At 56.6% G+C, this 268695-nt stretch overlaps 19 protein-coding genes across 39 annotated transcripts; 10 read left to right on the top strand and 9 right to left on the bottom strand.

Moving 5' to 3' along the window:
* The first annotated feature begins 275 nt into the window (after positions 1 to 275).
* On the top strand, positions 276 to 31958 carry CSPG4 (chondroitin sulfate proteoglycan 4). The gene is given in 12 exon segments (XM_030498075.1): positions 276 to 341; positions 3137 to 3214; positions 3216 to 3315; positions 16518 to 16681; positions 17671 to 21252; positions 21554 to 22033; positions 22436 to 22612; positions 26096 to 26294; positions 26486 to 26620; positions 26783 to 26937; positions 27712 to 27895; positions 28255 to 31958. Coding segments are annotated over 12 exon segments (7230 nt in total). The 3' UTR covers positions 30165 to 31958.
* Positions 31959 to 37079: 5121 nt separating this feature from the next.
* Positions 37080 to 42858, bottom strand: SNX33 (sorting nexin 33). 2 transcript variants are annotated; one of them, XM_030497763.1, is made up of 3 exons: positions 42841 to 42858; positions 39749 to 41556; positions 37080 to 37955 (listed from the first exon to the last, which is right to left on the bottom strand). In XM_030497763.1, the coding sequence occupies exons 2-3, from the start codon at positions 41187 to 41189 to the stop codon at positions 37702 to 37704; spliced, it is 1695 nt and encodes a 564-aa protein (XP_030353623.1). In that variant the 5' UTR covers positions 41190 to 41556; positions 42841 to 42858; the 3' UTR covers positions 37080 to 37701. The 2 variants fall into 2 exon arrangements, with proteins under 2 accessions (XP_030353623.1, XP_030353622.1); XM_030497762.1 differs by lacking the exon at positions 42841 to 42858 and adding an exon at positions 41868 to 42025.
* Positions 42100 to 51360, top strand: SNUPN (snurportin 1). Its single transcript, XM_030497764.1, has 8 exons — positions 42100 to 42515; positions 42602 to 42743; positions 43526 to 43630; positions 43747 to 43843; positions 44444 to 44541; positions 44854 to 44931; positions 46769 to 46849; positions 50285 to 51360. Exons 1-8 carry the CDS (start codon positions 42364 to 42366, stop codon positions 50612 to 50614), a joined length of 1083 nt encoding a protein of 360 aa, XP_030353624.1. The 5' UTR covers positions 42100 to 42363; the 3' UTR covers positions 50615 to 51360.
* A 2130-nt stretch (positions 51361 to 53490) lies between these two features.
* On the top strand, positions 53491 to 65924 carry PTPN9 (protein tyrosine phosphatase non-receptor type 9). Of its 3 annotated transcripts, none has more exons than XM_030498010.1 (13): positions 53491 to 53895; positions 57976 to 58119; positions 58903 to 58992; positions 59065 to 59189; positions 59870 to 59975; positions 60541 to 60651; positions 61303 to 61631; positions 62012 to 62105; positions 62210 to 62282; positions 62651 to 62729; positions 62977 to 63127; positions 63224 to 63431; positions 64027 to 65924. In XM_030498010.1, the coding sequence occupies exons 1-13, from the start codon at positions 53863 to 53865 to the stop codon at positions 64251 to 64253; spliced, it is 1770 nt and encodes a 589-aa protein (XP_030353870.1). In that variant the 5' UTR covers positions 53491 to 53862; the 3' UTR covers positions 64254 to 65924. The 3 variants fall into 3 exon arrangements, with proteins under 3 accessions (XP_030353870.1, XP_030353871.1, XP_030353872.1); XM_030498011.1 differs by having other exon boundaries at positions 62213 to 62282; XM_030498012.1 differs by lacking the exon at positions 53491 to 53895 and adding an exon at positions 54553 to 55746.
* A 4982-nt stretch (positions 65925 to 70906) lies between these two features.
* Positions 70907 to 104471, top strand: SIN3A (SIN3 transcription regulator family member A). 2 transcript variants are annotated; one of them, XM_030497123.1, is made up of 21 exons: positions 70907 to 71340; positions 77897 to 78117; positions 80216 to 80392; positions 82153 to 82259; positions 82730 to 83012; positions 84749 to 85000; positions 85415 to 85567; positions 86377 to 86535; positions 88081 to 88170; positions 89382 to 89500; positions 91661 to 91871; positions 93828 to 93944; positions 94638 to 94876; positions 95804 to 95987; positions 96171 to 96744; positions 97344 to 97513; positions 98840 to 99013; positions 100307 to 100399; positions 100705 to 100799; positions 101218 to 101425; positions 103097 to 104471. In XM_030497123.1, exons 2-21 carry the CDS (start codon positions 77929 to 77931, stop codon positions 103325 to 103327), a joined length of 3825 nt encoding a protein of 1274 aa, XP_030352983.1. In that variant the 5' UTR covers positions 70907 to 71340; positions 77897 to 77928; the 3' UTR covers positions 103328 to 104471. The 2 variants fall into 2 exon arrangements, with proteins under 2 accessions (XP_030352983.1, XP_030352982.1); XM_030497122.1 differs by lacking the exon at positions 70907 to 71340 and adding an exon at positions 76137 to 76428.
* A 1613-nt stretch (positions 104472 to 106084) lies between these two features.
* MAN2C1 (mannosidase alpha class 2C member 1) lies at positions 106085 to 118819 on the top strand. 3 transcript variants are annotated; one of them, XM_030497125.1, is made up of 26 exons: positions 106085 to 106204; positions 106566 to 106691; positions 107668 to 107791; positions 108525 to 108595; positions 108792 to 108969; positions 109413 to 109602; positions 110025 to 110131; positions 110305 to 110415; positions 111255 to 111347; positions 111798 to 111914; positions 112651 to 112746; positions 113028 to 113173; positions 113336 to 113459; positions 113940 to 114061; positions 114535 to 114620; positions 115081 to 115251; positions 115517 to 115599; positions 115755 to 115849; positions 115976 to 116080; positions 116272 to 116428; positions 116708 to 116851; positions 116942 to 117051; positions 117608 to 117687; positions 117794 to 117939; positions 118080 to 118183; positions 118265 to 118819. In XM_030497125.1, the coding sequence occupies exons 1-26, from the start codon at positions 106113 to 106115 to the stop codon at positions 118380 to 118382; spliced, it is 3096 nt and encodes a 1031-aa protein (XP_030352985.1). In that variant the 5' UTR covers positions 106085 to 106112; the 3' UTR covers positions 118383 to 118819. The 3 variants fall into 3 exon arrangements, with proteins under 3 accessions (XP_030352985.1, XP_030352987.1, XP_030352986.1); XM_030497127.1 differs by lacking the exon at positions 107668 to 107791 and having other exon boundaries at positions 106091 to 106204; XM_030497126.1 differs by lacking the exons at positions 106085 to 106204; positions 106566 to 106691 and adding an exon at positions 106799 to 107515.
* A 234-nt stretch (positions 118820 to 119053) lies between these two features.
* NEIL1 (nei like DNA glycosylase 1) lies at positions 119054 to 123888 on the bottom strand. Of its 2 annotated transcripts, XM_030497129.1 has the most exons (10): positions 123402 to 123888; positions 123192 to 123305; positions 122994 to 123113; positions 122510 to 122588; positions 121387 to 121486; positions 121144 to 121262; positions 120669 to 120696; positions 119871 to 119932; positions 119523 to 119730; positions 119054 to 119437 (listed from the first exon to the last, which is right to left on the bottom strand). In XM_030497129.1, the coding sequence occupies exons 1-10, from the start codon at positions 123764 to 123766 to the stop codon at positions 119418 to 119420; spliced, it is 1215 nt and encodes a 404-aa protein (XP_030352989.1). In that variant the 5' UTR covers positions 123767 to 123888; the 3' UTR covers positions 119054 to 119417. The 2 variants fall into 2 exon arrangements, with proteins under 2 accessions (XP_030352989.1, XP_030352988.1); XM_030497128.1 differs by having other exon boundaries at positions 123192 to 123888.
* On the bottom strand, positions 123886 to 125725 carry COMMD4 (COMM domain containing 4). Its single transcript, XM_030497130.1, has 8 exons — positions 125491 to 125725; positions 125343 to 125414; positions 125193 to 125258; positions 124835 to 124874; positions 124621 to 124740; positions 124469 to 124549; positions 124108 to 124284; positions 123886 to 123992 (listed from the first exon to the last, which is right to left on the bottom strand). The coding sequence occupies exons 1-8, from the start codon at positions 125491 to 125493 to the stop codon at positions 123952 to 123954; spliced, it is 600 nt and encodes a 199-aa protein (XP_030352990.1). The 5' UTR covers positions 125494 to 125725; the 3' UTR covers positions 123886 to 123951.
* A 12046-nt stretch (positions 125726 to 137771) lies between these two features.
* On the bottom strand, positions 137772 to 148335 carry C9H15orf39 (chromosome 9 C15orf39 homolog). Of its 3 annotated transcripts, none has more exons than XM_030498202.1 (4): positions 148233 to 148335; positions 139981 to 143890; positions 139426 to 139459; positions 137772 to 139203 (listed from the first exon to the last, which is right to left on the bottom strand). In XM_030498202.1, the coding sequence occupies exons 2-4, from the start codon at positions 143828 to 143830 to the stop codon at positions 139170 to 139172; spliced, it is 3918 nt and encodes a 1305-aa protein (XP_030354062.1). In that variant the 5' UTR covers positions 143831 to 143890; positions 148233 to 148335; the 3' UTR covers positions 137772 to 139169. The 3 variants fall into 3 exon arrangements, with proteins under 3 accessions (XP_030354062.1, XP_030354061.1, XP_030354060.1); XM_030498201.1 differs by lacking the exon at positions 148233 to 148335 and adding an exon at positions 144005 to 144172; XM_030498200.1 differs by lacking the exon at positions 148233 to 148335 and having other exon boundaries at positions 139119 to 139207; positions 139981 to 144172.
* A 22558-nt stretch (positions 148336 to 170893) lies between these two features.
* On the bottom strand, positions 170894 to 190452 carry PPCDC (phosphopantothenoylcysteine decarboxylase). 3 transcript variants are annotated; one of them, XM_030498395.1, is made up of 7 exons: positions 190317 to 190452; positions 187172 to 190224; positions 186140 to 186306; positions 180860 to 180955; positions 178032 to 178160; positions 176005 to 176173; positions 170894 to 171514 (listed from the first exon to the last, which is right to left on the bottom strand). In XM_030498395.1, exons 3-7 carry the CDS (start codon positions 186290 to 186292, stop codon positions 171429 to 171431), a joined length of 633 nt encoding a protein of 210 aa, XP_030354255.1. In that variant the 5' UTR covers positions 186293 to 186306; positions 187172 to 190224; positions 190317 to 190452; the 3' UTR covers positions 170894 to 171428. The 3 variants fall into 3 exon arrangements, with proteins under 3 accessions (XP_030354255.1, XP_030354256.1, XP_030354257.1); XM_030498396.1 differs by lacking the exon at positions 190317 to 190452 and having other exon boundaries at positions 187172 to 187297; positions 187614 to 187705; XM_030498397.2 differs by lacking the exons at positions 178032 to 178160; positions 190317 to 190452 and having other exon boundaries at positions 187172 to 187682.
* On the bottom strand, positions 188319 to 196199 carry SCAMP5 (secretory carrier membrane protein 5). The gene is made up of 7 exons (XM_030498394.1): positions 196080 to 196199; positions 194632 to 194710; positions 194204 to 194332; positions 191778 to 191934; positions 190983 to 191084; positions 190317 to 190434; positions 188319 to 190224 (listed from the first exon to the last, which is right to left on the bottom strand). The coding sequence occupies exons 2-7, from the start codon at positions 194636 to 194638 to the stop codon at positions 190030 to 190032; spliced, it is 708 nt and encodes a 235-aa protein (XP_030354254.1). The 5' UTR covers positions 194639 to 194710; positions 196080 to 196199; the 3' UTR covers positions 188319 to 190029.
* A 3234-nt stretch (positions 196200 to 199433) lies between these two features.
* Positions 199434 to 203336, top strand: RPP25 (ribonuclease P and MRP subunit p25). The gene has a single exon (XM_030498403.1). The coding sequence runs from the start codon at positions 201815 to 201817 to the stop codon at positions 202463 to 202465; it is 651 nt and encodes a 216-aa protein (XP_030354263.1). The 5' UTR covers positions 199434 to 201814; the 3' UTR covers positions 202466 to 203336.
* A 1398-nt stretch (positions 203337 to 204734) lies between these two features.
* On the top strand, positions 204735 to 211407 carry LOC115613231 (cytochrome c oxidase subunit 5A, mitochondrial). The gene is made up of 5 exons (XM_030498407.2): positions 204735 to 204980; positions 208271 to 208387; positions 209363 to 209484; positions 210385 to 210507; positions 211244 to 211407. The coding sequence occupies exons 1-4, from the start codon at positions 204899 to 204901 to the stop codon at positions 210496 to 210498; spliced, it is 435 nt and encodes a 144-aa protein (XP_030354267.1). The 5' UTR covers positions 204735 to 204898; the 3' UTR covers positions 210499 to 210507; positions 211244 to 211407.
* Positions 211408 to 212030: 623 nt separating this feature from the next.
* On the top strand, positions 212031 to 215454 carry FAM219B (family with sequence similarity 219 member B). Of its 2 annotated transcripts, none has more exons than XM_030498405.1 (6): positions 212031 to 212111; positions 213199 to 213301; positions 213431 to 213518; positions 213850 to 213927; positions 214072 to 214120; positions 214374 to 215454. In XM_030498405.1, the coding sequence occupies exons 1-6, from the start codon at positions 212046 to 212048 to the stop codon at positions 214530 to 214532; spliced, it is 543 nt and encodes a 180-aa protein (XP_030354265.1). In that variant the 5' UTR covers positions 212031 to 212045; the 3' UTR covers positions 214533 to 215454. The 2 variants fall into 2 exon arrangements, with proteins under 2 accessions (XP_030354265.1, XP_030354266.1); XM_030498406.1 differs by having other exon boundaries at positions 214377 to 215454.
* A 236-nt stretch (positions 215455 to 215690) lies between these two features.
* On the bottom strand, positions 215691 to 219184 carry MPI (mannose phosphate isomerase). Of its 2 annotated transcripts, XM_030498398.1 has the most exons (8): positions 218803 to 219184; positions 218484 to 218611; positions 217821 to 218021; positions 217598 to 217739; positions 217302 to 217484; positions 217017 to 217190; positions 216701 to 216909; positions 215691 to 216428 (listed from the first exon to the last, which is right to left on the bottom strand). In XM_030498398.1, the coding sequence occupies exons 1-8, from the start codon at positions 218816 to 218818 to the stop codon at positions 216210 to 216212; spliced, it is 1272 nt and encodes a 423-aa protein (XP_030354258.1). In that variant the 5' UTR covers positions 218819 to 219184; the 3' UTR covers positions 215691 to 216209. The 2 variants fall into 2 exon arrangements, with proteins under 2 accessions (XP_030354258.1, XP_030354260.1); XM_030498400.1 differs by lacking the exon at positions 217302 to 217484 and having other exon boundaries at positions 218803 to 219073.
* A 21-nt stretch (positions 219185 to 219205) lies between these two features.
* Positions 219206 to 232929, top strand: SCAMP2 (secretory carrier membrane protein 2). Of its 2 annotated transcripts, XM_030498401.1 has the most exons (9): positions 219206 to 219393; positions 223960 to 224040; positions 224695 to 224784; positions 226050 to 226167; positions 226627 to 226755; positions 227459 to 227618; positions 227876 to 227977; positions 230146 to 230263; positions 231567 to 232929. In XM_030498401.1, exons 1-9 carry the CDS (start codon positions 219337 to 219339, stop codon positions 231711 to 231713), a joined length of 1002 nt encoding a protein of 333 aa, XP_030354261.1. In that variant the 5' UTR covers positions 219206 to 219336; the 3' UTR covers positions 231714 to 232929. The 2 variants fall into 2 exon arrangements, with proteins under 2 accessions (XP_030354261.1, XP_030354262.1); XM_030498402.2 differs by lacking the exons at positions 230146 to 230263; positions 231567 to 232929 and adding an exon at positions 228119 to 228333 and having other exon boundaries at positions 219212 to 219393.
* Positions 232930 to 233146: 217 nt separating this feature from the next.
* ULK3 (unc-51 like kinase 3) lies at positions 233147 to 237144 on the top strand. 3 transcript variants are annotated; one of them, XM_030498267.1, is made up of 16 exons: positions 233147 to 233301; positions 233537 to 233677; positions 233856 to 233976; positions 234062 to 234166; positions 234253 to 234396; positions 234485 to 234567; positions 234648 to 234803; positions 234882 to 234987; positions 235108 to 235148; positions 235250 to 235352; positions 235429 to 235493; positions 235601 to 235679; positions 235760 to 235800; positions 235890 to 235937; positions 236013 to 236067; positions 236252 to 237144. In XM_030498267.1, the coding sequence occupies exons 1-16, from the start codon at positions 233200 to 233202 to the stop codon at positions 236266 to 236268; spliced, it is 1407 nt and encodes a 468-aa protein (XP_030354127.1). In that variant the 5' UTR covers positions 233147 to 233199; the 3' UTR covers positions 236269 to 237144. The 3 variants fall into 3 exon arrangements, with proteins under 3 accessions (XP_030354127.1, XP_030354128.1, XP_030354129.1); XM_030498268.1 differs by having other exon boundaries at positions 234488 to 234567; XM_030498269.1 differs by lacking the exon at positions 234648 to 234803.
* Positions 237145 to 240085: 2941 nt separating this feature from the next.
* CPLX3 (complexin 3) lies at positions 240086 to 244164 on the bottom strand. 5 transcript variants are annotated; one of them, XM_030498273.1, is made up of 5 exons: positions 244133 to 244164; positions 243104 to 243499; positions 242756 to 242960; positions 242377 to 242464; positions 240086 to 241159 (listed from the first exon to the last, which is right to left on the bottom strand). In XM_030498273.1, exons 3-5 carry the CDS (start codon positions 242914 to 242916, stop codon positions 240935 to 240937), a joined length of 474 nt encoding a protein of 157 aa, XP_030354133.1. In that variant the 5' UTR covers positions 242917 to 242960; positions 243104 to 243499; positions 244133 to 244164; the 3' UTR covers positions 240086 to 240934. The 5 variants fall into 5 exon arrangements, with proteins under 5 accessions (XP_030354133.1, XP_030354134.1, XP_030354132.1 ...); XM_030498274.1 differs by lacking the exon at positions 244133 to 244164 and adding an exon at positions 243897 to 244004 and having other exon boundaries at positions 243325 to 243499; XM_030498272.1 differs by lacking the exon at positions 244133 to 244164 and adding an exon at positions 243897 to 244004.
* A 5832-nt stretch (positions 244165 to 249996) lies between these two features.
* On the bottom strand, positions 249997 to 261539 carry CSK (C-terminal Src kinase). The gene is made up of 13 exons (XM_030498088.1): positions 261177 to 261539; positions 255619 to 255693; positions 255195 to 255308; positions 254542 to 254654; positions 253685 to 253904; positions 253241 to 253334; positions 253100 to 253165; positions 252861 to 252960; positions 252626 to 252716; positions 251811 to 251884; positions 251505 to 251700; positions 250964 to 251050; positions 249997 to 250868 (listed from the first exon to the last, which is right to left on the bottom strand). Exons 2-13 carry the CDS (start codon positions 255631 to 255633, stop codon positions 250686 to 250688), a joined length of 1353 nt encoding a protein of 450 aa, XP_030353948.1. The 5' UTR covers positions 255634 to 255693; positions 261177 to 261539; the 3' UTR covers positions 249997 to 250685.
* Between the last annotated feature and the right edge of the window lie 7156 nt (positions 261540 to 268695).

Genomic DNA, 268695 nt, shown 5'->3' on the forward strand with positions numbered 1-268695 from the left:
TCCTCCTTGTTCCCTCGCCCCGAGGCAGGGCACGCCGGACATACCAGACAAACCCTGTGACATCCCTCTGTACAACCCCAACCACAGACACACTGCACATCTGCCCAGCTGTTTGGAACTGCAGTCACAAGGTTTGCAGTGCTTTCTCCCTGAGCAAATAGAGAGCAAACCTCCCTGAGATGACCATTGTCCTAAACACTGGATATGTTTAGGAGAGGCTCCAGCCGGGCTGGAACAGCACCCAGCTGATGTCCTGCTCCTCAGGGAATGGGCGCATGGCAAAAGCTGGGGACCCGCCACCCCGAGTGAGATCCCTCCAGCTGCGTCATTGCCTCGACCAGGTCAGATCCAAAGGGTTTGCTTTGTTTCCTATAAAATCCCTTCAGCACTTGGGAAGGCAGATGCTGAGAAGCTAAATCCCAGCAGCATTCACGAATGCGCTCCCTCCTGCCAGCACCGGATGGGATATTCCTTCCAGACGCTGGCGGTGCGCTCCAAGCATGCTTGCTGCTCTCCTCTCCTCCCTCAGATGGGCTCTCTTCCCAAGCTGCAGCCCCGCACAGCATCGGGAACCCCCATCCTTGCTCCATGGGCGGCCCAGCCCCTGCTCTGCCGGTGCTGGGTGGCAGGGTGGGAGCCTGGGGCTGGTGCAAAGCTCAGCCAGGGTGCAGGATGTCATATTGGGGTGAAAAGCCAAGCACAGGCTTATTAAAGGGTGGATGGGGTGTCTCTTCCCTGCAGGTGAACACCAGCATCCCACTGCTCTGAATTACTCCAGTCTCAAGCAAACAGGGCGCGTTGCTCTTCAGGGAAAAGGCTCTCCAGGGTAAGGGCTCCCGGCTTCTCAACCTGCGCTGGGCTTGGATACACGGACAAAGCAGGGCGCCCGATAGAGATGGAGTAGACAAGAGCTTCCCACACATCCCTGCAGGCACGGCAGGGCTCTGGCTCGGGGGCTGTGGAGCCCCTCGGCAGCCCTCCACACCTCCCTCACACCGGCTTCGCTGGAAACACATCCTAAATAAGAGCTGGGCTCAGATAAATAAACACATCCGGAGGCCGGCCAGCATGAGAGGAGGGAGAGCAGCCCTGAGCCAGGAGGGCCGGAGACCGTGGCTGCCTCAATACCATCCTCTGGGCTACAGGGGAAGGAAAGAATTGAACTTGTCATGTTTTCCCCCCAACCCTCCCCAAAGTACCCCCCAGCAGCAGTGTGGCACTCACCAAAGGGCGAGGGCAGCTCCCTGCTGCCTGCAAATGGAGGTGGGGGCACCCAGCATCAGCTCCCCATGCCGCAGAGCGGGTTTCGGGGCAGAGCCAAAGGCACCGCTCCACGCTGGCGCTGCCCCTCCACTGCTCAGCCACATGTTGGCTCAGCCAGGACCTGGCTGAGGGATAGCAAATGTGCTGGCCAGATGTGGGGCTGCGCTCGGGGGCTCCGGCGATGGGGGTGGCCAAAGGGGGCTGCCGCAGGGATGTTTCTCTGGGTAACACATGAGGCTTAAAGCAGAAGTTGTAATATCCTGACTGGAGGGAAAATAATGATAATTAATAATAAACAAAGCGAAGGATTTACTTTGTCATTGCCAGGCTTGTCTCTGATGTTTTCCCAACACCTCCTCCCGGTCAGTGCCGGCTGACACGGAAGCCAGCATGGCCAGCGGGCAGCATTCCCTGCTGCTGGACAGGGAAAACCCCACCTGCAGAGGCAGGAGCGGCCGGTGGGCATCCCTGAAGTGGAGGATGCTCAGGGTGCTTGGAGCTGTCTTCTCCTTGCTCAAGCCATACTTGCTGCCCTTGCTTGAGGCCAATGTTCCTGTGGCAAACAGTGGCTCATCCCTTGGTGCCACAGGGAGCAAAGCAAACCTGGGAAGGGGGAAGCAGGGACAAACCCAGGGATAGAATCATAGACTGGTTTGGCTTGGAAACGACCTTAAGATCGTCCAGTTCCAACCCCCTGCCATTAGGGACACCTTTCACTAGAGCAGGGTGCCCCAAGCCCCTCAATTAACCCTTAGCAAGGCAAAGAGGGGACTGCTGAGGACAGACAGAAAGTGAAGCAACACAGAGGTTCTTGGAAGGGCTTGAGATAAAGAGCAGGAAAGGGAATACTTGTCCAAATTGAATCTGTACAAATCAGCAAGTCTGGGTAATATGTAACCCCCAGACTAAACAGAATTAGCTAACGAACTTACTGAGCCCCTGACAATTCCTCATGAAAAGTTACTGAGAAAACGGCACATCCCAGCTTTATTTAATGTCTTTATTAATGATTTGAAAGCAAGAGTAAACAACAAATTAATTATGTTTGCAGATGACTGTAAGCTGGAAGGTGTTGTAAACACTGCCAAAGACAGCAAAGTCACACCGAGGGCCCTAAAGAGGTTAGAAATAAACCAGCAGGAAACAAGCCGTATGTAATCCATCAGCGAAACACGGCACGGAGGGAAAAGGACCTGAAATACAGACATCTATGAGGAAGGAGGGGGGTGCTGCGCCAGATCCAAGCAGGAGGCCGGGAGCAGCTTTAGAGGGGGATAGAGAGATGAGAGGTGAGCTACACTGTGGGCAAGGAGAGCCCTAAAACCTGCTGGGGCTCTATGGGACGAGGAGCGGGGATCCTGGCTGGGTGGGATGCTGCATCTCTGAGCGGTTGTGTCCTTGTCCTTAACACGTGTGACATCAGCTTTGCACGGGAGGGAGAAGCTGGAAAGCCCTTTTCCCAGTGCCATCTAGCATGGTTGGACTATTATGAGCCCCGATGACTGTCCCACTGCCTTGAGTCCTGCTGAGAGCTGCTTCGGCAGGGAACGAGATGCAGCCAGGGATGGGTAACACGGCTTCGGGACTCCATGGACCCCAGGAGCTGGTTGTGCCTGGTGCCGGGGACAGCCACAGATAATCCCAGCACCACCCATCGCGCCCCACATCAGGCTCCTTCCCGCCTCGGTGGCAACAGCCGCTCCTCCCTCGTCTCACCCCAACGGGAACAAGGGTGCTTTGAGCAGTGGGTGGGCAGGGGCCCCTTTAAGAGAGAAGAGATTGACTTTGTCATCTGAGCAAATTCCTCCTTCCTGAGTGGCGGGAGAAGTTACAGGGCCCTCCCTCAACTCCCCTTCATTAAATATAGTAGTAGCTGCAGCCCTCGCCTGGAAGAGCTGGTGGAAGCACGGCACTGTGCTGTGCCCGGAGCCCGAGCTGCTGCTCCAGCCCTGGGGGACACCATGGGTGCCCGAGGTGGCATTGCCACGCTGCTGCTGCTGCTGCTGCTGGCCTGCCAGCCCCCGGCTGTCACCGCGGGACCCCCGGCCGGAGGTAAGCCCTGTCCCACCGACGGATGGAGCAGGGAGAAACCCAGCGGATCAGGCTTGGCTTCGGGAGGGCTGAGAGGGATGGGGTCTCAGCGGTGTGAGTGCAGGCTGTCCTCTCCCCGAGCTGTCGTGAAGCTAGCAGGAGCAGGGAGAGGCAGCTGCCTGTTTTCGGGTGTTTGGGCCAGGTTGTCCTGCATGGAAAGCCAAGGGAGGGATCTAGGCTGCTCACCCACTGTGGCAACCAGGCGGCTGGGTACCCAGGCTGTGTCTGATGCTGTCCCCAGGGGCACACACAAATGTGGTGCTGGGTGGGATGGGGCTCGCTCCCTGCGCACATGCAGGAGCCACAGGGCTTTGGTCTGTGCCGCAAGCAGCCCGTAGGAGAAAGCCACCTTCCCAGCTCCATGGGCACGGAGCAGGGCATGTCCTGCAGCCCCGGCACAGAGAGCCAGCCCTCCCTGCCCATGTTTGGCCTTGCCACAGTAGCTCTCTGCAGGGCAGCCCCTCTCATCCATGGTGGGAAACACGGAGCCGGGCAGCATTTTCCAGGGTGTGCGTCACCTCCTGGCTCTGCTCTGTCTGTCTGTGCTGTGCACGGGGTGGCTGCATGTGTGGGGCAGGGAGCCCCCAGGGATGCAGGATCACCCCTCATGCGATGGGGCACCAGGGGCTGAGGGTCTCCCCCAGGAGAAGGAGCCTGGTGCTGCAGGACAGGCTGGCCCCGGGCTGCGGGGAGGGCAGGGGGTGGTGTGCTAGGACAGAGCTGGGCAGAGGGTTACTGCAGGGCAGGGAGCAGAGCGGGCGCTTTATATCCAGTTTATATCCAGTTACTCCAAGAAGTGGTGAGGTTTGACCGCACAGCCCTTGGCACAGCAATGCGCCCTGCCTCTGCATCCCAAAGGCCATCCTGCATCCCGCCCTGCACCTCCTCCGCACACCTTCTGCCTCCTGCTCCCTCCCCTGCTATGGGATGCTCATACCTGCGATGGTCTGAGCCTCAGCTAGCTCTGGACATGCATCTCATCCTGCTTGGGACAGGTCTGTGCCTTCACCTGACCCTTCAAGCTGCATTCAAGGTCTAACCAACCATTTACACTGCGTCAGCAGCAACCGCAGCTTCAGCAGTGATGGGAATTGAAAAAGCACATTTTTTTCGCCTAAGTCACCCCAAAACCAATATAACATCTCACTGAGCAGTCTCTCTTCCCCAAACTTCCCCATGGGTTCCCACCAGCAGTTTTGGAAAGCAGTTTCCAAAGGAATTACTGACCACCTCTGGGCTTTTGCTCCCCAACCATCTTCTGCATCCAAGTCTGTGCCAGTGCAAGGAGGAGAACAAGGACAACCCCATAGCCTTGTGGCTCTCAGTACATGTAAGGTCCCTGCAGGTCCCTTGTTGCCCCTGTTCCCTCCACAGCAAGCAGGTGGCCTCTGGGACATGTTCCTTCCCTCCGGCCTTGTTCCTTCTTTTTTGTTCCACACACTAAAATGGTGACACCTGGCAAGCTGTGTGGAAAAAACACCCCTTTTGTTAGTGGACAGAGTGGTCTCCTTCATTCCTGACCTTTCCATCCCGGGCAGGGATTTCACCACACAGAGCCGCTGCCCACTTGGGTGTCCAGGATGGCTCCCAGGGCTCCTGGCATTCCCGAGCTCTTCCATAGTGAATGGGCTGCAGCAACGCCAAAAACCAGGATGTGGCTTTCACTGGTACCAGCCAAACTCCCGGGTAACACCACCCATGGCTGGGGCACAGCTCCAGGGATCAATGAAAGGGAAGGATCATAGGAAAGGGGGTTTGCGCTCATTTTCTGATGCTGGGGACTGTTTCTGCACCCGGCTGAAGCAGATGTGCCAGCTGTGACCCTGGGTCTGGGCACCGGCTCCCTGCAAGCTCCTTCCCCGTGGGAGCATCCCTGCTGAGACCACCAGTGCCTGTGGCAGGCATATCCATGGAACAGCTGCCCTGGGACATCCTCCATCCCCATCAGGGAAGAGCCACCATGGGCATCAGCAGCACACTGGGCACGGGGCCGGGGACAGGCTCAGTTTCAGGGGTGAAGCCTGTGTTTGTGTTGCGTTCAAACCCAGATTCAGGGGCTTGGAGATGGAAAATTTTCAGCCCGACACAGGAAGAGTCATCGTGCACATCAACAAATAGGAGATCGTATCAGAAAGAGAACAACGCTCATAAAACTTGCCCTCTTGACACCCGAGTGTGAAGCTTTAGTAAACTGTTTTTAGGCAGCTTGTTTCTCCTCCTATTCCCACTGAAGTCGCTCGCAGGCTGAGCTTCCCCTTCCCCAAAACCCTTCTCCCTGGGGAGTTGAAATGAGAAAGGATGTGGGGGGAAGAAGGAATTGGATGCATGAGGTCTCTATGAGCTGCGTTCACCCCAAGCTTCCAGCAAGGGGGTGCCAAAAAGCCACTCCTGAGTGTTGGTTGGACCCCTTAGCGGCAGTGATGGGGGGTCCCAAGGAGGTGAGTGTGACCCCAGCTTGTCCATGGCTGCCCTGGGACCAGTGTGTGCCCCAGGGTACCCAGCCAGGACCCCTCCTGCCTCCCCCAGGGTTATCAGCTCTTTTGCTCTCCTCTAATTTTGGAAATCAAACCAATTCCTCCAAAGTTTCTTTTCTGTGGCTGTGCCACATGTTTCAGGGTCACAGCTCCAAGCAGCTGGAAAAGCTTCCAGCTGATGGGAAAGAACAGGAAAAAAGGCTGAAAAAGGGGGAGAACGCAAACTGGTATCGTGGGAATTGTCAAGAAATATTCTCGTCTCACTCTTATATTTAGCAACAGAGAGCTGTGGGCAAATATATAATATGCACATTCCTCCAGGATCGCAGGACAGGGTTAAGACAGAGGAATTAACGTCAGGTTGAAGGCTGGACAGTAACAGGGCTTAGAGAGGCAGCAGCCAAATGCTGTCTGTGTGCCTAAATAAAGCTCAAAGCACAGACTGTTCGCAACAGGCGTTGGCTCAGCCTAGCCTCAGGGGCTGCTCTCTCAGCCCTTTCCAGGTGCCGGGCTCTGGCTTGTCTCCTTTTTGGGAGACAAGCGTTAGCATCACCCAGCCTTCAGCTGCAAGAGGCCTAGAAATGCCTCAGCTCCTCTCTGTACAGCGCCCGAGGCTTGCCTGTGCCCTGGCAGGTACTTTTAGACTGGAGCTGAGGAACAATTCCTGCCCCAGAGGGTGCTCAGGCATTGGAACAGGCTGCCCAGGGCAGTGCTGGAGTCACTGTCCCTGCAAGTGTTCACACGCCGTGTAGCCGAGGCCCTCAGTGCCATGGGTTAGTGGTGGCCTTGGCAGTGCTGGGGAACAGTTGGACTTGATGAGCTTAAAGGTCTTTTCCACCCTGGTTGGTTCTATGATTCAGCACAGCCTGCTTTTCAACCAGCCCCTTGACCACCATGTACCTCCAAATCTCCTGGAGACACAGAGCAAGGAGGGTGTCCATCAGAGACCCCTCATTCCCAAACCAGCCCTTCCCTGAACCATCTCCATCACGCCCAGTGCTTAGTTGCACATTGCCATGCTGCATGTGGATGGGATGACCTGCAGAGCTTTTCTAGGGCCAGTGCAACAGCAAAACTGAGGTTGAGAGAAATGTGTGATGAGCTTTCCCTCTGAGCTGTTGCAGTGGGAATGGTCTTGCCTGCATGATGCTCATTTTACCTGTGAAGTCTGCAAGTGGACCCGAGGCTTTTTGTTAGTGTGCCACAACCAAAGAATCCCACTTTGCCCTGTTGGAAAGCCAAGGGCTGCTTTGCAAAGCAGAGCCCACATTGGGGCAGCTCTGGATTCTGCAAAGCCAGGCTTAAAACCAGAGGAGCGGGACTGCTTCGGCTCTTCCCAACCCTGGGATGGGAGGATGCAGGTTTGCTGCCTGGTTGCACCCGTTTGCTGTCACTCATCTTCAGGACAGACCAAATAGGGCCTCCGAGCATCGTCCTGCCAACCAGCAGCGAGGTGGGGTGACAGATGTTTATGCCCCGTGCCCTGGATCCCAGACGGTGATAAATTCCCATTTTCCATCCCTCCTTCCCGGGGTGTGCCAGTTGTGCATGGCCCCGTGCAATACCTCTGGGAGCTGCCCTGTGCCCAACGGCTGCTCTTGGCTGCCTGACAGCCGGACAGACAGCCAGTAGCAGACAGAAAGCATCTCGGGGAAGGGAAGGGTGCTGCCAGAACTTGATGGGAGTGGAGGAAGTCATGGGGCAAGCACGGTTTGGAGGTCCCATCACGTGCCTCCAAACCAAAGAGAGAGGAAAGTCACATTCATCCATCACCGTGACTCACTGGCTGGTCAAGGAGCCTTCGTGAGCTGTGAGTCAGCTTGAGGCAGTCCCGCGAATCCCTGCTGCTTGTTTTGCCCAAATCTTGGCTTTCTGGTGGTTGGCTTTCCTCCCTGCTGTGGGCAGGCAGAGGGAAGATGGGAAAGAGAAGGAGGTTGGGGGCCAGAGCCCCCAACATCAGGCATCTTAATGGATGCTCCCCATCTGGTAGCATGCCATAAGCCCTCCCCAGTGCATAGGCAGAAAGCGTGGGGGGGTTCACCAGGAATTTCCCATTCCCTTTCCCAGCCTCTGGCGGGGCTTCAGTCGGGCTTCATCCCACAGCAATCTCTGGGCCCACCAGGGTCATTTCCTCTGGGAGCTGGGGAGGAGAGAGGGGAGTGTTGGCCCGAGGTGGATGTGGCTGAGAACAGGCTCGCACCGTGCCCCACAACCCTGGGAGGGGATGTGAGCACCCGCTTCCACACCCCCACAGACCCCGCGGCCAGCCAGACCTGCCCCCGCGCCAGGAATAGAGCAGGAGTTTGTTTGCTCTGTAAACAGCACCCACCCCTGGCTTCCCATCCATGGAAAAGCAGGAGTGGGGAGGCGGGCGGGGGGGGGAACCGCCAAAGGGATGTGGAGCAGAGAGAGGAGGAAAGAAGAAGAGAAGAGAAGAGAAGAGAAGAGAAGAGAAGAGAAGAGAAGAGAAGAGAAGAGAAGAGAAGAGAAGAGAAGAGAAGAGAAGAGAAGAGAAGAGAAGAGAAGAGAAGAGAAGAGAAGAGAAGAGAAGAGAAGAGAAGAGAAGAAGAGAAGAGAAAGAGAAGAGAAGGAAGAGAGAAGAGAAGAGAAGAGAAGAGAAGAGAAGAGAAGAGAAGAGAAGAGAAGAGAAGAGAAGAGAAGAGAAGAGAAGAGAAGAGAAGAGAAGAGAAGAGAAGAGAAGAGAAGAGGAAGAGAAGAGAGAAGAGAGAAGAGAGAGAGAGAGAAGAGGAAGAGAGAAGAGAAGAGAAGAGAAGAGAAGAGAAGAGAAGAGAAGAGAAGAGAAGAGAAGAGAAGAGAAGAGAAGAGAAGAGAAGAGAAGAGAAGAGAAGAGAAGAGAAGAGAAGAAGAAGAGAAGAGAAGAGAAGAGAAGAGAAGAGAAGAGAAGAGAAGAGAAGAGAAGAGAAGAGAAGAGAAGAGAAGAGGAGAAGAGAGAAGAGAAGAGGAGAGAGAGAAGAGAAGAGAAGAGAAGAGAAGAGAAGAGAAGAGAAGAGAAGAGAAGAGAAGAGAAGAGAAGAGAAGAGAAGAGAAGAGAAGAGAAGAGAAGAGGAAGAGAAGAGAAGAGAAGAAAAGAGAAGAGAAGAGGAGAAGAGAGAAGAGAAGAGGAGAAGAGAGAAGAGAAGGGAAGAGAAGAGAAGAGAAGAGAAGAGAAGAGAAGAGAAGAGAGAAGAGAAGAGAAGAGAAGAGAAGAGAAGAGAAGAGAAGAGAAGAGAAGAGAAGAGAAGAGAAGAGAAGAGAAGAGAAGAGAAGAGAAGAGAAGAGAAGAGAAGAGAAGAGAAGAGAAGAGAAGAGAAGAGGAGAAGAGAGAAGAGAAGAGGAGAAGAGAGAAGAGAAGAGAAGAGAAGAGAAGAGAAGAGAAGAGAAGAGAAGAGAAGAGAAGAGAAGAGAAGAGAAGAGAAGAGAAGAGAAGAGAAGAGAAAGCAGATTTCAGCTCCAGAAAGTTGGGGGGGGGGGGGGGGGGAATACTCATTTTCTTTGCAGTTAGAACTGCCAGGCAGGCAATTCGGCATGCCAACCCCAGATGAGCGAAAAATAGCCCCTCTCTCCCCTTCCACACTGCAAACACCTCTCCCTGTCTGTGGAGAAGCATTTCTCTGCCTCTCACAGCACCCAGCATCACAAAAAGCCCATCCCGACCATGGCCTATGGGATGCAGGGTACTGTGGGTGCTGGGGTGCTGCGGGTGCTGCCCTGACAGCACAGCTACAGCCGGATCATCCCAGGCTGCACATTTTGAAAGCTCCTTCCCTACTCCTGAGCACAGCGCTGGATGCAGGGATTAAATCCAGCAGGTAGCTCCTGCAGAGCTCCAGCATCTCCCTCCATGCACCACTCCATCTTTCCCCCCTTTTCCCTGACTTTGGCCGATAACCACCCCCTGTCTTGGCATTCCAAGAGCCGTTTGACACAAGCAAGGCTGGGAAACATCCGAGCTTGGGCGGCTGGAGATGGGCCCCTCTCCAGTGGTGCTGTTTGTTGACGGCAGGCAAGGATCTCTCCGGTAACATCCAGCCATTCCAGGGATACTCTGTGCATCCCCTGGCTGAGATCTGCCGGTCCCTTTGCCAGCTCCCAGGGAGGCTCCTTCCCTGCACTGGGGCTGGAGATGGGCTCGGGAATGGGCACTGGTTTGTGATGGGATTCAGGGATCCGCAAGTGGGATGTGTGCCCTGGGTGCCCAGCGCTTCCCTCAAGGTCTCCCTGCTCCTGCAGTGCTCGGCTGGCCAGGCTTGTCCCCCCATATGCCACCATGGGCCCTGTGAGCCCTTCCCAAGCATGGAGCCAGGGTAGGGAAAGCTGTGGGAGCTGGGATGTGCAGGGTGGAGCTGGAAAACCTGCCAGCCAGTGAGAGGGGGAGACAGCTTGGGAGAAAGAGAAAGAGAGAAAGAAAGAAAGAGGAAAAAATAGAACCAAGCCCGAGTCGGGGTGGTTTGGAAACCACGTCCTCTGGGGCTGATACGATATTTCCAGGCCAACCTCTGGCAGCGGAAGCCTGAGTCACGCTGAGGGGACAGCACAAAAGCCCCATTGAGCCTCCTGCTTCCCCAAATCATCCCACTTTCTCCCCCCGCTTCGCTTCCCAGGGCAAAAACTCCAACCACCGCTTCCAGCTCAGACTTATTCCTTAAGTCCCTCCGGAGCCATTCAGCCACAAGGCATTAAGAGCTCTCCATCCCTGCTCCTGCTCACGCCAGGCTTGGGGTGCAGCCGATGTGTGTCCAGGGCCGCAGCAGTGCCAGGGATCAGCTCCTTGCCCTCCCCTCCGTGGCTCTGCATCTGGCCGAGCAGGAGAGAGCAGGAAATACCATCAGCTTACGGGCTGCTTGAATCATTGTAAAACCACGCTGGATAAGCAAGGGCTGGAGCTTCGGAGCTCCAGCCAAGCCTCCTGGACCCCGTTTTACGGCCTCCAGCTCTAGCAGCTCCTTGAGGCTGCTTTGTAAGGATGGGGAAGGCAGGCAGGAGCAGGCAGACACGTCGGGCTGGAAAGACATGGGGTGATACAGCAGAACCCCCTCCCAGGCAGCGGAGGAGGAGCAGGGGGCATGTTTTCCCCTGACCCTGAAGTCCGTGGGCTGCAAAAAGGCCTTTTTCTTCCCCAAAGCTGTCAGGCAGGGGAAGGCAAGTGGGAAAGAATCTGGCAGGGGAACAGGGAGAGGAACTGTATTCATAAACACAGGCAGAGGGTTTCAAAGCAGTGCAGTGCAGCCAGAGGTAGGGGCGGAGGAGCTGCTTCGGGAGGCAGGAGCCAGCAGGATGGGATGGGGGCAAAGCAGAGCAGCCCAGCCCAGGGGCTCTCCTCCTGCACCCAAACCAAGGGTGATGGCCACGTCAAGCAGCCCCGTGCAGGGTGATGGGCTGTGGGTTTGCTGGCGGTGTCCCGGGCGCTGCTTTCCAGCAATCTCTGCTGGCCAGCACTCCTGGAAAGCATCAGCCCCGGCCCCCGGGAGCCCTGCTGCGAGGGAGGGCCAGGTGGAGGGTGGGAGGCGAGAACCAGAGCTCTGGTTCCCATTGCTGGGGTTCCAGCAGCATGCACAGCCTTGGCTCCGGATGTGGGAGCTGCAGTCATTGTCTGCAGTCATGCGGGATGAAGCCTGGAAGTGGGGATGGAGCGAAAAGGGCCTCCTCCACATGTGAGCGACCACAGCAGGGATGGAGCCGTGCCGATGACACCCCACCCTGTACATCTCGGGGCTGAACCCCACAAGCAGGAGAGCTGGGAGAGGCTTTTCCCTGCTCTCCTGCTTTCTCCCCGTTTGCTGGGCTGGCTCTGCCCCATCACAAATGCCTGAGCCCACCCTGGAGGAACCAGCCCTATGCTGTCTGTGGAGGAGGGTCTGCCAGCGTGAGGGGACCATGGCATGTCCCTAAGGTCCCCTCAGGCTTGGATGCCATCGCTGCAGCCCAAAAGCAGCTTATGTGTGACCAGTCTCCATTGCACTGCAGAAACCCAGGCGGGTGCTCAGCCCCTGTGCTGCACCCAGGCACCCCCTCGGGTCTCTGGGCAGCCCTGAAGGCAGCAGCAGCCCCCCAGTTGTCCCCCCAGCACCCCCTCCTCCCAGCAAGGCCCCAGCCAAACCCCAAAGGCTGTGTTTGCCTTAGCCTGCCCTGCAAGCTGCTCATTTCCTTCCCTGGCCATAAATAAAACCACGCCGTAAAACGAAGGGAATGTGTAACATAAAGAAGCCTTTCTCAGTAAGATCCCTTCCTCCACCCTGCACCGGGATGGGGGCACAGCCCAGCCCTGCCACCTCCCAGGATGCAGCCAAAGCACAGGGGAATGCACGTCCTGTTGGGAGCCATGCTGGGATTAGGGAGTCTGAAGCTTGGGGACACCCATGGTGGAGGCAGGAGGGCTGGTCCTGCCCACCTTGCCTGTGCTGGTAGTGGGGACCGGAGCTCATGGGGACCAGGAGGGGTTCAGGCTGCCAAGCAGCACCCCAGCGCTGGGTGGGTGCCCTCAAGCGCCTCTAGTGTTTGCAGAGCAAGTGGGTGACACCACCTTATAAAGCCATTCAACTAAGAGAAAAACAACCCCAAACCACTCAGAGAGCCTCAAAACCAGCTCCCGGCACTGCTGCTGCTGCGGAGAAACGCACCGGGCTGGGTGCCCCAGCTACACCCCATGCGAGGGGGGCTCAGCAGCAGCGCACACCATTGACACAGGGGCTGCTTGTAGGCAGGGGAAGGAAGGAAGGGCAGGAAGGGGGGCAGGAAGGGGGGCAGCCGCCGGGCTAGGCTGCCCCAGCGCCCGCACAAGCCTGGGGCTGTTCGGGCAACAAGGAGCCTTCATTCCGGGCTGTTTTTCCACCGTCGGAGCAGCGGTGTGGCCAGGGCGGGACGCGGCTGCAGACACAGGGAGGCTTTCAGGGGGGGCACGTGTGTCCGCACGGGGCTCTCCTGGCACCCGCTCGGTGTGATTAAAGAGCTGCTTGTAATGGATTCCAGTCCCCTCCCTGCAAACACACACCAGCCACCAGTGCAGGCCCCCACCTGCCCCCCACCGCAGCCTCAATGGAGCCTTGTTGAGCGCCCAGCCCCTCCCCAGGCTGGGATTGCTCAGCTCCTTCCTCCTCAGCCTCAGCATCCTCTTTGGGAGTCTCTGCAGCCCCTTGAGGACTCCTTTGTATCCCCGCACACTGATGCAGCTCCTCATGCACACCCTGACGTGCATCCCACGGGCAGGGATGGGGATGCCCTAAGCTTGGGTAGGAGCCTGTGGGCAGAGAAGGCATCCATCCCCCAGCTCACATTACCCCTGCACGCCCAGGAGACATCTCCTTGGTGCTAAAACCCCTCATGTCCAGCACCGGTTCTCTCTGCAAACCCTTGTGCTGAACTTTGTGAGAGCTTTCCCTTCCCTGGGATGAGAGTTGGCTCTTCCATCCTCCTACGTGCTGGGGAGAAGTTTGTGTAGTTTGTGTACCGAGATGTTAACAACGTGGAGAAGAGCCCAGAGCAGCCCACTGAGCCCCAGAACCCGGGGCAGACAGGGATCCCATCCCCTTCGCAGTGCTGCCCAGAACCAGTTCTGCACCCTGAGCTATCAGAGCCAGCTCACTGTGGGGCTGGAGTGTCAAAAACCTCCCTGAACACCAAACACCAGCAGCTGGAGAGGCTGAACCCGCCGTGTTTCCAACTGGAGGAGCAGGGGGCAATGGCCCAGCGTCCCGGTCCCGGCGCGTGGCCGGTGGCTGGGCAGGGTGCCGGGGCAGCGCCGGCTCACACACAGCCCTCGCTTGTTCCCTGGCCCCGGGAGGAGCGGAGCACATGCAGGGCCCCGCTCCCAGCCCCTCACTCCCTGCTTTTGGCTCGTCTCCTGGGTGTTTTCAATGCAAACCCCCCCAAACCCAAATGACAGCGCAGCCTATAATCTGCTGGCTGCTGGCCGGCTGCTCGGAAACTGTGACGGAGGCCCCTCTCGTCTCGTCAACGCCTTTCCATGGGCCTGGCAAGGCAGGGACAGCGATTTCCCGTGGGACGCTGTGAGCTGGGAATGGCAATTATTTTTAGCCAGGGCGAGCAAGACAGCCAGGGTGCCCACCCCAACCCATGGCCAGGACATGGGGAGCGTTGCTCCCATGACAGTGGAGCTTGAGCACCTCCATCCAGGGATGAGGCTCAGCTTGGGGCATGACATACCTGTGGAGTGATCCCCTGGGTAAGGTGCTTTTGGGCCACATAGGTGCATCCACATGGGGTGATGCTGGGACGCTTGGCTGCAGCCAGAATACAGATAGCGCTGCATGCCTGGGGGGTCCCCTGTGTTATCTGTGCGTGTCCAAGTTGGAGCTGTGGGATGGTGCACCCTGTGCCAAGGAGGCTCCTCCAGGGTGAAATGCATCTGGGAAAGAAAAAAAACCCAAAAAAATCCAGCAAGCCATATTTTCTGCATCTTTTGCAATGTGGAGGGCAAGGAAGAGGGGAGAAGGAGGTGAAAAGCTGCGAGTCCCTTGTGAAAGAGAAATGCCACAGGTCAAGTGGTGTTCTCATCCTCATCCCGGCCAGGCTGCTGAGCAGAGAAGGAGAGCAGCCCTGAAACAAAGCAGGAATTTGGGAAGACAAACAGCAGTAATTCACACCACTGCTGCTGGAGAGAAACCCCAGGCAAGGGTCCCTCCTCCCTCCCCAGCAAACAGCCCCGCTCCCCTGGGCATCCCCACGTTCGGCAGCTCTTTGTTGGTGGTATTTGATGAGAAAAAGAGAAGAAAAACATCTCTGGCAGCTTCGGGAGAACAGAGGAGGGACACAATGTGCTGGCTGCGGAAGCTGCTGCCTCTTGTCACACTGGAATGCTCCTCCAGCCCCAAAAGTGAGCCCCAACACAAGCCCCAGCACCGCGGGGCTGGCAGGGACACTGGTGATGGGTCCAGCCCTCCCCATGAGAGCAGCTGCTTGGTGCCCATGCGATCAACACGTGGTTTAGATTAGGGGAAGCCACAAAACCGAAACGCAATGGGAGCCGGAGCACGAAGCATGCACGCACGGGGGAGCCTAGACAGGAGTCAGCACATAATGTACATGCAGCATCTCCGGGGAGCACAGTATATTGCATGCATGTGTGCATGCCTCACCGGGCATGAGCGCGCCTGCCCGTGTCGGGGCAAGGAAAGAGGAGGGGAAAAGTCCCTGTTGCAATGTGCCCAGCTCACCGAACGCTGGGACAAGGTGGTGGTGAGAGCGGCACCCACCAGCCTTGGCCACCGAGCAAGGTGTGCTGGGGCTGGCTGGCTTTGCAGGGACCCCTGGGAGGAGGGAGCAGGTCAGGAGAGGACATAGCCTTGTGAAGAACAGCAAAGCTCTTCTGAGTCACTGGCTGCGCCGAAGAGGACAAGGAAGGCAAAGTGCCCTGTGCCAACGGCAGGAAATGAGCAGGCTTGAGCAAAGGGCTTGGTATTAAAACAAGATATTTCCATACTTCCATGCTGCCATTTCATCCCTGCCCACAGCGGGTGGGGTGATGGGCCTTGCAACGCCCATGTTATTCTCCCAAACCTCAGGAGAAAGCGGAGGTGTCTTCTCCACAACCAGCAGCGGGAAATCACCTTGTGTGGTGCCTCTGTTCCTGAAGGACTCAGGAGAGCATCCCCTACACAGGACATGGCACAAGAAAGTGCACTGAGCCAAAGGAGAGTGCTCCGACTCTGCCCCTGCCATTCCAACCCTCACTGGCACCATAGAAAGCTGGATGTGGGGCCTCAAACCCAACCGCAGGTCTGCAGCAGGGCGGATTTCATGGCAAGTGAAGTACAGCAGGAAGGCTCCGCACACATAAACTGGAGCACAGCAGGCTCTACAGCCTGTGACTCCATATGGTCTGAAAACGTGCATGTTCACCCCCCTCCTCGACATATCCTCCCCAAACGTTTACAACTTACAGCTCTTGTTTATGCTTCGCCCTGCAAGCGCAGAGTTAACTTTGCCATGGGCTGCTCTGGAGCTAAGGCAGACACGTGCGTTTAACATGTGTGCTATGCACATGAATGCATGAGCCAGCTAAACGTTATATAGCACTCTAAAATTAAGCCTTGCCACTCCCTGTGCTTTTAATTCTGCCCTCTCCCGCATATGCCCTGTGACACAGTCTTTCATTTCATGACCACATGCCATTGCGCTGAGTCCCTCCAAGGCTGATGTATACTGGGTGTTGAACAGGTTCCAGCGGCATATTCAGGCGCCCTGTTTGAGCAGAGGCTTCTGTACAGGCTCACATCCACATATGGATCACAGGCACATGCATTTAGTCCTCCAGCACTGATGGAGCAGCCACCTTCATGGTGAACATTGGCAGTGTTTGGATGATACAATAAATAATAGAATCATAGAACCATAGACTGGTTGGAAGGGACCTTAGAGCTCATCCAGTTCCAACCTCCTGCCATGGGCAGGGACACCTTCCACTAGAGCAGGTTGCTGATGGCTGCGGCAGAAGTGGGGAGGACTCCTTAGGGTGTCAGTTTGCCTCCTACACTTGGGCACTCAGCCATGGAACAAGGAGGAATAACAGGCTCCCTGAGGGTCTGTCCAGGCTGCTGTCACAGCACCATGTCACAGGGGAAATGGGGAAGGACGGATGGGTGTGCTTGGGAGGCTCCAGGCTCAGCACCCACACAGGCAGGGCTGGCAGGGGGTGTCCTTCCGTGCCTGACCCGCTCTCCCTTCTCTCCCCAGCCTCTTTCTTCGGGGATGGCTTCGTGGAGATGCCGCTGGCGGATGCGTCGCGCACGGTGCGGCTGCGCCTGCAGCTCTACAGCAGCCAGGGGAACGGGCTGCTCTTCCTGGCCGCCGGGCAGCCCGACCACCTCCTGCTCCAGCTGCGGGCCGGCACCCTGCAGGTCAGCACCCCCCGGGCTGGGGTCTGTGGGGCGAGGATGAAGGGGCCAGACACAAGCACAGGCTGCCAAGACCCCTATCAGGGGATGCTGAGGTCAAGAGGAGAGTGGACACAGGCTTGGGATTATCAGAGACACAGGGTCCAGCTGGGGAAGCTCTTCACCCACTGCATGGGAGAGCGTCATGGAGGCACCCAGACACTGGCACCCCATGGTCAGACGTGGTGCATAGCACCCCTGGGGTGCAAGGGGTTAGTGAAGAGAAAGGTTGAGAAAAGAGAGGGGTCTCCCCTGTGCCACCACAAGCCAAATGGAGCTAGGGAATGGGAAGGGATCAAGGCAGAAGAATAAAATTCACTCTTGTGGTTAGGGTGTTGGCATTCACCATGAAGGAAAAGAGCATCCGAGATACACATCCTGTCTCTGTGCAGCCCGGGCTGGGCCACCAACCACATCTAAACCAAAGCAGGACAGCAAGCGAGCAGCTGGCCGGAGGTCTCCCTAATGCAGACCATGTGTCTCAGAGGCCACCAGCTAACCCTCTGCTTCAGCAGGCTCCAGGGTGCTGCCCTTGGGGAGCAAAGCCTGCTATTTCCCTGCCCGTTCCCAGGGCAAGAAGCAGCCCAGGTTGCAGGGATGGAGGCTAGCAGGCAGGATGGAGCAGGGAAGGAGAAGCCAGCATCTGGCAGATGTAGGGAGAAGGAGAAGCCCAGCTGTGGGACTGGGATGGAGAAACACCAGGAAATAACCCTAAGACTTGGGAATGAGTGAAAAGGAGGGAAATTCAGAGAGCAGGACAGCGAGGGCATGAACACAGGGAGGATGAGGGACAGTATGCCTAGAGGAGGAGGAGAGCAGGGCACACAGCAGCAAACAGAGGCACCAAACCCCTTGTGAGTGCCCAGGGAGGGCTCCGTGCTCCAGCAGGGATTTGTGGTAGGTGAAGAGGTGTCTCCTTGCTTGAGCTGAGCACTCTGTGTCCTCCCCTGCAGGCCAGGCTGCGGCTGGGCTCGGAGGAGGTGACCCTGCAGTCCCCAGCGGAGCTGCAGCTCAATAACCTGGCAGTGCATGACGTGGAGCTGCTGGTGGAGGATGGCAGGATGACGATGACCATTGACGGCCTCTTCAACAGCTCCGTGGACATGGCAGGGCCCACACGGGAGCTGGACATCCAGTACGGCCTCTATGCCGGGGGGACAGGCAGCCTTGACCTGCCATACCTCGCCGAGGCCAGCGCACCCTTCCGAGGTTGCCTCCACTTGGTGACATTCAATGGCCTGGATGTGCTCTCCCCTCTGTCCTCGGATGGCAGCTCCAAGGTCTTCCACCGGGTCCAGGAAGGGTGCAGCACGCAGTTCTCTGCAGAGCCCGAGGAGCCCTTTGGGTTCCTGGGGCCACACTCCTACATCGCATTTCCCACGTGGGAAGCGAGGGAGGAAGCAACCATTGAGTTTGTGATAACAACCAGCATCACCCAGGCACCCCTCATCTACCACGCAGGGCTGGAGAATGACTTCTTCTACCTAGAGATCTCCAACGGGCGCCTCAGAGGATTTGTTGAGAAGGGGAATGGCATCATTGTCCTGCACAATAATGTCTTCATCAGTGATGAGCAGCAGCACTATGTCAAAGTCCACACAGACATCCACAAGTTTGAGATACTGATAGATTACTACGCCTCATCCACATCCAACAGGGGTATCAACAACTACCTGGACCTTCAGGGAAACCTCTTCATCGGAGGTATGAATGAAAAAGCTCTGCAAAGGCTGAGAGAGCATCACCTTGCTTTCATCTCAGTGTGGACCATGACCAACAGCTCCTTCATTGGCTGCTTGGAGGACCTGCGGATAAACCTGCAGAGGAGGAGTCTGCAAGATGCCGTGATCACAAGGGACATCACAGCAGGCTGTGGAAAACAGGACCACTACTGGGAATACGATGAGGTGTACGAGCAGGATGAGGCACCCACCTCCCCACCTCCGGATGTCTGGTCGGGAGCTCCAGGCCTGGTGGTGGAGCCGTGCCGGCCGGACAACAGCTTCCCACCCGCCTTCGCCAACGTCAGCAGGCTGCTGCACGTCAGCCCCCTCATCGTCTCCGAGGGGGGCATGGCCTATCTGGAGTGGAAACATGCCCAGCCAACAGTGGACTTGAGCCTTGCGAACATCCGGCAGTCCCAGATCCTCTTTAGCATCACCAACGACCCGAGGCACGGCCAGCTGGAGCTGGACATTCCTGGGTCCAGGAGCAGGAGGAAGTTCACCTTGTTAGACATTGTGAATCGGAAGGTCAGATACATCCACGACGGCTCTGAGGGGCCCATGGACCAGCTGATGCTGGAGGTGACGGTGACAGCCCAGCAAGGGGTCCCAGAGTGCTTGCGGCAGGGGCAGATGTACCTGCTGCCCATCATGATCAACCCCATCAACGATGCCCCACAGGTGATCTTCCCCCATGGGAACCACATGACGATGCTGAAACACACACGGAAGCATCTGACCACTGACATCCTGCAGGTCCTAGATGATGACACATCCTGCGATGACCTGGAATTCCAGCTGCATGGTGGCCAGCAGATGGAGGAGGGTTACGTGGAGTACGACTTTCACCCTGGAGTGCCCATCGAAGAGTTCTCCTGCAGGGATCTGGAAGCAGGCAACGTAGTCTACGTGCACCAGAGTGGGACAAAGTCACAGCTCACCTTGCAAGTGAATGATGGCACAGTCCCAAGCCCCATTGCCACCCTGAGCATCCTCGCCATTGACCCCGACATCCACCTGCACAACAACACCGGTCTCTCCATCTCCCAAGGAGGGGCTGCACGCATTACCACAGCCAACCTGTCAGTGGAGACAAACGCAGTGCAACAACGAGTGGCCATCCTGTATGTCCTCACAGAGCCCCTAAGGTACGGGGAGGTCCAGAAGCAAGGGAGCATGGGAGGGGAATGGAAAAAAGTTGAGTCCTTCCACCAGCAAGACCTGGAGCAAGGGCGCATCCAGTATTTTAGCACAGACCCAGAGCACCGGCTGGAAGATAGCATGGAAAAGCTGAGATTCAAAGTCCAGGTGGGGCAGAAGGTCTTGGAAAACAACACCTTTCTCATAAGGATTAAAAGAGCCACCATTAAGATGAAGACCATGGTCCCCCTCCAGATGAAGAACAAACGGCACAGAAATATCACCACTAAGGAGCTGGAAGCAATGTTGGAAGATCCAAACTCCACCCCAGTCCCCTTCCACTACATGATAATCCAGGCTCCCAAGAAGGGAAACCTGGAGCTGCTTGGCAACAGGCTAACCGAAGGCTTTGGATTTACCCAAGAGGACCTGCAGAGAAGCCACCTGAGCTACAGCGTGACCATCAGGAACTCTCAGCAAGCCGAGGACACCTTCCAGTTCCGCGTCCACGCGGATGAGCAGCACTCTCCTGTCTATACCTACACCATCAGCACTGGTGGGGACCCTGATGCGCCAGCCTTGACCAACGTTCTCCTGACCGTGCCGGAAGGTGGGCAAGCGGTCATCTCCAAGGACCACTTGTTTGTACAGAGCATGAATAGCATGGACTACCTCTATGAAGTGATTGAGGGACCAGCACATGGGAGGCTGGCCTGGGCTGCGTCCCACAGCTGGGCCTCCAGAGAGGAGATCACAGAGTTCACCAACGATGACATCCTCCACCGCCGGCTGCTGTACCAACACGATGACTCCGAGACGCTGGAGGATGACATCCCCTTCGTAGCGACCAGGCAGGGTGAGGGCAGCGCTGAGCCCGAGGCAGAGGAGGTGAGAGGTGTTTTCAGGGTCTCCATCCAACCCGTCAATGACCACACTCCGGTTCAGGTGGTGAATAAGGTCTTCAATGTGGTGCGCAACGGGCAGCACCTACTGACAACAGATGACATCGCCTTCACCGACAAGGACTCCGGCTTCTCCGATACGCAGCTGGTGCTGGCGAGGAAGGACATTCTGTTTGGCAGCATCGTGTCCGTTGATGACAGAAGCCACCAGGTCTATCGGTTCACACAAGATGACTTGAGGAAGAAGAAGATCCTCTTTGTCCATTCAGGGGCTGACCGGGGCTGGATCCAGCTGCAGGTCTCGGATGGTCTCCACCAAACCACGGCCCTCCTGGAAGTACAGGCATCAGACCCCTACATCAGAATAGTCAACAACACCGGTCTAGTCATCCACCAAGGCAGCCGCGGGAGCATTGACTCCTCTGTCCTCAGCCTAGAGACCAACATGGACATCAGGTCAGATGAAGAGATACGGTTCCTGGTAACAACCCCCCCGAGGTGGGGGACTGTGCTGAGAGGGGAGCAGCCGGTCATGGCCTTCTCCCAGAGGGACCTGCTAGCAGGAGAGATCTCGTACCGCCACAACGGGAGCAGGAACACCCGGGATGAGCTCCAGTTCACTGTAGAAGCGAATGAGGTGGCGGTGGAGGACACGCTGGCCATCAGTGTGTTCTTGGACACCCATCCCAGCCCCCTGCACATAGTCAACCACAAGGAGATCCATGTCTTCCAGGGGGAAGGAGCTGGGATCAAGGAGGAACACTTACTGGTGAGTATCCCCTTCTCTCGTCATTCCCCAAGCATGCATCTCTTCCCTGGCCACCAAACCAGAACAGCCACACATGGGACTCCATTTTACTCCCATCTTCCTGGAGCAAAGGACTTGTGCCCGTGTCAGGCTTTGCCATGGGGCACATGGGGGGTTCTGGCATAGCATGAGCAAGAAGGTGACTCTTGCAGCTTATCCCACAGCAAAACCTTCAGGAATTGCACAGCAGTGGGGCTGTGGAGCAGTCCAGTCTTGCAGGCACCAGCCCCACACTCACACTGTGTCTCCTCCACACTCCCAGGTTACCCATGAAGAGATCCCTCCCCAGGACATAGTCTACCTGGTGAGCAGCCCCCCAGCCTCCGGCTTCCTGGCAATGCTTCAGCACGGCCAAGACTCAAACGAGCAGCCCAGCCTGGACCGCGTCCAGTCCTTCACCCAGGAGGACATCAACAATGGCAGAGTCCTCTACCTCCACTCCAAGCCCCAGGAGGACCGTGACCAGTTTGTGGTGGACATCACAGCCAGCGGTGCGGACCCTCTGGAGAGGGTGGTGGTGAGCCTGGCAGTGCTCCCCATCGCCGTCCCCTTGGATGTCCGCAACATCACGGTGCCAGGAGGTGGCTCTGCCACCCTGTCCACAGGCATCCTCAACATCCCCAACCCCTACTACACGGCTCTGGGTGTGGAGTTCATGGTGCTCGAGCCCCCCCGGTTCGGCACCCTCCTGAACAGTGAGCGGCCTGAGGATGGTGGGCTGCACAGCTTCACCTGGAGCGAGGTATAGCACCAAGGGTGCCCCTTGCCCACCACCCTGCTTTCCCAGGGGGGTGGGAAGAGCTCAGGGTGGGCTCCAGCCCCCAGCAGCTCTGGAAGGCAGGGAAAGGCTCCTCTCACCATCCAAGATATTTGCCCTTGGGATGGAGGGGTTTGGGGTGGGGGACATGTATCATCTCCCACGGTGTGTTTAAATGTCCCTGGGGATACAGGGTGGGGATGCAGGCGCAGCACCCACACCGGGCTCCAAGCCTGATCCCCAGAGGGATCCCACTCCCTGCCTTTGTGCTGGATCCACCCTGCAGGGATGCCCCGGAGCGAGTGGTAGGGGTGCAGCTTGCTCCCTCCTCCCGGGCTGGGTGCCCTGGTCCCCTCCCTGAGGGTCACCCAGCCCCTGCCCCTGCAGGTGGAGCGGCAGCAGATCCAGTACCGGCAGCACGGCCCCGGCGCCAGGACCGACAGCTTCACCCTCCTGGCCAACGCCTCCGAGGTGGACCGGCAGAGCCAGCCCAGGACCATCTTCATCACCATCCTGCCCCGCGGCTCCAAAGGGCCCCGGCTCAGGGTCAACGCCGGCCTGCAGGTAAGATGCCACGGGGATGGGCGGGCAGCCACCCCAAGGGCTTCAGCGCCAGGACACCGCGGGGGCCGGGGGGGGTCAGCCCTCATGGGGACCCCACGGGACCCACTCCAAGCCGGGTCACGCACCTCTGGCAATTGGGGCACAGCAGAGCCGGGGCGCGGATCAGAGGCGGGCGATGGGCTCCGAGGGATGGGAGGGTTTCCCGGCGCGGCGAGGCGCTGGAGGCGGCAGAGACCGGCTGCGCTGGCCCCGCTCCTTCCGCCCCGTCGATGCTGCAACCGCCCGCAAGATGGGAGCATCGCCCCGCAGCAGCGCTGCGGCCCCGCAGCGACGTGCCACGGCGGCAGGCGGCGGCCCCTCGCCGCCCCGTCTAGGAGCAGCCTGCCCCAGGGTCTGCTCCATCAGCAGAGTGGAAACGCTTCATTGTTTAGGCACCTTTCACTCCTCTCCTGATGCCCATCTCGATGAAGTCAGAAGCAAATAGGTCTCACCTGCTTCTGGAGTCCCCCCCCTTCTGATTCAGACACCTCCTGCCCCGTTCAGGATCACTAGTTGCAAATTGCACCAAAGTTAGTAGAAAACAGGAGTGCCAGCCTAGCAGCCACTCCCCAGGCTATCCTCACCTATCCCAAGACGTCCCAAACTGAGAGGAGGGAAAGCAGCTCCTTCCATCAGGATCATCATGCCCAGATCCTTGCAGAGACTTTGGGAAGGTGTCTGGAAGCCTGGGCTCTGGAGAATATCATAGAAACATAGAACTGTTTAGGTTGGAAAAGACCTTTAAGCTCATCAAGTTCAACCATTGCCCAGCACTGCCAAGGCCACCACTAACCCATGGCACTGACGGCCTCGGCTACACGGTGTGTGAACACTTGCAGGGATGGTGACTCCAGCACTGCCCTGGGCAGCCTGTTCCAATGCTTGAGCACCCTCTGGGGAAGGAATTGTTCCTCATCTCCATCTAAACCTCCGCTGGTGCAGCTTGAAGCCATTTCCTCTTGTCCTGTCCCTTGTTCCTTGGGAGAAGAGACCGACCCCACCTCACTACAACCTCCTGTCTGGTAGTTGTAGAGATGCTCCAAAGGAAGGGGACAGGCACCACCCAGGCAGGGAAAGGGGCCAGGGCTGCCAGCAAAGTTTGGGATACCCCATCCACAGCCAGCCCCAGCTCTGGGCCTGCCTCAGTTACAACCCCAGCCCAGGAAGCTCACCCCCTTCCCAGCAAATCCCTTTTATAGTGCAGTGAGTGCTTCAGGATCTGCCCCAGCTGTGCCCAAATCCCGCACTCCCATAGAGACAGGTTAACCCCTTGGCTGCTGAGTCCATGGCAGCCCCGTCCCTGCTCCAGAGGGCACAAAGCCCCTCTGCTGGCTCCCTGGCTCTGGCACAGGGGGTTTGAGGCGGGGGAAGCAGACAGAGCAGCTCTGGTCCCCATGCCATCCATTAGACACAGAGCTGGCCCTGTCCGAGAGAAGGAGGAGGAGGCTCCTTCCCTGCCTTATTTTTAGCCAGCCCATTATTAGCCCGGTGATTGCAAGGCACTCAGCGAAGCATGTCCTTCCCTCCCAGCCACCATGCTAAAAACAGAGTGAAAAGAAAGAAAAAGCTCCCAGAATAAACTCCGAGTTTATTCCATGTGCTTTTCCATCAGGATCCCCCCTCGGCTGCCCGCAGGAGGGGCTCTGGAGCTGGGGAAAGCTCCCTGCTCCCAGTGGAGCAATGCTAAAGCAACCCAGGGCTCAGGAGGGGCCCGGCCCTGCTGTGTTTGTGCTGTGGCGAGAGATGACTTCAGCGTTTAAAGGTCAGGCCGGGTCTAGCAGAGGGATTGCACAAAGCTTTCCTCTGCTGCCTGCGCCGGCCAGCGCAGGGATGAAGGGTCCATGCAGGGATGAGGAGACAACAGGCAGGGCTCAGACCCCGAAGTGAGCCCCTTGGAAAGGACCAGGCAGCTCGGCCTCAAGCAGCTTCTTGGGTTGCAGGAGAAAGGGTGGCAGGGTGCCACTAAGAGAGAGGTTTCCAGTGCTGCACCAACGCACACGGGCACGCTCCGGGCACTGCTCCGCTGCCTCTCCCAGCGTGCAGAGGCGACACAGAGGCTGAGCAAATATAATAGAAGCAGGAACCAGGCAGAAGGCTTTAGTAATTCAGAGAGGACAGGGAGCATGGCAAGGTGGCTCAGCCCCGGCGGCACGGGCTCTGAGCCACCGTGTCCCAGTGAGCAGTGATGCCTGGTGCTGCCAGTCTCCCCTGCCTGCAATTGCCTCTCCAGGCTTTGACCACAGGGAGTTTTCCTTGGCACCGAGCCCTGGCTGTGTTAGCAGTTCCAATGGGCACTGAAGTGACCCGGCTGTGGAGAAGGAGCAGCCTGAAAACCTGGGTGCACACACAGCACAGCAGCAGCTCCCATCGCTGCATGTGTCTGGCAGCACTTCCCCCACCCCATCCCTCCAAAGCTGTGTTTTCCAGCCTGCCTCCCGCCATCCCGCAGGGACTTCCAAGGGATTTCATTTCACTGCCGGCACCCACACCCACTCAAGCAATGCTTTGGGTTAGGCCAGCTGAAAACAGCAGAGAAGAGCTCATTGGAGCCAGCGGAGCAGCAGAGCCAGCACCGGGGTGTTGTCCTGTGGGCTTGCGGGATGTGGGCCAGGCGCGCGGTGCTGCGGGATGCAGCACATCCTGCCCCTCCGCCCTGCATGAGCTGCGGGGAGGTTCAGTCCGTGCAGCCCATGATTTCGGGGCATCCTGAGAGTGAAAGGCAGCTCTGGGGTGTGCCGAGATATGGCAAAGGATTAGGAGCAGCGAAAACTCTGCCTCCAGCTGGAGATGGGAAATGCTGGGGCTTTGGGGTGGTGGCATCCCCAGGGCCAGGGAGAAGAGGCCCTGGGAAGCTTCACAGTGGCCCTGAGCTCGGCCGCATACTTGTCATTCCTGGAGGGTTTGCTGGGGCGGCTGGTGGCCTCGCTGCAGCCTTGGGAGTGCGCAGTGGGATGGGTGCTTTCCTGGGAGCATGAGCTGGGAGAAACGTTCAGACTGGGAGGGATGGGGCTATGGTTATCACATACACAGCAGCAGCTCAGGGAGTGAGTTGAGGGCTCAGGGTCCCCACTAGAAGCCCTTTCCCTGCAGAGCAACGGGGAGTGATGTGTCAAAGGCACAGCACCGTGCCTTCTTCCATTCCCAATGCTTGGGGAAACTGAGGCACGGAGGAGCGAGCCCTCCCCCTTGCCCTCCTGCACATACCATGCAGACACATGGACCGTGGTGGCAGACCCAGCAGCAGTGCAGGGTGACACAGGGCTGGGCAGAGGCCAGAGGATGGAGGCATCCCCCAGCACACAGACAAGGCATCCCAGTGGGCTGGGATGTGCTGAGGCACCCAGTGAAGCGCTCTGAGCTGGGATGGGGTCCGGAGCCGGTTGGGGAAGAGGGGAGCAGTGCTGGGGGCACCCCAGGGAGGTTACAGCCTCTCCCTATCCCCAGCTGCGGGAAGGTGCCACGGCTGCCATCAGCCCCCATGTCCTGAGCGCTGAGGATGAGGACTCCCCGCCGGAGGAGGTGACCTACTCCATCCAGCCCCCGGCCAACGGGAAGGTGGTGCTGAGGTCGGCGCCCGGTGCTGAGGTCCGGCGCTTCACCCAGGCTCAGATAAACAACGGCCTCATCCTCTTCATGCACCAAGGTAGGACACGGCTGAGGTGCCCCGGCCCCCCTGCATCACCCCCAGCCTGAGGGAGGTGGTGACAGCACTGGAGGGGAGCACTGTGCCACCAAGGTGGATGCTACTCAGCACCCTGGTCCAAGCCATGCCAGGTTAATGGGGGGCTGCAGCCCGCTCTGCCCCAATAAATGCCCAGTGAATGCTTTCTGCAGGGCAACTGGATGGGGGCTTCGCCTTCGACGTGTGGGATGGTGAGAACCTGTCTCCTGGGCACTTCTTCCTCATCAGGGCCCAGAGAGAGCCCATCATCAGCCTGGCCAAGAAGCAGAGCCTCACCGTGTGCCCAGGTGGGTACAGGAATGTTCCTCATCCTCCCAGTTGGATGGCAGACAGACCCTTGGACCCTTGCACCAGTCCCTGCCTGGGCACTGTGAGGAGATGCCCGCAGCAGAGGCTGCAGGCAGGCGGCAAGGCAGTGGGTTTAAGTCCATCCTGGACATGTTTTCCAGGTGCCCTGCAGCCCATCACAAGCCAGAACCTGCAGGCAGTGAGCAACAGCCCCGCCAGCTCCACCGCTCTGTATTACAGCATCGAGCAGGCCCCGCGCCTGGGCAGGCTCAGCACTGCACAGGGGGAGGAAATCAGGAACTTCACCCAAGCCCAGGTGAGCTTTCGCTGTCCCCAGCATCCCAAGGAACAGCCCTGCATCACCCCACGGGTCCCAGCCCGGCCCATTGCCACCACGGGCACCTGATCCCTGGAGGAGGCAGAGCCAGGCTGCAGCCACGCCACAGCTTTCCCAGCTCTGCCAAGGGCTGCTAAGAGGGATTAAGAGCTGCCGCCCCAGCTCCAGCTTTACCACGGCCACCAGCCTTGGATTTAGTGCTGGGAGAGGCTCAGGGAGTTATAATCCCCTTTTCTTAGCTCCCTCCCTGCTGCAGACCAGCCATGCTGGCTGCTGCCTCAGGCGAGAGCCAAGCGCAATGCTTTCACCCCTGCTCTGAGCTTTGTCCCACAGGGACAGGCTTTTGCAGAGCACGGCAAAGGGCTTATTTCTAAACCATCGCTCAGAAGCACGCAGGTTTGCCCACCCTGGTGCTGTGCTCACCCTTGGAGGAAGCCTGACCCTTCTGCTGAGCCTGTTTCCTCAGCTGGCAGAGAGGCACAGTGAGGTCTTGATGGTGGCATCCATACCATGGCTGGTGATGATCCATTTCTTACTTAACTAGTGCTCGGGTGCTCCTTCCTGGAGCCAAGATAAGAGCCCAGGATGCACACATTGGCTCTGGCACAGCATCACCAGCTCCCCAACCCTCAGTGCTATAGTGCCCATCACACCAGAGGGGAAAGAAATGCACCGTTTTCCACATGGCATCACCCACTGTGGGTCTTTATTTTGTCCTTCAGCAGAGCTCATGGAGGTTTTCTTTATTTCTAGGTGGACAGCAGGTTGATTTTCTACCAGCACGAGATGCCAGAGAAGCCCTTCTGGCTGGCTCAGGATGCCATCCGCTTCCGTGTGGTGGCTCCCACAACCATCTCTGATTCCTTCATCCTCCTCGTGCTGATCTCCTTCGAGGCAAAGTGTCCCCAGCGCTCAACCCAGCTGTGGAGAAACGAAGGTAAAGAAGGAAAGGAGAAGCTAGGGGCAAACGAGCTCTCCTGAAGCTGGGATTGTGCAAACTTCAGGAGAGCTTGTTTGTATGAAGATACTTCTGTGCCTTTTCCCATGGCCAACCAAGCATGAGCTTAGCATCAACCAACATCTAAACCTGCATCCATCCTTTAACTGGCTCTCTGCGCAACTCCTCCCTACATCATCTCTCCAAACTATGTCCCAGTGATTCTCATGCCTCTCCACTTCTTTGCAATCCTCCTTTATCTGCTCTGACTTGCCGTCCTCTGGCTCTGCTCTCTCCTCCAGCAGATCCTGGCTCTTCCCAGGGCTCACAGACCTTTGGGTTTTCCCTTTTCTCCCCAGGTCTCCAGCTCGGAAGGGCTCAGAGGGCTGAGATTGGCACCTCAGTCTTGGATGCCTCCAACCTCCTGAGCCAAATCCTGGTCCCGGAGAGAGCTGCACACGATGTGGTCTTCCTGGTGACGGGGCTACCGACTCATGGGCAGCTCTTGGTGGCCGGTGTGCCCCTGGAGCGGTCGCAGCCATTCTTCCTGCAGTCAGACCTGGCTGCAGGGCGCCTGGCGTATGCCCATGCTGGGGACAGCATCTCTGAAGACCATTTCAGATTCAAGGCTTGGCTCCGGCCCCGGGCGCAGCAGTCCCTCCGTCCCCCCCAGGAAGGGGTGGTCATCTCTGAAGCTTTCAAGATAACAGTGACCAGCAGCAGCAGCAGCAAGCCACTGCAAGTGGTGAAGCAGCAAGAAGTGCTGAGGGTCCCCCCAGGCTCCGTGGTGACCCTGTCCCGGGAGTACCTGGATGTGGCAGAGCCATTGGGGTCCCCCGAGGAGATGGTGTACAGCATCCTCCAGAGACCTCCTGCTGGCCACGTGGCCAACACACACAACCCACAGGAGCCCATCGACCGCTTCACCCAAGCGGATGTTAACGCCGGCCACGTGGTGTTTGTGGCCAGCGGGAGCCATGCCCCGGGGTCCTTAGCCCTGAGCCTCTCCGACGGCCACCACCCGCCCATCCTGACCTCACTGGAGATCGAGGTGCTGCCTGCGGGGAGCACTGCTGCCAGCCCCGTGCTGCTGGAGGTGCCCCAGGACCTGAACAGGGCCCCCGTGTCCCACCATCACCTCCTGGGAGCCGCAGGGCTGGGGGCAGGCAATGCCCTGTACAGGATCACCAGGGACCCAAGGTTTGGCCAAGTGCAGGTCAACCGAAAGCCGTCACGGGGCTTCTCACAGAAGCAGCTGGACCGCGGAGAGGTGACGTTCACCTTCATCAACCTCAGCTCTCCCGAGGATGGCTTCCAGTTCCTCGCCATGTCCCGGGCAGCAAACAGGACCGGGGTGGTGAATGTGACCGTCCGTGCCTTGGTGAAGGCTCGGCCAGGCAGCCTGTGGCCCAGGGGCACCACAGCCCTCCTGGACACCAATGTCCTGGATGCCAGCGAGCTGGCCAACCGCACCAAGAGCATCCCCGTATTCAAGGTCCGCAGGGCGCCCCGTGCCAGCCGCCTGGTGAGGGTCTCCAGGGACCCAGGACAACCCACCACCCCCATTGAGACCTTCAGCCAGAGCGAGCTGGAGCAAGGGCTGGTGGGGCTGGAGCTGCTGGATGCTGGGGAGACCGACCAGCCCCTGCAGAGTGACAGCTTCGTGTTTGAGCTGGTGGCTGCCGGCGTGCCACCCGCACTGGCATCCCTGGGGTACAGCATTGAGCCCTACAATGCCTCAAAGGCCTATGGTGTCACCCTGCTCATGGCCCCCCTGGCACCCTCGCCCCCCATGTCCCAGCCCCAGGGCACAGCACGGAGCAGCCCCAATGCCAGCGAGCTGGGCATGCCCCCCACTGTCTGGCTGGGCCCTGGTGCCACCACCAGCCCCAGCCCCGTGGAGGGGGGCACCTTCCTCAGCTTCATCGAGGCCAACATGTTCAGCATCATCATCCCCATCTGCCTCATCTTCCTCCTGCTGGCCCTCATCCTGCCCCTGCTCTTCTACCTGCACAAGCGCAACAAGACGGGGAAGCACCACGTCCAGGGCACCCCCTCCTCCAAGGCCAAGAACGGGGCCGTGCCGGACCAGGAGACCTTCCGGAGGACGGACCCCAACCAAGGCATCCCCCTAACGACTGTCAATGCCCTGGAGGGCAAGGGCACGGGTCCCCCACCCCAGGGCACGGGGGCACCACCGGACCCCGAGCTCCTCCAGTACTGCCGGACTTCCAACCCCCCCTTGAAAAACAACCAGTACTGGGTGTGAAGGGCTCGGGAATGGGGCACGAGACCTCCTGGGGGTCCAGACCCTCCCAGAGCAGCGCCACCACCTCCTCCCGGCTCTCCTCCTCCTCCCTGGGAGCTGGCATCCCACGGATGCAGGAGGGCCCTGGGGATACGGGGGCTGCCCACCCGGGGGCCCCAAATCTGCGGGTGGCTTTGGGCAGGGGAGGGGGGCTCTGCATAAGCAAGAGAGGACAGGCAAAATGCCTGAGCATCCCTGGGGAACGCTGACTTTGGGTGCTTATTGGGGCTACCCCACAGTACTGGAGCACCGGTCCCCACCAAGCCACCCAGGCGGGTCCCAGTGGTGGCTCCTCCATGGGCAGCTCTTGACGTGAGAGGGAGGATGAGGAGCATCTGGCGCTGAGTCAGGCTGGGGATGGAGCTGCCCAAATCCCCCAGGGCTAGGCGGGCTGACACTGGAACGGAGGCTTGGAAAGAACTCTGTGGCCAATGCCAGGGGAATTTAGGAATCCCCACCCACTTGGAAAGAAAAACCCTGCCTCGCTCTTCCTCTGCGTGCCTGCCCTATGCTTCATACAGCAGCTTGCACCGGGCCCGAGGGGGTTGCACAACAGGGAGGGATGGCAGGAGCTCACCTGGGCAGTGTGACACCGGAGAGGAGAGCAGGGAACCGGAGCCAGCACGGTTTTCCACTGTCTCCTCCAGCGCAACAGAAGTAAACAGCATAAGCTGCCTTTGCCGAGGTGCATCATGCTTTTCGTAAGCTGTAAAGTCCGTTGCCAGGCCTGTTCTAAGCCCAGCGAGCTGCCGAGTGACATTTGGAGGTAATGGACCAAGTTCTAGGCTCTTACTCAACTTTTCCCCAGCCCGGAGTCCTCAAAGCTTCAATAAGAATTGAGGGAGAGCAGAGGGAAAAACTGAGCGCTGAGCCCAGGATGGGACCCAACAATAACACCCTGCACTGCTGCAGCTGGGAAGCTCATCACAGGGCACAGCCCGCTCTCACAACACGGATGGGAAGCTGAAGTGAGCCCCCGGGGACCACGGGGGATGTTTTACATTTGCACCCTCTTATCCAGGGTGAAAACCCATCCCACGATCCCTCCCCATACCAGCAGCCCCACTCCCAGGCTGCGGCAGAGCCAGGATGCTTGCTTGGAGCACACCAGCAGCTTTCCTGGCTGTGTTTATGGTGCCAGATGCTTGCTGAGAAGGCAACACATCCCACTGGGCACCCATAGGGTGCAGACAGGCACCCCCATGTCCCCCAGTCCCGACCTGTCCCACGGCACCGCACCTCCAACCCCTCCTGGCCCAAGGCAGCCCATGCTGATGGGTGCCAAGCCTGAGCACTGCTCCCTCCTTCCCTGCTTCCCACCTCTAAACCCTCCTCCTACCCCATCTGAAGGGGGAAATAATGGTGTTTCCTTCTGCTCAGAGGCAAATCACATCCTCTCCCCTCTGTAAAATGGGGACAGAATGGGGCTGACCACACCACAACTGGGAGATTGCCGGGATAGTGCTGCTCCCACAAAGTTGGGACCACCTCTGCAGAGCAGAGGGAATGCCGTTGCCTGCCTCCCTCTTTGGGATCACAGCTCTGTGCTTTCCCCATCACATTCAAACAAGCACCTTTATTACCTTTGCTAAGTGCGTGCCCCGCAGTGAGGGATGGAGGTTTGCAGGGAAGCTGGTGGCATCCACCGAGGGCCCCCTTGGAAGCATCCGCCGGGTTTTCCTTCCCAATGATTTTCTCCTCGCACCCAGGGATTAAATAAAAGGAACGCGGCCTATTTTGTGAGGAGCATTGAAAGCGAAGCAGGTTATTTTGAAGGCTTGTGGTTGGATTTCCACTGCTGGGAAACATCCACTTCCTGAGGTCAGGGGAGGACAGGCAGTAACGTGGAAAACCCCAGCGCAGATCCCGGCTCTCCAGGGTTTAAACCCAGAGCAAAGCTGGTGACTCCGCTTGGGTTAACTGGGGTTTGGATGGGGCAGGATCATCACCACACACCCATGGAAGGGGTGAGGGTCTCGGTTTGCTCCTGGCTATGGAGCAGACAAACCACAGCCCAAACAAGCTTCAGAGTTTCCTGGCCAGGCCCTTTGGCTTCCCCACACTGCAAACCAGCACAGCACCAAAGCTGCCTGCTCACACAGAGCCGCAGCCCATCCTCACCCATCTCCTCACCCCAGTTTAGGCCAGAACCACTCCGATCCGGGAGGTTTTGGGGGTGACATAAGCTGGGCTGCACCCTTTGGTGCCAAGCTGGTTATGAAGCTTGCAGAGGTCTAGGGGGGATCACAGCCTGGTTTGGGTTGAAGGGACCTTAAAGCTCACCCAATTCCAACCTCTGCCACAGGCAGGGACACCTTCCACTAGAGCAGGTTGCTCCAAGCCCCTGTGTCCAACCTGGCCTTGAACACTGCCAGGAATGGGGCAGCCACAGCTTCTCTGGGCACCCTGTGCCAGCGCCTCAGCACCCTCACAGGGAAGAGCTTCTGCCTAAGAGCTCATCTCAGTCTCCCCTCTGGCAGGTTAAAGCCATTCCCCTTGGCCTGTCCCTCCAGGCCCTTGTCCAAAGCCCCTCTCCAAGCCCCTTTAGGCACTGGAGCTGCTCTAAGGTCTCCCCTTCAGGAGCCTTCTCTTCTCCAGGCTGCCCCAGCCCAGCTCTCTCAGCCTGGCTCCAGGGCAGAGCTGCTCCAGCCCTCGCAGCAGCTCCGGGGCCTCCTCCCCACCTCCTTTGCCTTCCACCCATTGCTGTGCCCAGCCTGCGAGTGCAGAGAAACGCAGGGCTGGGGTGGAGTGGGGACATCAGGCATGGGAACACCAGGAAGGGCAGAAGAGGGGTCATCAAGACCCTTACACATCTACATACAGCTTCCGAAGACACTGGGTCAGGGAGTAAGAGGCAGACCAAGGGGAGAGCCAGCCCACAGCCGAGGGAGAGCAGGGGGTGGCAGAAAGCAGGGCAGGAGCCAGAAGACACCCAGATACAGAGACAAAGGACAGAACGGGCTGCGGTGACTCACAGAGGTGTGACAGGACAGACATGACAAACCATACCTGCCACCACCTCCTCAAGGGTAGGAGGAGGCGTGTCAATAGCAAGGACATCACCAAGTAGAGAAGCCAGGAGGAGGGAGGAGGACATGATAGCTGGTGTCCCTTGTCCTCTGTGCCACCTCCAGGCACCCCACGGTGCCTGCCTGGGTCAAAGCACCTCAGTGCCTGACCACTGGTTACCTGGGCTGTCACACAGGGGCTCACGAGTGGCAGAAGCCAATGAGTGTCACTTCTGTTTTGTTCTGGATTAAGAACCCACTTTCTATAAGCCCTAGATCCAGGGATTTCTAGGTCAGGATTTGTTGGGAAATCCAAGTGCAAGGCAAAGCTTCCCCAGGCCACAGAGCTGTCTTGGGAAGAGAGAAGTGGACCATAACCCCATGGCCATCTCCAAGCCACCACCTCTCCTGGGTTAATAACGATGCCAGCATTGTGGAGGGGACTTTGTCACAGCTCTGGTGACACCAGCCAGTTTCCAGGCACCTATTCAAATGCAAACAATAGGCCAAACAGGTTTCTTTGAGCAGCCACCCAGGGCAGAAGGGATCATGTTGCTTTGAAACCCTCCCCACAAGCTTTAGCCGAGCAAACACAGGGGTTCAGCAAAGGAGGGATTTTATTCCCAGCACATCCAAACGCTGCACAAGAGACTGGGATCCATGTAAGCAGCATGTCCCCAGCCTCCAAAGTCCTCCCCACCACAGGCTGCAGGACAACATTGTCCACACTGCTCTTGGGGACAGAGACACAGCAAGCACATGAACCCCCAGCTCAGGCAAGCAGCCTACCTCTGTTTTGGGGAGGCAGAACATGGTCCAGGGGCTCCTGCCTCCCTTTCCCCATCCCCAAAACTTCCATGGCAGCTCACACCAGCCCCAGGAGTCGCTCTGGATTCCACTGGGAGCCAGGAAGAGCAATGCTGGGGTCCCTGATCACAGGCGGTGAAAAGGGGTCTCCAGGAGGACACCCAAAGCGGGTGAAGGACCTGAGCGGGGTGGCCACGTCCTCCTGGGAGCCAGACCTGCAGTGTGTGACAGGGCTCAGCACCTCAACCCGAGCCTCCCTCCCTGTGTGCCTGGCGCGGGCAGGCCATGCCCACAGCCTGCAGAACAGGCTCAGCCTGGCAGCGAGCCCAGCAGGACGGGACAGAGCCTGGGGTAAGGAGCAGGCTGCAGGCACGTCGCCCTCACAGCGCTGTCCCCAGCAGCCCTCAGCACCTCGCCAGCCTGAGACAGAGCACATGAGCTTAACCCACAGGGCCAGAGGAGCTCCTCGTGTGCTGGCAAGTAGAGGAAAGGATGGAGAGGTGAGGACCCGGGCATCAGGAAGCTTGCATCCCCCATGCAGCTGCTGCCTGCCATGGCTCTGCAGCCCGGCTGCTGATTTAATGTAAGACAGATTGAGCCTAAAATCCACTTCCACACCCAGCAACTCCAGACAGACAGACAGTGACGGAGGGACAACCGCATCCAGAGCCTGGGCTCTCCACCCCTCCTGCAAGACCAACACACCCAGAGATGCAGCTCCCCAGCAGCACAGGACCTACCTTCCCTGGGCTCAGAGGGACATTATCCATCCTGGCACAGAGAACTGGGACAGGGTCTGCCCCGAGCATCGCCCCAGCTCCGGCTGAGGGGAACCAGCCCTTTGCAGAGCACCAGGGCTGCAGCGTTCAGCAGCAGAGGAATGAGGAGAGCTGGCAAGCCCCAGCTGCAGCTAAAGGTGGTTCCCAGCTCATTCCCCTCGCACAGGCACTGCTGATCCCCCCATAACTGCCCAACGCTGGGAGCAGGAGGAGCATTTCCATCGCAGCCAAGGGAAGCGGTTGGGGCAGCAGCCCAGGCAGGGTCACGCTTCGGAAACACATGAGAAGCGCAGCAATTAGCAGATCTGAGCTGCCAAGTCAGAGCTGTCTCGCTCTGCCCCGTGCCATTGCCCTCCCTTCACGCTGCCTGGGATTGCTCCTCCATGCAGGCACAGCTCATCACCTCCCAGCGTGCTGGGAATGCGCCCGGATGGGACCTTGGAACTGTTTGGGCAGTGAAATCCCTCCCCACGGCTGCACGTGCAGCCCTGGAGCTGCTGCCAGTGCCGAGGAGCTGATGTGCCTCTGATCCCCATTGGCAGCCGACGTGCTTGCTGACGTGTGCCAGCAGTGCAACGTGCCCGGCAGGCCTGATCCTGCCCGGCCATCCCACTGGGAGCTGCATCCCTTTGCCATGGGGAGGAGCCAGGTCAGGCCACTGCGCTGCTTCGGTGTCTGGGCCCCAGTTATTGAGCACTTGGGGCTGGTGGCACTCAGCACATCCCCAGCGTCCCCAGCTGCTTCTGCACCCGAGAGGGGGCTTTCCTTCCATGGTGGGGACAGCCCCAAAGGGAAGAAGCAAGATAAAGCTCCTGGGAGCCACGCATGAGCCACTGCCACCTCCCCACCCGCTGTCCTGCCTCGGCCTTGGCTTTCCCACGCAGGAGCAGCCTTGGGAAGCGGGAGGAGGAAGCGGACCTGCCCCGTGTTCCCAGTGCTTCCTCTCAGCCCTGCGTGCCCCGGGGCTTTGTGCCTTGCCGCAGCCCTGCAGGGGAGTGGGAAACAGGCTGTGTCCTGGATAAGGGCAGCACAGGGGGCACTGTGTGCAGCCCCAGACCCTTCCCTACCACCACCCTGCACCCCAGGGTGCCCACCCAGCAGCAGGAGCACCAGGGCAGCCACTGGGATGCTCGGAGCTGGTTCTATCCTCCAAACCTTGGTGCTTTTGCAGATGCCATTGGAGGTGGGGGGGGGGCAGCAGGAGGATGCTCAAGCCCCCTGCTTGGCCAAGGCAGACCCAAAAGCCATGGGGCAGGAAGGCTCCAGCTGCCAGGAGGTGGAGGGAAAAGGCAGGAATGTTAACAGGAAGTGGGATCTCCCAGCCCATGGTTTGCTATGCTGAGCCAGCCCTGGGAGCATGGTCCAGACATGGGGGTGTAAAAGGGGGTGGCTGGTGAGGCAGGAAGACCTTTGTGGGTGCTGAAGGGCCACGGAGAGCACAGGTCCACCCTTGGGAAAACTGAGGCACAGCCTTCAGAGAGGGTGCATGCAGCCCTCAGGGACCCTGTCCTGTCCCTATCCCCATGCCAGGACACCAGGGTGAAGGATAAGCTGCTGGAGCAGCCGGGTGCTGGCACGGTGCTGGAGGATGGCAGTGGCAGGCTCAAACCCAGAGCCCATTGTGCTCCAGAGGAAGAGCAGGGGTTAAGGAACGTGCCATCCCGCACGGAATCCAGCCTCCTCTGTGCTGGGCTCCTGCCAAGGATGTGGTCACGGGTAGAATGGGGCTGGGGTTGCGATGGGATGGAGGCAGGGCAGAGGGGACTGCCCTGGCTGCGGGATGCAGGAGGAAACGCGTCCTGCCTGGATGGAGGTGTGCTCATCCCATGGCTGGGGCCAAGGCGGGCTCTGGGAGCAGGGAGCAGAGTCCGCAGCATTCCCAGCACCGCTGTTGTTTGAACAGTACCCCGCTGGCCTGCATGCTGGGGCTAATTTTAACCCTGGAGCCAGGCCAAGCCGGCCCTAACTTTCCTCGCTGTGATGTATCCCAGCCATTTCCCTTCACAAACAAGGCCCCCGTGCCAGCCCCGCTGGCTCCGCAGGCAGCGGCACGCTGCCCGGGGTCCCATCCCGATGGACAGGCCAGGATTTGCCCTTCAGTGGGTGCTTTGTGCTGCTGGGAGCCCCCCATTGCCCACAGCACAGGGGTTTCGGGAGCCGGCTGGAATTGGGGGATGCTGGTTCCCTGGGATGCTGGAGCAGCTCCGTTTTCCACAGACATCTCTGGGAAGGAGGTGGGTGGGTTTTTTTCTACTGACAATTTTATTGAAAAGGCTTTGGGGCTTTTTTTTTTTTCCCTTTTTGTTGTTTTTTCTCCCTTTTCCCAGACAACAGAAAGAGATGCCCTTGGCCGCTGTGCTTCTATTTAAAAAGTGATTGGTAAAAATGCTGCAGAAACATTTGCGAAAAATGGAAAATATTGAAAATATCTCGTGACAAAAAGAAACAAAAAAAAATCATTCTCTTCCAAATAAAGATCTTTTTCTTCTCTGTTTTTCTTTCCATCAGAAAAGCTTTTAGTGTGCAAAATGTCGACCGCTTGGATTTCTTCTCCCAGCGGGCTGGGATGCACCCACCTCCCTGCTGCAGGAGGGTGGGCTTGGGAAAGCTAAAAATCACCGGAGAAACCAGCACCGTGACCTCCATGTCCATCTCTCTTGTGACACCCCCCGTGTCCCCACCAGACCCGTGGCGGGGTTGGGAGGTCCCCAGGGAAAGAGGTGGCACATCCAGCCCGTGGGTGAGCCCTTCCCTGCAGGACCGCTGCCTGTCCGCCCGGGAATGGAGGAAGAAAGCCCAAAGGTATTTGGTCACTAGCGTGATGAGTTCCCGCTGGTTCTCAGCCCGTCACAACCAGAGGAGGTCTGCGAGGCTGCGGGGAGAGCGGGGCAGCAAGCGGAGGTGTTAGAGGTTGTCGTACATGCGCAACGTCTTCTCCAGCTGCTGGCTGACGCGCTGGTAGAAGATGATCTGCTGCTTCAGGTAGGACTGCATCATCCTCTTGAAGTCGGCCACGCGCCGCTCGTGGAAGTGGTTCATCTCGGCCTGCAGGGCAAAGCCCACCACGCGGCAGCGCTTGCGGATCCCGTCCGCCTCCTCCTGGTCCATCCTGCCCTCGTCGCTCATCCGCTGGCTCTCCTTCACCTTCGCGAAGGCGCCTGCGGGGCACAGGACAAGGTGAGAGGCTGAAGGATCCGCGCGATCGCCCTGCCGCTGGGACGCGGGATCCCTGGCCAGCACATGAATAAGGGAATTGTGTGCTCCTGCACTGTCATCACCCCTCGCCCATCAATCCCCATCCCTCTCCTTGAGGAACCTCTTCCCTCTGTATTCTGACTCCCCCAACTCCTTTTCTGCCCCATCCTCGGGCAGTCAGCCTCACATCTAGGGGGGTCTGGGCTGCCAGAGGGCTGCGACTCAAGGCTCAGGGTGCAAAGCTAACATGAGGCAGTGTTATCATAGCCAAGCCCCCTGTGCCACAGATGTTCGATGTCTCCCCATGGATGGGGGTCAGGAGCAGCCTTGGGAGATCCCAGGCTGGGAGGCGGTGAATCGGGATGCAGGAAGGGCATACAGTGCTGGCTGGAGCTTGCTGGGAAAGCATCTCCCTCTCCCAGAGGCAGCTGATGCTCTGACACCAGTTTTCCCCCCTCCTTCCATTTATTTTTACAGCTCGGTTTCGAAAGAATCCTGCCTGGCTCCGGCCCTGCATTCCTCCCCCTCATTAGCACAGAGGTTTCAGGCAAACAGAGATCCTGTTTGCCTGAAAACAGGATCTGGCCCGCAGATCTTTCCCCTCTCCCTGCCCCTCGCCGGGTGCACCAGACTCGGGGTTACGGTGCTCCAGCTGTGCCAGCCCTGCTCCCAGTGGAGAGGAGAAGGAGGAAGAAGCAAAGGTTGGAGGCCAAATCCTGCCTTCCGCTCTGCCCACACAGCCTTGCTTCCGGATGGGATCCAGCTCCTCTTCACCCGCCGTGTAAACAACGTGGGGAGGGACAGGCGAGGAGGGGAGCCGCATCCTCCTCTTCCCCTTTGCCTCCCGCAGGGATGCAGAGCGGACACGTGCGGATGCCCTGGCTTCATCCCGGGGAGAGCTCCCTGCCCCCCATGATCCGGGAGGAGCGCGTGGACTTCGGCCCCGCTCCTAGCACCGGCACACCCGGTGCAAAGCACCCTAGCACACACGCCAGGGTGCAAAGGGACGCCCAGCCCTGCCCGCGGCCACTCCTGGAAAGGGCAGGCACTTCTCATCCCCATCCTCATCCCTGACCCCCCCGAATACTCAGGGGACTCGCAAGGGGACAAAGGGGACACAGGGAGCCTCCAAGGTCCCTGCCTCTGGCCTTAGAGAGGCAGGGACCTAACTCTTCATTTTGACCCTGGTTGTCCCCTGGAGGTCCAGTGTGTCCCCCCCGGCCAGGGGACTGCAGTGGGGCTGGAGGGAAGAAAGAACACGTCCACATCCCACCAGCCCTGTGCAGCCCCCGCAGCCCAAAGCTATATCCCAGCCCTGGAGCAGCAAGCTCGAGCCTCGGCCATGGAGGGAGGATGAGGAGGGACAAGTGGTGGTGGATGGGGATGCTCATGAGATCAGGGCAGGCCGCCCTGGAGCCAACAGCTCCTGCTCACGGCCTAGGGGGAACAATACCTGTGCTGACCCCCCCAGCAGCACTTGAGGAGCCCACAGCATCACTTGGGACAGAGCCTGGTCCTGGACCCAACAGCTCCAACAGCCTCTCCCAGGCTGGAGCAAGCAGGGAGCTGTGCCAGCAGGGACCACGCTGCCTCCCTGGGAGCCACAGGCCCCCACCCTCATTCCCATTCCTATCCTAATACCTCATCCCCATTCCCATCGTTGCACAGCACAGGATTTCCTCCTTGCATCCTGACCCCCACTCACATGGGGCCATCATGCAGGAGCGGTCATCAACAGGAGAGAAGCCACCCTTACCTTTCTGGAGGTGGATGATGTCTGGGAAGTTGGAGAGGAGCCCTTGGTACAAAGAGAGAGTGTCCAGCATGAGGAACAGGTCATTCTTGGGCTGCTCAGCGAACATCTCCCCCACGGTCTCATACGTCTTGCCCGTGTGGGAGATGGCATTGTTGAGGGCATCCAAGCTGTAAGGGGGGTCCATGTGGAAGGAGTGGCTGATGGCTTGGAAGGCATTGCCCAGCTTCTGGAATTCCTTTCGGAAGCCCCCCACGTGCTTGCGCACCAGCTCCGAGGCCACATTGGTCAACTGCAGGACGCTGTCGTCCATCTTCTTGCTGAAGGCCTTGAAGGCATCCACGCGGTCCTCCACGTCCTGCAGGTCCTGGTGCTCGGTGGGGATCTGGATGGTGAGGAGGAAGCTGGCGCCCACCATCTCGTCCTTCTCCGCCCGGCGCTTGCCCAGCTTCCACTGCTTCTCATCGCGGCAGCAGAGGAAGTGCTGGAAGCCCTCGTACTGGGAGAGGACAGGGTGGCTGGTCATATGGTCCATCCAGAGGATGAGCCGCCGCTTGCGCTTCTCGATGAAGTCCTCCTCGAAGCGCCCAGTGGCCTGCTTCTCGGGCAGGTGGGGCACCGAGATGACCGTGAACTTGTGCAGGAGGCGGTTGTAGAGCCAGTCGAAGTGCTTGTACCGCCGGTACACAGGCGAGTTGATGTTGCTGGGGGTCAGCTTGTAGGAGATGTAGCTCTTGATGCCCTTGAACTTGGTTTGCTTGGTTGGGTCCTCCACGGAGCAGAGGAAGGGGTGAGGGTTGGCCCTCCACTGGGGACCTTTGGAGCCCATCTCGATGCAGTACACCTCGGCAATCTTGGACATGAGGGGCACGTCCCCCAGGATGAAGGCTTCCACCCCCGAGCGGACAAAGCAGGAGAAGCGGTTGAGGTTCCTCCCCACCACGCTGCCCCTCTTGGAGGAGCTCATGCTGTCCTGCCTCTCCAGCGCCGGCTTGGGACGGTGACCAGTGTGCTGGTCGTGGCCATAGGCTGGTGGGTACTGCAGGCTGGGCGAGGGGTGCCCGTTGGTGCCCGGCGCGCTCCGTGGCTCCTCCACTACCGTGCACGCATCGTCCCAGTCGTCCCAGTCATCATCATCGTCATCCTCGAAACTGCCCTGGTAGGAGATGCTGGGGTTGGGGGGCGCTGTGTAGAAGGCGGAGTCGTGCGCAGGGGAGCCGGCCGGGCTGCTGGAGTAATCCGTGTAGCTGGAGCCTGACCGGGAGCGGAGGATTTCAACGTAGGAGGCTGGGAAGAGGCCGGTCTCCCCGCGGCTGTTCTGACCCTGTAACCACCCATCCAGGGAGTTCTCACTGAAGATGACGAGCTCCTCGTTCTCCTGGATGCTGATCTCCTCTTTGTTTTCGCTCTGGAAGTTGTAAAGCGCTCTGGCTTTCAACGCCATGGCCGGGCCCGGGGGCACACACAGCAGCCAAAAACCCCCACACGCTGTGGGAAAGGGCTCAGCCGGTCCCTCAGGGAAATAGGAAAAGCTGGAGAAGAAATCCCCTTCGAGGTGTCGTCAATGTCCGTGCGTCCAAGTGACCCCCCGATCCCGGCGCCCCAGTTAAGAACACCATTCCCCGGTCAAGCGAGCAGCATTCCCCTCGCTCCTACGGGATGTAACCCCCGGCGGGACCCGGCGCCGGGCTCGGCCATATCCACGCAGGTTTTAGCTCGCTGGGACGCTGATCCCGCAGTTTCACTTTCCAGGAGGAAAAGATGTTGCTGCCAACGAGGAAATCGATCCAAAGCGACTTTTCCCGGCGCTCCTGTGGGTAAAACAGCAGTCGGTGGGTGCCGGAAAACGCCGGGAACCGACGCCAAGCGCAGCCCAAGCTCCCGGTGATCCCGGCCCCGGGATGTTGCAATTCCCTTCCGGCCCGGCGGCCCCGGATGGTTGTTGTTGGGTTGTTGTTGTAGGGTCTTTTCCCCCTGGAATCCGCCAATCTCCCGCAGGACCGAGGGCACGGGCTCCCCGCAGGCCCGCTCCGGGGCCGGCACCGGGAGCGCCCGGAGGGAGGAGGGATCCCGGCCCGGCCGCGCCTCCCGCCCCTCCGCGGGCACGGCGGGCCGCCCTCACCGCATGGCCGGTTCGGGGCGCCGGGGGGGCACCGCCGCTCGCTCCTACCGCTCGGGGCCTCGGGGCCGCTCTCGGTAGCGGAGCCCGGTTCCGGTGCGTGTGCCCGCTGCGTGCTGCCGGTGGCTGCTGCCCGGGGGGTGCCGGTGTTGGTGCCGGTGGCGGTGCCGGTGGCGGCGCCGGGGCTGGCCGCCAGCCTCCCGTGACGCTGCCCGGTGCGCAGCCCGGGAGCCGCGGCAGGGCGCACGCTGCCCTCTGCAGGCAGCCAGCCCCGGGGGCACGGCTCCGGCCCACAGCCACGGCCGGGCTGCCGGCACCGCCCGCTCCCGCCCCGCTTCCCGCTGCCCTCCCCGGGCACACCGAGCCACGGAGCGGCGGCGGCGGAGGGGGGGGATCTGCCGTTAACCGGGGAGAGGCGGGCACGGAGCCTCCGCGCCGCTAGGGAGCGCGGCAGGTCGCGCCGGGCGCGGGGCGGAAGCGCGTCAGGGCGGGTGTTGCTATGGAGGAGCTCAGCGCGGCGCTGGCGGCCGGCGTGTCCCTGGCGGCGCCCAACAGCACCGCGGCCCCGCACCCGCGCCTCGCCGACTACAAGCCCCGCGGCGGCCCGGGGCAGGCCGAGCGCCGCCAGCGCCTCCTGCGCCTGCAGCGGCAGTGAGGGTCCCCTTCCCTCCCGTCCCTTCCCGTCCCGTCGTGCCTCCCGCACGGGACAAGCCGCGCTGTTTCCTTCCCCCCTTCAGGAGGCGTTTGGACTACGTGAACCATGCGAGGAGGCTGGCGGAGGATGACTGGGCAGGGGTGGAGAGCGAGGGGGAAGATGCGGAGGAAGAGGAGATGGATGTGGATGCTGGCAAGAGGCTGCCCAAGCGATATGCCAACCAGGTGGGGAGCTGCTCCGGTGTGAGAGCGGGGCAGGCAGGGTGAGGGGGGGAGTACCACTGGAGTTGGGTGCGCTGGGGCTGGGAAGGATGTTTCTTACCTCGTGTGGTGCTCGGAGAGCTCCGTCTCTGAGACGTGCGGTGTTGAAGTGGAGGATGAGTGGAGATGGGTTGCCTGTGTGCTTAGGGAGATTTCAGCTCAGTTTGCAGCAGCTGTACCCTGTTCTGCAGCACTTGGTTAAAGATTTCTGTCTCTCCCCATGTCTGGGACACTGGGAAGGAAGGGAAACCTCAGGTGGTGGGTTTTATCAGCCTTGGTGCCATGTTGGTCCTAAAAGACTCACAGCGTCTCAGGTGATCATAGCCAGGCAATCTCTGAAGAGGTCACCTTGTCTGGGCTCTTTGCTCCTCATGTTTAGGACCCTCTAAGCTCTACCATGTATTTAAATCGAGTGCTGGAGTGAAGCTGGGGTGGGGACCAAGGTGTGGGGTGCCCAAGCGAGGACATTGAGCCCTGTGTTGTAGTCTAAAGCTTTGTGAGCAGCTGGGAAGCAAGAGAAAGGCTGAGGGGAGAGTCTGTCACACAGGTTGGTTAGAGGGAGGGATGGAGTCAGCCCCTTCAGTGCTGTAACACAGGGTGATGAGCGGCACAAGCTGCCTCTGACACATTCACTGTAGCTGCTGAAGCCAAGTCAAAACCTTCTTGCTTTATTCTTGAGCTGTGAGTTTTCCACAGCTTCAGGAGAGTTGTTACTCACTGTTGTTTGTTTCTGTATTTCACCGCAGCTGATGCTGTCAGAGTGGTTGGTGGATGTCCCTGTGGATCTGGAGCAGGAGTGGGTTGTAGTGGTGTGTCCCATTGGGAAAAGGGCGCTGGTTGTGGCATCCAAGGTAAGCATCAGCCGTGGTGATGCTGGTAAAGCACCTGAACCTGGTTCCCAGCCAACATAAGACTGGCCTGCGTGTCTGGATTGGCTTAATCTTTTTCCTCTCCTGCTTCCTCACAGGGCTCGACAGCAGCTTACACCAAGAGCGGCTTCTGTGTCAACAGGTTCCCATCCCTGCTGCCAGGGGGAAACAGGCACAATTCCATGGGCGAGAAAGGTAATGGTGTGAGGAGGCATTTGGGATAGAGGGGGGGAATCCCTGCCTCTCCCTGCGAGTGTGTGTGTGGCAGGCTCAGTGCTGCTGCTCCAGCTTCCCTGAGCTGTGCCCTTGTGTGCTGGGGCTTTTTACAGCTTCAGGCCTCTTCATGTACGTCTGGGGATAACTAAGCGTGGACAGTATCCAATACCTGTATGCTAGATAAGAACATCTTCTAATTAGCTGCCTGGTTTACTGCTGCTCTTAAACCTCAAGATCCTCTCTATCTTCCCAAGGAGAGCTGTGTGCAGTGTGGTTTAGTTAATACCTCTTGTAGGTGCTTTCTTGCCCTGAGGAGGGGTTAGTCTTTGATAAATGCCATTTGCCTGGAATACGCCTTTGCTTGCTGGGCCCCCGGCTGGTTCCTCTGTAGCCTTGTTGGATTCCTCAAGCTAAAGGCTTTTTGTGGTTGCAGCTTGTGTTAGCAGAAGGGGATCCCTCTCCACCTCACAGCCTTACATCAGGGTAGGCTTAATGCAGCAGATATTTGCTCTGGCATTTGCCTGTTGGGTTGGGCAGTCCCCGGAGCATGTCTGGACCTCCCCGTGTTTGTATGCGCAGTGTACTGCATCTTGGACTGCATCTACAACGAGGCAAAGCAGACTTACTATATCCTTGATGTGATGTGCTGGAGAGGACACCCTGTTTATGACTGCCAGGTACTGAATCCCCCTCCTCTGCCCTGCCCTCCCTTTTGTTCCCTGTTCCATGAGTTGCTTTGCAGCCAGTGCTGAACATAGCCCACTATGCCATAGGATGTTTTATCTAAGCACCACCATCATCTTTGCAGGTTGTGCTGGCTACTGGAATAGTGGGTGCCTCTTTTGTGGGTATTGGGGGACGTAGCAGATTTGGGGTGCTGGCTGGTTCTGCAGGTGGAGCTGGGTCTGTGCAGAGGGATGGAGATGCTCGGCAGGGGCTCATCTGTGATGTGTGGTGGATAGTCATTATGTCTCTGCTTCCTTTCACAGACTGACTTCAGATTCTTCTGGCTCTCTTCAAAGATCCAAGAGGAGGAAGGGCTGGGGGAGAAAAGCAGGATTAATCCCGTAAGTTCTTTTGTACTGAGAAGAGGAGGAGGATGGGGGGTAGGCTCTCCTGTTCAGCAGGCTTCAGTGCTTTCTTTCACAAGCGGAAGCTTCTTTTGTTTCCCCCTTACAGATCAGGCTTCAAAGTGTACTTCTGATGAAATGGGATGCCACGTTCAGGATGTAAATAGAACCACTGAATATTGTAAATGAGTGTGGTTTTATTTCCCTCAGCCAAAGTGCTGAGGGAGATCAGAATGCAGGGTATCAGCTAACTTCCATGCTGCTTTTAGCTTTCCCTTGAAATGGAATGGAAAACCAGTGTGGTTTCCAGAGGGGCAGCATTGGTCGGCAGCCTGGCTACAATGGGATTTATTCTTGCATAGTCTTGTGGGCTCACAAGGCAAGGGGAAAGGCTTGTAAAGCTTTAACCTTCCCTCCTGTTTCAACTCATTGCTGAAGGTGTCCTTTGGTTGCTGGATTGTCACCCGGAGTCCCTCCTGAGCAAGAATAAAGTCTTCTTTTTGAAGACTTAAACATGGACATCAGACCTAGAGCCCACAGCAGCTTGGAAAGGGATTTTTGAGGCCAGACAGAAGAGATTTGGCAGCCTGGCTTATGGGGCATGGTTTGCAAAGTGGGACCTGATGGCTCTGCAGCCCCTGTGTGTGCTCAGAACACAGCAAAGCAAAGCAGGTCCTGGAGGCTGGGCAGATGGTAGTAAATGGGAATGGCTGCTCCTGTGCCAGCAGCGATGGTATCTGTACATGGAGAACATCCTGTTCTGACTCCCATGGGAATATCCACAAGACAGCTACCTAATGAAGGGGGAGGTTGTTTCAGCTTTCATTTCCTGGGTGGAAAGAGTTGCTTGGCTGAGCCAGCAGCCTGGAGCAGACGTCTGTCTGCTTTGCATCCTGCCCAGAGGTCATCATTTTCTATTTTGGTTAGAAGAGCATCTCAGGGTCAGCTCTCCTGAGAAGTCCTTCCTGCAGTCTTAAAATGCTTGGAAAAAAGGTATGGGGAGCATGTGGGAGCTGTGCACTGAGTCTCTGCCATCCACATCTCATTAAATGCCAGAGAGGAACTCATGTGGAGCCGGGATGATAAAATACCTGAAATAAATCATTCTGGGCACTGTAGATTCCATGCTCTCTGGGCATTGTGGGTCTTCTTTTAAAGGTCACCTTCTGTTTTGGGAATGAGGTTTGTGAAATTGCAGCCAGGTACATGCTTTATCCAGCATTGCTGGAGAGATGGTGGGGGTTATTGCCAACAACCATTCCCACCCCATTCTCTCTGGTCTCTAGGGTGATTTTTGTAGGTTTTCAAGCACTCCCAGTTAGCCTAGGGGCATATGTTTGGCACCAAAGCACAGCTTGGTCCTGTTGTTTCGCCTCTAGATCTGGGGGTTGCTTACAAATTGCTGTTCTGAATCCCAGCAAGAGGTCTGTCTGTCCCAATAACCCCTAGTAATCACAGAGACCAGTGGCTGAGGGAAGAGTAACAGATTGGAGATACCCATCGTGTTCCCTCCAACTTCATCAGCCAGTGGTTGTACCTAGATCATGGAGTGAATGGCCACCAGTGGGCCTGCCTTTCAGGAGCTGGTCTGATCCTCTTTTGAGCTCACGTGTGCTTTTGGGCCCCTGATACCTTGTGGCAGGAAAGCCAGAGTTTAATGATGTGGTCCCTGCTTGAGATCTCCTCTCCAGTTACTTTCCCTCACCCTTTCCCTCTCACACTGGGGCAAATCCTTCCTTCCTCCCTAGCTGCCTCCACACCGGTGCTGGATTCAGTGACCTGTTCTGCTTTAGGCCATGCAGTTGTTTCTTCTAACCCTCTTTTACTCTTTCAGTTCAAATTTGTGGGCCTGCAGAACTTCTCCTGCTCCGCGGACAGCCTGTGTAAGGTGCTGGCTATGGACTTCCCCTTCGAGGTGAGAACATGCAGGGGTGGCCTGGACCTCAGCATGAGAGTCAGCCCTGCTGCCAGTGCTTGGAGAGAGGCTCATCCCCTTTGCTTGGGAGCTCTGAGCTGTGCTGTTGTTTCCCTCTATAGGGGATGGATGCCTTTCATGCATGTGGCTGATCTCTTACTCTCTCACCACGTACAGGCTGCATCCAACCAAACTAATTACAAGAGTCGAACCCTGTGCATTAGCACTCCCTCTCTCTGGGTGGCCTTTGCTGCTGTTGACAGTTGTCTGACAGAGCCCTTGGGGAAGGGAGGGCAGATGCAGACATGCACACTGCCTCCAGGAGCAGCACAGCTCACGTTCATGCAGCAGTGTGATGGACAGCTGACCTTTCCAGGGCCAAAGCTGGTCCTGCCTGCTGCCCCGGGTGGGCTCCCACGGGTACAGGCATGAGGATCTCTGAGTGCTCCCTTACGCAGTGGTGTTTCTCCAGAGGTCTGCAGGGTGGTGTCTTTCTCTGCCCTCAGCCACAGGCTGTGTTTCCTTACTCTAGCTACTTCCATCAGTGTGTGAGGCACTCGGCTATCTAGTGTCTGGTGAGGAGGAAGGGGAAGGGTGGTGGTAAGCTCCTGTTGGTTTCTGAGGGGTTTGAGTGTTAGCAATGGGCACGTGAGACATGCTGGAGCTGGGGGCATATTCAGCTGTAACAGAAATGGCTGGGAGGTTCGGATGAGTCCGTCCTGCTCTTGGTACCATAGGATCTTGTGGAGGGAATAGCTCTGCTTTTTGCTTCGGTACAGAACTGGCACCTTCCTGCCCTTGGCTCCTGCAGCTCTTGGCTCTCTCCTCAGTGCCCATTCCCCCAGCAAGAGCGGCTGAACTGGACACGTGCCTTTGCTTCTTCAGCTTTAGGTGCTGGTGTGCTGTTCTGCTGACCGGTGGGAGAAGGGCAGGCCAGGCAAACCTGTGTGCCACCCAGTTCAGTTCTGTGTTTGTGAGCAGCAAGAGAGGCTCTCATGAAAGCAGCCGAGGCTGCTTTTGACCAGCCTGGCTGACCTGGCACCGCAGCAGAAGAGGATGGAGGCAATGGCATTCCAGCTGTGTCAGGGACAAACATCTGGGAGCCAGAAGCTCCTCCACTCTGCAGCAGTTCCTGCAGAGTGCCCAATCTCAGCCCTAGATCAGGAACAGCCTTTACAGGGATTACTTGTCCCGTTAAACCAAAAGCCACGTGAGAGCCGGTTTGGCCTTCTGCATGTCAAAGCCAGGATAGTCACTAGAGAGAGGTGGAAAGTCCCATCCCAGGTTTCCTACAGCTGACTTACTCAATGCCAAATGCTTTGAGTGCCTCTGTAGACACAGTCATTCCTGGTTTTACTGCAGAAAGCTTCATTCCTTCCCAAGGCATCTGCTCCCGGGAGGAAAGGCTGGGGAGAATTGCCCCACTGTGGTCAGAGAAGAGAACTTGCAGCCTGTGAAGGAGACCATTGCGAAAGGCATGGGGAGGGAGATGGAGTTGATCAGAGTCTCCCTTTAATCCAGCTGTGATTTGCCTCCCAGGTTCTCTGGCTGATACATCGAGGTGCAACCCTACCAAGTGAAATGTGGTCTAATTTGGCTCAAATCAGATGGTAACACAAAAAAAACCCATGATGCCCCTTCCAGGAATGAAGAGAACCGTGGGTCCCTTCGTGAACCATAGGTCTCTTCACGAACCATGGGTCTCCTCATGATGGCCCACAAGAGGGAGCCCAAGAAATCCCCGTAAACAGCTTCCACCAACAGCACACAACGAAATAAACTTTGCAGAAGACAGAATGCAGCCTTGCTATAGATAGTGCAGCATAACAGAGGTCATCTTATGCCTGGGCCCAGCATTTGGCATCCTTGCAAGGATCTAGTGCATGTGGCGGCGACAGAGGGGGTCAGTGCTTTCGGATCTGGGTTTTCAGAGTTAATCTGTAACCTCAGAGGTAGGACCTGAGCTGGTGTATTCAGCAGAAATTTCTTCCACTGAACGCAGTGGACTTTGGCTCAGTTGACTGGCACTGGATTCGAAGTGGGTTTTGGAGTGGATCTGAAGAGCTGCTGTCCTCATTGCAGCTCTGAGGAGTAAAAGAAAGCAGGGGGGGAGTCCTGTGAAGCACCTAAAGTCTGCAAAGCACGATTTGCAGCAGCCTTGAAGGGTGAAACCCTGCCAGGGCAGTTCCTCAGCAGGTTTGAGAGACAAACCTGGTGAGTTTGAGGTTCAGGGATGTGTCAGCCCTTACTCTGCTGTGGCTGGTGTCAGTGCAGTGACTCACGGCAGGGACCCAGCCAACAAATCCAACAAACTGGGAGGAATATGGGAGTAACTTAAGAGAAGTCAGGGAGACGAAGAACATCCTAACTCCACCAGGCTGAGCTGCTTGGAATTCTTCAGCTTGGGGGAGATCTTCGGAGCGATCGGGAAGGCAAAAGCCTTTCCAGGCTCTGAACTTTACCAAAACATTCCTGTGGGTGCTGGAGAATCCCCGTTGCTCATCAAGTGCCTGCACCCACAGGAATGGGCTGGATGTGCAGGCGTGGTGCCGCAGGATGGGGCTCTTCCCAAGCCTTGCCCGGACGCAGGGGGAGGGAAAAGCTTTGTCCCTCAGGTGTATATTCCGGGGGTTGTAGGCTCAGGGAAGGGCCTGGGAGCAATTCAGCCTGAGGTGGGCTCTTTTCACATCTCTCCTGCCCACTCAGCCGCTCTTAGTCATGGCCAAATGGCCTTTTAAGAGCTAAGAGGAGCACCACCTCCAGCGTTAGTCAGCCTGACAGCAGGATCCAACCTCGCCGAGCACACCCCTGGGAAGCGCAGGAAGAGGAGGGAATGCAGATCCCTGAGCGTGGTGGGGCAGTGGGGGAAACGTCGGCCAGCTGCAGGGTTGCAGAGTGAGGAAATAGCAGCACAAGAGTTAGGGCCTAAACCTCCAAACGTCCTGAGTGCCCTTAACTGTCATTGATTGCCGGAGAAGTTCCCTCTTGGGAAACATTAGGAATTCATTGTGCCTAAGGCAGCTGGAGGAGCGGCAGCAGTTGCGTTCCTCGGCGTCACCAGCTCTGACTAATTACTCTCCAAATGTATTATTTAAAATACCCTTAATCCAGTAAAGTGGCCTCTCTGGGCGCTGCCTTGTTCAGAAACCCGATGGCTTTCCTGCAGGATGGGCTCCCAGCAGCCAGAGCAAGGCACTGGTGGTGCTGCAGCCTGCAGCCTTGGAGGGTTTCAAGCCATCTGCGATCCCTGGGCTCGCACCGATCCTGCAGGTTTCTTCTTTCCCTTCCCCTCTTTATTGCACTGCTTGAGGAAAAACGATCCAGCTGGGAGTTTTGGCCTGTGAATGGAGCGTGGGGCTGTCGTCTGGCGCCCTGGCATCCACCTGCAAAGCCTCCAGCTCTGGCTGTTCATTTACTCCCTGTCTCTTTATACAGGTTGACGGACTTCTCTTCTATCACAAGCAAACCCACTACACCCCGGGCAGCACCCCGCTGGTGGGCTGGCTCCGGCCCTACATGGTACCCGAAATCCTGGGGCTGGCCGTGCCCGCCACCGTGCTCACCGCCAAACCAGAGTACGCTGCGTGGCAGCTCCAGCAGATCATTGAGAGCAAGAAGAGCAAAAAGCTGGCAGCAGCAAAGGGTGACCCGAGCAGCGCGGCGGCCGCGAGGAATGGACACTACGAGCTGGAACACTTGTCTACCCCTCAGCCAGGAAACACTCCCAAAGGCTGGGATGGAGCAGGGAGCCAGATGGAGAATTAGGCTGCTGGGACAGAGCGGTTGGGTAAGGAGAAAGCAAAAGGTTCCCTGCTTCTCGCTGTCCCTCACTGCTTCCTGAGAAGGGGGCAAAGGTAATGATAGGATGGTTGTGTTTAAAGGGCATGAAAGCAGAGTGTCCAAGTGCCTCTGGGCACTTGCTCCAAGTGCCTGTGGGTTGTTGTTATTATTATGTTGGTTTTTTGTTCGTTTTCTTTTTTGCCAGGGCTTCTGTGAAGCCTCAGCAGGACTGTCTGCTTCTTTGCTAAGGCAGTCGTGCGTTGGGAAATGAAACGATCTGTCCCCACGCTGCAGGGTTCCCGCTTCAGCTCCTGACCCTGCTGCTGTTAAAGCCCCTGGCAAAGCTCCAGCATAGGAACAGTGCTCAGACCTCCGAGGTGCAGCTGCTCCTCGTAGCAGCTCCACCTCCCCGGCCCTGGAAACCAGCCTTTGATGCGGCTCATTCCCCAGCCCTTCTCAATGCAAGTGTTGTGGTCAGTCAGTCCCCTTCTGGTAACCCAAAGTTTACAACAGGCTGCTGTAAATCCAAAGGCTGGGCTTTCCGCACCCCACCTCACAGAGAAAACCCCGATTCCCTTGCATCCCCTGCCTCCAGGCCTGGCTTTGTGCAGCACGAGCATGGCAGGAGCCCGTCCTCAAGGCTTTTCTCAGTAGGGGGAGGAAGGAATGGTTTTGCTCTGAAAAACGCCAGCATTGATCGTGCCAAATAAAAGGTTTCTCAGAAAGACAAATTCTTGAGCGTCTTCCTGCTACCTAAGGGTGGCTGCGTGCTGTGCCTCCAAATAGGGCTGAAAAATTGCTTCCAGCACTTGCTGGAGCAGAGAAAATGCTCCTGTGGATTCCATTCGCCACTGTCCCTCTTGGCCCGGTCCAAGCCCACTTTGTGAACACCGGCTGCTGCCTCTCCCTGGTTTTAAGCAGGGAGCAAACGATTATCCTCAATATCCAGAGGTCGTTTTCCAGAGGGAGATGAAAACCCTCTTGCCATGGGGTGAAACACCAAGCTAAACACAGCCCTCTCATCCACCAAAATGCCCCGGCGGAGGGCCCGCATCCAGGCGGAGATAGGGCACGCGGGGCTGGCTGCCTGCAGATAGCGGGGGCACTTGTATCCTGCCCTCCCACCCCTGGCTTTCCCAGAAAAAGGCTTGTTCCCGTGCCAAGCATGTGGGCTGCCTGCGCGCGCTGACCGTGCAGCCGCTATTGATTAGACCAGCGGGCAGCAGGAACTGGCCTCGCTCCCCGTGCTCGGGAGGGGAGGAAGCAGCCCCCCGGCTCTGGAGCATGCGGATGCGGCCGAGTGAGCTGCAGGCTCTGAACGGCTGCTTATTTGATGAGGTTTTAGTATGATTTAATAAAGCAACTGGCCCGGGAGGCTGCCTTGTGCTCCCCAGGCTGCTCCGGCTGCAGGTTCCCCCATCCTCTGGCTGGCAGGAGAGCCCTGGCAGTGCCGGGAGCCCACATCCAGCCTCCTGGCACCGGAGTTTTCCTTCCATTCCGGCAATTAAAGCCGGAGGTGGGCATCTGGATGTCAGCTCTGCGCATCCCTCAGGGCAAGAGAAAGCTGCAGCTCGGGTTACCGCTGCCCTGCAGCAACTGTTCGAGGTCCTGCAGCCTCCGGAATGGAGTGGGCAGGAGAGAGAACCCAGCTGAAGAAGGGGGCTGCCTTCTGCTGCGTGCTCTGATGGATGGAGGGGAGCAAGAGGGAAGCAACTGGAGCTTCCCGCCGGCTCCAGATGATGCCGCATAGTTTCCCTTTTAAAAGCATGAGCTGGGGCTGGAGAAATAAATATTTGCCTTACAATTCCTGTTGGAAACGCAAGGCTGTGTTTGGAGAGAGGGTGTTAAACGGAAGTCACCGGGGCCAACGCCGGTTGTTGCTGTGACTGTTTTATGTGCTGGGTGCGATCCTGCTCCCAGCTGCTCCTTGCCCAGCTCCCAACGGGAACGGCTTCATCAGGGACCGAGCAGGGGTCACCCCCCACCCCGAGGGCTTTAACTGGGTGTGGGGCTGCGGAGCTGAGCGGGCAGCTCAACCTGTGGATGTGGCCCGGGGCTCTGGAGGAGGGACAGGCAGACTGACAGCCACCGAGCCCTCATCCAGCACCTTCTCTCTACCCTTCTCTCCCATTTCTCCAGGTTGAGTGCGAAGGCTCTGGATGTGGGTGCGTTGCCAGCACAGTCTTCCTCGGGTGAACGCATGTCCCCTTATCCTAAGCTTGGTGTTTTGGTGGGGCACAGGATCCCGCCCCTTCCCCGCAGCCCCTCAGGACTCCCCATCCCGGCACCTGTGCCCAGCCGGGAATGCAGTTTCGGGATCATAGAGGAGGGAAGAGTGAGGAAACAGCTGGAAATCCCGGCCGCGGCCCCTCCTGCCCCGGGGGAGCGCTGCGAGCATCCAGCGCTGGCAAGGCAGGACGCTGCTGCCGGGAAGGGCCGGCGGGAGAGGCGAGGCTGCGGGTGTCCCGGGGAGCCGGAGCCCTGGCCCAGGGTCACGCTCACACAGTACAGCGCACATCCAGGACTGAGGAGATTGATGTGGGGCCCGGGGCAGGGCAGAGCGCCGGGGTTTGAGCCGCCGTTCCCCAGCGCCGTCCCCCCCCTCCATCGCACCGCCGGAGGATGGCGGCCGGAGCCGCCCGCCACCATCTTAGCGGCTGCAGCCGACGCTGGGGGTGCCGGGGAACGCGGTGCCCCCCCGGCAGGGCCGGGCCCTGCCGATCGGGGGCAGCCCCATGGCGGAGGTGCCGGCCCCCCGCTCCCCGCCGGGAACGGCTTCCGGGCCCCCGCCTCCTCCCGCCGGGGCCGGGCCGAGGGAGGAGGAGGAGGAGGAGGAAGAGGAGGAGGGGAGGGGGCTGCGGGCGCTTCCTGCCGCCGCCCCCACCGGGGCAGAGCGGAGCGGAACGGGGCGGGAGCTCAGCCCGGCCCGGCCCAGCCGAGCGGCGCTTCCCCGGGGCTCAGCGGAACTTCCCGGGGGGCTGCGGGGACACAGACAGCGCCGTTCGTTTTCGTTATCTCGGGGCTTAGCTCGGATCTTGGGGCACTTTCGGCCGGGACCCCGGGGCGGAGCCGCCCTCGCCCAGCCTGCGGCGGCCGGGAGGGGCCGGTGCCCGCAGCGCCGCCGGTGCCCGCAGCGCCGCCGGTCCCCGGGGATGGGCTCCGCCGGGGCGCCCGCCGCTTAGCCCGGCTTAGCACGGCCCGGCCCGGCCCGGGGCACAGCGGGGCCGCGCAGCATGGCCGCGGAGCTCAGCGCCGAGGAGGAGCAGGTAGGTCCCCGCCGGGCTCGGGCTGCGCCGTTCCCCGGGCCGGGCCGGGCAGGACCCCGTGCGCTGCTCCCGTCTCCGCTTTTTGTTTCTCCCGGGGTGTTTTCTCCCAGCGGGGCGGTTCTCCCTAAGGAAAACCCCATCTACAAATCCCCCCCCCCCCGCTCCGGACATCCCCCCATCCCCGCACCCTCTATTCCCGTACAGCCCCCCCCCCATGTCGCAGAGCTCCCCGCACACGCAAAGGCCTGTTGCAGGGCCCGTGCCGGGTGCTGCAGCGCGGCGCTGGGGTCCCGCACCCCCGGTAACGGGGTGCCCCCGGTGCCGGTGCCTGCCCGCGCGGGGACGGGGGCCCGCCTGGCGCGGGGCTGCGTGTGCACGCGCTTCCCACGCCCCAGGCCGCCCGTGACGTCCCGGCTTCCTCCGCCGGCCTTGCGTCACCGCGGGAGGATGTTGCTCGGCTCGATGGAGCCAAGCAGGGAACATCGGATGGAAACGGCAGCCCCCGGCTTCCCCCCCCTCCTTTGTGTCCCCCGTCCCCCCCCCCATCACCAGGGCTGCCCACCCCCGGGCTCTGCATCCGCAGCCCGAGCCCGCCGCACCGGGATGCGGAGCCTGCCTCGAAGCCGGGCTCTCCCCTCTTGCCCCTTGGGCTGTCGCATTGACCGCCTTGGGGCTGCAGTGCAAAGAGGAAAGGGACCAGATGGTCGCTTTCGGGTTTGGTTGGTTGCTTTTCTCCTTTGAAACATCATTCTTGTCCATAGGGAGGGTTCCCCAAACCCCGCAGGCTGTGCTCGCCAAGAGCTGGATGAGTCCATCCTGCAGCCCATGCTTGGGAAATGCAGGGCTCCCAGGCTTTCTCCTCCACCACACCTCCCTCCTATCAGCGCTGCTCCCAGAGCCAGCCTGCTATCGCCAGGGTAATCGAATCTGCAGGAGTTGGGGGTGTTTGTGCCCCATGTCCCTGTGGGTGCCCTTGATTTGTGTTTATCCTTCATCGCAGAGAGGGCAAAGCTTCCAGCAAACGAGGTTCTGGAAGCCTCTGCTCTGACAGAGGGGATTGGGTTGGTTTGGTTTGTATTGAGAGCCGGTGTCCTGGGTGTTTGGTTTGTGTGGGAATATTGGATGGAGAAGGCGAAGGGATATTTGCAATAAGGGCTCCAGGTTTGGATCATCAGGCTGGGGTGGGGGAAGGCTGCCCTCCATGTCTTGGAAGCCGAAATAGTGTCAGTTTCTTCTCATGGGTAAGTGCTGGCTGGGATGGGCCACCCCCTTCCTGCCACCCTCTCATCCTCCTTGGGATCGTCGGGATTTCCTTCACTTGCTCCACTCTCCAAGCAATAGTGGGGGACAAGGGACTGGAGCGACAGCAAGCCCAGGGTGAATTCACCCCTCTCCTGTCCCTGCCAGCCTTGGGCCATGTCCTGCTCTGTAGGATCGCCGCAGTTCCCAGCCTATCCCAGAGGGACCAAGCGGATGTTCCTCAGGGGGTTTTAGCCCAGCTGCCATGTTACAGGCTTTATTCCTCCGCCAGTGTTGAAGGAGGAGGGTGGGTTTGAAGAGCCCCATGTTCCGTGGCGGTGGCTTTGTCACCACCCTGCCCTGGCGCAGCGGGGCGGCGGATGACGCCAGCGCTCCATAGAGCAGCATTGTTCAAAGCGCCCGGCCGCGGGCCATGTCACCCTGCTCGCACAGACAGGGCTTCCTGCTGCCACCCCGGAGCCATCCCCTGCACTCGGCTCCTCACCTCTCTGAATCCATATGGGATCGGGACACAGACGATGATGGGAGCCGGCGGAGCTGGTATTGATGCTGAGCTCGGTAATGCTCGCCTGCTGTTGAGTGTCGGCACTGGTAAGCTCGGGATGTTGTTTTGTTCCTGGAGAAAGCTGGAATTCATGGCTGCAAAGCCAGTGCTTGTTCTTGAGGAGCTCCTTCCCTGTAAAAAACCTGGCATCCCTCGTGATGGATGCTGGAAATGGGATTGCGTGCAGCGTGGTGGGGTGGATGCTGAGGAAGGAGACACTGAATCATGCATCGCATCCTCTTGACGCTGCCACTGTGCCCCTCGGGGCATCCTTCCCGTCATCTCAGGGTGTCTTTCCCATCTCCAGCTGTGGTGTTGGCTCTGGTGTTGGTCTGAGGGCAGGGAGAATGTGCCTGGCATCCCCGTGGCATGCTGGGGAGGGAGCATCTCTGCTGTTGGTTTGGGCTTGCATCCCCAGCCCAGCTTTCGGGCAGGTGGGGGACTCCCTGGCAAAGCTGGGGGTCCGTTCCCCGTCTTCGCTTATGGATAGGATATATACATATACATACACGTGGATGTGTGTGTTGTGTTAAGGCTGAAGGTGGTTTCTGTATTGCCCCGTTTATTTTCCCGTTCCTCTTCAACAGAGGGGAAATGGTTGGAAATCTGGGCTGTGAAAGAGCTGATCTTGTTTTGGCAAAGCAGAAGCTGCTGGAGATGGAGCCATGAGGATAAAGGTGCCCTGGCACCTCCCAGGAAAAGCTCCTGGCAGGCACTAGCTGGGAGGGGGGTGTTGGACGCTCTGTCTCCTTTGCACCCCACTTTGCCCTCTCCCCTCCAGTCCCTTGTCCCCCAGTACTGCAGAGAAGGGGGGACCGATCCCGTGGCCAAGGGGAGAGCTCAGAGCCGGGCTGCTGAGATGCTCTTTCAGGTGCCTCCTGGCTGATGCTTGCCCAGACACTGACACCAACTTAGGGAGCTCCTGGCTGCGATGTGCCAGGGGTCTGGGCTGTTCTTTAGTGATCCTAAGGATCCTTAGCTGTATCCTTCCCACAGCCGAATGAGCCCGTATCCCTTTGGAACCCGCCTGTTCCGATGCCGGGAATGAGGCCCCTTGGATGAGCCGGGCTCCTTTGGCTCATGCCATGAGAAGGGCTCGCTGCCCCCACCAGCCTCGCGCCACCGATAAACCCCGGCCCTCGGCTTCCTCCGGTCGGAAGTCATTAATGCCGAGAGCTTTTCTGGCTCAATAGCTCCAGTAACTCCGTGCCTGACATCCAACACCGCCGCCTGCCTGCGCTCCCTGCGCCCGGAGCCAGCCTTCAGCACTCGCTGTCCCTCCTCCTCCTCCTCTTGTGCCTATCATGGCATCTTCTGCTCTTGCGAGGATGGAAACCCCCTGCTTTGGGGGTGCTGGGTGGGAGCGGGGTGTTCCAGGGACTCCCTCCATCCTGCCTGCATCCTTTGAGTGGTGCGTGGTTCCCCTCGGGGCTCCTGTTCGGCCCAAATACGCAGCACGAAGCAAAGCTGCTTCCATTAGCACATGAGGTTCAGAAACCCCGAGCCCACCTTGCAAACAGCTTGTCAAAATCCTACATTTTGGGGTTATTTTGCTGGTGTTCAGGGCTGGAAGCCTGCTGGGAGGTTGAGTTTCGTTTTATGACTTTGCTCCATCAGTGCTGGGGTTGGAAAAGTTTCTGTCTTGGTTTCTCCTGATTTTGGGTGCTTTGGGAGGGGACTGTGCTCGTGTGGGATGGCCCCAGTGTGTTAGGGGCTGTGGGGAGCAGTGGGAGCATCCTGGGACCCTCCTGCAATGAACCCTTCTCATCTGGTCTCCTATGGCCATGTGAAACTGGCCTTACTGGGTGAGCTGGTCTGTGTCCTGAGCATGTTGAAGCGTGAGCCCTCGTTACCCGTGTTCACAGGGCCACGTTTGCTGCTCCACAGCGGAGCTGCAGCCCCAGGAGGCCACTGTTGGCTGATGGATTCCCTCTGTGCCGGGGCTGCTGCATCTGAACAGGAGTTTGCTGCCTGTAAAACCCTCCTTTCACTCCCCTTCTCCCTTCCACGAGTCTCCCCCAACCCCAAGCCTGTATTCCCAATGCCAGCACCCTACCACTGGCTCCCTTCCCCACGCTGGCATTGCCCCTTCTCCATCCTCCTTTCCCAGTACCTGCTATAGAGCTCTCAGCTTCACCGTGAGGAGCTGCTGGGTTTGCTGAGCTGTGCTCAGCCCCTGCCTGTGCACCAAGGACCATGTAGCTCCCCACCATGCCCAGGGATGCTCCTGGGGCACTGCTCCCCATCCCACTGCACACCCCTCGTATCTCCTGCAGGCGACCAAGCAGTTCCTGGAGGAGATCAACAAGTGGACGGGCCAGTACAATGTGTCCCCGCTCTCCTGGAATGTGGCCGTCAAGTTCCTCATGGCCCGCAAGTTCGACGTCCTGCGGGCCATCGAGCTCTTCCACTCCTACCGGGTAAGCGAGGAGGGCTTCAGCTCTGCGGGAGATCTCTGGTCCCAGGGATGACCCTCCCCTTACGGTCACAGCCTGGTTTGGGTTGAAGGGAGCTTAAAGCTCACCCAGTTCCAACCCCCTGCCACGGGCAGGGACACCTTCCACTAGAGCAGGTTGCTCCAAGCCCCTGTGTCCAACCTGGCCTTGAACACTGCCAGGGATGGGGCAGCCACAGCTTCTCTGGGCACCCTGTGCCAGCGCCTCAGCACCCTCACAGGGAAGAGCTTCTGCCTAAGATCTAACCTGAACTTCCCCTGTTTCAGTTTGAACCCATCACCCCTTGTCCTGTCACTCCAGACCCTGATGCAGAGTCCCTCTCCAGCATCCTTGTAGCCCCCTTCAGACACTGGAAGCTGCTCTGAGGTCTCCACACAGCTTCTCTTCTCCAGGCTGAACAGCCTCAATTTCCTCAGCCTGTCACCCAATTTTCTCAGGCTGTTTTTGTCTTCCTCCCACTCCCTTATGAGTTTTGTCTGGCTGGAAAAATCCTTTTTCAGCCATGGTGAGTCACTGTGGAGATCTTGGTGACCCCAGTCCCCTCCGCCGAGAGCAGCGTGTGTGATGACGCAGAGCATCTCCCCGTAGATAAAGGATATATACGCACCTGATACCTTTCCAATCCTGGTTTTGCAAAGCTGCTTCTCCCCTTGCTCCAAAACGGGGCCGTGGAGCAGAGGTTCCCCTCGGGGGGCTGGGTGCCCCATGGGGATGCGGTGGTGGGTCACACCAGCTCCCTGCCCGCAGGAGACGCGGCTGAAGGAGGGCATCGTGAAGCTGAAGCCGCACGAGGAGCCGCTGCGCTCGGAGCTGCTCAGTGGCAAGTTCACCATCCTGGTAGGTTGGGGTCCCCCCCTCCCCGAGTTATCCTCCAGTGGCAGGGGGGGTCCGACACTGTTTCCTCTCCAGAGCGTGCGGGACCCCTCAGGAGCCTCCATCGCCCTCTTCACGGCCAAGCTGCACCACCCCAGCAAGAGCGTGCAGCATGTGGTGCTCCAGGCGCTCTTCTACCTGCTGGACCGAGCGGTGGAGAGGTGAGCCTGTGTCTTACACATCCCGGGGGTGAGGGGAGATGCTGCTGCTTGCTGAGGGCTTGGTGAACCCTCTCCAAAAGGCTTGGCTGGGAAAAGATGTGCCACCTCTCCCATGAATGTGAATTCCTGAGGCCATGTGCCTCTGCGTGTCCCATCTATATTAGGGGAGGGAACGGGTCACAGCATCCTGTGCCTTCCCCTGGGTTGAACTCAAGCCAGGCATCCCCATGGGGGTGTTCAGCAGGGGAACAAAGCCCCCCGAGCCCTGAAGCAAGCTCTTTGCAGCCTTTCCCTGCCCACGTCCAGGTTTCAGTTTTGCAAAGCCCCTGGTTCCTGCAGGCTTTGGCTGGGGAGCAGCAGCCCCGCCACCGGTAATGTGAGCCCTGCCAAAAATACAATGCCAGGATGTCCCATTTATCCTGCTGGGCTCTTTCTGTTTTTGAACGTACCCATCATGGTGATGTAGCTGAGACAGGCTCAGGGCACAAGCCAGGCTTAAATAAGGGTTCCAGGAAGAGGTGGTGGAGCAGCTGGGAAATGCCGAAGTGAACGCTGGGTCCTGGAAGCACAGAAGGGGATTTTTTTGGGATCAGCAAGTAGAGGATAGGGTTAGAACTGCTCATGCGGGAGCCGAGCAGTTGAATGTGATGGGGCTGACTTTGCTCTTTGCCCTCTCTCAGCTTCGAAACGCAGAGGAACGGGCTGGTGTTCATCTATGACATGGCAGGCTCGCAGTACACCAACTTCGAGCTGGACCTCAGCAAGAAGATCCTCAACCTGCTCAAGGTAACGGTGGGGGTTGACCTGGGGATGGCTTCCCCACCGAGTACATGAAGTCCTGTGGGTTTGGTGTGGGTTTCCACCCCGGAGCATGCTGACCACGTCCTGGCTGAGGAGTACCAGCTCCATAGGGGCTCAGGAAGGCGCTGGGAGCTGGACCCAGCTGGGCTGTGGTGTCCTGTGGCTGGAAGGGCTCGGCTGTCCCGGCTGGAATTCCTCTCGCAGCTGCTGGCAGCTCTGTTGGGAAAACAGATGCAAATTATTCTCCAATCGTGCTGGCATTTGGTGCCTCCTCCCTTCGCTGGAAGGAAGAAATAACAGCAAACACTGGCTGGGGTGTGTGCTCTGTGCAAACCCCAGCTCCCCCGCAGAGCCAAACCCTCTGCCTGCCTCATTCCACGGAAATCATTTGATTTCCTATGGGAAAAAGGCACGCTTCAGATGTGTTAATTGCCACTTCGGGTCCCTTTGGTCACCGCCTCTGCTGGGACGTGTCCCCGCACGCTGGCAGAGCATGGAGAGGGGCTGGTTCCCGCCCTGTGGCATGGCTCTGACCCCCTCCTGCCCGCAGGGAGCCTTCCCGGCCCGGCTCAAGAAGGTTTTCATCGTGGGAGCGCCCATGTGGTTCCGTGTGCCCTACTCCATCATCAGCCTGCTGCTCAAGGAGAAGCTGCGGGAGCGGGTGAGCGCGGGGAGCCTCGGCGGGGAGGGCTGGGGCTGGTTTCCTTTTGGGACAGGATGGTGTAAGCAGCTTGTGCCCCTCGGCCCCATCCGCTGAGCCCAAATCCATGGGAAACAGAGACTTCCTCAGCCTCCTCCATAGGAGTCAACCTGCTTTGGTGTTTTCAGCAAGTAGCTTGCACTGCTTTGGAAATAGCTTTTGGTTTCTTCCTCTGGGGGGAGGCTGCCAGCAGCAGCAAGTGGAGGCAATGGTAAAGGATTAAAGGGAAAGGAAGCCTCTACTGAGCACGCAGGAGAAAAGGGAACCTTCAATACCTGTGCTCAGGCCTTACCTGGCAAAGCCAAACCCACCTAAACCAGCATCCTCATCATCATCAGTGCTGGTAGAGCCCGTCTCCAGCCTGATGTCTCCCTGGGCTGGATTTTGTCCCTCTGCTTTCGGTAGGAGCTCAGAAACATGGAGCTGGGTGTTGGTGTAGACTCCAGCCCTGGGACCATGAGGACCCACTGGGCAAGAAGGGGGAAGCCCCCGATGCTGTTTGGGAAAACTCCATGGGGACCACTCCAGACTGTTGTCATCAATGTCTTGATCCCCAGCAAACCTTCTCCATCCTTCTTGCAGTCACCCCATCCCTTCCTCCTCCTCCTGCAGGTGCAGATGGTGAAGATGTCGGAGCTGAAGGAGCACCTGCCCCGGGAATGTCTCCCCGAGTACCTCGGGGGGTCCCTCAAACTGGACCCTCTGAGCTGGAACTGCCGGTTCCTGCCGCAGCAGAACGGGCACCCCGACCCCTTGGACGAGCTCATCCTGGTGCCGCTGGCGGCCCCCAAAGACAACGGCTCCGTCCACGTCCCCGGGCCCAAGTCCGTCACGCTGCAGGAGCTGCTGGATCACGTCAGCCACAAGCAGAAACGCGGCATCTATGAAGAGTACGAAGACATTCGGCGCAGGAGCCCGGCGGGCACCTTCGTCTGCTCTTTGTGAGTTGGGGGCAAGGAGAACGCTGTGGGTACAGCGAGGGGGGACCCCTCTCTTGCTCCAAAAACACTGGGACCCTCTCCCTGTGCTTCTGGTGCTCGGGGGTGGCCCAGCTGCCCCCTTGGGGTGCAGTGCTCTGTGTTAGCCATGGAGGGCCCCAGCCTAACGATGCTGCCCCCTTTGCAGCTCCTGAAGTGCTGGGGGGGGACAGCAGGGACAAGGACCTGGCTGGGACTCTGCTTCCCGAGGCTTTGGCCAGCTGATGGCAGCAGAGCCCAGGCTACAGGCGCTGAAGGCTTGAGCAGAGGGAGAGATGCTGCCTTTCCCTTCACTGCCCAGAAAGCATCCCTGCTTCCCTCTCCTCCTCTCCCCTGCCTCCCAGGGCACCCTACAACCAGGAGAAGAACCGGTACGGGGACGTGCCCTGCCTGGACCAAACCCGTGTCAAGCTGGCGAAGCCGTACAGCCGCCCAGAGGTGAGCCAGTAGGGATGGGAATTTGGGATCCCCCCATCCTGGCTGTCCCCCCATCGCAGCCATGGGGCTCCAGAGGGCTCATGCTGTGCGTGCTTTTGTCCCTGCAGCTGACTGACTACATCAATGCAAGCTTCATGGATGGCTACAAGCAGAGGAACGCTTACATTGGGACTCAGGGTACGGCCCGAGCCACCAAGGGGTCATTTTGCTCCTGATGCATGAGTGGGCTTCACCTCCCTGCCCAGCCACAGTGGGGGATATCCCGGGAGCAGGGCACCCCTCTCTGGGTGGATTTGCCCCTCTCTTGGTCCTATCTGTCCAGGGATGAAGCAGTAGGGAGCAGAGAGGGGGGGATCAGGGCTGAGCTGTAGGGATTGAGTGCTCGGGCTGGGGGCAGTCGGTGGCAGCTCCAGGCAGGGCTGGTGGATCCACACTGGGGTTGGTCCCCATGGGAAGGGGCTCTGATCCCAGGTGAGGGGCTGCTGGGCAAAGGGGCTTGCCCAGATCCATGGGGATTTGGGCTGATGTGTGTGCTGTCCCTGCAGGGCCTCTGGAAAACACCTACGGTGACTTCTGGCGCATGGTATGGGAGCAAAACGTCCTGGTGATCGTGATGACGACCCGGTGAGTGCTCGTGGGGGGCACAGCTCGGTGTTCTTGGCAAAAGGAGCATTTTTGGTGTTGGATAGGCAGCGCTGCCCTCCCTGCAGTGACCCTGCAGCCGCGGTGCCAGCCAGAGCCCCGCAGGGTGAGGGCATCACGTCAGGAATAGGCCATTTGATCCACGTGGAGCCCAAAGGCGGGTGGCATGGGATATGTCCCTAAGCAAGGCGAGGAGGACGTCACCAGCTTGTCCTTGTGCTGCTCCCAGGCTGGAGGAGGGAGGCAGGAGGAAGTGCGGGCAGTACTGGCCCCTGGAGAAGGACACAAAGGTGTGCTTTGGGGCGCTGACCATCACCAACCTGGGCGTGGAGAACCTCAACCACTACAAGAAAACCATCCTGGAGATCCACAGCTCGGAGGTGCGTGGCTGCAGCAGCCTGGCAGGGGATGGCATGGGGGCACCGGGGGTCCTCCATGGCCAGGGGAGAGGGTCTAACCCCGCTGCTTGCCCCCAGACCAGGGAGCGGCGGCTCGTGTCTCACTTCCAGTACCTGAGCTGGCCGGATTACGGCGTCCCCTCCTCTGCAGCCACCCTCATTGACTTCCTGGGGGCTGTGAAGCAGCAGCAGCGGGTGGCGGTCAGCGCCCTGGGACCTCGCTTCAAGGGTCACCCGGGGGGACCCCCAGTCGTGGTGCACTGCAGTGCTGGCATCGGCAGGACAGGTAACGGGGTGACCCCACAGTGGGGATGAGGATTTGGTGGCCCCAGGAGAATCACACAATCCCAGCCTGGTTTGGGTGGAAGGGACTTTAAAGCTCACCCAGTTCCAACCCCCTGCCACGGGCAGGGACACCTTCCACTAGAGCAGGTTGCTCCAAGCCCCTGTGTCCAACCTGGCCTTGAACACTGCCAGGAATGGGGCAGCCACAGCTTCTCTGGGAAAAGTCTGTGCCAGCGCCTCAGCACCCTCACAGGGAAGAGCTTCTGCCTCAGAGCTCATCTCAGTCTCCCCTCTGGCAGGTTAAAGCCATTCCCCTTGTCCTGTCCCTACAGGCCCTTGTCCAAAGCCCCTCTCCAGGTTTCCTGTAGCCCCTTTAGGCCCTGGAGCTGCTCTAAGGTCTCCCCTTAAGGAGCCTTCTCTTCTCCAGGCTGAAGCAGCCCAGCATTCTTGGGCACTAGTTGCTGACTTCTGATGCCCATGGTATCACACAGGAAGCTGGGGGGGTTTGCTGAGGACCACCACTGCCCCTCTCTGGTTCTCCCAGGAGGCCGCGATGGCTCTTTGGTGCCTGACACTGTCCCCGTTGCTGTCCCCAGGTACGTTCTGCGCGCTGGACATCTGCCTGTCGCAGCTGCAGGACGTGGGCACGCTCAACATCTACCAGACGGTGCTGCGCATGCGGACCCAGCGCGCCTTCAGCATCCAGACCCCCGAGCAGTATTACTTCTGTTACACCGCCGTCCTCGAGCACGCCCAGCGCGAGGGCCTCCTGCTCGCCAACCGCAGCTGGGCCGCCCCGGACAAGAGCTCGCCGGGACACTGAGACCCGCAGGACCCCCCTCCCCGTCCTCCCGGGGCTGCCGGAGCCGCCTCTGCGCCCACCGGGACCCAGCAGTGTGCAGGCAGCTGCCCCGCCAGCAGCAGGCACTGCCCATCCGCGACCATCAGCACTGCTGTCAAACTGTGCCTTATCGAACCAAACGGTGGCTGTCGCTCACCGGGGGCAGAGGACGGCGCGGGAAGAGGCTCTCGCTCCTCCCCACGGTGTTTCTGTTGGGTGGTTGGTTGGTTGGTTGCGTGGGGAGGTGGTTTTTCTTCTCTTCGAGTTGTGTTCTTTTATTTTATTTTTTTTTTTTTTGGTGGGACCATCTAAAATGTATCTAAGAGGGGCTTTGTAAAGCCCTAGGAAATGTATTTCCAGTCCTGCCCCTGCATGGGGCTTAGGAAGAGGCGCCTACTTCAGTCTTACCTGCCACTACGTCTGTGTGTCTGTATGTATGTGTGTATATAATATATCCACGCTGTGCCTGACCCCGGCTATTATATAGATACATATATACAAGCACCCGTCCTCGCAGCTCCCGTGGGGCCCTCCTGTCCTGCCCTCTCACTGCTGTGATCCCTGGAGCGGTGAGTTTGGGCCTGGCTCTGTCTTGTCTTCCTTTTGTTTCCCCCTTTCCTGCCTTCCCTGCTCCCCACAGGCAGCGCTGGGACCCGGTACCCCACGGGGATGCTCGGCAGCATCCCCCTCTTCCCTTGTCTCATCTTCCCCATCCTCATCTCCCACTGGGAGACGGCAGCTCTGCTCCTGGGAGGAGGATCTGGAGGACATTGGCTGTGGGTTGGCTCCCCAGCGTCCCCTGCCCCTTGGGGCGTCACTAGGTACGAGGTGATGGGGACAGACAGAGGGACGGATGGGGTCCGACCGGCTCTCCGGGTTGCCGGCAGTGGGAACCCAGCCCTGTGGTGAGTCACGGGCTGGAAAAGCGCTGAGCACAAAGAGCCTGAGCCCTAGAGAGGTGACAGCCGAGGGCCGGGGAGCTGGGGCTGCAGCGCCTGCACCTCGGGACTTTATACTGTAATAAGCTCTTTGAATGTGTATATTCTTATTTTTTTATAATCTGGGGGGGGGGGGGGGTCGGGGTTTTTGGTTGGTTGGTTTTTGTTGGGGGTTTATTTTTTTTGTATTTAACATTAACTTGATCCAAGCCAGAGCCAGAAGTTATTTGTAAATGTTCCTATTTTGCTCTCGTTCAGAGAAACATTTTTGTTGTTGTTACTTTTTGGGGTTTGTTTTGATTTGATTTGTATCGACCTATAAATATACTACCAGTGACCAGGCCTCTCGGCTCTCGTGGTGGAGTCAGTCCGGCGCAGGAGAGGAGAGGGAAGGGAGTTAAGGGCTTTGTGGTCCCCAAAATCAAGCTGGCCCCATCCCTGGGGACGCAGCCACATAGCAGTTTGGGGGGCACAGGGCTGTGCCGAGGGATGTGCATGGGGCTGGAGGGCTCAGGCCCTGGTCCTGGATGAGGCCCTGTGGGAGATAACCAGGCTGCAGGCAGCATCCCTGGGCAGGCAGGATAAGGGCAGGAGGGAAGGGACAAGCCCCCCTCCGTGTTCCTGCCTCTTTTCTCATGCCCCAGAGCATCATCTCCTTCAAGCCTCCTTCAAGCTCCTGGCTTTTTGGAGCTGCCTCTTTGTGTAGTCCCGTTCTGCACCCGTCACTTTTCTCCCACATATTTTACTAACAATTCCATAGAAAGTGCCACCCTGATGAGCCATCCAGGACACCAAACCTCTGCCCACAAGGAAAACCCGAGGCCTGGCTGGAAAAGAAATGCCCTGGATAGAGAGGCTGAGTGAGCAGGGCCACTGGCCATGGGATATGCGGAGGTCACGAGGGGCAGCAGTTTTGGGGTGACTGGGTTTGTCTCCAAGGCAAATGCTGTCAAAAAGGATGGGCAGCTGCTGATTTGGGCGAGGTTGTGACGCTACAGGTATCACTCAAGGGATGGAAGCGACGATTAAAGGAATGGAGGTGTTGGGCACTCCTGGTGTTATTTCTTCAGCTACTGCCATGCTCTGGGCAGCATCCGTTGTCTTCCTGCTTTTGGGAACACTCAAATGATGCCAGCAGCATTTGGCTGCTGGATTTGGGGTGAGGGCACAATACCCCATGGCATGGCTGGAGGGGAGCGTGGCTGGGCTGCCCATGGGCTCCTGGGCTGCCAGCCAGGCCCAGCGCCCTCGGGTGCGAGCGGTGCCAGTCCCGGAGCAGCAGCCACAGCCTGAGGCTTCAGGGTGAGGGAAGAAAGAAGGTGGCTGGTGCAAATGCAGCCCTGGAGGCAGCAGGAGAGGAGGTGTCCCCAAGCAGAGCACCCCCAGCGAGGCTCCGGGGTAGGGGGAAGAGCAGCATCTGTGTTTGCTCAGCTGGAGCCTGAAGAAGCCAACGAGGGCTTTCTGGAGCTGGGAGAAGGGGAAGCCTGCATGCTGTGGCAGGCTTGGCCGTGCCAAACCGGGGCCAACACACGGGTGGGACGGCTGGAAAAGGACCGGGGGCAGCAGGGTGTCTATCTTGGAGGGGTGCGTGCCCCAGCGCTGTGGCTGGGTGGGATGTGAGCACCCCTGGTGCTGTGCACGTCCTGCCCATGGAGCTGTTTTGCTTCAGCTGGGGTGTCTCGTTCTTCTAGGTACCATCTTCTTCCCATTGGGCTCCTCAAGCAGCATCAGCCTGACCTGCAGAGCAGCTCCTCTGGCTTGGGCTGGCCTGGAGTTTCCTTCCCAGTGCCTGTTGCAGGGCGGCTCCAGCATCCGAGGGAGCTCCTCATCCCCAGAAGGAAGGATCCTGGGACCCTCACTCCCTGCTGCCAAACATGTTCTGCACCCAGCTGGGCTTTCCTGCTGGCACACGTGCAAGAAGTCCAGAGAAGGGCACCGGAGCTGGTGCAGGGCCTGGAGCACAAGTGTGATGAGGAATGGCTGAGGGACCTGGGGGGGTTTAGTCTGCAGAAGAGAAGGCTCAGGGGGGACCTTATCGCTCTCTACAACTGCCTGACAGGAGGATGGAGCCAGGAGGGGGCTGGTCTCTGCTCCCAAGGAACAAGGGATGGGACAAGAGGAAACAGCCTCAAGCTGCCCCAGGGCAGGTTTAGATGGAGCTGAGGAACAATTCCTTCCCCAGAGGGTGCTCAGGCATTGGAAAAGGCTGCCCAGGGCAGGGCTGGAGTCACCGTCCCTGCAAGTGTTCACACACCGTGTAGCCGAGGCCTCAGTGCAATGGGTTAGTGGTGGCCTTGGCAGTGCTGGGGCACGGTTGGACTTCATGAGCTTAAAGGTCTTTTCCAACCTGGCTGATTCCATGATTCAGGAAGGGGGTGTTTGTGGCTTGTTTTCAAGCCTGTGCTGTGAGCAGTGGCTCTCGCTGGGGCTTTCAGCAAGGCGCTGGGTCCACAGCCCAAAGCTTTAAGTGGTGCCACGTGTCCCACATGTGCTCCTGGGCCCTTCCCAGGCTGTGGAATCCCACTCAAACCCCCAGTGGGCAAGGGTAAGGGCAGTTGTGCCTTTTAGCTGAATTCTGTGAGATGTGGGCATGGAGAACCGGAACATTTCCAAGAGACCCATGTCCTGGCTGCCCGTCAGCATCATGCTAGAACACCAGGCAGCGTGGTGAAGGAGGGGGTTTAATCAAGAGGCGCTTCAAGTTCATGTTAATATATATTTAATTTAAGCTTAATTTTTCTTTTTTGCCTTTTAAAATGTTTCCCTTTTCGACTCTTCTTGTGATACGAGCAGCAGTTGCTGGGGCTGGACTTTAAACAGGAGGCTTGGAGGGTTTTTAACTGGCCCAGAGGCCTTCAACGGGCAAACGACAGCAGAGATGGGGCAGAGGATTCCTTCAGCTGCCTGTGGGCAGCGCAGCGGGATGGGAAAACACTGGCTCTGAATGGGAATTGCTGGAATACGCTGTCATAGACCTCAGCAGCTCCCTACGAGGAGGGACAAGATCCCATCTGTGCCGGAGGTGGCGGAAAGGGTTGTAAGCATTTTCCATGGGAAAACAACACAAACACTCTCCCCTCTCCCCCCATGACTATTTCCAAGGCTGTGTTTCTTGTTAAATCTGGTGTTTTCAGTTCTCTTGCACAACACGAGGGGTTGTTCCATCCCCTCCTCCTTCCTGTGCCAGCAGGTCCTGCTCAGCAGCAGGATTTCTGTGGAAACGGCTGCTTCATGCAGAGAGCCAAGTGTTACTGGGAATAAAGCTTTGAGCTGCTTGGAGAGGGGTGGGGGGAGGTTTGCCTTGCCCTGCCGGCAGCATCGCCCCTTCCCTGGAGCACCCCCGGGGCGGGGATCAAACAAAAAGTAACAGTGGGGATGCCCTAAACCTCAACAAGCCCCAACATGAAACACAAAGAGGCTGCAGATGGGATTTAAAAGGGAGATTCCAAAGTGGCAATGCCATCCCTGTGCCCACCTGTTTCACTGGGCTTCCGGGGTTTCTTGGCTGGATGTGCGCTGCCTTGCTAATGCCCATTACTCCAGTGCTTGTACGTGGCCCTGGGAGTGTGGAAGCAGCCTGGCTCTGGAGCGTTTCATTTCTCAGCCCCACTCACCACCAGCTTCCCAGGCTCAGGCTCGCTCCGTGGTGGCACAGCAGCCCCTGCAGGGTCTAACACCTCCAGCCACAGACCTTCCAGCAGCTAAACTGAGCTGCAGCTCCTGAAGAGGTGGGTGAGATCCTCCTGTGCTGTGCCGGCGTGTCCTGGCCTCCAGCAGCTCCGTGCTCTCAGCTTGAGCCGAGGAAGGGGAAAGCAACTGGGAAATAAAAAGACAAGAGATGTTTAGACCTTGTGTGAGTAAAGATGCTTGAAATAGGTATTTTAGTAGAGATGTGGAGTGTGTGTAGTTTTATTTCCCCCCTCTGGAGTGTGACCAGGCTCCTCCAGGCAGGCAGGGACGCTGGTGCCTGTGCAACTACCTCCACAACTCCGTAAATGCTGTGAGGAAAAAAATAGTAATAATGGAATGGTAATAATAGAATCCCAGCCTGCTTTGGGTTGAAGGGAGCTTAAAGCTCATCCAGTTCCAACCCCCTGCCACGGGCAGGGACACCTTCCACTAGAGCAGGTTGCTCCAAGCCCCTGTGTCCAACCTGGCCTTGAACACTGCCAGGGATGGGGCAGCCACAGCTTCTCTGGGCACCCTGTGCCAGCGCCTCAGCACCCTCACAGGGAAGAGCTTCTGCCTAAGAGCTCATCTCAGTCTCCCCTCTGGCAGGTTAAAGCCATTCCCCTTGTCCTGTCCCTACAGGCCCTGATGAAGAGTCCCTCTCCAGCATCCTTGTAGGCCCCTTCAGACACTGGAAGCCGCTCTGAGGTCTCCGCACAGCTTCTCTTCTCCAGGCTGAACAGCCCCAATGTTCTCAGCCTGTCTCCATACGGGAGGTGCTCCAGCCCCTGACTTGCTTCAACAGCTCCATGTCCTTATGTTGGGGACACCAGCACTGCACACAGTGCTGCAGGGGGGTGTCCCCAGAGCGCAGCAGAGGGGCAGGATCCCCTCCCTGACCTGCTGCTCATGCTCTGGGGGTGCAGCCCAGCACACGGGGGGGTTCTGGGCTCAAGCACACACTGAAGCTGGGTCATGGGGAGCTTCTCCTCACCCAACACCCCAAGTCCTTCTCCTCAGGCTGCTCTGAACCACTTCTCCATCCAGCCTGATTGCCCCGACCCAAGCACTTGGCCTGGTTGAACTCCATGAGGTTAATAATAATAATAAACAATCATAAATACATTAAAAGACCAACCCACGCTGCTCCCAACCCCCCCTCCCCCCTTCCATGAGGCCTCTCCCTCCGCCGCCCCAGCCCCGATGGGCGGTACGGCCGTGACGCTCGGTACGGCGGCGGGGTGGGGGGTGTGTGGGCCGGGATTTCCCCCCCGTTCTCCCTTCACTTCCATTGAGTTCAACGTTAATGGCCGGGACAAGCCGCTCGAACTCGCCCGGTCAATCACGGCGGCGGGAACGAGCCGCTGAGGTAACGCGCGCTCCAACGGACACCGCGCGGGGGGGGGGTGGGTGGGGGCGGTGTCCGCATAGGCCACGCCCCCTCGCTCCTATTGGCTGCGGGGCGTTGCGCGGGCCTCGCTCCCCCTCCCCTTTCTCCCCGGTGCGTGCGTGCGTGTTGCCCCCCCCCACGTGCAAGCAGCCCGGACCACAGGGGGCGCTGCCATCCCGGAAGTGGATGGGTCGGGGGGGGGACAAAAGGCAGCGCCGCCTCGGTCGCCTTTGCCGGGAGCCACCGCGAAGCCCCCCCTCCTCCGCTTCCCTCCCCTCCCGCCTCCCGAACGGCGGCGGGAGGGGAGGGAAGCGGAGGAGGGGGGGGCTTGGCGGCGAGCACGTGCGCGCGCTCCGTGAGAGCGGGAGGGGGGGGGAACCGGTTTCCGCGCGCGCCGATGTAAACATTCCACAAAAGAGGGGGCGTGGCCTCGCCGTTGGGGGGCGTGGCCTCGTCCCGCCGCGTGGGCGGGCTCCCCCCCGCCGTGACGCTCGCCGAAGGCCGGTCGCCGATTGGTTAGCGCTTTCGTCCCGTAGCCAATAGGACAGCGGAGGAGGCGGGACTAAGGGAAGGGGCGGGGCGCGCTGCTTATACGGACATTTTTCTTCGGCGGTCGCTGCACCCCCCCCCCTCTTCAACACTCCCCTCCCTTTCCTCTCCACATCCCCTTCCTGGCGGCTTCAACCAATAGGAGAGAGCGAGGGAGGCGGGATCAAAGCGCTGATTGGTCCTGCGGATGATTGGCGCGCCGGACGCGCAATAGGCGTTCTCGGCTCCCCCCTCCCTGAGCGGAGAGGGGCGGGATTTCCCGGGGAACAGAGAAGCGGGCAGCGCTCCGCCGCGGCGGCCGACAGACGGTTACTCCATCTTACCCCCCCCCTCCACCGGGAGACCCCACACACCTCCCTCCGCCCGGGGCCCCGGTGCCGCCCCGGCCCGCCCCCTTCCTCCGGGAGGAGGGGCGCGGGGACCCCCCCACACACCTCACCTCACCGGGGACAGCGCGCCCGGGAGGGGCCCGCCGCCCCCTGACCCTGAGGGAGACTCGGCCGCTGCCAGGGCCCGCTTCGAGGTAAGAGGAGCGGGGGGAAGCGAGGCCGGGGTGGGGGGGGGCGCAGAGGGCGCCAGGCCCGGTGCCGGCCCCCTCCGGCGATCCGTAGGGGGCGGGGCCTGGCGGGGTTTTGGGGGGGGGGGGGGAACGGCGGCGGTGTGTGGTTGGAGGCGGGGGGGGGGGGTCCGGTCTCCGTGCCCCGTCCCCGGGGAGCCCCGGCCCGCGCGGGCGGTCTCGCGTCCGTCCGGCCCCGCCCCGCTGTGCGCGAAGGGGGTGTCCCGGCCCCGGCATGGCGGGAGCGGCGGGCGGAGCGTGCGGCGGCCGCTGGGCGCGCTGCGAGGCGGGCAGCTCCCGCCCCTCCGCCCGCCCTCCGCCCGGTGCCGCTCCCCGGGCTGCGGCGGGACCGCCCCCGCGGGCTCGCTCCCGCATTGCCCGCCCCCGGTACCGGCCGCATTGCAAGATGGGTCCTTCGCCGGGGCTCCTCCCCCCGGTGGGAATCCCTGGAGTTGCGGGGGGGGGAAGGACGAGGCTCCCCCGGCCGCGGTGTCCACCCGCCCGCCCCAACTTCCCGCAGAAGTTGCCGTTCAAAGGGCCCCGCGGCCGCTCGAACCGGCACCGGCGCCGCTGGGGGCTCCCCTGTGTCTTCTCGGGGAGCCCCCGCCGCGGTTTATCCCAGTCGTGAGGACCTGTTGGAGCGACACCCGGATTTACGGCAACCCGGGAGCTCCTCTCCCCCGCCTTGGTTTCTAAGCGTTTCCCGGAGCGAGCCGGCTTCTCTTTGTACGTGTGCCCTCCGCGCCGCACCGTGCACTTGTCACAGCCCCGCGCTTGACATTTCAGCCCGGTTTTAATTCTTCAGCCTCTTGTACATCCGTAAAAAACCGCTTCGGGGTTTTCCTGGGGTTCGGATAGAGCGAAAAACAGGGACGTGCTTGGCATCTGCTTAACTAGATACCACCTTTCCTGGCCCGGGCTCAGAATGAGTTTTAATCGTTGTTATTTGTGCTAATAACACGTGTCTGATGGGAAGGGTCCATCCCCGAAGAAACGCCTTTATTCGGGCCACTAAAATGGTGCAAAACGGCAAAATAATGTGTACAAAATAGCGCCGGAACAAGTTCTTGAATACATCTTGAGCTGTGCAATGGATCTTTAATCTCCTGCACGATCTGGAGGGACCAAAACCTGGTTCATGTGCTAAAGCAGAGCTCAAAGGTGACCCAAGACCTTATGTTTCTTCTCTGACTTGCTTTTATATTCATCAGGTATGCTAAAAGGTGTGGGGCCGGTAAACAAGTGGGAAAAGCCCGACTTAATTCAGTACAGCTCTGTCTGTGCTCCAGTTTTCCAGTCTTAGCTTCTAATTTGTTCAAAAAATACAGTTTCAAAGAGGTAGACGTTGTTCTAAAATACCATGCTCTTAAGACTATAGAAGAAAATGGCCCCTTGTGTTAGTATGATCATTTTAAAGCACCTGTAAAATTCCTTCGTCACCTAAAAGCACCCTGGCAGCCTCGTGGCAGCCTGTGCTGGATCTCCAGGTACAGAAACCCGCTTTTTAGGGTTGTTTCTTCCCTGCCTGGGTGAAGTGATTGGGTTTTTTGGGGCTTTCCAAAAGGAAGCCCAGCTTTTTCACCCCAAAAGCTTCTCATGTTCATCCCTCCCACCCACCGCTTCTGGTTGAGATCGGTGGTCTCTTGGCGTGAATTTGTTGGAAAAGCTTCGATGTGATCGTTCCCCCAGTAAAACTGCAGCAATTCCCTCAAGTTCGGGGTGACTCGGGGTGATTTAAGCTGCTTTTGCAAGCAGGCTTGGGAAGGGGGATGCTCTCCGGATCGCCGGCGGAGCCTCCACGCAGCCTCCTGGCACGTGTCAGGCTTGGAACTGGCAGGCACATCATTTATGTTTCCAGGATTTATGAATCGTTTTCTGTCCAGATTGCTGTTCTGGTCTTCTCCAGCCTTGGAAAGCTTTTACGGCTCTTAAAGCTAGACAAGAGGAGAGAGTCCCATACTAGCTGGCACTTCAGTGCAGTAGGCAGGGGGGGTGCTTCTAGGGAGGTGCTGCTTATTTCCAACTCCTGTGGGCTCTTATCTCTCTTTATTAAAACAATCAAACAAAAAAAGATAGATAAAAGTATCCCGATAATTCTCTCTGCACGTGGGGAAAGCGGTGCTGACCTCTGCATGGAGTGTAAAGCTGGGCTTGGATCACCCCTTGCCAAAGCAAAGCAGAGATTGGTGCCTCAGCAATGTGTTACATCTGGATGGGACAAGTGGGGTCTATCCATGTTCCCTCTGCCTCACGGCGAGTGTTGTCACCACGTCACCTTGCAAAAACCTCTCTTCACTGCTCCCAAAGCTTTGTGTAATGCTTTCCCACCACCTTTTTCTTTCGCATTTCTTTTTGGGATGACTCTCCCATCACGGATGTGCCTCTCTGTAGCGGGGCCAGGGCATGTTACAGGCAAAGGATCTGGGCTGTGTGGCATGGTGCAGAGAACACCCCAGCGATTGCTAACCAGGCAGGGTCATGATCTGGAAGTCGTGTGGCCGGGTTAGTGCACACACAGCAGCGCTGCCGGGGACCTTGGCCGGCTGCTTTCCAGCCGGCACCGTGATACAGAGTCCCATGGGACATCCGCGACAGCTCTGGGGTCAGAGCAGCACCCCCAGGGTCTGGAGCTGCTCCTGAGGTTTGAGTCCTTTTTCCCCTCAAAGGAAGCCTTTTAACCCCTCCCCCCTTGCATTAAACACATCAGCTGGAGCTGTGTGATTTCCATGCTGCCCTTCAGCAGGGACCAAACTCCTCTCCAGTGGTGCTTTCACAACTTGGTTGTGCTGTCCCCAGGCGTATTGTGCTTCCAACAGGTGCCCAGGCAGCAGAACTTCCCAACTGCCTTTCTTCCTATTCCCTCTTTGCCTTTTCCTTTGAGGAGCGAGCAGGTAGGAGGGGAGCTGGGCATGAGGAGGGAGCCGTGCGGGGCTGAATCCAGCCTTGTCCTCGCTTTGTTCCTTCCCTTTCCGTGTCAGCGCTGCTGCTCCTCTCTCTCCTCCCCGCGGCACCATAGGGAAAGGGATGTGCTCCACTTACCTTTATCAGTCCCACTGGTTTACATGAGGCAGATGGATGGGGAAACCCTCTGATGAAGCTGGCGGGGTAGAATCGCATAATTCTGGTGGTGTTACTGAGCTGTAACATATCTTGTTTTAAGCTTTTTTTCCTTGCTTTACCAGCTGAGGACCCTGCATGCGTTTGTGATACATCTGCCTGATGCACTCTACCAGTAGCACTAAGCCAGGCTGGTGAGGTGGGCACGGGTGGGAAGATCGGAAGCGTGTTCCTTTGTGGTGTCCTTTCACTGTGAAGTGGAACCCTAAAAACCTCAGAAGATTAAGCATAAAATGCAGTTTTCATCCTCCTGGAGGCAGGATGTAGCGTAAAAGTTAAAAGTACCTGAAGTCTGTGACTTGCTTTCAGTCCTTGATGTATTTTGGGGGCTTTTTCTTTTTTTCCCACCCCCAAATTGACAGTACAGATGATGCAATTTGAATTGGGGCTGTCTATGTCTTAGAGTCAGAGTCGGTAAGGGGATGCCAGATGTGTGCTGCGTTTCTGAGAAGACATGTAAAATAAGTGTAGACTGTTCATAATGTCACCACAGCAGAAGGCAAATACAAGTCTTTGACACTCCTGATCGCAGTTATCCTTGATATAGTTAGCTGGGCTTTGCCCCCAGCAAGGATGCTGAGAGAAATCGGTTGTCACTGAGGGTGGAAGAGGGTGGAACTGCCCCTTTGAGCAGGAGGCTTCGGCTAAATCAGTTCAGAATGACATGTCTAGTCTTGGGTTTCATCACAGCCTTTCTTCCTTATCAGCTCTCTGTAGGAGGGGTAGGACTTGCTGCACAACAGATCTCTCCAGCTTTTGAATGGAGGAGATCCCTGGGAGATGCCCAGATCAGCAGGAGCTCCGTGGGGAAGGTGAAGGCACTTTGGGAGCATTCAGCATCGTGTTTTCTTCTGGAAGGTGCAGAGCAGTTTGCTCGTCCCTCGGTGCTTTCCCCTCTCTGTAGAGTTTCAGTGGTGGTGGATGCACAGATGAACATCACTAGGCTTCATGTGGGTCCAGCAGAGCATCAAGATCATCTCTCTGCTGGGATTAACAAGGCCTGTGAAGGAGTGATCTTGGTTAGGTGGTGGTCTGCTGTGAGCCACTCTCACATAGCGATGCAGACCCCAAGTAGGAGTTTCACAAGGTCTTATCTAGGAAGACTGACTGATGCTATTGACTGTTGCCTATAATATTGACTCTTTCTATATATATATTCACTGTAATATGAAGTGTTAAAGTTGAAGCAGGTACAGTGCTTGGATAGAAGCAGAGTCCCAGCTCGGTTAGCGAAGGTGAGGGGAATTCAGAGGGAAGAAGAACCTACTGGAGCTTCAATTTTCACTAAACAGCAGCTTTAATATCAACCATACAGCAAACTAAGTTTCTGGAAGATGGCTCACTTGCTCTGCAAGAGCTTCAAAACCTGATGTTCATGCTGCTGGTGTGTATGTGGTGGTGTATCCTCTGTGCTACCACGACTCCCACAGCCTCCCGGGGCTGAGATGTTCGGTGGCTCCACAGGGAAAAGGCTTAGGTGAGCCTAAGGTGGCATTTTAATCCCATAAGGGCACATGAGTCCTCCGGCCATCTCCTGTCCTCAAACAGCCTCTGCCTGAAAGGTTGGTTAGTCCATCGGAAGTGACGAGTGTGGGGTTGCTTAGGGGAGGGACACGCAAGAGTGGGATGCTCAACATCACATATACACAATGTATATATATATATACACACACCTCTTATTGCAGGCAGTGTGTTAAGCCTGCTGGAACCATTTTGCTTCTTTACAGCAAATCACATGTGAATTTATGAAGGGAATGCTCCTGCTTTGGGGAATTTTGCATGTACATGTCTCAAACCAGCAGCTCGTGGTTGCTCCTGTGGGCAAGGGGAGCCGTTGTGCCACTGAAGGGGTAAGGGGCAAACCAGCCTGGGAGATGGACAGAAAGTGGAAGGACTGGCTGGGGTACTGGTGTCCAGAGCAGACGGGTGTCCACGTTGGTGAGTGGGTTATAAGTAGATGCCATCAAAGCTTTGCCCAGACTTTACTCATGCAGTTAGCCATTGTCATGCAAAATCCTGCCTAGGTCTGCTTGTGGGATGCTGGTGGTGCGTGGTCAGATTTGCTCAGTTTAGTCCCAGCCCTATTAGCATAAAACTGTGTCTTCACAAAGCTAAACGTGGACTGTGCCCGACGGGAGTAGCTCCCCATTAAACTGCCTTGTCCTTTATTTGTCAGCAGAGACCAGCCAAATGTAAAGACAACCAGTTGCAGGCACCATTAGCCAAATGAGCTCCTGGAGAGTGCTCTTCTGCTTTCGGAGTGTGTGCGGGAGATCAGACCTACTTAGGATTTGTAACTTGTGAATAAGATCCAGTTAGTGAGTTTTCCCCTTTACTTGGCATGAGGAGTCCTCCTCTGCCTCTGCCAGTGGCTTCTACCTGTTAATGATAGATTTAGACTGCGATGAGCTTGTGGATGGGGATTGGCTTAGTTGGCTGTTGTGCCATTGTTCTGGGGGAGCTTCATTCCTTCTTGTTCTTCCATGTGTCCACGTTAGCGATGGATGTGTTTAACTGCATTGGAACTGAAAAGGACTTGCTTTGGAGAGGTCCTGATGAATTAGAGGTGGAAGAGGGTAGATTTCACTCTCTGCTTTATCCCTCAAATACCTTAATAGGCTACATGTGCTTTTGAGCACCCAGTGGTTTGACAAGCAGCACATAACATCTCGAGAATGGCAGTAACTGTCAGTGCATAGAAAGCACTGGGATTTGCACCCTTCACCTTGGTGCTGGGGAGAACATGATGATGGGAGCACCACGGGTGCATGGCATACAGAATCCAAAATACTCCTGGTGTAGTAGTGGGTCTGTGGCTTTCACTGAGGTTATACATCAACATGTATTAAACAGAGAACATTTTACTTGCGGGCTTTGTACGTGATTTCACAACCCGATTACACATCCTGCTTTTTGCCTCCTTCTTCCCCTTCCTCCCACCTATTTAAAGCATCTCTCACAGTTGGCTCGCATCCTACCTGGACTGTGCAGGAGGGGTTTGTTTCCCTGCTTTCGATGTAGGCAACTTTGTCAGGCTGTGTGGAGGTAACACACAGTGTTACCTACCAGTCCGTGGTGTTCAGATACTGCGTTCAATGAGCATTGCATTGCTCGGGGTCTGCGTGTGCTGAAGACACCCATGCTGGCAACGTCCTTTAAGTGAGATTGAAGAAACCATTAACTTTAAAGCAGAACATTTCATTTCCAACAATAAGGCTGTATTTTTGGGTGATAAAACGTGGTTGCAGAAAGCTGAATCTTAATTCCCCTTTCCTATCTCGAGCTATCAGTGACCTTAATGAATAGAGAGGAACTTGCCCTACCTGCTCCTGGTGAACTTGGCATCCGCGGCGCAGGCAGGGAGCGACGAATTGATTGCCTTTGTTAATGGGTCTGTTTTCCCCAGGTTTCGTTGTGCTTCCCGAGCATGAGTTCAGAATGAAGCGGCGATTGGATGAGCAGGAGTCACCCGTGTATGCGTCGCAGCAGAGACGTATCACCAGCAGCACCGAAGCCTTCCAACACCAGCACCGCGTGCTCGCCCCGGCACCTCCGGTATATGAGGCGGTTTCGGAGACCATGCAGTCTGCCACGGGGATTCAGTACTCAGTAACTCCCAGCTACCAGGTGCGTGTGCTCATAGAATCATAGAATGGGTTGGGTTGGAAAGGACCTTAAGATCATCTGGTTCCAACCCCCTCCCGTGGGACACCTCACACTAGACCATGTCGCTCAAGGGTCTGTCCAACCTGGCCTTGAACACTGCCGGGGATGGAGCATTTACCACTTCTTTGGGCACCCTGTGCCAGCGCCTCAGCACCCTCACAGTGTATATAGATATAAGAGCTTCCTTATATCTAACCTGAACTTCCCCTGTTTAAGTTTAAACCCATCACGCCTTGCCCCATCACTACACTCCCTGATGAAGAGTCCTTCTCCAGCATCCTTGTAGGCCCCCTTCAGATATTGGAAGGCTGCTTATCCCTTGGTTGCATCTCACTGCAATCCTGCTGCATGACCAGCACCGTGTAGAATTCCATACTTGAGACAAGGTTTTATTTTAGTGGAAGGTGTCCCTGCCTGTGGCAGGGGGTTGGAACAGGATGAGCTTTAAGGTCCCTTCAACCCAAACCAGGCTGGGATTTAGTACCAGGCTTTCCTAAAGAAAAACTGAGATTGGACAATGTGCTTATCACATGTCTCACTTGAAGCACTTGCTTTAGGACTATCAGTCTCGTTCACATTCAGAGCTGCCTGAACAAACGTGGTGTGACTTGGCTTTTTTGAACATGATTCTTTCAGTGATTCTCTCAGATCACAGTCTCTGAATCCTAGAGGCAAGCGTGTGGAGGGCTTTTTCTCTGGTTTTCTTCACCAGGAAAAGGTTTGTTCCTTTGGCAGAAGCAGGTGGTATCCTGGGTCATCTTAAGCTTAACAGACTGGATCAGACCAGCATTTAGATTGAAGACTTCCAGGAAAATGGCAATGTTTCAGAAAACACGACCCCAGAGTCATTAGGTGGCAGTCTGCCCTCTCCTGCCTCCTTCACAAGGAGCTGTCAGCTGGGGAGAGACAAAAATGTGCTTTAGGAGCACACTGGAGATACCCCCTGGTGAAAGACCAGGGAAGGGCTTCAACCTTTGCTATGGTTTTGGCATGTCACACCTTCCACGCCTGTGTTGCTGGTGAGCTGCTCTCCCTGTCTAGTGCCTAATTTTACACACAGCTTCTTCCTAACTTCTGCAGACGGGATGTTTGTGCTGATAGTGGCAGCCACAGAGCTGGGGAGCCTGCAGGCAGGCACTTGCAGGGACTGGAAGAGGGTGTGTTTATGCTGGCAGTCCTTCCTGCAGAGAACTTGGATGGACCAGCAAGCAAACTGTTCCTTGTTCATGGGAAGGATTAAGAAAAGTATATCCCACCTAAAAGAGGCTTGAATGGAAAACTGAAGTTTGCATAAAGTGAAAAGTATTTTACTTTGCAAGTTTTATTTTTTTTGAAAGGCTTTTTTAATAGATTTTCCAAGTTGAAACTTTTCTGGTTTCATGTATGAGGGAGACCCGAAAAATGCCTCCTGTTCCTGTCCCTGTTTTTCTGTTGCCTTTAGGTATCGATTTGTTAACCTGAAACAGACCTTTCAATAACTCTTTTTTTAGTTGCAATCCAGATGCTACTGTCCAAGAGATGTATTTTATATGATTGGAAACAGAATAGGGGAGATACCAAGCTGAGTTATCCCCTGAGTCTGCTGATGCCAGAGAGCCACAATTTGCCTTCCAGTACCCAAACTGAATGGCAAGAGCGTAGAAGCTTGTAAAGATTCATTCGGGTTATCACTTGTGACACGTGTCATGGAGAAAAGACGGAATCTTGACTCTGTCAGGCTAAAAATCCCATTTTGTGCTCCTTTTGCATGTCTTTGTTAGAGTTAGTGACTAGACAGCTGGTGAGCCTGCAGGCTGGAGAGGGCCTATGTGTGTAACGTGTTTGCAGAGAGGGCTCTCCTATGTTTGCAGTATAGGATGAGAGTTGTTTTGGTTTTAGGTCTCTCTGGGTCATTGTTGAAGAAAATAAAGGTATTTTTTACTAAGGTTGTTAGCAGCCCTGGTTAAAGGCCAGACTGTGTTCTTCCTTATGTTTTCCCTTGGGTATCCGGGTCTGGGAAGGCTGCTCCTGCTCTCTGCCTGTGTATGTAGCTGTATGTCATGTCCTCTTTGTCTTGCAGGTGTCGGCCGTGCCGCAGAGCTCGGGCAGCCATGGGCCAGCCATCGCGGCCGTGCACAGCGGCCACCACCACACTGCCCCCGTGCAGCCCCACGGGAGCCAAGTGGTGCAGAGCCACGCTCACCCCACCCCGCCAGCCGTGCCCGTGCAGGGGCAGCAGCAGTTCCAGCGCCTCAAGGTAATCACAGGATCCCAGACTGGTTTGGGGGTTCCAACCCCCCCTGCCATGGGCAGGGACACCTTCCACTAGAGCAGGTTGCTCCAAGCCCCTGTGTCCAACCTGGCCTTGAACACTGCCAGGGATGGGGCAGCCACAGCTTCTCTGGGAAAAGTCTGTGCCAGCGCCTCAGCACCCTCACAGGGAAGAACTTCTGCCTTATATCCAACCTGAACTTCCCCTGTTTCAGTTTGAACCCATCACCCCTTGTCCTATCACTACAGTCCCTGATGAAAAATCCCTCTCCAGCATCCTTGTAGCCCCCTTCAGACACTGGAAGCCGCTCTGAGGTCTCCACGCAGCTTCTCTTCTCCAGGCTGAACAGCCCCAATGTTCTCAGCCTGTCTCCATACGGGAGGTGCTCCAGCCCCTGGTCACCCTCGTGGCCTCCTCTGGACTTGCTCCAACAGCTCCATGTCCTTCTTATGTTGGGGACATAATGTAATGCCTTACATAAACCAGCCTCTGCCTAAATCTTTGGGCAACCGGGGGCCTTTTTCAGTTCCATCTGTAGGGGAGGCCTCCCAGCTGGTGACCTCCAAAAAGCTTTCTTGACAAGGCTTAGATGCTTCTCCTATTTGGAATACTACCAAATGCAGAAAGGGACTTCTCTTCCTGCTGAAACCCTGCTGTTTCAAATGCCATAATAAAAACTGGACTTGCTAGGGAAAGATTAAGGGCAGGAGGGAAAGGGAACGAGTGTTATTCAGGGTATTTGTATGAATGGGTTAAATTACCAAAACATTTGGAGCTTTTCTGAACACATGGCATATGTGGGTGGCTGTGTGGGAGTAATTTGGGAGTAAGGAAGGCTCTATTCTCGGATTACATGCTGGAAAATCCTTAAAAAGGAGAAAACTCCACCAAAAATAACCCCTTTTAAGTAGCTCTGTTTGGTTCAACTCTAGCGAGAAGGCGCATGGATACAAATCGATGCCTATTTCTTAGTCTCTTCCCAACACAGTGCAAGCCTCTTCCAATGTTGGTGGAACCCACTGCCGTGTTGGTGGGAGGCCTTTGCTGAGTGGAGGGCACTTCATTGCTAGAGACCTCTGAAAAGGGTTCCAAAATGTGTGGTTCTTTCTCCCAGTGCAATCCATGGCAGGTCCTCTGCTGGTGCAAGATTGGGGCTGTCATTTAATTTCAGACAAAAGAGAGCTCCTGTGTGTAGCTCTTGCAGCCGATGAGTGTGGGGCCTGCTGATGGGGACCCAGAGCTCTCGCTTCAGGCTGGGGCTGATCTTTCAGCGCATCTGAAAATTGGATGTTGGTACACGAATGCTTCATCTGCTTCTTGCTGTTTGAGGTGTAAAACAATTTGCCGCCCACAGTTGCCATTTTCAACCCCCTTCTATGTCGAACTGAAACGTCTGGCTGTTTGAAAACGTGCAAGTGTGCATCTGGCAGATATCTACCACCCTGACTATGGCATTTCCACTTGCTGCTGCTCCTGAGACTTCCATGAATGCAGGAATTACCTCCAAGTAATTCTGCTGATCTCTGTTGCTTTTTACCCCTTTTGTTTCTTTCTGGTACGGTTTTATCTTGTGTGCCAGGATTATCCCAATGGTGCTGGTAGTACACTACTCAGGCTTATGATCTTTTGCTCCTTAATTCCCCGGCCAGGCTCAGGGCTAACAGCTGTGGTTTTGTGTTGTGCAGAACAGTGGGAGGTGAAATAAAATCTTCTCTGCTGATGCTACCTGTCTGTTCTGTCTCCAGGTGGAGGATGCGCTGTCTTACCTTGACCAGGTGAAGCTGCAGTTTGGTAGCCAGCCACAGGTCTACAATGACTTCTTGGATATAATGAAGGAATTTAAATCTCAAAGGTAACAAGCTACGGTTTGCTGTTTTCTTTCAGGTTAAAAAGAGTGTTTGTGGGCATGGGGGCACAGAGCAGGAGCTAAACTCTGTCCTTGTGTGTACAGAGGAAAACACCTTTAGCAGTAGTGTAAAAGCAGTTGTTGAAAGTTAAATGCATCCCTTCATTTATGCTAAATCTCTGCTTCAAGTGGGAGCTCACAAGTTGAGCCTTGACAGCTGACTCATCTGGTTGTCTGCCCGTTAATAATGGTCAGACCGGGGACTAGATCTCATAGATACAAAATGCTGCCTGAGCTAATAAGATAATGTCATTCTTAAGTTCAGTGGGGTATTGAGAGGACTCAGTTTTGCATTGTTTCATCGGTTAGAGGTGATAAAGGACCAACTAGAATGGAAAATTCCTGTGCGGAGAACTTGCTGCACCACTGAAAAGGTCTTGGAGGTTTGTGACATTTTGCTCTTCTTCCTTCTTCAGTATTGACACTCCAGGAGTGATCAGCCGCGTATCGCAGCTCTTCAAGGGCCACCCAGACTTGATCATGGGTTTCAACACCTTCTTGCCACCTGGTTACAAGATTGAGGTGCAGACGAATGATATGGTGAACGTGACAACACCAGGGCAGGTTCACCAGATCCCCACTCATGGCTTGCAGCCTCAGCCCCAGCCCCAGCCGCAGCATCAGTCGCAGCCTTCAGCGCAATCAACCCCGACACCAGCACAGCCAGCGCCGCAGCCGCCTCCTGCCAAAATCAGTAAGGTGAGAGGCTTTGAGTGATGTACATTGATCACAGAGGGATCCTGCTGCCTCCAGCTGGACCTGGTGTGCAGCTAAAGAGCTTAAAAGGAATTTCCACGCTGCTTTTTGCATAGTATTTGTGAACCTGCACGTGTTGTGCTTCAGCTGCTGGGTTAGTTTCTCCTTTACAGGCTTTAAGGTACATCCTGGTTGATTTGAGAGCGATTCAAATAAGCCACCTTGAGGTGGTTTGGAAAAGCCTTGTTGCTTTTAGCGGGGGACTGAAAGATGCTCAGAGCATCTGGTAAAATGTACATGCATTATTCAGAGAGGGATGCAGCAGCCCCAGGAAGAAGGTCCCTGAAGTGTATTTGGCTTTGCAAGAAGGGCTTCCCAGTTAAAGCATTGGGCACATGTTGAACTGCCTGCTTTTGTGCATGATGTCTCAGAATAACTGAAGTCCCAAGAAATTCCCCATAAAACAGAGGCTGTGTTAAAGATGTTGCTCTTGGTATGAAAGTGTGTGCGAGGTTTCAAATGCTTGGGGCAATTAAACCTTTAGAAGAGCTTCATTAGTTATTTGGTAGATTCTGCATTTCTTAAAGTCTGGTTTGGACACTTGTAAAAGACTGGTTCAGCATCAGCTGGATGGGTGCAGGAGTTATTGGCAAAATCCAAAGTGCAAGAGTTCAGGCAAGATGACATGATGTTGCCTTTAGGTATCAATTTGTTAACCTGAAACAGACCTTTCAATAACTCTTTTTTAGTTGCAATTCAGATGCTACTGTCCAAGAGATGTATTTTATATGATTGGAAACAGAATAGGGTAATAGGCATTGAAGAAACTTATTCTACATAAAATACCATATATTTTAGCCTCAAAATGTGGAAAGATTTGAGAGCCTTAGGGAGGGAGAGAATCCCCAAAGTTTCAAGGGTTAATCTCTGAACTGTACAATTAGCTAACAGTTGGCTGGAAAAGAGGAAAACAAAATGAGGGCACATGCAGTTAGAAAGCAGCGGGATTGAAAGTGTGGCGATTAGATGATCTCTAGACAAACATTGGTGGGACTTGCCACCTCCTGTTCAGAAACAGCAAACAAAAGCATGCCAAAAGCTTTGCAAAGCTAAGGTGTTCCAGAATTAACTTCCCTGTGCCAGATTTCACAGCTTTTGCCAAAGAAGGAGTGAAGGAGTACGTGCTTTCAGGGAAGAGGTAGCAGTCTCTTTCTCATCCCTGGGGGCTATGTGGTTTTCTCCCAATTGACCTGCTAAAAGTTCAACTGTTTTGGCTGAAACCTTCGAATGAACTGGAGGGCTGTGCTAGACAATGAGGTGAGATTTCCTTACGAGGCAGGTGAAGTTGTAGGTAAGCAAGGCAGGATCTTGTAACAGCAGTTTCTGCTTGGACAGCCTCTAGGAGATGTTCAGTTTGTGAAAGGTAATGGTAACATTCTCTAGACCTGCAAAGTTAATGCTTGTCAGTAGCAGGTAAGAAAGACCATTCTTTTAAGGAAGTGCAGCAAAAGTCATCCAGGGAGGAGGTTGTTGGACTGGATGTGGTAGCAGATTTCATCCACTTGATATATTCCACCTCAGACGTATCTGTCGAATCCATGTTGTTCCACCATTGGCATTGGATGCAGTTACATGCTGGGTCGTTTCCTCTGGATATGGCCTGTCAGTGGAATAAAAATGCCTTTATTCCAAACATAAAGGAATCTGCTGCTTCCTAACATGGCTTCTTTTGTTCTCAGCCATCACAGTTGCAGGCACATACCCCTGCCAGCCAGCAGACTCCCCCGATTCCACCATACGCATCACCACGCTCGCCACCGGTCCAACCTCACACGCCTGTGACAATCTCTCTGGGAACCACCCCATCCCTGCAGAACAATCAACCCGTTGAGTTTAATCATGCCATCAACTATGTCAACAAGATCAAGAATCGGTTCCAGGGCCAGCCAGACATCTACAAAGCCTTCCTGGAGATCCTCCATACGTATCAGGTGAGTGTTAACAGTGCACACTTGAGTATATGCGTGGTTGTTTCTCTTTCTTTGCCATGGGGAGCTAACTGTGTCTGTCCAAGACTTGCATTTGGATCTTCTAGCACTAGCTAGCAAGCTAAGAAGAATTCTTGCATAGTACTATGCTAAAAGTAAGGAAACCACTTAGTGTCCTACTAATCCAGGGCCATATGGGCGTTTAGTGTATATATATATATTTAGTGTGTAGAAGAATCATGCTGTTAATGTAGCATATTAATAGAGTATCAATACAGAATGATTCTTTATGTAAGATGCTGAGAGCTTTGATGTTTCATTCTTTACATCACTGAAGGTTTTGGGTTTTTTCCCCTTTGTCACTTCACTAGTTTATGCATCCATTCTTCTGATGCTTCTCCTCTTTTCCCGTGGCAGAAAGAGCAGCGCAATGCCAAGGAGGCAGGAGGTAACTACACGCCAGCGCTGACAGAGCAGGAGGTGTACGCGCAGGTGGCTCGCCTCTTCAAGAACCAGGAGGATCTGCTCTCGGAGTTCGGGCAGTTCCTGCCTGATGCCAACAGCTCCGTGGTAAGTCATCTTGGGCATCAATTTGGAACTGAGATACCTAGTGGAGAACTGTTCCGTATGTAGAAAAATGTGCTTTTGCTGTTTGTTTCTTGGTGTTCTTTTGGAGTGATCTTTTGACACTGAGGTGCTGGAGCAGGTCCAGAAAAGGGCAACAAAGCTGGTGAAGGGTCTGGAGAATAAGTATTATGAGGAATGGCTGAGGGACCTTGGAGGGTTTAGTCTGGAGAAGAGAAGGCTCAGGGGGGACCTTCTCGTTCTCTACAACTGCCTGACAGGAGGATGGAGCCAGGAGGGGGCTGGTCTCTGTTCCCAAGGAACAAGGGATGGGACAAGAGGAAACAGCCTCAAGCTGCTCCAGGGGAGGTTTAGATGGAGTTGAGGAACAATTCCTTCCCCAGAGGGTGCTCAGGCATTGGAACAGGCTGCCCAGGGCAGGGCTGGAGTCACCGTCCCTGCAAGTGTTCACACACCGTGTAGCCGAGGCCCTCAGTGCCATGGGTTAGTGGTGGCCTTGGCAGTGCTGGGGTAAAGGTTGGACTGAATGATCTTAAAGGTCTTTTCCAATCTGGTTGATTCTATAATGCTATGATTTTATTTACTGGGAATGGGGTCAGGGTGATACATACTGTGTTTTATGGCCATAATTTGTCTTCTAAATACAATCTCTTTGTCTAAAAGGATTGTTCTAAGACTGCAGTAAGTGCAGTAAAATACACTGGCCATGTAGAGCTGGGAGGAGCAGGCATATTTTTTTGCCTGGATGTGTGGAACTCAGCTCTAATGGTCTTATGGGTTTGTCTCTAAATAAGCTGTTGAGTAAGACGACTGCAGAGAAAGTGGAATCAGTAAGAAACGATCACGGTGGCACGGTGAAGAAGCCACAGCTCAACAACAAACAGCAAAGACCCAACCAGAACGGCTGTCAGATCCGGCGGCACTCGGGAACTGGTGCTACCCCTCCGGTGAAGGTAAGAGTGTGTGCTGCTCTTTGAGCAGCCCTGGTGTTCCCAGGAGGCTGCGGCAAAGCAGGATGCTTTTGGGGATCTTTGCGGCACAGGCTGCAGCTTAACAACACAGAAACTGATGCCTGCCTTTAAGGGAAGCTTTTTGAAGTCTTTGTTTCGAAGCCAAAGGCCTTGTCTCTGATTTTTACAGACCGGTGGTATTGGCTGTACCTAATAGTTACTGTGCTGGGGAAAAGTAACTCTTGGGCTTGAGGGAAAATAGGGCTTTCCCCACTTTATTAGGACACTGCAGCATGTGGAGGGTAGTTTTGTTGATGAATAAGGAGCAGTGTTTGGTGATGGGTTCAAACTTAAACAGGGGACATTCAGGTTAGATCTAAGGAAGAAGCTCTTCCCTGTGAGGGTGCTGAGGCGCTGGCACAGACTTTTCCCAGAGAAGCTGTGGCTGCCCCATCCCTGGCAGTGTTCAAGGCCAGGTTGGACACAGGGGCTTGGAGCAACCTGCTCTAGTGGAAGGTGTCCCTGCCTGTGGCAGGGGGCTGGAATTGGGTGAACTTAAGGTCTTTTCCAACCCAAACCATTCTATGATTCTATGAGGGGGAGATGTGGGGTGTGGAGGCAGAAGTCTCCGTAAAGGCACAAAACAAATTGGTCCCAAATTTGTGGTGATATTTCCAAGGCATGTGGGGAGATAAGGGAAGGAAAGATAAAGGTGCCTGAAAGCTTTGTTGTAGCAGAACTTGGAACAGATGCAGCGGAATCACGTTTGCTCATCTTCCCTATGATAAACCTGATAATACAGTGATGGATGATTATTCTCTTAGCAGAGTTTGCCCTTTTCAAACGACACATGTTTTGAGAGAGCAAGGCTTTGTAGTGTCATAAAACTTGTCCTGTGCCCAGGTGGCTTAGTGTTTTTGCATTAAGGAGAAGTTTGCCTGCTCTATTTGAAGGTGGTGTATCTTGCTTTGTGATAAAAAGCATTTGCAGGCATAGTTATATCACTTAAATCCAGTGATTTACTTCCCCTTCTGCCCTTTCTCCTCTTCAAACAAAGGGCAGCAAAATAAAACACGTTCTGGAGGCAGCTTTTGGCCTTTCAGAGGGTGCTGGTATGGGGAGAATAAAGGATCTTGTGGTGGAATAAAGCGAGGAAAAGAAATAGGGTAATTTTAGGGAGGTGGAAGACTTAAAAGAGCTGGGTAAGGGGCAGGACAAGCCAGATTTACTTTGGTCGATTCACAAACTGCTTAGGAAAAGGAGATACACTGTAGTGTGACTGTTGCACTGGTTACAGAACAGCATGTAACAGTGTATTAAAAACATCAGGAGTTGTATGCTACTGATTAACCTTGGCGAGATTAACTTGTGACACACGCTTTCCTGTGAGTTTCCTTCCAAAACAAGAAGCCACCTTTCTTGGGGTTGAAAGCAGATGGTGGGCTCAGGAAGCCAGCACCTTTGTGTGACAGGTAATCCAAATATGGCAACGTGCTCTGCTGAAAAGCCCTTTTTTTCTTCCCCTCTTGCCTTTCTTTTTGTTAACAGAAGAAACCGAAGCTGCTGGGTTTAAAAGACCAGTCGTTGGCAGAAGCCAGCAAACATGGTGTGGGGACAGAATCTCTCTTCTTCGAGAAGGTGAGAAGCGGGATGCAGAGAAAGCCATCTCGCATCATTGGTTTATGTTCTTGGGGTGTATACACCCAGTTTGTGATATATATGCAACCCTGAGAGCACTTCTCAGCTTAACCTCAGATGTATGGTGCACCCTCCCAGTGAGATCCGTTGGGTTTGTTGGAAAGGCTGTTGATCTTTATGTGGGTATTTTCTTTTCACCTTTATGAAACCCCCGCACCTGCAGTGTGGGAGCTCAGTTTACAAAGCAGCTGATTCCCAGTGACATTGGGGTTTGGTTTTGTCCCTGAGAGCTGAATCTAACTAGTTGCACGGTTGTTACCTGTTGCTGGTTTACCACATGGAACAAGTGATGGATAAGTGGGCTGTTTCCTTGGTGTCTTCCCTAAGCTGTCCCTCCATTTCCTTATGGCTCAGAGGGGGCTCTATAGTGAACTTAAACAAGCCTTTTAAGAGCCAGTGGAAGTCTTGGTTGCTCCCTGATGATGGGGTGCATTTTGCAGCATGCTGTAGACCAGCTAATGGTAATTGGGATCCAGTCTATTGTGTAGGTGTTAACATGAGTAAACTAGAAATCCCTGCTGTTGAATTCTGACTGTAATGCCAAATATCTTAATGATGATAGATCTCCATCTGATGCATAGATGGTAACTGCTCTCCTGGGAAAGGTAATGGTGTTGGGATGAATCGTCTGGTTTCCTTGTGCTGTGAAGATGAGGGTTGCAGGAGCTGGCTTCTCTGTGATAACCCAAGCTGTAACACAGGCAGAGGCTGGAGCAGTGTTACCCAGGGAATAACCCTGCACCCTACTTGCAGTATTCTCTGGTGTTTAGAGGCAGCCTGGGTGGGTTTGTGGCAGTGCAGCTATAACCGATGTTATCCACAATCCCAGCATTTCCTAACGCAGCTGTTAGGGGTTTCTTTGAGGGATTTCATTCTTCACTTGCAGCTCCTTTCTCCAGACTAGTGCACTGGGTGCTGATGTTGCAGGGCATGCCCAGCATGAGGATGGCTCACGTCAGTACCTGTGTGCCTGGCCATGTGTACGGGACAAGTTACCCTCCGTTCAGGTCACTCTGCTTCTGGTTCCATGTGTAATCTCCGTGCATTGGTGGGAAACACAGTGTTGAATCCAGGTCTCCTGGTTAGCAATAGCATCCACAGCTTGATCTCACCCTGACACAACTGTTTTCCTCTTTCCTCCTCCCTGGCAGGTCCGCAAGGCTCTGCGGAGCACAGAAGCATACGAGAACTTCCTGCGTTGCCTGGTTATTTTCAACCAGGAGGTCATCTCCCGGGCTGAGCTCGTGCAGCTCGTCTCTCCCTTCCTGGGGTAAGTAGGGAGAAGTTTGAGCCACGTGCTCTGTTTCTGTTGTGGAGCCAGGAAACAAGAACTAACCTTTGTGGTTGTTCAGGGGGGTGCATCTCGTGTGGTTGGGTGGCACGGAGGAGGATCACCGCTTTGAGAGCTGGGTGGTGATTGCTTGAGCCACAAAGTACATCTGAGATGGAGTCCTCCTGAGCTGCAGCTTCCTCTGTGGCTGCTTGGCTTGACTTTTACTTGGTAGACATTAAGCCTACCACTGTTTAATGTCTGTCCATTAAATGACTGCATGAATCGCTGCTGTGGCAACACATTCTCTCATCTCCTATTGCCTCCGGCTCAGCCTGAGCATCACAAGTGTACGTGGTGAGGTGCCATGTGCTGCTGTATGAGCAGGAAAATACTGGTAGTTCTTGGAAGCCCTTCAGTGTGCTGGTGCCACATGCTTTAGGCTTTCAGACTTTGCCTTTGTTGGAGCAGGATAATAAGGGCCCTGCTTCAGTTTTCTATCCAACTTTACGCTCTTGTTTGCCACCCTTTTCTATTACTTATCCAAGAGGAGGTGAGAGAGGGATTCCCAGCTATGTCTTGGCATGCAGGCAGCGTTCAAGAGCAGTGCTGGTGCTGCTTGCTGTGTGTCTTCCTTTCTCAGAAGAGCAAACAGAATTATTTAGCAGCCTGTAACGCCAGTCTCTTGCTCTGGAATCATGAATTATTTCATTTGAGAAAAGATTTGACTGCCTAGTTACATAGGAAATGTCTTCTTAAAAAGAGTGCTGATACAAACTCACTAAAATATCCAAAAAGCAGCTGAATTCTGTTGTGAAGAAAAAAAAAAGTGGTAAGGAATATATAAGTGGTAAGGAAACTATAGTTTAAAGAGGAATTAAGACTTCCATAATTGCGAGTAGTGTAGAGAACAACTCTGTAGTAACCAGCTAAAACCAATGGATAGCCTTTCATCAACTTTGGGCAGCAAGATTAATGTTCCTTCTTCCTGTGAACTGAGTTCTTGGTTCTAAGGGAGGAGGCCATAGCAACATAAATTGGGTTCAGGACCCCATTACACCAGCTACTGTGCAAAGAAACTGCCCCAAGGAGCTTCCACTCCCTCCATAGCTCCGCTGGAACTGGTCAGGCATCAGCAGGATGCCACCTGTAGCTAGGAAAGGTGACATATTTAACAAACCCCCCTGGATTTCTCCCATCTAGTGTCTGTGCTCCCAGCTATAAGGGTGAATATCTGTATTGGGAAAGGTATAATACAGTTTTCTTATTCTGGAGTTGGATGTTACCATCTGTCATGTAATGAAAAGGCAATAAATGAGCAGTGATTCAATTAGGTTCAGTACCAGGTTCAATTCCTCATGTTGCTGGAGCTTTGCATGCGATAAGAGGAGTTGAATAGATGCAGTATTTTAGACTAATAAATTCTTCAGAAAGCTTTTCTCTACGAGCAGGCACACTTGGGCCTTGCAGGCAAAGGCTTCCTCATTATTTGTGCTGGCATGTGTAGTGTGGGGAGGCAGCGCTAGCTGAAGCAATTGCTCAGCACTGAACCTTCTTGCCGTGTAGTTACAGAATCACTTCTCGGTTTCCTCTTGATGCTTCGGGAAAGGAAAGGTCTGATTTAAGGTTAAAAACATTTGCAAACAACTAGGAATCTGGCTTGGGTTTGCTGCTGGGGTACATTGGGAGACCTAAATGTGACCTGGCAGCAAGTGCTGCTCCTGCAGTGACAGCTTTGGCTGCTCTTCCTTGTCACTTGTCTTGTGGGGGCTGTACCCACAAGATGTGGGGGATATATCAGTACTTGCCTCTGCATCCCTGGCAGTTTGAGGGAGTAATCCTAAAGCACCCTAGTTACACTGAGAGCAATCCACCACCTGATCAACAAACAGGTACTTGCTTCCCTGCCTGTGGCAGGGGGCTTGGAACTAGGTGATCTTTAAGGTCCCTTCCAACCCAAACCATTCTATGATTCCTGTTTGATCAGGCTCTATGGAAATGGGATTGAGCAGAGAAGGGTCCTCACTCACCAGACTGATAATTCAGAGGATCTTCTTGGACAAGCCTGGCTGTAGCAATCAATTCTAGCCTCAGCATCACAGCTCAGCACCATTTGATTTCTCCTTAGCCAGTTTTTCACTTCATTCATTTGATTTTTAGGAAATTCCCAGAATTGTTCACTTGGTTTAAAAACTTTCTGGGGTATAAAGAGTCTGTTCACATGGAGACGTATCCGAAGGAGCGGGCTACCGAGGGGATTGCCATGGAGATAGACTATGCCTCCTGTAAAAGACTGGGCTCCAGCTACCGAGCCTTACCCAAGAGCTACCAGCAACCCAAGTGCACGGGGCGGACTCCACTCTGTAAAGAGGTAAGATGCTCTTCTTGAAGGGATGGAGCAAGGGCGAGCGGAACAGAACGGGATGGGGAATTTATTTTGCATTCCTATGGGATGCTGAAAAGGTTCCTGGGGATGTCAGGGCACGTCTGCTCCCATGCAGCAGAGCTGTGCTGCTGCCTGCTTCACACCGAGCCAGCGCTGAGCCCTGCTGCTCCTGCACCCACGTCCTGGCTCAGGATCAGCATGGTACGTGTCGGAGCCCAAGGTGAGCACACCCTGCGGTGTTCCTGGTGGCAAGGGAGCACTTGGCACTCCTGCCAGCACCTGGATTGTGTCCAGACTCTTGCACAGGGAGAGGTGTGAGTCTAGGAATGGGTTATGCTGGAAGCTGGCTGGGAGTTGTGATCCGCACGTGGCTTTGATGGTTGGCATCAGCTCTCTCCCAGTGGTGCTTGTGAAGGGGTTGGGGAGCAGCTGGAAAACACCCCTCTGAAGAGGTGTGATCTTTACCCACTTAAATCAAATGTAGGGGCATTAGATGTGTGCAGTGGTTTAGGCAGTATAACCTGTGAGAAGAACATTAAGGTTACAGACTTAAACACTAAGTAGGAAATAACAGAACTAGTTTTCTGTGTGGTCTTAATGTGATCTCAGAGATCTTTTACAAGCTAGTTTGTAATTCAAGATTATGGCTGCGTTTTTACCCCAATTCCCTTTAGTCTGCTTCAGAGTTGTCACTAGTCCAACTTTAAAAGAAAATCATGTTTTCTGTAGGCAGACTCTCCCTCACATGCTGCTTCTTTCTACCTGGAGTGCTAAGATGACCTCTTGTCTTGAGAAAGAGTGTGTTGCTTTGGGAAACAGGCTCCCTACAGGGAACCAGCCTTCTTGGTCAAGAGTTAAAGCTGGTCTCCTGCAGGATCAGATGTGCTCATTGAGCCCTTTAATGTGTTCTAATGGCCCTTTGCTCAAACTAGGGGTGGTACTGGCTGATCCTGTTCCTTCACTGGTGTGGAAGGTAATGTTTTGGAGGTGAGTGAGCAGGACTCTTGCTGAAGGCCAGTTAATAAACATGCTGCTTAAGAGCATTCACTGGAGGAGGGGAGAGCCCCAGCAATCCCTCCCCTGGGTGCCTGCAGACCACAAACAGCAAGGAGATGCTGCTTGGGAGCATCACACGTTTTGTGTTCTTACCCTCCTTAGGAGATGAGGAGGACAAATGTGAGTGTCCAAGTCATGCAGTTAGCAGTGGTGATAGGTGTTCAGCTGGAGTGGGGGCAAGATAGTGAAAACAACCTGAGGAAAAGAGAGTTGCTTCTCATCTAAGCCCTGACATGTCTCTCAAAAGTGGCTTATGTGATGCAGCTACAAACTTCTCTTCCTGTGAGAATCCCATGAGTCAGTTGTTCAGGCTTCGGGTTTAAGATGACTGGGCCTGACTTTCAAGCCTGCCTGCCAAAATCCTTGTTTCTTTGCCTTTGGCCTCATTGAGGTTGGTTTTTGAATGTTCTGTTCCTGTTTTGGAGGTGGGGAAAGCTGCAGGTGCTCGGCTGCTTTGTCAGGAAAGGTGTTGCTGGGGTATGGATTTCTACTCCCAATTAGCCTTATTTGGAGGCAGAAACCACTGTAGTGTCTGACAGTCAGGCCTGACGTGGTGACCACCCGGGAATGGCGATGGTGAATCACACACACCATGAACCAGCTGCTTGCAGCTGACTAATCTGAAGGAACGGAAAAGCTCCTTTCACCTTTTCTTTTCCCTTCCTTTGCAAGTGTTTTCTCCCAGCTCCAGCTAATGAGTTTTTCAGGCTGCCTGTGTGGTTCAGATCTCACTGTTGGAGGTGGCCCTGTGGATTTGGAAAGGGCACAGAATGTTTCCAATGGGGAAATTAGATCCTCCCATGAGAAGACTGAGCTCAGAGCCAGCCAAGTGTGACTCCTCAGAAGACTGACCCTTGCTTTTGTTTCCCCCTGTCTCCCTCAAAGGTTTTGAATGACACTTGGGTCTCTTTCCCATCCTGGTCTGAAGACTCCACATTTGTGAGCTCCAAGAAAACGCAATATGAAGAGCACATCTACAGGTGCGAGGATGAGCGTTTTGAGGTAAGCTGGTTTTCCTTGATTCATGCCTTGGAAAGCTTGTGGTTCTACAAACAGTTAATGCTCTTGATAGAATTCTACCCTTACTCATACCCCAAATCTGGTTTTATTGTGCTTGTCATCCGTTTTTTGGCATAAAAGCTTGTGTTCTCCGAATGCAAGAAGCAGTTCCAAGCTGTACCCCCCACACACTTTGTGTGCAGAGCTCCTTCATGCTGCTCCAGATGAAATTGTTCAATGGTCAGCATGTAATTGATGCATCTTTTCCATTCTCACTGCCCACGTCGTGCATGAGAGCATGCATTTCCCTGGAATAACCTGAAAAGCAATACGTTCAGCATGTTGAATGATTGACAACTTGACTTGAAGTGGAAGTTAGCTTGGCAACTGCCTGAATACGCTCAGATTTGGCACGTCCTTTTGTAGAGTGACTGTCAATTGTGTTCTATTCCCAGGTGGAAAATGTAATTTCCAAACAGTGTTGTTCTGGTAGCCTTTAAATTCTTAAGCAGTATTACCTTAGGTAGCAGATAAAATAGAATGGGATTATTTTAGAGCAGCCAAACATGGAAAGCGCTGCTCAAGTACACCTTGTTAAACATGCCTGGCTTCTTGTTTCGCGTCACTTCAACGTTAGCCTCTGTGAAGTATCATGTTTTGTCTGTTCAACGATGGCTAATGCACTGTTCCTTTCAGCTGGATGTTGTCTTGGAGACCAACCTGGCAACAATCCGTGTCCTTGAGGCAATCCAAAAGAAACTCTCGCGCTTGTCTGCCGAGGAGCAGGCCAAATTCCGGCTGGACAACACCCTGGGTGGCACCTCGGAGGTGATCCACCGCAAGGCTCTCCAGAGGATATATGCTGACAAAGCAGCTGACATCATTGATGGGCTTCGGAAGAACCCATCCGTGGCTGTTCCCATCGTACTGAAAAGGTACTGACTGCTCCAGCACCCTCCCCGGGGGCTCTGCCCAAGGGGAACGTGCCAGATGTGATCCACATTGATGTAGAAGTACCTAATTTCTGCTGCTGAAGGCTGTGACCTCCACAAGGCTGTGAATTAAGCAGTACATTTTATGTTCTGATCTGTTGCTGTATTTCATTATAATCACCCAGAAAGAGGGAATTGCCCTTCTGAAACAAAAACCTTGAAGCCCAGCTGGAGGGATGGAGAGCTTCTGTTGTTTCCTCTTAAACCTTGTTTTTCCCCTGGTGTCAGCATCGCGTGTAAGACAAGGAAAGTGTGTACTGTGTGGGTTGTTCCAGGGCTAAATTTCATCCCATCCCAAACCCGATGGCTGTGGGCTCAGATTGTGGTGGCTGTGCTAGCCTCAGGTTCTCAGTCTGGTTTCTGTTGTCAGCCTCCCCTTTCTCGGTCAAGAAAAGGCAGTGGATGCTGCAACTCCTTGGGGAAGCTTGAGGAGATGTGTAAGCAGGAGGTGCTCCTCCCTGGCCACTTCTCACCCTCGGGGGGGCTGTTGGTCCTGTGCCTCTGGGAGCTGGGGGTAACAGCCTTGCCTGGGATCTTGAGCTGCATCAGGGGTGTTTTGCTTGAGCTACTGAGTGGAGGTTCAGGAGTCCATTCCCAGGAAGCTTAGGTGTCCATGCTGCAAGGGAATGACTTTGTTAATCATCCAGACCATGCTGCTCCTTTCAGCAGCTGGAGCTACACGACTTTCTGGGGATGTCCAAGAGACCTGGGCTACCTCTGTGGCACTCATCCCTTCAGCCCCTCTCTCTTCTGCAGACAGTGGGGCTGGGGGGACACACTTAAGCCCTCTAGCTGTCCTGGCATGCCACATGGTTTTCCTTATATGCTCAGAGTAGACCTCTTAGCTCACCTTTGTTTTCTTGATCCCAGGTTAAAGATGAAAGAGGAAGAGTGGCGAGAAGCCCAGAGAGGATTTAACAAAGTCTGGCGAGAGCAGAATGAGAAGTATTACCTGAAATCCTTGGACCACCAGGGCATCAACTTCAAGCAGAATGATACCAAGGTCCTGAGGTCAAAGAGTCTCCTCAATGAGATTGAAAGCATCTATGATGAGGTGAGATGGTCACCACTAATTTCCTTCCCTCAAGCTTATGCACTTTGCAAGTGCAGTTTCAGTTCCTGTACCTCACTGCTCATTGCTGGTGGCACAGACTCACTCTCGGAGCTTTCCGGAAGGGTCTTGGGTGGAAAGAAGTGTTTGGGATTCATTTTTGTGCTGTGTGTTTCTCATTTGTAGAGGCAAGAGCAGGCTTCAGAAGACAATGCTGGAGTCCCCACAGGTCCACACCTATCGCTAGCCTATGAAGACAAGCAGATCCTGGAAGATGCTGCTTCTCTCATCATCCACCACGTGAAGCGGCAGACGGGAATCCAGAAAGAGGACAAGTACAAAATCAAGCAGATCATGTATCACTTCATTCCAGACCTGCTGTTTGCTCAGCGAGGTGAACTCTCGGATGTGGAAGAGGAGGAAGAAGAGGAAATGGATGTGGATGAAGCTACTGGGGCTGCAAAAAAGCACAACGGTGTTGGGGGCAGTCCTCCCAAAACCAAGCTGATGTTCAACAACACGACGGCCCAGAAGCTGCGGGGCATGGATGAGGTCTACAACCTCTTCTACGTGAACAGCAACTGGTACATATTCATGCGGCTGCATCAGATCCTGTGCTTGAGGCTGCTGAGGATCTGCACCCAGGCCGAGCGGCAGATCGAAGAGGAGACACGGGAAAGGGAGTGGGAGAGGGAAGTGCTGGGCATAAAGCGAGACAAGAGCGACAGTCCTGCCATCCAGCTGCGATTGAAGGAGCCGAGTGAGTGCCTCTGGTGGGAGGGAGCTGGGGAAGGAAGATGCTTCTATTTGTAGCGTGTCGACAGGGCTTGTTTGGTGTCTTCAGTTTTATATGTCTAAAAGACTTAACCTCATGGAGGAGGCTACAGCTGGAAAGCACATGACTCTTCATCAGGGATTGTAGTGGTAGGACAAGAGGTAACAGGTTCAAACTTAAACAGGGGAAGTTCAGGTTGGATATAAGAAGAAGCTCTTCCCTGTGTGGGTGGCGCAGGTTGCCCAGAGAAGTGGTAAATGCTCCATCCCTGGCAGTGTTCAAGGCCAGGTTGGACACAGGGGCTTGGAGCAACCTGCTCTAGTGGAAGGTGTCCCTGCCCGTGGCAGGGGGTTGGAACTGGATGATTTTAAGGTCCTTTCCAACCCAAACCATTCTATGATATGATTTTATGATACGATTATGAAAGTACCCGTGGCCTTAAAAGGACTCTTTAAATGTCTATAACACACACATTTAAGCCTATTCCAGTAACTTCAACTTGACCAGGTAGTCTGAGGACCAAACCTCCAAGCAGCCCTTCCTAGGGCTGGTGTGCTCATGTCTCCCGTTCTCTCCTGTTGCAGTGGACATCGATGTGGAGGATTATTACCCGGCCTTCCTGGACATGGTGCGCAACCTCCTGGATGGGAACATGGACTCGTCGCAGTACGAGGACTCCTTGCGTGAAATGTTCACCATCCACGCCTACATCGCCTTCACCATGGACAAGCTGATCCAGAGCATCGTTCGACAGGTGACTGCCAGCAAAACCTGGAGGGGGGATGCTCCGGGGTGGAGAAAGGAGCCGGGTTGTTGGCTGCAGTGGGAGCCTGCAGGGGAGGGGGAGTGTTGTGTGCCTAAATGGGGAGTTTTGGGGGTAAGCAGGTAAATTCTGCTTTCAGGGTGGTTTTTAACTCTGTTCTAACACTGATGTAAAAGAGACACGATAAGAGATGTGGAGCTGCTTGAGCGAGTCCAGAGGAGGCCCCGGAGCTGCTGCGAGGGCTGGAGCAGCTCTGCTCTGGAGCCAGGCTGAGAGAGCTGGGCTGGGGCAGCCTGGAGAAGAGAAGGCTCCTGAAGGGGAGACCTTAGAGCAGCTCCAGTGCCTAAAGGGGCTCCAGGAAACCTGGAGAGGGGCTTTGGACAAGGGCCTGGAGGGACAGGACAAGGGGAATGGCTTTAACCTGCCAGAGGGGAGACTGAGATGAGCTCTTAGGCAGAAGATCTTCCCTGTGAGGGTGCTGAGGCGCTGGCACAGACTTTTCCCAGAGAAGCTGTGGCTGCCCCATCCCTGGCAGTGTTCAAGGCCAGGTTGGACACAGGGGCTTGGAGCAACCTGCTCTAGTGGAAGGTGTCCCTGCCTGTGGCAGGGGGTTGGAACTGGATGAGCTTTAAGTCCCTTCAACCCAAACCAGGCTGGGATCCTGTGAAAACGTAATTTCTGCTGTATTTAAACTATTGAGACTATCCTCTCTGAGAGTGTATTTCCCCTTTGTTTTCCAGAAGTTTTAGGATATAAGTATTCCACTTCAAAGTGTCTTCAGAGCTAATCTTGCTTTAATGCTGAAAAGGAATTAAGTGACATCTAAATAATTTCTTTCCTTTTCACCAGTGCTGTAGGAGCAGCCTCTTCTAAGCAGCTTTGTCTCTTTTATGTGGCTGTTTGAGTAGCTCGTTTTTGGCTGTTAAACTCTAGTCCTTTTATTGGGCGTTTAGGAAGACTGTATGATCAAGGGAAAAATTCTTCATGTGCCTTTTAGTAGCCTGAAGAACAAAACCAGGCACAAGGTGCTGGAAGTGGAATGGCTTGAAAGGCCTTGCCTCTTTCAGCAGGGCAGAGCTGCTTTTCAGAAGCCCTCTGCTTTCAGACTACCTGGATTCAAAAGACAGTTGAGCAACTTTTGGTTCTTAAACTTGTGCAAATAAGGACTCGATACTAAATTGCTCACCCCTTTCCTCAGCCACAGCAGCAGCCCCTTGCTAAGGCAGGGATGTACTGTGTCACGGTGCTCTAGCCCTTCCTCCCCTGGGCATGTAGCAGCCTCCCTGACAAACACCTTCCCCGTGTTCCCTTTCGCAGCTCCAGCACATAGTGAGCGATGAGATCTGTGTGCAGGTAACAGACCTCTACCTGTCAGAGAACAACAACGGAGCAACAGGAGGTCTTCTCGCTTCCCAGTCTTCCCGTAGCCTTCTGGAGGCCGCCTACCAGCGCAAAGCGGAGCAGCTCATGTCAGAGGAGAACTGCTTCAAGGTAAAGCTGGGCTGTGGACCATGGCATTAAAGCAGCAAGCAGCGAGGGGGATGCCTTTTAGGAAGGGAGAGGCACAGTCCTTTACAAAAGGAGCCTTGTTTAGCACCCAAGGGCACTGAGGACTTTTCTGTTGCTCTGAAGTTGAAAGTGTTGGTGGCACGTTGTTGGGGTTTAACCGCAGCTGGCAACTGGCACACACAGCTGCTTGCTCACTGTGCCCCCCTGGTGGGATGGGGGAATCACAGAGTAAAAGTGAGAAAACACATGGGTTGAGATCAGGACAGTTTAATAGGTAAAGCAAAAACCTCACTTGCACAACAAACAAACCAAGGGATTCCCAGCTTCCCGTCAGCAGCCACTCCAGGACAGCAGGGCTCCATCACACGTCACGGTGACTTGGGAAGACAAAACACCATCACTCCCGATGTTTTCCCCTTCCTTCTCCTCCTCCCGGCTTTATATGCTGAACATGATGCCACATGGTGTGGGATATCCCTTGGGTCAGTTGGGGTCAGCTCTTCCCAGCTGTGTCCCCTCCCAACTCCTTGTGTACCCACATCCTCCTCACTGGTGAAATCCAAAACGTAGCCCCATCCTACCTACTATGAAGAAAACTGGCTCCCTCCCAGCCAAACCCAGCACACAGCTTTTGGCACGTAGGTTAATGCCTCTGTAAGGGCCCCTGAGAAACAAGGTTTCAAGGAGAACTACATTTCCTGGAACAGCAGTGAATATCCCTTGTGCTTCACAACATCTTCGGCTTTTATCGTATTGACTGCTTTGCTGTCACTGGTTTTCATTTGTTAGTTCAGACTCTCCCATTTCTCTTGTGTCTCAATCTTTTTGTCACCTGTGGGGAGAGCTGTGAATACTGACAGGGCATTAAATCATTGCTGACTGCATCTGTTGCTAAATAAACCCGGTGCACTGTGCTAATCAAATCCATACTTCCTTCGCCTGACGTGCAGGAAGTGGTCAGGCCCTTTCTGAGCAACTTAAAGTACTTTGGACAAAAGCCTGTGTGTACAATCTCTCTTCCCTTGCCTTCAAACTTATTTTGGGGGCTGAAGGATCAGCATCACTCCAAAACTAACAACAAACAGAAAACTTTGCCATCTTCTGGTCCCTCAAAGGCTGCACAGTTTGGGCAGGGTATTCCCTGGGCTCTCAAGGCAGTTTTTTCCTGTACAACTATGCCGACTTGCTTCATTCTGCCTTTACCCCAGTGAGAAGTGGAGCTTGTTTCTTCTAATTGAGACCCCTCATGAAGCCTCTTCTGCTTTTTCTTTGTAGCTGATGTTCATTCAGAGCAGAGGTCAAGTTCAGTTAACCATTGAACTGCTGGATACAGAAGAGGAGAACTCTGATGACCCTGTAGAAGCAGAGGTAAGAGCAGCTTGTACAGAGAGCTGACTGTGACATCCAGTTGACTGTTGTGTGGTCCGTTAGCCAAAGATAAAGAAACATCAAGGACACACTAAAGCTTTCAGTGGTGTGAGTAGGCAAATCCCTTTTGGTTTATTTTGTATTAGAAAGCCCTCAGAACCATACAGAGAGTCACTGTACCTGCCTTTTGGGGGATTAGATGCACAGAGCCTTCAAAAATGACCTTGTGTTCACATATATAACTTCCATCCCACGTTGGCTGGTGGGAAGGCAGTGGCTGACGTGTGCTCTGTGCTCACTTCCAGCGCTGGTCAGACTACGTGGAGCGGTACGTCAACTCGGATTCTACCTCCCCTGAGCTCCGGGAGCACCTGGCCCAGAAACCAGTCTTCCTGCCCAGGTGAGTGGCCAGGCTGGGCTGCAGACCCCACCTCATGGGCTGTATGTGCTGGCCTCAGAGGGCAGAGCTGGGCTCTCACTCACCTGCGTCTTAATGCAAAGGCTGGTGACTCGCCAAATGGGGTTTTTGGCAGTCCTGCCTTGGCTTATAGTAACCCTCTACTACAAAACAGCGGGTGCCACGTCAGGGCTTTTCGTGAGCAGGGAGTTGATGGCACAATAGCCGTAACTTCAGAAATGAGATAAACCCAGTGGGCTGACTCGTTGTAGGGGTCTGAGCCTGAATGACTGCACCAGGCTGTTGTGCTCCGAGCTATTTGCCAGGCTTTTGAGAGGCCAGCACAGCGCCACCACCTACATCCAGCCTGGGAGTGCTAGAGGGTGAGCACTAATCCCAAGAGGGCTTCTCTGGTTTGCAGGAATCTCAGGCGGATCCGTAAGTGTCAGCGCGGTCGGGAGCAGCAGGAGAAGGAAGGGAAGGAGGGAAACAGTAAGAAGTCCATGGAGAACGTGGAGAGCTTGGACAAGCTGGAGTGTAAATTCAAACTGAACTCCTATAAGATGGTGTACGTGATCAAATCGGAGGATTACATGTACAGGAGGACCGCTCTGCTGCGAGCTCAGCAGGTAAGAGCAGGCAGAGTTACTCAGATTTGCTTTTGGTTCCCTGTGCCAAAAGTAACTGCTGGGGCAAGGGAAAGAGGAGGTGACTGGGATGGTATGGGAGGGAAGCGTTGGCTCTTCAGCTGTTCTGGAGCTGTAAAGGTTGGGGTTTATTCAAGGTGACAGCAGCCCCTGATTCCAGATCAGTCAAATTCAGTTGGAGAATGATGATTTGGTCTTCTGAATGCTTTGACACTTGCTGACTTGTCTCATCCCACGGGAGCATTTCCATCCACTAGAGAAAAGCAGGCAGCTTTAACAGCAAACTCCAGTTCTAGTCTGACTATTTAGACTTAAGATTTGCAATACTTGGCTCTAAGTTTATTATAATCTATTTAAAACACAACATTAAGCAGAATGCTGCTGCTTAAAATGTAAAAGAAAGTGAAACCTGCCAGATTCAGGCTAAATTACTGACTTAAGCAACCAGAAGCAGAGGTACCGGGGGTCTGTCAGCAGCAGAGATTGCTTTGAGCTGATGAAATCACTTGCTTTCTGAGCAAACTACTGACCACTGAGAACACTTAACTGGGAGCTGAGGGAGTGGGAGAGGTGCCCTGCTTCCTGCCTTATAAATCATCCTTCGTAGCTCTGTTTCAGTCGTGTATTTAGATTCCTAAAACAATGACTCGCCATCTGTTTCTTGCTAATGAAATACAAATAATGGGTTTATTTCGTTAGGTGCAAAGTGATTTTGTTCATCTGGCCTTCGCACCAGATGAGAGTGTTTTCTTTCCGTGCTGACTCCTTGAAACGCTGGTGCTGAGGATTTTGATTTAATCCCATCCCTCCCATTCAGCTGGCACAAACCTCCAGTGTTTTTCACAGAGAAGCTGAACATAAATCAAATTATTGAACTGTTAAATATAGAGCACAGCCCCTCGGTTACTGAAGGAGCTGCAGAAAGAAGCATCACTGAACTACAGATGTATTGGATTTAACAGTTCACACTGAGAAAGCCAGTCTTTAGGAGAAGAACAAAACAAATAACAAAATACAGAAGTTTTAATCTGGAGGTTTAATCATATTTCCTGGTTTCAATTATGGCTGTAGTCATGGCTTTTAAACCAGCTGTCCTGGATCTTACATTCCTTAAGCTCTCACTCGACAATGGGTGCAGTTTTTCCCCTCCTCATGCTTCTGCTTAAGCCAGTGATTCTCAAACCTTTTAGACCTGACCTGGTTCTTAACTTTTCATAGCAGGTAGGTCCCCACATGTCATGCATGTTTGCTCTCCCTTGGGACCCTGCCGCTCCATGGGGAACTGGAGGCAGCCCCTGAGGAGACCAGGGCTGGCCTGTTCCAGGCTCTGCCTTGGCTCCTGGCTGCTTGAGGAGGAGGAATAGGTGGTGGCAGCATCTTCTGGGCAATGCAGAAGGAACTTGGTGCTGGGCGTGCAGCTCCTGGCCTCCCTCAGGTTGTATTTGGTGTCCCCAGTCTGAGAGTTTAAAGCTTTGGGCATTTCTGCGTTCATTTTGGCACTGTCATTGTCCTGAGAGAAGGACTAGGGGCTGATATCAGAGCTTTTCTTCTGCCATAAGCCAGGGCTGGCGTGTGGCTGGTGATCCCCTTGGCTGTGTCACAGTTTGGGGACCCGATGCTGCCTTTTTCTGACCTCTGTTCCTGTTTCTGTAGTCCCACGAAAGAGTGAGCAAGCGGCTGCACCAGCGGTTCCAGGCCTGGGTGGACAAATGGACCAAGGAGCACGTGCCCCGCGAAATGGCAGCCGAGACAAACAAATGGCTCATGGGCGAAGGGTTGGAGGGGTTGGTGCCCTGCACCACCACGTGTGACACAGAGACCCTGCACTTTGTGAGCATTAACAAGTACCGCGTCAAATACGGCACGATATTCAAGACACCCTAAAGCTCCCCCCGGGGCGAGGGAAGAGCCCGGGAGAGAGGTGTGTGTGTGTGCGCGCATCAAGGAAAAGGAGGAAGATGCCTTCCTCCCCTCACTGAGTATCTCCGTAACATGGCCACTTGACTAGTGCGTGGCTGGTACACCCTGTCACCAGCGGGATTCCCTGTGGGGACGCGGATTTCCGCCGGCCCTTGGACTGGGGCGCGTGTCCCCCGAGGGCGGGAAGGACCCTTCTCTGAACTGAGCCACCCCAGAGAAACGCAACGAGCTCGTACACACCAGCAGTGTTGAGGCTTTGACTCCCCGCCAGGCCCTGAGCACCGAGGGAAGAGACCCGGAGGCTTCTCCACCACCGGACCGCTTGGATGTGTCCTGAAATCCCTCCCAGGTGCCTGTCCCCACTGGCTTCTCCGCCCGTGGGGCGGCCCGACAGCACCTCCGGAGTGGAGCCTGGGTTCCTCTCGCCTCCCTCTCATCCCTCCCGGGCTGAGCTCGCCCCGTGCAGATCGGTCTGTCCTTTCTAGTGCCAGTGGAACTGTTTGGTTTTGGTTTTTATTTCATTTTGGGGGGGGGGGAGGGGGTTATTTTTTGTACCTGCTTGTTTACTAGTCTCTCCTAGTGCCATGCACCAGCTTTTCACACACATGTACGTACACACACACAACAGAACAACACGATTTTAACATGTTCCCCTCCTTTTTTTTCTCTTTTCTTTTTTTCTTTTTTTTTTTGTAAATAAATGTACAAATTGTCAATTTTGGGGTTTTTTTTTTGTTTGTTTTTGTTGGGTTTTTTGGCTTTTTGGTTGTCGTTTTGGTTTTTTTTTTTTTTTATTAAAGGAAGTATGCTTGATGTGCTAGCATAACTGTACTAGCTTCTTGTGTACCATAGTACCAGGTGGCTTGAGACTTAGTACTGACAGACCGATGGAGACATTTATTACACTTTTTACCAAAGGGAGTTATCATTGTAGTGCTTTTGTGTGGAAACTTTTTCTCCTCTTTTTTTTTTTCTTTTCTTTTTTTTCCTTTTTTTTTTTTTTTGGCTTTTTTTTTTTGTAAATAAAACCAATGTCTTTGTTCTTAACTGGAAGAAGACACTCACTCACCTCCAGCCCTCTTCTTGCTCTGAAAGGCACCGTGCAGCACGCAGGTTTTGGGGTGGGAAGGGGGAGAAGGGGGGAACATCCCATCATTTCATACGATTGGCTTCACCAGCCCAGAGGGAAAAGCAGAGGCAGTGTGTGTGCTTTGTGGCAGAAGCAGCCTGTTAAGATATATAAATATACAATATGTCATTTTAAGTTCTTTTAATTTTGGTTGGATCCTGGTGGGTCATTTGTATCCACCTCGTCTTCCAGCTCCAAGGACCTTCGCTTTTGGGAAGTGTTGCTGAGCTACATAGCCAGGGTTGATGGTGCTGATGGCTTTTTCCCTCTCTGTGTTGGAGAACACATCACCTCAAGTACCAAACCAGTATTTGCTCGAGCTGCTCTGCGTGTGTTTGTGTGCGTGTGTGTGTGTGTGCAAGAGGAGGGTGCGGGGAGGGTCTCGGTGCATTTCACTAGTGAAATCCACATATGGGATATATATTTTTTTAAGTAGAGAAGTTTAGTGCTGGCAGATATTTAAAACAAGGGGGAAAGAGTCTGTTTTTAAAGAAGAATAAGAAGTCGGCACGGACTTCGTAAGTCACGGCAGACACAACTGCACTGTCTCTCCTCCTCAAAGGAGGCAGCTTTCCTTGCACAAACCCATGCTGCCAGTCCTAAGCACCCGGAACTCCATTGTCCCTGGCTGGGGAGCCTTGAGAAGGGCTTTGCTGCCCCTTATACCTCTCCCAGGGCTCTCATCTGGGGTTGTTTTCCCCCTCCAAGAGAGGAGGTCATCTCCTCCCGGCACCGGAGCTCCCCATCCTTCCACAAGCACGAGCGCTGGGGAGCGGAGCGGGACCTGGGAGCCACTACTCATTGGCAGCCAATGTTCAGCAGGCAGATCCTGAACCGGAGCCTCCTATGGAGAGAAGGAAGGAGAGGGAAGAGCCCAGCGGGGAGCAGTCACAGTGTGCCAGCAATAAGCTCCCCTCCTTCGCTGTAGCAGGCAGGAAGGGCTCTCCCATTCCGGACGTTCCACGCGTGCTCACTGCTCTCTGTTCCCCTCCCTATCTTTTCTATCCCCGAGTGTACACGGGAGGTGATGTGGAGGTGACAATCTGGGGTTCACTGAGACGTCTGACCTGCTGCTGGGTGGGTGTCGTGTCCCAGGAGCCGGTGCCTGCATGTGGCGGGGACACCCTCCATCCCTCCGTCCATCCCACATCCCAGCCCTGCTCCCGCCTGTACTATAGCAGCGGTTTGCTTCTCCTTTACCCCTTTTCTTTCTTCTTTTAACTTGCTTTTTGTATTCTGTACCGTGACCCTCTGCCCACACCCGTGTGATTTCTATACAACTGGTTGTAAACTTGACTGTAGTGCGGTATTTCCATTAAAATACCAGGGCTGACCATTGCATACGGATTCCTCCTTCCTTCCTCATCACGCACCATGAATCCTGGGGTGTTCCTGAAGGGAAGAAGCGGGACGGGAGGACGAGCGGAGGGTGCGGGACCGCTCCGAGGGGCCGCGGGTTTCCCGTTCATTCACGGAGCACCGCGCTGGATGCTGCCCCCGAAGCGGGGCGGGGAGGCCGGGCCGCGGGCAGCAGCAGCAGCAGCACCGGAGCGGGGCTCCCGGGCAGCCAGCTCCGCCTCCGGGCCGGGCCCGCATGCGCAGCGGCGCCCCGCAGCCACCATGGCCGCTCCCAAGCACCGGCGCACGGCGCTGGAGCGGGTCGAGAAGTTCCTCTCCGAGACCTACTTCACGGACTGCAACCTGCGGGGCAGGTGAGCGCGGGTCCGCTCCCGTCCCTGTGTCCCCGTGTCCCCGTGTCCCCGTGTCCCCGTGTCCATGTCCCGCACCGCCACCGCCCGTCGGGAGGCCCCGTCCCCGGGGCTCGGTGAACAGAGCACATACACAGCCCCGGCTCTGCCGCGGGGTGTCCCTGGCACCGTGGTCAGTGCCCCCAGTCCGGCTCGGGGGGCTGCTGGTGGAGACCCGGCTCCAACAGCCCCTCCAGCGGGGGGTTCCTGTGGTGTTCAGTTAATGCTGCTAAGTGCTGGCAGGGTGATACGGGGCAAGCGGGGTGCTCCCTGTCCGCACCCCCCGGCACCAGCTTCACTAATGGTGTCCCATCTCCGCGCACAGACTATTTGGGGATCGCTGCCCACCGGCATCACTCTCCTGCTTCCAGACCCCCCGGCGCATCCCGTACGATGAGGCGGTCAGGCAGGAATTCAGACCAGCTAAAGTGGGGGACTCCTTCGGGCCCACGTGAGTACCGGGTCTCCATCGCCATGGTGGGGCCGGAGGACGTGTCTCAGAGTTACTTGTGTGAGTCCTTGTGAGCTTTCGATGGCGAAGAAATGAGGTGAGGATCGTCCTCCCTCTTGTGTGCTTCAGGTAGAAGGTGCCTGCCCAGGAGGCAGAGGAGACAGACCGAGATGTGTCTGTTTCTGAGGACAGGGGAGAGCCCGGTTCATCGATCCTCTGTGCTCATGTTCATAGTCATGGCTGTGACCCTGATGCTTCTGAGTGGGATCTTTGTCAGGGCTGGGATAAGATCAGGTTTTTCCTCAGCAGTGGTCAAAGACATGGTGCCACTGTCTGGTCCTCTGGGGTCCCAGAAGGAGCTGGGGTCAGTGTGCTGCCCGCTCAGCTTCCTCACCCTCTGGGGCCGTGCCTCCTTGCAGCCCGGGCACAAGCCTGCCCTTAGGGGTTAAGGACCATGATAAGAAGGGTCACAGGTCCAGGCATATTGATCCACTGCCCTTCCCCAGCCGTAAATTCAGTTCCTGGTGTGCTCTGGTTTCACTGTCTTTTGGAAGGCGTGCACAGGAAGGATGGAGGAGCAGTTTTCCAGTCCCTGCCAGCTTGAAAGAGCATGGCACCGCACTCAGCTTGGCTTTTAGCTTGCTGTCAGCACCTCAGCAACGACTGCCAGAGTTCAAAGTGTCACTTGGTGAAAGAGCAACCGGTCAGGTCAACAGTTCACGGTGAGGGGAAAGGCCAGTGCATTTGAGTGGCACAGAACAAGGCTGGCATGTGCAGGCACTGTGTGATGTGTGACAGCCACCTCCCAACCACGCCGTGTCGAGGTTAGAGCAGTATGGACAGGTAGCATCGCTGCATTTGAATGCCATCAGTGTGCTGTCCCCACTCTGCTTTCCCATGGAGGCCCCGAGGAAGCGTGGTTTCCCTTGGGAGCAGATCTCTCGGAGGGCTGAGGTTGGTGCCTGTTCTTTTCCAGGTGGGAGACGTGCTGGTTTAAGGTGGAGCTGAGCATCCCGCCGGCATGGGCAGGGCGGGAAGTGCACTTTGTCTGGGAGAGCGATGGGGAGGGCATGGTGTGGCGAGATGCCCAGCCTGTCCAGGTAAGGAGGCATGGATCGGGATGTGCCAGCTGTGCCAGGCACCCTGCTCTCTACAGGGTGGTTATCTCCCTTAGCCCTCTGCAACATGGCAGGAGAAGAGACACCCTCCTCTTTGTTGTGCATTCTTCAGGGGGATGCTTTGGGGAGCTCAAAATAACATGTGGACCAACAGGAGAGAACTGAGAACAACTGGAGGTCTAGACAGAGTGGTCACAAAGGAGAACAGGAGGAGGATATGTAGCTGTAGAGCTGTTTAACCCCAAAGGATAATCTCTGAGGCAATAGGAGAGCCGTCTTTAAATAGGGGAGAAAGTGCTGTGCAGAGAAGGGTGGTGTTTGTGAAGAGTCTCTGCATGGGTGGGGAGAGGACGACTCCATGGTCTGCGTGCTGTGCTGTCAGAGCACAGAGGGGCTGCGGGCTGTTCCCAAAGGGCAAGCCTGGTGCTGATGGGTTTGGCTGGTTTCTAGAGGTTGTCAACTTCAGTCCTGCTCGGGGCTGGAATGGCTCAGGTATCCTTTTGCAGCCCTGCCCTGCTCTGTGGTGGTGTCCGCAGGGTTTGTGTTACTGCTGGGGCAGCAGCAGCTTCTGTGCTGGTTGTTCTTGTGGGAAGCTTTGTCCCACAGCCCATGGGACCAAGTTCCTCTGTCCAGCTGGGCTTTGGGGTGTCTTCTGCCCATCCTGCTGTCATGGACCTCTGAAGACACGTGTTAAATGTGCCATCTTCCCCTGCAGGGTCTGACTAAGGAGGGCGAGAAGACCAGCTACATCCTGACCAGCAGCATGAAAGAGACGGAGCCCCACAGGTGGGTAGTGTGGGGAGCTTGGCGTTGCTTGAAGCCAAGAGGCTGGGATGACACATCCTTGTCTGTGTCCTGGTCCTCTGAGAAGCCGTTCAGGGGCTCTGCCTGTTGTTCAGGCCCCACCACAGGGAGGAGAATGGATTTCCCCAGCCGCTTGCTTGTGATCTGCTGCCTGATGGTTTCCTGTTGGTCTCCGCAGCCTGACGCTGTACGTGGAGCTGGCCTGCAACGGGCTTTTTGGGGCTGGCAAGGGCAGTATGATCGCCCCTCCAGACCCTGACAGGAGGTTCACCCTGAGCAAGGCTGAGCTGGTGGTCTTCAACAGAGATGTCTATGAACTGCTGGTGGATCTGGAAATACTGCTGGACATGGCCCAGGTCTGTGAGCCCCTTCTGTTCCCTTCCACAACTTATTTTATCTCCTCCTCTTGCCGTTCCATGACCACCAAGAGGCCCTGCAGGAGCAAGTGTTTGCTGCTGCTGCTGCTTCTGGTTGTCTGCAGCAGTGGAAAACTGAACAGAGAGAAGCCATAGGAGTTGCTTTTTCATCCACTTTCTGCCCCAAGGCAGGATCTGTTAGAGCAGATCCTGCTCTAACAGGTTACACATACACCTGGGATGGGTGTATGTGTAACCTGGCTTTAGAAGGCACATGAGCAAAGGTGTAAGGTTGTGTCTGTGAAGCAGGGACACGGTGTTCACCTGGCACCGCTGGCAGAGCCAGATGTTGGACGGTGGTACCAGGTTCTCCTTGGGGCAGGTGGCATCCACATTGCTCTGTGCTGAGCTCAGGGTCAAGCTGTTCTCACTCCCCACCCCAGCTCCTCGGGGAGGAAAACCAGCGGAGTTTCCAGGCACTGTACACTGCCAACCAGATGGTGAACGTGTGCGACGTGACGGACCCCTCCACCTTCCCTGCTGCCCGTGCCCTGGCTGCGGCCGTCTTCAGCCAGAGGAACGGCGAGAGCCAGCACACCATCCACGCCATGGGGCACTGCCACATCGACTCTGGTGAGAGCAGCACTGCGCTCCCTCTGCTGAGCTGGAGGCCAGGGTGTGCTGCACACAGGGAGAGCTGGCTGCCCTGGGGCTCCTGCACTGGGAACTGTGCCCCAAGGGAAGGGAAAGGGACCAGTGTGCTGCCCTATAGCTGGTCCATCACTGTGGCAAGGGAAGGTGTGTCTGTTTGCAGCACACTGGTGGGCTGGTGATGAGGGCTGAATGACAGACTGCTGTTGGGCTTCACCCCTTGATTTCCAGTCCCTGGAGGGGTTTCAGTCTCAACAAACAGGCAGAAGTGGGAGCTGGAGGGCCCAGGCTGTGTTGCTGTCAGGCACTTAGCATGTTGTTCCAGCATTTTCCCCAGCTGATCCCATTCCCAAAGGAGCTTGTCCTGGGTAATAACTGCAGTGAGGCTGTGCCTGTCCCCACAGCCTGGCTGTGGCCGTATGAGGAGACCATCCGTAAATGTGCTCGGAGCTGGGTCACCGTGGTCCGCCTGATGGAGCGCAACCCAGAGCTCACCTTCGCCTGCTCCCAGGTCAGTGAGATCCCTCTGGGACCTCTCCTCCTGCTCATGACGTGTTGCTTCTCCAGCGTGACCTAAAAATGAGATGAGGGGGTGACGGGGAGCGTCCTGTGCAGTGGCAGAGAGGAGGGACATTGGTGTGGGTTGAGGTGGTGGGAGCTGAGCCTGATCTCTGTGCTCTGCAGGCCCAGCAGTTCGAGTGGGTGCGGAGCTGGTACCCGGGGCTCTACGAGCAGATTCAGGACTTCGTGGCAAAGGGGCAGTTTGTTCCTGTTGGAGGCACCTGGGTGGAAATGGTGAGAAGCACGGTGAGCCTGGCTCACTGCACCCTCCCGCTGGGACCATGTAATCATCGAATGGTTTGGGTTGGAAGGGACCTTAAAGCTCATCCAGTTTAACCCCCTGCTACGGGCAGGGACACCTTCCACTAGAGCAGGTTGCTCCAAGCCCCTGTGTCCAACCTGGCCTTGAACACTGCCAGGGATGGGGCAGCCACAGCTTCTCTGGGCACCCTGTGCCAGCGCCTCAGCACCCTCACAGGGAAGAGCTTCTGCCTTAGATCTAACTTCAGCTTCCCCTGTTTCAGTTTGAACCCATCACTCCTTGTCCTATCACTACAGTCCCTGATGCAGAGTCCCTCTCCAGCATCCTTGTAGCCCCCTTCAGACACTGGAAGCTGCTCTGAGGTCTCCACGCAGTTTCTCTTCTCCAGGCTGAACAGCCCCAATGTTCTCAGCCTGTCTCCACACAGGAGGTGCTCCAGCCCCTGGTCACCTTCGTGGCCTCCTCTGGAATTGCTCCAACAGCCCCATGTCCTTACGTTCTTATGACCAGGCAGACGCTGGAGGGGGGAGCAGAGCCTTTGCTGAGCCTGGCTGCTGGTGGTGGTCTCCAGGCCCAGAAAACTGCAGTGTCCAGCCTAGCAAAAATACCATCCCTCTCCCCAACACCTCATTCCCTGAGAAAGGAGCTTTGGTCTGGCCTGGCTGAGCTCTGCCCCTCTTTGGCGCTCTGCTCTGTTCAGATCCTGCCCGTGATGTGCCAGGCTGGGATGCCAGCGGGTGGGGATGGGGTGCTCACACCTCCCTTCCCCAGCGCCTGCTTTGCTGCAGGGGCTCCCTGTGCTTCCCCCCAGGATGGGAACCTCCCCAGCGGCGAGTCCATGGTGCGGCAGTTCCTCCAGGGACAGCGCTTCTTCCAGCAGCAGTTTGGCCGGATCTGCTCAGAGGTACCTGCTCTTTCCCAGCACACCTTCCCTGCACACCACCTCCTTCCACCTCTTGCTGTGCGTGAGGCTTGATCTCCAGTCTGCCTTCCAGGTTCCTCGCATTGGCCTGCCTTTTGCAGCTAAAGCTGTGATGAGGAAATAGCTAATCCCCCATGTATCATAGAATCACAGAATGGTTTGGGTTGGAAAGGACCTTAAGATCATCCAGTTCCAACCCCTTGCCATGGGCAGGGATGCCTCACACTAGACCAGCTTGCTCCAAGCCAGCACAGCCCCAGGCCTTGGTTATATTGCCTGGAGGTCCCTAGAACTGCTCCTTACAAAACACATCTTAGTTCCCTCTGCAAGCAGGGCTCAGAGCCTCGCTACCAAAAGCCCAGGCTGTGGTTTGGGGCCAGCATGACTCAACGTGTGTGTCTGTCCCCCTGGTGCTGTCACCTCTGCTCCCAGTTCTGGCTGCCGGACACGTTTGGATACTCAGCCCAGCTGCCCCAGCTGATGCAGGGCTGTGGGATCAGGCGGTTCCTCACGCAGAAGCTCAGCTGGAACCTGGTGAACAGCTTCCCGGTGAGTTGTGCTTCCCTTCTTCCCAGGGGATGGGCTTGTGGCTGCTGCAGTCTTGCCTGCAGGGCTGGGCCTGTTGGTTCCATGGGTTGAGCCAGTCCTTCAGCTCAGCTGACACAGGCTCTTCTTCCAGAAGCCACCAGTTTATGGTGGCAGCAATGTCCTGTCAGGTGTTAGGGGAGAGGAGGGACATGGTCAGAGATCCCAGCTGGGGCCCTGGCCTACACATTCCTTCTGCTTCCAAATGAGAAGCTGGGATTTGCATGCAGGTCTAACAGACAGCAAACCCAGCCTCTCCTGTGCTGTGTGCTGCCCTTGCAGCATTCCCCATCCTTGTGCAACTGTCTCCTTGCACTGATCCATCAGGGCATCCTGCAGCTCTGTGGAGAGAAGGCCCAGATTGAATCCTCCAGGGGCTCTGAAGAGCCTGTCCCCTGTGCCCGTACTTCCCTGGTGACAGAGGTGCTGGGCTTCGTGTGTTTGACAGGGCTTGTGAGGAAGTTTGGGCTTTAGTGCACGAGTTCTGTGCTGATGTGGTTGAAGGGTGCCCTCCATGCACACATTAGTGTGGGAGATGAGTTTGGGAGCCTGGAAACACTGAGCTAAGGGTGAATTTATCCCTTTCTGCTGCCAGCATGGCCAGAGATCTTTGGGACCTGCTGGGAACACTGGGGCTGTGCTTTAGCATTTTGGCACTGTGGGTTACAAGATTCCACGTTTCCCTTTGGCTCCCCTCCAGCATCACACCTTTTTCTGGGAAGGCATCGATGGCTCCCGGGTCCTGACCCACTTCCCCCCTGGAGACTCCTATGGGATGCACGGGCGAGTGGAGGAGGTGAGTGAGGTGGCCAGAGCTGCACGTGTAGATCTGGGGCTCTAGGAGAGGGCACTGCCTGGGAAGGGAGCGGGAGAGCTGGCAGCAGGGCTGGGCAAAGGCTGTTTGGGTGCCTGGCAGTCAGTTGCCTGCCTCTGAGATGTGTTTGTGCCTGATTTAGGCACTTTGGGCTGGGGAAGTGGGACAGGACTGAGCTCTGCACCCTACAGGCTGACCTGGCTTTCTTGTGAGGCGCTGGGGCTGGGTGCCAGGGCATTGCAGCTGTCCCAAAACCCCTTTAGATGCTGAAAACAGTGAAGAACAACAAGGACAAAGGACGTGTGAACCACAGCGCCTTCCTCTTTGGCTTTGGAGATGGAGGAGGGGGCCCCACGCAGAAGATGCTGGACAGGATGAAGAGAATGAGTGACACAGACGGGTTGCCAAGGTGAGAGGAGAGCTCCTTTCCTCTCTGCTGGCCGGCAGCAAGAGCAGCATGGAGCAGGAGGAGGGTGAAGGGAACACTGTGGTTGTGTTGGGGTTTCTGTCACCTTTCTGGTTGGGATGTCACAGGCAGCTCCCCTGGCCACACTGTGTGTGTCTCCTGCAGGGTTCAGATCTCCACTCCCGACCAGCTCTTTTCTGCCCTGGAGAAGGAGTCATCGCAGCTTTACACATGGGTGGGAGAGCTCTTCCTCGAGCTGCACAACGGCACCTACACCACCCAGGCCCAGGTGACTGCACATGGGGTGGAGGTGGCCATTCTCAGTTCTCTTCCCTTTGTAGCAATAGGACAAGGGGAATGGCTTTAACCTGCCAGAGGGGAGATTGAGATGAGCTCTGAGGCAGAAGCTCTTCCCTGTGAGGGTGCTGAGGCGCTGGCACAGACTTTTCCCAGAGAAGCTGTGGCTGCCCCATCCCTGGCAGTGTTCAAGGCCAGGTTGGACACAGGGGCTTGGAGCAACCTGCTCTAGTGGAAGGTGTTGGGGGGAGGTTGGAACTGGGTGAGCTTACGGTCCTTTCCAACCCAAACCATTGTATGATTCTACTGCTCAGGGTTCAGACAGTGCCCTTTAGGTCTCAACAGTGGCAGCCACCTCGTAGCCAGGACTCCAAAAGGCAGATCTATTGTCAGACTTTCTTCAAGGGGTGAGAAGGAAGCCTGCAAATAGCAGGGCTCCCTTCTCTTCCTTTTCTGCTTGCTTTGACACCAGATAAAGAAGGGGAATCGGGAGTGCGAGCGGATACTCCATGACATTGAAGTGCTCAGCACCTTGGCTATGGCATGGGGTGGTGGGTTCCAGTATCCTGGCAGCCAGCTGCAGCGGCTCTGGAGGTGAGGGATCGCACGTGCAGTGCTGTGTGTGCACAACTCCTTCCATAAACTGCTGAGGGCTCCACCTGGAAAGTGTTTCAGTCACCTTTCTGGTCGGGATGTCGCAGGCACCTCCCCTGGCTCATCACCAGGTAGCTCCAAAGCATCGAACTCTGCTGGCTGGAAGCTTCATTTCCGACCTCAGCTCATTCCTCGCCAGTTTTAACTTGTCTGAACTTTTGTAACAATCCATCTGGTAGCCCTGAGGGATAAAAAAGTAGTTTTTACTCCCCATGGTTGTGGTTTACTAAGATGAGAGTTCACAGGTCCCAATATAAAGGGATTTAAAGGATGTTATGGAAAAAAACCCTTTTCTCTCACGTGTTTGCTACCGGGGGGATAGGGAACAGTTACTTTGTCCATCTTACAAAGAGGGCTCGGTAAGCCCCGTGCTCTCCCCTGCTTCCTCACCTGGTTTCTGCTCTCTGCTTTAGGTTATTGCTGCTCAACCAGTTCCATGATGTTTTGCCAGGCAGCTGTATCCAGCTCGTGGTTGAGGATGCCCTGCAGTACTATGCAGGTGAGCCAGGAGGGCACGGGGAGGTTTCAGTCCTGGGCTGCCCAGTGCTACGGGTCCAGCCTGTGCAGGTTGTGTCTGGATCAGTGCTGACTCAACAGGGAATTAGCAGCGGAGCCATGGGATTAAAAACCATCCCAACTTATGGACTTCTCTGCTTGCTGCTGCCCGGGATAGAGCCCAGCAAAGGTTTGCTCCTGGCTGCCCACAGGCACTTGCAGTAGCTTCACTTTTATTACAGCACCACAAAGAGCTGGCATAGCTCACTGTAATCCTGTAATAACAAAGCCAGGAGTGATTCTAAACTTTAATTACTTCCTAATAGATAGTAATAACGAACGATCAGTAGGAACTGTAGCTTGAAGTAGCTGAAGTGTGTGTGCATTGCATGGGAGGGCCAGAAACTCTCTGGGATGTGAGGAAGGGACTGGCTGGATCCAACTGGGGCCTCTTTGTTGCTCAGAGATCCGCAGGGCTGGCGCTGGGCTGCAGCAGGAAGCTGTGCAGTCCTTGTGCAGGGAACTGCTGGAGCCCGAGGCAGGGAATGCCGGGAGCACCCTCGTGGTGAACACTTTGCCCTGGGAACGGACCGAGGTGATCTCCAGGCCTGGGCCGGCTGGAACAGAGAATTTAGGTATGTCCAACTCGGGGTAAGTCGTGTATCAGAACTTCCTACAGGGGCAGAGACAGCTAACAAAGGAACACTCTGCCTCTCCATGCCCTGGGGAGGGTTTACTGACCTGTCAAATCACTCCTTGGGGCTTCGAGTTGTTCCTGACCTATGGATGAAGAAGAGGAGGGTATGCAAGGAGGTGGTGTTCTGACATGAGAGCAGCAGGGCAGCACAGTGGGACTTAGGTCTGGGACAGATTTTGGAACAGAACCTCTTTGCTTTCCAGCTCTGGTGACAGTCCCCAGCATGGGCTATGCCATAGTGAGGGAGCCATTGCTGCCCCCTCAGCTTGTGGCAGTGAGGAAACAGGTAAGCACAACCTCAGATCCATGTACTCTGCATACAGGGGTTGACTGGCAAGAAATCCAGGGAATGCAGCCAGTCCACAGCCTGGATTTGCAACAGAGGCACCCAATTCCTGCAGGCATGGGTCTGGGAAATCAGTTTCTGTCCTTTCCCCCCAGGAGGATGGGTCCATTGCCATGGAGAATGGGGTGATTGCAGTCTGCCTGGATGTGATGGGGCGTGTGACCTCCCTTCAGCTGGTGGACTCCCAGAGGTACGTCTGTCACCCATTTACTGGAACTGGGCTTCTCAGACCTCTCTCAGGTGGTGTTCTAAATGTGCACCCTCTCCCCTGCCAGTTCTTCTTATGCTGCTGTCCCTCTGTTCCACTTTGTTCCAGAGAGTCGCTCCCAGATGGCTGCTGTGCCAACCAGTTTGCCCTCTTTGATGATGTCCCCCTGTACTGGGATGCCTGGGACGTGATGGATTATCACTTGGAAACCAGGTAGAGGAGCAGCACATGCAGCATGTGGGTTTTGATTGTGCTCTGAGGTTCATGTCTCCGTGTCAGTCTTATCTGTAACTAAAGCTGTAACGGAGCATTCACGCTGCAGAAGTCAGTGCCCGCTGTATGAGAGGTTGGATTGGGATTTGGGAACCTGGATCTACCAGCTCTGCCTTTATCCTTTCCTCTAGGAAGCCGGTGACAACGCTACTGAAGCCTCTGGAGGTCACCCTGGGCGGGGGCCTGCGGGGAAGTGCCACCTTCTCTCTGCAGATAGGGAAAAGCAGCACCTTGACCCAGGAGATCATCCTGGATGCCGCGTGTCCCTACCTCCGCTTCCTCACCCAGGTTTGGCCAGTGGCTGCGGTGTGATATGAGCATTGCACTGTGCAGGCAGTGAGCTGAACCTTGTGCCTCAATCACGTTCCCCCTCCTGCTTTAGGGGAAGGCAGCCTGAGGGTGGGGATCCCTGTGGGAAGAACCCACCAATTGTCTGTGTTCAGATTCTAGTGGGGTTTTATTGTAGCTGGGGTCTGGCTGCGAGCTGGCTGCTGTGCACTGGAGAAGGATAGGAGCATCCTCTGCCTGTCAGCCCCCCGTGCTGATGCCCTTCTGCTGTGCATGCAGGTTGAATGGAAGGAGGCTCACAAGTTCCTGAAGGTGGAGTTCCCTGTGCAGGTCCGGAGCACAAACGCCACCTACGAGATCCAGTTTGGGCACCTGCAGCGGCCAACACACTGGAACACGTCCTGGGACTGGGCTCGATTCGAGGTGAGAGGAAAGGGGGGGTCTGGTGCCAGGGCTGCTCTTGCTCCCAGGCGGTAGCTCTGTGGTGAACATGCCCCTTGGTACCTCCTGCAGGTGTGGGCTCACAAGTGGCTGGATCTCTCCGAGCACGGCTTTGGGGTGGCTCTGCTGAACGACTGCAAGTACGGGGCATCGGCCCACGGCAACGTCCTCAGCCTCTCGCTGTGAGTCAGGGCAGAGCTGCAGCAGTCACTTTGCCTTCCGAGGCGTCTCTTGGAGGTCAAGGCAATGCCTGGTCCTAAATGATCACAGTCAGTAAGGGAATAGGCTGGTATTATCAAAGTGGCTCGCTGTCATCTGAGAGCTTTTGGCTGACTTAATTACGCAAAGATGGTGTAATTCCTGTGAGTGAAGCTCATAGATAATTCAGGAGGGATCAGATCCACATCTGCACCAAGTCATTTTTCTGTTGCTGGCTAAAACATACCCCGGGAGGGGAGGCTCAAGGCGAGGGAAGGAACAGCAACATTACGGGTGCATACAAAGCTAAGACAAACTCTGCACGTTTCAGTTCGACTCTATCAGCCACAAGTTTCACAGGAAAACACCCTTCAAATCCTTTAGCTTCTGGGGCTGGCCAGGGTCTGTTTGCTGTTGCCAGAAACTGGGGGCATGTTGGCTTCCACCTCAGGGCCCAGCCTTGAGCATGGGAAGTGATTGTCTTGCTCCGCTGGCTCTGCACTGTGTGTCGCAGACACCAGTGTCACCTTCTTGCCTTAGGCTGAGAGCACCCAAGTCCCCCGATGCCACAGCAGACATGGGCCACCACCAGTTCACCTACGCCGTGATGCCTCACCTGGGTGAGTGACGGGACACGCAGGGTGGAGGGTGCTCCCCTGAGCCTCGGACTGAGTGCGGCTCTGCCTGTGCGTGTCCGGAGGCTGGAGAGAGGTTCTTGCGTTGCAGGTTCCTTCCAGGACGCTGGTGTGATCCAACGTGCCTACAGCTTGAACTTCCCCCTGCACACGCTCCCGGCCAGCTCTGCCCAGTGCCCGCCCTGGAGCGCCTTTTCTGTCAGCTCCCCTGCGGTCGTGCTGGAGACCGTCAAGCAGGCAAGTCCCAGGGCAGACATGGGGAGGGCAAAGGGGTTAAGGTGAGGGTGAGGAGCAGCTGATGGAAGCAGTGCTTTGCACATCCTGCGAGGGGAGGACAGGGGGTTAGCACGTGGCTGAGCTCCCTTCTGTCCCCCAAGGCCGAGGACAGGCCCGGAGCTGTGGTGGTCCGGCTGTACGAGGCACATGGCAGCACAGTTGTCGCCTGGCTCCAGACCTCACTGCCCGTTGAGGAGGCGATGCTGTAAGTCCACTCTGGAGGGCTGGGGGCACGTGTGGGGATGGAAGCGGTGGCTTCAGCCTCAGCCCCTGCTCTCTCCCCCAGCTGTGACCTCCTGGAGCGGCCGGTGGGACCGGAACGCCTGCGGCTGGAGCAGCGGGGCCTGAGGCTGTCCTTCACCCCCTTCCGCGTGCTCTCCCTCCTCTTGGTCTTGAGGCAGTGAGTGACGACATCCATCACCCTTGGGGCAACCTGGACCAACACTGTGAGCTCAGATCCCACCCTGAGGCTGCCCCCATCCCAAGGAGGCAGCAGCAGCCCCAGGGAAGGGCAGATTCTCACCCTCGCTGCCCACCCAGTGCTCAAGACAACCCTGTTCTTCAGCCCAGGACACTTGTCCCATTCCCACCCAGGGCAGGGGTCCTGAGTGAGCCCCTCACTGGCTGCAGTGTGGGTAAGGTGGTGGGACGGGCTGGCTGGTCCTGCACTGGCGCTGCTCCAACTCCAGTGGGGTTGGGGAGAAGCATCTTTCCCGTGTCTCAGCCTTCCTCACGTCCAGACCCTTGCAGCGAGCATGAAGACACATTAGAGTCATTCCCCTCTCCCTTCACCTGCCTCTTGCAGAAGGGGAGCACAAATAAATGAGAGAATTACACGAAAGCAAGCTCCAGCCTGTTTTCTTATTTCCAGGTAACTGCACTGATCTGCCTCCTCCCTGCTGTAGCTGCTGCTCTCAGTGCCCTCCTCAGCAGCATCTCCCTCCTGGGACCAGGGAGGCAGAACTCACCTTGATTTCTGGAGGGATGAGGTAGAGGGGAAGCCTGCTCCAGCCCATCTGGGGGTGAGCCTGGGCCCAGAGTGGGGGGCCTTAGCACAAAAAGGCAGGCACAGGGATTTCTATACAAAATATTTTATTAATCAGCTAAAAACAGTGATCAACGGAGGAGGAAAAGGAAGAGGGAATCCATTCTTATGCAGAGGGAAGGTCCAGAGTCCAGCAGGACTGGTCCATGGCCCTTATCCCCCTCAAATACCTGAGGGCAGCAGGAGGACGCGGGATAAATCAACCCCAGCAAATCAGCCCCAGCACCAAGCCCAGCTTCTCCTCCCTGCAGCGGCAGACGCAGCGGTAGCAAGCAGGGGTGAGCACAGGAACAGGGCACAGGAACAGAGCAGCCCTGAGCTCCTCAGCACTAACCCAGGTCCTCCCTGAGCTGCTCCTGTGGCTGCTAAAAGGCCCCTGGGGAAGGGGCAGCACTCACACGGCCGGGGCTGTGCCTGGAGGGTGCAGAGGGAAAGGAGAAGTCAGAAGATGAGGGGTGTCTGGTTCTGCCCCGCTGGTGCTGCAGGGAACCGGCCTCACCTCTGCCCCTGCGCGCTGAGGTCCGGCACCGCCTTTCAGCCTTGACTTGCACCTCAGGCTCGGACAGGGCTGGAGCAGCGGCCACGCTCCTCCTCCTGCGAGCACGTCCCTTCCTTGGCCCGTCACCCACCTCCTCTTCCTCCTCCTTGGCTGAGTCGGGGGGTTGCGCTGCAGCCCTGGGGCGCCGTCTTGAGGCACGTGGGGTGACCTGGGGGGACACCAGAGCTGGAGCGTAGCAGAAGTGTGCTTGGACAGAACATGCTGAGAAACTGCAGGGAGGAGCTCCCCTGGGAACCCGGGAGCAGCTGGAGCAAGGCACAGGGAACAGGACAGTCACAAGCTTCTTACCTTGGGGGTCAGAGCCTTGCGGTCTGACTTGGGCTGAGTGCGCTTCTTGCGAGGTGCCTGCCCTGCGTGAGCAGATGGGACCAGGTTAGGTGTGTGAGGAGATGAGGCAGTGCCCACACTTCGGGGGACCAGCCTGGCAGGCAGCAATGGGGATGTAGGTGCAGGCCTGGAAAACTATCCTGGAGCAGCTCTGCTCTGGAGCCAGGCTGAGAGAGCTGGGCTGGGGCAGCCTGGAGAAGAGAAGGCTCCTGAAGGGGAGACCTTAGAGCAGCTCCAGTGCCTAAAGGGGCTCCAGGAAACCTGGAGAGGGGCTTTGGACAAGGGCCTGGAGGGACAGGACAAGGGGAATGGCTTTAACCTGCCAGAGGGGAGATCGAGATGAGCTCTGAGGCAGAAGCTCTTCCCTGTGAGGGTGCTGAGGCGCTGGCACAGACTTTTCCCAGAGAAGCTGTGGCTGCCCCATCCCTGGCAGTGTTCAAGGCCAGGTTGGACACAGGGGCTTGGAGCAACCTGCTCTAGTGGAAGGTGTCCCTGCCCGTGGCAGGGGGTTGGAACTGGATGAGCTTTCAGGTCCCTTCAACCCAAAGCAGGCTGGGATTCTATATCCTGCAGGTGCAATGCTGTGCCCAGGCAGGTTGGTGTGCTGGTAGGTAGGAAGCCTTCTCCTCCAGAGCCACCAGACACCATAAGCCCGTCAGCACCCCAGGGAGAGGGGCATGTGCTCCTGCCTTTGCCTTCACAGCCTCCAGCCCTCCCAGGGCAAGAGCAGGTCCCATGGGGAGGAGAGAGGCTACTCACCTTTGGGAGCCATGGGGCCAGGCTTTCCCTGCAAGGAAGGCGACAGAGCATTGACCAGGGCACACCATTCTGCAGGGTGCAGAATCTGTGCCCCTTCTCCAACCCGGGGCCAAGGCAGAGATGGGGAAACAGCCACGTTTCCCTAGGAGCCAGGGAAACTGGACCTGTCCTGTGTCCTGGGGACTCTCCCATCAGCTCCTTCTGTGAGTCCCCACAGCACCTCACCCATTCATAGGGCACAGGAGGGAGGGAATGGGGCTGCCAGACCAGCTGAGCCCCCATCCCTGCAATCAGCCCCTCTGCTCCAGCCTGCCCACCATCCCTCGGGTCCTTGTCACCTCCCTATCCAGCAGCCTGGCCATGAGAGTGCCCCCAGTGACACAGCGTAATGCAGAGGGGGGTATCAGGAAGCTGGTGTCCCCTTGGAGCAGTGGTCAGGGACCCCCAGCCCCAGGCAGTGACCCCAGGCTCCTACGTGGAACCAGATGGTCCTGCCGTTGCGGTCGCGCAGGTTGCTCATGCCGGGCACCAGGTAACACCGCAGCCAGCCCTTGAACGCGTCGTAGTTATTCGGGTCAGCCGGGTCAAAGAGGCCTGGGAAGGGGGAGGAGGAAAGGACAGAAGTAGAGAGGAAGCAGCAACCACGTTGTTGGGTGCCCTCCCAAGCTTCCTGCTGTTGGGAACGCCAGGGCCAGGGCTCCCCATCCTGGTGCCTCACCCGCCGCGATGATCTCCATGGGCACGGTGTGACACAGCTCCAGGAGATCCGGGTTCTCCCGCATCCGCTTCAGCTTCTTGCTCAGCGTCAGGGAGGGATTCTGCAGGGGGGCACAAGGGGAGGGAAGTCACCGCCGGCAGCCAGATCCCATCTCCTCCTGCCCTCACTCCCCACCTGCTCCATCGCAGGCTTCAAACTACACATTAGGACATTCCCCACAGCTACAAAGACATGTAGAGGCTTTGGCACAGGAACACCAGCAGTTTGTACAAGCAGCACCCAGGTCTTGTTTGTTGTTCTCTGCTTCAGTAAACCAGCCACTTCTCCCCCCGAGGCCACAAGATCAGCCAAGGGATCCACTGCAGCCTTCCCCAGAGGTTTTAAGCTTGTAAAGTGTTTGTTTCCCTCGTCTCTTCCTCTTCACCCGCCCCAAATACACCCGGAGGCTTCCTGACGGTGGCAGAGGCCACGCACCAGCGCAGCTCAGGGGCATGTGGTGCTGTCACAGGTCGTCAGCCTGGCCACACGTGAGCACGAGCCCCACACGTGAGGTTATGGAGCTGCTCCACTCTGCTGGAGGGGCAGACATGCCCAGACAGGGGCTGTTCATGGCAAAGGACAGTAACATGCCTGAGGAGAAGGATCCCACGCAGCAAGCGTGACAGTTGTGAAGGGAAAATTCCCATTGTTGGGATGGGAGAGACTCGGAGCAGCAAATCTCCTCCTGACAGCAATGTGAGCTGGGGGGGGTGTGAGCTCTGCAGGGGCCAAGGGATGATGTTCTGCCCCATTGGAGCAAGGAACCACACAGAAACTGAAACTGGCCTCTGGGCTGGAGCAAGCCCAGAACAGCCAACCTGAACCAGAGCTTCGTGCCCAGCTAAGCCCAAAGCCAGGGCAGGGCGGCCGCTGAGCCCAGGCTGGGAGCTGGCAGCAAACTGAGCCACCTCCACTGCTGCTGAGCCCAAACCCCCATGAGGAGCGCTCCTCAGCTCAGTTTGGTCCCCTCCCAGAAGGAAAGACACTGCTGGAGCGGCTGGGATGTCCCACAGGGCCGAAGGCAAAGAAATCCCTGGTATGGCCTCTGGCTGGAAACCTGCCTCTTTCTGAGGGTGTTCCTCACCTTCCTCGTCCTCTCCTCCTCCTGCTCCTTCAGGGCCTCCAGCACAGTCCGAGCCTTTTCAAAGGGAGGGATCTTCACCCTGAGAGAGTCACAGAATCCCAGACTGGTTTGTGTTGGAAGGGACCAGTTCCAACCCCCACCATGGGCAGGGACACCTTCCACTAGAGCAGGTTGCTCCAAGCCCCTGTGTCCAACCTGGCCTTGAACACTGCCAGGGATGGGGCAGCCACAGCTTCTCTGGGCACCGTGTGCCAGCGCCTCAGCACCCTCACAGGGAAGAGCTTCTGCCTAAGAGCTCATCTCAATCTCCCCTCTGGCAGGTTAAAGCCATTCCCCTTGTGCTGTCCCTACAGGCCCTTGTCCAAAGCCCCTCTGCAGAGGACCTGAGCCCTCAGTTCTGGCACTTGCCTCTGTCTACCAGGCGAGGAGCCACCACTAAAACTCTGCCAAACTCCTGATGCCCAAACCTCTCACCGCCTCTTACCTGTACAGGATCTCGGCACGGAGATAATTCCCAATTCCATTGAAGAACTTCTGGTTTAAGAGGGCCTCGCAGATGGGCTTGTCAAAAGCTTTGTCATCCAGGTTCTTCAGCACATTCTCCCTGCAGGGGAGCACATCGGGATGCTCCCCTCAGCTGCAGCTGAGCTGGGGGCTCTCCCCGTGGCTGGTGGATGCTAACCTGAACGCCTGGTACTCGGAGAGGACGCAGGGCCCGCGGCCCGGCTCCCAGGCATCCCCCAGGCGCCACGACCCGAAGCGACGGACATCGATGAAGCAGAGGACGAGCGGGGGGCTGTCGCGGGTGAGGAACCGGAGGTGGGCATGGCGCGGGAGCTGCGCGGCGGGGCACAGCCGGAACGACCCCGACATGCCGAAGCGGAAAACCAACCCCTGGGAGGCATCGGCGGATTCCAGCGGGGTCAGCGTCAGGCGCAGCTCCTTGCCCCGGGCGGCGGCAGAGATGCGGTAAGCCTCGCTGCTGAACGGCACTTCCGGGCCCCTGCCCACCGCCGAGCGCTCCACGCCGCCCGAGAACACCAGCGCGCCGCACTCCTCGTTGATGTAGCGCCCGGCCAGATGCAGCTCCGGGCACTCGGGCATGGCCGCGGGACCGGACACACCGCGGTGGAAGGATCGAAGGGACGGGAGACACCGGAACGGAGGGACCGGAAACACCGGGCAAGAGGGACCGGACGCACCGTCGGGGCGCGCCGCCCCTGGGGATATGCCCCAGCCCATGCCCTCGCCTCCCATTGGCTGCACGGCCCGCAAAGCACGCCGGGAGTTGTAGTCCAGCCTTGCCGCCCATGCATCAGGCCGCGGTGCACGCCGGGAGTTGTAGTCCACCGGAGGACCAATCACAACGCGGCGCGTCTGTCACCGACACGTTTATTGTAGCTGGCCCCGAGCGCACCGGGACCCCCCCGCCGCCGCCCGGCTCAGCTCAGTGTGTTCATCAGCGCCTGCGCCTGCTTCAGCTCTGCGGAGACACGGAGCAGGTGGTGGGGGAGCCGCTCTGGCCCCACGGTGTCCCCTCAGCCCCACTGCCACCTCCCGTCCTGCGGCCACCACCAGCTCCTGTCCTGGGGTCTCACCTGCCAGCAGCACCCGGAACTTGTCGGCTGACACGGCCATGGGCACGGCCGCTGTGCTCCCATGCTGCCCATCCCGCACGGTGAAGGTCAAGTGCACGAGGGGCTCATGGACCTCCTGCAGCTCGCTGGAGCTGAGGGTGTAATCCACGCGCCAGCACACCGAGCCCAGCCGGCTCACTGGGGTGGGCGGTGGGGCAGCATCAGACACACATACACCGACCCCCAAAACCCCATCCCTGAGACCCAACATCCCCCCTGAGACCAAACACAACCCCCCTGAGACCCAAGCCCCCCCCTCCCCGACCAAACACACCCTCCCAGAGACCCAACACATTGCCCCGAGACCCAAGGCCACACTCACGTCTCAGGCTGGCGGCCCTCAGGCTGTCCTGGAGGGAGCTCTGCTTCTCCTCGTAGGACCGGCACAGCCCGCTGGCGTGCTCTGCCAAGGCACAACAAAACTGTCCGATGGCACCGACCCTACCACAGTGACACCCCCAGGGTCCCCCCTACCTTTGGGCAGCCCCAGCTGCTGCAGCTCGCTGGAGAGGGACTCGCTGTCCACACCGTGCTTGGCAGCACTGGAGAGGATGAAGCCGAGGACGGCGATGGTGGCCTTCACGTCCCCTGACTCTGCGTGGGGAAGGGTCAGCTCTGCAGCCCCAGCCACATCGCTGCCCGTCCCCAGGGGCAGCACCGTGGTGGGAGCCGGGGCGGTAGCACTCACCTAACTTGGCATCCAAGGTCAGCTTCAGGATCTTCTCATACTGCAGGAGAACAGCATATGGGGCCGTCATGGTGAGCAGCAGGTACCGCACGGCACCGCAGCCAACACCAGCAATCATAGAATCCCAGACTGGGTTGTGTTGGAAAGGACCTTAAAGCTCATCCAGTTCCAACCCCCTGCCACAGGCAGGGACACCTTCCACTAGAATGGAGCGGTATATGATTCCATATGATAGTAGAATCCTCACCTTAGGATCACTACTCATTACCCAAGTTACTACTGGTTGTACTGGCCGGCAGCACCCGCGCGGAGGTGCCGTTTGGAGCAAGCAGACCCGCGGTGTCCCCCCATCACTCACCTCCATGCTCCCGCCCAGCAGGTCCCGCAGCACTTGGGCGCAGATCAGCTTCAGCTTCACCGAGGACTGCGGGAGGAGGAAGAGAAAGGGGGTGAGCACCGGGCTCGGCGGGGCAGGAGCGGGCAGGGCCGCGGGGAGCGGGCACTTAACGATTTTGGCCAGGGTGCTGATCTCGGCCAGGACCCAATCCGGGCAGTCCAGGTCCCCGCAGAACCGGAACCGCTGCGGGGGGAAAGCGCGGTCAGAGCCCGCCGCGGACCCACCGCGCCCCACACCGCCCCTCGGCCCCCAGCCCCACCATATCGCCGGTACCGCCGCGGATCCCACCTCCGCGACCCGGAACGGCTCCCGGAGAGGCGGAAAGCAGCGCGCTCCGCCCGCCCCGGATGCTGCGGGGAGGAGCCGGCAGCGGCCGCCCCGAGACCGGCTAGAGGGCGCCGCGGGGTGCAGCGGGGCTGGCCCTGCAGCAGCGGCTCAGCCCCTGTACCGCTGGTTTCATCCCGGCTCCGGAGCTTTCTTCCAGCCCCACAGTCGGTGTTTCTGGCCTCAGCGGGCGGTGCTGGGTCTGCTCCAGCCTTTGCCTCACCGGGCTCTAGTGCTGGGGGTTAAAGGGCTGAGGAAACGCGTCACTCGTGGGGCTGGAGTGAGGGAATCGGGTGCTGGGTGCTGCCCGTCACCCCAACAGGAGCAGCACCCACAGCTGGGGGCTGCCAGTAATGGCAAGGTGGAGTGTTGGGGGCTTTCCACCCAAAAGCGGGCTTTTCCCAGTGTGTGGAGGCAGAAAGCGGCTCTGCAGACAGACACTCAGTGCCAGGAGGAGTTTCGGGGTTTATTATTCTCAAGTCCCAGGTCAGTGAGGGCTGGGGGTCTCCAAAGCAGGCACGGGGCAGAGCTGGCCGCATCCTGCTCTGGGGGTGCTGGGCCCATGGGAGGGATGCTCCAGGGCTGGGCTGAGCTCCCCGCTCCTCTCCAAGGGGGAGAGCGGCTCCAACCTGCGCTTCCCTCTGCGCTGCTGGACACGGGACCCGCTTCCCGGGGGGAAACCGCCTGTGCTCCCGGACCTGGGGAACATGAGCCCCGGGGCAGGAACCTGCTCTGCTGCCGCTTCCCAACGGGAATGGTGGGGATGGAGGTGGAATCCCCGAGGCGGCCCCGGCCCGGCCCCAGGAGACCCCCATCCCAAGTGATTTCAGCTCATTCCCACAAGCTCTATTTTCCAGCTCCAGCAGTTTCATTCCGGCCCAGCTCCGTCATGTCTCAGTTCCAGCTCTCTATTCCAGCCCGAGCCAAGATCCCAGCCCCAAGCAGAGATCCCGGCCCTGAATGGTTTCAGCTCATTCCCACAAGCTTTATTTCCAGCCCCATGCTCAGTGATTCAGCTCCAGCTCTGCCTCAGGTCCGCTCCAGCCCCACCGCATCCAGTTCATCCCGGGTCGTTATCCGGCCCCGGCTCCCGGCAGCGCGGAGCTTTGGACGAGGCAGGAAACCAGCGACCACCGCTGCGCCTCAGCCGGGGAGCGGGTGCAGGTCCCCGCCCCGGGGAGCGGCGCTGCCCCACCTCCGCGCCTAGCCTGCTCCGTACCCACCGCGGTGGGGTGACAGCACCGCTTGACAGCAACAGCTTTAGTATTAACTCTGCCTCCGGGACACCGCGATCCCCCCGAACCGCCGCCGGCTTGGACACCGTCCCGCCAGCCTGACCCATGCTCGCCCGTTCCCGCTCACGAGCGCTCCGCAGCCTCCCGCCCTCAGCGCTCGCCTTTTATAGCCTCCGCCCCGCCCCTCCCTGCCCTGCCCAGCCAATCACGCCCCGCCCCTTCCCGCCTCTCCCGTCTTCTCTCCACCCACCCCGCCCCGCCCAATCCCGGCCCGCCCCTTCAATCCGGCCCCGCCCCCTCTCCGCTACACCTAATCCCGGCCCGCACCTTCAATCCGGCGGTTCCCGGCTCCGGGATTTGAAAGGGAACCGGGAGCAGCCTCGCTGCGGAGCTCCCGCTCGAGCGCCTCGGAACGCAACACCCACCGTGGGGGCCTACGGCAGCGGGACGCGACCCCCGCAGCTCCGCGGCTGTTCGGCGCGACCGCCGCCTGCGAGGACGGGGAGTGGGGAACCGGGAGTGGGCGGAGCCGGATTGAAGGGGCGGGCCGGTATTGGGCGGAGCGGGGGCGGAGCAGGATTGAAGGGGCGGGCCTTGATTGGGCGGAGCGGAAAGGGGGCGGAGCCGGATTGAAGTGGCGGGCCGGGATTGGGTTGAGCGGGGTGGGTGGAGAGAAGACGGGCGAGGCGGGAAGGGGCGGGGCGTGATTGGCTGGGCAGGGCAGGGAGGGGCGGGGCGGAGGCTATAAAAGGCGAGCGCTGAGGGGCGGTGGCGTCATTGTGGAGCGGCGGCCGGGCAGCGGCGGTGAGCGGGGCCGGGCGCGCAGGGAGCGGGGCGGCGGGACCCCTACCCCTGCCCGCTCTGTGTGCCCGGGCCGGCGCTCAGTGCCGCGGGCGGTGTCCAAGCCGGCGGCGGTTCGGGGGGATCGCGGTGTCCCGGAGGCAGGGTCAATACTAAAGCTGTTGGGGTCGAGCGGTGCTGTCACCTCACCGCGGTGGGTAGGGAGCAGGCTAGGCGCGGAGGCGGGGCAGCGCCGCTCCCCGGAGCGGGGGGCTGCACCTGCTCCCCAGCGCTCCCCGGGGGATGCCTCGAGATGTCATCGCGGCTGGGATAGAGACCTGGGCTGAAACCACAGGAGCTGGAAAATAAAGCTTGTGGGAATGAGCTGGAATCACTCGGGACTGGGATCATACATAGCCGGAGCTGAACCACGACAGAGTCAGGGCTGGAAATAAAGCTTGTGGGAATGAGCTGAAACACTGAGGGTGGAGCTGGATAAATCCCATAGGGCTAGAGCTGAAATAGAGACACTGGGGCTGGAGCTGGGATGTCCTGGAGCTGGAATATAGACAACAGAGAGCCGGGGCTGGAATGAAAGCTGTGGAGAAGGGCCTGGGGCTGAAATCCTGCCTTTGGGGCTGGAATGAAACCCCCCGAGCTGGAGCATAAGGACAAGAGCAGGAGCCCAAGGTGGATAAACCCTTTTGGAATGAGCTGGAGCCTCCCAGGGCTGGGACTGGAATTAGGGCTTTGGGGTTGGAGCTGACGTGATGCAGAGCTGGAGCTGAGACAGGGACCATGGGGCTGGAGCCGAGGTGATGAGGAGCTGGAAAATAAAGCTTGTGGGAATGAGCTGAAATCTCTCGAGGCTGGAAAATAAAGCTGGTGGAAAGGAGCTGAAATCTCTCAGGGCTGGAATCTACTGGGGCTGGGCTGGAAGAAAGAGCTGGAGCCACATCCAGTGCACCACAGAGCCAAGGCTGCAACATAAAGCCTGCGGGAATGAGCTGAACTTACTCAGGGCTGGGATCGAGCCAGAGCTGGAATGAATGGGCTGGGATTAAAGCTTGTGGGAATGAGCTGAAAGCACTCGGGGCTGGGATCATACAGAGCCAGGGCTGGAAATAAAGCTTCTGGGAATGAGCTGAAACACTGAGTGTGGGGCTGGACTTGGATAAATCCCATAGGGCTGAGCTGAAATAGAGACCCTGGAGCTGGGATCGCCTAGAGCTGGGATCAAGAGCCAGAGCCAAGACACCGCAGACCTAGAGTGAAAGTGTTGGAGCCAAAACGCCACCCGTGGGGCTGGGATCACACAGAGCTGCAATAAGGATGTTGGGGCTGGGCTGCACCAAGGGCTGTGGGGCTGGAATGAGCCCCCCAGGCTGGAGCAGGAGGATGAGAGCTGGAGCCCAGGCGAGAGCCTGGGGCTGGATAAATGCTGTGGGGCTGAGCTGGAGGCTCCAAGGCTGGGATTGGCCTGATGTGGGGCTGGAGCTGAAATAATACGGAGCTGGAAATGGAAATAAAGCTTGTGGGAATGTGGGGCAGCACTGACCATGGGGCTGGAGCTGGAGAAATGCTGTAGGGCTGAGCTGAAATAGAGACACTGGTGCTGGAGCTGGGATGTCCTGGAGCCGGAATACAGACACCAGAGAGCCGGGGCTGGAATGAAAGCTGTGGGGAAGGGCCTGGGGCTGAAATCCTGCCTTTGGGGCTGGAATGAAACCCCCCGAGCTGGAGCATAAGAACAAGAGCAGGAGCCCAAGGTGGATAAACCCTTTTGGAATGAGCTGGAGCCTTCCAGGGCTGGGACTGGAATTAGGGCTTTGGGGCTGGAGCTGATGTGGTGCTGAGCTGGAGCTGAGACAGGGACCATGGGGCTGGAGCCGAGGTGATGAGGAGCTGGAAAATAAAGCTTGTGGGAATGAGCTGAGAGACCAACCATGGGGCTGGATGAGTGCTCAGGGCTGGAGCTGGGATCTCCTGGAGCTGGAAGAGAGACCCCGGAGCCAAGGCCAAGACACCGCAGGAATAACCCCGCGGGGCCGGGCCGGGGCAGCGGCACAATCGTCGCCGGCCTCTCCGGGTGCAGCAGCCGGTTTCCCTCCGGGAAGTGTCACGGCTGCCTCGAGCAGTTCCTCCTCCATCCCGCCATTCCCGCTGGGAAGCGGCAGCAGCAGGTTCCTGCCCCGGGGCTGACGTTCCCCAGGTCCGGGGACGCGGCCGGTTTCCCCCCGGGAAGCGGGTCCCGTGTCCGGCAGCGCAGAGGGAAGCGCAGGTTGGAGCTGCTCTCCCCCTTGGAGAGGAGCGGGGAGCTCAGCCCAGCCCTGGAGCATCCCTCCCATGGGCCCAGCACCCCCAGAGCAGGATGCGGCCAGCTCTGCTCCGTGCCTGCTTTGGAGACCCACAGCACCCACTGACCTGGGACTAGAGAACAATAAACCCCAAAACTCCTCCTGGCACTGAGTGTCTGTCTGCAGAGCCGCTTTCTGCCTCCACACACTGGGAAAAGCCCGCTTTTGGGTGGAAAACCCCCCCAACACTTCACCTTGCCATTACTGGCAGCCCTCAGCCGTGGGTGCTGCTCCTGTCGGGGTGACAGGCAGCACCCAGCACCCGATTCCCTCATGCCGGCCCCACGAGGGACGCATTTCCTCAGCCCTTTAACCCCCAGCACTAGGGCCCGGTGAGGCAAAGGCTGGAGCAGACTCAGTGCCCCTGCACCACTGGCTTTGACATCTTATAAACAGTTTAATAAAGTTCAATGAAGTTCAACATACAGATTTGTTTCATCTATGCACCTGAGCCTGCATCCCTCAGGGAGCAGAGGTGGCTTCTTGGCATCTCTCCCCCCATCGCTGCTCCTCAGGCTCCCCCATCAGCTGCGTCTCCTCAGGCAGAGGAACTGTGCCAATGTGGCTGAGCATCCCCAGCACCCTGTGGGGAGAGGGGGAGAAGCTGCTCCAGCAAGGGCAGGGGGGAGGTCTCCATCCCCACAGGGCTTCCTCAGTCCCTCAGGTACAACCAGGACCTGCCAACCACCAGCTCCAGCTCCGCAGCACAGGAGCTCAATTCAAGGGACTAGCAGCCACTTGCCTGCTCAGAGGATGCCTGGAAGCCTTGGTTATCCATTTCCAGGGTCTGGATCCCTGCTTCAGGGTCTCTTCTGTCCCAAAGGGGTGCCACAGGCCACCAGCCCAGCCTCTTGGTCCTCAAGCACTGGGGAGGAGAGCACGGGGGCTGCAGCCACGCTTCACCCCACAGCGGTCCCTCTGCTCAGAGACCACGGCTGCTTCACCCCAGCTTGTTCCTGTCCCCCCCCCCCCCCCACAGATAGACACAGCCCTTACCAGCAGCAAGATGACAGGAGCAGTGATGACGATGAGGCCACACACCACCACGATGGCCACGCCGTGCTCCGGGAAGCCTGGCTTAGGCAAGGGAGGCTCCAGGGTGTCCTCTGGAGCAGAGCACAGGGGTTTGGGTCAGTGGGTGGAATGCCAGGTTAGCACAGGACACGGGGGGCAATGACACCCATGTGACAGCCTGCAGGAGGTGACCCTTCCCTCCTGTCCTCCACCAGCCAGCAGCACATGGGGCATCGAGATTGGGATAGGGATGGGTGCTGCCAGAACGGCGCTTTCAGATCAGCCCTTGCAAGCTGGTCACCTCAACAGCCAGGACATCTCACCCTCCCCTTGCCTGAGGGACCTGGATCTAGCTGGCTGTGGATCTACCCTGCTCACCCTGCATGGGGCTATAAGCTTCTTTACCCATGCCCCAAAGTGACACTTACCTCCCACAGCAAGGGAATATGGATCCACCTGGAAGTCTGAACCAGCCAAAGCCTTGTTTGGCCCAACCGAGAGCACAAGTGCCTCTAGAACTTCCAGGCTGGTGGGAGCTGGGTGCTGGAAGACCAAGTCCCCATGGCAGATCAGGGAGCCGGGCCTGTGGGGTGGGAAGAGCTCCAGCAACTGCCAGTCCCACCATATCCCCCCAGGCACAGCCACACACTGGTTTTGCTCAGGGAGGCATTGCGTCTGCATCTGCTCTTTGGGATGGGACACCCCTGAGGGTGCCTGCTGCAGACCCCCATGACCTTGGGTGATTGTGGTCAATGGGAGACCTCCCCGGCTCTGCACAGCCCTGCCCCAGCAGAGCCTCTGCTCCCACTCACAGGAATTCTCTTATCAGCACTTGCAGGAAGCTCCTGTGGTCACTCAGGGCTCTCGCCACCTGGAAGAGAGGTTTTGGCTCAGGTCCACACCAGCCTCCAAGGGGTTTCCCCCAGCCAGATCCCTGCTTCTATGTCCCCAGGGAAGGGGAGGACTCCCAGCACTGGACAGGGTGCTGGGACATCAGGTCTGGGTCATGCTTTGCCTAGAAAGGTTGGACCAGATGATCCTTGAGGTCCCTTCCTATGGAATTCCGTGATTGATGGAGCTGGGTCAGCCACCACAGCAGGAGCACAGGGCAGCTGTAGTGCTGCAGCACCTCCAGTTGTGTCCAGATGTGGTAGCTTGAACCATCATCAGCAGAGAGAAGACATCCTGCCCCAGCGCCCACCTTCAGCAGGCATCAGCCATAGCACTAGAGGTGAAGGTCTGGTTCAGACAACGCCAAAGCAGTCCCTCCTCCTCCCTGATCCCTCAGCACCCTGAGGGACCCTGGCCCGCTCCCACCAGCCATTCCTACCGCATCCCCAAGGCCTGTGGCGAGCTCCCGGTGCTCTGCAGTGAGTGGATCCAGAAGGTCCTTGCTGAAGTGTCTGTTGGTGACGAGGAGGGAGAGCGGGTAAACCTGGAGGTGAAGCCTGGCTCCTGGGGAGGCAACAGAGGGCCGGTGGGTGAGCAGAGCCGGCAGCGAGCCCCAGCAGCAGCACCCAGCAGCTGCCCTCACCCTCCACCGAGAGCGAGGTCAGGTCCACAGAGCAGGTTCTCAGAGCTGTCAAGGCTTGCAGAGCCTCTGGAACATCCACGTGGATGATGGTGTCGAGGTAGATGTCTCCAGTGAGCTCCAGGTCCCCATTGTGGTTTCTAGGTGGGGGGGAGAAGGGCTCTAAGCAAGGCAGGAAGGTGGAACAGGCTCCCCAAGCACACCCTGGCTGGTCTCTCAGCAGCTCACAGCTCCTCAGCCCAGGGAAGAGGCTCAGGGTATTGCCATCAGCCCCACATCACTCCCCCAAAGCTCCCTAGTGCAGCACAACTCAACAACTCATCCTCTCCATCCTTGAGCACAGCTAATGCTGCTGGTGCACAAAGGGCAGTGAAGGACATTGAATGAAGAGCTTTGGGTAGTTGTGTCCCATACCTGAGCAGGGTCATAGTGAAGTTCCTCACGTGGTAGAGGGCACCAAGAGACCCAGTCACCTGGATGAAGAGGAGACAACAGCTCACACCCTGCCCCTGCTTTAGGACACGTTGTCCCAGCAGCGCAGCAGCCAGCCAGGGCCCATCTTCCCAGCATGAGCTTTTGGAAGAGCCCCCACGGCTCACCATACCTTGCTGATCAGCCCCTCCAGGGGGTCTGTCCTGCTCATCCCGGGCTGGAGGACAGTGAGGGAGATGGACAGCTTCTCCGGGGCCAGGTTCTCCAGGCTGAAGCCTACAAGAGTTCATTTACGCTCATACCTGTTCCTTCACCATCCTTGTGAGATACCATCAGTCTTGAGCCCATCCTCTGCACTGAAAGCAGAGGCCAGCAGGGCAGGATAAGGCACCTCATCCTGGATGAGGATGAGTAGCTTTAGTGGTGGGAAGGGCTTGGGAGGCAGCACCTCCCAGGACAGGAGAAGCAGTTTCAGGAGGGGAAGCCATAGAATTTAGCAGAAACACTGGACCCCAAAGGTCCAACTGCTGCAGATGCAGTCTCCAGCAGCCTTAACGCTGCAGGCTTCTGTATTGGTTGGGATGTTCAGGCTTCACCTTCCCTTAAGTCCAAACTGGGCAGGTTTTGGCTTTGCTAGAGGTACAAGGGGGACACCAACAGCAGCAGCTCTGCTGTGGGAAGGTCTCCATGGCTTACCACCGGACCGGACAGACCGTGGCTCCAACCGCCAGCTGAAGGAGCTCCTTCCCCTGCTCGCCTCTGTGACCACCGTGCGGATGAGGTGGGAGCTGGTGGGAGCAGGAGCATCCCCCCGGAACAGAGCCTGCCCTCGCACCACCACCGAGCCGTTCCTGCAGGGAGAGGAGACGATGGGCAGCTCAGAGCCCCCCCATCCCCGCATTAACACCCCACCAAAGCCAGGACTCAGGTGGAGCTTCAGACACTTCCAGGCAGGGATCCCTTGGGATGATGTCCCTGGGGAGGGAGCGCAGCCCCTCACAAGAGCATCTTGCTGGGCAAACCCTTCCCTCCAAGCCAAAGCCACCCTTCTCCACATTACCCACTCACATAAACTCCAGGACATTTGCCTGCAGGAAGGTCTCGTAGGTGGACAGTGTCTGGTTTAGCTGGAAGAAAGAAGCATGTGTTAATTGAGCAGCTTCTACAAGCTCCCCCATGGGAAGGGGTATTCCAGGCCTCTGGAGATGGTCCTGGCTGAGCTGGCATAGCCAGGGCTCCATCAGCATAGAAACAACAGCCACTCCAGTGTGTAACAGCCCCGTTGGCTGCTAAAGGGGAGCCCAGTCCCACCTCAAGCCAGGCATCCCAGTCCAGCCCCAGTGCTGGGATTTACTGGTCTCCACCACAGACCAGACCTCCAGGCTCCTCATACCAGCAGGGCTGCAGTGGCTCCTCAGCTGCACCCCTGCACCCAGAAGTACCAGTATCCCACCAGCCACCAGCACTCACCATCAGCATCACTTCCTCCTCCAGCTGCCTGTAGCTCTCTGAAGCGCTGCTGCTCAGAGCCTCCGTGTAAGTGATGCCCAAGAGCCGGAACTGCAAGGGCAGCACATGAGCAGGAGAGGGGACCCCAGAGGGGTGGGATGGAGCCAGGGAGCCAGGTTTGCCCGTGGGCATCAGCTCAGCTGCAGGGAGATGCTCTGTGGCTGTGGAGGGGTGCTGCGAGGTGGCAGAGTGCCTGGACACGGGCTGAGCATCACAGGGCACGGGCTGTGAGCTGGCTGCATGCACAGCTCCGGTGGAAGCCAGCGGATAGGATGGGGATGGGAATATGGTGCCAGCGCAGTGCACAGCCTCAGAGACATGCTCCAGAGTGGGAATCTTAGAGCTGGGAGCGGGTGCAGAGCCTGGGCTGGCACCGGAGGGCTCTGGAGGTCCTGCTGGACCATCAGCAGCTCCCACCGACGCTGTGCTGAGCTCGCTGTGCCCAGCTTCTGCCACAGCCACTGCTCCAGGCAGCGCACTCGTCTCTGCCCCCTTCATGGCTTCATGGTGCTGCCCTGCAGAGGGTCCATCCGCAGATGCTGTTGTGAGGAAGGGATCTGGATGCAGAGATGGCCCCTGGGTAGGTGACCCTGCAGCTCCTGGGGAAGGGGGAGCCACCACAGCAGCTCCATCCCTGTGGGGGGCTTTGGTTGCCCCAGGCTCTAGGGTGGCATCAGATGCTGCTGCTGCACTCACCCCAGTCACAGAGGGACCTGCAGTGCTGGGAGTCCTGGTCCGAGCAGGGGAAGGGTGGGCTTTGGTGGGTGTCATGGGCTGCTGTGCAGGGGGTGAAGATGGGTCACTTGCTTTCCCCAAGGTGATGGCAGGTCCCCCAGGCTCCCCTGTAGGAAGAGAAGGAGCCAGCACTTGTGGGTGGGTGACATCACGAGCCAATGCAGCACTGGGAAGGGATGCCAAGACAGTGTCCAGGAGCACAGACTCATTTGCTGGGACCTTGGCCAAGATGTCCACCAGCAGAGCAGCTTCTCCATGCAGGAAGGTGCCAGCAGGCTGCGTGTCCCAGAGCACCTCAGGTGTCACAGCAGAGGGGACCCAGTCTGTGCCAGGATGAGTGCTGGTCGAGATGGACATCCCTCCTGTTGGCAGAGCTGAGGGCAGCCGGGGCAGGGGCTGCAGGGGGGGAGCAGCCGTGTGGTCCTCACCCATACCAAGCTCAGGACTTGGTCCCACCTCTCCCTTCTGCCCATTGCAGCTCCTTGTGGCTCCAGCAACAGAAGCTCCACGCTGGACATCAGAGAATCCACTGGCTGTAGACTGAGGAGCTGCAGGTGTGCTGCTGGGAGCCCAGGAAGGCAGGCTGCTGGCCATGACCACAGCAGGAGGCTCAGAGCTCACAGCCACCCTCAGATCTGCTCTGTGGGGCATGGTCCAAGGGTCAGGGGATGCCCCAAGGGCCGGTGTATGGTCACCTCTGGGCTGCTCCATCGTGCTGTGGCTCTGGGAGGGGATTCCTGTCACTGTCCACACTGACCCTGCAGTATCCTCAGAGTGCTGGGGCTCTGCTGTGCCCACAGGCTGCCCAAGACCATGGGCTGAGGTCGCTGCGTCCTGTGAGCCTGGTCCTGTGCCACGGGGACTTCCTGAAGCTGCATGATGCCAGGAGCCAGGGCTGGGCTCACCCATGGGCTGGAGGAGCTGAGCAGAGGCAGCAGGCACCCCTGTACCAAGCCACTGCACAGGGGACAGTGTCACAGCCACTGCTGTGCCCAGTGTGAGCCCTGCCTCATCCCTGGATCCAGGCTGCCACAACGGTGAGGTCTGAGCAGTCGGTGTCCCCTGGCTCCAGCCCTCAGCATCCGCACCATGGGTCAGGTTGCAGCCCCCAGCATCCGCACCATGGGTCACATCTCCTTCAGCTGAGCCCATCAGCACCCTCCCATGCTGCTGCATCACTGGTTCCTTGAGCAGGTCCCCGTGTGTTGCCATCAGATCATCACTGATCTCTCTCTGGGAGCCTGGTGAGTCAGGCCAAGCATGGGATGGTGTCAGGGGGCCTGGCAGGGCAGCCAGAGACCCCAGGCCATAGGGGAGGGCGGTGGCAGACAGGCAGATGCCCAGCACCAGGAAGGCTTTGCACCGCAACCCACTGGTGGCAGCAGGCACATGGGCAGCAGGATCTACAGCCACAGCCCCTTCCCTCTCAGCACAGGGTGTGGGTTTTGGCTGCAGGGCAGCAGCGTGCATGGGGTCTGGTGGTCCTGCCCCTCTGCTCAGCTTAGGAGAGGCCATGGGGAGAGCCTGGCTGTGGAAAGACACAGGAGGAGCTTTAAGCTGGGTCCCTCCAAGCTCCCCCCAACCAGTGACAATCCCACATCCAGAGCATCCCGCACACCAGAGCCAAGGACATGATACCCCTTGTCAAACACCTCCCGGCCTCCAGCAGCGCTGAGCAGCGTCTCCAGCTCAGGAAGCTTTGTGCTAAGCCTCAGCATCACCCGGGAAGGCTCCTGCTGCAGAGCAGGGCTGTTGCCTTCTGCTTAACCATTACCCCATTCTCTGCCCCAAACACCCACCTCCTCCCTGGTAACCTCACCAGGGACAGCAAGACCCTCCACCCCAGCAGCACCCCTCACCTGGCAGCACCCAAGGAGAAGAGAGCACCAAGCCCCCCTGCCCAGCCTGGTGCTTTTATCCCATTGCCAGGGCCTGATGATGGCTCCATTCCAGCTGCTCCCAATTCACACCCAAACTCATTTGCACTGCCCCAGGTGAAGCTCTTTCCCCCTGGAGGGGTCCCAGCTTCCCTCTGCATCCTCATTAAGCCTTTGACACGTTGTTCCCCAAGCACCAGCCTCAGACACTGTGGATGTTCCCTAAAACCCCATGTTCTCCTGCCAGGCTGGAGTGATTTGGGCTGGAAACGTGGCTCAGGGTGCCTGGGTCTCAGAACCAGGCAGATTTCATGCTTCTGATGGAGGTGCATAAAGGGTTAGGAGTTTTGGGGTGCATCACTCCAGGGGACCACTGCCATCTCCCTGCACCCCACAGCTCTCCTGGCCAACTTCTGATGCGGACACCTCCATCAGCACGCTCCTCCCCAGCTATCATCTGAGGGCCTCAGGACATTGCCTTCATGGGATGTGTCCCCTTGAGTGCTCACCAATGCCCCATGGGTCACCCACAGCAGATCAGACACTGGACTGATGGATGGAGATAGGCACATCACTCATGGCTTCTTGCAGGGAGAAGATGGCAAGTGCATTGCATGGAGGACCCAAACCTGGGGTTTGGTCAGTCCAAGCCAGCTGGGTGATGCTGGGTGATGATTTGGGACCCCCCTTGTCCCTGGAGAGGTCCCATCGTGTCCCCGCTGGCAAGCAGAGGCTGAAGCGCGATGTTTGAAAACGAACCAAACCCTTTTATTCAGGCAAGGCACCTCCTAAAATCCATGTTCTTACAAAATATTAAATAAAGTGAAGGAACTTTCTTCCCTGGAACCTTATATATATATATATATGTACAAAAAAATACAGTATTATTAACAAACACTGCTTTACAATGCTATGCACAGGTGTGGATGGCAAGGAAGAGCTGCCTCCCTCCTTCCCTATCCCCTCCATGGCCAGTACATCCCAGTGGAAAACCAGAAACACAGAGCACAGAACAGGCCAGCGAAAAAAGAGTCTCTGGCAGGCTTGGTTTTTTTCTTATTTTTAGTTGTTTTCTTAGTTTAAAATAAATATTTCCCGTAGTGAAATACAAAAGAACAATAAATCCCTGTTTTGTTCCTCTGCGCCCTGAATCAGCTGGAAGAACACCCGAGTGTTGAGTTTGTAAGGCCTCTGCTGTGTCCTGCTGCTGCAGACCAGGCGAGGGGGGGTTCAGGCTGCCACGATCCCTCCTGGGATCCCCATCATCCTTCCATCAATCCAGGAGGGATGAAAGCATCTCTATTCCCAAGGTCTCGCTGCATCACTCCCCTTCCCACCCCTCCGACATCATCACATCTCCATCAAGATTGTCCCCAAGGGTAGATGCCCCACGTTCTCCATTGGGACAGCTGGGATGTGTGTGGTGCACTGGGTAGAGTTTCTTTAACAGCCTTTAAAGGTTTCCTTGCAGCTCTTTTCAGCTCCGATTGGGACTGAAGCTCTCAGCCCCAACAAGCTCCCACTGGTCCAGCGCAGCGAACAGAAGCCACGAGTTTAAATAAACCACAAGTATAAATTACTGTATTTTTTATATAAACTCCACGTAACCTGAAGGCAGCAGCTCCTTATAAAGGTAAACTCGTAACGTTTAAAAAATGTCTTCATTTAAAACAAGAAGAAAAGAAAATCAGTCCTGGAACTACAGACATTGTGGTTCCCTCGACCCGTTGTGGTGGGTTAAGTCTCCAGACCACTGTAAAGATTCAAAACCAGGAGGAAGGTTTGTTTATTGGGAATGGGGTGTATAAAACAGGACAGGCCATGCTCCTCTTGCAGCTGCTCCACTGGAACTCCAGCCATTCCCTCCTGGTTCTCCGGCTGCAGCCTGGCTGGTCATGGATGGAGGTGGGAGATGCTCTACAAGATGATGCATGAAAAGAAACGCAGCTCCAGCTGCTGTGAGGGGCTCAAGCGCATCCCTGCGGGTACCACACCAGCCAGCTCATCATCCCGGAGCATCCCTGTTCCCCACACCAGCATCCCAGAAGGACCTGTCCCCATCCTCAGCATCCGCATCGCGGGCAGCTCAGCTCTTGCCTTTGACACCTTCCTTAGTGCCTCCTTTTTCTCTGTGCTATCCATGGCTATCGCTTTGCCATCAGAACCTCCATGCCAGGACTACCTGGGAGAGGAAAGTGTAGTTAGGGAGGGCAGGGTCTTCACCTCCCCATGCCAAATAATCCCCACTCCAGCCCAGCACAGGCAGCAAAGCCACTCATGTGCTCTTTCACAGCCAGCCCAAGCTCCCCCATCATCATGGCAAATGCACTCAAATACACACACACCATCACAGAACAACATATAAATCCTATAAACATGCCCACAATAAGAGTTACCTACTTGGAGGGGTTCTTGCCAGCCTGTGAGCTTGAACCTGGAAGAGATAAAGCTGTTGGCAACAGCCTTGAGCAGCAGCAAAAGCCCCTGGTATCCCCAGAATGGCTTTTCTCATCCCCTGGCTCCACCACTCCCCAGCTCAAGCTTTCTCCCTCCACAACCCACAGAGAAAAGCTAAATCACAGTATTCCAGGCTGGTTTGGGTTGGAAGGGACCTTAAAGCTCACCCAGTTCCAACCCCTGCCACGGGCAGGGACACCTTCCACTAGAGCAGGTTGCTCCAAGCCCCTGTGTCCAACCTGGCCTTGAACACTGCCAGGGATGGGGCAGCCACAGCTTCTCTGGGAGAAGTCTGTGCCAGCGCCTTAGCACCCTCACAGGGAACAAAGGCTCCACAGAACCCTTGGGAGGACACGGATGCTGAGGGACAACGCAAGCAGTGGATGCTCCCACCAAACAGCAGCATCTGGGAGGCAGATGGAGCTGGAACTTCCCAGGAGGAGTCCCAGGGTCCCACTGGTGTCCCCAGCCCTCCAAGGGAGATGCTGGGCTACCTACCAAGCTGCTGCTTGATGGAGTTGTGCCAGTGAAGGTTCAGCAGGTCTGGGTAGATATCAGGGAGCTGCTTGAGCGCCAGGAGCTTCAGCATGCGCGAGGTGCAGCTCTTCAGCTCCAGGTCCCTCAAGTGCCTCTCCTCCGAGAGCGTGGTGGGGCGCAGCTCCACCTTGTGCTCCTGCAGCACTTGGTCAACGGAGACCCCGGGGAGCTTGGGGAAGAGCTTCTCCTTCACAACGTGGATGGGGATGAAGACGGCCCCTGCCCGGACCACGTGTGGGAAAGGACACTTGCGAGCGAACATGAAGGTCTCCAGCTGGGACAGCAGGTTGGCGAGGAGAGCAGCCACGTCCTGGAAAGCCAACCAGATCTCCTTGCCCTTGGTGGCCTTGTGATGTTCGGGGACCCTGGAGCCGTTCTTGGCTTTGAGGGGGGATTTGGGCACCGCTTCCCCGTGCTCCTCCTCCGGCTCCACCTTCTTCAGCCACTCCCGCAGGAGCTCCGGGGAGGACCTGGCCACGGAGCAGGAGAGGACGTCGCAGAGCCACGTGTGCAGGGTGGTGAAGTACTGCCCGGCCGAGGCGTGCGGCGCCGGGCCCGCGCAGGGCCCGGGCAGCGACACCCGCTCCTCGCCCAGCAGCGCGCAGGGGGGCTCGGGCAGCGGCGGCGGCGCCAAGGGGCCCGGCTGCGGGGAGGCAGGGGGGGTGCTGCTGCAGGGCGCTGGGGGCGGCGCTGGGCTGCGCGGGGGGCTGCTGGGTGGAGCGGGAATGGTGCTGGATGGAGCGGGAATGGTGCTGGGTGGAGAGGGAATGGTGCTGGATAGAGCGGGAATGGTGCTGGATGGAGCGGGAATGGTGCTGGGTGGAGAGGGAATGGTGCTGGATAGAGCAGGAATGGTGCTGGGTGGAGAGGGAATGGTGCTGGATGGAGCAGGAATGGTGCTGGATAGAGCAGGAATGGTGCTGGATAGAGATGGAGTGGTGCAGGATGGCTGCGCTGGAATGGTGATGGATAGAGCAGGAATGGTCCTGGATAGAGCAGGAATGGTGCTGGGTGGAGCAGGAATGGTGCTGGATAGAGCAGGGATGGTACTGGATGGAGAGAGAATGGTGCTGGATGGCTGGGTTGGAATGGTGCTGGATAGAGCAGGGATGGTACTGGATGGAGAAAGAATGGTGCTGGATGGCTGCGTTGGAATGGTGCTGGATAGAGAAGAAATGGTGCTGGGTGGAGCAGGAATGGTGCTGGATGGAGCAGGAATGATTCTGGATGGCTGTGGTGGAATGGTGCTGGATGGAGCAGGAATGGTGTTGGATAGAGCAGGAATGATGCTGGATGGAGCAGAAATGGTGGTGGGTGGAGCAGGAATGGTGCTGGATAGAGCAGAAATGGTGCTGGGTGGAGATGGAGTGGTGCGGGATGGCTGCGTTGGAATGGTGATGGATAGAGCAGGAATGGTGCTGGATAGAGCGGGAATGGTGCTGAGTGGAGCAGGAATGGTGCTGGATAGAGCAGGAATGATGCTGGATGGAGCGGGAATGGTGCTGGGTGGAGCAGGAATGGTGCTGGCTGGAGTGGGAATGGTGCTGAATAGAGGGGGAATGGTGCTGGGTGGAGCCGGGGTGGAGCGCAGGATCTTGTACTTTGTGAACAAGAAGGAGGCCGAGCTCTGGAAGCTGTTCCTGTCCAAGGAGGCCACCTTGACCAGCAAGGGCAGCCCCCGGGGCTTGGTTTCCTCTCCCGCTCTCACCGTCCTCTCTGGATCCTTTTTCTCCTCCTTCGCCCCTTGCCCATCCAGCACCCTGCGGGTCTCTCCAGGTTCCACCAGTCTCTTCTTCAAGCTGAGGTCCAGCACTTTGCTCTCCTCCTCATTGGAGCTGTCCTCTTCAGACCCTGGGTCTCGGGGCACAGGCTCCGGCTCTTCAGGGACACTCCTGTGACCACTTTCCTCTTGGCTCTGCTCCACGCCACTATGGACAAGCTCCTGGCTGGCCGCTGTGGGCACCGCCGCCATGGGCTCCTGGCTGCCCCCCATGTTTAGGGGTGGCGTGTCCCCCCACAGATGCTCCCTGCAGAAGGAGGCTGAGCCCTCGGTCCCCTCTAGGTAGTCTCCACAGGATGCCAGGCTGAAGACCTTCTTGATCACTGGCATGGGTGGGGAGGGAGGAGGAACCTCGCTGTCCCTTGGGTCTTCCAGCAACTCTGGTGGGGAGGCAGGTGGAGAAAGGGAGATGAGCTCCTTGGCTGCATCCTTGACCTTGCAAGTATCTCCTTTCCCTATGGCGATGAGAGCCGGTGGTCCTTCACTGGGGGTCTTCCGGGGGGCCGAACCGGCTCTTCTCTCAGGGTTAGGGGGCTTCTGCTCAGGAGGATCCTGATTCACCCAGCGCCCTTCTCCTTTGGGAAAGGTCTTTGTGATCCCACAGGAGCTGCCCGCTTCTCCTTTGGGAAAGGCCTCTGGGATCCCATTGGAACCGCCGCCTTTCCCTTTGGGAAATGTCTCTGTGAGCCCACTGGAGCCCCCAGGCACCTTCTCCTGGGTGCAGATGGGTTGGAAAGCGCTGCTGTGCCTCACCACCACTGGCTGACGGGAACCCTCTGCCTGATGCTGCTCACATCCCGGCTCCATGCGGGCTCTGGAGGTGCTGGATACATCCATGCCACCAGGACTGAAGGCAAAGCTGGAGCTCGGCACGTATCCCGCTTGCCTTGGTGGCTCCGCATCCCGCGGCAGCGCCGCTGGCTTGGGAGGGGGTGATGCCACCGCGCCGGCGCTGGCTGCCCTCGACATGTAGGTATCCGAGGGGTTGGGGAAGTAGCTCCTTGGGGCTTGGGGCTTGAGGTAAGTGCCGGGATAGGGCTCCCTGCTTCCCGCAAAGCCAAAGCCTCTGTAGGCACCGCTGGGCTGTGCCTCCATGTGGGGTGCCGACGGGGGGTAGAAGAGGGGAGCTTTATGGAGGGGCAGCGGGTAGTGGCTCTGCAGGTAACACTCCGGTGGCCTCTCCTGGTACACTGGGCTGGTGGCGGGTGGACGGAGCTTGTGCCAGGGGTCCGGGCTGAGCCTGGACATCTCGGGCGCCTTCCTCTGGCTGTGAGGGCTGGTGTCCAGGAATGGGTGGGCAGGGGGGCTCCTGTACTGCTCAAAGACAGTGTAGTAGGGGGAGAAGCCAACAGGGGAGCCCACCTTCTCCCTGGCGGGCAGCGCCATGCTGGGGTGCAGCTGCGGGAGGCTGGGGTCGGCGTGGGGACCCCTCCTGTGCTCCCCAGGGTGGAAGGGGTGGCTGGCAGGGCTGGCGGTGGGCAGAGCCCAGTCTGCATTGCCTGGTCTCTGCTGCAGCGGCAGAGCCACCCGGGAGTCCATGAAGTACTCAGGAGCCCTGTACACCGGCTTGGGGACAGCCAGGGGGTTCACCGCCACCGGCTTCTTCACCGGGAAGGGGTGGTGCGGCCCCAGGCCACCCCACTTCTCCCTGGTCATCACCAGTTCTGACACCAGCCTGTCCTTGCCCTTTTCAGCACCGGGGGGGCGCTTCAGCCCGGGCCCCAGGCTCTCAGGTGGGTACGGGGGGCAGCGCTCGCCCGGCCCCTCTGCCAGCATGGGCTGGCTGCTGGCACCGGTGCCATAGTGCAGGTAGGGAGGTGCCGGGCTCCGGCGTGCGCGGGGCGGCTCGGGGCCATCGGGGCTCTGCAGCGCGTAGGCAAAGTAGGAGCCCTTGTAGTTGAAACGGTTTTCGGAGCCAGGGCTGGGTTTGCAGAGGCCCCTGGGGAAGCTGGCGGCAGGGTCTCGCTCCAGCCGAGGTAGCTTGGTGAAAATCACGGGGTCCAGAGGCTCCACGTGTCGTTTTGAGGCCATTTGTACGTTGCTGCCGGTGTCATGAGCAGGGTGTGAGATGGGAGAGCTGAGCTGGCCTTCCTGAGCGGGAGAGAGAAAACAAACTGTGAACACAGTGAGTCCCCACGGCAAACACAGCCTGTGGCGGAGCAGCAATGGGGTGACAGGGGCTGCCAAGAGCCCCCCAGAAGTCACCTTGCCCATGTGCTCGCTGGAGAAAGCATGTTGCTTGTCACGTGCAGCTTTTCCTCATCTGGTTGTGATGCTCAGCATCACACTGGAAAGCTAAAGGAGAGGAGGGGAGCCATAGAAAGTCCTGCTTGTCACATCATCAGCCTCTGCCAAGGACAACAAGGACTTGTTTCCCTTCTGCCATCCTCCTGGGATGGAGGGAGATGCCAGCTCTGGGAGCTGGCAGAGATCCTAAAACAAACCAACCCACCCCAGCTGAGAAGCAACATTTGATCCTCAGCGGGGAAGCTCAGGATCAGCTCAGGGGGACCCTCTCCCTGGTCTCTCCTGGTTTTGGGCTGCTGACCTGCAGCGTGCATGCCAGCAGGTGGAGCTGGCAGACCATCCCAGCACTGCCTGCATCCCCTCGAGCATCGCAAGGATCCTCCCAGCATCTCCAGGCACCACCCAGCATCCCCCCAGTACTGCCCAGCACCTCCTGAGCATCCCACTGAGACACCTGAGCATCACTTGAGCTCAAACAGCATCACTGCACCATCACCCGTTATCTTCCCAGCATCCCCTGAGCATCGTGTTCATCACCCAAGCAAGCCCCAAGACCTGCCTGAGCATCGCTGGACCACGGCTCAGCATCCTCAGCATGGCCAGACATCACCCAGCATCTCCCAGCATGGCCAGACATCACCCAGCATCTCCTAAACGTCACCCAGCATCCTCCAAGCATGGCCAAATGTCAGCCAGCATCCCCCAAGCATGGCCAAATGCCACGCAGCATCCCCCAAGCATCACCTAGCATCTCCCAAGCGTGGCCTGCCATCTCCCAGCCCATGGTTGGACTGACTGCAGCAGGATCTCATGTCTGTTCTTCACCCCCACCCTGTGGTTTCTTTTTTCCTTTCTGTGGCAGGAATTAGGAAACAGAGGAAGAGAGTGTGGAGATAAGATAAAAGCCTTGTCCACAGAAGGGGAAATGGAGCAGATAACTGGGGAGACCTGTGAGGGTGGATAAGGGACCCGAGCATGGCTGGAGCCCAGAACCGAGCTGCACGCAGCCTGCTCTGGCAAACACTGCATCCTGCCAGCTCTCCATGCAGGCAGAGCCCTGCCAGGCCCATTCCAGGCACGAACAGGGCTCTCGGGTCCACCAGCCCCCCAGCTGCAGCTCTGCCCCACTCCACGGCCCAGGGGGACCAGGGGACAGCCTCTCCCCAGCCCAAAGCCAGTGATATTCCCCAGAACAGCAGCTCTGGGGTGACTGAGCAGGCTGCACCCCTCCACTGTTCCTTCACCTTGGATTCCTTTGCCAAACCTCACCAATTTCTCGCTTTCCAGGGAGGATGCTGTGTCCCTGGACTCCTCTTTGGAGGGTCTATGCTCTCCTGTGGTTGAGAAGAAAGCTCATGTCCCCACCTGCACCCTCAGAAACAGTCCACAAAGAAAGGGGTTCTGGGGCAATCGCATCATTTCCAAGCTTTATCACTAGGAGCCTTGCTATAGAATCCATAGACATCCATAGAATCATGGAATGGTTTGGGTTGGAAAGGACCTTAAGATCATCCAGTTCCAACCCCCTGCCATGGACAGGGACACCTTCCACTAGGGCAGGTTGTTCTGAGCCCCGTCCAACCTGGCCTTGGACACTGCAGGGATACCAGTACCAATTAAATTCACCATCACTTAGATTCTGGGAAAATGCTCCCCTCAGACTGAAAAATGGGGAGAAACCCCTAAAAATCCCCAATCTGCCTTATTTTCCATCCACCAGAAGCCCAAAAGGGATGTCTCTGGATGGCTGGTGTTTAAATCCACCTCCCTGGGAGATGGCTGTGTGGGATCCCTTCCATGCGGTGACGATGCTCGGTGTGGGACAGAAACCCAGGATCTTGTGACTTCCGACATTTCCCTGCTGCTTTTTCCCCTTTTTCTGAAGCACACGGATCTACAACCCCCGTGGTGGGGACATTGTGCAACCGGCCATGCTGTTGTGCAGGATTTGGTGACGCTGCAGGATTTGGTGACATCGACAGCACTGGTGCAATCACCCATTTCCAAACCCCCACCGCAGCAGCGGGGACCCCCCTTCAGCAGGGGAGGAAGGAAAAGGCCTCATAACCCCGTTACAAGTAGACTTTTCCCCTCGGGAACACCGGTGCAGTGGGAAAGGAAAGCACAGGCGGCCAGCTCCAACTTCCAGCCTTGCCAGAAGGATGCAGAATGGAGCAAGTCATGTCCCAGCTGCGGCTGGAGCCAGGCACGTGGGTTCTCTGATGTCTGATAAGGTTGAGCTCAGTAACCTCATTAGGGTGAGGGCACTAATGGGCTCTCTCTATGAAATACACTGGGGCTTTGCTGGGCCGGCGCCATCCCCACACCTGCGCCGTGTCTGCCCCAAGAACACAGCTCTGCTGTTGCCATCACCATGAGCCCGCTGGGACTATCCCCTTGCAGTCTCCTTCCTTCCCCCCAGCCACAGGAGAGCTGCCAGGGCCGGCGGGGCGAAGGGAGGAGAGGGGCACAGGGGGATCGGGGCTGGGGGGATGCCGGGGTCAACACCAACACATGTGGCCAGCGCTTGTGATACCGAAACCCCACAGCTGGGGAGAGCAGTGTGTGGGTTGAACACAACCCATTTATTCCTCCTTTTTGGTACTTTTAAACTCGTTTTCTCCCTCCTTCTTCTTTGCAGGGGGTTTCCCATAAGGGCTTGTTTGGCTGGGAGGGAGGAAAGTCAAACCAAACGAGAAGGAGCGCGCAGCGTCTCCCAAACGGCTGCGTGCAGGCGAGACCTCCCCGATAAGCGCTCGCAAGCCACAGCCAGCTTTATCTGCACCGTTTCGGGTATTGGGGGGGCACGGGAGGGCTCCTGGGCCCCCTCCACCCGCGCTCCTTGGCCTGTTGGGTTGCTCAGACATCCCTCTTTGCTCCCAGAGCTCCGACAAGCGCGGCCGTGCCCGTTACCGCTGGGGCACCGCGCACGGCTCCCCGGCACTTCCTCCCCAGGATGCGATGCCCTAACGCGGCAGTGAGAGGTGGAAGCCTCTCACCGCAGCCTCCCGCCTCCTCCATTGCCACGTGATGCGGAGAAACAGCCGCCAACTCCCAGGGATCAAGAAAGAAACCCCCAAATTTCCAAACCCCTCTGGCACCGGGCACCTCCAACCCACCCCATAGCACCCCCCACCCCAGGGTCCGAGGGTCCCAAGCGGAGGGGGCTTTCCCTGCGTCACCCCGAAGCATGACCGTGTCCCGCGGTACGAAGGCGGTTTCCCGTCCGGCTGTAACACCGGTTCCGCAGTCACGGGGACGTTGGGTCCCTGCCGAGGGGGTCAGTTTTCCCACCTCTCCGGTGGGTTGGGGTGCGATCGCCAGCAAAGCTCCCCGCGTTGAGGCCATTTAGGGGAGCAAGCAAGAGGCCTCGGCGGCCCCAGCTTCCCCATTCCAGACCTTATCCCTCTTCAGAAAAGTTTGCAGCTCCCGAGCTTTTCCCCAGGAGGCAAAAGCCCATCTGGAGCCTTTGCCCGGACCAAGCCAGTTGCTTTTTAAGGCAGTATCCTCACGGAATGCGCGCAGGAATCCACTGCTCGCACTGCAAATGAGGTGGTTGTTCCTCAAAACGCCCCAGAATAGCCACTTTTATACAAAACCCCCGGAATTAAGCGTGTAGCAGCCACCAGAGCGACTGCCTCCAGAATAGCTGAGCGTTTAGGGGGTTAAAACCCTATCTATACACGGGTAAAACCACATCGATCCAACTCCATGGGTGTCACGTCCCAGGCTGGCCACAGGCACCGCAGAGTGACACGCTCCTGCCTGGCCACGAGGTCCGGGCTAGGTGGCCGCGTCCGTCTTTCTGTCCCGTCCACACGGTCACAGCGTTTGCGTAGGCAACGCTATCGCGATCACCACGATAACCACCGGCGGGTTCCTGCTCTCGCAGGGGAGCGAACGCGCGTTCGGCCCCGCGGACACTTCGCTCATGCGGCTGATGCCCAACGTGTCCATGGGGAAAAATGGGGGTCAGGCTCCGGAGCCAGGGATTTTACCCACTAAACCCCATTTTTCCCTGCATCGCCAAACAAGAAAGAGATGATCTGGAGCAAAACATCCATACAGGGTGCAGGAAAGCAGGGGGAAGCCCTCCTGCAGCCATGCCCCCGGCCGGGAGCTGCACCCTCCGGGGGGTCCTGGCTCCGGTGCGCTCCCTTGGCCCCGGTCCCGGTCCCGCACTCACCTCCGGCTGCGGCGCGGTGCCTCCCCCGGAGCATCTCTACGGGGCCGTGCGGGGGGCGCGGCGGCGGGGGGGGTCCTGCTGCCGCCGCCCCGCTCGGCCGGCAGCCTGCATCGTGCGGAGGAAGTGGGAGGAGGAGGAGGAGGAGGACGGGCAGGGAGGAGGAGGGCTGGGTGTGCGTGTGGGCCGGCCGGAGGAGGGGACGGGACGGGACGGGACGGGACGGGATGGGATGGGATGGGACGGGATGGGATGGGACAGCCAAGCCCAGCCCAGCCCAGCCCGCCACATGTGCGATGAGCTGCTCGGGGCTCTGCCCGCCCTCTCCCTCCTGGCGCCTCGGTACAGGGCAATCCCTCCCCCCCAAACCCCCTGTTACGGGGAACCTCTGCTATGAAAGGGTCCCCGTTGTAGCAAGCCCCCCGTTATGGAGGAGTAGATATATGGGGAGTCTATGCTGGGGGAAGTCCCATTAAGGGGAGCCCCCATTGTATGAAGCCCCCATTAGGGAGGAGTCCCCATTATGGGGAGCACCTATTGTACAGAGCCCTCATTATGGGGAGCTCACACTGAATAGAGTCCCCGTGTGGGAAGACCCTCCAGTAAGGGGAACCCCCATTGTACAGAGCCCCCATTATGGGGAGGTCCCATTGTACAGAGCCCCTGTTGGGGAGGACATCCCATTATGGGGATTCTCCATTGAATGGAGCCCCCATTATGGGGATCCCCCACTGCAGGCAGTCCCTGCATTGTGATGAGCCTCTGTTAAAGAGGAGCCGCTGTTACAGGGACCCCCACTTACAGAGGAGCCCCAGCTCCTCATGAATTGTCCCCCCAGCCTGATGCAGGCATGGATGCAGCTGTAGGGTGTGGGTCTGGCTGGACACAAGTTCATCCATCCACACGCAGGAGCTTCCCCATCCCCTGTGCAGGGACAGAGGGAAACTGAGGGATCTCCTGGTAGCCTGGGCTGGGCTGGAGGTGGTTTTCCAGCCCCCCTCCCCCCCATCCCAAAGAAAAGACTCTCCTCTGGATTTAACCGCACACACAGAGGGGACTCCCACACAGCACAACAGGTTGGACGCCAACACTCCCCAACTAATCATTAACCCTCATAAAAGACCCGTAAATATGATTAACCCAGTGACACAGATGCTGCGAGACGAAGTGAGTTGCCCAAGGCCAAGGAATGAAGCCGTGGCAGAGGCTCAGCTCCCACCTGGAAAGAGAAACGACAATATCTAAGTGAGAAATAAAGGTTCCTACTTTTCAAATAGCCTTTTCTTCCGATATAGCCCAGGTTGCTCTTTGTGCAGCACGGAGGTGCCCCCAGAATGCAGCCATCTGAGCACGGCTTTCCTGGAAACCAAACCCCTCCGAGCACCTTTGGATGGCAGGTGGCAGGAGAAAGGGGAAGGAAAATGGTTCCCTTGGAGGTTTCCCAAGAGAATGAGCTTCCCATTTACTAAATGTGAAGGCAACACAATGATTAGTGCTGGCAAAGGGGTTATATGGATTATTTCCGGGAGGGATCTACCCCACCTCCAGCTCACCGGGATGGAAGAAGCTGCTCACGCTCTTTCTGGCTCCAATTCAGCATTGGGCTTAGGAATGTGCCTAATTATTAATACAGGTGATTAAAGACTTTATTGAACAAAGGCTGAGGAGGCAGTGTTTGAACTCCCCTCTCCGGGGCCTCACAACCATTATTTTTCCCTTACAGCTTTATTTAATTTATAGCAGTTTTGTGGCAGTTGGTTCCTGCAAAGAAAAGAAGTGGTTGGGAGGAGCTGCCTCTGGGTTTCCAGTCCCTGAGCTCTCATGTCTGGAGTCCATCAATCACGTGCTGCTGTTTGGTCAAGTTGTAATGCAGTTCTATAATCATTATTGTATATTTAACTATTAGGTGTATTAGTATGTCATATAGAATAGTTATTCTATATTAATATGGGCAAATGGGAGGATAATAAAGCTTCTTATTTGGAGTTCTGGCCATTCAAAACTTATTGGTGTTAGTTTTCCCCTCGCTGCGACTCACTCCACGTGGCAGATAATCCCTTTAAGCTTGAGGTGGTTGAGACATCGGCCTAACTTGATGTCAGAAACACCCTTCCCCATCCGTACATGGACATATCTCTGGTGCCAATCATTCAGCTGAACCTGAAAACTAAATCTCACTGAGTTCTCCCCCCTAGTTTTGGGTCTGATGAGGCTTTTTTTCTTACTGGTACTGTAATTTCTGTAATATCCTTTTCCTCCTAACCAGGCTTTGCAAGGCTGTGATGTGTGGCACAAGGTTCTCACGGCAGCCCCCTCTGATTTCTAGAGGATGTTTTGTTTTTAGGATGACTTATTCTAAACCACACATTATTTCCCATGTCATCTCCATCTTGAAATAACTCAGACTCTTCACTGGGGGATTCTACCTGGCCCCTAAGCAAATACCTGCTCCGTTTTCTTCTTTTTCCCTCTGACTTTCCTTCGACTTCCTGTGTGTTTCATCTCTTCATTAGCAACTGAAATCAAGCAGGAGACAAACCTTGCTGAGGCATCAAACCTGCCAGCACCACAAGCACCAGCCTCCAAAACCCCACTATTTTTTATGATTTATGAATTATTAAGACATAAGCACTTGGGAATAAGGCATTTGGGAAGTGGTGAGTGTTGATCCCAGCCCTCGTGCTCCCAGGGGATGGCTGAAACTCTTTGCCCCTCCATCCCCATCCACGGTGGGTGGGAACCCAGAGGGCTCAGGGATCCCTCTGTTCCCCATCCCTGTGGGGTTGACGTGAGCCCCGGGGAGGTGAGGTTTTGACTGAGTCAGTCAGATGTTGGCCGTGTGGTTTCCCATTTTCTTCTTGAGGCTTCTCAGCCTCGGCAGCCTCTCGGTCTATCTTTGGGTTCATCGCTTGGGCGATTCGATCTGTGGTTTGCCGTGCTCGGGCTCCCTCCCAGCGCGCAGGAAACCTGCTGCCTTCAGATTGCTGCTGCCTCCAGGGACACCCGCTCCCGAGGTTCACCCCTGCAGGCACAGGGGTGGGGGGGCTCTGGGTGGGAGCTTGGCCATCAGGCTCTGCGCCCCAGGCAGCACTTTGGGTTTGAGCCATTGCTGCTCCCCAGCCATGTCACTCCTCTCCTACCCCCCAAAAAGGGTCTGTTCTTGTCCCAGCTCGTGCTGCCCTATTTGTCCTGGTGCTAATTAAACCCCATGGGGGGAATTAACCCCCTTTAGGCAGGCAGTGCCCAGAGTGATGCAGGCTGGGGGTACCCGGCTCCTGGACATGGCCACGATGTGGCCAAGGGACAGATCCCTGCCTGTCTCCTGTTCCCTCAGCAGATCAGTCCAGAAGCATCTCCCCTTTATTCCTTTTCCTGCCTTTTTTTAACCCTCTTCTATTTGATTCACTTCCCCATGCAGTTGTGCTCTAGCTTCTGGTAGGTTTTAGCTGATCTCTTGGAAACAAGGAGAAGTAAGATGTAAAGGTCGCTCACTGCCACAAACACCACAACTACCAAGTTTTAAATACACCATCCTTCCAAAAAGACCTTGGGTTTGCTTCTGGTACCTGGGCAATGGCTTTGGAGCAGGACCGGCTGATATACAGTGATAAGAAAACCTCTCTGCCCTCATCAAATCATCCAGCAACCCCCAGATTATCCAAGGAAGCCCAGACAGAGTGGGAGATGCCTTCTGGACCTGTGTCCCTGTGGATACTCCATGGGGGATGACAGGAGGTGGTCGCGGGGTCCTGCCTGGGACTTCCCAGCCTTGTTATCAGCTCTCTCCTTGGAGACATCCTTGGAGGCTGCAACATCCTTGGTGAGGCTCTAATTATGGAGCTAATTGGAGCAAGAGAGCTGTACTGATGGTCTTAATTTCCACTTTGCCTGTTCCCCACACGCTGCAGGAGAGGGGCTGAGTCCCACATCACACTGGTGAGCAAAGGAAAACAGCGATGAAGGGATGGAGAGGTGGTGTGGGACCTGGAGGGAGGAGGATGCAGGGTCACAAGGGAGGGCTTCCAGCAGCTTCCAGGGTACTTGAGTTTAAATACACTTACTGAGAGGAGAGAGAGGCCAGGGCTTCCTCCTCCTGCGCTTTCATTTCGGTGCCAAGGTGAAGGGGTTGAAGCCTCGGGAGCTGCCTGAGCATCTTCCAAGGTGAGATGACTTTTAAGGTTGAATTAGGAGAACATAAAGCACAGGCAGACCTGCTTGCTTGCCCAATGTTGTGCCAGCTTCATCTCCTCCAAACCTCTGATTTACATCACATCAGGGCCTACAATTACTTGTAAATGAATAAAAACCCAACCTGCACAACTCACTGCCCCAGGAAAGCAATAAAGACAAGGCCTAGTAAAGCATGGATGCAGGTATCTCATTAGCTCTGGATAATTATCTGCAGATAATGAGATATCCAACCCCCAGCTACAGCAGAGTGGGTATAAATTCCCAAGGGACATAAAACATCACCCAGAAGATGGGCAACACCTACATGATGGCAATGGAAGTGCTGGGAGCAGACCTGACCAGCCAAGAGGGTTTTTGTCTGCTAAAGCATATCCTCAGCAAGCTGCTCTCAAAGGGACATTGAAAACAAAACCAATTCTGTTCTCCCAGGGGGAGGAGAACAAAAATAACCCTGCGGATGAATGAGCAGCACAAAGCTGAGGCTTGGGTAGAGTTTGGGAGCTGAAAGCTCTCCAGCTCCGTGTTCCCGCTTGAATTATTGCTTCTGCATTCACATGCTGTTCCTCCACTTACAGAAAACCAAACACACGGACACAAAGGGGCCCTAGGGTTTCTTTTTGCCTTTATTTCCCAGCAGGGGAGGCTTTGCCCTTCAAAACCCTTGGAGAGGACATGGGGAGGGAGAACCGAGCAGCCCCCGGGTGCCTGGTCCTTCCGCTGCTGGTGATGGAGCTTGCAGTGGGGTTATTTTATAGTCCTGGAGAGCACGGCCTCTCCCCTTCTTTATTCTTTCCTTTCTTGAGTGCAAACCCAAAGCCACCCTTTGGTGGTTGGGAGGTGATGAATTAGGGCTCCTGACAGCTTGGGGAGGCTTCCTGGAACGGGACTGGCAGGAGCCCGGCCGCATCCGCAATGGGGTGAAGCTGCCAAGCGCTCTGCTTTGAGGCTGTGCCCCAAATCCTCCCACTGGGATGCTCCCAGGGGGTGGATGGAGCTGCGGCTCACCCCTCGGAGCAGCTCACAGTGATGGATCCCATCCAAAGCCACGGAAAATCTCTCTCACATTATGGCTTGAGAGCTCATAGCTCCGGCACTGAAGCCTGGCTTGTTTGGGTGTTCCGACCTTGGGAAGTCCCAGGGTTGAGGTGGCCTCAGGGATGTTCCAGACACACTTCCCTGCTCTTTTGATGGGCAGGACGCGGGCACTGGGGTGGCTCATCTGCTCCCTGCCTGCAGGAAGAGAACAACCCCAATCCCAGCTACCCATTCAATATCCAAGGCAGCCCCATGGCACAGCTTCTCCCCAGCACCAGCACATGCATGGGAGCAGAGGAGCCTCCCAGGCTGTGAGAAAAGGGCTTCTGCAGGAGTCCCACACCCAGGAACAGAGATCCCTGGGCCAGGGTTCCCTGGTGAGCTTCCCCTCCTTCCATCCTTCCAGCCAGGAAGCACAGCTCCCTGCCCAGATTTGTTCTCTGGGCACCCATCACCTCCAGGGGCAGCCCCCACATTCCCCAAAGCCTGTTCAGGAGGAAGAAGAGGTGAGTGGGCAGGGCAGGGAAACTACCTTTCTCAGTGCTTCACAGTGAGGAATTGACCTGTGGTCTTGGAAAAGGCTTGGATGTGGCTACAAGTGAAGCTGGCAAGATGCCCTCTGCTCCGGATAGCAGCAGCTGAGCATGGACACGCAGGAGCCAGGCCCATGCCCGAGCACCCATCACCTCCCTGGGCTCCAAAATCAAGCCAGGTCCTCCTCCAGGACCTGCTCTCCCATGCACCAGCGTGGTGTCCACACTGCAATCTCCATGTCAGTGGTTTAGGGTTAGGCTGTGCCAGGCTCTCCACTGTGTGGTGTGGAGATGCGTCGCATCCTCCTGCAGCAACATCCATCCCCAGGGACCTGCCATCCTGGTGGGAAGGTGGCTCTGTTCCCAGTTACACCAGCGTGGGTGCCATGGGGTGCCCGGCACGCCCTTCCGCAGCCGGTGGGATCTCTCCGTGGGATCCCCAAGGGAGCGGGTAGGGATCCCAGGCAGGGGAGCACCCGGGAGGCTGGAGGGGCCCTGGGAGGACACCGGCTGCCGGCGGTGCTGGGGCCATGGGCTCCTGCTGCAGGTGCCTAATGAGCACCATGATGTAACCCAGGGCAAGCCTTGCACGAGTGCAGCCCGGGGAAGCTGCAGCTCCTTTGATGGATGTGTTTACCTCCCTGTTTCCACTCTGGTTGAGGTCACCCGGTTTGACCCTCAGCAACACGTGGACTTTCCTCCGCTTCTCCTCCCACCCGTGGCCGCAGCTCCCAAAGGGGAAGCCTTGACCTCTCGGAGGCTTTCTGAGCTCTCAAGAGCAGCTGGGGGTTGCTTTTCTTGCTAAACGTGTGGTTTGGCTGCCTCGGAAATGCCACCTATAGCCACAAATGAACTAGATGCGATGACTAAGGAGGCAGCTCTGGCTTGCATGGCCTCTGGGCTTTTTGTGCTGTCGAAGGAGATGGGTGGATGAAAGGACCAGCTTTCCGTGGAGCTGATGGAGCTATCATCCTCCTTTTACCTGGGCACAGCCCCGAGGCAGTGGCATGACCTAGCACAAAACATCCTCACTGGGAACAAAGGCTGCTTCATCCCGGTGCAAGGAGAAGTGGGCTCGCAGGGATCCAGAGCAAGCAGTTGGGTGCTTTCTGTGAGGCTGTGGAGGATGGAGGTGGCCCCTGCCAGCCAGGCTGGAGGGTTTTCAGCTCCTCACCTGCCCTCAGGGCACGGGGGATGGTGACACCTCCTCTGGGAAGGCAGCAGAGGGGCACGGAGGAGGCGGGAAGCATCATTTCCCAACCAGCAGCAGGATCATGGGTGCTGCACCCCATCAGCCTGGCTTACACAGCCGGGGCAAGCAGGGCGCGGTACCCGGCTTGGAGCCACTGGTCGAGACCCACAGGGCACAAGGACGGAGGCAGAAGTCTATGGGGCACACCCGCGGGCTGCCCAACATCGTGCTCCCGGGCGAATGAGGCCTGAGGCTGTGCGATAGCGCTGAAGGGATTACCGAGGTGTGGCCCTTGCAGCAGGCTGATTTGGGGTGATCGGCTGCTGATGGGCTATCGGAGGGAGGCCTAATAGCCCTTTATGCTGCCTTAGCTGCGCTGATGTGAACGCTTAAGGGCTCTGTTCAGCCCTTGCAGGAGAGCCCTTGAGCAGCCTGATTGATGGTGATTGAAACTCATTCCCCTGCATTTACATATAAACCACACTGAAGTGGCCAGTGGGGTGGGACTTAATGGGGTGGGTTTGGAAGTGGTTTCCAGCAGCAAATGCTGAGCTGTGTCTGTGCTGCCTCATATACCTAAAGCTCAGGATAGGTCAATTTAATGTATTTTTATGTGGTTCCCAGTGTGGGGATGGCTACGAGACTGTCACCTCTGGCCTGTTCTCCATCAGCTATCTCTGATACCCGTGTGCTTCAGGGCTCGTTCAGGCCAGCCTGCAGCTGCTTCCCACCCATACAACCTGCACTGAGATGCTCTAAAGTCTTTTAAACCCTATTTGGTTCCCCCCGGCTGGGTCAGAGGTGGGTTCACCTCTGCAGGGTCTTCACATGGCATCGCTGTGGTGTCTCCCACCCTCCTTCACAGGCATCTGAATGACTTTGCGTTGAGTTGGGTTGTTTTAGTCTCCCCTTCTGCCTGCAGAAACCACTGGAAACCCTTCAAAGTCTTCTGCATGGCTCTGGTCCCACTCTGGAGGTTGCTTTCTTCCCTCTAGGATGCTCTAGGGTGGTTTCTCCTCTTCCACTGGGAATCCTCAGCACATGGTGCTGATGGGAAGGAGAACACCAGGATGGATGAAGAGCCAATCTCAGCTGCTGCCAGCACCACTGAGCCACAGACCCGGGGCCTCACAAGTGTTTCTGCAGGAGCCCTGGAGACCGGGGGGAAGGTGTCAGGGTGCAGCATCCAATGGGACTCATGGCTGTGATGGAGGCCACCAAGTCCCTGGAGCTCGGAGGCTTTTGCTGTGCTGGCAGGGAGGCCCCTCTCTTGCAGAGGTCGTCTTCTTCCTCCCAGCTGTGTCTCTTGGCTGGGCTCCAGTCTCCCCATGCCACAGAGCAACTGGGTGCGATACAGGTGGTACAAGCATTAGAAGTAGTGGGAAAGTGCTGCCTTCAAACCAGTGGGACATCCTCAAGGAGCTCTACACAGGAGGGGATGTCACAGGAGACAAACTAGAGCTACGTGGTTTTCCTCTCCTGAGTGGTTTGGCTCGAGGTCCCACCAGAGGAGAGAGCAAGACCATCCCCTTTATCTGCCAGAGTAGATCAGGGCTCGTCTCCTCCAGCCTGCAGAAAGGCAGCTCAGTTGCCGAGGTGGGACCAGGAAGAGGAGCCTGCTCTGTTTACTCACATAGTTTCAAGGTGAATAACACGCTCACAGCCTGGCTTGGCTTCATGGGGCTGTCAGAGCGAGACCTCCCTCTCCCGCCTCCCCCTGCCCTTGGGTTGTCAGGATGGGCAGAAGCAGCTCTTCATTGGGAGGACATGGGGCTTTCAGCCCCCTTCTGCCCCATGCCCGCTGGGGCTGGTGGCCACAGACCCCTCCTCGCTGGCGCTGGCACACAGCTCTTTGTCCTCTTCTCCTCCACCTCCCCCTTTGTTTTGGCACAAAGGAGCTGCTTTGATGCCCTCGCAAAACACATTTTCCACCAATAACTGATCCTTGTGGTTGCTCCTGTGACCGGCTCCTACTGAGTCATTCTTCCTGTGGGGTGAAATTCCAGCAGCTCCAGCTCGCTTTGGCCTCCTTTGGAATGGGGATATCTCCTTTCCTTCATCTCCACCAGCAGCAAATAACACCCCCCCTGCTCCTGAGCCTGCTCAGGGCTGCGAGCCCTGACCCAAGGCTTAGCCCACCCTGGGTCAATGTGTCCCCACGGGCTGCTCTGTCTTGGGCCAGGGTTTCACCGTGAGTGAGCAGATGTGCCACCCACCGGTGAGGTTTTCTCCTTCCCAACCATAGAATCCCAGATTGGGCTGGAAAGGAACTTCGGATCATCCAGTTCCAGTCCCCTGCCTTGGGCAAGGACACGTCACACTAGACCATGTCACCCAAGGCTCTGTCCAACCTGGCCTGAAGCAGATGACCAAGGGAAAACATAAGACCTCAGTGCACGCAAGTTACCTGTAAACCCATTGTAGCACCCAGCAGAGCGAGCTGGCGATGATCCTTGTGTCCTGGGTGGCTTTCTCTTCCATGAATTGCTGTTTTAAAACCACCCTCAACCTTCTGCATCACACTGCCCTGTGGCAAAGGGCTCCACAGCTTAATCCTATGGAGAAGCATCTCCTTTGGGCTGCTTTGAACCTGCCAGTTGCTGGATGCATTTGATGGCCCTGGTTTTTACACAACAAGGGGCAGTGATTTATCACCCCTTCATTGATCTTCTCTGGAGTCATGGATATATCTCCATGACAGACAGACCTTGGTCATGTCTGCCCCGGTGTCTCTTTCCCAGCCTCTTGCACAGGGCAGTGGACAATGGTTATCCGAGGGTGTTTGCCGCGGGAAGGATGCTCATGGGATTTGGGAATCCTCCCTTGTTTGCAGGGTGTGGGGAGGGTTGTCTGGGAACATCTTGTGCTCTGCAGCTTCTGCTGGCAGCAGAAGGTGGGAATGGCTCCTGGTGATTATTGCCATAGTGGTGAGGTAAAATGGATTAGCATGTTGGGAAATGGTCTGGACCCTCTTGCCCAGGCGGGAGCTATATTGCAGCAGGAGCAAAGCCCCAGGGCCATGGGCAGGCGGTCACCACCCCGGCTCCTGGAACATCTTATTGCCCTCATAAACCCTTGTTTCACTCATCAGGATAATGTGGGTTTTAGCTGGAGCAATTAAAGTCTCATAAAGGGACCCACCACAATCTCCCCCAAACCTTCTGCTCGCTCTGCCCTCACCACAGTCTTTGGTGGGGCTTGGTTGGGAGAAGAAGAGCCAACTTTTCCCTTCTCCTTCCCGAGGTAGCTTCGAGACCATTCGCTTTGCGGCAAGGATGAAGAACCCCCCTCCCAAAACCCACAAAAAGGCCATTTGCCCCCCCTTTCTGTCTTGCACCCAGCCCGTGGGCACAGGGAGCTGTTGGAGCAGGAGCATTCCGGGTTTTGGCATGGAAGCTCCTGGCTTGTCCCATATATAGTGTGGGGGGTGTGAGAGGATCCGGCCCTGGGGAGCCAAGGCAGCCGAGCCTGCCAAGCTTTCGGCGAGCTGGAGATGAACCTGAAGCATTCCTTGCCTTGGGAGCCGGCCAAGCTCTATTGGCCAAGTGTCTTCTTTATTCCCTTCCAGGCTTTTTCCGTGCCTGGGTGTATTTCCACAGTGTGGAGTCGGGTGGAAAATTACTGGTGATGCTCCATTGCCAGGTCCCTGCCCCGGCAGAGGTGAGCTAAGGATGTGCGTTCATAGAATCATGGAATCAAACTGGTTGGAAAAGACCTTTAAGATCATCAAGTCCAACTGTTCAGCTGGGGAACTCCTCCCCACGGGATGCTGCCGGGGCTGAAAACACCTTAAAGTGTCAATTAGATCATTTAACACGAGAAACAGGAAGCTGTTAGAAACAAATACATCCATTTTTGCTTAGACATGCTCCTCTGGAGAGATGTGTACATGGCAGCCCATGGAAGAGGGGTTTTAGCAGCCCAATGGCTGTGGGGGGTTTGCCCCTCAGAAGTATCATGAGAAACTACAAACACATTCCAAATGGCACAAAGCAGCAGCTAAACTGTGATAAATGATGTGCACCACCATCAACAGCCCCAAAACCCAACCAAGGACCTTGCAAAGAGCAACAGTAAAGAAACACTTTGAAGCTGAGGAGCAAACAAGCCACCAAGTTTCAACCTGCGACCTCAGGGTTCGCAAGAGGCTTTCCAAGAGAGCACGTGATGGTGGTGCTGCAGGGAGGGAAGGGGGACACACACTGGGAAACAACAGCAAATACCCCATCAGGGGAGGAAGGCAGCGTCAGCAGAGCTTGGGGTGACAGGGACCACTGGGTTTGGTGCAATGACTCAGGGATGGATGGATGGATGGATGGGTGGGTGGATGGATGGGTGGGTGGGTGGATGGATGGATGGATGGATGGATGGATGGATGGATGGATGGATGGATGGATAGGTGGATGGTTAAAGGAGCAGGGAACGAGCCCTGAAGATCTCCTTTCTGCTAACCAGGGCATGATTCACAGACCACAAGGACAGCCAGCCGAGACGCTGCTCCTCCAAGAACACAGAAGGGAACATCATAATCCTCCTGCTATGGGAAACCCCTGATTTCAACACGTAAACCAAGATGCTGAGACCTTGGCACCATCCCCACACCCTGGCAGCATCCAACCAAATCCCTGTGGGACTTGCACCCCTGTTCTTTGATGTCTCGCAATGCCTCTCTGTGGGCACGCTCCTCCTTAGAGGGTGCGGCAGGGGAGGTGTGGGACCCCCTTGGGCTCTTTGCAAGGGCTGAGTGGATGCCTCTGGGCTCAGGGATGCTCACCCAACCCAATTCCCATGCTGCAGGGCTGAGCCAGGACTGGTAGGAGGGATACAGCGTGCCCTGCTTATATCACTGGAAAACCCCCTTGGCTGGGACAGAAGCAGCACATGGACATCAAACACATCAGAGGCCCGAGCCTGGCGCCTCCACTCCTGTGGCTCTGCACCTCCAGCCTGCCTGGTTTTCTTCTGAAGCTACCAATTTTCCTAGTATTAGTGTTGGGAAGTTGGCTCTTCCAGCCAGGAAGGGCAAACCCAGGTGTTGGGATGCCCATAGACAGAAACCATCTGCTTGGCAGCACGTCACAGTCATTCATCACCTCCAAATCCTCCTCTTGTCACACAGCAATTTTCAGTGCCTGGAAAGGCAAAAATATGTAAATAAAAAGGAGTGGATCATCGCAGTGTTCCTGGATGCAGGCCCAAAGCTGGGACCTTCTCCTAGTATGGGAGAGAAGATCCCACCAGCCAACTGCTCTGATGTTCAGGCTCCTTCCTTTTCCATCCCGCTGTTACTGGGATGGGGACTTTAGGGGTTGTTTGCTGGTCCCCAGGTTCCCTCTGCAGAGCTTTTATTAGGGAACCCCTCAGTGAAGATAGGTAGAAGGGACGTGGTGGTGGGATGAGCCATGCTCCCCTCCCGGTACCCACAGCCCTATCCCCTTACAGCTCATGGAAGCCTGTTCCAAGCAGGCTGAGCCCTCCCTTGGGGATGCTGCTCTCTGGTCTGCGGCAGCGGGATCAGCCCTTCCCACCCAATGCCTGCAGGGAACCACAGACAGAACTGGTTCAGCACCTCCCCTGGGCTGGGGCATCCCCCAGTCCCAGCTGGTGCCACTGAAGTCCCCGGGGATTTCCCATGGCTGGAGCCCGGGTCTGGGCTGAGCAGGAGCAGGCAGCCGGGGCTGGGCAGCCTTTGAGGGCTCACACTGCATCGGCCAACCCTGGAGAAGCTGCCCCAGGGACACCCGGGGGTCTCCTCCTCCTCCTCTTGCTTCCTTGGGAGCTTTTCCTGCTTCGCCCATTCTCCTTTAGCCCCGTTGGGCAGCCAGAAATACGGAGACCATCCCAAAGCCGTGTTGTCTGTGGCACAGAGAACTGCAGAGTGCTGCAGCACTGCAGCAAGGCTGCATCTGTAAAAGCTGGAACCTGTCTGTGATGCTCCCACCACCCAGGTGAGATCCACACATTAAAAGCACTCAGGATCCCTAATTACCTCCTCTATTTATCTATTCTCTCTTTGCCATTGCAGATCACCTCCTGTTACACGTTCTTTGGTTTTCACCACAATACAAACCCACTTACCAAGTATTCTCTTGGTCGAGTGCTTTACACCATCCCAATGACTGTTGGTATCGAGAAGCTGCTGGAGAGATGCGCTGGAAATGCAGCACCACTTCCTGATACATTTATTCCCCAACACCCTGCAGCAAGAAGGGAAAATTCCCCACTGCCTTTGGCCCTCCCATCCCATCTCAGGGCAGCACCACATCAGAGCTTTCCTGGATGGTAGGGCTGGCCTCCTCGCTGCTCCAAACACCTCCACGTGTGCCTAGACAACTGGGTCAGTGGGTGGCCCAGGGCTGGATCCTGCTGGCTTTGCCTCTGAGGGATTGGGGACAGGCTGGGGAGGCAGCACAGGGTGTCCCATAGCCAACCCCATAGACCAAACTTGCAGACACCATCGCAGCCTCCATGCTGAGCGTGGGATGCTCATAAGATGGTGTCATCCCCAATATCCCCATCATGTTCCTCCCTGCCAAAAAAGTATGGGTAGCAACTGGGGTCATCCTGCTCTGTGTCATCTGGAAACACACCTTGGTACCACCAGTGAGAAAGAGTTCAGAAATCCAGGGGAAAAGAGAAATCCCAGAGGATAAATCGATAAGCTGCTCCCAAACAGGGTTTTAATTATCATCATTAAAGCAGACTTTGGTGGGAGGAAGGAGAGAAGAAGAGGTGGCCACGTGTGGTTGGTGAGGCTGGAGGGGCAGAGGCACCTTTGATTTACCCCATTAAGCAATGTGTGCTCCTCTCTGGTTGTCCGCAGGGAGCAATGATTGAGCAATGGCTCAATTGCGCAAACCAGACGTTGAGACATTTGCCACCCCAAAACCAGGAAAGAAAAACCCAACCAACCCCCTCACTGCTGCAGTGACACCCGCCACCCATGGCATGGAGCTACCTGCTCTAGTGGAAGGTGTCCCTGCCCGTGGCAGGGGCTTGGAACTGGGTGAGCTTTAAGGTCCCTCCAACCCAAACCAGGCTGTGGTTCTATGATCAGCTCCTCCCAAGCTGACTGACGTGGTGCAATGAGTAGGGCAGGAGGTGGCAGAGGAGCCCCATCGGCTGCAGAAGAGGGTTTTGGAGCATCACTTCCCTTCTCCCCTCCAGGGAGACCTGCTGAGCCGAGATTAGGATCCAGTGTCTCCAACACTGGAGCAGGGAGGGAAAAGAAGCCCCCCTGAGCGATGTGAGTGTCCCCCAAAGATGAGGTGGAGGAAACCATCAAGCATCAGACGCCCGCTCTGCCAAAAAGCCCGAGGGCTCCTCGCACTGCAGCCAGCCTCCTACATGGCTGTTGGGTGCCCCTGGCACGGGCGTGCCCAGGAAGGGTGGTGAGAAGGCAAAAATGAGCATGAGATGAGATAAATCAAGCAAGGAGGTGAAGGGGAAGCGCTTCGCTTCACCGCCTGCTTCCAGAGCTCTTCCCTCCAGAGCTGCAGCAAGGAACGCTGCTTTTCCTCCAAAGCTTTGAGATCAAGACCAGCCAAGATCCGAGACCACACTGGGGGAAAAGCAAAGCCAGCACCATGTGGTTCTCATCTCCCCTTCTGCTGGGCCTGGCAGGATGCTCAGGACCTCTCCAACACCTCTGCAGGCAGGAGGAACCCTGTTCCTGTTTCCCACCAGGGAAGGGAGGGGGGGATGTTGGGGTGGGGGATCCTCATCGGGACCATCCCACCCGCACACCTGCAGGCTCCAGGGGGATTCGGTGATGCTGGGAAGGGGAAGGGCCGGGTGAAGATGAGGGGCTGGAGCTGAAGCAGCCTCCCCGGTGCCCTGGTTGGGATGGGATGGGATGCTCGGGAGCAGGGTGAGCCAGCACAGCAAACATTAGCAAAGGACTCCTGAGCCGGGTGAACAAACAAGCAGTTAGAAGCTGAAACACATCTCCAGGTACATCACCTTCCAGTTAAACACTTCCCAGGCCTGCAGGAGCTCCAGAGCATCTGATCCAGCGGTGCTGGGGACCCCGCTGCTGAGCTCCATGGTTGGGATTCAAGGAGTGGCTTTAACTTTTCTGCCATTCCCCCCAGTGACATTATCCCTTCTTTCCCTTTCCTCCCTTGTCACTGCCTCCCTCCCTTGGCCCGCTTCCTCCGCCTCTGGAATAGGATTGACTACATTGACCTGTTCATTATGGAATTGAAGGCTGGTGTATAGAAGTGGAGGGGCCAAATGAACTCAGCAATATAGCATGGAGGAGTGGGAAAGTAAGGTTGGAAATGGACAGCAGACATCCCCAGGGAGAGGCTTTGCAGGGAGGAGGATGCTCCTCCGCACAGGTCAGGCCCTGGGTGTTTTGAAGTCAGGAATGCTGAAGCAGGCTGAAACTGGCAGGTACATGTGGGAAGATGTTGGTTATTGTTTTGTCCCCAAGCCCTGTGTTTGGGGAATGCTTATCTGTGCCTTAAAGATTCCGGGTGGTTTGGCCTTCACTCCTTACACCAGCAGGACAGAGCGAGCCAGGAGACATTGTGTAAACCAGGAGCCAGGGAAAACCCCGAGGAAAAGCAATGTGGGGCTTTCTTTTCCACATCAGTGTGATGCCAGAGCCTCTTCATGCTGCCAACATCAGGTCTTGGTCACCCCTCACCTCTTTCATTGTGGGTGAAAGGAAAACACTGCTCAACACCAGACTGGAAGCTCTTTCAACCCCTACTGATGGTGTTTCACACCAACAGCTTTTACTGAGGTTCTTGCTGTGCCAAAGCCCCCTGCTCTGCCCCACTACTAGGCCTCCAGTCCTGCATGGAATACCTGGGGGCAGGGACCCATGGGAGATGCACTCTGCTTAAAGATTCACATAGTTCCATATTCAGAAACCAAACACACAGATGCAGCCCATGCGCTGGGGACTGGCAGTGGGGCTGGCATCCTCTGCAGAGGGGATGGAGGGGGGTGATGCAGCTTGGACATGTCTGCAGCCTTGGCAGGGAAGGGGTACCCCCCAAACCCCACTGTGGCAGGGATGCTCAGTGGTACCCCTAAACCCCACCATGGCAGGGATGCTCATTGGTACTCCCGAACCCCACTGTGGAAGGGATGCTCAGTGGTACCCCCAAACTCTACCATGCAGGGATGCTCAGTGGTAGCCCTAAACCCCACTGTGGCAGGGATGCTCAGTGGTACTCCCAAACCCTAAAGCTCAGGGGTGCTCAGTGGTACTCCCAAATGCCACCACGCCAGGGATGCTCAGTGATACCCCCTAACTCCAAAGCTCAGGGATACTCAGTGGTACCCCCAAACCCCACCATGCAGGGATGCTCAGTGGTACCCCCAAACCCCAAAGCTCAGGGATACTCAGTGGTACCCCCCGACACCACCCACCCCAGGGAGGAATTTATGAGCAGAGACGGGCGGGGGGGGGAAGAGACTGAAGCCAGGAAAACCTGCCCCGACAGGGAAGTGAAAGCCCCAAAGATAGCTCTCCCACTCTTTCACATGGGGGCTTTCAGTAATCACAGCTGCTTTCACTTCTCCTTCACCCCCGGCCTGTTCCTCCGCCGGTGGGTTTTGGTTCCTCTCTGCTCCCCCACCACCTTCCTCCTCCTGAGGCTGAGCCTTCAAACCGCTTCAGCTCTTATTTCCAGCCTGGAAGCCTCACGGGTGCTGCCGGGTCCCCTGTCCCGTGCTGGTCTCTGCCCTGCTCCTGAGCCACGATGCCCTGCAAGGATCTGGGGACACGTTGCGGGTGGGGATGATGCCGCAGCCAGGCCGGGATCTCTCCTGCTGTAGTGGTCCAGCTCGGATGGATGCTCAGGGGGAGGATGATTCTGAGTAAGGGGAGGAAGAGAGGGGTGAGAATAAGCAGCAGAGCGGGTTTTCCATGGCTTTTCCAACATCTTTGACTTCCAATAAGGCCCCAATAAATGAACTTATTTTATTATAATTCTTCTTTTAAAGAATCAGCTAATGAAGCCGGTGCTGGAGGGAAGCTGGAGGCTTTGTGCTGCCGTTGGTAACTCCGTGTCAGTGCAGGCAAACGCTGCCCAAGGGTCGGTATTGACTTTCTGCCCAAGCAACTGGCAGGGTTTAGTGACTGGAAGCATCTGGCTGCTTTGCCTGCACCCTGCCCGCACCCTGCCTGCACCCTGCCTGCACAGCCCTGGCTGTGCAAACCCCTCCAGCTACAGAACCATTTCCTATCAGTGCAAACCCGCTGCTGTAACATCCCCGCAGCACATCCCAGCGCCAGCCGCGCCGGGGCTGCGGGGTGCTGCAGGGGAGGCTGCGGGCAGCAGCTCCTGCCCTCGGGCATCGCTGCGGTTCTTCCCTGCTCCCGGCTCCGGGGCTGCTGCCAGCCCAGGCTGGGTTCTGCACCGCCCGCATTCCTCTGGGGTGACGCGGCTTTTCTGGCTTCCCCCAGCCTTATCACGCTTTAGTTCGTGAATCATGTTTCTCCGCAGCTATGAACCACCCAAGCGGCCGCGGAACACAAGGCAGAGCCGGGCACAGCTCTCCGGGGAAAGGCTCTTCCAGCCACGCAAAAAGAAACCGCGTTTACAAGGCTTGGTCCTGCGCCAAAGGCCAGGAATCCTGCTTCCCCTTGGAGGGAAGGGATGCTGCCTGCCCCAGCGCTGCGGCGAGGATGGGGGGCGGGATTTGCTGGCTACCTAAAGGGCTGGTGCCAGGGGCTGAGCGGGTCCCGGGCTGCTCATCCCTGCACAGCCCCGTGTGGGCAGCCCGGGGCTGGCACTGGCCATGGGTAACTCACCCGTCCAGGGGCTATGAGCACTTTCAGGCTGAGGTGTCTTTGCAATCACCATCGATGGAGCCTGATTAGATCAGTCCCCAGGGCAAAGCCCATCTCCCTGTATTGCCTCTGGAGAGCCCTGAGGAGCCTGAGGTCAGAAACAGGTTGATTTTATCTCAAGTGCCCTGACTACATGCCTTACATTCTTTCGAATCCACCTTTATTCTTCATCTCCCTGGCCAGCACGAAGGCTTTCTGCTGGTGCTGTCCCCTTCACCCTCTGCTTTCTCCCCAGAGAGCTGGAAAAGTGAGGTGTAACACCAAAACCAGCACTGCCAGAGAAACAAATCAGTCTCCATGTGAAGGGCAACACAACATCCCACCACAAAACCCCAAACAGGGTGAGACCTCGCAGGGAACTGCCGCGATCCCATCATTTCTCTGCATCTCTGAGCATCCTCAACCTCTGCATCCCACCAAGCACAGGAAGCCTCAGCAGGGTTCCTGCTGGAATCCAAGCTTCTGATGAAGCTCAATTACACCTGGAAACAAACTCTGGAGCAAGGCTGCTGGCCAGGCAAGAGCAGTGCACCTGCAAGCTTTAACTGCAAGGTTGTCGCCACCGAAGCCAAGCTATCGCTGTAGTGGATGCCAAGGAGTCTGTGCCAAGCCGTGCTGGGTCCTTTGGCACCGGCCTTATCGCGGTAACCTCTCCCGAGGGAGGGCTGAAACGGATGCAGGTGGAAAGCAAAGCACATCCGTTGGTCTTACAGTGACTTCTCCTATGTCCCGTGCTCACCTTCAGCGCCCTGGCCTGGTCACAGGGTGATAGGGTGGCTGTGAATGGAGCACGAGACTGAGGAACCACCTTCTGCCCCACAGAAGCACTGTTGAGCCACAGCACTTGCTAATAAATCTATCTGCTGGCTCTGATCCCTAAAATACAGAAATATATGGGGTAGGTCTCTCAGACATCCGCTGGCTTGGGTCTGGCTCTGGTAACCACATCCCTGGCAGTGTTCAAGGCCAGGTTGGACACAGGGGCTTGGAGCAACCTGCTCTAGTGGAAGGTGTCCCTGCCCGTGGCAGGGGATTGGAACTGGATGAGCTTTAAGGTCCCTTCAACCCAAACCGGGCTGGGATTGTATGGTTCTATGAAAACCTGCTGGTTTTGGTCACAGCAACAACTGGCCATTGCTGGACCCAAAAGCAAAGAGCCCTGGGGCTGTATTTTTGACCCCAGATGAGATTTGGCTGGGGTATAAATGATGAGGGCTCTCTCCTTGGGTTGGGCCTCCTCGAGGTTGAGAGCTTGACTGGTGAGTGAAACACACTCAATTCCCTTTCAAACTCAGTCACATAGTATTGGATTCCTCCTGGCACCTACAACCTGTAGTAGGTTCATGCTGTCAGAGTATTAAATGATTTTTGATGAGAATAAATTTCCTTTGGGGCTTGTCATCTACCAAAGGCAATTCTGTGGCCTCTGTGACAGTGACTAATACACTAAACCTTGTCTAATGTGCCAAAGGATTGATTGGCGTGTATATGTATTCCTTTAGACATAAACCACTGAGCAAATGTGGGATTAGGAGTGGATCCAGCTGCATCTAAATATCTCTTTGAGGAATTCTGGAAGTAAGGGGCTCCTCTCTGAACCTGGGGGCTCAATGGGTCTGTCTGACCCCATCCTCTACACAGCTTTCAATCAAGTGAACTTCGCCATGGAATTGTATTAAACCTCTGTCACATTTACCATGGAATTTCATCACTATATTGTTGCTTCTTACAACTCCTCCAGGACACTTTTCCACTATAGAAGGACCTGCCCATCGCTCCATGGCGGCTCAGGAGCACCCCAGTGCTCTCATGCGCCACCACTGCCTCGTCACACCTGGCCCCCGGCCCCGCTGCGAGTGGGGAAGCACAAACCCGCTTCCTGCCGCCCGGCATGTTGGCAGCACAACCCACCGCGAGGTGTGAACCCACCCGCTGCTCCTGCTGCTGCTGGGTGTTGAATCCGGAGCCGCTGCAAAGCCGCGGCACCAAACAGGGCTGTGCACCGGGGATGGTGAAACCCCCGCGGTCCTGATCCAGCTCTGGGGCAACAGCACAAGAGGGACGTGGAGCTGCTGGAGCGAGGCCAGAGGAGGCCCCGGAGCTGCTGCGAGGGCTGGAGCAGCTCTGCTCTGGAGCCAGGCTGAGAGAGCTGGGCTGGGGCAGCCTGGAGAAGAGAAGGCTCCTGAAGGGGAGACCTTAGAGCAGCTCCAGTGCCTAAAGGGGCTACAGGAAACCTGGAGAGGGGCTTTGGACAAGGGCCTGGAGGGACAGGACAAGGGCAATGGCTTTAACCTGCCAGAGGGGAGACTGAGATGAGCTCTGAGGCAGAAGCTCTTCCCTGTGAGGGTGCTGAGGCGCTGGCACAGGGTGCCCAGAGAAGCTGTGGCTGCCCCATCCCTGGCAGTGTTCAAGGCCAGGTTGGACACAGGGGCTTGGAGCAACCTGCTCCAGTGGAAGGTGTCCCTGCCCGTGGCAGGGGGTTGGAGCTGGATGAGCTTTAAGGTCCCTTCTAACCCAAACCAGGCTGGGATTGCATGGTCTGTTCATGGACCTTTACTCTTGCTGCAGGACAAGGGCATGGAATGATGCACCTCCTGCTCCAAGTGACTGCAGAGGGATTTGACACCTGAAGAGCCAGTTCTTAAGTAAAGCACCACACTCAGCCTTCCGGATGCAAACCAGCCCCACAGCATCTCCACCCTCCTCCAGTGCCCCCCAAAGCCCAGCAGCAAAAGGATCCTATCAACTTTGGGATGAGAAATGGATGCTCCGAGTTATGTCAGAGCCCAGATCTAAGCACAGGGAGGAGAAGGGCTGCTGCCTTAGCTCAGCTTTTCTCCCAGCCCTTCATTGCTCCCAAGCCAGTGCTGAAAGAAACAGTTTTGAGCAGCATGAATGAAATTGCACGGCAGCAGCTTTCATGGGGATGCTGCCTCGCTCATCAGAGAGTTTCATGGGAAAGCAAAACAAAAGAGCAGTGTGTGGCTTAAAAAGAGTTGGAGGAAAAGCAAAAGCACCCAGGCAGCATTTTGTGCCTTCCCCGTGAACCTGAAACACGCAAAGGTGTGAGGGATGGAGATGTCAGCGTGTCTGCATTGAGGAATTCATCACTCAACACCTCTTGGTGAGCTGGTGGCCCAGCTGAGCCTGGCTGTCCTGGTTCAGTGGCACTGAGGCATCTCCTGAGCCCTAGTTTTGAATCAGGTCCTTCACCCATCGCTCCAAGCTTCATCCTAGAAAGGCCTAATCCCAAAGTCCCCTCCTAAAGCCAAACAAGAGGGGCAGGGCTTCTCTGGCTCCTCTTTCTGCTGCTGTCCTGCAGGCCCTTTCCTTCCAAAAAGGAACTTAACTGTTGCTTCTCTTTGCCCTGAAGGAAAGGTGCTTCAGGGATGGGTTTATCCCCGTGTTATCCCGACCTGCCTCCAATGCATATCACAGCAGTGATGCACAGGATCACTTAGCAGCACAATTAGCATCTGCTTCTGCAGGACAAAGAATCAGCTCCCTTCATTCAGGGACCTGGGAGTGGTTTGCAAGCCTTAATTTCAGCCTCTCAACAAGCCCGAGAGGCAACTTTATAGTCTCAGCAGTGTCTTTCTGCCTGACATCAGCCTGGTGGCAGCTCTGGGGGGGACCAGGCAACTCAGCCGAAGTCCTGCATTTAAACCCACCACTTCCCCCTTCCTGCTGAACTACCAGAGCTCAAACTCTGCAGCGAACGTAGGGCACCTTCTTGGCCACTCTCCAGCTGATACCTGCCAACGTCTCCTGGCTTAAGCCAGTGACCCAGACTTGCAGGAGATAAAGACTCTTACCAAGGACACAATGTTTTGAGCCAGTCTGAGCAGCAGGACTGCTGGATCCTGTGCACAGGCGAGGAGGAAGGATAAGCAACTCCAACCACAGGAGATAGCCCCAGCAGAGCAGAGCCCCAAGGTCAAGTGAGAGCTGCAACTGCCAGAACATGCATTTATCTGCAAGCAGGAGAAACAAAGCTCACTACAAACCTCACAGAAACCAAGCAGCATCTCTCCTAGAACCTTCAATAAGCATTAAGGTCCTCTGACAGGGTGGATAGCTCTCCCCATGCTAAGAACATCAGCACACCACGCACGTCACACCACAAAGGAACCGTTCACAACCGTGCTACCACTATGGCCCTTTGTGAGAGCCACAACCTCTGCTCTTTGGTGGTTGGAAGAACCAACAAGGATCCTTCTGTCTTGATCCCCAGAAGCTCAGGATCCCTGCATCTCTGTCAGTGGACAAGCCAAAGAGCTATTTGTGTGGGATAGATAAGGAGAGCAAACATGCCCTGATAACCTCTTCCCTGGTGCACAGCAGGCTGAAGGTTGCCTCCACAGGCAGGATGCACGTTCTGTACCAAAGGCCTTAAATTTGCCTGAGTCTGGTTAAAAATAAACTCTCTGGGTCAGTGCTCTGCTGCAGCAACGTGTTCCACAGCCCCACTTTGCTCCCATTCCCTCCCCTTGCCAAGACAAGGCTGGATGGGGCAGCCCTGGCTGCTCTGGCCTACGGGGTCACACGAGTTCCCCATTTCTTTCATGCCAGTCGGTTAATTTTCAAGCTGAAAAGGACTACCATAGGCAAAGTTTGGCCTCATTCCCTTGGGATACACTCACAATGGCCTTCCACAAGGGCTCAGGCTGGTTGTTTCCTGACTGGAGCACTCAGATGGGCATTTTGGTACACAGTTGATGTCTGCAGCCCCATCCAGACAACAGATACGAAAGAGCAAAAGCTGATTTGGGGACTAAATAGCTTCTTTCAGGCCATTTTTTCCCATCTCTGATAAGAACCACATGCAGACATAACAGTTGAGCAACGATGTGAGGTGCAAACATCCCCCAGAGCAGTTACAAGAGGCAATTCTCCAGGGGCAGAGTGAAAAGCTCTCTTTTATTAAGTTCCAAGAAGGGGGTTGGAACTGGATGATGTTAAGGCCCTTCCCAACCCAAACCATTCTGTGATTCTACAAGTCGATGAAATGCTTTTTGGACAGTGACTCCTGCTGGAAAGGTGCAGCCAGCACAGCTAGAGCCCAGGCTTTGGAGAGCAGGGATGTCCCCATGCAGGGGCCAGCGTTATCCCCATGGCCAGGGCTTGCACAGCAGCTCTTGGGGGAACCACTGAAATACATCAGCAATTCCTCCTGCAGCCTCCTCAGATAGGAAACGGGAAATACCAGGTGAGTGGCCTGGCAAGAATGTCGCTCCCTCTCTGTGAGATACCACAGGGCTGTCCCCCACTAAAGCAGCATATCCTTGGCTTTGGTTTCGGAGAGTCTAAAGCACTGAACCGCATTTGAGGCTGGCACCAGCTGGAAGCAACTGTTTCACTCCTTCGGTTGAAGAGCACTTGGTTTTATCTTCAAATCATCAGGGAGGCACCAAACACAATGTATGTGCCAAACATCAGCTCTGTGCTGGCAAGCCCCATTCTTCCAGGATCCTCTTCACGCTCTCCACAATGGTCCACACCTCTGCCATGGCACCTCGACCTGCAGGGGAACAGCAAAACCACACACGGTGAAATCCCAACAGCACCAGAGGGACATGGAGCTGCTGGAGCGAGGCCAGAGGAGGCCCCGGAGCTGCTGCGAGGGCTGGAGCAGCTCTGCTCTGGAGCCAGGCTGAGAGAGCTGGGCTGGGGCAGCCTGGAGAAGAGAAGGCTCCTGAAGGGGACACCTTAGAGCAGCTCCAGTGCCTAAAGGGGCTCCAGGAAACCTGGAGAGGGGCTTTGGACAAGGGCCTGGAGGGACAGGACAAGGGCAATGGCTTTAACCTGCCAGAGGGGAGACTGAGATGAGCTCTGAGGCAGAAGCTCTTCCCTGTGAGGGTGCTGAGGCGCTGGCACAGGGTGCCCAGAGCAGCTGCGGCTGCCCCATCCCTGGCAGTGTTCAAGGCCAGGTTGGACACAGGGGCTTGGAGCAACCTGCTCTAGTGGAAGGTGTCCCTGCCCGTGGCAGGGGGCTGGAGCTGGGTGAGCTTTAAGGTCCCTTCAACCCAAACCATATGAACTCCAGGTCCCACAGAGACACGTGGGCCACGTGCTTCCTCTGTCCCACCACCTCTCTGCTCCACACGCTGCGTGACTGCAGAAAATGAGCAGCACAACAGTGGCACAGCTCAGCAAAGCTCATCAGGTATCCCCACGTTGCTTCCTTGTGACTCAAGAGAAAGGAACTGTGGAGGCCAGAGCTCAGGCCTGGTTCCGCAGGGGTTTTGTGGCATGGGGGGACATCAGCAGGGGAGGAGAGTGAGAAGAGTATGACAGGTTTGGTCCGTAACTCACAAGTCTAAGCAGAAGCACAAGCTCTGCAGTCAATGGAGGGAGGCAGGAAACCTCAACAGGCAACTCAGATGACCTTCATAGATACCTCATGTCCTGAATCACCTCCACTGGAGCCTGCATCTAACCCTGGACTGCACAGGTAGTCAGTATCTCAGCTCACACCACCCCGGGGAGCAAATGTGCAAAAGCACCCCAAAACAATAGCAAATCCCCTGTTTCACCTCTTTCTCCAGAGTAAACAGTGTGTGTGTGTGTGCTGGATCTTTCTGAAATGGCCTTTGCCTAGAAAAAGCAGACTTTCAGATGCTCATCTGGCACCAGCCCAGTCCAGAAGGAAAAGCTTTTACATTTTGTTCCGTGCAGCACTCAGTCTTCTCCAAGCATTACTCCCAGGATTCAAGCTGGTGCAAATCCAGGACAGCTTTCTCTAATGTGGATCGAAATGGGCTGGTTTGGTGCCAGATGAACATCTGAAAGTCTTTTTAAACTTAAGTTTAGAAGTTTAAGGCCAGAGAGCATTAAATCATGTTGCCCAGCCCTGTGTACTGAACTCAGCGCTCAGTCCATTCACTCCTGGGACTCCCTTGGGGCTGAGGAAAGAAACTTCTCCCACCAGCATTTGTCTCCATTGGAACATTGAAGAGATGGATCTCTATTGATCTTCTGTCCTGCTGGCTCTAATCATTGAAAATATGTGCTCTATTTGGCATCGGAAATCAGCTTCTCACCTGAGCCTTGTGTGGGACAGAAGGTGTAGCTGGATATAGAATCCCAAAGTGGTTTGGGTTGAAGGGAGCTTAAAGCTCATCCAGTTCCAACCCCTGCCACAGGCAGGGACACCTTCCACTAGAGCAGGTTGCTCCAAGCCCCTGTGTCCAACCTGGCCTTGAACACTGCCAGGGATGGGGCAGCCACAGCTTCTCTGGGAAAAGTCTGTGCCAGCGCCTCAGCACCCTCACAGGGAAGAGCTTCTGCCTCAGATCCAACCTGAACTTCCCCTGTTTCAGTTTAAATCCATCATCCCTTGCCCTAACTGAGGATTTGTGGTGAAGAATGGTATTTTTGGAAGGACAAGAAAATTGGGCTTCCCTGCAAAGTAAGCCTGTGAGTGCCTTGCAGACCTGTCCATCCCAGGAGGTCTGGAGCATCCTGTGGAGCAGCCACAGGCAGATGTGGGCCCTCCTGATCCCTCACCTCAAGGAGAGGAGCTGCAGCTGCCAGGTCCTGCTAAACACAAGGCATTCCCTGCCTGCCTCTGCAGAGATACACCCTCAGAGAACACCTCCAAGAGCTGCCTTTGTCCTCCACCACCCACTTCCTCAACAACCTGGGCAATTCCCAGCTGGATTTTTCGGTTGAGCACAGCCTGTCTTGCAGCACAGCTCATGCCTACAGGTCAAAACCTTCCAGTGTGCCAGGCTCTAGAAAGGCAGCCAAGGGTGAGGAGGATTCCAGCAGTTTGGAAATGGTTTTGCAAAGGGAAGTTGCTGCAGGCGCACGGGTGGGATGGCATCTCCCGAAACTCCCTTTACGTTGTGATATAAAGATAGCATTTAACTACCCACCCAAGGAAACATTTTAGTTGTCAACTCAATTTAACTTGAGATTTGAACTCTTAGAGGAGCTGGCTCGCTTCAGGTGAGACCAGCCACATGAGGGAGGACCTAAACCTCTGCTACAGCAAGACAAACCACAGTGTCAACAGACAAAACTGGGGCAAACTGAATCCCCTTCCTCCTGCACCAGCTGTGTGAGCTCTGCTACCTGCTGCTCGGCTGGGAGCTTTGGGGATGAAAGCCACCAACCTGAAATTACTGGGGAAGAAGAGGGGATGGGAGGGAAAAGGCAGTGGTGGAGAGTGTCCTGGGGCTTCAGAGCCCTGGAGTCCATCACTGCTCTGCTGCTCTGGGCTGGGCTGGAGTTCATTTGCTTCAGATGAGCTCCAATGGGACTGTGGGTTGGATTTGGGCTCAAACAGTGTTGGGAACACTGGGATGTTTTCCTTCTTGCTGAGCAGCACTTACACAGAGTCAATGCTTTTGCTGGTCCTCACCCCACCCCACCAGTGAGGAGGCACAAGGACTTGGGAGGGGACACAGCAGGGACAGCTGACCCAAGGGCTGTTCCATGCCATATGACATCACTTGTCTTTCTCGGGGTTTATTTCTCTCTTGTTTGCCTTTTCATTGCAATTTCTTCTTTTATTCCATTATTAAACTGTTTTTCTCTCAAGTTTTCTCCCTTTTACCCTTCTGAATCTCTCCCCCCATCCCACTGAGGGGAAGGAAGTGAGTGGTTGCGTGGGGCTGAGCTGCTGCCTGGGCTTAAACCATGCCAACGACTGCTTCACTGGCATTTTCCTACAGGAAAATCTTGTTGGGAATTGACTCACAAGCACAAGTGGAGGCTGAGGGATGCAAAACTGCAGCCATTTCATCTGTGGAACAGGGATGTAACACCACAGCTCTGCCTCAGGTGCATGAACCTGCAAGCAGCAGGACCCATGAAGAAGACTCAGCTCTTTACTATGGGGATGGAGATCCTACATGTGTGCTGAAAAGGATGAAGGGAAGAAAGGACAAAGAAATGATGCCAGATGCTCCTTCTGCTTCTGCCAAGACGTCTGCACAGGATGACCTCTTTTGGGCAGTTTCCCATAACATCATTACAAGTATGTCAGGAATTTGATGTCATCAGGGTTAAAATCCCAACAGAAGCATAAATGTCCAGAGTATTTCAAGTGGTGCCTGAGTTACTTGACTACACTCACCCCAGGGTAACTACTTCTTAGTCTCCTGCTCCAAAACCACCCTCTAGAAGCACTGCACCCACCTAAGAGTTGAGGAACTAAGCCAGGCCTAGGGTTTAACTGTGAAGAGCATTTTAACACCCTGTCTCTGCCACTGACTGTTTATTGAACAGAGCTGTTAGAATCCTGCATGAGTTGGGGTTGTTAAACAAAAGTATGAGGCCATTACTGTGCAGGTAAGAGCCTATCTGCTATTATGGGGTAGAACTGCGGCACAGTTTACAATTTGGCCAAATTGCTTTTATAAAAAACCCTCCTCAAAACTTCCCCAAAGTCAAAATACCTCCACTTCAAGCAGCTCCTAAAACACAAATGAGATCATTTTAGTGGCATTTCTTAGCACTGCGAGCGAAGCCTTTTGAAACCGGGTGTGACAACACTCCCTCCCCACCCTCTTTTTCACTTCACAGACAAATCTGACGTCAAAAGCCCAAATCAAAACTCATCTGGGAAGCTGAAGAGTCACCCAGGCAACAAACACCAACAGATGTTACATGCACATCCAGCTACACTCTCGGCCACGACTGCAAAGTGCTTGTTCTAGTCACATTCGAGGTCAGGACACCCAAATCCCAGGCTGACAACACTCACCACAAAGCCTTCCTTCTCTTCCATCTCCTCTCTACTTGAATGAGTGCTTCTTTGGAATCTCAGGCCTATCTAAGAGCTCATTTGAAAGCCTGGCTTGGATGACCTCTTAAGACTACTTAAAAATTAATGAATGAGGATAATAGATATCAGCCAGCACAGGGGAAAGCTTCAGTTCGTTTGTGTCAACCCCAGCAGTGAGCATCTGCTCCCTGCAGTTCAACATCAGGAGGGCCACACGACAAAAGAATGCACTTGTGCAGGAAAGAAAGAGCCAGAAGGCCGGCAAAAGGACTGACCTTCATCCCCACACACTAGTTTCTTCACCACGCAGGGGATCTCTGTGTAGCCAAAGCCTTTCAGCTGCTCCACGTGCTGAGCCGTGAGGGGATGTTCCCACATGGCTGTGTTCATGGCTGGGCAGAAGAACAGAGGTTTGCTCAGATCCCAGGCACGGATCACACAAGTCTGTAAGAGAAGCCGAGAGGTTCAGCTCTGGATGGGTTGGCTTTCCCCATTCCCCTCTATCACTTGGCAGCACAGAAGTGCTTTCCCAGCCTGGGTGTCACGAGAGGGCCAAAAGCCTCAATCTGTCAGTGCAGATGGAGTAACCCACAGACAGATCCATGGGGCTGATGCTCATTGGTAGCACGTTCCAGCAGAGCTCAGCTCTGACAGGCAGGAAAGATAAGGGAGGCTTCAAAGAGGATGGATCCTACCCTGCAAACAGCCCAATGGCTGGAGCAAGCCAAGCTGGAACACGATGTGTGCAGGCTGCCAGCCCATCTGGGGGCACTGAGAGGAGCCGAGGGGTGGCCACAGGCCATATCAGCTACAGAGAGGTCCCCAAGCAACACTTGGGCTGTGGAGCCAAACACAGCACGTTGGCAATGCTATGCCAGCTGGATGTGTAACTCCTCCCAAGGGAAGCACTGCTGCTTCCAGGGTGCAGAGGATACCAGGACACATGTGGGCTGCTGCGGCAGCTGCTGGCAGCTTCCACAGTCATAGCTGACTCCTCTGTAACACATTGCTCCCAGATAACCCGCTATCACCTTGAAAAGAGGAATGCTGGTTGCTCTTACTGCAATATCCATCAGCTTCCCGAGGCCTAGAGGCATTTAAATCCTGCAAAAGCAGCTTCCCAGGTAGCAACAGTCCCTGGCGCAGGGGTTCTGCTCAGATCACAGAGTACTTGGAGAACTCTGCCCATCCTTTCTCGTGTCCTGTGATTTGAACCTTTCCCAGCACAGGGAATTCTGCCAGAATCTGTTCTAACTTGCCAATCAGCACCTCCAGCACTTGCAGGAGCTTCCTCTTCCCTCCACAAGGCTCTCTGAAAAGACTGGCAGGAGTTTGGGAATGCATCCCTAACCGCTTCCCTCTGCTACCACCACGGCATCTATAGTACCAAGGGGACCCAGAAGGACAAGACATTGCTCATCCCTCCCACAGCTCCTTCTGGCTTCTCTCAGACCCTCTCCTCATACAAATCAGGGCTGTTGCTCTGCATTTACACGCACTTTCTCTTACCTGAAGAGCTCAGTTGGTCACACAGGGCTCCCCTCCCATGCACTGCTCTCCATTCCTAGTTCTAACCTGGGTGCATTGCTGCAGGGTGATGCACCACAGCAACATCTGCAGCTTCCTGGCACATCTTTAGGGTAGTTAATGCTTGTGACTTCTCCTAATGAAGACCTAATGCCTGGCCACAGAGCATTCAGCCCTGCTGCAGGTCCCCACCACCCATCAAAGGCGCACACTCTCTTTTAATGCACTTTCTGATCGGCCTTTGAGAACTTTTAATACCAGAAAAGACAAGCCTGAACAAGCAAAATGCCCTCTAGCTGCAAGTGGAAGGTGAGTGTGTGTTTGAATTTGTGTGCTCTGCAGTTAGGTGAGGGAGCAGGAAGTCAACAGTTTTATCAGATCTCACAGGTGTCTCTTCAGCTCACATCTAAGAAACACAGAGAGGAACTCAAAAGTGAGTGCAAGCGTGTGTGCGCACGAGCGTATGTGCACACGCCTGACAGGGACAGGGGAGGTAGACAGAGAAAGCAGGAAAGGCACAAAGCAGGGGCTGGGAAGTGATGGAAGAGACTGACAGTGACAAGGAGTGGAAAGGGATGTAGGGCAGGGAAGGGAGGAATGACTGTTTGAGAAGGAACAGGGGAACCATAGTGGAGGAAGAGCGAGACAAGCAGATGAAGTGGGAGCGGAACATGCAAATGTGGCTATTCTCACTGCTGCAGAAGCACAAGAGTTTCCATGACAGAAAGGTCAGGCAGTCTAACACTGGCAGGGGAGAGAACTCGCTGTTACTCACCAGCAGGTTGTCACAGATGCCATTGGCGAGCTTTGCCAGCGTGTTGGCATCCAGAGGGGCCACCAGCATCAGGTCAGCCCAACGCCTGAGCTCGATGTGCAGCACGGGGTCCGAGCGCCCCTGCCACAGCTGTGGAGCAGACAAGGGGCAGGTTACTGAGCCCTCGCTTGAGCAATCCCATAGTAAGCACCATGTAAACTTACTCTCACACCGAGCAAGACCTGACAGTGCGGAGAACCAGGAACCCAGTGCTCACTTTTCTGAAGGCCACGTTGCAGCTACGTTCAGGGATTACAGTTAAGGGACAGCACTGCTGTGCTTGGAGCTCTACAAAGCTCTTGGGTGTCCTTTCCCTACAGGGACAATTCGCACATCAGATTTCCACTCACAGGAAAGAGCTTTCCCCATCCGCTTCCCACTCACATCACCACTCAGCTTCACTCTTGTTTGTAAGAGTCCCCTCAACTTGTGGCATATCCGAGTGGAAGAAGAGCTCCATCCCATCAGCCAGCTGAAGCCAGACAGGACCAAACCAGGGGGCACATTCCATGAGGAAACCTTGTGATTTATAAGCTCCACGATTCTTTGAAGTGAGGCTGTCCACTGGCTTTTAATGAGGTCTAAACCCCTAATTCCACAAGCCACTTCCAATCAGGATGCATTCCCACAGCAGCACCCTCAGAAGTACAGCAGGGACCAGCCCTGTTGGCTTTCTCCAGGATGGCTGAGGTTTGGCCAACAGGGCACTTCGCTCCCCAACTGGCTCTAAACTCTAAAGCTGAGCTGCTCAGAAGAGTCCTGCTCTTTTCCTGAGAGCACAGTTAGCTGGGAAAGCATCAAGAGAAGCAGCAACAGCATCAGGTGCTGAATCCCCAGAGGGGACACACAACCACAGGCCAGAAGAGGTGCATCAGGGCCACGAGCTGTTCCTTCTCTGAGTCACTGGAAACCACGACAAAAAGGCAGCATCCAGAAAGCTGGCGCTTCCTGACACCATTCCCAGCTCCTCCGCTCTCTTGTATTTTCCTCCACATGCCCTGAAAACTCTACTTTTATTTACTGTGAGGAAAATATCTCACAAAGAGATGCTGAGCAGGCTTATCTCCCACCTTTCTGTCACAACAGGGTGGTACGAGGGCTCCATGCCTGCTTTCCAGTGTGCCTCAAAGCCTGACCTGAACCTCTCCTAGCACCCCACTGAGGGTTCTGCAGAGCTGTGGCACCCTGGGAGCCAGGAGATCACCAACGCCCCAGACCAGCCAGAAAGCTTCCTCCCATTGCTATCAGCCTGATTCTCTACATAAAAGTGATGCTTATGTGTGAGAGGATTGGTAGAGCGCTGGTAAAGCGTGCGACACCTTGTGCTCAGATCAAGACTGCCACCTATATATATAAAATATATATAAACCCAAATACTGATGTTTATACAATGTATCTCTTCATACTCGGGGACTCTGAAAGCATGTCAGCAAAGCTGTAGTTAAGAGAAAAAGCCATTTTAGAGGGTCTAGAGATGTTCACAGCCCTGACAACTGAGCCGCCCTTTGCTGGAATGGCTCTTCTATGCATGCACATGAGCACAGACCTCCAAGATAAACGGTGCTTCCAGCAGGAAGGAGAACCTCTGGAGCCTCCAGCCACCCACCCCACCTCCAGGAGCTGGTCTGCTCCTCCCTGCCAGCAGGCAGTCACCCAGCCCCACAGCAGGCAGTCACCCAGCCCCACAGCAGGCTGTTTCAAAGCAGTGTGGGCAGCTGGGGAACACCACTGGTGTCTGCAGAGCCACAATACTTAGCGCTAAGAATTAGCTCTTGCTTTTGTGACAAGTGTGACTCATGACAAGCCCCAAACACCCTCACCACGACTCTGCAGTGGCTTTCTTGACACTTCCTGAGGCTCCTCTTAGAGCTGTGGAAGGTGGCTGAGCCTGGGGTAGTGAGAGACCACTGCCAGCCTCACTGCCAGCCTCACTGCTGCAGCCTGCCAGGGCAGCCTGACCTTCCTCATTTACAGCATGCTTGGAACCATGTTCTTGGAAAGCCAGGCTCCAAAGCATACATGACTAGAATAACAGAATGGTTTGGATTGGAAAGAACCTTAAGATCATCCAGCTCCAACCCCCTGCCACGGGCAGGGACACCTTCCACTAGAGCAGGTTGCTCCAAGCCCCTGTGTCCAACCTGGCCTTGAACACTGCCAGGGATGGGGCAGCCACAGCTTCTCTGGGCACCCTGTGCCAGCGCCTCAGCACCCTCACAGGGAAGAGCTTCTGCCTAAGATCTAACCTGAACTTCCCCTGTTTCAGTTTGAACCCACCACCCCTTGTCCTATCACTCCAGACCCTGATGAAGGTCCCTCTCCAGCATCCTTGTAGCCCCCTTCAGACACTGGAAGCTGCTCTGAGGTCTCCACGCAGCTTCTCTTCTCCAGGCTGAACAGCCCCAATGTTCTCAGCCTGTCTTCATACAGGAGGTGCTGCAGCCCCTCATCATCCTCGTGGCCTCCTCTGGGCTTGCTCCAACAGCTCTGTGTCCTTCTGATGGTGAGGACACCAGAACTGCACACAGTGCTCCAAAGAAACAAGTCTTGGCTCAGGGTTAAAACATAAATAGATATGGTCTCTTGCAAAGCAACGGTTCTATTTGCTGTTCAGCACTTGAACAAGTGAGTGAATCTCCCAGGAGCCTGCTTTTTTCCTGCAGCATGACCCCCTGGCCTTCTGGAAGTAGGAGGCACCAGCGCATGACAAAGCTGCTTGAATTACAAAACCCGTGGCTAGCGGGGATGGGACAGAAGCCTTTGCAGTCTCCCATGGCCGAACAACTCACCTGCCATTCATCTTCATCACTGTAGAGGGGGACAGGAATCTCCTGGGCATTGTAGAAATGCTTTGCTCTCTCAGTAGTCACCACCTTCACTTCGAGCTGATCGGAAAAGAAAGAGAAAGACAGACCAGCGGTTAGAGTTGAGGACAGCCCTGTCAAGCCGGGCTCGAGCCACAGAGCAGCTTCTCGGAGGAGCTTCCCCTGTTCACAGCTGAAAGGTCACCACAGGTACCTGTGGGAGCCAAAGACTCATTTTGGCAGCCTCAAACAGGCAGGCCAGTTCACGTGGAGCCAGCTCACATGTTCATGTGGCCAGTTCCCAGCAGGGACAGCAGAGAGGCCAGAGCAGGTCGCAGTGAGATGCACTCTGCGCAGAACTTCAAAGAGGCAGCAAGAAGCAGCACACCAAAGCTCTGGGAAAAATGCCCTTTAATCTCTCAAACGTGCCTGCCAAAGGGAGTAGGGGAGCATCTGGCCCCATTGGGATCCATAAGCACAGCACAGAGCACTGCCAAGGGGTGGCAGTGCCCACAGGGCACTTGCAGGAGCACCCTTCCCACACTTGGAGCCAAGGGGAAGCTCTGTGCCAAGAGAAAGCACGGTGCTCAGTGATCAAAAGAACTGCTGAGGGATGAGAAGGTGAGTGGGGCTCAGCACCAGCACCACAAAGCAAACGCACCTCTGCCACGCAAGGCTTCACAGGAAAGAGGGACTTTGGAAGACAAAGGAGCACTTCTTGCTCCTATGGACCGTGCTGTGAACCTCTCTGTCTCTTTCTGACCCTCTCATGATGATCTCCTGGTGTCAGAGATGGTGAGATAGCTACAGATCACTGGATCCTGCTTTTTAAAACAGGTCAGTTAGACTCGCTCCAGCCGGGGTAAAAATACCACAAACAAGTCAGAGTTGTGTCTTCCAGCCTTCCTATCCCTCCTATCAATGTAAGACGCTGGAAAGAGGAGAAACTCTGTGTAGAAACTCTGTATATTCACATTTCTGCGCAGTCAAACCAGTAAAGCAGTGGCTTCCACAAAGGAAAGGGTGAAAGTATATGAAGGTTCTCTCTGAAACCCGAGATAAACCTGCCTGCCTTGTTGAAAGCCAGTGGAACCTTCAGTTACACAGCATGTACTGGGGAAGTTGGTCGATAAGAAGCTCAATATGAAGCTGCTGGAGCGAGGCCAGAGGAGGCCACGAAGGTGATCAGGGGCTGGAGCAGCTCTGCTCTGGAGCCAGGCTGAGAGAGCTGGGCTGGGGCAGCCTGGAGAAGAGAAGGCTCCTGAAGGGGAGACCTTAGAGCAGCTCCAGTGCCTAAAGGGGCTCCAGGAAACCTGGAGAGGGGCTTTGGACAAGGGCCTGGAGGGACAGCACAAGGGGAATGGCTTTAACCTGCCAGAGGGGAGACTGAGATGAGCTCTGAGGCAGAAGCTCTTCCCTGTGAGGGTGCTGAGGCGCTGGCACAGACTTTTCCCAGAGAAGCTGTGGCTGCCCCATCCCTGGCAGTGTTCAAGGCCAGGTTGGACACAGGGGCTTGGAGCAACCTGCTCCAGTGGAAAGTGTCCCTGCCCATGGCAGGGGCTTGGAACTGGATGAGCTTTAAGGTCCCTTCAACCCAAACCAGGCTGTGAAACCCTACCACATCCCTTGGAGTTTATTTGACACACACTAAGGAGGCAGCGAGGTGCCCTATGACACAAGATCCTTTCACTTCCTCCTCAACAAGGGGAAAAAGGGGGTTTTCCCCTGTTTCTACGTGTCCCATGACCTGCTCAAGGCTGTCACCCTGGCAAATGTCACAGAGCAATGTCACCACCAGCTGCCTGCCCCATGCTGCTCTGCACACAGCAGGTCAGTGTCGGGGTGGCTCTGCTTGCGCTGACCACCCGTGGTACAAGACATGCAACTGTACCTCCACCTGCAGCTCCTCCCAAGGTGTCCCTTCCAACAAGAGACAGGCCAACACATGGAGGGAGCACTGTGGAAAGACTGTAATGTGGAAGATGCCACAGGTAACAGTGGAAAAAGAACACTTTTCCTTGTTATTAGCCACTTCCAACCACTGTCTGCTCCTTCGAGCAGTTCACAGTGCAACCCACTACATGGGTCTGTTGGCCCAGCAGAGAGATGGGGAGAAACCAGCCTCCCCAGAACTCCTTCCCACTAAAACCCTGTGGCCTGAGGTACAGAACTGATGCAGCACTGTCTGCTCTCTTGTGCTAAAACCCAGTGTCAAACCCCTCCGACCCCCAAGGAGCTATCTTCAGCAGCAGTGGTTGAAGTGACAACACGTTAACCTATCTCCCCAACACCATCTATTCACCTGGGAATGGGGCAGGGTTGGTTATTTGCACCCTGCGTGACCAGAACAACAGTTGGGAGCAGCTGGAAAATCCCAGCCTTAGCACATCATGGGCTTCACTAATTTCTCCCACTTCCTGAAGAAAAAGGGATGGGAAAACACAGCTGCACACGACACCGGTTATTTGGTGCTATATGTGGTTCTTTGCCTCTTCTAAATGCCTGCTCTTCTTCAAGGGAGCCTAACTTGGAATCACAGCTGCACTTCTAGTGCTTTGGAGTGTGAAGATCACATTCACAGCGAGCAAGTGTATGGTTTCCATGTTAACCTCAGCTCACAGGAAGCTCTTTGGAGCCGAGCAGTGACACCCACAGAGGTGCAAACGCTGCTCTCTGGCGCGCCGCGGGCCTCGCTGAGGTGTTAACCTCACAGCCTGCAAGCTGCCGTTTATCTGGGGAGTTTAAAGAGCAATGTGCACCTTCAAGGGGCATGTCTGCTCTCTGAAATGGTACCAGGAGGCCCGCTCTGGGCTACAGGTTGTCAGCAGGAAGGTTTGGTAGTGGTAGTCTTGTTTTACAGTGAGGCAGAAGGAGTTTCAGGTGATACAACTCCATCTGCCACATGTTTTGTCACTTTGGTTGTGTCATTAGACAGAACCTAGACCAGAAATACCCCTCTAAGGACAGACAAATCCCCCAAACACGCTCAGCTTTTCTTAAAAAGATCATTTCAGAACCATCTCCAGTCTTCAAAGCATAAGCCCAGGAAGAGGGAATTGGGCTACTGAGTTCAGCATCCAACCCACTACAAGCCAGAGCTCACAGAGGGATATTCAAGGACCTCAAGTGGTGGCAATTCCACCGCTCCCCCACGAAAGTTGCTCTCTTAGGTAAATATTCTCCCTAATGAAGGTTTTCTGCTGGGGTGGGCTCCTGGTTCCCTTGTTTTGAGCAAATCCTTCAAGTCCTCCAGCTATGTTGGAAAGCCACCAGTGTTCTCAAGATCACTGAAGCCTACATAGCTTTTTCCTTCTATTTACCTAACATACCCTGTTTGCCTGTGGATCCATCTCTGCTTAAACAGGAAAGCCACTCTAGCCACACTCAAACTCCTTCACTGGAGAGAGTTTAGACTGGTTAGAGTTCTCCTACTTGGACCACTTAAGCTGATTCTCCCCAATAAACCTGACTGCAGAAGTGTTCTCCTGTGCTCAACCAGTTTTGCTGGCGGCTGGTAGAGGATCCTCCTGTCACAGATGTTTCTGTGGGGGGTGAAGGGATGTGTATGATTTTCCTTCATAACTTTCTCAGTTTTGACAGCAAAATCTTTACAGACTGAGCTTCAGTAACAACTGCTGAAGAGAATGAGGAGCTCCTCTGGTAAATGGCACCTACGAGCTGGGGTAGAGGTCACCTGGCGGGAGCACAATGCAATGATTTAAACCTCAAGGTCCGGATGACAGCCTGTAGCTCCAATAGCAACACATTTCCTTCACTGTCGCCCTTCTTTATAGCTAACCAATATCATTTTTGCCATTGTATTCCTGCCAGGCCACTCAGAAATGGCAGGCATCAGCCTGAGATGATGTATGTGAGTGTAGCACAACCATGAGAGTTCCCCCCAGGATCACTGCAGCCAAAACATCAATTTAAACCAACCTCTCCAGTTTCAAGCCTCCAGCCACATCTCCTCCAGTACCAAACCCTTCCCCTGCTCCTGCCCTGCTTCCTTTTAAAGTTCTGTTCCATCAGTAAAGAAATTGGTGCAAGAGACTTGTGCAGGAGTGACCAAACTCCCTGGAAAAGTCACACTGGCTCAGCAGGCTTTAGGTCAGGCCTGGAAATCACAGCAGAAACAAGTAAATAAATCATTTAAATTAAGAAATGAACTACCAGGAGCTCCTTGGTAGCAGCTCTCTGTGGCTCTTTTACTTCAGGCTATAACCTTTGGCCTCACTAATCACTTCAGGTCAAGTAATAAATTAACCGAGGCCTCTCTCTCCCACCCACAGTGCCAGCCCAAAAGCTCCCTGCATCCTCAGTACCCTTCCAGCTTGGACATCGACAGCTCTCCAAGCTTGGATAGCCAACACCAACCAGATACATCAGAGTTACTCAAGGATCACACCTCTTCTGACTCTGTGGTAGTGTTATCTACAAGGTAAAGCCCCCCAAATCATCCTAAAGGAGATTCATTGAACAATCTAACCAGTACTCTGCATATTTAAGTGCACCCTCGTGCTCCTGCCACTCTTTTCCTGCTCCAAAACCATTTGCTCCACTTCTTAAACGCTAAAGGTTTTACTCTAACTTTAGTCTACAGCAAAAGTTCACACATTTCCCTCCCTGATCCCAGTCACTAGTGGCCTCTGCTGGACACCTCTGTTACTCCAGACAATAAACCCTTAGTAAAACCAAGCACAGGGGCACACACAACACCCTGTATGTGTTATTTCTGCCTCTACAAGACCTGGCTGCCCTTTGCTGGTCAGCCAGCAGCCATCAGCTCTGCAAAGTCCACACCTCACCTATGGAAAATGGCAATATCCTGATTAGGGATTTCCCATTCCAGAAACTACCACCTGTGGCTGTGGCCAGAGCTGATCATCTCACTGACAAAGACATATTCCATCAGAAAAACCCCACCAAGGCAAGGACTTATTCAATCCTTTCAGAGAGAATTAAGTTGAGCTGAACAACAGCACTTTCATATTCCAGAATCCAAGTGTCTGCCTATGGAAATACCCTGGAATAGTTACTGCTCTTTAAGCCTGATGTGAAGCTAAGTCTAGAAGAAGTATGAAATGAGAGGAAAAAGTATTGATCGATTTTTAAACCCAGGAGGAATCCTCCCCCGACACATTTTCAGAGGGCTCAAAGCCAGAAGGAACTTTCCATTCCATCAGAAGCCACACGCAATCCCTCCTCAAGAGGAGAAACAGGACAACACCAGCTTTACAGTGCTCTACCAACAGCTTTACTCACCCCAGTGATCTTCAGCAACTCGGCGACGAGGAGGGGCAGCTTGAGGGCAGCCACACTCCCAGTCACACCTACCAGGACATGGTAGTTTCTCTGTGGCATGGAGGAGCAATTCCCTGCAGGAATCCCTGGGTCCGGTGATGAGGAGGGCTCCATGCTCCCATCAAACTCTGCAAGCACAGAAGAACAAAGATTAATGGAGCACAGCAGGGCTCTGAGGGCAAGCACCTACCCTGGACTGTGCAGGACGTGGAGTAACTCATCATGAAGATGAACACTCAGACCCTCATCCACAAAGCTTCCAAGCACCAGCAGAGCTTTAAGCATAGCTGAAGCCTCCTCCTCCTGTTTAGTTCTCTCAGGTACCGGTAAACACAAGGCTAAAACCCACACAGACAGACCACAAAAGCGTTCTGGAAACCCCCCAGAACACAAGACACACTCTCATGTATCGAATGTGGTTCAGAATTCCCAATAAATGCAGCTTGCATGCTGCTGGGAAGACACAAAGCCCCCATTAGAGGCAGCTTCCCGTCACAATCTCTGGTGAGCAAGAAATGCAGGGAAGCTTTTTAATAATGAAGAATTTGGGGCTGCCACGCTGATAAACCCCCAGTGAGTGTTCTGGTGAGGGGGAATGATCCCGAGCAGAACTGATGCGAACGGCTCTGCCTCACGAGTCATTAGCAGAGAGGAAATTCACTCCTTCAAACAGCTGAAAGAGCGCTGGGATTCAGTAAAGCTTGGTCCATCTTAGTGCTCTTCAGAGGAAGCTCCTCAGAAGCATTTTGGGTAGGAATAAAAAGAAAGAGACATTGGTGCTGCCCTTGTTTTCATCACCGAACCGAGCGAGAGAAAACAACCCTCCCATCCCCTCCCAGGTTCAATTCAGGATCCAAACCCCTGCTCCTGCCACCAAGCCAAGCACAAACACCCTTCCAGCCTCCTGGCACCCAGCGCGGCAGCTCCTTTTCCATGCTCCGCTTGGGATTAACGACTTTAAACGTTCCTCAGCGTGGTTATAGAAGAAATTACCGGGATAAGAGCAGGGCTTCAGCTCGAGCTCCCAGGCACTGATGAGCAGGAGCAACTAGAGGCGAGGAAGCGCAGCGAGAGCATCAGCGGGGCCGCTCCGGCGCTGCTCCATGCGTTCACCTATAGCTGATTAAAGCCAAGTTAACACCGTCACAGCGAGAACAGCCGCTTCCCTTGGGATTAGTGAATGACCATTAGCGCACCCAAACCTTAAAACCCGGGGAATAAGATGTAATTTATGAATAGGCAGCCTCCCATAAGGGCTATTAGTGATAACGCCAGAGCGCGGCAGGCTGCGCCGCGCTCGCCTCCCGCCCAAGCACAGCCCCGGGGCTCGGCTACGGAGCCATCAGAGGTACGTTATCAGCCGCTTAACAGCCCCGAAAGGCGGCTGGGGCAGGGGCCGGACCCGAGGGGCGCCGTGGGGGGGGGGACGACAAACCGCGGGCAGACACCAGGTACGGCCCGGCAGCAGCGCAAGGCCCCGCCGCCGCCTGGCAACGCGGGCGCGGAAGGCGCAGGGCGCGCTGGGAGGCGGGAAGGGGCGGCGCTGAGGCGGTGTCGCGGCGGCGGGGCCCGGTCCCGGTCCCGGGGCTCTCCCCGCCGCAGCGGGCCGGCCCGTTAGGCCCTGCCGGCGGCCCCGGAGCAGCCCGGTAACCCCCGCTCCGCAGGGGCTGCGTGAGGGGGAGCGTAGCCCGCGGGGAGGGCTAGAGGCGGCGGAGGGCATGGGGAAGGTCGTGGTGTGCGGGGACACGGGGCCATGAGCTGCTCCCGGTACCCGCAGCGCCCTGATGGGAGCCCTCCCCTGCGGGAGGCACGTTCAAGGGCTGCTGGTTGCTTGCCTACAGCAGGAGCGGGCTCTGGGGCAGCGGGTCCCCAGCCCTTCCCAACCCCAGCTTCAAAGCAGCGTTTCTCAGCTGCAAATAAGCCCCAAGGCGGCGGCAGGAGGCAGAGAGAGGGCTCTGCACAAAGCAATGGGGAGACCTCAGTGAAACCCCGCATCTGGAGCACCCACACCTCAGCTCTCCCCACAACCCAGGTGAAGGATAAGGGTGGTGGGTGCCTGGTGTCCTGCCCAGCCCCACGGCAGGGCAGGGGGCTGCAGCCGCGGTGGTCGCAGGTTGAGGAGACACAGCGCAGAGGAGGGTTAGGTGCTGAAGCAATGTCTGTTAGTTACAGCTTGGTACAGTTATCATCAATGCAAAAGGTGAAGTCACTTCCATTGCATCACTTCTCAGACATGGATGACAGAGCAACGGGGTTTGGCAGAGTAACTTTTCGGCTAGCTAGAAATGAATTGCACAATATTTAAACCTGATTAAGTACATAATAGGCTCAGCAAAGGATTACTTTTCTCCTTAGGTTTTGCACATATATACACACGTACACACACACGGACAGGCATTTTATTGTTAGCTGCAGTTTAGTCTTACCAGGAGACGACAGTCTACTGCAGAATGACTCAAGTGCCACCCTTAGAAAGGAAACTAGGCTTGGGATTCAGTTCGGGCTGCTTTTCTAGGACTTGGGGAGAAATTTGGCTTATTTAAAGTGCATTTAGAGTCTGAAAAGCATCTCTGAGAAGGAGCTTTCCCTGCTCCTGCCCTGCAGCATCCATCAGCTCCCATTTACAGCCCAGGAGGTGCTGGGCTGAGCTCAGCTGCCTCTGCTAAGGTGCCACATCATTATTTAAAGCCCAAACTGACCCCTACCTGGGCATGGATTCGGGGCTGACAGGAGCAGGGATTTCCACACCAAGAAAATACACGGCCGCTTGTTAGGAGCTCAAGTGAGCAGGAATCCTTCTCCAGGAGCCTGGAGGTTTCCTAAAGAGCCTTAAATTCCTGCACACCTGAAAAGCTAACAGGGACAAATCCTGCCCTCGCTATTTACACAGTGCACAGGTTGGATGTGCTTGGTGTGACCCAGAGCCTCCCCCAAGAACAGCTCCTCTGAGGAACACCACCAATTCTATAGCTGCTTTTCAAGAAGCCTTGACAGAAGAGCCTCAGGATGCAGAATCCGGGATGGAAAGGTGGTATCCCACAAGGAAAAACCTGTCCTCGCTCCCCAGCACATGCACACACACACACGCAGCACATGGGGCTCCTGCCCATGGACACACACAGATACTGCATGGAAACTACTCAGTTACACGCTGCGAGAAGTCGTAGATCCTGAGCCAGGGTGTAGGGTAGGAATCTCTTGGCTTCCATCAGGATTGAAAGGTTCTTTTTTGCCTTATCCCCTCTTTTTCTTTGTTAATACTAACCCAGCCAGCCACCTCCTGGTTAAAAAGCAAGGGAAAAAGGTGAATTCCTGGGATGGCTTGTCCTTGCTGAGACAGCGGTGAGTGGCTGGATACCAACTCAAAGAGAAAACACACACACACATCAGAAACCTGTGGCTCACGGCTTATTCCAAGAGGGAAAATGGGTGCTGGTTGCTATTTGTATCTTTCCCTTTTGGGAGTGGGGGCTTTTGGCTGATGGAGTTCTAACATACACCTATCACCACAGTAATTAAAAACCACCACCACACACTAGTTCACAGGGAAAAAGAAGACACGTGAACATACATGTAACTACCACACACACACACACGAAGAGCCCTGCAGGTCAATTCACAGCCTCTTCGAAACGAAAGAGAAAGGAGAAAAGAAAAGCTCAAGACAGTAACGGGGAGGAAAACGAAGAAGAAAACAAATCCCAAATGATCTCGTTACAAAGAATAGGGAAAGAAGAACCGTTATGGTACACTCCAGCTTTCTGGAATAGCTGCAGAAATCCGGCTCAGCCTTCCTCCTCCTCCTCCTTTTCCCCCCTAAGATCTGGTGCGTGAGGACAGAGTCCTGCTGCTCACATCTCGTTGGAGTAGGTGTAGTTGGGGGTGGCCGAGTACTGCGTCTCGTGCTGCATCATGGCCCCCTGCGCTGTGCCCATGGCCGCGTTCTGCGCTGCCTGCTGCACATGGGGGTTCTTCCATGCCCCCGTGGTCCACTCCTCCTGGGCTTTGCTGAAGCTCCCGCCGCTCCCCCGGTAGAACTTATGCACCTGGAAAGAGCAAATCCCGAGGGATTGAGCGACTGCAGCTCACCCCGACTTGCCAGGGGAGCAGCAGCGGCGCAGCAGCAGCACCTCCGTACCATAGTGAGGGCGATGAAGGAGAAGACAGCCATCCCCGTGAACAGCACCGTGGGGATGAGCATCACCACAGCTGAGCCCACGTTGGTCCCGAAGAAGGAAATCGCTGCAATCCAGCCACTGCAAGGAGAGCAAAACAACTGGAATGCTCAGCAATGTGGGCTTCCCCAGCTCCTCCTCACACCACCCTCCCGAGCAGCCACTGGGCACAGAAGGTGTTAAAAATGCACCAGGAGGACACAGCACAGTGCAATGGTGGCTTATAGAATGGTTTGAGTTGGAAGGGACCTTAAAGCTCACCCAGCTCCAGCCCCCTGCCACAGGCAGGGACACCTTCCACTAGAGCAGGTTGCTCCAAGCCCCTGTGTCCAACCTGGCCTTGAACACTGCCAGGGATGGGGCAGCCACAGCTTCTCTGGGCACCCTGTGCCAGCGCCTCAGCACCCTCACAGGGAAGAGCTTCTGCCTCAGAGCTCATCTCAGTCTCCCCTCTGGCAGGTTAAAGCCATTCCTCTTGGCCTGTCCCTACAGGCCCTTGTCCAAAGCCCCTCTCCAGGTTTCCTGGAGCCCCTTTAGGTACTGAAAGAGTGTTATAAGGTCTCCCCTTAAGGCGCCGTCACTTCTCCAGGCTGTCCTTGCACCCAACGCAAGAGCAGCACCTTCCTTACCAGACACCCCAGCCAGGAATTCCCACTGCCTGGATAATGCTGATCACCAGCTGGGCCATGAAGGTGAAGAAGAAGGCCATGAAGCTAAAGGAACTGTCCGTCCTGCAAGAGAAGGCTCAGTCACTGCCGGCACCTCCATTTCCATCTTCCCACTGCAAGGGAAGGGAGATGCTCCCACGTCTCAGACCCTTTAGGAGCAGAAGCAGCTGTGGTTTAGTGAGAAGCAGAGCACCAGAGCACAACTAAAGGCAAGGGAGAAACAGAAAGGCTGAAGGAACACTTGGGAAAGCCACAAGGCATCCAACCCTCCCCATGGCTCGGCAGATCTGCACATCAAGCCACTGGGCAGCCGTGTTCAGACACGGCTTTCAGCTCACACCAGCCTCACCCGTCCCATATGGGGAATAAATACACCCCCAGTTCCTAGATCTGGGAATACTGCACTGGGGATCGACCTCACCAGTGGGATAATCAACACGAGCACCTTGAGAACTTGTGGAAAGCTATAAAAGAAGCCTCAAGAATGGGAAGAGAGGGCAAGCTGGCACCCAATGCCTCCTCAGCACTCCCCAGCACTGCGTGGAGGCACACAAAGGGTGTCTTTATATTGCATGGCCTCAGGACATCCCAAATGCCCTCGCTTTGAAGGTTAGAAAGTAAAGCTAAAGGGCTGGACAGAAAGAGCAGAAACACTCTCAAATCTTCAGGCAGTGCCCCAAGCTAAGCACTAACCAGTTAGGAAGGGAAATAAACCCCAAAGCCCATGAGAAGCCAGGCTGAGGTGTGACCACTTACTTGAAAGCTTTGTAAATAGGTCTAAACCAGCAGACATAGGAGCAGGGCGTAAAGAGAATGAGCCAGAGAATTGCCAGTCCAAAATTAACAGCTCCACCGCCTCCAATGAGCCATGCGAGGCAGCCAACGAGATTCACTGCCAAGGTGATGCTGTTCACTGCAAACACACACACACACACAGGGAGCAGAGGAGCACGGACACAAGGATGTCAGTGAGATACGAGAGACCCCGACCCCAGGGATGCCCATGTGGGGCTGAGCTCCAATCCTGGATGGATTGCCCTTAAACCAAGCTACCTGAGGGCAGGAAGGATCCCCAGGCTGGCTCAGCTTCAGCTGAGGAGCAGGAGGAAGAACATACATTGCTTAGAACTGTAATGTCTTAAGCAGGTCCAGGGCTCATGGGGCTCTTTGGGAAGAGCCGAATCCTCCCGCTGCCTGCAAACTGGGGCATGTTTGCACCTCCAAAAGGAAAGGAGGAACCCAAGTGCAGCTCCTTATTGCCTCCAGCTGTAGCTTGGCTTGTGGCAGAGCTCCCCTGAGCTACAGCCCCGCAGGAGCCGATGCCCCGAGCTCCCTGCGCCCGCCTCGGCAGGGCAGGGGGCAGCGCGTTTGCCTCCCCCGGCGGCACAAGGGCCGGCACTGTGCAGCCCAGCCGGGCACACACAGCACAAAGGCGAGGGGCCTCAGCTGCATCCTGGCGCCTCGGGTTCCTGAGAATGATTCATTATTTGGAGGAGCACGAAACCCCTCCCACTGCTGCCCACAAGAGAGCTGCAGCTGCGGGAGAGGCAGCGGGCCCCTGGGGCACTCGCTGCTCCCTGAGGACCAAGAGGGACCTTTCGGCCTTTGCTGGGTGTCTGGGGGGGGGAGCTGCAGAGCAAAACCAGCCAGATGAAGCTGGGGAGGGAGCTGAACACCCCCGGGACAGCTTCCCCATAGAAAAGCTGCACAAAGTGACAGAGGAGTTATCCCAGGGGCTTGTTCCTGATGGAATGTGGCCCCCCAAAAGCTGGAGCGAGGTATGGCCCTGGGGGTGCTGTGCCAGAAGCAGAAAAGCCCAACCTCTTCAGCGCCAGCTCAGCTCCCCATAACCTGCCCCCAAAGCACGTGGCACTCCCTGAGCATTGAGGCTTCCAAAGTGCAGGGAAAATGCCTGGTTAAGGAACTGAGCTCTAAAAAGGAATAAACTGATGGTGCCAGCTTGCTCTGAGCAGGACACACACATTTCCATGTACAGTGGGGTGCGATCTGTCCCTCCCTGGCTCTTCTCCCCACTCCAGGTTGATAAGGATGAGAAGTCAGGGGTAGTTTTAGGAGTTGGAAGACAGTGAGAGCTCTGTTAGCACAGCACAGCACACAGTGGCATGCAAGAGGAGCAGGCAAGACCCAGCGTGGGGGTGGAAGCCTCGGGCTCCCACGTTTTGGATGTCAAGGTCACCTCAATGGCCCTAGGGCACCACGCCAGCTCTACACCTCCACGCTGGAGGCTGGGAGGGCTGAGCCCATGGGATGCTGCAGCTCACAGAGAATCATGGAACCACCCAGGTTGGAAAAGACCTTTAAGCTCATCAAGTCCAACCGTTCCCCAGCACTGCCAAGGCCATCACTAATCCACGGCACTGAGGGCCTCGGCTACACGGTGTGTGAACACTTGCAGGAACGGTGACTCCAGCACTGCCCTGGGCAGCCTGTTCCAATGCCTGAGCACCCTTTGGGGAAGGAATTGTTCCTCAGCTCCATCTAAACCTCCCCTGGTGCAGCTTGAGGCCGTTTCCTCTTGTCCTGTCCCTTGTTCCTTGGGAGCAGAGACCAGCCCCCTCCTGGCTCCATCCTCCTGTCAGGCAGTTGTAGAGAACGAGAAGGTCCCCCCTGAGCCTTCTCTTCTCCAGACTAAACCCCCCAGGTCCCTCAGCCGTTCCTCATCACACTTGTGCTCCAGGCCCTGCACCAGCTCTGGTGCCCTTCTCTGGCCCCGCTCCAGCACCTCAATGTCTCTCTTGTAGTGAGGGGCCCAGAACTGGGCACAGGATTCAAGGTGCAGCCTCACCAGTGCCCAGCACAGGGGGACAATCACTGCCCTGGCCCTGCTGCCACACTGGTGCTGAGCCAGGCCAGGATGCTGGTGGCTGCTTGGCTGCCTGGGCACAAGCTGCTCATGTTCAGCTCCATCAATCAGCACCTCCAGGTCCTTTCCCATGAGCAGTTCCCAGCCACTCTTCCCAAGGTTGGAGCATTGCAGGGGGTTGTGTGGCCCAAAATGCAGGACCCAGCACTTCCCACCCCCAACAGGTTTTAAGAGGAGACCCCAAGGCCTGGAGGGGCAGAGGGGCTTCCCCTGACCTTGCTCTGCTTTTCCAGCCAGGAACTGCCTTTGGAGAGGAATGGAAACCACAAAGCCCCCCGAGCCCTGCCCGGCCACTCACGCATCCAGAGGTAGTAAAGCCGCTTGGCCATGGTGCGGTGCTGCGGCGGGATCTCTGCATCGAAGTCCTGGTAGAAACATGGCTTCAAGGGGATGAACTTGGGCAGGGGGGGAAAGTTGTTCGCTTTCTCTGCAATAAAAAGAGTTTCACCAGCATTGGGCACTGCACAGAGCTCAACTAAATCAAGAGGTTTCCCACTTAGTCTTGTTCAGCCCCAGGAATTGATGCGTTTCACGCAGGAATTAAGGGTTTCCCCTCATAATCACCACTCCCAAGCATCAGACAGATTTAGCTCTCACTGGCCATGTGGATCCTGCAAGTGTGGGCACCCACAACCCTACCAGGGACTAACAAGGTGACATGATGACCACTAAAGCCCCAGATGGGCTTCAGAGGTGAGGGGCAGCCACACCAGAGCCCCCCCGTACCTGCCATGCTGGCACACGCTCAGTCTCTCCGTTCCACACGAAAAGCAGGGGGGAAAAAAACCCGGGAGCCTTCCCACAGCTGCAGGAAAACAAGAGAAAACGAGTGATGTGAAGTGCTTTCACCTTCCCCCTGCTCTGAAAGAGCTCAAGAAGGCGCTTTGCTTTGGCAACAGGGACACGCTGTTCCCACATCCAGGCTCTCCGCTGGCACCTGGCCGGCAGCGGAATAAATCCCAGCTCCTGCGGCTTCACACCGGTTAAGGCAGAAGATTAAGAGAAGATGCAGCCATGTGGGGCAGGGCGCAGGCTTTGCCTCCCACTCCCGACTGACCTACATCCAGCCACCGGGAGAGGAGCCAGGCTGGATGGGCAGGGACAGGAACAGCCCCACGAGCTGTGAGGCAGCTTGAAATCCTCAATTTCATTACCTAGCCCCCCAAACCCGACTGATTTATTTCTTAATTCCTATTTGTACAAAGCATTCCAGCCCAGGGAACTACCTGGCTCTGTGGCAGCACCCATCTCGGCAAGCCCAATTCCAGAAACCAGGCCGAAAGGGAGCAGGGAAAAGAGCTGAAAATACCAGCTGGAAAAACCCAACAAATGAGTGGTGATTGTCACTAATGAGTCACTTGAGCGGTGGTTTAAGGATTACTCACGGCATTCGGAACCTGGTGCTGTGTCTTGCAGGTGGAGCTCAGGAAATGAAGCCGAATTAAAGCAAGACTAAGAGCTGAGGCCACACTGCCTGTCCCCCCCACCTTGCCCTCTTCCAGGCTATCCCAGGTGGAGGAGCAGCAGCAGGGAACATGTTTCTCATGACATGGTGCTTGGAGCTTGGATTTGGGGGGTCTCTGCCCAGGCAGAGCCCTCCAAGTATCACCCGGCACAAGGCAAAGCAAACCCGCCACGTGCTGTCACCCGACATCCGACGGCAGCCCACGGATGCCTCCAGGAATACGAGCTGACGTCTCCCCGTGCACGTGTGCCGGGAGCAGGGACACGCGGCCAGGGTGCCCCTGACCCAACACCGGCTCTGCTGCCCCACAGCTGGGCAAGGACGAGGGGAATCCGCACAATTTAGGGGGAAAAGTGCGATTTTGGGGGGTGGGTGTTGCAATACGGGGTTTGCAAAGCTAAAAGGGGTGGATTTTGCGATGGAACAACGAGGAGAAGCCCTGACACCAGCACTGCACCGAGCGCCTCGGGGTGCTGCGGGTTTGGGCTCGGCGTGGGTTGGTGCCCGTGGGTTACCCCCCACCCCAAAACCAGGCGCGGGACCCCCTGAGCGGCCGCGCTCCCGCTCGGTTCCCGGCCCGTGGGTGCCTCCCCGCCGCACACACCCCACAACCCCCCCCCCCCGCGGCGGGCTGCAGACGGGGGATGGGCGCAGACGGCGGTCGGTGCCGGCGGTGGCCGCCGGCGCTCCCCGCGGCCCCGGCACTCACCCGGTGTGCTGTGACCGTGACCGCGACAGTGCCTCCGGTCCGGTGCCGCGGCGGGTGGCGGCCGCCCGCCCGCCTGGCGCTGCTCCTGCCGCAGCGGCCGCGCTATCGCGAGATTACGGCGCCGCCGGCGGCAGGGCTATAGGGGCTGCGCCGAGATCTCGCGAGAGCAGCAGCAGCCGCCGCTGTCCAGGGTCCTGCTGCCGCCGGCGGGAAGGGCGGAGCTGAGAAAGGGGGCGGGGCCATATAGGGTTTGGGGGGGCTCTATGGGGTTCCTATGGGGCGGGGGTGCAGCGATCCCTACCTGGGGCACGGCAGAGCCTCTACGGAGCACGGGTTTGGGAAGATCCACAAGGAGAGTGGTCCTGCAGTGTGCGCTTGAGCCCAGAACCCCCCCGTGTGCTGGGCTGCACCCCCAGAGCGTGAGCAGCAGGTCAGGGAGGGGATCCTGCCCCTCTGCTGCGCTCTGGGGAGACCCCCCCTGCAGTCCTGATCCAGCTCTGGGGCAACAGCACAAGAGGGACGTGGAGCTGTTGGGGCGAGGCCAGAGGAGGCCCCGGAGCTGCTGCGAGGGCTGGAGCAGCTCTGCTCTGGAGCCAGGCTGAGAGAGCTGGGCTGGGGCAGCCTGGAGAAGAGAAGGCTCCTGAAGGGGACACCTTAGAGCAGCTCCAGTGCCTAAAGGGGCTCCATGAAACCTGGAGAGGGGCTTTGGACAAGGGCCTGGAGGGACAGGACAAGGGGTCATGGTTTTAAACTTAAACAGGGGAGATTTAGGTCGGATATAAGGAAAAAATTCCTTACTGTGAGAGTGGTGAGGTGCTGGCACAGGGTGCCCAATCCTTCAACCAAGCGCAAGGTATCCTAATGGGAAAACTCTCTAAGAAAAGCCAGGCACTTCTCCCAAGAGCAGGAAGTTTCCCACTGTCCCAGGTGGGTCTGAAGCTACCATCCCCATCACCCTGTCTGTGTTCCCTCTGTGGTCTGCCTCACCCCAGGAGCTGCTCCACATGGTCATTAATTGGAATCATGGAATGGGTTGGGAAGCACCTTAAGGTCTAGTTCTAACCTCATAATTAATGGCTTGCACAAAGGGCAGAGGAAATGTTGATTTCTTTTGTCATTAATGATGAGATTGAGATGAAGAGGGCAGAGGAAGGGACTGACTGACCCACACATGGGCTGGAACAGGGACAAAAAGCCCCTAAAGGGGCCATAAATCCCAAATCTGTGCTGCTTGAGGACTCCAAGCAGCGCGAGGACACCATGTGCCTTGTCCTCAGTGTCACTGCTAGGAGCCCTACAGGGACCCCTCAGACCTCCTGCCTCAGTGCTTGGGACCGTGCCGGTGCAGTGACATGAAACTGGGTTTATTTGACAACTAAATCCTCCTCCCTTGCTGGGATCCAGCCTCGAGCAACAGCACGGAGGGTCAGCAAAGACAGCATCCCACCATGGGAAGGTGGGAAGGGCAGGGAAGCAGCTCCATGCCCTCACACCAGCGAGCCCTGCTCACCAAACCCCCTTGGCAGATGAGCGGCATCGCTCTGTGGGGAAGCAATGAAGGAAACCTGGCAGAAACAGGGAAAATGCCTATTTCACAGATGGTAAAGTAGAGGGAAGCAGGAAAATCAGCGTGTCACAATGACCCCATGGCTGAGGGCCCAGCTGCCCACTCCAAACACCTTCTGGGTGCAGGGTACCCCCGTGCACCCAGCTCCATCCCCTGCCCGGCAGCAGGAGGAACAGGAGCAGCAAGGGGAGGAGGTTGGTTGTGGCTCCCTGCTCCCTCCAAGCGCCGCTGCTCAGCCACATGTGAGACCTCACGGGGGTGCTCTGGGACTTGGAGAGCGGCGCTGGCCCTGCCTGCAGGCACCCAGCACCCCGGGGAGCCAGCGCTGGCACCAACCCCAGCCCTGCTCCTCGCTCGCCAGGCTCAGCTCAGCCCCAGTCCCATCACAGAGCAGCTGTGGGATGCCTCCCTCACAACCAGCACCATAGAACTACCTTATGTCCTTTATTCCTTGTCTCTCAAGCTTTCTCCCAGCTGGATTTGCTCCCTATAAGCTTCAGATCCCGCAGCACCTTCCCAACTCATTCATTCGGGAATGGCCAGTGGCAGAGCTGTTCCTTGCCCACCACATCTCCGTCTGCCTGTGGCTTTACAGGAAGAGCTGTCCGCTCCCCTGGCTCCTGGGGGACATCCAGAGAGCCAAGGGGACATCCCAGGGGCAAGGAAAGGTCCTTGCTGCCTAATGCCCACCCCACACTACCTGAGCAGGTACTCGGGTTCAACTGAGAGCCCAGGGCAGCTAGCAACTGGGCAGGTTCAAAGCCAAGCCATGAGGTCAATCTGCAGGTGAGGTCCGTGAGTTGGAGCCCAAATCAGACATAAGCATTACCGCATCCGACCTAGAGACCAGCCATAACACAGCTCAAACTAGAACTAAAGCCCCTGGGCTGAGCTTAAATAGAGTTGCTGGGCCAGGGGCAGGATGGGAAGGGGTGTTCCAGGTGTGGCTCTTCAGGACCATTAAGGTTTATTAACACCCTCAGCGCCCTTTTAATGTTTTCCTGCCCATGGGGCTGCAGCTCTGCAAAGGGATTTATCCTAGAAAAGGTTTGTTTTCTCCTTTTTTAACTGCCTGCTTACTCAGAATGAGGATTATATCGAGATCTGCTGCTTATGGTAAGGGGGAGGTCTCACTGCTTCAGCTGGCAGGGAGCTGGGGCCACCCCAAGGCAGTGCCTGCACCCTGGGGTCCCATCCTTAGTGGGCTGGTGCTGGGGAGAGCAGCAGGTCCCAGCCCCTGGTTCAGATGGAGCACCCCAGGGTCCCTCTGTGCTCTGTCCCAGGGCTGCCACCAGCTCGGGTGCAATGTGATGACAGCAGAGACCTGAGCCAGGCCGATGTGACGCAGAGATGGCCGGCGGCATCCAGACTTTCCTTGTATCGGATGCTCCCACTTTCCGACCTGCTCCCGTGCAGGGAGCCTCGGGTGAAAGAAAATATAGAGAGGGCAGGTGAAGGACAAGGGCTTGGGTTACTGCTCCTCTCCAGCTGCCCTGCTCGCCACTAGGAACGTGTTTCTGGGTGCTCTTCCCCCCTCGCGCAGGCTTGTTTGGGGCTGGTGTCGGCTCTGGCCCCATGCCACCCTCTCCATCCCATCCCTGCCAGCCCCATCTCTCTGCTCCTCTTCCAGATGGCCCTTCCGAGCTCACACCTCCTGCGGCAAGAGGGTCCTGCAGGGAAGGGGACCCCCAGCCCTGTTGGGCTGTGGGGTGCTCGGAGAGACACTGCAATGGGAAAAGGGAGGAAGAAACCAGTCCCTGGCTCCCACTGTGACGAGAGCAGATGCTCAGGGAGGACAGACAGGGTGTAATTGCTTTATTCCTTATCTTTCCTTCATCCCTCTTTACTATTTGCCTCGTTTCCATTTTAAATGACTCCCCATCCTGTTTCCCAGTGGTTTTTTCCTGGTTCTCCCCAGGGCTGGAGCTCTCTGTGCCTTTGTTCCCCCCCGTCCCTGCTCTCCTCCCTCTCCCACCCTGCTGTTTGCTGCCGCTGAGCTCATTTCAGCTATTCCTTCACTTGGAACAGCCCATCCACTCTGTTGTCCTCCACCGAGCAAGCTGACAGGCTAATGAATGGCTTTGGATGGTAATTAGCAATGGAGTTGCTAATAATGAATTGCATTTCCATGTTAAGCGCTGCAGAGGAAAAGCAAGACCCTGCCATCACTGCCCCTTTGGGGGCTGCAGAAGGGCTTCGCTGCGATTTCACCTCCTCTGCCTCCATTCCCAAGGCTCCCCTGAGCAGAGTTTGTGAAGCAGCGATTAGAGGCAAGGGGGGAAGGTGCCCCACACCATGGAAAATGGGCCACGGGAGGCAGGAGCTGGGCCTGGGCCAGGAAATAAGGGCTGGAGGTTTCATCCAGCGCTGGGATCCATCCAGCTCACCCAGAGCCCTGGTGCTGTTGGCTCTTGGTGGCCACAAACCCTTCCCGTGCAAATCCTGAGGGATTTCTCAGCCCCCCGACTTCACACATGCTCTGTGGATGCTGCCGAAATCCTCCTTGGTTGTTTTCCCAGCATCTTTTGGAGGCAGCAGTTTCCCAGAGAGGTTTAATCCATCCCTGCCTGCCCGAGGAAGGAGCCAAGCGCCTGCTGCAGCGATGCCACAAAGAGCCGTCGAGCAGAAAGGGGGAGAAGCGATGTTGGTTTGTCTGGTATGAGCGAGGGACCCATGGTGGAAGCACAGCGAGTAGCCATGCACCGGGGGTGGGACTTGAGGGGTGCTCCAAGCTGGAATCTGGTGCTGGGGTGTCCTGCCTCAGTTTCCCCCTCTGTGTTAGCTGGGTCAGGAAGAGACGCTTCCATCCCCTTGGGTTTTCCTGAGGGTGCTCCTCTTAGATGGAGCATCCCATCCCAGGTGGGGAAGACGCCGGTGCTGTCCGCCATCACCTGCTGGACCCCCTGAAAGCTGCTTTGGGACCACAGGCATGGCCGCATCCTGCCCTGCCACAGCCCTCACTGCACTGCCATGGGATAGATTGATTTATTTATGTATTTTTCAAGCCCTGCTCAGACTGAAAACAATCCAGAGGCTGGTAAGATTTGCCTGCAAGGCAATACTCGGTGTCTTTCCACTGTGCAATGATCCCCTGAGCCATGGGGCACACAGGGGACAGGCAGGTGACAGGGGCAGAGGGGAGCCAGGGCAGGGACAGCACCTCTGCCCAGGGAAAGGATTGGGGGCAGAAAGGGGAGATCTCCCGGCCTGTGATGGGTATCTCGGGGATGTATCCAGTCAATGGGATGCTGACTCCTCGCTGGGGCCGTGGAGGTGAGAAGGGAGAGAGTGGAAGGAAGGAGGGAGAGGAATGCCATCCGCCAGGATTTCTCCCAAGAGCTTCTCTGATGGCTAATAAGGGTTGAGCTCAGGCTCCAAAGTACTTCCCGAAGTACCTGCTGCATCTCTGTGCCATCCCCGGGCACAGCATGGCCAGGACTCCTCATCCCACTGGGAATGCTGCTGGAGAGAGTGCAGGCAGACAGGCCAGCTGCCCGCACTCTGCTGACACTTGCAGTTAGCAGCTCGTCCTTGAGAGAAGGAAGCATGGAGAGAAGGGACCAGGTTCTCTTTAAGGGGGCAGGACTCCGGGAGCATCATGAAAGCAAAGAGTGAGCTTCTCCCTCTGCCTTGCCTCCTTCCCTGCCTGCTGCTTCCCTGCCTGCATGCTCCCGGAGAGGGACCTGGGCTCCCCTTTGCCTCCCGGCCTCTGGGTGCCGGGCAGGGATGAGAGCAGGAGCTGGGTGCTGGGATGTGAGGCTGAGCGAGGGGAGGAGGAGGAGGAAGAGGAGGGGAGGGCGAGGGGGAGGATCTGCTAATTACACAGAACAGCTCTGGGGGCTCTGCTGAAGTCCAGAATGAAGCAAAGAGCGGCAGAAGCAAGTGCTGCAGTGGGAGCGGAGCAGCATCACCAAGAGCCGGAGCTGGCTGGGAGCAACCAGGGGCACCCAGGGGATCCTGCAGCCCTGTATCCCCAGGGAACAGCCTCCGGCACAGCCACCGGCTCCTCTGCAGCCAGCACCGGGCCAGGAGAGGGGACGGGGCTGGAGGTCCCGCGGGCGCAGGGTTAAAGTCGGCCCTGCTGCAGGCTGGGCTGGAGGGCAGCGGAGCCCTGCTATGGTTCCGGGGGGCTAGGAGCCCGAGCAGATCCACCGGGAAGGGGTGAAGGATGGCTGCTGAAGGAGGGAGAGCCAAGCCCGTCACCCAGTCCAGGATGGAGAACTTCCGAAAGGTGAGGACATCAGAGGAGGAGAGCCCATTGCCCTTCCCCGACCTGCCGCCGGACGTGGTGGAGATGAAAGTGAAGGAGGGCAGCAAGATCAGGAACCTGATGAACTTCGCCATGGCCCAGATGGAGCTGAAGGGCAGGCGGCAGATCGTCTTCAGCGGCTGCGGCAGAGCGGTCACCAAGACCATCACCTGCGTGGAGATCATGAAGCGGAAGCTGGGAGGGCTGCACCAGGTCACCAAGGTGCGCTACAAAACCCTGCTGGAAGTCTGGGAGAACCAGGACCCGCTGCCCGGCGGCGCGGCGCAGAACCTGACCGTGCACAAGAACGTGCCCTCCATCTGCATCCTGCTCTCCCGAGACCCCCTGGATCCCAACCAGACTGGCTACCAGCCCCCGGAGCCCCAGCACGGGCTGGAGCCGCAGCTCGGCCAGGCAGGAGAAGACGTGTCCGGCTCCTCCACCAAGGGGCTGAAGCGGCCCCTGCCACCCCCCTGCGAGGAGCTGCTCACCAAGAAGCTGCAGGTACAGGTACCCGCTGGCCCGAGGGGCTCGGGGAGCACCGATCTCCAGCCAGACCATCACCACTGACCCACCACGTCCCGCCCTGGCCAGCCCCACGCTGGGTAGATGGTATGCTGGAGGAGTTTTGGGGTGGTTTTAGCTGCTTTGTGGTGGATAAAGGCAGTGTGAAGCTTGCTCTGGGGTCACCAATGTGCTGCAGGCTCTCCCCAGCGCATCCCCACTCGCTGCTGGGGGGTACCTTCTCCCCACGTTTGGGGTGAGGGTTAAAGGGTTAAATGCACCTGGTTATGAACTGAGGGTGTGTTGGGGGGAGCTGCTGACCCCACAGGGGCAATGCCACCCACCTCCAGCCACGTTCCTGCAGTGACTCCCATGGGTGCTGGAGCCTTTCGGCGCGGGGTGCTCGGGCCAGGGAAGGCGGCTGCACATCCTCACTCCCCGTCACTATGTCTCAGCCATCAGAGAAGACGGTTTGGCCCCAAGCTCGCTGGAGTAACACCTTCATCATCAAAACTGCTGCGATTACACTCGCCGAGGAGCTGTCAGGGTTATTAATGCTGGGCTCAGCACCCTGCGGTGCCGCCATCCATCCCGAATGAAGCACAAACAAGGAGACAGGTCGCTCTCTCCCTGCGGGACAGCACAGGAAAATAAACCAGCCCTCCTCCTCCTCCTTCCTCCTCTTCCGACATCGGATGTTCAGGTCTTTGCTCCTCTGGAGGCGTCTGTAGGGTCTGGAGCTGGGGTGAAGCGCCCGTCGGGAGCTGGGGGCAATGGGAGCGTTCAGGGGGTGGCTGTTGTGGCTGGATGCGGTGCCCAGCACGGGGAGGTTTTGGGGTTGTGGGTTGGTTCCTTGGGAAAGCGTTTTGGAGCAACATTCCTGCTTCTTCCAGGGGGTAAAGGGAGATGAATGGAAAATAAAAGCTCTTTAGAAATAGCTGGAATATGTCTATGGGAAAACACAAGGGATCGCTTTGGCTGCCGGCCGCGGCACGGATCAGCACAGCAAGGGCTGCTGCCGATCCAGGACAAGAGGATCCCAGCTGGAACCATGGGGGAACGGGATGGGGGCCTCCTGCGTGTCCCGGGAGCAGCCTGGCGAGGCAGGGAGGGGAGGGATGGGGAACGGGGTGAATTACATCGGCATTGTGAGCGTACCCTTCCCAAATGCCAGCCGGGAGCGATGCTGCCGAGCATCCCTTTTTGTCCAGGGCTTGCTTGGCTGGGAGCGGGAATGAAAGGAGCTGAGGGGAGCGAGGAGGAAGCAGGGGTCTGTTTTGTTTGGCAATGACCTTGTTATCTCCCCGTGCAGGCTCCCGCTTATCTCCCCCACTGCAGAGTGATTCACTGCACTTCTCTGCTGCTCTGTCCTTGAATATTAATTTCTATTGTAACTCTTCATAATGATTTTTGGTGGGTTTGGGGCTGCTTTGAGATCTGTCCCCCCGAGCCTCCTCTCCTTGGCGCAGACACCGCTCAGGTTCAACCCTCTGCCCCACACGCGAGCTGCAGCACCGGGGTCCAGGCTCCTATCCGGAATGTACTGAAAAATCAGGATAATGGATAAAACCTTTTGGAAGCGCTCTGATGGGAGCCTAAAGACTGTCGGCGCCACGGCAGCCCCCCAGCCCTGCCCGCTGCTGCCTCACGCTGCTCCCAGCCAACAGCAGCAATAAATCACTCATCTCTCGCTTATCTGTTAATGCGCAAACTGATTTTAAATCGATTTTACACACAGGCAGTCCCAATCTCAAAGGCAGGAGGAGCCTCTGAGGGGATTTTGTCCTCCTCATTCACTGCCTGCGCATCAAGGGTTTTCCTGCGTGACAGAGTGGTTAACAGAGACCATAACCCGAAATATGAAGCGTTTAGGTAGCGCGGTGACATCTGGCTCCCCGGCTCCTGCGGGGACACGGCGAGGGGACGATCCGCGCCGCAGAGCCCGGCACAGCCCCGGCCGCCTCAAGAACCACTCCTGGGGTGACGCCGAGCCCAGCAGCGGGGGGCACACGGGGCTATGGAGGCTGAGGGCAGCCAGGGGCTAGGTTTGGGGGACAACGAGGTAGCAGGAGAAGCCTTGTGGAGCGGATGGGGCCACGCAGAGCCGCGCTGCGCCCCATCTTCCTCTCGCTGCGAGCCGATCTCCGCCGTGAGGGCTGGCAGCACTGAGATCACCGCACCCCGCGCTCCCCCGTGGCCACCACCGCCACGGGCTGGGTGAACGGGGCCGGTTTTACCACAGAAACACCCCCCCTTCCCACGGCGGGTACAGCCCCGCTGCTCCCCGCTACCGCCCCGTCCCTACACACCACAAAATGGCGGCGGGCGGGCACCTCCCTCAGCCCCGCCCCTGCGGCTTCCCGCCCTCACGCGTGCGGCGCGGCGTGTCCCCGCTGAGCCGCCGTCGCCACCGCCTCCGTCCTTCCTTCCCGCCCGCCCGCCCTCGGTCCGGTGCCCGGTGCAGGAGCGAGCGGCGCCCGGTGCTGCCCCCCCGCCGCCATGCAGGCTGCCGCCGCGCTCCTCCGCCGCTGCGCCGTCTCCGGCCTCCGCGCTGCCGTGCGCCGGCCCGCAGGCCCCGCAGGTGAGCGGCCGCCCGCTTCCTTCACACCTTCCCCCCCACCACCACCCTCCGCACCCCGCCCGCCCGCCGGCCCCGGCCCCGCACACCCCGCCCCGGTTCCCCTCCCGCTCCCCGGGTGCCGCCGCGTCCTTGCGGTGACCCTCCGGTGTCACCCGAGGGCAGGCCGCGCCTGCGGCCCGCTGCGCGCCGCCCCGCCGGGCCCGGCCGCTGCCCCGCTGCCGCCGCCCGCCCCGGTAACCACCCCCCGGCCGTACCGGCCTCACCGCCGCGGGCCGGGCGCCGGGCCCCTTCCCCGGAGGCTGGAGCGAGGCCGGCGGCGCCGCTTTGCCGGGCCTCTCCTGAAGGTGACATTGACGGAGGTCGGCGGTGACCTCCGCAACCGGGCCGGGCCCCGAGCTCCCCCCGGCCCCGGCTTCCTCCCGCTGCCCTCATCAACACCCCAATTAGTCGGAAGGGGAGGAAAAGCGGCCGCGGGGCCTCCGTGCTGACCGGGAAGCCGGTGCTGGACACCCAGGCTGCGGCGAGACGGTGGCCGAGCCCCTCAATTAACAGCTAATTAACGGGCACGGGACCCGGTTAAACGCTCGGAGACGTGTGTGGGCTCTCGTGGGAGTTAAGCAGTTGCCGTAGGGACCATATTGCTGCTGCCTTTAAAAGACAACGTGCTGAATGGTGGTTGTGGTGGTTGTGTGCTGGGGTTCCTTGGGTCCGTCGTTAAAACCTTGTTTTAATTAACCCCCCGTTAAAGCCCGGTGCTCGCCGCCCCTCTGTGCTCCTGCGCACCCCGGCTGCGCCTGCCCTCCCTTCTCTGCCCCTTTGCTAACATGGAGCAGGCTCCGGGCTCTTCTTCCCCAAGGTCTTGTATTACAAACGCCTCACTTGACACTGCTGCCTTTTTCCAGTGCGTTAATGCAGATGAATGCTCCTCTGGATGAGGGTTTAATTCCGTGCTCATTACCAGGGAAAGCTGCCAAATTCTGGCACCAGGAGAAGCTTTGAAGTGTGGGGTTAGGTGGTTTTTAGGCTTCTGGTGCTCTTGAAGCTGGTTGAGTTCTCTTGCAAACACACCTCTGGAGACACAGCTTGCCCCCTTGGCTTCTTCCCTGAGGTGGGAATCTCCATGTGGATGGTGTGACTTCCACATGTGTGTGACCGTGACCTTGAGGGACCCCGGTGAAGTGCGAGGCACCATCTGGCTCCTGCCTCAGCTGTGCCAGGGTGAATCACAGAGTCCGGCCTCCCGGATAGAGATACGAGTGTTAGTGTGGGAGATAAACCAGGGAAAGATTGGAAAAGGCATCCTAGCAATCCATAATTCACAATCTTATGGTCTTTCTTATTTTTATTCAGCAGCCTTTTAGTCTAACCAAGTTGTTCCTTTGCTTAAGGCTAAAGGGAATGGTTTTGATAGGTGCTCAGTGGGAGAAGACTTTAGGGTTTTGACTTTGGAGGCATTTGAGGACGTGAATCTAGGCTCTTCTCAAGCAGGATTTGCTATTTCTCTGCAGGATTTGCTTTTGTGAGCAGGAAAGAAGGTGTTTCCCCTCAAACAAATGGCACTGGAGCATGTACATAGGAGTTCTCTTGCTCTGAGCACATGGTTTAGTGGAAAACCAGGGTCAAGGAGCTGGTTTGGAGCTGGGCAGAGGATGGGGAATCTCCTTCAGAACAGGAAAAGGGTGTCATAATTCTGGCTTGGCCTGAATTTGCCTTTCCCTTTCCTAGTTGTGGAGATAAACCAAATGAAAGTATTTTCCTGGCTTGGGAAGCACTGCGAAAACCAGAACCATGGCCGAAACCTTGAAGCACATGTTGAAAATCTGGGTTGTGTGCTGGTTGTGCTGTCATTTCGGGAGACTAAAGATACTCCTTGAAATTCCCAGGGTTCCTCCCATTATATTTTACCTAGAATCAGGCTGCTGGTTTGCACTGTGCCTGATCCCTACACTCTTCAAAGCAGAAGAATGTCTCTGGGAAGGCTGCAGAACAGCAGCTTGGTTTGGGGGCTTCTTCCTATTAATACAGCTTTGTAGCTGGCCAGCGTGAGGGGTTCAGGCAAGGAGAAGAAAGGAAGAGTGGCCTCTGAAGCAGAGCTCCATGCTGGCAAGGTCGTATCTAGTGTGTGACCTCTGCAAATATTAGTGGGGTGGAATTACCGGGAGGGAAGGAAGCGTCTCCAGGCAGGACCGGAGAGGCCCTGGAATGGCTCTGCTGCAGTGGAGCTGCCCGTACCCCGGGTTTAGTTACTTCTGGGAAACTGGTCCAACCTTTGTGGGTTAAAAAAAGGCCAAACTCACCCCAAAAAGGGATTTTTTTGGTAAAGAGCGGTGTTGAGGGAAGAAACGAGTTCAGAATCATGTCAACTGCTTTTGTCCATTGGAGTATGATCCACTTCTGTGCTTTATGAATTGTCAAATGTGAAGGCAGTTATAAACTTGGGAGTTTTAGCTTGCACAGGCACAGACAGCGGTGACTTCTGTCCTCCTTCAACCCCTCAGAAGCCTGTTGGAGGGACTAACTGTGGTCCCTTTGCTTTTGAGAGCTGTTGTATTTGGGGTCATGTCATTTAGTGCTAAAACCCCTTTAAAACAAGCCCTCATCAGCTCTGAACTCGTGCTGGAATCAGAAGCCCTGCAGAGGTTTGTTGCTATTGAGTCATCCCTCAAAATCAGCCTGTTGGTTGGGAAATCTGCTTTTCCTGGATTACAGAATCAGTCATGAAGCAATTGCAGGAGCAGGAAGAATAAGGCAGTGTATTCATCTCTAGTGGATAACGGTGTAACCAACAGGGTGTAGGGGTTTGGTCCTGAAGGAATGCCATGGCAAAACTCACCATGAGCACATCCTGAGGCTTTGAGAAGGGTCAAAGTGGGGAAGAGAACAACTGTGCTGATGGGGTACCTGTGTGGGATGTTTCTTTGGCTTCCTTGGCTCTGGGAAGAGGGAAAATTCCTGTGTCCTACAGAAACAGACCCCAGAAATCTTCTCATAAGCACTGGTTATACAGAATTGTTTTGCTCTTGCGTTTCCCCTCTCATTAAATAATCAAGCAAAGGGTTGGGAACACTTTGGGAGTCTGATGTAGATCAGAAAATACACACTTTGCCACCAGTCAAACCACCAATACTGAATAAGCTGTATCCATCCAGTGCATGTCCTGGCTGAGGACTGATCCACACTGACTGTAGCGAGTGAAATACCTATTTTCATGGCTTTTGATGTCTTGGTCAGGGCTAAAGGGCAATTTCTTCCTGTTTGCTCCAAGCCTCTTCCTCTCTTTCTGCACGCAGCTGTGCTGCCCGCCCGCTGCTACTCTCATGGGTCACAAGAATCAGATGAAGAGTTTGATGCTCGCTGGGTGACGTACTTCAACAAGCCAGATATTGATGCCTGGGAGCTCAGGAAAGGTGAGTGGAGTGAAAAGGGGGGTGTAACCACGGAGTAAATGGAATAATTCAGTGACCAGGAATAACAACCGGATTCGATTTCGCTGCTGGAGAGCAGGAAGAGGGAAAACTGGGAGTTAGAGGTAGGAGAGCAGTGCTGTGAATGCCCCACTGGGACAAGGCACTACGTGAGCCTGAGTTACGTGGCTGCTCCGTGCTCGTCCTGTTTGCTCTGAGCCTGTTGGACCGGGCAATGGCACCTCACCAACCACACGAGCAGGCTGCAAGGCTGCAGAATGAGGGCTATGACACGATGGGAATCAGGCTTTATAAGCTTTAGTGCCCCAGAACACACATTTCAGCACCTGGGTGGGTGGGAGAGAAACGTTTGCTCTGAGGAATGTGCATCTGAGCTGGGTTGTTGCCCTAGAGCATAACTACACACGTTTGAATTTGGACTTTGACCTAATGGCTTGGCTGTAACTCGTGCAGACTGGTGTCTCCCATTGTTATTTGCCAGCTCCTATTAAAGTACCCCAATTAGGGCTTAAAAATGGGTTTGTGTAACAGCCAGAGGGATCATTCCAGCATCACCTGGCTGAGGTACGGGCTGTCTTCCCTCAAAGGGAAGAGCCAGCAGTTGAGTTCTAGTTTCATGACACCTGTAGGAATGAAGTCATTTGGCATTCCTTAATGACTCCATAAGTGCTGTGGTGCAGACACTGACTCCTCTGGGGAGCGTGGATGAAACTGGCTCACTGGGATTTTATGAAATCCCCTTAAAATCTGCAGCAGTAGAGTAGGGAGAAGAGCAAAAGAAAACCCTTGGCTGGTTGTGTGTCCCCAAAATAGCAGTGAAAAGTCTAACCAGCTTCTAATAGTGACTGGTGTGGTGGTAAGACTCAATTCCTTCATGAGGCGAAGCGCAGTAATGCTCAGTAGGTTCCTTCTGATAGCACGATGGGTTGATGCCAAGTCCCTGTGGGTGTTTCACAGGCATAAACACGCTCGTGGGGTATGACCTGGTTCCGGAACCAAAGATCATCGACGCAGCGCTGAGGGCTTGCAGACGGTTAAATGACTTCGCCACTGCTGTCCGCATCTTAGAAGTTGTAAAGGTGAGTGGAACGGCAGCTCGGGGCTCGCTGCTGTGCTCTCACTGCCCAGAGCACTGCGTTTGCCTTGCTTTGCTCTCGGTGGTGCCAAGGAAAAGCACTAATTCCCACTGGCAGGGTCCGTAGCTTCGATGTGAGCATGTGCTTGGTGCCTTTTTGAGAGCCCTCAGCAGCACGGCTTCAGGTGGAACGTTCTTAGGTTGGTGTTTTCCTTCCCTGTTGCTGGCTTCGGTGGGAAAGTCTAAGGGTTTTTCTTCCTTTTAGTTCTAAAATAAGCATTACTAGAAATCCCTCGAGCAGAGGCAGCTTACCAGCTTCCTAAAGGGCTGAACACTGAGCTGCACGGGCTTGAAACCGAACAGAAACCAGCACCTTGAAACCGGAGTCCAGCCTTCACTTAGCAGGGAGTTAAAGAGGGTGGGCACGGAGGCAGGAGTCCTGTTTCAGTCCTGGAAGGCAGCAGCTCTGCTCTTCCAACTGCCTTTTTGTCCCAGGGGCTGAAATACACTTGCTTCAGACTGTTCTCCACAGTCAGTGGCTTCTGTATTTGCTATTCCTGCTCTCTGCATTCCTCTGCAGGACTGAAACTCTCTCAGGGTTTTTAGAGGCTGATGGAAGAATCTTTATGTGTTTTCCTTATCTCTTTTTGCATCCTTTGTCCCCACACCACCTAAGGGACAACTCAGGTGATCAGAACATGGGGACAGTAATATGCTCTTACTCAAGGGGTGCTGTTTTCCCCCTGATTTCCAAGCAAGTTGAATTCTTTCTCCCAGGCAGAGCTGGGCTGTGCTCTCCTGCCCTGCAGGAACTACCCTCATGAGCAGGAGGTGCAAACACACATCTGGATTGCAAACCTGGTGCTGTACGACAGTGGAAATAACACCATTCCTTTTCCTTCAGGACAAGGCAGGACCTCACAAGGAAATCTATCCTTACGTTATCCAGGAGCTTAGACCAACTTTGAGTGAACTGGGAATCTCCACTCCAGAGGAACTGGGCCTGGACAAAGCATAAACCTTATTGGTAAGGGATGCTGTTGCTGCAGAGAGTCTTGGCACAGGACTTCTGTACCCCAAAACTCCCCTGGCAAGGGGACAGTCCCCTTCCCTGCCTTCACAAGGTCGAGTTTGTAGGGTGGTTCTCCAAATACCTCTATAACTACAGGTCTCCTGGAAAAGGTGCTAACACTTCTCCAGGAAGGCTTGGGAAGGGATGGAGTGGTTGGCCTCCATTCCCAACACCATCCAGGTAGTTGCCAAGACAGTGGGTATTGCAGCATGCTCAGCAGCTTGTCCCCAAAAGTGTTATTTAGCAAATGGCAGGATCATTTCCATGGGGATTGCACAAACTTTTGTGTCATTGTCACAATTTACAACACTGGGAGACCCTGATTATAGCTTATGGTAGAAAACGAGCCTCACTCACGGTGGTCACCCAACAACACTGGAGTTTCTTCATGTTACACTCAAAATAGCATCTCTTGTGTGATGAAACCCTGCTTTGGAGGGCTCCCTGCTTACAGATCAGCTGGAGCAGGGCCACAGCTTCACTGAATATCCTTTATTTCAGGAGTGGTGCCTGATGAAACAGCCCCAAGAGTTGGGAAACCACTTAAATTACTGTCTTTTAGAGCTTCGGAGTACTTGAGAACAACTATACAAGGCATTTAGCTCCCCAGCCTCTTGGATGAGCCCCCGGGACACTCGGAGGAGGTCCTGGGCTGCTGCTTTGATGCCTTCTCTGTTGTTTTCCATTGCAGGTGCGTTACTCAAGCATTTCACTGATGCCACTTGATTGTACACAGCCGCCTGGAGGCACAAGTGTGAAAATCTGACCTTATTTCAAATAACTTCTTCCTTTATTGAGTCACAATGGTCGTGATGGGGAGTTGGACCTAATAAAGGAAAACCTGGTTTGACTGATGTGGCGGCGCTGCTCGTGTCGTTATTTCGAGGGGGCTTTTATGGGGAAAAGGAGGAAATAAAGGGCAAAATGCTCTTTCAAGAGTGTGTAAATCCGGATTTTCTTGCAGTGTCCATGGAACTTCCACCATGGGGAAGGGAAGAACCTCTCTGGAGGGCGCAGTGACCCTCCGGTACCCACAGCTTTATGGAGGAGGAGAACACGGGCTCCTAGAACCTCCCCCCTGCCCTTGGAGGAGCCGCTTCCCTGCAGGAAGCTCTTGGCGGGGCGGGAGCCTCCCGTTTGGGCTCCTGCGCTGCCCCTGCAGCGCCGGGCACCGCTCCCGGGCTGGATATTGCTTTGAAGAGCCCGTTTCCCACCGCGGTTCTGGCGCAGGCGGGGGCGTTGGGGCAAAAAAAGGTGGAAAAGGGAATTTTGTGGGGGTTTTCCGCACCAAAAAAGGGGATTTTCCCAGGAAAACGGGGGCTGATGAGGGAAGCGCGTCCCCGCGCCCTGGTCCTTATCCCTAGGCGGGCTCCATGCGCGTGCGCGGCAGGCGGAGGGGCGCGCCACCTCCCCGCCTCCCATTGGCTGGGCTCTGCCGCCGCCGCGCTCTGCCATTGGCGGGTGAGGGGAAAGGGGCGGGGCGACGGGCGGCCATGGCGACAGGCGGCGGAGGAGCCGGTCCCGGTGCGGGCAGAGCCGGAGGGCGGCGGAGCCCGGGGGTGCGTGCGCGGCCGGGGGGCTATGGGGCTATGGGGCAAGTGTGGGGCTGGGGGTGTGCATGGGGCTATGGGGCAAGTGTGGGGCTGGGGGTGTGCATGGGGCTATGGGGCAAGTGTGGGGCTGGGGGTGTGGGGCGGTATGGGGCTGGGGTGCATGTACAGGGAGCGGTACGGGGTATGGGGCTGGGGTGTACGCATAGGGCAGTATGGGGTGTCGTATAGGGTGTTGGGGCAGTATAGGGTAAGTGCATCATGGATGTAGGGCAAGGGTACACGTATGGGGCAGTATAGGGTATGTGCATGGGGCTGGGGTATATGCATAGGGTGCAGTATGGGGTAGATGCATCATGGGTATAGGGCTGGGGTATGTGTGTAGGGCAGTATAGGGTATGTGCATGGGTGGTATAGGGCTGGGGTATGTGTGTGGGACAGTATAGTTTTGTGTGCATAGTGGTGGTATAGGGCTGGGGTACGCGTGTGGGGCGGTACAGGGTATGTGCATGGGTGGTATGGGGCAGCACAGGGGGGCACAGGGTGCGGGCAGGGCTTTGGTGCCTGCCCGGTTAATCCCACAGCTCCCTGTGCACAGGGTTATTCCCATGGGTAAGGCTCTGTCGTGCTAATTCCAGCTTCAGACACACACTAATCCTGGCTGTGCTCTCCCATCACTGCCCCAGGCCTCTGCCTTGTTGCTTCATTAACTGCTCCCTCTAATTCCTGCACGAAGAGAAGCTTGAAAGGCTCAAAACCTGTGGAGAAACTAAACCCAACGATCCCTATATTGCATCTGATGAACCTGCGCATTAAATCTTCTCCATCCCTTCTTCTCCGGGGTATTATTGGAGTTAGGCTTGCAAAGGACCTGCTGGCCACCATGTCTGCTTTTAATTCAGCATTGCTATTCCCAAACAATCCCTTCCTCCTCTAATAGATCTGCTTATTCCTTTTCCTCTCGCTCCTCCAGGGCTGGGGAGTTGGAGCCAGAGTGGAAATTCCTAGGAATGACCAGATGCTCCCAGATGACTCTGTGTTACTTCATCCCCATAGAGAGATGCTACTAACTGTGTGTCTTTCCCTACCTTTGTAGCTGCCGTGGGCTGAAAACAAGAGGCTGAGCAAGGCGGCGGATGCGGTGGAGAAGAAGGGGCCGTACATCGTGAGCAAACCCCCCTCCATCCACGCCAAGCTCAGTAAGTGATGCTCCGGGGGCTCTGCCGGGATCTGGGGAGTCGCTTGCACCTCTCCAAGCCTGGTTTGTTCCTTGGTGGGCTCACAGCACGACCCCCGGGGAGCTGTTTCAGCTCTGCCCTGTGTTGCAGAGCGGCAGCGCGAGCTGGCGAAGGCGGTGCTGCGGAGGCAGGGGCTGCTGGGGGCACCCGCGCCAAACCCGAAACCAGCACCAAAAAGGTTTGAGCCTCTTTCTGCTTCTTTACGTTCCTTGGGGAGACTAGGATACTCCAAAAGGAGATGAGGAGCTTCTCTGCTGGCTCCGTTGTGGCCAGCAAGCATCTGATATAGTAACAGGAGCAGGGGGCCACGCTCCTCCTTCTCCTTGTTCTGGGGATGGTTTGGTGCTGAGCTAAGCCTGGAGCTTTGCTGGAGTTTATTCATAGTTGGTGGGGTTGGGAAGGGAGGTTCAGGACCGGGATCCCTGCCCTGGCTCCTCAATCCATCAGCTCCAGGGCTGGATTCCCACACCAAAATGCCTGTCATGGGCCAGCTCTTTGCTTCCCTGCAGGTCAGTCAAGTTTAACAAGGGCTACACGGCGCTGAGCCAGACGGCGGATGAGAACCTGCTCTCCCTCGATTCGGATAGGTGGGGATTGGGGGAATATCGTGGGATTTTGGGATTGGGCTCAGAACTGTCTTCTCCCCCTGTCCCCCCTGAGATTCCCGTGTGTGCATCCCACACACAGATGCTGCTTCCCGGCTGGCTCTGACCGTTTCCTTCTTCTCTTAGTGACGAGGAGCCAGGATCCAGATGTTCCTCAGGCTACTCCTCCGCTGAGGCAAGTGCAGGGCTCTGACCGCTGGGGCTCCCTCGCACCTCGAGGCTCTGTGTAGGGGTGTGTGTTGGGGTGCTGCACCCCAGGAGAAGCTCTTTGCTCTTTTGCTTTCTCCTTCTCTGTTTGTGCTGCTTCTCCCCATGAAAGGCACGGGAGGCAGGAGGAGATGCCCTTTTTCCTTGCAGCCCTTCCCTTTGCAAGCCCTAAACTTGAACTAACCCAGGACTGATTTGGACCTCTTCCATGTCCCCCCCAGCAGGTGAACCAGGACCTGAGCCGGCAGCTGCTGCAGGATGGGTACCACCTCGACGAGGTCCCCGATGATGAGGATCTGGATCTCATCCCCCCGAAACCCGTCACCTCCTCTTCTTGCCCCTGTTGTTTCGGAGACAACGTCTCCTGTGTGATCCAGTAGACGATGCTCAGCCGGGGCTGTGCAAGAACAGGTCACAAACCAGCACTTTCTTTGTCCCATGGGATGGCTGTTGGTGCCCGTGTCCACGCTGGGACAGGGACACAAGGACCAAACGATGCTGCGCTGCTTCTCGTGGCGAGCAGCAGCCACCAACCCACCCCAGAGGACTTTTCCTTCTGCTCAGCAATAGCAGGGAGAGGTGCACAGTGATGTTTAGGTGGCCTGGATGGGACCAGTCACCCGGTTGGGGTGCAGCAGAGCCCAGGCACCTCCCAAGGAGTGTAAAAGGGGAAGGACCTGGGATGTGCAGCAGCAGATGCTCCCTGCTTTGCGTCACCTCTTTTCCTCCTTTAATTGGCCGTGGTGAGGTTTAGGACCTGGCCCCAGCCATGGGTTTTCCTACCCTAATGATGGTCATTGATTACTGCTGGGTTCCCTCCTCCCAAAGCCTGGGCTGAGCTGACCCAAAGCTGGCAGCTCCGATGGAGACGTGGGGACCCCAATGGAGCAGGCTGAGCTTTAGCTGTGTGCATTGTTACATCCACCCGCAGCCACTGCGCACGCTGGGACCTCCCTGTCCTCTCTCTGCCCCTCGAGGACCCACTAAGGTCTGGCTTTGGAGCTGGTGGCATGTTCCAGTTGTCCCCAGAGCTGCTCTGATGGAGGCGAGGGGCAGCCCAGACCCCCCGTGCTCTGTGCAGCTCCTTTTGGGTGCAGGTTTGGGGGGTCTTGGGGCTCTGCTGTGAACCTTAAAAGCTGCCTTAAATCATGGTCCTGCTACTACATAGAGGACAATCAGCTGCTTAGAAAGAAACCTTATTTAAATAGTTCATGTCTAGAGACCTGAACTGTTGGTTTTGGGGTGTGGTGTTGTATTTTACTCATTCAAGGGAGCACTTAATAAACTGGATCTTGTTACTCAGACGCTGTGTTGGTGCTGTGGCGGAGGCTGAGCCCCACAGCCCTGCTCGGGGGGCTCCTTCCCACACCCCAGCGCGCTTTCAGAGTGGTGCCTTTTCCCCTGTCACGTTTTACCCTGGTGGCACATTCTCGGTGCCAGGGGGACGCCAGGGCCACCCCATCCTCCTGCTCCCCGAGCCCCCAGTGCTCCTCCCCATCCTGCTCCTCCTCCCCACACCACGCTGCCCTGCACCGAGGACAAAGTCACCTCTTTATTCACAGCACCGGAGGCTCTCAGCTCTGTCACCCCACCAAAGAGCCCCTTTTACAGCCGGGGAAGGGGTGACACGGCTCGGAGGACTCCCTGCCATGGGTCTGCTCCTCCTGCTTCCCGGAGCAGCAGGAAGCCTCAGCATCACAGTGGCAGCAGCTCCTAGAAGCCGGGCAGAGATGCTCGAGAGCTGGGGTGCAGAGCTCCGGCCTCCTGCTGCTTCTCAGCAAGAAATGAGTGGAAATACATGAGTCACTGTGTGGCATCGGCAGCACCCTGAGGGATTAATGCTACGGGGACATGGCTCATGAGGAGGGGAGATGCTCTTCCTCTGCACGCTCTGCTCCATGCCACGTCCAAGGAGCTGATTCATGGAATTGCTCTTTCTCTACACCAGCTGGGGCTGGTTTGGGGGTTTAATAGGTTAAACTTCCAAGCGAGATGCCGTTGCCCAGGTCAGTTTCTATCTACTCCAATGTGGATGGGGGGAAGCGCCCCGGCTCGGCTCAGAGGAGGCAGCAGGCTCGGAAGAGCAGCATCCCATCGGGAGAGGAGAGCTGGAGCGAGACGCTCTCGTTGGCCGAGATGAAGAGGACGGAGCCCTGGCACAGGGGGATCTCGGAGGCCGCGGCCGTGGAGGTGCCCACGGCTGCCCCCTGGATCACCAGCAGGATGCTGGCAGAGTCCACGGCGGAGAGGAGGTACAGCTTGATGGAGGACGGGATCTGCAAGGGAAAGGGTCACCGCGGCTTGAGCCTCCCCATTCCCACCCAGGGACTGAAGCCGGGGACACCCAAACCCTCCTCCTGGTCCTCCCTCTGCCCAGAGCTGCTGGAGAAGGTGATGGAGCTCTAGGCAGGGGGAACAGGAGGTGGCCCACACAGCTCCAAGCATCCCTCCATCCTCACCAGCTACAAGTGAGCAAGAGCACAGCCGAGACGGGATGAAGCCAGGGTGTCCACCTCCGTGTCCACAAAGCATCCCCACCACTGCTCACCTCTATCCTCATGATGGCAAAGTCTGGCACAGGCGGGTCATAGAGGTAGACGTTGGGATCGAGCTGGCTCTGCGCCGCCGGGAAGATCTTGGAGCTGCTGGGTGCTGGCGTGTAGTTGAGCATCTCGCACAGGGTGAGGACGTCGATGAACTTGGGGGTGAGCCCGGCACGCACCGTGTTGTCAGAGCACGCCATGCACTCCACACAGTCTGTGGGGACAAAGCAACACCCTCAGCCCACCTCCGTGCCCCAGCCTTGTGCTGGAGACCACGGTCCCCCTGGGGAGGGTGCTGGGAAAGCCCACCACGGTGCTCACCTCCGTGCAGGTAGGCGTGGGGCTCGTTGGCTCCCAGGAACATTGCCTCTCCCGGCTCCAACCTCACCAGGTTCAGGAAGTAAATGGTGAAGCAGCCGATGTCCCCCGGGTACTGGGAGTGCAGCCGCAGCAGCAGGTCCCCGTTGCTCCCCGACGTGTCCTTCCCTTCTGCCACTGCAAGGCACCAGGCGCAACAGTGGGGATGGAGCTTTGGGGTGCCCCATCCCTTCCCCTTGAACACAGCCCCCCCCAAACCCCATGCTGGGGGCCGCAGCGGGGCCCCACCTTCCTGGGAGATCCTCTTCACCAGCATGTTCAGCTGGTCCACGAAGAACTTCTTCTCGCTCTTCATGAGGCGGGTGAAGCAGACGCGGAGGGCGGCTGACACGCCGCGGGGGTCATCACTGCCGCTGCGCTCCAGCTGCTCCGCCGCCACCTCCCCGATGAGCGCCCGCAGCTCGGGGACGCCTCAGGACAGCACACGTCAGTCCTCAGCCCCGCACCCCCATCCCGCCCCACCGGCACTCCCATCCCGCCCCACTGCCTGCCCCATCCCGCCCCACTGCCTGCCCCATCCTTACTCTGGAGGAAGGAGACGATCTCAGCCACCGGCCGGAAGCCGCACAAGCCCTCGAAGGGGGTGAGAGCAATGGCCATCTCCGGCTTGTGGTTGGCATCGGGATAGTGCTCCGGGAACTGGGCGTGCAGCTTCGCTGCCAGCTCCTGGAGAGGGGACAAAGGGGCTGAGTGACCTCCACAGGGACCAGCCAGGGCTGCCAGCCCAAGCCGGGGGTCTCCCCTTACCTTGTTGGGGTGCGCCTGGATGGAGAGGGCAGTGTTGACAGACAGCACCTTGAAGAGGAAGGGGAGATGGCCCTGGAAGGTGTCCTTCACCTTTGCCCCCAGGCACGCGGGGTTGTCGGCGATCCACTGCCCCAGCGTCTTCTGGGGGATGCGGTTATCCCGGATGATGGCGTCGCCACGGGGGTGTGCGCCCATCCAGAGCTGCGGGACACACACAGACACATGGACACGTGGATGGATGGATGGATGGACCAGAGCCGGGCAGCCAGCGGGGATGACTTGGGCTTTTCTGGAGGCTGTTTGGCAAGTGATGCGGCCAAGGAGCTCCCTCGGGGGCTGAGTCACGCCGGGCTTCTCCTCTCCTCCTGCCCGGGGTATAGGAGATCCTCCTGGGCTATAGGGGATCCTCCACATCCCTCCTGGGCTATAGGAGACCCACATCCCTCCTCGAGCTATAAGGGATCCACATCCCTCCTGGGCTATAGGGGATCCTCCACATCCCTCCCGGGCTATAGGGGATCCACATCCCTCCTGGAGCTATAGGGGATCCTCATCCCTCCCCGAGCCGGCCTGACCCAGGATGGTGAGAACCGCAGCAGGTTGGGATGTCCGGGCAGACGGAAAGGCCTCTTACACAGGAGGGCCACAGGCATGGGCACTCACCTCGGCGTAGGGCTGGTCGGGCTGGATGTGGACCAGGGGGTCGCTGCTGGCCAGCAGCTTGGCCACCTCGCTGGCCAGCCCCACCTTCCCCCAGGTGTAGTTCTGCACGGTGCAGGACAGCGGGAACACTGCGGGGGGACACGGGGCATTGGGGAAGGGGGCAGAAATAACCCTCTGCCCCCCACAACCCTCCCGGCGCTCGGTGGGGGCCGAGGACTGTCGATGGGGAGAGCGTATATTGAGGGAGACGCGGGGGTCCCCGCGGAGCCCCAGGGGGTGCCCTGCCCGCCCCACGGCCCCGCTCCCCGGCCCGGCTCACCGCGGATCTCCGCCATGGCGGGGCAGGCCGGGACCCCGGCGGCGGCTCCGGTCACGGCTCCGGCTCCGCCTCCCGCCGGCCGGGCTGGGCGGGGCTGGGCAGCGCCTTACGCGCACCCTATAGAGGCCATAGGGAGCGCGGTGCGGGGCTGGCACTGCCCGCTGCGGGGCTCACGGGCGGTGTTCTATAGGGGACACTCTATAGGGGTTATTGCACAGGGGGTGTTCTATAGGGCACAGTCTATAGGGGACTATGAGCCCGCTAGTGACCTCCCTGCAGAGCCCGCCCCCCCCATAGGCGCCCCTATAGGGCGCGGCATTCCCTATAGGGTTAACCCCCCCCTTTTCCCGCGCTATAGGTGGTGGCGCCGCTGTGACGTCACAAGGCCCCGCCCCGCGGAGCTGCCCTCCCGCGCGGGTGGGCGGGGCGGGTGCCATGACGGCGCGGCGCATGCGCCTCGGCTGACCCGGAAGCGCCTGGAGCAGCAGCAGCGGCGGCGGCGGGAGCGCGGAGCGGAGCAGCGGGACCGTGCCCATGTCGGGCTTCGACACGAACCCGTTCGCCGACCCGGTGGACATCAACCCCTTCCAGGTGTGTGCGGCGCCGCCGGGATGGGGCTCCCCCCGCTGCGCCACCAACCACCGCCGGGACGTGGCGCTGAGTGAGGCGCCGCTGGCCAATGGCGGCGCCGCTTCTCCCCGCTGCAGCCAATCAGAGAGCGGGGGCGGTACTTGGGGGGGTGCGATGGGACCGGGACCCCCTCCCCGGGCACGGCGGGATCGGTCCCCGCGCTGGGAGCCGGGCCCGTGGGGCCAAACGCGTCCTTCGGCCGGGGGGGCAAAGCGTGGGGTTCCCGTTGGGAATCCTCCGGCTGCTTCCCCGCCGTGGGATGGACGTCCTGGGTCCCGGGCTGAGGCAGGGGATTGCGTGGGAATGGGATAAAGGGGCGGTTTCCCGATCTCTGCTGAGCCAAGCTGGAAGCGGCGGAGGGTTTTGGGGGATCCAAGTGGAATCAGAAGGGAAACCAAAGCCCTTTCTCTCCTTCACTTTAAAATACCTGTGGGATTTGGGTTTGGATGGCTGTGTTCCCGGGATATTCCTTCCGGGGGGGGAGCTTTTTTCATAAGGATTTATTGCTTCGGTGCTGAGGAAGTCATTATTCTGCATGTCCCGGTGTCTGAGCGGGCAGGGCCCTGCTCGTGCTTTACTCACTGTTTAAACAGAGAAAGATTGGATATAATTTGCAACAGGAACCTGTTCGCAACAGGTAACTCTTGGTTTCTAATGAGGACAAGTGAAAATCGCGCCGTGGATGGCCCTGTGCTTGTCTGATGGCTCTTTGTGGCTGGACTTTGTGGCAGGTTTTACATCCTGCTTTCGGGAATGGGAGGTTGTGTTCATCTGTGTCCCTTCCTGAAAGAAAAAGTTCCCTGGTCACACAATCCCAGCCTGGTTTGGGTTGAAGGGACCTTAAAGGTCCTCCAGCTCCAACCCCTGCCACGGGCAGGGACACCTTCCACTAGAGCAGGTTGCTCCAAGCCCCTGTGTCCAACCTGGCCTTGAACACTGCCAGGGATGGGGCAGCCACAGCTTCTCTGGTAAAAGTCTGTGCCAGCGCCTCAGCACCCTCACAGGGAAGAGCTTCTGCCTGAGAGCTCATCTCAATCTCCCCTCTGGCAGGTTAAAGCCATTCCTCTTGTCCTGGCCCTCCAGGCCCTTGTCCAAAGCCCCTCTCCAGGTTTCCTGGAGCCCCTTTAGGCACTGGAGCTGCTCTAAGGTGTCCCCTTCAGGAGCCTTCTCTTCTCCAGGCTGCCCCAGCCCAGCTCTCTCAGCCTGGCTCCAGAGCAGAGCTGCTCCAGCCCTCGCAGCAGCTCCGGGGCCTCCTCTGGCCTCGCTCCAGCAGCTCCACGTCCCTCTTGTGCTGTTGCCCCAGAGCTGGATCAGGACTGCAGGGGGGGGTCTCCCCAGAGCACAGCAGAGGGGCAGGATCCCCTCCCTGACCTGCTGCTCACGCTCTGGGGGTGCAGCCCAGCACACGGGGGGGTTCTGGGCTCAAGCACACACTGATGGGTCATGGGGAGCTTCTCACCCAACACCCCCAAGTCCTTCTCCTCGGGGCTGCTCCATCCAGTCTCCCCCAGCCTCTGTTTGTGCTGGGGATTGCCCTGACCCAGGGGCAGGACCTTGCACTTGGCCTTGTCGAACTCCGTGAGGTTCTCATGGTCGCACCTCTCCAGCCTGTCCGGGTCCCTCCGGATCCCATCCCTTCCTTCCAGCCCATTGACTGGCAGGCACTGCCACCCCCTTCCCCATGCTCCAGAGCTTGCTGAAGGACTGGAAGTGTCTTCATGCTCCCATCCTTGTCACGCTGAGGAGCATCCCTCAGGCAGAGCACCAGAGTTGTCTTTCCTCCTTGTAGAGCCCAGAGTAGTGCTTCATACACTATAAATCCCAACATAACTTGGGAACTTTGCCTTTTAAGGAGGCTTTGTTTGTGATGGTCAATAAACTTGGTGTGGAATAAGCTGGTTTGGTCCTGTGAGAAATATCTCTGGTTCTTTCTGTTACTCACTCTAACAAGAGATGATAACTGCCTTCGTTCATTCAGTGTAAGTGCTGCTGTGAGTGGCAGCGACCTCCAAAACTTTGCTGCAAGCTTCAGACAGGGCTGGAAACGTCCATCCTCTTTAGAGACCTCAATCCTAAATCCCCTGAGGTGTCTCTCAGTGCTTCATCCAGGCAGTGGCAGCGCTCTGAGGCCCCGTGCTGGTGGCTGACTGCAGGACTGGTGGTATGTGGGGCAGTTACTGTGGTGTTTAGACAACATGGTAAGTTCTAGGTGATTCTCATTTGAGTTCTCTTGCCTTGATCTCGTCTGGAGAGGCATCTTTCTTCTGCTCAAGTTTAACTGGAGGTGCTAACAACTAAACCCTCCCCAAGGAAAGGTACGTGGGACCTACAGCACTCTCCTCTGCTCCAATACTTCCTCCGAGGAGTGACAGCCCCACGTAACGTGGCTTCAAGTAGCTCAGTGGTCAAATTAAGTCCCTCTTTCCATGTTGTGCAGCATAAAGGATCAGGTCAGCTGCCTTTTGCCCTGCAGCTGGCAGAAAATAACTGCAAAACGTGAAGTTTGGGGCAACTTCTTGTTCATGTCCCCTGCGTTACTCAACCTGCACGCCGCGCAGTCCTGGCGTGCGGAAGCTGCTGCCTTTATACCACCCTGTTTCCCAGCTGCTGGTTTCCTTCCTGCCCTCTCCAGAGCAGAGACGTGGCCAAACACGCTTCAGCTTCGTTGCAGATTCCCTGCTCTTGGTATGTCCATTATAGACACACTTGCACAATAGGAAGTGAAGCTGAGCTGCCTGGGCTGTGCTGCCCAAGTGAGTGATTTTTAAGCTATGCACCAAGAAGAGAGGTCTTCTCCCTTTGCCATCAAGCTGCTGTGCAGCTGGAAGCAGCGGGACAGTGGTGCTGCTCTCCCTGCCCTTTCCAGCAGCAGAGCTGTGCTGGTGAGCCTCCGGTTACCTTTGGAACGTTCTTTTTGAGTGGAGCTGAGCAGAGGGAAGGAAAACGCATGTTTTGCATCACTATTCCAAGTGTTCCTCCTTATTTTCAAGCACTTTCCTCCCAGCCTCACCACCCAAGCTCTTCGAATGGTTCTGTTTTCCCCTTCCCGTACCTTTAAGGGAGTTTCTTTTCCTTGTGCAGTTGTCTTCTGCTGGACTTTAGTCAGGCTGAGACCTCATCCAGGCTGGATTAAAGGGTGTCTGTGCCACCGTGCAGTAGCTGTTGTGGATTAACCGACTTGTAAGCTTGTGCTGTCAGCCCGTGTGTCTGCAGAGCCAAGTGAAAGCCTCCAGAGGAGTGAGCAGTGAACTAAAACCTGTGCCTTGAATGCAGCATGGTGCTTCTCCTCCTCCTTTCTCCCAGCCCTGCCTGGCTGGGGACTTGGACCTCGTGGACCAGCATCCAAAACCTCCTGGTCTGGCATCCCTCAGCACAGGGTGATTCATAAACTAGTGCGACCTGTTGCAGAGGGAGTGCCTGCTATCGAGGAGAGGGGGAAGTTACTCATTAACTGCTCTGCAGGCATCTGGAGGCTGTGCTAGAACCTCAGGGGATGGCCCTGGCAGGGTTCACACAAGCCCAAAGACTTCTCTGCAGCACAGGGACGTGGTCAGCCCCCCCTTTTCCCTTGTCACAGCCTCAGTTGCTGCTCATTCCATTAACTACAAGATTAAAATCGCTGATCTTGAGACACAGGGTGCTGAGGGAGGGAGAAAAAGCCACTTTTTCATGGTTTTCTCCATAGCCAGCTATGGGGTGGCCAGGTTGTCCTTGCAGGAGGATTCCCCAGTTCAAACAGTACCTTGTTTCCCTAGTAAGTGGGGACAGAAACACCCCAGAGGTCAAACTCTGGCTATCAAAGAGGGATCTCTGTGTGGAAAGGAGTGTGTACAGAAGAGAAGGTGAAATCAGCTCAGTGCAGGTGAGGGAAGAAAGGTGTTCTCCCAGCAAAGGAGCAGAGAACCTATTTTAAACCATCAGATGATTTGGTGGAGATGAGCAGGAGCTGCTGTGAACACAGCTGTTAGGTAGCAGCATTAAACCCCCCAAAGTAATGGGTTTCACACCTCCAGTTCCATTTCCCTGGGTGTTTTACCATTTTGGAGCAGTCCTTGGCACCTCAGCTTGCTGCTCCGAGTGCCCTGGGTGGCAGCCAGGCCCACTGTTCCTGGATGCTCATTTTGGAAGGCTCTGCTCTGCTTGGTGGCTCCTCACTCGCTTTGTGGTGCCAGGGAAGTTTAGGACGTGCCCAGCAATGTTCTGACCATGGATGAATGAATCCATTTCCTGCTTCTAGACCCTGGAAATGAGGAATAACTCGCTGTGGGTAGGTGGTGGTCATCTGCAGCAAGGGCTTCTGTGCCACCAGCGTGTTGGAGTCCTTCAGAAGTACCCCTTGGCTGGACAGGAGGTTGTTTCTGCCCTCAGATCCTTGCTGATAGTCACCTCCTGGGTTAGTTCACCTCCTTGCCAGCCCCATCTGGTTCCCAGCTAACAAGTGGATGGTGGGCTGGCAGCATGGATAACGTCTAAGTTAATGATGAGCTTTGCTCAGTGCTGATTTCTCTTTGCTTTCTCCCCTCTCAGGACCCCTCGGTGACCCAGCTCACAAACACTAGCCAAAGCGGCTTGGATGAATTCAACCCCTTTTCTGAGAGCTCCCAGCTGGTACGTGCCTCGTGTCTCTGCACTTGGGTGTCTTGGTGGTGGTTATAGTGGTACATAAAGTCCCTTGGTAGGCAGAGGTTCTAAACAGTGAGGCATTCCCAGCAGATTTCCCCATGGACAGTGCAGCTCGGTGCGTGCATGGCGAGCTGTAAGCAGCTGCTCCTGCACTGGAGCACTAACAGGCTCCCAGCTGGAGCTCTCCACTCGCACAGAACAGCTTCTCACACTGCTGCTGGCTCACAGTGAAGCTACATGAAGTGTGAAGGGGAAGATGCTTTGTGGCAGGAGGCATCAATATTTATCAGGTCTCCGGGCTGGGAGCTGAGCTGCTGCAGTGGTATCACTGATGGGTTGCTGCAAGAGCTTCATGCTTATCTCCTGGCTGCTGCTGTGTGTGAGGTGGGAGAAGGAGGATAGGAATGCAGGATGAAGTGATATTGGAGGCTGAAACAACTGATCACAGTCCCTTTTTGCTGCTTCTTTGTCTAATAGCTGTAACCCTCAGGTGCTGCTCACCCAGTGCATTAAGGAACTAACAAGCTTTGGAAAAAGCAGAGTTGCTCTGTGGTTTAGTAGTGCTACAACTCACGGTATCCGTTGCTAAAGGAAGCAATCTGTAATGAGTTTGCCTTGTTGTCTGTGATTTATCCTCAGACCAATGCAGCGCGGACAACACCGGCCACGCAGCCCTCGGGCCACTCGCAGCCTGCGGTTCTGCAGACGTCCGTGGAGCCCACTCCCCAGGTACAGCACCATGGGCTGGGCACGGGAAGGAGCAGGCCTGGGCCTCTGGGGCACGGGGGGATAGGAGGGGAACAGGAGTCCCTGGGGTTGGGGGTGGGAAGCTGCAGGTCATCTCTTCATCATTCTCTTCATCAGGGACTGTAGCGATAGGACAAGGGGTGATGGGTTTAAACTGAAACGAGAGACTGAGATGAGCTCTGAGGCAGAAGCTCTTCCCTGTGAGGGTGCTGAGGCGCTGGCACAGGGTGCCCAGAGAAGCTGTGGCTGCCCCATCCCTGGCAGTGTTCAAGGCCAGGTTGGACACAGGGGCTTGGAGCAACCTGCTCTAGTGGAAGGTGTCCCTGCCCGGGGCAGGGGTTGGAACTGGGTGAGCTTTAGATCCTTTCCAACACAAACCAGGCTGGGATTCTATGATTTCTTAAACTCACATTTGTGCCCATCTTTGAAGTGGATCTCTATAGGGAATACACACAGTTCTTTTTATGCCTTTTCCCCTGTGCCTCTGATGTCAGAGCTCGCTTTGCCCTGTAGCCTGTTTGCTCTGGCTTCCCTCTGCTGGCACAGGAATGTGTCCTGCTGATGCTTTTAGTTCTGGTTCCTTAGTTTTGGTCAGACACGCTCAATTCCAGGCATGTAAATGCAGTCCAGCTCCACATTGCAGCCACTGCTTAGGCTGACTGGCAAGTACCTGACTGCCAGGACCATCTCATCCAAGGAGCAGAGAAGGCTGCTAGGAGGAGGGATCAGTGCTCAATAAGAAACGGGGAGAAGAGATGCTGAAAGGTGCTGTAGACAACTCCTGCCCTTCCTTTGGACCTCCTCTCCTACCTGGGAAGAGATTGTCCTGGTAAACTCCAGACTCCTGCTCGCTGCTGTGTTGTAAGGAGCTTAGAGCAATGAGGTGAGCTGGGAGGGAGGAGAAGCTGCACGAAGAGCATAGCTTTGCTGAAAGGGAAGGGCATAGAGGATGGGCAACAGACTGGAAAGCCTCCTGAGGGCTCTTCCAGCCCTGTTTTCCCATGGGATAAGAGAGGAACATCTGGATGGAGTTCTGCATTGAGCTTGATTTCATCCTGCAGCTAAGGCAGAAAGACTCAGGATGTTTCAGAGCAGCAGCGGGTGTTCAGCTTTCAGCTTCCCCTCAACCCTTGTTATTGGATTGCCTTTGTTCCGTTTCAGTTTGGAATGGCATCTGCTGTGTTTGCTGGTGGTATTCCCGCTGCCTTGGCTAGGGAAGGACTTACCTTTCTCTCCCCCTGCTTTAGGCTGTGGCTGCGGCAGCACAGGCTGGGCTCCTCCAGCAGCAGGCAGAGTTAGAGAGGAAGGCAGCTGAGCTGGAGAAGAAGGAAAGGGAATTGCAGAGCCACGCAGCCAGCATTGATCGTGAGTACAGCTCCCTGCAACACCCCATCCAGCGGCATGCCAGGGAAGCCTGGGACACTTGGCTTGCCAGGATCTGATGTGAAGGCTCAGCCTGTCCGTGTGTCTTGAGTCCTTCACAGCTGGGACAATCCTCTTGGCATTGTACCCATCATCCATAATGTACAAGATGGGAACTGAGCTCAGAGATGAGGTGCTGGAGACCAGCTCGGGTGGGTCTCTGCCCTCCAGCATGGTCTCAGCACCCGTGTTTGGGCATGTTAAGCTCTTCCAACACCAGTTTTATATCATGGCTGAGGTGTTGTGTGATGCTGCCACGTGAAAGCTTTTCACTGAGAGCAAGAAAGCTTTTTTCCATACTCTTGAGGCTCTCTTAACCACAGCAAAACTCTATTTCCCCCTAATCTTGGTTTTAAATGGCTAAAGAGCAAGTGAAGAGCTGCTTCTTTCTCCTTCCCACAGCGAGGCAGAACAACTGGCCACCTCTTCCCAAGAAGTGTCCCATCAAGCCGTGCTTTTACCAGGATTTTTCTGCAGACATCCCAGCTGACTACCAGCGGATATGCAAGATGCTCTATTACTTGTGGATGTGTAAGTAATAGCTTGAGCTGCAAGAAAACTTCTTCCTAAGAAGGTTCTGTGTCAAATGCTGAGCTTTGCCCCACAGTAGAGCCCGCAGGTGTTGTCTGCAAGGGTGACATGATGTGTCCCTTGTTTAGGAAGGACAGTGCAGGTCAGAGCTTGGGTCCAAAACAGTCTCAACCTTATTTGTCACTTCTGGTGCCCTGAAAAAGATTTAAGATGTGGTTGTAAGCAACAGGATCAGATGAGGCTCAGCTTAAGCTCTGCTTTCCTTTCAGAGGAGGCAAGGGACTCTTCGTCAGGGGCTGTAGTGATAGGACAAGGGGTGGTGGGTTTAAACTGAAATAGGGGAGGTTCAGGTTAGATGTAAGGCAGAAGCTCTTCCCTGTGAGGGTGCTGAGGCGCTGGCACAGGGTGCCCAGAGAAGCTGTGGCTGCCCCATCCCTGGCAGTGTTCAAGGCCAGGTTGGACACAGGGGCTTGGAGTAACCTGCTCCAGTGGAAGGTGTCCCTGCCCGTGGCAGGGGGTTGGAACTGGAGGAGCTTTAAGGTCTCTTCTAACCCAAACCATTCCATGATTCTATAAATGAGAGGTCCCGAAGCCTCCTCATGTTTTGCAGAGCTCCATGTGTTCCGTGAGGGATTTGGGATGCTTCAGAGTTTTCCAGGACCTTACTGATGGTTGTTTTCTCTCTCTTTCCCATCCTGAACAGTGCATTCGATAACCCTGCTCCTCAACCTGCTCGCTTGCCTGGCGTGGTTCACAGTGCAGACGGAGAGAGGAGTAGACTTTGGTCTCTCCATCCTGTGGTTTATTTTATTCACCCCTTGTGCCTTTCTCTGTTGGTACCGACCGATTTACAAGGCTTTCAGGCAAGTTCTGTTTTCTTCTGGAACAAGCAGATAGCTTTTAGTGGGAGGAACTTTGGGTTTATCTGCTCCCATCACGTATTGCCTGCAGGATTCTTCCAGCTCTTCGCATCGTTAAATAGATCAAACCCACTTGTTCCTAAACACACCAGAAGTATCTATAAAGCAGTTCACTGAAGTTGTTTACCCCGCTCATGGCAAAGGGGGGCTGTGCAGGACTCGTGTCCCTGGGTTTCACTCCTGCTCCATCTCTCCTGCAGGTCTGACAGCTCCTTCAGCTTCTTCGTCTTCTTTTTCATCTTCTTCTGCCAAATAGCAATCTACGTCATCCAGGCTGTCGGCATTCCAGGCTGGGGAGACAGGTAAGCTTGGCTTTGCACTCACTGCGTGACAGCCCTGCCTGGCTGCTTTTTCTCACCAAGGCTGTGACTGGCAGAGCTGTGGGGTCCGTTTCTGACAGCTGCCTCTTCCTTCTCCCATGTTTTCCACTCTCGCCCTGGCAGATCCCAGCTGGGCTCTTCCCATCCTAGTCCCAGCAAAGGCACGGAGCTTGTCTGGCGCTGCTGCCTTCCCCCTCGCTTAATACATCTAATACTTATCCCTTCTTGATGCTGAGCCTCTGGTGCTGACCACATCTGCCTTGTGTTAAAGTGGGGCCTTTCCCAAGAGAGGCTGTAGCATTGGGTGGAGGATCCCTCATCCAGGGTCTGGGAACAGCTTCACTCCATACTCCTGCCACCAGCCTGGTCACCAAATCATAGAATCAACCAGGTTGGAAAAGACCTTTAAGCTCATCAAGTCCAACCTTTAGCCCAGCACTACCAAGGCCACCACTTAACCATGGCACTCAATGGTGACACTAAATCACTGCTGCTGTCCCCAAACTCTTCCTGGCTTTCTCTTGAGCATGTTGATGGTGGGTTGTGCTTCAAGCAACACACAGAAGGGGTTTTGCCCTCACCCTTTCTTGATGGCACTGTGCAGAAGGCTGAGGCTGGGCTCCCGCAGTGCCTCTGCAGTTAGAGCACAGCCTTTCTTTTCGCCTTGCTGCTCAGATTCCAGCCTCACTGAGCACCGCAAAGGTCAGCAGCCCGTGGCCCTTCTCCTGAGGGGGAGCCTTCAGGAGGTGAGCGCAGTGGCTCTCTGTCTATTTTTGCCCGCTGCCTGCAGAACAGCGCGTGGGCAAAGCTGTCCTCGTGCTCCCTCCCCTGCTCCCGGTGCTGCCGTGGTGGTGGGGACTGCGAGGGGGCTCTTCCCTTTCCGTGTGACTTGGAGAGCGTGCCTCGAGCCTGCTGCTGCCTCTCCCTCAGCCAGGCAGCACATTTATTTTTGGCTGTAGCTCGTGGTGCGCCTCTCCTTGCAACGAGGATGGAGTTGTGCAGCACATCTCATGGGACGCTTTGGCTCACTTGATTCCCCCTCTTCTGGTGGCACATGGCTTGCTTGGCGTAGCAGTTGGAAAGATTCCTTTTTCCAACAGCCAGGAGGGTATTTTCTTCCAAAGCCAAGCACTGATAACTCCAAGCATCCCCCTTGCCCCTTCCACAAGTGCCAGTTTCCTCCTATCTGTAGTTCTAACTTCATCCCTTCCTTCCTCATCCTCTCCCTCCCCCTCCTAACACTTATATCCCTGGCCATGCAGAGCTGTCATGGGGATATGTAGGTCTGGGCTCCAGATCTTCTAATTTAGATGTCCCAGCCTATCTTCACACGTCTTGGCTGAATTTTGACAAGGTGCTCGTGGAAGTGATTTGATTTACAACAGCACCAAGGGTATTGATTTTGCAGTTTAAGGGGGTGCAGCAGGGGCCGGGGCTGTAACGCAGGTGGGGTGAGAATGATTCTCTTGTGTGGAGGTGGATTGCTTCCAAAAAGTGGTAATGGAAACTGTCCCCAAGATCCTAGAATCCCAGCCTGGTTTGGGTTGAAGGGACTTAAAGCTTACCCAGTTCCAACCCCTGCCACGGGCAGGGACACCTTCCACTAGAGCAGGTTGCTCCAAGCCCCTGTGTCCAACCTGGCCTTGAACACTGCCAGGGATGGGGCAGCCACAGCTTCTCTGGGCACCCTGTGCCAGCGCCTCAGCACCCTCACAGGGAAGAACTTCTGCCTCAGAGCTCATCTCAGTCTCCCCTCTGGCAGGTTAAAGCCATTCCCCTTGTCCTGTCCCTACAGGCCCTTGTCCAAAGCCCCTCTCCAGGTTTCCTGTAGCCCCTTTAGGCACTGGAGCTGCTCTAAGGTGTCCCCTTCAGGAGCCTTCTCTTCTCCAGGCTGCCCCAGCCCAGCTCTCTCAGCCTGGCTCCAGAGCAGAGCTGCTCCAGCCCTCGCAGCAGCTCCGGGGCCTCCTCTGGCCTCGCTCCAGCAGCTCCGTGTCCCTCTATAACATGATGCCCGCATGAGCTCTGGGTCCGTTTCCACAGCCATTACGTTTGGTTTTGCACTTCCCTTTAGCCTTCCCCCAAGGGCCCTGTGCAGCCGTGGGTGCTGTGAGCGGTGCTCGCTGTGCTCACCCTGCTCTCCTGTCCCGCAGCGGGTGGATCGCGGCGCTGTCGGAGCTGCACGGGAACCTGGCCGTGGCCATCATCATGATGGTGGTGGCAGGATTCTTCACTCTCTGTGCGGTTCTCTCCCTCTTCCTCCTCAAGCAGGTGAGTGGCTCAGGGGCAGGGTGAGGTCTTGCCTGAACTGCAGGTCCACAGCTCAGGCTGCTCCCGGGGTACCCTGGGTTTGACACCTCCTCTCATCTGTCTGGGGGGCACCTTGCTTTTGAACCGTTATCATAGAATCCCAGCCTGGTTTGGGTTGAAGGGACCTTAAAGCTCATCCAGTTCCAACCCCCTGCCACGGGCAGGGACACCTTCCACTAGAGCAGGTTGCTCCAAGCCCCTGTGTCCAACCTGGCCTTGAACACTGCCAGGGATGGGGCAGCCACAGCTTCTCTGGGAAAAGTCTGTGCCAGCGCCTCAGCACCCTCACAGGGAAGAGCTTCTGCCTCATGTCTCATCTCAATCTCCCCTCTGGCAGGTTAAAGCCATTCCCCTTGTCCTGTCCCTACAGGCCCTTGTCCAAAGCCCCTCTCCAGGTTTCCTGGAGCCCCTTTAGGCCCTGGAGCTGCTCTAAGGTCTCCCCTTCAGGAGCCTTCTCTTCTCCAGGCTGTAGTTGTAATCAGGGTGGTCAGGTCAAGAGCTTTTTATCAATATATTTTTGCTTGTGATTCCTGCTTTGATGCCAAATTGCTTGAACACTTACAGGTGGGAAAGTAGCCTTTGGGAAGGGACAGAGCACAGATGCTTCACTGAGCCACACCATTCACCATGCAAGGTCCCAAATGTCATCGTCATCACATATGGACCTCAGATTTCTTGTGCCCCCCTGTAGCTGAGTCCATCCAGCGTTGGCTGAGCAGTGGCTCTTGCTTTGTTCAGCTATCCAGGGATTTAGTCGCTGCTGCCACAGTGCTGTTGGGCGTTCCAAAGCCTGGTGGCACCCACACAAGTGCCTTCCCGGGGGTTCCCAAACACAAGCCCTCCTTGTGATCAACCACATGAGGGTTGTGTTTCTCCAGTTAACAGCAGCAGTGTGGCTCTGGGGGAGGTGAGGACAGGCTGAACTGGTCCTGTTTCCATGCTTCCTCCTCCTTTTCTCCCTGTCTTGAGGGAAACAGCTGATGCACCCTCAGGTCCTGTCCTGCAAGCGTCTGCAAGTGCAGGATTCAGTGTCCTTGCCATCAGAATGCAGGAGGTTTTGCTCTGACACCCACTACTTTGCTGAAAACTCCCCATTTTACAACAAAACAAGGATCTCCTGCAATGTGCAACCTCTCATTCTGGGTGGGATGGGAGCAGTGGCTGCAGCCCGTCCTTTCCAGCTGCCTGACAGCACGATGTGCGCCACAAACCCATGATTTCATGCTGATCTGTGGGTGGTGTTTTCCCCCTCTCCTGTTTCCAGGTGCATTCCCTGTACCGACGCACGGGAGCCAGCTTCCAAAGGGCGCAGGAAGAGTTCTCCCAAGGCATCCTCACCAACAGGAGCTTCCAGACGGCCGCTGCTGGGGCAGCCTCCTCAGCAGCACACAGTGCGTTCCGAGGAAACTAGCCCTTCCCTTGGCTCCCTCTGCCCTCCTCACCCCAACCTCCACTTCTGTTTGGGTTTGGTTTCTAAACATGCACTTTTCGGGGGTACCACGTTGTGATGCCGACTCCAGGGGGGAAGAGGCCTGAGTTTTAGCTACAACCACCCTGACGTTTGAGGATGATCAGTTTTCCCTGTCTTGTTTTAGGGTGCGGGGAGATAGGGGAGGCATACTCTGAAGCAAATAGATTTCCTTGTCCAGGCCCTACCATGTTTGTCTCTTCCTCCCCTGGCCCTGTGTGTAGCAGGAAGGTGAGGGGAAGCAGGGGTTTTGTGTTATTCTTTCTTCTCTTGGTCTTTGCTATGACGGATTTGGTTATCTGCTGTTTAGGGGGGTGGTGTTGTAACTTGCATGTAGTTTATGTCGTTAATTCGAAGAGCAGAAACTGTCCTTTTGGATTATTACACTTAAATGATGCTGCATTTTGGCCTCTTCGCCGCTCGGCTTCCTGAGAGTCAGGGAAACATGGCACAAAGGAAAACCTGGGAGCAGGAAGGGGTTAGAGGGGAGGGGAAACAGCTTTCTCCTTCCCACCCTGTGGCAGATCCCCTCTGCACTTCCACCAGGATCCTGCAGGCGATCTTGCGCCCCGGGGAACGCAGAGGGGGAGAAGGGAGCAGCAGGGCTGGGTGTCACCGTGGCCTTAAACCAGGGGAGGGAGGGGAAAAGGGACGTCTTGGCTCTCCAGCTCTGCTGTTCGGGAGCTCAGGCACTGCCCGGCTCCCACTAACCCCGAGAGCCTGCCAGGCGGGAGCATGCCTGGAATTTTCTCCCGGGACAACCCCTCCCTGCTTCCTCCTCCCAAGTGTTATGTTCCAGCTGGGAGCGAACGGGTTTGACGTCTTTTAGTAGTATTTTGGGGTTATTTTTCAGCTGGGAAAGAATTGGTTTGATGTGCCCTTCGCTTCCAAAGCCGGGTCCCCAGTGGGACATCCCTTTGGGTGGGGATACGGTGCCGGCTGTGTCCCTCCAGCCCTGGACAGAGGGTTTTAATCCAGGCTTGACTTCGTGCTCTGTCCATCCCTTCCTGTTTTGGGGTGAAAGTTGCATTTTATACCCCCCCCTCCTCACCCGGACACCGGTATTTCCCTCCCCCCCGCCTCCTTCTCCTGTATTATTATTGTTGGGTTTTGTTCCTCATCTTTTCATGTAAAAAATAAAGATTAATAATAAAACGGACACGTGCAAATGCGGCCCCTGCGCCGGGGGGCGGGGCCAAGGGGCTGGCTATGAATGGGGGAACGCGTCTGGGGGCGTGGCCAAGATCAAAGGGGCGTGGCCAAGGAGCTGGCTATGAACGGGGATCGTGTCTGGGGGTGTGGCCAAGGGACTGGGCATGAGTGAAGGACGTAGCTGGGGGCGTGGCCATGAGCAAGGGGGCGTGGCCAGCCCCGGAAGGCGGAAGCGGGGCCGGGGTCCGGGCGCCGCGGAGCCGGGACCGGTTGGGGCATGGCCGGGTCCGGCTGGGCCCCGCCGCGCCTGGACGGGTTCATCCTCACCGAGCGCCTCGGCACCGGCACTTACGCCACCGTCTACAAGGCCTACAGGAAGGTAGGGCCTGGCCCCGCTGCGCCCTGCGAGCCCCCTGCTCCCGGCCCTACACGTGGGTGCCAGCCCCGTAGCCCCTCTATGGGAGCTGCTGCCCCCAGCCTGGGGCTTGTCCTCCCCGTTCCCATGGGGTTCTGCTCACCCGGGCCCCCTTGGCATGTGGGCCCCCTTGGCATGTGGGCCCCCAGAGGGTGGGGGGACGCAGGGGCGTGCTCCAGGGCTGGCTCCCCGCTGGCAGAGGGACACCCGTGAGGTGGTGGCCATCAAGTGCGTGAGCAAGAGGAGCCTCAACCGCGCCTCGGTGGAGAACCTGCTGACGGAGATTGAGATCCTCAAGACCATCCGCCACCCGCACATCGTGGAGCTCAAGGACTTCCAGGTGGGGCTGGGGGGGTGCCGGGGGGCTCTGAGCCAGCACCGCTCCGACTCGGCTCCATCCTGCCTCCGTGAGGGTGTATCCATGGGGCTGGGTGCTAGCAACTGGGCAAACAGGTCCAGTGGGATACGTGGTGGAACCGGCCGGGATGGTGTGACAGGGTCTTCCCCTTGCCTCGCAGTGGGACAGCGACCACATCTACCTGATCATGGAGTTCTGTGCCGGCGGGGACCTCTCCCGCTTCATCCGGATGCGCAGGATCCTCCCGGAGAAGGTGGCGCGTGTGTTCCTGCAGCAGCTGGGTAAGGGCGCCCTGCCCGGGGGCTTTGGGGGGGTCAGGGCTGTGGTGGTGTCTCCCCACTGCTACACACCGCTCTGCCCGCCCAGCCTGCGCCCTCAAGTTCCTCCACGACCACAACATCTCCCACCTGGACCTGAAGCCGCAGAACATCCTCCTGAGCACCCCGGAGAACCCGCAGCTGAAGCTGGCAGGTCAGGGCAGTCCCATGGGGGTCTGGGGGGGGCAATTCCTTCTCCCTGCTCCCCCTAAAGCTCTCCTGACACTCTTCCCCCCGCAGACTTTGGGTTTGCACAGTACATGTCCCCGTGGGACGAGAAGCACGTCCTGCGCGGCTCCCCGCTCTACATGGCCCCCGAGATGGTGTGCCGGCAGCAGTACGACGCCCGGGTGGACCTGTGGTCGGTGGGGGTCATCCTTTACGGTGGGCTCTTGCTTTCATCACCCCCAGGGCTCAGCGTGGGGCTGGTTTCCCCCTCTCCATCCCCACATCTCTCCCTTTCCCCCCATAGAAGCGCTCTTTGGGAGGCCGCCCTTCGCCTCCCGCTCCTTCGCTGAGCTGGAGGAGAAGATCCGCAGCGATCGGGCTGTGGAGGTAACGTGGGGTGGGATGGAGCTGGGGGGGTCTCGCAGCCCATCCCATGGCCTGTGGTCTCAGCCCCATTCCTTCCCCAGCTGCCCAGCCGGCCCCTGCTCTCCCCGGAATGCCGGGATCTCTTGGGACAGCTCTTGGAAAGGGACCCTTTGAAGCGCATCTCCTTCGAGCGCTTCTTTGCGCACCCCTTTGTGGATATGGAGCACGTCCCCGGCCCCGAGAGCCTCTGCAAGGCGGTGAGCGGGGTGCTGGGGGGGTGCTGGTCCCTGGGGATGGGGGGGACCAAGCCCTGAATCCCCCCTTGCCTCCCCCAGACCGACCTGGTGGTGGAAGCAGTGAAGAAGGATCAGGAAGGAGATGCCTCTGCTGCCCTCTCCCTCTACTGCAAAGCCCTGGAGTACTTTGTGCCTGCTCTGCACTGTGAGTCCACTCCGAGGGGGTCCTGGGTGGTGCTGGGTCATTTTGGGGGGGCACAGCACCCACAGAGCAGGCTGGTTTGCAGCCCAACCACCCCAACGTTCACTTGCTCTCCCTCCCTAGATGAAAGTGATGCTCGCCGGAAAGAAGCCATCCGAGCCAAGGTGAGATAAGAATCCCTTGGGATGCGGGGACAGCATCCCATCCAGAGGATGCCCCCATCCTCTGTCTCCATGGCGGGGGTCCCCTCACACACTGTGGGCAGGTGGGGCAGTACATCTCCCGAGCAGAGGAGCTGAAGGCATTGGTCACCTCCAGCAGCAAGAAACTCCTGCAGAGAGAGAACCCGGCCAGAGAGCTTCTCAAAGGTAGTTTTGGGGGTGTCGGAGTGGGAAGGGGGCACCCGGTGGGGTTTGGGGCTGAAGGGTGCTCCCCCATTTGCAGAGATGGCCAAGGACAAGCCCCGGCTCTGCGCTGCGCTGGAGATGGCTTCTGCTGCCATCGCTAAGGTGAGGGGTGGATTTGGGGGTGCCCTTGAGCGGAAGGGGAAGGAGCAAACCTGTGTGGGGAGGGATGCCGGTGCATCCCCCGGTGTCTTGCAAGGGGTGTCTCGCAGGAGGAGGAAGGCAAAGACGACGGTGACACCCTGGAGCTGTACCAGCGGAGCCTGGGGGAGCTGCTGCTCCTCCTGGCCGGTGAGTTGCGGTGGGTGCTGCAGGGGCACCCATCCTGTGCTGGGTGCTGAGCTGATGGCACGTCCCTCTTCCCTCTGCAGCGGAGCCTGCGGGGAGGCGCCGGGAGCTGCTGCACGCCGAGGTGAGGGACAGCCCTGGCACAGCATCGTGTCCCCCTCGGGGTGGCTGTGAAGACACTTGTGAAGACACTTCCATCTCTTTCTCTGCCAGATCCAGACCCTGATGTCTCGAGCTGAGTACCTGAAAGATCAGATGAAGGTATTGCTGCTCTGGGGGGGCCTGGAGCGTGCTGGAGGGGGGTGCAAGCTGGAAACCTCTCCTCTCCCCTGGCAGATGCGGGAGGCACAATCCATGGGCAAGGAGGCGCTGGCAGAGCCCGTCCGGAGCGGTGAGTCCCTGTCTCCATCCCATTGAAGGCTGCGGTCCCGTGGTGGAGAATATCCCTACATGGGGATGTTCCTGCCCATGGGTGATCCCGACCCCACACACCCTCATCCGTGCCTGGGCGCCCACCCGGGCTGGGTGACAATGGCTTGTGCGGCTGAACGAGTGTCCCCTGTCCCCCGGCACAGCCTGTACCTTGCAGTGATGCCCAGAGCTGGCCACCGGGATGCTGCTCACCCAGGGAGGATGGAGTGAAGACGAGGCTTTCACCCTGCCTGCCCTGGGGTAACCGCCTTGGGGGACTGCCCCTCCTCGGGTGGGTCCTCAGTGCCGTCTGCCCTCCTTCCCCTCCCAACAGGCGGGATCCCCTGCAGCCCTGCCTGGCCGTGCGCTGCCGCAGCCTCCCCTGCCCGCGGCGCGCCGTTATTCCACCCTAATTCCCTCCGCTGGCTGCCGCGGGAGGGTATTTTTATCCTGGCACCGGCAGGATAACCCCCTCAGCCTGCCCATGTGGCTCCTGCCTCTTCAGCTGGAGGCTTCTTCCACCTCCTGCGTTCTCCTGGGGGAGCCCCGCGCACCGCGCAGCCCCGCTGGTGGGGAGGGCAGCAGGCAGGGGCTCGGCACGCTGTGCCTTTCTCGCCCAGCAACTACCTCTCTGCGCCCATCACCGCTCCCTCCGGCCTCCGTGGCCCAGCCATCCCTCCCTGTTTCTGCTCCTAAACCAGCCTGTGCTGGAGGCTGGCAGGTACTGACTGTGTTGTCATCTGTGTGACGAGGGGTCAGTGCTCAGCGGGGACTATCTCCCCTCTCGGTGGGGATGAGCAGGAATCGGTCACCTTCAGGGACACCTCCCTGCGGGCAGAGCCTCGGCCTCCTCCTGCCCTGCTCTTGGGGCTCTCACAACCCCAGCAGCCCCCTTGTACCCCCCAAGCCACCCCCAAACCAAGCCCTCCAGAGTCACTTCTCTGGGTGCTGAGGCTGCCTGTCCTGCAAAGCAGGGAGTCGCCTCGCTATCTGCTGTACTGCAAGGGAATGTAATTTATTGTCCTGAATAAACACTTGTTTTGGGTTTCTCCATCTCCTCCAGTCTCAGGTTTGTGCTTTAACCCCAGAGGGGGCTCCAGCCAAGCCCAGGAGCGTGACCCAGCCTGGGGGTGCCTGGAGCCAGACCCCTCGTCTCTGTCCCCCTGCCCAAGAGTGGAGCTGGGGCATCCCCTTCCCTCCTCTCCTCCCACCTCCCGTCCTCCCTGGGGACACGAGGCAGCCAAAGCAAGCCTTGACCTTGTTTTCACTTCAGATCTTTTGGGTTCTGTGAAACACGGAGCAGAACAACAGGAAAGATTACATAAAATCACATTTTCTCCACTCGGTTTTGTTGCGGGTGAGGGACGGGGAGGTGTGGGGACGGCTCCAGCAAAGGCTGGGGTCACTTTGGGGGGGGTCCCAGGGCTGGTCTGAGCCGAGACCCCAGCAAAGCTCCTCCTGAGGCTGCCCTCACCCCAGATGCTGCCCCATAACACGGTTTCTTCCCCCCGCCAAGCTCTAGCCTTTAGTCCTTAGCCAGCTGCTCCGTGCCCAAGCCTCTGGAGAGCTTCCCGGGCAGATGTGGCAAGGCATTTCTATGTCTTTATTATTGTTATTATTATTATTCTGAGCAGAGATTATACCCTGAGGCTTTAAAGCGCTTCCAAAGCCCCTGCCCTCCCCGGCCCATGGTGAGCGCAGAGCCGCTGGGGATGGCGGCACCGCAGCCGGCGCGGATAATCGCATCTGCCTTTACGCTCTGCCGAAGACACGGATGAATCCGGAGCTTTGGGAAGCAGGAAGAGGCTCCGGGGGTGTCGGAGCTCGGGGGGAATGCCCTGGCTTTGTGTCAGGCTGGATGGATCCTGATTAACCCCGGTATGTGGACCAGCAGCGCAGCGATGCTGCAGCGGGATGGGAAAGCTGAAGGGTTCAGTGGAGATCCCGCGTCCTTCCATGCTGGTTCATTTGGTTCAGTGCTTAATGATTGCTCATTTGGGGAAATCACTCACTCACCAGTGGAAAAGAGGCCTGATCCTGCTCTGTAGGATGAGGGGCTGCTCCACGGCTGGTGCTGGAAAGGAGGAGCTCTGTCCACAGTGATCCTCCAGCACCCAGCAAGGGCTTGCTTGGACAATCATCACCCCAGACCTGGCCCCATAGGTGAGGGAATCCTAGAGGGGTTTATAGAGTAGCAAAGGAAAAACTAAGTTTTTCCTGCTTTAATCCACACTAATTCTTCGCTTTGAGTTTTCCAGCCTGTGTGTTGATGCCCGGAGCAGTCGTATGGCGTGCAGGCAGCCGGGATGCTCGGCTGCAGGGAACGAGCAGGGAATGACAGCAGACAGGATGCACGTCTCGCTGGGCAGGAGACAAGCTGCCTGTGCCTGCTCCCCCCATCCCAAACTGTCCTCCCTGGCACACGGAGCATCCTCGGAGCTCCCGCCAGGAACGCTTTGCTGAGGTCTCACACGTCGGAGCCGGGCGGGGAGGAGCGAGTGCTGCTTTGCTGCTTTGCTTTCACATGCCTGGGGGTCATGGTGCCTCCTAAAATAAACCCGGCGAGCTTCACGCGGCCTTTGCGTGGCAGCACGTGGGCTGGGAGCGGGAAGGGGGAGCGGGAAGGGGGGCGCATACACCAGCCGGGGGCTGCACTGCTCACCTGAACCTAAGGGCTGCATCCCGCATCCCTCCTGCTGCTCCACTTGGGGTGTTTTATTGATCAGGCCATGCCATCAGCCTGGGATTTAAAAGTCAAGCCGTGCTGGAGGGGCTTGGCTTGGTCAGTGCCTGCTCTGCTATCGCTTTCCTGGGGGGGGATTAGATGAGCTTGGGCTCATCCTCCTCATTAGGTATGATCTCTTTTCGGGCTAAAGCTGCTGCAGCCAATATTCCCCCCTTCTTTTCTCTGTGTGAGGCTGGGCTGGGTCTCTGCATGGAACAGATATCCTTGAGGTGCTGGTGGGTCCCTGTGGGGCTGCAGAGCAGCTGGAGGGTCATGACGATGTGAGTCCCCATGGGCAGAGCATCATGCTTGGGCTGCCTCTATCTGTCCTGCCAGCCAAAGTGGTGCCTGATGTCCTCTAAGAGGTGACTGCCCCATCCCTGGCAGTGTTCAAGGCCAGGTTGGATACATGGGCTTGGAGCAACCTGCTCTGGTGGAAGGTGTCCCTGCCCGTGGCAGGGGTTGGAACTGGGTGAGCTTTAAGGTCCTTTCCAACCCAAACCAGGCTGGGATTCTATGAAAACCACTGGCTTTGGAGGGCTTCAGGAGTTGCTCAGGGCTGCCTGGCCCCAGCATGGTAGTACCAGGGGTTTGGGGGCAGAAAGCAATGTCCTGGCTGTACCAGGGAGCTTTGCTCAGCCCTGCATGGCCTGATCCAGCATCCTTGCTGTAGTAATAATAATAACAAATAATAATCCCCCCCCAGCTTCCCCGCAGCCTCCCCTGTGTTCTCCTGGCTGACCCAACTCCCCTGCAAAAGCAAATCACAGTTAATCCCCTCCACTGGGATTTGGAGCAAGACATTCCCAGCCTGTGCCAAGTGTTTTCCAGGAAGGCTGCTGCAGGCAGCCACCTCCCCTGCTGGGATGTAACCAGGCCGGAGCTGCTCCAGCTTGAAATCCCACCTGTATTGGGCAGAGCTGTGTCCTTGCTCGGAGCAGTGCCATGGACACCCTGTGAGGCTGTGGCAGGGAGTGAGCTGAAGGCTTTTGACTCAAATAGCCCTAAATCTGTGGAGTTTTGGGGGGGGGGGTTGGCTTTTAAACCCATCTGCTGACAAAAAGCTGCTTGTAGCATCCCTTTGGTACAAACCATGGCAAAGCACCCACCCGGAGCCCAGCGAGCTGCTCTCTGCTGGGTGATGCTGCTGGAGATCTCCCCCTTGAGCTCCCATCCCTGCTCCCCCTGCTCTGTAAAGGGGATGCCCTTGGTCTCTCTGTACCCCTCGTACCTCGGGCACCCCCAGGCAAGTACTTCTCAAGGAGAGACATGAATGCATAGACATCTCCTGGTATTTATTCCACCAGTTATAACTGTACCGTGGCACAGGGACGGCAGAGGAGGTGGAGAGACACTCGATGAGCACAGCGCACAACTACAGCACGACAGAGGAGGAGGAGGAGAGATTCCCTTATCACTTTGTTCTTCTGGAAGGAACAAGGACACGAGCGAATCCCACCCTGGGGAAGGGCTGGTGTGGGCTCCGACGGGCACCGGGGAGGGGGTTTTATTCCTCTCTGGCATCAATTCAGGCTTCAGCCCTCCAGTCCTCAACACCCCCCTTCCTGCTGGGCTGACTGGGATGGTGTAGCAGGTCCTTCCCGGATGACTCCTTCCAGAGGGGCCCTCAAGGGCACAGTGGTTGGTGTTTCTTGCATGGACAGGATGTTATTTCTCATTTCACACCGTGCCTCGTCCTTGCAGAGCGAACCGGAGCCTCCCCATCATTTCCAGGAGGCAGGAACCCAGTGCCTGGGCTCAGCTCTGTGGGAAAGCCTTTGCCTTCGCATGCTGACGTGCTTCAATGACACCCCAAGGTCACGCAGGGCTTTCCTTCCCCGCTCTCGCTAAGGACACCTGCTGCCACGGGCACAGGGGTTGGCTGGGGCACGGGGGGAACATGCTGCCTCTTGGCTCTAACCTCAGACCGGAGAACAAGACAATAGCCACACATCGGGGACATCTGGGGCAGGGACTTGCGGCTTCCCGCGGCGCAGGAGGAGGACCCGGCTCCCGCGGGGCGAGGGGGACAACATCAGTGGGGTCCCCGCTGCAGGCAGCACCGCTCGGCTGCGCCCCCTCCCTGCTCATCCCACCGGCGGGGAGCGGGGCTGCTGCCACCTCACATCATGGAGCACTTCTCAGCCGACTGCTTCAGGTCCTCGAGCGTGGCCGAAGCTTTGTCCTTCAAGGAATCAAGGTCCAGGTTCTGGATGTTGCTGAGTTGGCCGATAACCGAGTTCTTCTCTTCCTCCTCCTCGTTGTCCTGCTCGATCATCTTGGCCAGCTCCTTGGGCAGCTCCACGTCACCTCCCACCAGCTGGATCTGGTTGTCATCCGTTTCGTTCTGCAATGAGCAGGGCAAAAGTCAGGCAGGGGGTGCCACAGAGGGTTCTGCAGGCACTGAGGGCACGTGAAGGGCTCACACTGCTCCGGAGTGTGGGTTTTGAGCTGTCTCCCTGGTTTAAGGTCCATGGGGGATGATCCCTGGAGGGTGCGAGTCACGCTGATGCTGTGGGTTGGGTGCTGACCCAGAGGGGATGTGGGTGAGCAGAGCCTGGGTGCACACCAAGGGACCTCAGTGTGCCAGCATCGGTGTAAACTGGTGCTGGGGAGGTTTAGCACCCAGTTAAGCTCCACGTACACTCAATGGCTGTGCCCACCAGAAATCAGGGCTGCAGAGCCACAGGGAGACATGGCAAGAGGCAGCCGGGCTGCCAAGCGGGATCAGTGATGAGCAGAAGAAACTTGTCAGAAGATGAGAAGGGACATCTCAACCATGCGAAAGGATAAGAATCGGGGGCCAGAGCTGAACTAATCCCCGTTTCCCCCAGAGATAAAAAGAAATCTCCGTCTCTTTCTGCCTTTTCTTGCTTTTGGCGGGGGAAACGTTCCTTTTCCAGCTGTTTGTTTCCTGGCAGTAAAAGGGGTGTTTGGAGCAGGGGGATGCTGAGCACTAACAAACGATCTGAACAATATCACTTGGCTGAGCTGACTTTTCCCAACTAATATTAGCCTGGCTCCAATTTAGAGTATTCACCACTGAGGCCCCTGCTGAATAAAGGGTGGGTTTGGGGGGAGAAGAGCTTGTAGCAAGTCCAAGAATGGCTGAATTATCCCTTGATTAGGTTGTTTCTGGTGAATCATTCATCACCAGAATGGAAAGTCCGAAATAGGACTTTAGGTAGGAAGTGTTTGCCAAATAATCCGGGGAGAGGAGCGGGCTAATCCAGCTGGGAAGGTGTAATTCCAGCTCCACTCCCAGCTACAGTGCTGAGAGCCCGGGGTAAAGGCAGCTTCCCCTCATCCTGCTGGATTTAGGGAGCAAAAGAGAGGAAGAGGGGATGAAGCATGGTTGAGGGGGTGCTGAGAGTCCCACTATTTGGGTTGTGGTGCTCACGAGTGACTGGAAGGGGCCAGGATTTGCGTGGAAGGGTGCTTGTGAGGGGAACTGGTTTGCATTTGAGCTTTGTAGTTGGAAGCCCACCCATCCAAGGGCTGTGGTGCCTCTTCCCCATGCACCGAGCCCCCCATGGTGTCCCCCCATGCCCAGCACGGCCGTACCTTGGGGAGCCTGTACTTGTCTCGGAAGTGGGACCTGACCGTGGCTCTCTCCGCCTTGCGCTGGGCGAACTGGGCATCTCTCTCCATCCTGTGAACCACACGGGGCAGCTACCGGGGTCTGAACATCCTCCCCAACCCGGGTCCCCCCCATCTCCTCTGCAAAGCCCCATTTCCCCACCATTTCCTCCCCTCCCAGTGCATCCCAACAGGCGAAAACAATCCCATCTCCCGGGCGAGGAAGCGGATTAAGGGATTAGGGGGTTCATTAAACTCCCTCATAGCCCTGCTGTCCCCAGCGCTGTCTCCCCCCAGCCTGCCCTGCATGGGGCTGCAGAGGGGGCACCCCCACACCCCGATACCCGCTGCAGGTCTCACTTACTTCTCCTCCACCAGCTGCCGCTGATATTCCTCATATTCTTCGCGGGTCATTCCCTGCGCCTCGGCCGGAGACTTCTCGCCCTCGCTCTTCTCCTCGCCGCCCAGACCACCCGTGAGGTTCTTCAGCTGCCCCCCCACCATGCTCTTTACCATGAACGCCATGGTCGTGGTCCCGGGGGGAGCAGGGGTGCCGGGGAGCTGGGGTGCTGGGAGAACCGGGGTTAATGGGGAGATGGGGTGCAGGGTACCGAGGGGCAGGGAAAGTGGGGATGCTCAGTTATGGGAAGCCCAGGGAACCGGGCTCAGGGTGAAGCCGGGGAGCCGAGGTGTACTTGGTGCCGGGAGTTACCGGGAAGCTGGGAAGCTGCGGTGAGAGTTCCCGGGGAGCAGGAGTACAGGGTTATTGAGGAGCCAGGCTCAGCAGAGCCGAGTCCCGAAGCGCAGGGGTACGGGGTTGCCTGGGACCAGCGGTGCTGTGGAGATGAGTTCCCGGAGCACCCGAGTACCAGATTACCGGGGAGCCGGGGTGCAGTGGCGCCGAGTTTTAGGGATGGTGGAGTACGGGGTTACCGGGATGCTAGGGTGCAGCAGATCCGAGTTCCCGGGATGCTGGAGTACGGGGTTGCCGGGTTTCCGTGAAGCCGAGTTCCTGAGATGCCGGAGGACGGGATTACCGGGATGCCGGGTTACAGTGGAGCCGAGTTCCTGGGATACCGGAGTACGGGGTTACCCGGGAGCCGGGATGCTGTGGAGGTGAGTTCCCGGAGCGCCAGAGTTACTGGGGAGCCGGGATGCAGCGGCGCCGAGTTCCCGGGATGCGGAGCACCGGGCTCCCGCGCTGCCGGTGCTCAGCGTGTCCCCGCCGCCGCGCTGCCCATGCCGGGGCCGGGGCCGGGCTGGCCGGAGCGGCGCGGCGCGGCGGGCGCTGCAGCACCGTGTCGCGGACAGCTCCGGTGTGTGCGGGGCGGCAGCACCGCCCCGGCCCCGGCCCCGGCCCCGCCGCCCCCCGCCCGGCAGAGGCGGAGCCGCCGCCGCCGCCCCCCCGGCCCGGCCCCGGGGGATGCCCTGAGCCCTGCCTGACCCCCGGCCCCCGCGCCCCGTGTCCTCCCGCGCCCGGCCGCGCTGCCCTGCAGCAAACACACCGAAGCGCCTCTTCCATCTATCCCCATCCTCTAGGTCTGGCTGGGGGAAAAGCCGGATTTAATACCCTGTGAAAGCCATATGTGCCGTACACGAGGAGCAACTGTTGTTTGCTTGTAGAGCTAAGGGCTGCCGTGCACAAACCCCTCTTCCTCTCATTCCTACTAATGGTATTCATTGATATTAAAGCTCCCACTCACTGATGTACAACCCACGGACCCACACATCCATCGGTCACCTAAATCAATAGGCTGAGGCCAGAGAAGGCACTGATTTGTAATTCCCTCGGCCCCTCCAGCTTTCCTGGCTCCCATCCTGCCCCCGCTCCCACTTCCCACTCCTGCAATCTCCCTTGACTGCAGCCGTACCAGGGGCCTTAGGGAGTGAGCAATTAATGGCATCAGAAATGCACCTCCCTTCCAGATGGCCAGCCTGGCTTTCACGGGCATTTCTCCCTTTTTTCTTTCTCTGCTCATGAGAAAGCGAACGTGGATTCAAACCCCAATCCCGGCTTCAGGAAATCATTGCATTTCCCAAATTTAAGACAACCTCTGCAGATTAAAATGATGGAACAGCTGTGAGGCGATCAAGTGAAAGAGGGAGGGGGAATGGAGCCGTCTTCTCCCTTCCCCCCTTGCCCAAGGTGGTACCAGGCAAAAATGTGCCTTAAAGAGAAACTAAATCCAGGATAAATCACGTATTTGTCTTGGCTATTTTTCTTGGCATCCCATTGGCAACAGTGTATTCAAGTTCTGGCTGCCAGTCAGCCAAGGGCTGGGGGAAAGAGGGGCAGAGGGCAGGAAAAGCATCCCTGCTCACATCCCATGCCCTCGGATGCTGGGAAGGTTTGAGACGTGGGTTAGTTCAGAGCAGGCTTTGGATGTGGCTGGTCATGGGAGCTTTGCTCAGGCCGGATTTCTGTCTAAGAACTCACTAACAGCAAGAGACTTGAAGTCAGGACCGATTTTTTCCAGCTGGGTTGGATGGGTCAGCTCCCATGTAGCCTCCCTGTCTGAGAGACGGAGAGAAAACAGCTCGTGATGAGCAGGAAAGCTTGGCCAAGGCAGCTAGGTGAAAACAAGCATGTGAATACTCACACAGGGTAGGGAGCTGCTTTTATTAGGATGGAGCAAAGGGCAAAAGGAAGTCTTGCAGCTGCTGGAAGCTCTCCAATCCCTCTGGCTCTTTGGCCCAGGCTCTTTCCAGAGAGGCCAGAGTCCCATCTGGAGCAGATAGAGGAGGAAGGGCCTTCAGAGGGTTGGTGATGCTTTAAGGTGGTTGATTTCCCCATCTGCTTTTCTTTGGGCAGCTGAACTGTTCCTTATCCCTGCAATATATTCAAGTCAGAGTGAGTCATCCTCCCTGCCAGGACTCTAACCTGCAGTAATGAGATGTAAATCCTTGCATGACCTATTATATTAGCTTATGCTATATCACACATCTCCCTGGATTAGACGGGAGGGAGATGAAACGTCCCTCGGTAGCAGCCAGCCCCAGACAAGCCGGTGGAAGTTAAGAGGATCCTCTCTCAGCATTGACACCTGATTTGAATAGGATGCAAGTAGTTCGGTTTCCTCTGCCACAGAGAGAGGGATCATTTCAGCTCTTCTTGCCAGGTAATAGGAGAACTGGCTCCAAAGCCGCAGCTGGAAGCTCTCCCCTCAACGAAGGCTTCGTATGATGCTCCAGAGATCCCTGCAGGGGACCAGAACTGACCAGGATTCCTCCCATGGCTGCCACACGGATGGGGCAGCTGCCTGCTCCAGGCACAGGGATAAGGGACAGTGACATCCATCCGTGATGGTGGCAGCTGGGATGGAGCTGGGAGCTCAGCATCCCCTGGGCAAGGATCTCCTGCCAGTGGTGGGGTGGCTGTGGGGACAGTGAGGGACACCTGCCCCCTTTCTTGGAGGTCCCCACCAGCAAAAAAGCAATCGAGCAGGCTCTGATTACACATCAATAGTAATTAATCTGAGCTGAAACAGAACAGCCGATGAAGGTGTGTTGTGTAGGTACGTATGGTGCAATCAGCTTCCCTGTGTAAACTGCTTTAAGCTGTAAGAAGGCAACTGTCACCCCGTGACAGATATAAAGAAGTTGTTAAGAAGATGCTGAGGTGCTGAGGTGCTGAGGTCAAATGCAGCAGGATCTTGTGAGGGAGAGCTTGGCTGGAGGGTCCTGGAGCTGTTTGGGACCACACGAGCTTCAGCTGCCAAGAGCTCAAGAGAAAATATCATAGAAGCATAGAATGGTTTGAAGGGACCTTAAAGCTGATCCAGTTCCAACCCCCTGCCACGGGCAGGGACACCTTCCACTAGAGCAGGTTGCTCCAAGCCCCTGTGTCCAACCTGGCCTGAGCTCTTGAGCATAACACCCCTTCAAAGGGCAGTGGGTTCCCTTCTGCCCAGCACCCGTGGGGATAAAAGTGCCACTGTATCACTAACACGGGCAATAGAGCACGGATAGGGTGAGGGTGCTGTAAGTGATCAAATGAAATGACTTCCTTTCATGGCACTCGGATGTAATTAAATGAAGTGAAATGCATCTGGAGTTTGCCTTGGCTGCGGAAGGTGCAATGCAACGCAGCGCTCCGCTCAGTATGGAAATGAAATCAAAGCTGCCTTTTCATGACCTAGGGAAGCCATTTCCATGTGAAACCTTCCAACTCCTATAGAACCAAGCCTTTGAGTGCCAAAAATCTGTCGTCATCAACTAAGGATGAAGAAATCCCAAAGGGGGGAGGGTTATTTCTGTTCTTATTTGATATTCTTTGTTTTATTCAGGGAGAGCAGCATATCACGTAGGCTCTGTGTCACACCTAATGAATCCATATTCCTTTTAAAACACCTTGTGTTTAATTGCACACCTAGCTGTGGGGCGGCAGCAGAGCTGACCTCAGCATGAGTATCACTGTCTCTGCTTGGGAGGAAGGAGTTGCAAGGTCCTTCACAGGGTCATGCCCATCTCTTCTCTAGAAATACAAAATACTTTTACATTTCTAACATTGTTCTGGTAATGACTGATAGAATCAGCTGGATAATGGCCCTGGGCTGGCCTGGCAGAGCATCCCCCCAGTGGGGCCTGGGAAGGGAAGCTGGGATGCTGCGGAGATATCCCCAAATTCCCTCTGAGTCCCCTCATCTCATCACAGGGCTGAGTGCGGGGTTGCCCAGACTCCGTATTTGAGCAAAGGATTTCTTGGGGTGGGATGGGAACGGTCCTGCCAGAGCTGTGTGCAGGGACATGCAGCCTCTGCCCCAAGCGATGCGGGGTTTGGGGTGCTGTGGGTGCATCCCCAGAAGAGAAGGGTAACCAGGCAGGGGAGCAGGTCACAACAGAGGCCAGGCTGGTTGTAACCCCTGCCCAAGGAGGGGTGCTGTTGGGGGGTGAGGAGGAAGAAGAGGGAGGTGGTTGGGGTGCGGGTTGGCAGAGCCTGCACCCAAGCACTGACATAAATACACCCGGACAGACACACAGAGCATGTAAACAGGCACATGGGGACACCATGTGCTGCCTCACTGCCGGTGGTGCAGAGCAAGCCCGGAGCAAAGGCACACGCCAGCCGGAACACACACACGCACAGCTTTCCCACGGGGGATCTTTCCAGCCTTGCCTTCATTTCCTGGAGTGCTCTGAAGGAAAAGGCAGAGCTGGATGAGGTGAACGGCACGGAACGGTGCTGGGAACGGCTTTGTGCAGCACGCTATAAATAGTGCTGGTGATAAAGTCAGGCGAGCAGGGGGAGGACGTGCAGGCAGGGCACAGATGCCAGGGCTCTGGAAGCCCGCGCATCAGGGATGGAGCAGAAGGAGCCTCGTCCGGCCATAATGAGAGCTGGTAGTTTGCTCCCAGCGGCACTGAGGGCATTAAGCAGCGGGCAGCTTGGGAGGGGGCACAGTGCACCCCTTCCTCTTGGGATGGATGTTTTGCAACCCTGGGAAATAGGAAGCAGTGAGGAATTGCAGCTGGAATTGCGCTGGGAACAGATGGGCGCTCCGGTTCCCTTTGAAGTTTGTTGAGGGAGAGGAAGGCTCCCTGCACCCCTGGGGTAAGGGGAGAAGGAAGGCAGGGCCGGGGTGTGGGGAAGGGTCAGAGCTAAAGGTCAGAGCATCTCTGCTGGGAGCAGGGATGGGACAGGCTTGCTCCAAGAGGGAGCGGGAAGAGATGTCGGTGCGAGGGGAAGCAGGTGAAGGAGCCGGGAAGGGGAGGGATAAGGGAAGGAAAAGCAAAGCTCCTTCTGCACCAGAACCAGGAGCTGGGTTTCCAGGAGCTGTTTAAAGCCCGAGACTCTGGCAAAGCCGCGTGGCAAAGGCAGAGGGAGAGGCAAAGCAAGTCCCTTTGTGCCGTGTCACGGGCACCGCGGCGCTCAGCAGGAATCACTCCCTGCCTGCTGCTGATGATTCACACTGTGAACTTGAGGCAGGATGGGAGCTGACACAACTGGGCCCAGTGCCCATCTCCCTGTCGCTAATGGGAAGAGGAGGAGGAGGAGGAGGAAGAGGGGACATGTTGTGAGCCAGCACCCAAGAGCCACAGTAGCCGCCGGTGTCACGCAGGAGCCGGCAGCCTGGATCCCCCCCAAGCTGCTGATGGGTTCACAGCTGAAGGAAACAGCCCCAGAATCCCGGGGGAGAAATCACCTCGTGGGATACATGCTGTCCTTGGCTGGGCATCAATGGGCAGCAGCCCAAAGTGGGGGAGACCCAGCGACAGGAGTCAGGAGCAAACAGCACCTTATGAGGCACGGGTGCTGGCATCAGGAGGGGCCTGGCAGGGCTCAGCCCTCCTTTCTGCAGTGAAGAACAGGATTTCTTACAGCAGTCCTCTTCAGCAGCCTCCAGCTGCATCCTGGAGGATGCTGAGGATGCCACTATGGCACCAAAGCCACCCAAAGCTCCTCTCTGCCCGTGGGACTGAGCACAGACTTGGTGATGGGTGCCATTTAGAGGAAAACTCGAGGTCTGGCTGAGTTTTGGGTTAGGGTTTCGCCACCATCACAAGAAGGTGCTGGGTATTGCTCGCCATTTCAAACGCATCTTCCTTGCAGGCTTTGCCTGTAAATGACTTTAATCTTCATAAGCCCCCAACGTAAAGCCGCTTATATTGCTGGGGCCTGCTGGAGCACTAGGAGGAATGGGGGGATGCGGGGGTTAGCCCAGGGGAAATGAAACCCTGCGGTGGATCAAGCCCCCGAACATCCCTGTCCTGTCCCCTCCGGGCACCCTGAGGTCTCAGGGGCAGGTACCACTGCCGTGTCACTCCCTCCTCCATCCCACCTCGACCCGAGCTGCGCCTGCTGTCCCAGCACTCCCTATTTTTCCCTTTGATCCCCCCTGCCAAGAGGAATCTCAGTCTCCATCCTGGCCCAAACCAGACCCAGGGCTCCCGGCTGGTTTGCGCAGCAGGCAGCCGGTAAAGCTGATGCCCTGTGCATCGTTTAACACTGAATAATTCTCTATGGGTGAAGGGAACCATTCTAAAGCTGCTGAGCCCAGTGTGCCAGACACCACCTCCATCCCTTAAGGCAGCAGGGACTCCACGGGGACACCCCTTCAGAGTGCAGGACACGCGGAGTCCCCTTGCACAGATGTCTCCAGCTCTTTGGCTGAGACAAACAGGAGAGAGAACAAGATCCACAAGCCCCAAATAGCATCCCCAAATCTTCTGCTGCCTGGTCCAAGCATGGAATCCCAGACTGGTTTGGGTTCAAAGGACCGTAAGATCATCCAGTTCAACACTCTACCATGGGCAGGGATGCCTCACACTGGAGCATGTCACTAAAGCCCCTGTGTCCAACCTGGCCTTGAACACTGCCAGGGATGGGGCAGCCACAGCTTCTCTGGGCACCCTTTGCCAGCGCCTCAGCACCCTCACAGGGAAGAGCTTCTGCCTTTTACCTAAAAGCGGAATCCCCAAAGGCGGAAGATAAAGCCTGGCTTAAAGGGGCACTTTGGCAGCATCATCCCTGCCACAACCTCACCAGTTCTCATGGTATGGAGCCGAGCTGCTCATCCCAGCTCTATGGTGGCCCCGCAGAGATGGGGGAAGAACTATCCCCACGGGAGCAGAGACAGAAGGAGCAGTGAGGCAGGATGCGCCGCGTCCGGGGGGAATGGTTTTGGTGGTTGTGTTTTGTTTTTTATTACAGTTTTAATCTCACAGTCGGTAGCATTACATGAGAATAAAGCACTGGACAGGACTGGAAAAAAAGGCCTCTGGAGACAGCATGCAAACATTGCAACGAGTTTAAAGCAAAACAACCCAAAAGGAAAGCGGCTCGCGGGGCCGCGGCGAGGCGGCGGCTCCCCTTTAACCATCACTTCTGTCGCTGGGGTTTCCTTTCCGTGTGTCCGGTTCATTGGCTGAGTTTATTATTCTTCTTCTTTTATCGACCTCCTTCTTCTTCTTCTTCTTCTCCTCTCCTTTTTTTTTTTCTTTTTTTTTTTGTGTTTTCTTTTAATTACATTAAAAAATAAGATTCGTACTTTAGGAAAACGCCTGGCGCGGGGCCGGGCCCGGCTTCAAATCATAAAAAACAGTGAAAAAAAAACCCAACAACAACAACAAAAAAAACCCCCAAATTTTGAAAACAAAAAACCCACCCCCCCAAAGGAAAAAAAAAAAAAAAAGAGCTTGGGAGACCCAAAAAACCCCCCAAAACCTGGGAAAAAAATAAAAAATAATATTAAAAAACCAGATTGATTTGGAAGTTTGGAAGCAACCGGGAGAATTGGGGGGGGGGGGGTGAAGCACCCCTGGGGCTCCCTCCTGGCCGCTCCCGGTGCCCCCCCTCACAGGTAGAGCTCCTTCTCTTTGATATGCACTAGCTGTTCACGGAGCTGGTGGAAGGACGGCCGGTGGCCGGGGTCCAGGGTCCAGCACTTCTTCATCACGTCATAGACGACAGCGGGGCAGCCGTCGGGAGCATCCATCTTATAGCCCTTCTCCACGCGGGGTACCACGTCCTTCAGGGGCTGGGGGGACAGGGGAAGGGGGTCAGGATGGGGAGGAGGGGGGGTTCCCCCTCCCAATACCCAGCCCTGAGGGCACGGGGATGGTCCTCACTTACAATTCTCGGATAAGGCACTCGCCCGAAGGAGTAGATTTCCCAGAGGAGGATCCCGAAGCTCCACACGTCTGACTTGGTGGAGAATTTCTGGAGGGAGAGAAGCCCCATGAGTGGGCTTAGGTAGGGATGGGGGCAACAGATCTTCCTCCCCACCCTCAGGGCAGCCGGTTTTAGGGGTCAGACAGCAGGAACTGGGGCTCAAGCACCATGTCTGAGTGGAAAAGTTGGGGCAGCCTGGGGTGCATCCCTTTCCATAAGGGGTCACATGTGTTTCCAGCACATCCTCCCAGCTGGGGGGTCATAGAATCACAGAATGGTTTGGGTTGGAAAGGACCTTAATATCATCCAGTTCCAACCCCCTGCCACGGGCAGGGACACCTTCCACTAGAGCAGGTTGCTCCAAGCCCCTGTGTCCAACCTGGCCTTGAACACTGCCAGGGATGGGGCAGCCACAGCTTCTCTGGGCACCCTGTGCCAGCGCCTCAGCACCCTCACAGGGAAGAGCTTCTTCCTTATATCAATCCACTCGCTGCTCACCCACCTTTTCTCTAAGTGCTTCTGGTGCTGTCCACTTCACGGGCAGCTTCCCCGTGTCCTGCGTGGAGGAGGCTTCCTTGGTCAGCCCAAAATCGCTGACCTTTGCAATGTTGTCCTCTGAAACCAGCACGTTCCTTGCTGCCAGGTCCCGGTGGACAAAGTTGTTGGCTTCTAGGTACTCCATGGCTTCACAGACATCTCTGGTTGGGGTGGGGAGAGAAGGGGGTTAGCGAGGAGGCCCCAAAACGCTGCTGGGTGCGGGTCAGGGTGGTGGGCACGGCCAACCCTTGGTGCTTTGGCCTATACTTACAAGGAGAACTTCAGGAGGCAGTCTGCACCGAGGACTGACCGCCCGCGTGACCGCAGGTAGTCTACTAGGCTGCCCTGGAGAGATGGAGATCATAGAATCATGGAATGGTTTGGGTTGGAAAGGACCTTAAAATCATCCAGTTCCAACCCCCTGCCACGGGCAGGGACACCTTCCACTAGAGCAGGTTGCTCCAAGCCCCTGTGTCCAACCTGGCCTTGAACACTGCCAGGGATGGGGCAGCCACAGCTTCTCTGGGCACCCTGTGCCAGCGCCTCAGCACCCTCACAGGGAAGAGCTTCTGCCTTAAATCCAACCTGAACTTCCCCTGTTTCAGTGTGAACCCATCACCCCTTGTCCTATCGCTACAGTCCCTGATGAAGAGTCCCTCTCCAGCATCCTTGTAGCCCCCTTCAGACACTGGAAGCTGCTCTGAGGTCTCCACACAGCTTCTCTTCTCCAGGCTGAACAGCCCCAATGTTCTCAGCCTGTCTCCACACAGGAGCTGCTCCAGCCCCTGATTGTGACCCTCCTCTGGACTTGCTCCAACAGCTCCATGTCCTTCTTATGCTGGGGACACCAGAGCTGCACACAGTGCTGCAAATGGGGTCTCACAATGGTGCCATCAGGGTCAGCATCCAACCCACTGCCCCCTCCCGTGTGCGACAACATCTCTTCCCTTGGAGCCAGCAACGGGACATACAACCTCCAACCACCACAGTGGCCCCAGGGAGAAGCCACCCAAGCTGGGTCTGTGTGGTGAAGCCCTGGCAGGGACACAGAGGGCAAAGGGAGGGTGCTTGGGGCGGGGGTCTCACCTTGGCCATGTACTCGGTGACGATGTAAAGGCCGCTCTTCTCCTCCACGATCACCCCCAGGAGCTGCACCAGGTTGCTGTGTCGGAGCTGCCTGTGTGGCACGGGAGGGCTCAGGGCAGGGGTTGGGGTGAAGAAGGGTCCCACGGTCCCCACAGGACATTGGGGACCACCCGCCCCTGCTCTGCACGGACAGAGGAGCCCCCTCCCTCGCGCTGTCCCCCCCCGTAACACTCACGTCATGACGGACGCCTCCGCCAGAAAGGCTTGAGCTGTGGCATCATTTTTAATGCACTTCACGGCGACTTTGTTCCCCCGGTAATCCCCCAGCATCACGTCTGCAGGCCAGGAGAGACGGGCACAGGAGACACTGGGAAGCATCCTGGCCTCCCAGGACCCCACCATCACCCTGGGGGGGCTGCAGAGCCTCCCCCACACACCTTAGGGCCACCATAGTGTTGGGGGCACAGGGCTTACCTCCGAATTCCCCCTTGCCAATGATCTGCAGCAGTTTGAGGTCCTTCATGTTGAGGGCCCAGCCGCCTGCGAGAGGGAGGAGGAGGGTGAGGGGGTGCTGGGGGGGTCCCCAGGAGCCGGGGAAGGGGTACGGCCACTCACTGCGGGAGAACTCGTCCTGCGCTGCCACCGTCCCCTCCATCACCTTGGGTTTGATGAGGCGGGTGCAGAGCCCGTCCGCATCCGTGGTGTAATGCTGGGGAGGGGGACATGGGGACATTGCAGTGGGGTGGGGGACACCCCGGGGCGGGGGGTCCCTGCCAAGGTGATGCCAGGCTCTGGGATCCCACCAGGTGGCAGCACAAGGCCATGGATGGGGCACAGGGGGAGCTCGGGGGTCCCAATCCCTCCTCCTGTCCATCCAGCCAGCCCTTTGTCCTGCCTCCATCCTCCACTTTGCCCCATGGAGTGGGCACAGAAGGTCCCACCATCTCCTGGGCTCCAGACCTGCACCCCACAAGCTCAGACCCATATGCCCCAACTCCCCCAACCTCAAACCTATGGTCCCCATGCTGGCCGAGGGGGACAGGAGCAGTGAGCCCTCACCTCCACCAGCTGCATGAGGTTTTCGAAGTAGACCTCCTCGTCGATGCTCAGCTTGCTGGAGGAGTAGATGATGCGGTAGTGCTCCACCTTCCCCTCGCAGCTGACGCACAGCGTGTAGTCCCCGGGGTAGTTGGTGCTCTCCCGCACCAGGAACAGCCCCGTCTCGGGGGGGTACAGCAGCCTCTCCGCCTGCTCCCGAGTGATCTTCCCATGAAACCACCTGCAACGGGCACGGAGGGCAGGGTGAGGATTTGGGATGTGTTTGGGATGAGGATGTGGAGCAGTCTTCAGCCCTGCCTGCATGGAGCCAGCTTGCCCATGCTCCTCCTTGCTGCCCCCATACACCCCACTACACACCTCCTTCCATGGTGTCCTGCTCCCCTCCACGCACCCTTCCTCCCCATGGCAGCCCTGGATCCTCCAGAGTGGGTGACTGGTGGCTCTGGGATGCAGGGATATCAAACCCATCCATCCACCCATCTGCCTATCTCCTACCCCTCCCATACAGACCCCACTCCAATCCCCTTCCTCCCTCCAGCAGCCTTCACAACCATAACTTTGAGGAAAAGACCTATTTTGGAATGCAATCCAACCATCCGTCTTCCCAGCTCTGCAGGCAGCTCCAAAGGCGCTCAGAGCTTTCCTCAGCAGCACTGGATCCCAAATCCACTTGGGATTGCCCACTTGGGAAAGCCCAAACTCCTGTTCCTTCTGCCTTTACACCTCACTAAACCCTGTGAGGGATTCTGTCGGGACGCGGGGTCAGCTGGATCTCCGGTCTCATGCAGTGGGGATGCTCCGCACCAAGCCAGCTCCCCCCAGTATTCCCAGTGGCAGAATCCCCAGTGGATACTCACGGCATGAGGCTGAGCTTGATCCCAGCTTTCACTCCTTCCCGCTTCTGCACGTAGTTAGCAGGGATGATGCCCTCCCGGCCCACCTTGTTCTTTGCCTTGTACCAGTTGGGATCCTGCAGGGACAGCAGAGATGCCATGAGGAGCCCACGACCTCTGGAGACAGCAGCATCCCACCCAAGCAGCCCACAGGAGCTCTGCGTGCCCCCAAGCTGCAGGCAGGATGGGGTGAGCACAGGACATCCACAGAGGTCATAGAGGGTGCTGGAACCAGCAAATGCTGATGTTGGTGGCCCCATGGGGGTCACCACAATCCCCTTCCCAGGCTGTTGGGCACCCCCAACCCATGGCCACTCTCTTTTCCCCCTGGCACCAAGTATTGCTCCAATGTGAGCCTCTTCCCAACCTCCTCCACCTCCCAGGGGGCACTCCAGAGGCTTCCAATCTGGAGAAACCTTAACTAAAGAGGCCGTGAGTTAATTAACCGAATGCATGGCCCCATTCCAGCCCTGCGGGATGTCCATCGGGACCAGGAGATCCCACTGACACGGCGTGTGGCGGGATGCAGGGATGCTCCCAGCATCCTGTGGAACTCCCAGCATGGGGCTGGCAGCAGGGTGCTGCCATGGGGGGCCACGGGGAGGTGATGGCCTTACCTTGGTGACAGCGACAATGGTAAGGACGTCTCCTTTGCTGAAGGGCAGGTCCTGCTCGGCGGTACCGTGGAAGTTGTACTTGGCGATACATTCTGTACCGGATGGCCAAACGGCCTGGCCGGGGACAGCAGGATGGTGTCAGAGCCCGGCTGGGCACCCCTGGCCCCCCTCAACCCCCTCTCATGCAAACCCAATGGGATTCACTTAAGCCCAGAGCAGTTTGGGGGATTCGGGGCAGCCCTGGGTGCTCAGACGGGGTTTTCAGCTGGGACGGGAATGGAGGGGGACGGACACACACTCAAACACAGGTCCCTGTGGTGCTGGGCTTCTGCAGGGCACAGGGGGATGGGGACAAGCCCCTCCTGAGCCCTGGGGCCACTGCTGCATGGGTGAAGAGCCCGCTCCATCCTTGCCCAATGCTTACCTGCATCCCTGACATCTTCTCAGGAGGCTGGAGCGCGACTCTCACGGGGGGACACGTCACTGGGTACCATGAGACCTGCAGCAGGGACAAAGGATAACTTAGAATCCCAGACTGGTTTGGGATGGAAGGACCTTAAAGCTCATCCAGTTCCAACCCCCTGCCACAGGCAGGGACACCTTCCACTAGAGCAGGTTGCTCCAAGCCCCTGTGTCCAACCTGGCCTTGAACACTGCCAGGGATGGGGCAGCCACAACCAGGCACGGTGGGCTGTGTAAGGATGACGTACAAGGAGCCCTTCCACAAAGGATGCTCCCTGAGCCACGCCAGCATCTCTTAACCACCAAGAAGGGAACAGATCGAGGTGCTGCTTCCAAAATGTCCCCAGAGCGATGTGGAAGCGGGAGCTCCGGGTCCACTGAGCCAGGAGTGGGACCAGTGCAGAGCTGCTCAGCCAGATTATAAGGTATTTGCATGGATCCAGCTTCTTAAGAGCGGAGGTTTTATGTGCTGCGTGACCACTGCAGCATCAGCATCAAGGATCCAGGGGAAGAAACAGGATGGTACAGAGGGATGGAGGTGCCCAGGGACGGGATGGGAGCAGAGATGACCTCCAAGAGCCACTGAATCCCATTCCCCAGCCCGGGGTGGCTGCTGCACCGTGGTGGAACCAGCAGCAAGAAGCTCCAAACCCTCTGCCTTGGAACCCCCCCCGCCAGCCTCATCCTGCAAAGCCTCCTGCACCTGGAGGAGGGTTTTGGGCAGCCCTGGGAGCTCAGCCAGTGTTTTTCAGCTGGGATGGGGATGGAGGGACACGCACACACGCACAGGGACTTCCAGTGAGGTGGTTCATGGTCCCTGCAGCACCAAGGGGGAAACTGAGGCACGGGGGATCCAGTCAGCGAGATGCAGCTTCCCCGAGCCCCACGCTCACATCCAGACACATCCTGATCCTCTCCTTGGCAGCACTGGGGATGACGCAGCCAGAACCCCGCTGTCCCACAGTGCCTGGTGACCCCCATGTGCAAACATCCAGCCCCGGGAGCTTCCCAGGCCCAGGATCCAAAGGAAATAAACCACATCTATTCCCCGCAGGACCAAACCCCCCGGCAGCACCCCGAGGCCCCGGGCTGGGTCGCATCCTGCCCTGGCATGTGGGAGGGGAACAAACCCGCCTTTATGCTCGCTGCTTGGACCCCGGGGAAGGGATGAAGTCACCGTCCCCAGCATCAAACCAGGCTTTCTTGGGCCGGGGCACCGGGGTCGTGCCGGGCTGGGGGCACAGAGCGGGATGTGCGGGATGCAGGAAGCGCATCCCTGCCCCAAAGCCCACCCAGGTGTTCCTGAATCCATCGCATGGGCTCAGGGCTGACAGCGGCCGCTGCTGTCAGCAGCTCAAAATAGTTTGGGAAGGAGGAACTGAAACAAGAGCAAGGCTGGAGGAGGAAGAAGATAAGGGGCAGAACCACAGGGAGGAAGAGAGCGGGCGCGGACGCGGCCCCGGCTCCACCGCAGCCATGCCCGGACCCATCCGGAAAAGGTGTCATGCTCCCACCACCTCCTTCACCTTCCCCCAGGGGCAGGGACAGGCCACAGGGCTCTTTAGTTTTGGCGTCAGAGAGGAGAAGTCAAGGCTCAGACACTCACCCCAAGGACAGAGTTTGAGGACCCGAACCTTACCAGAGAAGCCCGTCACCACAGTGTTGGGCCCCATGCACTGGGTTTTCTTCCCAGCCAGCCATGGGGCTGCTGATGAAGAACAGCATCTCGAGATGGCACCCAAACCTACTCAATGGCACCCATGAGGTGGGGACATGGCCACAGAGGTGGCCAGGACCTGAGGGAGGGCAGCACTGGGTGATGCTGGGCTGGGGAGCAGCAGCCGGGAATGCAGCCCCCCAAAACTGCCTCATCTCCAACTCATTTTCAAGCTGATTTTTGGTTAAATTCAGAGTGTACACCTGGTGTGGAGCAAAAAGGGTCCGGGCAGCACGAGTCTGAAACGCAGCCCAAGAAAAACAGAGCATAAACTACACCCTCCATCAGTCCACAGAGGGATTTGGCTAACACCTGGAAGGAGCTGGTTTAAGAAGAGGTGCCTCTGCATCCCTGCAGAGGGAATTTCCCATTGCCAGGGCTTTCAGCCCCTGTTCCCCACACAGCACCCTATGGGGACACCGAGCAGGAGCCGGCCCCGGGTGTTGCTCAAGGACCAGCTCATCCTTAAAGCGCTGAGTCAGCGCTTCCCACCGCCCGGGCGCTCCGACATCGCAATTCTAAACTACCCAAAGGAGAGAAAGCAGCAGGAGGAGGTTTCACCCCGGATGTGACTCCAGCTGGAAAACCCACAGGAGCTAGGTCGGGATGCCGGGGAGCATCACCTGGTAGAGATGCCCAAAGATCCATCCCAGCACCACAGCCCACCAGGTTGGAAAAGCTACCTCCACCCCGTGCCAGAGCCAGATCTTTCCAATCCTGAAGGATGGTTGTTTGTGCTTTCAGCTCACGAATGTCACCAGCACTTAAATCTTACAAATGCAGAGAGGCTCCAAAATTTACAGCCTGCCTTTGGGCTTTCAAGCCTTTACGAAGAGTGTTTTCTTTCTCTTTCAAAGAGGAAACTGCCCCAGCCAACCCTGCCACGAGGAACATGCTCCATGGCATTATGTACCTTCCCGGATCAGGGACATCGGGTGGTGGCACTGGTATAAAGAGAGCACAAGGGGAGGTGGTTAACGGCACCGGGGGCTGCCCTGATGTCCCCATCTACACCTTGTCACAGACCTCCTTCCTCCCGCAGGTGACTTTTAAGCAGCAGCTTGATTATTTATTATCTTGCTTTAATCGTTACCCAATTTCTGCCTCAGAGGAGGAGGAGGAGGAGGAAACCACACGCCCCTGAGAGCAGCGAGGCCGCTGCCACCCGGCCCCCCAGGGCTCTGTGCCTGCGGTGGCCTCATGTGACAGCCAGCGGTTCCTGCCGAGCGCGTCACCCGCTGTCACCCAGCACGGCCCCAACCTCGTGCCCGCGCTCGCTTCCGCCATCCCGCCTTATCCCGATGGGAGCCGGCGCTGGGAGAAGGATGCGGTGATGGATCCAGAGCCTAAAGGGAGCATCGTTCCCTGCTTTTCCAGCTGGTGAGCTGCGAGAAAACACCAGCACGGCCCCTTCTCAAAGCAGAGGTGCTTCCCCAAGGAGGATGCGCAACAGCAGAAGCCAGCTTGAAGCAAATAAATAATCATTAAGAAAATAGCCAGGGAGCCGCCCAGCCGATTCAGCAGAGCCAAGCACCAGGTTCGGCTCTTCAGCTCTGCCAGGAGAGGGTTTCGCTCCCCCTGGAAACATCCCATCCCCATTCCCATCAGGGAAGCAGCGGGGGCGCGCAGGGGAACCCACCTCCCTTTACTCTGCCCGAGCATCCTTTGAGCTGCTCTGCCCAGGCGAGGAACCTCAGCCCCATGTTGTGCGCTGGGAAGGGCCGAGGTTCATCCCCGCTGCCTCCCCACTCCCAGATTTCCCTCTGGGAAGCCCGGTATCATAGTGAAGAGCCAGAGAAGGCGGGAGGGCAAGGATGGTGAATATCATAGGCACCCTGATAATCCAAAGGGCACCAGGGAAACCTTTCCTCTTGTCAATCACCAGCCAAAATCGTGCTGCGCCAGATGCACGGGCAGGCTGGGACCAGCACCCAGAGAATTTGGGCCCCCCTGACCGAATCCCACTGGCACCGAGGGATGGGTTGAGGGAAAGATGCCACATTTCCACCTCAAACCCAATTAGCTGGAGGGCAATGGGGAGCAGCCCCTGCCCAGCCCCAGCTAAATCAAGTTTAGGTGGTAGGAAAGCTTCATTCCCACAGAATTCAGTGTGCAGGCACCATCCGCATCCACCTCACCACAACAGCTCCCAGTCCTCAACAACTCGAGTTCCTTTAGACTTCACCAAAAAACCCCAACCCAACCCCAAATCAGACAACATCCTCACACTTTCCAAAAGATCTTATCTCCTGTTATTACAAGTAACACCTACGATTACTCTAATCGAAAGACAAATGTTCCTCCTTTATCTCATCAGCGAGCTGGCTGGTTCGCAGGGCTCTGCTGCTGCTCCCCCAGCCCTGCATGGCTGGGAAGGCGGGGGGGTCTTTCCTTTTCTTGCTTTCATTTCTTTATTCTTCTCATCAGAAGAGAAGATGTTGCTCTTCAGACCTCAGAAGGTGCCCAGGGGAGGCAGGTGGAGGCCTGGAGAGATGCTGCTCCCGGCCTCCCCACGGCAAAGGGGTTTTCCTAGTCATCTTTCCTACAAAAAACAACCCATCGGGGTGATTTTCTGCCCTCTTTATCCCACAAATCACCCCGGCATCCCCTTCCCAGGGGGACCTTTCAGGTCCTGGAGGGTGTCGGGGCATCCCTGGGGATGGGCACATCGTGAAGCCGCGTGGGGCACGGTTGAAAGGGTTTTCATCGCAAACACCCCCCCAAACTGAAAAGACAGGGGGGGTGAAGGCAGCAGTTACAGGGTGAAGAGCGCCCCAAACCTCTCTGTGCTCCCAGGGGGATTGTCCCGGTCCTGCTACCCTTGATGAGGCTTTGCTTCATCACCACCATCCCGCCGATGCAGAGTGAGGGATGAGGACCCAAGGGATGCTCCCTGCATCCCTTCGCTGCGCTCCCACAGTCCTCTCCGGCCACTCTCCGCCTTGGCAGGGATTGGGATGGGCTCTTCCAGAGGGAAGCCCGGGTTGAGCTCCGCTCTGTTGGGGAGGAAGGCAGCCATCACCCTCCTCCCGCTGCCCGGCCCTCACACCTTTGGTTGGAGTTATTGTGTGTGACTTTTCTCCCCGCACTCTGGCACAGCCCCTTTCGCTCTCGATCAACCGATGGGCAACAGCCGCCGCTATAAATAACCCGTCCCCGCCTCAGGGACCAGAAACGTGAACATCAATACATAAAAATAGGGGGAAAAAACCCTAACCATTGCTGCCAGCCCCTTCTGATGCCCGGCCCCAGCTCCCTCCTTCCGCCCCAACCGCTCTCAAAAACCCCGCCAGCAGCAACCGAAACGGCCCCGGCCTTTGTATGGGATGAGGATGGGGCGGGAGGATGAGGATGGAGCGGGAGGGTGGGATGGGGATGGAGACAGGGATGGGGCGGGAGGAGGGAGGAAGCGGTGGCAGCCCCTCGCCGGGCAGCGGGTCCCCCCCTCGGGCAGGGGATGCTGCGGGGGGTCCCTGGCTCCCTCCATGGCCGGGGCTGGAAGGACGCAGCCCCCTCCCCGGCGGTGCCCGTGTCCCTGGGGCCCGGAGCAGGGCCGGGAGCGGCCGGTGCCGGGGTCACCCGTGCCGGGTCAGGCAGCACGGCCGTGCCCCCCCGCCCGCCCCGCAGGCCCCATTGTCTGTGCTGGGCGGCCGCCGCGCTCCCGGCCCCGGCTCCGCTCCCCCGGCGGCGGGGACGCGACCCCCAGCCCGGTGCGGGGGGGGGGGTGGTGTGTGCGGGCACCCCCCGGTGCGTGTGTCCCCCCCTCCCGAGCCGCCGGCGCGGCTCCGCGGTGCGGCACTCACCTCCCTCGGGCAGGGGGCTCAGCCCGCCGCCGGCTGCTCCATGCGGCGCTGCCGGGGGCCTCCGGGCTCGGCTGGGCCGGCGGGGGGGCGCGGGGGGGGCGGAAGGGGCGGAGGAAGCCGGAGCCGCCGCCGCCGCCGCCGCCCGGCGGGGCCGAGCCCGGTGCGGCGGGAGGGGCGCGGGGGGGGCACGGGGGGGCAGCGGCGGTTCTGCAGCCCAGGTCGGGCCGGGCGCGGGGCGCGGGGTCCGCCCGGGGCGGCGGGGCCTGCTGGGAGGAAGCGGCGCCCGGAATCGGAGCGCCCCGAGCAGCGCGCCTGCGCCGGCACGGCTCGGAGCGGCGCGGAGCGGAACGGGGCGAGCGGAGCGGGGCGGAGCGCAGCGGAGCGGGGCCGCCACCTGCCGGGGGCCGCCGCACCCGCACCCGCACCGGGACCGGGACCCGCACCGGCGCCCGCACCCGGACCCGGCTGTCCCCTGTGCTCCTGCCCGCGCCGCCGGTACCTGCTCGGTGGGCGCAAAACTGCGCTGTAATAGTATTAAAATACAAATAAAACGCTGCTGCTGCTGATAAACCAGCAAGAAATTGTAATGAAATGCTCAAGTAGCGAAATACTATGAAAATACTATCAAAATAGTATAATATACTAATACTGTACTATACTATATAGTATGTAGTATGTAGTATATAGTACATACGATATACTATATATATAGTAGTAGTGTATATATACTACATATATAGTAGTATAGTGTATATATATAGTATATATGTACACTACTATATATATACTACTACATATATACTATATGTATACTATATACTATATATACTATATATATGTATGTGGTATATATTGTACATACAACATGCTACATACTGTAACAATAATACATAATGCAATGTAATACAATATACTAGCGATATATGATATTATATAATGCATGATATGATATCATCCTATCCTAGCATGTTATATATAACCTAACCTAATATAATATAATGTAGCATAACATTAATTAATATATTATATTATATTATATATGACATAATGTAATATAACATGTAAATAGTATGCTACATGCAATAATACAATGTAGTTTACTAATAATATATGATAGGATATATGCTATGCTATGATGTGATGTGATACGATGTGAAATGATTGTATTTATATGATCTTTAAGGTCCCTTCCAACCCAAACCAATCTACGATTCTATGGTTCTATGGTGTAATATCAACAGCAGCAAGAATAACAATAATGATGATAATGACGACGATGCTGATGATGGGGTGAGGATGTTGGGACACACTGTAGCAGGGTGGGAGGCTGTGGGTGCCCCGCAGTGCAGGCACTGCATGGCCAGGCCTGAGAACTTGCCTGAGGTGTCGGGGTTGCTCCCATAAGGGAGCAGCACGAAAGGCGAATGGGAGAAAGGAAATAGCGCTTGGGCATCCTGGAGCATTTCCTTACCCACCACCACACGGTCCCTTGGGTTGGTCCGGGGTCGCTCCATTCCTGGGGGTGGGCGCAGGCCCGTGGGTGCTGGGGAGGGACCGGAGTCCCCCCCTTCCCACTGGGAGGCCTCGCTGGAACACCAAAGTGCAAAGGGGCCTCGGCACCCACACCGAGATGGCTGTTGATTGTCACTTCCTGCCCCACGCAGGGCAGAGCAGGAAGCCCAGGCACCGGCCTCCCTCCACTTTTTGGCTACCCCTTGCTTCACCACATGCTTTGGCAGCCCCCTGCTGAGCCGTGGGTGCCCAAAACCCACCCAACTGAGAAGAAGGACAGCGCCAGCAGCTCCGCTGGCCAGGGAAGCTCTGGAGGACATCATTGCATGGGAAGAGATCACACATCGAGCATGGTACCCCTGAGGAGGCTGGGGAGGGAAGGGGCAGGAAGTTTTCCAACCAACTCCCACTCCTCTCCTGCTGGAAAAGGGATGAGGGCTCAAAAAGATGTACCAGAGTCCCAGCCCTGCATGGCTGTGAGGGGAGGATGCTGTTCCCTGGACTAGGAAGAGGTGATGGAGATGTCCGTGAAGGGGACAAAGGGACTGCAGAGGATGGGGAGAGTTGGGGGGCAGAGCCAGAGCAGCCAATGGGGTGGGTTGCAAAGACCAGCCTATTTTTAGGGAGCACATCCTTGCCCCTATAGAAAAGAAGGAGCCAGGGATCCACTGGTGGAGTCAGGGACCCCAGAACCTTCGCTGCTCCAAGCTCCCTTTGGGGCCTGGTGGGTTCATGGGGCGTCGGGGTGGTGGGGAAGGGGCTCATCCTCACACGGTCCCTGAGCAGAGCCGACCTGGGAGGAAATGAAACCAGCTCATGCATCTGTGTGCACCAGAAACACACCCGCGGATGCAAGCCCCAACCTACCCACACGCCCCAGTGCACCCACCCGCGCTTGCACGCTCACAGGCACAGCAGGCGTGCAAGAACAGGGTGACACGGGGTGACACGGGGTGACACGGGGTGACAGGGCAGGCCAGAGACCGAGGAGAATGGAGGCAGAGGCAGGTTTTTCCTCCAGGTGTTTCCATCAGCAGGTGGGAATTTTTGTGTGATGGTAACTAGAATCATAGAATCCCAGACTAGGTTTGAAGGGACCTTAAAGCTCCTCCAGCTCCAAGCCCCTGCCACGGGCAGGGACACCTTCCACTAGAGCAGGTTGCTCCAAGCCCCTGTGTCCAACCTGGCCTTGAACACTGCCAGGGATGGGGCAGCCACAGCTTCTCTGGGCACCCTGTGCCAGCGCCTCAGCACCCTCACAGGGAAGAGCTTCTGCCTCAGAGCTCATCTCAGCCTCCCCTCTGGCAGGTTAAAGCCATTGCCCTTGTCCTGTCCCTACAGGCCCTTGTCCAAAGTCCAGAAATATCCTTCCTCACATAACCACTGGGTCTGGGATTCCTCCCTCCCTGGGGCTGGGGAGCAGCGCAGGGCTGGGGGGGGGTCTCAGCTTTCAGATGAAAACACCAGGCATCAACCCAGCTTGCTGGGAGATCCTGCCCCATCCCAGGTTTTCCCAGTCCATCAGACATAGGAATAGGGAAATACCCCAGCAAATGCACAACCACGAGTACTCAAAGCTGCTGTCAGTGCTTTTTCTCCCCTCTGAAGGTCCATTCCGGAAGCCCCAAGACCATCAGCATCCCTGATGACTTGGGAAGGGTCTTGGCTTGAGAGTGAGTGGTCTCAGGGCTGGAAGGGAAGGATGGATTTGGCCACGCCAGGAGACGAGGTTGGCCATCTCCTTGCCATGCACCAGGAGAGGGGGCTCTTCAGCTGCCGGGAATCACCAGGAAAAGGGAAAACCGTAGAAAGGGTGGAAAAAGCAATAGAGGAGCTGAGAGTAAACTCCCGACCGGGCGATATTCCTTTGCTTGAGGGAGGGAAAGAGGAAAATGAAGGGTTGCTGCATTGGACATACTAGACGGCAGAGAATCCACAGGCGGTGCTGGGAACGTCAGAGGGAAGCTGGTGTGGAAGCTCCCGGCTCATTCCACCCCAGAGAATTCCCCTTCCAGCTCCAAACGCCCCGAAGGGACCCAGGTTTGGCTGGTTCTGCGGCTCCCAAGGGCAGTGGGGACATGGGGTGCTCTGCGGGACGGGGGAGTCAGTCTCCTCTAGATCCCCCTCCCCACATGTGCCTCCCCCAAACCCCTCCGGGCAGGGATAACCCGCCTCGCTCCTCTGGCTCAGCAGCAGAGGCACTGTGGAGCTGGTGTGACGGATGCCACGGGAGGGCGTCCACGTCCCAGACCCGGCGGGGAGGGATAACCCGCGTCGGTGAATGAGGGTCCAGCCTTGCCTCTTGGGGGGCTTCTCCCATCCAAAGCCTTCTCGGACGGGGAGAGCGCATTCCAAAGCGCGGGAGCCCTCGTTTCCAGGCTGGTTTTGATGAAAGCAGAAGAGGAGCAGGCTTGGGGATGATGCCTCTTGGTGGTGGCTTCCCACCTCCAGCATGGGAGCTGAAGACCCCCCGTTCTGCCTGCGCCCCGCCACCCCCCCCGGCACCAGCGCTGCTTTACCCACCCTCATGGGGCTCCAGAAGCTGATTTTAGGGGCATGAGAGCAGCGGGGTGCTCATCCGGGACCCCTTATTATGGGGACAATTAGTGGCAGGTCTATGGGGAGAGATGAGAGCCCATCCCCTTGTGTCACACCCCAGATTTCTTTCCTGCCACCCGGTGCCAGCTTTGGGGACATGGAGGTGACTGCCAGCCCATAATACATCCTGGCTATCCAGCCCATATCCTGCTTCCAAGGCTGGGTTTAAGGAGCATTCAGTGCTTGCGGGACCTGATGGCCCTGGCTCCATGGCGACATGTCTCTGGGGCTGCTTGTCCTTCCCGCCATGTGAAATCATGCCCATGCCCATGCTGGGGTGGGGGACAGCCCAATCTGAGGCTATTCCAGGAGCCTGGAGCTTTGCGTGCAGGGAGTGGCTATCTCTGCATCTCTGTTGTTTCCCTTCTCAACCCAGGGACAAACTCCATCCTTACCGGCTTTCATGTCCTCTGATTAACAGGTACCTTGTACCCCTAATGATCCCAGGGCAATCGATCTGCCCAGACACAGTCTCCTTCCCAGAGGGAAGAGGGAGGTGAGGGGTGGAAGGAGGAAGAAGGATTCATATTGATTTGGGAGCCTCACAGCCTAGGAACCAAGCCATGGTTTACATGTCCAACGCTGTTGGCTCAAGCTTTCCTCCATCCACAGGTCCAGCAGAGGACCAGCGTCTTCTCCAACCCACTGCAGAGGGAAACTTCACCAGGGGAAGGTCTCACCAGCTCCAGCAGCACAGAAGCTGAGGGCTGAGGAGGGATTTTCACCTCCAAAAGGCAGAAACCAGCCGTTATCCCCACTGCAAAGCGGCTGCTCCTGGGGTTCAAGGCATGGGAGAGCCCCACACTGTCCCATCGGAGCTGCAAAGAGAAAGATGGTGTTTGGGGGTTTCCTTCTCCATGGAAAGGAGCTCCCAAGCCTGCTGGTGCAGCGGGCAAGCAGGACATGGGGGCAAAGCCCACCACACTTAGAAGATCTGCTGTCGCCAGCTCAGAAGGAGGTGTCCCCAAAGCCAGTGGCAGAAAGAAAGCACCCATGGCTCAGAAATAGCGTGCAAGGTGTGATTCAGAGCTTTATTTTAAGCTCTAGGCCATCAAGGGATGCTATTTTTGATGTCATGGAACTGTCACCAGTGTTGGGACAAGCAGCAAGAGGAGACACCCAAGAGTTAATCCCTGTGGGGAGATGATTCCTGATAACACATCTCACAAACAGGCAAAGGAAAGAAGTCAGAAATACAGGATGTGCTTTTAATGAGGAGGGTCATTACGCGTTGGAGCAACTCCCCTCTTCCTTCCATTGGGGAGGAAGAGCTGCAAGGGGTCCCTCGAGCCTGTCTGGGGGCTTTCCTGGCAAGGAGATGTCACCACCCCAGATGTTGGCACCAGGAAGGTGTCTTGGCTTGAGGGAGGTGTGTGGCTGCCTGGACCTTTCGTGGTGGGAATGAGGGAGCTTTGGAACAGGAGCTGGAGCCCGGTGGCCATGGCTGCTCTGCTGACTCAGGTTATACTCACAATCAAAGCAGTTGGCCCTGGAGAGATAACAGCTCCCCTGGCTTATCATTGCCCTGGTTCCAGTAAGGAAATGCAGACTACCCAGGGAGTAATTGGAGGCCTTAATTGAGGAAGGTCGTTAGGGAAAAGCAAAGATATGGGAGCTGGAGCCCCTTTCCTACTTGTGAGCAACTGTGGCTTTCATGACCATCATCAGTGGGTTTGTTTATGAGGAGGAAATGGGGAAGAGGAGGAGGTGAACAGCTGAGATCCTGCACCCCAAAGGGAGCAGGGGGTCCTGTTTCCTTCCTTGCAGAGGTCCCTGGATGAGAGGATCTAGAGGTGCAGCTCCTCTCCAAAGAGCAGGAGCTGGGGCACCTGATTTGATGCTCGCTGCTCTCCTCGCTCCATTCTGGAGGCTGCCATGACACCCAGCAAGGAAAACATGTGGTGAAGGAGTCTGCTCAGCTTTGATCTTCCAACAGGTCCAGGATCCTGGGCTTGGGATTGGGGTGGCTGGGATCAAAGAGACACTTTGACTGCAGCATCCGCAGCAAGAAAGCTCAGACCTCACCTGGGATTACTGTTGGAGGAGCCAGGATGTCAGAGGAGATGTGTTAGTGCAGGAACATCAGACCAAGGTCTCAGGGGGCCCTCCTGCCTGTGCGAGCTGCCCAACAAGGTCTCCTGCAGCTGCATGGCATGTCTCCATTGGCATCAAGGAGAGGGAGAGATGCCAAATGAAGATGGGGCTTTATAAAGTGGGGTCTTTTGCCTCCAACACCATGAAGAGAAGGGCTGTGTGGGGAAGGGTGATTGCCTGTCCATTTCTTTCCCCTCCAGCCTCTTCCCTTCTCCATCCTGACACTGGAGTGACTTTTTCTCCTGGGTCTCTGATCTTGTGGGACCAGCCTGGCAGCAGTGTCCCCAGTGGAGGCAATCAGCCCCTTGGTAAAGGTATCTTGGGGAGACCTTCCACCAGCAAGGGGTTGTTTTGCCTCAGTAATGTTAATATTAATCTGCTTATCTGCCCCAGGGCTATAAAACACTCACCTCCAGAGGGAAAAGAAATAATCTCACTGGTCTTTCATTGTGTCTGTACTCGCTTATTGCAGGTCTTATCAGCAAATACAGCCACAAAGTCACGCAATGGCTCCAGCAGATGGGGCCTCTGGTCCTACACCAGCACCAGCATCAGCACCGCATGTTCCCACTACGGCTGATATGGCTGGTGTGGATATGATATGGTGCTTCTCCCCTCCATGGGGATGGTGTCACACTCTGCTGTTGAGACCCTGCTGATACCAGGGCTCTTCTGAATCACCAGGTTAGGGACTGAGAGACCCAGATCCACGTCCAGGATGGTCCCACCCATTCCCCTGTGGTAGGTGAATGCCAGTTTTGGGATGTCTCTTGTGGAAAGGTGGTTCTTGACTCTTTTGCCTTGACCTATGGCCCTTGTCAGAGGTAGTGGAGATGTCATTTGCCTGATGGACCTCGTAGGTTGTCCTAAACCATCCTTCCACTTTTCCTCCAAGGCCTCTGAGAGCCTGGAGCTCAAGCCATGGTTTGGACCTCCTGGTCTCTTGCTTTTCCTGCAGTATTGGGATTATGCCATTAAATGGTGAATCCAAAGCCAGTGTGACACGGAGTGAAGCTGCTCAGGCTGGTTCAATGAGTTCAGGTGGGTCTGAGGCTGTGTCTTCTCAGGGTTTCATCACACATTGGTGACCAGGCAGGACCTGGACACACAAAGACAGAGTTACTCCTTTTCACTCAGGCTTGTTTAGCGGGTCTGAACACCTCCCTGCTCTAGCTGGAATCTCCCTCAAGTCTTGGGCAATCGGCTTCCCCATTTTTGTCCCCAACACGCTCTTTCCTTTCTGTCTCTTCTTGGAAGGTTTTGTGCAATGCATGATGAGTGATAGGTATTCAGGCCTGAAAGGAGCTGCCATTGG

This window comes from Strigops habroptila, chromosome 9, assembly GCF_004027225.2.
Source record: "Strigops habroptila isolate Jane chromosome 9, bStrHab1.2.pri, whole genome shotgun sequence".
Classification (NCBI taxonomy): domain Eukaryota; kingdom Metazoa; phylum Chordata; class Aves; order Psittaciformes; family Psittacidae; genus Strigops; species Strigops habroptila.

What these genes read in the sequence shown, in the direction of transcription:
- SNX33 (XM_030497763.1), bottom strand. Translation starts at nt 41,189, where the DNA reads ATGGCGTTGAAAGCCAGAGCGCTTTACAACTTCCAGAGCGAAAACAAA. An exon ending in CATCATCCACCTCCAGAAAG is followed by an intron (nt 37,956 to 39,748) that starts GTAAGGGTGGCT and finishes TGTGCCCCGCAG; the next exon opens with GCGCCTTCGCGAAGGTGAAG.
- SNUPN (XM_030497764.1), top strand. Translation starts at nt 42,364, where the DNA reads ATGGAGGAGCTCAGCGCGGCGCTGGCGGCCGGCGTGTCCCTGGCGGCG. An exon ending in CGCTGGTTGTGGCATCCAAG is followed by an intron (nt 43,631 to 43,746) that starts GTAAGCATCAGC and finishes GCTTCCTCACAG; the next exon opens with GGCTCGACAGCAGCTTACAC. An exon ending in ACCCTGTTTATGACTGCCAG is followed by an intron (nt 44,542 to 44,853) that starts GTACTGAATCCC and finishes TTCCTTTCACAG; the next exon opens with ACTGACTTCAGATTCTTCTG.
- PTPN9 (XM_030498010.1), top strand. Translation starts at nt 53,863, where the DNA reads ATGGCCGCGGAGCTCAGCGCCGAGGAGGAGCAG. An exon ending in CGCTTACATTGGGACTCAGG is followed by an intron (nt 62,283 to 62,650) that starts GTACGGCCCGAG and finishes CTGTCCCTGCAG; the next exon opens with GGCCTCTGGAAAACACCTAC. An exon ending in TGGAGATCCACAGCTCGGAG is followed by an intron (nt 63,128 to 63,223) that starts GTGCGTGGCTGC and finishes GCTTGCCCCCAG; the next exon opens with ACCAGGGAGCGGCGGCTCGT.
- SIN3A (XM_030497122.1), top strand. Translation starts at nt 76,236, where the DNA reads ATGAAGGGAATGCTCCTGCTTTGGGGAATTTTGCATGTACATGTCTCA. An exon ending in CTCGTCTCTCCCTTCCTGGG is followed by an intron (nt 89,501 to 91,660) that starts GTAAGTAGGGAG and finishes TTTGATTTTTAG; the next exon opens with GAAATTCCCAGAATTGTTCA. An exon ending in ATGACCCTGTAGAAGCAGAG is followed by an intron (nt 100,400 to 100,704) that starts GTAAGAGCAGCT and finishes GCTCACTTCCAG; the next exon opens with CGCTGGTCAGACTACGTGGA.
- MAN2C1 (XM_030497125.1), top strand. Translation starts at nt 106,113, where the DNA reads ATGGCCGCTCCCAAGCACCGGCGCACGGCGCTGGAGCGGGTCGAGAAG. An exon ending in TGCACGGGCGAGTGGAGGAG is followed by an intron (nt 112,747 to 113,027) that starts GTGAGTGAGGTG and finishes AAACCCCTTTAG; the next exon opens with ATGCTGAAAACAGTGAAGAA. An exon ending in GATTATCACTTGGAAACCAG is followed by an intron (nt 116,081 to 116,271) that starts GTAGAGGAGCAG and finishes CCTTTCCTCTAG; the next exon opens with GAAGCCGGTGACAACGCTAC.
- NEIL1 (XM_030497128.1), bottom strand. Translation starts at nt 123,766, where the DNA reads ATGGGAGGCGAGGGCATGGGCTGGGGCATATCCCCAGGGGCGGCGCGC. An exon ending in CGTGCCGAGATCCTGTACAG is followed by an intron (nt 122,589 to 122,993) that starts GTAAGAGGCGGT and finishes TGACTCTCTCAG; the next exon opens with GGTGAAGATCCCTCCCTTTG. An exon ending in TGGCCCCATGGCTCCCAAAG is followed by an intron (nt 119,933 to 120,668) that starts GTGAGTAGCCTC and finishes CTGCTCACGCAG; the next exon opens with GGCAGGCACCTCGCAAGAAG.
- COMMD4 (XM_030497130.1), bottom strand. An exon ending in TGCTGGGCGGGAGCATGGAG is followed by an intron (nt 124,875 to 125,192) that starts GTGAGTGATGGG and finishes GTTCTCCTGCAG; the next exon opens with TATGAGAAGATCCTGAAGCT. An exon ending in GAGGGCCGCCAGCCTGAGAC is followed by an intron (nt 124,285 to 124,468) that starts GTGAGTGTGGCC and finishes CGCCCACCCCAG; the next exon opens with TGAGCCGGCTGGGCTCGGTG.
- C9H15orf39 (XM_030498200.1), bottom strand. Translation starts at nt 144,013, where the DNA reads ATGGGCAAGGTGACTTCTGGGGGGCTCTTGGCAGCCCCTGTCACCCCA. An exon ending in CTCCATCAAGCAGCAGCTTG is followed by an intron (nt 139,460 to 139,980) that starts GTAGGTAGCCCA and finishes TATCTCTTCCAG; the next exon opens with GTTCAAGCTCACAGGCTGGC.
- PPCDC (XM_030498395.1), bottom strand. Translation starts at nt 186,292, where the DNA reads ATGGAGCCCTCCTCATCACCGGACCCAGGGATTCCTGCAGGGAATTGC. An exon ending in AGTTGCTGAAGATCACTGGG is followed by an intron (nt 180,956 to 186,139) that starts GTGAGTAAAGCT and finishes TTTTCCGATCAG; the next exon opens with CTCGAAGTGAAGGTGGTGAC. An exon ending in ACTAGTGTGTGGGGATGAAG is followed by an intron (nt 171,515 to 176,004) that starts GTCAGTCCTTTT and finishes GTTCCCCTGCAG; the next exon opens with GTCGAGGTGCCATGGCAGAG.
- SCAMP5 (XM_030498394.1), bottom strand. An exon ending in GCTTTACTACCTCTGGATGC is followed by an intron (nt 191,935 to 194,203) that starts GTGAGTGGCCGG and finishes GTGTGTTTGCAG; the next exon opens with TGAACAGCATCACCTTGGCA. An exon ending in CCTATTTACAAAGCTTTCAA is followed by an intron (nt 191,085 to 191,777) that starts GTAAGTGGTCAC and finishes CTTCTCTTGCAG; the next exon opens with GACGGACAGTTCCTTTAGCT.
- RPP25 (XM_030498403.1), top strand. Translation starts at nt 201,815, where the DNA reads ATGGCTGCTGAAGGAGGGAGAGCCAAGCCCGTCACCCAGTCCAGGATG.
- LOC115613231 (XM_030498407.2), top strand. Translation starts at nt 204,899, where the DNA reads ATGCAGGCTGCCGCCGCGCTCCTCCGCCGCTGCGCCGTCTCCGGCCTC. An exon ending in TGCCTGGGAGCTCAGGAAAG is followed by an intron (nt 208,388 to 209,362) that starts GTGAGTGGAGTG and finishes GGTGTTTCACAG; the next exon opens with GCATAAACACGCTCGTGGGG. An exon ending in GCATCTTAGAAGTTGTAAAG is followed by an intron (nt 209,485 to 210,384) that starts GTGAGTGGAACG and finishes CTTTTCCTTCAG; the next exon opens with GACAAGGCAGGACCTCACAA.
- FAM219B (XM_030498405.1), top strand. Translation starts at nt 212,046, where the DNA reads ATGGCGACAGGCGGCGGAGGAGCCGGTCCCGGTGCGGGCAGAGCCGGA. An exon ending in CTCCATCCACGCCAAGCTCA is followed by an intron (nt 213,302 to 213,430) that starts GTAAGTGATGCT and finishes CCTGTGTTGCAG; the next exon opens with AGCGGCAGCGCGAGCTGGCG. An exon ending in CAGGCTACTCCTCCGCTGAG is followed by an intron (nt 214,121 to 214,373) that starts GCAAGTGCAGGG and finishes TGTCCCCCCCAG; the next exon opens with CAGGTGAACCAGGACCTGAG.
- MPI (XM_030498398.1), bottom strand. An exon ending in CCGACCAGCCCTACGCCGAG is followed by an intron (nt 218,022 to 218,483) that starts GTGAGTGCCCAT and finishes TGTGTCCCGCAG; the next exon opens with CTCTGGATGGGCGCACACCC. An exon ending in TTGCCATCATGAGGATAGAG is followed by an intron (nt 216,429 to 216,700) that starts GTGAGCAGTGGT and finishes TTTCCCTTGCAG; the next exon opens with ATCCCGTCCTCCATCAAGCT.
- SCAMP2 (XM_030498401.1), top strand. Translation starts at nt 219,337, where the DNA reads ATGTCGGGCTTCGACACGAACCCGTTCGCCGACCCGGTGGACATCAAC. An exon ending in TGGACATCAACCCCTTCCAG is followed by an intron (nt 219,394 to 223,959) that starts GTGTGTGCGGCG and finishes CTCCCCTCTCAG; the next exon opens with GACCCCTCGGTGACCCAGCT. An exon ending in CCGTGGAGCCCACTCCCCAG is followed by an intron (nt 224,785 to 226,049) that starts GTACAGCACCAT and finishes CCCCTGCTTTAG; the next exon opens with GCTGTGGCTGCGGCAGCACA.
- ULK3 (XM_030498267.1), top strand. Translation starts at nt 233,200, where the DNA reads ATGGCCGGGTCCGGCTGGGCCCCGCCGCGCCTGGACGGGTTCATCCTC. An exon ending in TGTGTTCCTGCAGCAGCTGG is followed by an intron (nt 233,977 to 234,061) that starts GTAAGGGCGCCC and finishes CTGCCCGCCCAG; the next exon opens with CCTGCGCCCTCAAGTTCCTC. An exon ending in GGCCAGAGAGCTTCTCAAAG is followed by an intron (nt 235,353 to 235,428) that starts GTAGTTTTGGGG and finishes CCCCATTTGCAG; the next exon opens with AGATGGCCAAGGACAAGCCC.
- CPLX3 (XM_030498273.1), bottom strand. Translation starts at nt 242,916, where the DNA reads ATGGCGTTCATGGTAAAGAGCATGGTGGGGGGGCAGCTGAAGAACCTC. An exon ending in CGGCAGCTGGTGGAGGAGAA is followed by an intron (nt 242,465 to 242,755) that starts GTAAGTGAGACC and finishes TGTGGTTCACAG; the next exon opens with GATGGAGAGAGATGCCCAGT. An exon ending in ACAAGTACAGGCTCCCCAAG is followed by an intron (nt 241,160 to 242,376) that starts GTACGGCCGTGC and finishes TGCTCATTGCAG; the next exon opens with AACGAAACGGATGACAACCA.
- CSK (XM_030498088.1), bottom strand. An exon ending in GCGGAGGCGTCCGTCATGAC is followed by an intron (nt 252,717 to 252,860) that starts GTGAGTGTTACG and finishes CGTGCCACACAG; the next exon opens with GCAGCTCCGACACAGCAACC. An exon ending in TCACCGAGTACATGGCCAAG is followed by an intron (nt 251,885 to 252,625) that starts GTGAGACCCCCG and finishes CCATCTCTCCAG; the next exon opens with GGCAGCCTAGTAGACTACCT.